At 33.8% G+C, this 288,358-nt stretch overlaps 2 protein-coding genes across 2 annotated transcripts; one reads left to right on the top strand and one right to left on the bottom strand.

The window, feature by feature from the left end:
* Positions 1-58,004: 58,004 nt before the first annotated feature.
* Positions 58,005-59,225, bottom strand: LOC120422005 (uncharacterized). Its single transcript, XM_039585320.2, has one exon. The coding sequence runs from the start codon at positions 59,223-59,225 to the stop codon at positions 58,005-58,007; it is 1,221 nt and encodes a 406-aa protein (XP_039441254.1).
* A 38,220-nt stretch (positions 59,226-97,445) lies between these two features.
* Positions 97,446-241,872, top strand: LOC120422007 (connectin-like). The gene is made up of 4 exons (XM_039585321.2): positions 97,446-98,148; positions 233,022-233,919; positions 236,405-236,621; positions 236,904-241,872. Exons 2-4 carry the CDS (start codon positions 233,050-233,052, stop codon positions 237,413-237,415), a joined length of 1,599 nt encoding a protein of 532 aa, XP_039441255.1. The 5' UTR covers positions 97,446-98,148; positions 233,022-233,049; the 3' UTR covers positions 237,416-241,872.
* Positions 241,873-288,358: the final 46,486 nt, after the last annotated feature.

Genomic DNA, 288,358 nt, shown 5'->3' with positions numbered 1-288,358 from the left:
AGAGACAATGAAAGTGTGACCTCTGGTTTCTGAAATACAGGCAATAATCTCAGCAACTAATGGTCTCTGCTTCAATGTTGAAAAATGAAATATTTGTAAATTTGTGAACAATTGTAGAAAAAAAATATTTTGAAAATTTTGGAATCAAGACTTACTTTTCAAAAGGCCAAACATTCAACATGACGTCCAACAGTGCACTTAATCAAAAACATCTAAATTTTGATAATTGTGGAGTACTTTTCGATTGCAAAGTTGTTACTACATTCAAAACTGAAGCCAAACAATTGTTTTAACTGATTTTTTTTTAAACAGCATTTTTCCATAAAACTTTAATTTTTTGTCCATCTTCTTTATGGCTCAAAGTTGCGGTTTTGTCCCTTAAAACATATATAAAAAAATAAAAATATAATCCGATCCGTTTATTCAAAATCGACAAAAAAATATTTTCGAGTGCCAATCGACTAAATCGATCAGAAAATTCCTTCAAATAATACATTTTTTTGAATATTTTTGTAACATTTTTGTATGGACAGCTGTCAAAATTATATGGAAACTTGCATGGGTTAACCAATGACATAAAATATTTTCTTTGGTTATAGGGAAGGTCCCCACAAAGTTTAAACCAAATCAAAAATATAAATAAATCCATTTCTGGTTTTAGTGGAGAATTGTTCTCTCAACTAAATAGCAGAAAACCATGACCAGATTTAACACAATTTTTTTGATTTAGTTATGGTTTTTAAAAATGTTTAGAAAAAAAAAAAACATAAATTCACCAGCTGAAAGATTTTTTTTTCGGTGCATATCAACCAGAGCATTTGGACCAACATTTTTGTTTCATCCCCATCTACAAAATAATTCAAAACAAAGTTAGAGTTTTTCAACATTCAGATTTTTGAAGGATTTGATCCATAAGTTTAACAATTTTGGAATAAGAAGACAACAACTGCCTTGGCTGCTGTGCACTAGCGTGGTACACGATTATATGAAAAAGTCAAAAGTGTTCAATTCCGTTTGCATCAACCGGAATTTAAAAGTACTGTGACCACAGAAGCTAGCTTGAAAATTTTAGCTTATTTGGTTATAGTTCAGCTGCACCAGTTTTGATCTGAAGTTACTTTTTACATCTTCTTATAGAAAATTTCCCAAAACCCTTTCAAATTTTCCTATTCTTTAGTTTCTTATAGATTTTGATCCGGGGAACAACTTTAAGAGCATCGCAAAGTGCTAGGAATTGATCCCGAAAAGATTCAGGATGTCTTTGGAGTTTACTTTTTTCGGCAAAAATTCAAAACATGCTCAAAAAATTAACCTGTATCTTTTCGGGATCAATTCCTAGCGCTTTGCAATGTTCTACAAAGTTGTTCCCCGTATCAAAACCTATAAGAAATCTCTTAGATGATAATATTTGTCGGGTTGAGGAAAACTTTCTATAAGAAGAGTTAAAATTGAAAAATAAATCAATTAAATTTATTGAAATTCTATTCTAACTTCAGATCAAAATTGGAGCAACTAAACCTTAACCAAATAAGCTCAAATTTTCAGGGAAGCTTCTGGGGTCAAAGAACTTTAAAATTCCGATTCCGATTCCGATTAAAATGATGCAAACGGAATTAAACACTTTTGTCTTTTTCATATATCCTTGAACCACCCTACATGCACCCACCCTTAAGGGGTTACATACATGTAAATCGGTAAAAATTTCAGAGGTTGGTTTGAGCACACGCTTAAACTTTTTTTAAATCTGTTTTCAGGGCATTAAAATATACATTTTCATCTATCAATAAAATAAATTTGAACACATTTGGTTGTATATTTGCCGAGATATAGCTATTTGAAGTTAGCAGTTTCAAAAAACGGGTGCCCAGCCATGCCAGATATACAGATAAATCTGTATTTGACAGATTTTTCAATCCCAAAAATCACAAAAATCTGGATGCATAGATTTTTTTAAATGATCATATTTGAGAATTTCAACAATTAAGTGATTGAATTATGTTTTAATAGCATCAAAAAGCCTAAATCTACTGTTAAAAATTAAAAAATGTCTACTATGGCTCCGAATTCGACATGATACAGATAAAATACAGATTTATTTTTAAGAAAATACAGATCTGTCATAAAATTATCTGGCATCGTTGTGCCACGATATCTCAACACTGCTTTGACCAAATCGGCTAAAAATTTTGGTGAAGACTCATTAAACCGGTCCCGTGTGCATGATTAAGGCCGATTTAAAAAAAGTTTATTTAAAAAAAAGATAAAAATATTTTTGTGTTTTTCATATAAAAATTCGTCTGTTTTTGATTATTGTATTTTTTTAAAAAACAAAATTTCAAAATCGGGCTTCGTCATGCACAGGGAATATGTCTTGGGAGTCAAACCCCCAAAGTTCCCGCTAAATTTCTTCAAAACTGTTCGGAGAATCAACAAATTCTGCGATTAGTAAATGTGTTTTTCGACATTCCAACCAATGAAATTAAAGTTTCAATCCCAATTCTATCTTTCTGTTGATAGATAATATAGAAAAACTAATATGCTTGTGATTTTTCAATCTATATTTCATTTGTTGACTAAACTGTTTACAACTCTCGGTATGTGTGCAAGGCCAACTCATACGGCCATACATTCTAAATTCATCACTCGATTTCCACGAAACTGTATAAGTAATCAACAGTCATGATGGCGAAAGCTGGAGTGCATTTTTCGCTGATTGAAAATGCTTTCAACATCCAGGTTTGAAAAACAAACTCAGCCAAAAAAACGCTTGAGCTTAATTGAAAATCTGTCACCTAGCACGTATCCGGTGTGGGGCTACAGGAAATCCTGTTTCTAATCTAGTCGATTATTTTGGACAATTGTTTCGACGAAAAACCTGGTTTGAAATTTTGTGGTTGACATGAGAAGAAATTCACTCTGTTTCATGATTGATTTGATGTTTGAGCTTTTGAAGCCAGTTGCATATTTTTATTTAAATTTGCAACTGATTTTTAAAATGTCTTGGGTTATTGATAGATAAAAACATATCTGGTTGCTTGTTACATCTGCTTTTCTATAATTTACTGCAAGAAACTCAACTTTCATGCTCCAATTTAGTTCCAGCCAGCATCACATTTCACCGTACCTTTCCAAGATTGATCAAAACTGTGCGATAAAAATGCACCTTTTCTACTCTCTTCAGTTTCCAGATACCTCATTCAATTTTGCAAGAATGTTCAAACTTCTCTCCGTTCTCTTTTGCCAAGCCAAGCGGCATGCAGCAGAGCAAGGATGCTGAATGAAGAATGTGTGGGCTGGACCAGGCAGCAGCCAGCAGCAGCCCAAAATCAAACCCAGACATGGTTCTTTACCTGCGCTGCTGCAGCTGCTGTCACTCCTGATAGCATATGCAATGCACTCGGAACCCCACGCCGGTCGACAAGGTGTACAATTTCTGCCCCGTTGGTTTTTGCCTCGGCAGCTCATTCTGGGTGTGTTTTTGCGTGTGCCAGACGAGTCTTGCGCTGAAATTGCTTGATTTTGTTAGGGGAATTTGGGGCAAGGTTTACCGGCAAGGCTTCAGACTGTCAAATAATTATTAATTTCGAAAATTTCAAGCTGGTAATCCGTTAATTAATTAAATATTGAGTAGTTAAAGTTATTGGGCTGGTACAAATATTATTTAAAGTTAGGGGCATTTTTTTATGTTCTAGTTTTCAATGGAAATTTAAGTGCAAAAAACTGAAATCAATTTAAAATGCATTCCCCTGGGATGAGAATCATTTTTAGCATGTTTTGGTTAATTCAAAAATATTTTTAATTTCAATGAATTTTCGATGCAAAAAGTATTTTTTCGCTATTTTTTTTTTGTTTTTGACAGATATTTCATTTTTTGAAAACTAATGAGGCTGTTGAAATTTTTATTTAAAGTTTTTGTCTTTCCCCCTTTAAAGTCGGGCCAAAAAATCAGGGGGCAAAATTTTTTTTTCTTCAAAAAACTTCAAAATTTTACTGAAAATTTTAGTGTTATCACCTGAAATCAATTTAAAACGCATTCTCCTGCGTTTAGAATTATTTTAAGCATATTTGAGTTAGTTTAAAAATCCTTTGAATTTTTGAAAGTTTTCTATGTTGATTACTGTTAAAAGCTTTTTCTCTGAAAGTCTTACATTTTTTTAAACTAATGGTTGCAAAACAACTAAGCTAGTGTTAAATGCACTTTAATGCACTTATTTCATTCAAATTTTGGAACTATGGGTTGTTTTTCCATTTTTTTCCCCTCCCCCCTGCCCTCGACCCCGGCCAGAGCCCAGGGACAAACACTTTTTTAAATATTTGCCTGATTAAACATCAACTGTACGGGAGTATAATGCATTTTCCAATTGTCTTTTTTCATTGCAATGTTGAAATTTTGGCTTGTAATTTAATCATCATCTTTTTTTTAACTTCGAATTGAATTGAATAAAATTAAAAAATATATAGTTATTTTTTTCATTCTTGAAAAAACAAAGCGTTTAAAAAAGATGAATAAACTGACATTTAAATCAAAGTAAAAGCATTACCACAATTCCAATCATATATGGGTCATTCCATCTCAACTGTGCACGAAAAAGTGCAAATTTGAAAATTACCCTCTCCGATCCTGCTCAAATTTGGCTGAGCTGTTGATACTATCAAAACATGCAAGAATCCCGAATTTCATCCAAATCGGACCACCCCCTCCATTTTTGTACCCCCCCAAAAAATTGACTTTTTGGCGATTTTTGGCCAAACCTCCTAGTTTCAAACGGCGATAGCTCAGGAACCACAAATCTCAGAAGGTCGTTCTTGGACTCAATTTTGAAGGAAATCGGACGTAGAATCCATTTCCGTGATCAAAATGTTGATTAATTTATTTTTTCTACCTGTATTGCGCAATTGAAAACATTAAACGGCCGTATCTCAAAACACCCCAACTTATTTTTTTTATTTGACCTCACCATCGTGTTCTCCGGCCAATTTTACATAAGAATCACCTATCGACAGAAATGAATATGTTTCGTTCCAGAGATATCGAATTTTAAAGTTTTGTGTTTTCGAGATTACCTGCATCAGCTTCATTCGCCGCATCTGCTAGAAGCACACAGGCGGGCTGATCAATAACTGCTACCTGGCCATTTATTGAAATAATATTTCATCATAAATAATCTTCATCAAATTGAGCAAAAATCAACTGTATAATACTGTAGGAAACTGAAGTTTAATCACAAATGTTTATCTGCTCAAAAAAATTAATGAAGTGGAGCAAAATAGTGCCATTTAGCAAAAACCCCAAAACCTGCTTTATTATTATTATTATTATAGTTTATTAGTGACACTTTACCATAATTCTGATTTATGGTTTAGATTGATCATATTAAATCAATTTTTATATAGTGAGCCAGCTCCATTTCATTAAAATATGATTTTGGTCAAGGTACATTTAATTAAAAAAATCCTTATACGTGAGGACAGCAGCCGTATTGTGTTCCAAGAATCCAAGAATGATAGATGAAAAAAAAACACTGTTGTTCGGACGGTGTCGAAATCATCGCAACTAAATTTGGAGAATTAGCCGCTTTGCAGCAGATCAAACTTTGTGATTTTCTTACATTTTTCAGTTTTATACATTCCAGAAATCCTTTTCCTACTCCTTGTGATCGTCCTTCACTAGAGTACAACGTATCAACAAATTTTATTCATTTTAATTCATATTTTTACTCAATACTGTATCGTGCACTTATTTTTCAGTGTTACTAACAAGATTAATTCTCGGGTGAGTTTTTAAAAAGCCGTAAGAGCCATTGTGACCTCTGATACTAATTTTCGTTTTTCTAGAAAATGAAACAAAATTTCATTTATTTTAAGTTTGGGGCACTTGAAGGACGTGTAGATGAACAATCTCGAGCATTTTGATATTGGTTTTTCGTAAGTAGGTCGAATACCGATGCAAAAAGGACTTTGTTTAACAATGGCTCTTACGGCTTTTTGAAAACTAATCCGAGAATTGCATTTTCCTCTCGCTCCGTCGGAATCCAATTCTGCCCTTTACTGTGTGTCGTCATTGCTCTGTCCAGTGGGTTAACACAGAAATTCACTTCATTATTTTTTTTGAGCAGATAAACATTTGCGATTAAACTTCAGTTTCCTACAGTATTATACAGTTAATTTTTGCTCAATTTGATGAAGATTATTTATGATGAAATATTATTTCAATAAATGGCCAGGTAGCAGTTATTGATCAGCCCGCCTGTGTGCTTCTAGCAGATGCGGCGAATGAAGCTGATGCAGGTAATCTCGAAAACACAAAACTTTAAAATTCGATATCTCTGGAACGAAACATATTCATTTCTGTCGATAGGTGATTCTTATGTAAAATTGGCCGGGGAACACGATGGTGAGGTCAAATAAAAAAAATAAGTTGGGGTGTTTTGAGATACGGCCGTTTAAAGTTTTCAGTTGCGCAATGCAGGTAGAAAAAATAAATTAATCAACATTTTGATCACGGAAATGGATTCTACGTCCAATTTCCTTCAAAATTGAGTCTAAGACCGACCTTCTTAGATTTGTGGTTCCTGAGCTATCGCCGTTTGAAACTAGGAGGTTTGGCCAAAAATCGCCAAAAAGTCGATTTTTTGGGGAGGTACAAAAATGGATGGGGTGGTCCGATTTGGATGAAATTCGGGATTCTTGCATGTTTTGATAGTATCAACAGCTCAGCCAAATTTGAGCAGGATCGGAGAGGGTAATTTTCAAATGCTGTTCCGCTTCAGATGGAATGACCCATATTCGATTGCATCAATCCGATTACAATAAGTTTAATTGAATTAATCTATAGAAAAAGTCGTTAGATTTTTTTTTCAAAGTTCTTACAATTGACTTACAATCATCTTAAAATAATTCAAAACTTATCTTTTACCTTGTTTTCCATATTTAGTATATCTGAACTAATAAAAAAAGACTTTTAATAATTTTATTTTTCAGTGTTTATTTACATTTTGGAAATATTTTCCCAAACAAAAATAAATAGTTTCAGCCCTTCTTTTGGTCTTCAGCTTTTTTTTTACTATTTGTAGTTATATTTTAAAGAAGCTTTTGGATGAGCTAATTTTCAATAATTTCTTTGTAATGTTTCGTTCAGAACCTCTGAGCCATTAAAACAAATATTCAAATTGATTTGATATTATTTTTTTTTTCGAGTCGGCATTGGTCGGATTTCAATTCATTATTGAAATAATTTCTAACTGGTAGGATTTGAATTAGGATTATTTTTTTAAAAGTGAACTGTGGTATGTTGTTGGTGTTGTTAATTCATTTATTTCTGGCAGCTTTAACCTTCTTGGTCATTTGCTGCCCTGTGGTAAGCCACATGAGGTCCAAACACTGTTTTTGAAAATAAAAAAAGAATGCGTTGAAAATTCTTGTTTTGAATTCCAGGGTGACTTTGAATGTCAAAATTTGTCTTTCTAGAATCTGATTTAAGGTATTCAATTTTTTTTGGCAAACCAAGGAAGTTATTATCTTCTTATTCCAAAATTGTTAAACTTACGAACTCAATCCTGCAGCAATCTGATTTTATAATTAGTGAAATTAGGTTGTAAATAGTTTGGTTTTAAAGTACTATAGGGGATGAATTCGAAAATATATCGATAGTTCCCGTTGTTTTCAAAATATTAAAATGTGTGTTACACAAATCTCGAAGCAAAAGCTCCAATTGATGAGCACCGTTAACGTCAGATGTACCACGACTAAGGATGATGATATAGTTTTAAAGAGAAAAAAAAAGTTTATGTTTAGTTTACTAAGTTTGTTAGCTTTTTACAAAACACGTATAAATTCTAGATGAAATTTAAAAAAAGTCAGAAGTTTGCCTAAAACTCGTTAAAACTAGATTTGTTCATAAAAATATCAATTCATAATGCATTTTAAACTGAATTCGAAGCATGAATCAAAAGTTTTCACATTTTTATGAAATCTGTTGTGTGTGTGTGTGTGTGTGTGTGTGTGTGTGTGTGTGTGTGTGTGTGTGTGTGTGTGTGTGTGTATGTGGTCCAATCCAATACCCGCTAACCGGTAGCGATATTATGGGAAAGTATAGTTTGTATCAAACTTTGTATATGCCGAATGCTGATACAACTTATCTCAGTCCCTGGTATTAGGTGGTGATATCCCTCGCGCTGCTTCCAACGACCCGTTTCAGAATGACAGAGCTCCTTGCGGTCCAATTCCGAGGTCGCTGGGCATTGTTCGGCCCCGCCTAAACATAGAAGCAAGCATCTGAAGGAAACACGATCTATATTTAGACTTACAATCCCCTCAGGCAAATCAGGGATCAGCGCGTATTTAATATGAGAAGATAACATGTTTCAACACTACGGATCAATTCACTGCTAAAGTGTAAACCGTCTGATGGCCGACTGCTTAGCGTCCCCGACCACCAATCCAGAGGTGTGAGTTCGAGTCCCACCTGATTCATTTTCGTTTTTGTTCATATTCATCGTTCAAATTCCTGATTCCAAATTTCAAAGGTACCGACCGGAATTTGATCCCTGAACCTTCTGCTTGTGAGGCAGAAGCCGTAACCATTAAGCCACGGAGCCGGTCAACATTTTTATGAAATTTTGTTCTACTGAAAATGTTTATAAATTTGGAGAGTTTTTTAAATTATGTTTCAAAAGCACAAAATATGTATTATTTATAAACATATTTTACCTAATAGATTTTTTTTTAATTTCTGTTAATTTACTTTTTAAACTTTTATTTTTTTATGAAAACTTCTTCATAAAGTACCGTTAGTGGGAGTGACTATGGGTCAAAAATGAATTCGTAATTTCTTAATAACAAAAACAATTTAAATACCACTGAAAATCTTGTAACGTTGAATTTTTCTGAGATAGTTTACTAACATTTTCTAAATTCTTAAATGCCAATCGGTTGAAAATTGACCCAACCTCACCCCTTAGAGGTGGGTTAAATGAAACTAAAATGATGCTCATATACAAAGATATTGTAAAAACAAGTAATCCAATAGTGTTCTTGTTCGAGGGAATCGTATTGACATGCTACAATGTTTGAATTAAGGCTAGCCAAACAAAACCCCTACACAATCCCCCTTCCCTTCCCACGTCTTGTCTTTTAACATCAAACCTTTTCCCTACTAATTCCAAGTAGGCCGCGGGTAATTGGCTCCCCTCCCACTTACATTTACACACAAGAATAAGAAGATAATTACTCTCAGCCTTAAGAAAAAATTTAATTACAAGAGCCGACTCGGTCCTAACCAGGTCCCAGTACCGAAAAGGACCTAATAAAAATAATTTTTTGATTTGATTATTTTTTTTTTTTTGAAATAGAGATTTTTCAAACATTTAGGTGCTTTTCGAGCAGTTCCAACAAAAATTTAAAAAAAGTTAATTTTTTGAGAAGCCATTTTTGGCCAAAAACGTACCTTAACTTAAGACAGCTGCCAAAATGACAGGATTTGTTCTAGGAACGATATTTTTTCAGCTAAGTCATCTTAAGATGTACCCTACACAACCCTTTTAACAAAATTTAGTTACATTTCATTGAAATTGCAAAATCCGTAAAAAATAATTTTAACACTGACGGTACTTTGAACAGTTCTCTGAAACGGTAAATATGATTCCGTGCATATTTTATTTGTACTCTTTTTGCGGAAAAATCTCAAACCTATCAAAGTCAACCCGGTTTACGGTATGTAAACGTATAAAATATCTTGAGTAGGAATTTTATGATCGATTTGATGTATTGGTCAAAGTTGTAGGTTATGATAAGGATTTTTGGAAAAAAATATGTACACTGGAAAAAAATCTGAGTATTTTTTTAAACTTTTCAATTTCCAAAATGTGTATATTTTTACATTTGATTTTTTTTGAAATATATTTTATAGTGGACTTAAAAAAAAGGTGGAAAGCTGATTTTTTAAAAGGGAACTTAATTAAGTTTGAAATCGAAAATTTTCCAAGTTAAAGTCACTTTTTTTAAATACGTATTTTGAGGTATCCAAATCTAAGAAAGAAAAAAAAAGATGGTAGTTTTAGAATGTTACAATTTTTTCTGAGTAGTCCTTATTGTAATCAACAAATTTGCCTTAAACACCAAATCGATCAGAAAATTTCATCTCAAGATAATGTTTTTCGTATATTTACGTACCGTTATATGACCAGGTCGCAGAATATTATGGAGACATGGAAAAACTAATGATACAAACTTGATTCAACTAAAAATTACAAATTTAAAAATCGTGAAATTATTGGCGAAAAAAAAAGAGAACTAGACACATTAATTTAACACTACCTCCCCTAAATGTAAAAACATAACGCGGCATTCAACACGCAGCAATTGCAGTGCGTTCTTCCGTCCGAAACACAGACACGAGACCTCGGAGCCCAAAAGTTCTCAACCTCAAAGGTGGAAGTAATATTCTCCAGGTAGAGCTAGTCCGTTACGCGTACAAAATCAATGTTCCAGCTGAGCTACCAGAAATTTGGCGGCTCGTTTCCGACCTCTTTCTCGAGTCCATTTGTTTGCAAGAACAACCCCCAACCAGTGGCAACCATGGCTGCATTTGAAGTAAATTATAATTCCATCAGAAAAGTATTATTTTTACAAGTTGTTTTGATCAAAGGCAAATGAAGGCAAACAAACGAAAAAAGTCTGCCAGAATCAGTCGGAAAAGTTTTACCTTTTTTTTTTTTGGCGAAGGGGAAAATCCTCCGTCCGTCAGATGTCCGTTGCAAGCATTATTGCTGGTCGCCGCAGGGCCGGGTGAGTGATAATTATCGAATTTCAGCATTACTCTGAATGAAACGCCGACGAGGAAACGCTGGAATGGGGATGGGTTTTGGGTTTCGGGCAAGCAATCTGTCCTTAATGGTTGGTCCGGTGTGAGCGATGAAGAAGAGGGTGAGGTTGGATGTATTTTGATGTGCTTTTGACAGGTTGAGGAATTTGTGTGGTTTTGGTATCAAAAGTTAAAAAAAAAACATGTTCTAAGAATCATAAATTGCTAATTAAAAATAGTCCATCTAAATAAAATAGATCACTATACTAATTTGAATGACCCATCAAAAGAAAAAGCACTTCACTCAATTTCCCGTTCAACGCTCGCTCGCTCTGGTTTCCGATGAACAAGCTCAACAGGGACGATTCATCAAACGCTCGTGATGCGGTGTGCACTTTTCCCAATGGATTTTCACTGGAATGCGTGTGTGTAACATTACGACCACTAATCACTTCCATCAAATCGAACACACTCTGGATTAATTGAAAATAAAATATTTACCCGGGGCCCAGCACTCGACTCGCGTTTCGATATAACGATTTCAGCGATGATGATGATGATGGTCGGGACGATTCATATCGGTATTGACTCGTGTCTGGCTGTCCACACAAAAAAAAGGAACCATCCCCCATGGATTATGGTTCCATTGACCGCCGCCGGTCAGATGATGGGGCTCTGGTCACTGCAGGCGGAAGGAAGCGTACAGGTCACGAAACGATTAATTGTATAATCGATCACTTTTCATTGCGTGTGCTTCATGAGTGATTGTGCTCGTACGTTTTTGTGCTATTGCGTGTGAAAGCATAAAATTTATTTAATTTATAATCTGTTCATTATTTGTAGAATGTTGAATTTTATATATTTTCAAACGTTTAATTTGCGATTAAAATTTATAATTTTACTTATTAAACTTTCTCGCATAAAACCGTGCAATTGGCTTTTTCACGATATTTCAAGTGGTCAATGTTTATCATACAAAAAAGGTACATTTTTTTGCTGTCGGCATTCAGTCCTGACAGGCATGAAACGGCCAACACAATCCGTATATTCCTCAGGAGGGTGCTACCATCGGCGCTGCACTGAAGTCAATTTGCGTATTGATGCTTCAATGGCCATTCAAGGTAAATAAATGGGGACCTGTGGCCAAACTGGTTTAATGAAAAAGTGAAATGTATAAACGATTAGGAGGTTGAATTTATGGTTTTGCCTTCCTCACTAAGGCAAGGCTATAGTCCTGCTCTAAAAATGAGCTTTTTATTAAAAGCGTGCAGACCCACAATCATGTGCACATATCGACTCAAAATCGAAAACTTAACAAATGTCTCTGTGTGTGTATGTGTGTCTGGATGTATGTATGTGCCAAAATTGTCACTTTTTTTTCTCAGCACTGGCTTAACCAATTTTGGTCAAGCACGTTGCATTTGACTCGGTTTGTAGTCCCAAACTTCGCTATTGAATTTCACTAACTTTTCAAAAGTTATACATAGAAATGTGTTTTCACATATATCCGGATCTCACTAAAATGTATGTAAACGATATCCGGATCCATCATCCAACCCATCGTTGATTAGGTCATCGAAAGACCTTTCCTACGAGTCAAACACATTGAAGATCTGGCAACCCTGTCTCGATTTATGTCCGCCTGAGTGATATAAGTCTACTTTTTAATTCAGGGTTTGAAAAAATATATGAAATTGGTGTCCAAACCCATCATATTACCATTTGTTGCACCCATTATTGGGCAGCGCCATCCGAGACAATAAAGAACACAATCTGGTAGTATAAAGGTACTGTGAACGGACAAAGAGGATGAATCCCGAGATTGAAAGAAGCCATTTTGCATCATTAGTTTGTCCATGTAATTTTCCATACACATTTGGCAGCTGTCCATACAAAAATGATATATAAAATTCAAAAATCTTTATTTTTTGAAGGAATTTTTTGATTGTTTTGGTGTCTTCGGCAAAGTTGTAGGTATGGATAAGGACTAAACTGAAAAAAAATACGCGGTAATTTATTTTTTGTGATTTTCAATTTCACTTTTTGTCACTAAAACTTAATTTGCAAAATAACCCTATTTTTTTATTTTCGGATATGTTTTAGGGGACATAAAATGCCAACTTTTCAGAAATTTCCAGAATGTGCAAAAAAACTTTGACCGAGTTATGAATTTTTGAATCAATAGTAATTTTTAAACAAATCGAAATATTGGTCGCAAAAATTCTTCAACTTCATTTTTCGATGTAAAATCGAATTTGCAATCAAAAAGTATTTTAGTGAAATTTTAATAAAGTATAAGATAAAGCCATTTTTAGGTAACTTTTTTGAAAAAAGTCGCAGTTATTAATTTTTTTTAATTAGTGCCCATGTTTGCCCACTTTTGAAAAACATAGTTTTGAAAAGCTGATTTAATTCTCTACACAGCAATTCCATATCAAAGTTAAAGAAAAAAAAAGTGCTTCGATTTGGCTCAAAATTTTTCTGGAGGTTTCTTGGCCAAAATAGTTAGACCCGTATTTTTTTGTTTGGCCATTAGGGTGGCCTACGCCGTGTTAGGGTGGTCCGAAAAATGACAATTTTCGTCGATTTTCACAAAAACCACTTTTTTCAAAAAACCATAACTTCGCTCCTTTTCAACCGATTTTAGCTGTCTTGGGCGCAAATGAAAGATGATAAGTTTGAATTCCAAGAATAAATAATGTGGAGTTTCAAAAATCTAGCCTAACATTTGAAGAAGTCCTATGAAAACATTAATTGCCATTTTGACGGTGCCTGGAACAAAGAGCCTGTATCTGAAAATATTTTTAACGGATTTCTCAGTCAATTTTACATAACATATCAAAAATTGGGCGTGGCTCATTAACAGGATTCAGAGATATGATTTTTTGAAAAAAAAAAACATCCGGGTTTTTCGACGCGCCTCGCGCGAAAACGGGAAATTAACGAAATCGGCAAAAAATCAGCTTTTTCACTAAAACTGCGATAACTCGAAAATTTCTGCGATGACTTATACGTGTTAAGGTACCAAAAGATGCGTATTTCAATTACGAAAATTTTGGTACCCAGACATGTATAGGTCATCGCTGAAATTTTCGAGTTATCGCAGTTTTTATGAAAAAAGAATCCAAGAACTCCCGGAAGTTATGGCCTGGATATCTACCTGATCAACAGGGGTCTGAATGGCTATATTAAACATCGGTATAGCTTCAGGTAGCTTCAGTGAACCACGATGGGCATTCTGTAGCATGTTGGATTTATTTGGGTCATCTAGGAACTCCCGGAAGTCATGGCCTGGTCATGGTCATCTGATCAGTGGGGGTTTGTATGGCTATATTATCCATCGGTATAGCTTCAGGTAACATCAGTGGACCACGATGAATTCTGTAGCATGTTGGATTGATTAAGGTCAGGAACTCCCGGAAGTCATGGCCTGGATATGTACCTGATCAACGGGGGTCTATATGGGTGAATAAACCATCGGTATAGCTTCAGATAGCTTTAGTGGACCACGATGGACACTCTGCGGCATAATGAATTGTTTTGGGTCATCCAGGAACTCCCAGAAGTCATGGCCTTGATATTTACCTGTTCAACGGGGGTCAACATGCCGCAGAATGTCCATAGTGGTCCACTGAAGCTACCTGAAGCTATACCGATGGTTAATCCGCCCATATAGACCCCCGTTGAACAGGTAGATATTCAGGCCATGACTTCCGAAAGTTCCTGGATGACCCAAAACAAACCAACATGCCGAAGAATGTCTATCGTGGTCCTCTGCAGCTACCAACTATTTTCATAGCGGCGAAATAGCCGAGTGGGTTGGGGCGCAGACTTGGTAATCTGAATATGACTCTCACCGGATTGATGTTATTTTTGGGGTAAGCAGACCTGATTTTTTTCTTCGGTACATGCTTTTTGTGTACACGTTTTCTCATACAATATTACATGCTTTTTCTCACAAAGCATGCACATCACGATTTTACCATCGGATTTTTTTGCTGTGTACCTACAACTTTGCCGAAGACACCAAATCGATCAAAAAATTCCTTTAAAAGATACAGATTTTTGAATTTTCATATATCATTTTTGTATGGACAGATGCCAAATTTGTATAGAAAATTATTTGGACAAACTAATGACGCAAAATGGCTTACCGAAGGCACCAAAAAAGTTTCAGCCGGATAAAAAAATACAAAAAAAAACGAACAACCGAAAACTCGAAGAATTGTTCAGATACTAAAATGTCTGTAACAAAAATCTGGATGCAAAAGCTCTGGTTAATGTGTACCGCTAAATCAAGGCGATTCCAATAGATTGAGGAGCAAGCGTGGAAATATGTTCGAATGTACAAAAGCCAGCGAAGTTTTGCGGAAGGGCAAACCGTAACGTATGTTTTGACTTGTCGGATTACAAACCACCAGCTCCCTCCCACCCAAGAGTGCTTCCCGTTGGCCATAACGGGCCGTGGTCACCGATAACTGGTCCTTCGGGTGGTGTGGCATCAGGGGACACACCACGCGTAACTGATACGAAAATAATCGCCCTGTAATTACACACCGTGCCGCCGATCCTGGCCGGACTAATGACACCGCAATTAAAGTGTTGGGTCCTCGTGGTTTGGGTTGAAATTTTACTGTGCTTTTTTTGTTCCGTTCTCTGTGACCTGCAGTTGTTTTCATTTGTACTGTTTGGGATTGCACTTTTTGTTGTTGTTGTTGTTGTTGTTGTTGTTGTTGTTGTTGTCGTTATTGAAAGCCCTGCAATTTTGGTGCAACAATTACAGCATCGATTACCGGGTGTTCCTCGTGGGTATCGTTGTCCAGTGCTCTTTGTTGAGCACGTGTTATGTTGTGGGAGGAAAGAACACCTGGTGATTTGGTGTCATTTTGCAGTCCAGAAGTTAGAGCATTTTAGAGTTTTTTTTTTTGTTGTCATCGATTTTATTTTTCTATCGGTTGTTGTTAAAGATAGCTTTGAAAATTTAATTGCAAAGATCTTCAAACTAAAACTTTTACATTTGATTGAAATGCTCTGCCCAGAAGTAATCCCTGACAAGGGAGTTCTCGTGAAATCTCAATTACCCTGCATAAACTCAAACCCCCTCCCCGTTGGTAATCCCCAATTAAAGTAGTTTTCCATTATTCAAAGTGGCACTCAAACTTTCAATCACCAATTTGGATCACCGGACTCCAGTCCAATCCCCCCGTAAACCGTTCGTTGCACTTTAAAGCCCGCAATTATCCTGGAGCACACACAAATCGTTTTACAGCACACCCCCGATAAAAGTTACTGCTTTATTTGACCGGTTCTTCGGGGGCCAAGTCCTCCTTCCGCTGGAAGGGGGGAACCACTTCTGCCTCCGAGTCCATCGAACGCGATAAACTTGTCTGACAACGGTCCACTTCCAGTTCACAAACTCTTTTTTTTCACTCGCTCTACCTCTCTTTTTTTTCTCTAATTACAGTCACAGTCCACCCACCTTTAAACACTCTTCAAACAGGGTAAAAAAACGGAGTGTGAGTTTGGGGCCGAATCTTACAGGGCTCAGTTCTCCCGCACACCCAGAAGGGATGTAAAAGGAGCAACTTTTGGTTTGAGCTTCAAGAAAAAGGTGAGTTGAGGGTAGGATTTGAAATCTTAGGTAAATGAAGAGGGACTTGGCGAAGATTTTAGCCGATCGGTGATTACCACTTGTACTTGGCCGTGTGAAATGTGGAGGCTTTACAAACTAAGATTGGACGTAAACTTGATTTTTGCCACTCTGGGGAGGGGATTTGGATGCAAAAGAAATCCATTTTCTAAAGTTAAAAAAAATCATAAATTTATAACAAAGTATTCCTACATTTATGTAATCAACTATAATTGACACTTTACACAGTTAAAACCTCATGGTAATATTACATCTGGGAAAGAGAACACCTTTTATGTCAGAAAAATGTGTATTTACCTCTGAAAATGTGTAATTTTACCACTTTTCTGGTATAGAGCAATTCCAGCTCAAATCAGGAATTTTTCTGGTACTTTTGTACCCGACCCTCTCCGATTTCAATGAAACTTTGTAGACATGTTATCCTAGACCTATATAAGCCATTTTTGTGTATATGGAGCCAATAGTTCTCGAAAACAACATTTGAGAAGGGTGTAAGGTATTTAAATATTTTTGTATTTTGCAATTTAAAAATTACTGTATCTCGAAGCCGTTGCGTCGTATCAAAAAGTGGTCAAAGACAAACTTGTAGGAAATTGGACGAGCTTTCTGAAAAAAATACACTGAAACAAAAATACACGCCACTTATATGAGATTTTTTGATTTTTAAGTCTAAAACTTAAATTTAAAGGTGATGTCACGATTTTTTTTCGTTCAAAATTTTTGAGGGAATAGCCTAAGATGTTACAAAAAGACTGACGAAAAATGCAGGATGGTGTGTCTCTCCAAAAAAAAAATACAAAAATCATTTAATAAAACTGTTTTTTTGAAAAGTGGTCTAAACGTTTCCCCAGACAATTTTAACATAAAAGTGTCCATATTGACCATTGTCCTATGTCCAGTCCTTGTGAGGTTACAGTGGTTTTAAAAATAAAAATGTTGTAAAAATGGGTTTTTTTTTGTGGTTTTTGGCGATTTCTATATGACAGACTTGGTTTTTCAGTCTGGTATATATTTTTACCGGAAAGCTCGTCCAATTTCCCATAAGTTTGTGTTTGACAGCATTTCAATTGGATGTAAGGGCTTACAGATATAAGCTTAATTGCATTGCTTATAACTGAAAATAGAATATTTTTTTCAGTGTGGTAGAAACCTGGATAGTAAATTCAGTGTGGTAGAAACCTGGATAAAAGCTTATATCTGGAAAGACTAACTTATGGTAAATTGAACGAGCTTTCCGGTAAAAATATTTACCAGACTGAAAAACCAAGTCTGTCATATAGAAATTGCCAAAAACCACCAAAAAACCCATTTTTTCAACATTTTTATTTTTAAAACCGCTATATCTTCACAAGGATTGGACTTAGGACAATGGTCAATATGGAGACATTTATGTCAAATTGCCTGGAGAATCGATTCCCGTATTCGGCTTTTGAAAATTTTGACGTTTAGAGCACTTTTCATCAAAACAGCTTCAGTAAATGATTTTTGTATTTTTTTAGGTGAGTTGCTCCATCCTGCATTTTTCGTCAGTCTTTTTGTAACATCTTAGGCTATTCCCTCAAAAATTTTGAACGAAAAAAAATCGTGGGCTCACCTTCAAATTTGACTTTTAAACTTAAAAATCAAAAAATCTCATAAAAGTGGAGTGTTTTTTTCTTTCAGTGTATTTTTTTGGAAAGCCCGTCAAATTTCCTACAAGTTTGTTTTTGACCACTTTTTGATACGACGCAACGGCTTCGAGATACAGTAATTTTTAAATTGCAAAATACAAAAATATTTAAATACCTTACATCCTTCTCAAATTTTGTTTTCGAGAACTATTGGCTCCATATACACAAAAATGGCTTATATAGGTCTAGGATAACATGTCTACAAAGTTTCATTGAAATCGGAGAGGGTCGGGTACAAAAGTACCAGAAAAATTCCTGATTTGATCTGGAATTGCTCTATAATGTCACTTTTTCAGTGTTAATTGAGGTATAAAACATCATAAATGAGGTAATATTAACCTTTTAAAATTATACTTTCCAAATTTTCACAATTTTTACTGTGCACCAACATAAATATAAAAATTTAAATATTATAAAAAAATAATATTAAAAATAACATGCCATGGTTTTTGAAATTTGAATGAAAAAGTGAGTTCAAATCAAGGTTGTTAATCGATAATATTATCGTCGACAATATTAGCGTCAAACGATAACGATAATGGTTATCTTATCGACGATAACAGATGATAACTCATTTTCAAAATCCATATCATGTTAAATTTTCAAAGCTATCACTAAAAATATATTTTTTGATAATGTTGTATGTTTCAAAGCATAAATATTTTGAAAATACAAAAATTTTCAATATTCGAAATATTGATATTGATATTCATAATATGGTACTCATATGGGTATAAACCGCAGCAAAATTTTGTATGCATAGTCAGTTTTTTGATAAAACAAATAAAAAAGTATAAAAATTTAAATTACAAGCCTAGGTTTCAACATTTCAATGAAAAAAAAGTGTTCAAAATGCATAATCACCTGTCCAGTTGTTATGCAATCATTAGTTTCCAAAATACCTATGTATTGACGAAAATTTATTTTTTTGCAAAAAAAAAAAAAAGATTTTGCGGTGCTGTACATTTAACTTTTATAAATTTTCAAAATATTTTAAATCTATCCCAAACATGCGAAATATGATTATAAATGCAGAAAAATGCGTTTTAGATTGTTTCAAGTTAATTTGACTTCTATTTTCATTAAAAATTTGAAGTGTATTAAAAACATATTTTTTGCCCGTATTTTTTTGAATGCATTTCTTCTTTGTTGATGTTTTTTGTAGAATACTTAAGTTTTCTTAGAAAACAGTTTTTTCGAAAACACACATATTTTAATAATTTGCAATATGGGTACAAAAAAATCGGAATTTTCCATATTTTCCTTAATTATAATGTTTTCTTGTGAAATACTCAAATTTTCAAAAAAATTTCACAAATTTTAACAAAATACTATAATTGATAATACCGGTATTTTGAAGCAATTTGAGTATTTCACAAACAAACTCTAGCTAAGCGAAAATTCTTTGACAAAGTCGCTTCAAAAAATTGCATATTATGAAATTTTGAGCATTTTTGGAAAAAAAGTATTTTTGTGAAGATTTGAGTATTTTACAACAAAAAACTTTAATAATGCTAAAATGCATAGAAAATTTCGCTTCGTCTGACAGGGGTCATTCTCCGCCAACTCACGAATCCGAGGTCCATTTTTCGATATTTCGTGACGGTGGGGCGGTACGACCCCATTCATTTTTCTGGTTTTTTACTAAGACACAACCACAACAATCGTCCAAGGGATCATTTTTATGCAAAATTAGGTGAACATTCCGAAAAAAATGCTTTCAAAAGCACACGATTGAGTTTTTGGGGTTAAAAATTCGAAAAACTGGTCAAAAATGGTCAAAATCATCACTTTTTCAAAAAACTTTTTTGTAAAATTCTGATAGCTCGTGAAGAAAACATGCAAACTATGTCCATATATCAAATTTTTTGTCTGCTCTACAACTTTGTAGAACATTGTTTCACTCTAAAATGTAACCCTGCAAAGTTTGAAAAAACACGTAATTTTAAAATGAAAAAAAAAAATGTTCTAAATGAAAAAATTACCCTTCTGGGTTATTTCAGATTCGAAAAGAACATTAAATTTCCCATAGAATGACATGTCTCACGATTTTTGACAGTTGAATAAAGGGAAATGGCAGCGATTTTAAAACTTTTTTGAAACTTTTTTTGATGAAAAATACGTTTTTTTGGAATTTTGAGTACACCATCAAATCGGGCGTCTAATTTTACACAAAAGTCCCTTTGACACCAAATTTCTATCTCTTCACGGTTGCGAGCTACAAATCACTGAAAAACGTGTCTTAGTGAAAAGACAGAAAAATGAAAGGGGTCGTACCGCCCCACCGTCACGAAATATCGAAAAATGGACATCGGATTCGTGATCAGGAACCAAAATAACCCCTAAGAGCAAAGTGTCACGAAAATCGAAGAGGGGTCGTGGCAACTTTTTCCAATTTCGTGTGAGTTGGTGGAGAATTACCCACAGCCATATTTGCGAATTATAAAATAGTTAGTATTTTGAAAAAATACGTTAAAGCTTGTTTTATAAAAAATAATTTATAGTTTGTTAAATAAAAAGCGAATTGTACCTTGACAAAAAAGGTAGGTTGTAGAAATTTTTCCTACCTTTTTTTTTGTACTTTTAAAGTACTGCACAACATTCAATGATAATCAAAAAATACTTATGGGATCTCAAGACGGATCTAAACTCACGGATACGGACAAAATCGTTCGAGCCAGTTCCGAGAAAAGTGAGTGTGAAAAAGAAATTTCACGTCCATCCATATGCATAGTCATTTGCTGAGAATTTAAATATGTAAGGTTGTTAAGGTCGTTAAGGTATATCTTGAAGGCTTTTTTGAATTTTGAATTTTTTGAGTGATTTTATAGCCTTTTCTCAGCGAGGAAGACAAAAAGGAAACTTGAATTATTTTTGGGCGAGAAATTTTTGGAATACCTGATACCGGAAATCAAATTGCAATAGATTTTTTTCAGAATTTTTTGTTTCTTTGAAAATTAAATTCTTTGAATTCTAACCCAAAATTGGTTAATTGGAAAAGCGAACCAATAACAACTTGAGCTTTCGCTTGCGGAATCAAAGGGTTTTAGTGAGCGTGACTAAAAGTAGCAGAGTGATTTGATCGCTAAAGAGTGAAATTCGGGACCAAACATTGTCAGATCAAACCGAGCTCGTCTATGCCGAAATCTGTTTGAAATTTGTTTGTTTTGTGGTCCAATTGATTTGCATTAGCAAACCCTATCGTTATCAACCTCCCAAAGTCTTGCAAAGTCGTTTGAGCTACGATTGACAGAAATTGTTTCAAACGAGACATCGTTTTTGGGTTTGATGTCGTTTATCAGCGCATTCTAAACTCGCTCCGCATGAAGCCAGATCACACATTGGCCAGAAGGTACCTCGAAGAGCCATTGTCCGACCATCGATAACGCTGGTCTCTGTGATCCCATGTAATTACGGCTCACTGGCACCGGCAGCCCTCATCAGAGGCGAGTTAAGGCCGGATTTGGATCAAAACATCAACCGCAGTCCAACGGGCTTCAACATCAGAACAGGCAGGATGGTGGGTATCGGTTACGGCACCACCTCTCAGCCAGTGCAGCGCAGAGAAGACTTTTTGGAAGGTCGCTGATGCTGTTTCTAATGGTCACTCTCTGGAGCAGATGGTTGGACGATGGAGCTGATAGGAGCGATTGGTCAGCGAGAGGCAGAAGATTCAGTTGAGCCCAACCCTTGACGGAACTCCCCTAAACAAACAGTTTCACGTTTCAACCGGACTTCGGACGGGCTAGTGACGAACATCCATTTGGCTCGGGCAAAACTAGCTCGATAAAATTGTGTGCAATCACGAAAACTATAAAATTGTACTTTAATGTTAATGGTTCCGGACCCCCTCCCCATTACGTGGAGTGAGGGGAGGCACTAAACATGTGCCCACAATTTGAAATTACTGCGCTGGAGGAAACAAACATCAATTATGGATATTGTGGAGATACTTAGTTTTAGATGCAGAGGCAGTATTGGTAGTGTGGAGCTACAGCTTGTACTAGTTTCGAGCCAGAGCAGGATGACATTGTTCGACAAGGCATCGGAGTGAATTCCGTGGAAAAGGGGTGAGTATTTTATGAGTCAATTAAATTGATGAAGAACAATGAGAATTACAAATTTAGTTGGATTTCCTTTGTCCAAAATTCAAATTCTTTTCCAAACAATTAAAAATTAAAATCAAAATTCAAAAAATTAAGTAATTTTATGTTTTTTGCTTCTCTTTTAATTTTAATGATTTTTATAATTATTATTACAACTTCAACAACAACTACAGCCAAAACCATCAAAAGCTGGTGATGTTTCATCGGCAATAATTCCAGATTATTTTCCGCCCTTCAGTACAAGCAAAGTCAACGCCAAAGCAAATACGTTTCCAAACCGATAATGTGATGCCACCCCTCGAATTCCCCACGTGGATAAACAAAACAAAAGCCAAGCATAAAAGTTCCTGTCCTGAACCTTCCATCCTCTCTCCTTTTCACCTATTGACCCCTTTATGCTCTCGTGTGAGGGGGCGGAGGTGCTGGAAAACACGGAGGAGGGTCATTGATTTTGGGCACATAAATTCCACAAAGTAAACAAAAGGATGCCTTCCCCCACTTTTTCGGGGCCAAAGAACAAACAAACGTGCGCACACACACACTCATACAAACACGTGCGGCTTCGGTGGCCGGTGTAAGTTCTGAATGAAAATGTCAACCCAGAAATCATCCGGCTTATCTGCGTTTTCACGGTGTGCTTCAAAATATTAATTGATGGAAATATTTCTTACTCCTTACTTTTTACTTCCAACTTCCAACTTCCAACTTCCAACTTCCAACTTCCAACTTCCATTTTCCAATTTCCAATTTCCAATTTCCATTTTCCAATTTCCAATTTCCAATTTCCAATTTTTAATTTCCAATTTCCAATTTACATTTTCCAATTTTCAATTTCCAATTTCCAATTTCCAATTTCCAACTTCCAATTTCCAACTTCCGACTTGCAACTTGCAACTTGCAACTTCCAATTTCCAATTTCCAATTTCCAATTTCCAATTTCCAATTTCCAATTTCCAATTTCCAATTTCCAATTTCCAATTTCCAATTTCCAATTTCCAATTTCCAATTTCCAATTTCCAATTTCCAATTCCAATTTCCAATTTCCAATTTCCAATTTTCAATTTCCAATTTCCAACTTTCAACTTCCAACTTCCAACTTCCAACTTCCAACTTCCAACTTCCAACTTCCAACTTCCAACTTCCAACTTCCAACTTCCAATTTCCAATTTCCAATTTCAAATTTCCAATTTCTGATTTCCAATTTCCAATTTCCAATTTCCAATTTCCAATTTTCAATATCCAATTTCCAATTTCCAATTTTTAATTTCCAATTTCCAATTTACATTTTCCAATTTCCAATTTCCAATTTCTAATTTCCAATTTCCAATTTCCAACTTCCAATTTCCAACTTCCAACTTGCAACTTGCAACTTCCAAATTCCAAATTCCAATTTCCAATTTCCAATTTCAAATTTCCAATTTCCAATTTCCAATTTCCAATTTCTAATTTCCAATTTCCAATTTCCAATTTCCAATTTTCAATTTTCAATTTCCAATTTCCATTTTCCAATTTCCAATTTCCAATTTCCAATTTCCAATTTCCAATTTCCAATTTCCAATTTCCAATTTCCAATTCCCAATTTCCAATTTCCAATTTCCAATTTTCAATTTCCAATTTCCAACTTTCAACTTTCAACTTCCAACTTCCAACTTCCAACTTCCAACTTCCAACTTCTTACTTCTTACTATTTCAATTGATTTTTGCGACTTTCAACCCACCGTATCGATTCACACTCGCCGACTCAGCGTTGGAAAGTGAAAGTTTTCGTTTTCGATTTCAACTTTGCGGATTTGCCAAAAAATGGCTAGTTTGGTGCTGAGCTGGTCCAATTTCCCGAATTAAAGCCATCTACCGCAAGGACACACACAAACCGGGTTATCTCGAATCCAGCAAGTCGCCGTCATCCACGTGCGCTAATTAGCCACCCAAAAAAGGTCGCACACACGTGGAAATTGGAAAAAGGTCGACCGTTCGATCGAATGTTGATTGCGCAGGGGGTCGAAATGCCATATTTAAGGTGGTCAACTTCCCCTCTCTGTCTTTTGTTCTCGAACGTTACGACGGTGGGTGTCGCATTCACAAATCTCGTGGTAGGTGTGTGTGTGTTTGGTTTAATTATGTTGTGCGACTGGTACACGCACGCACACACGTGTCCGAGGTACCTGGACATGAATGGCGTTCGTGCAAACCGGCCATTGAACTTAAGTTTAACGGTGCGAAAATGCGGGAAAATGTTACGTTGGTATGAGGATTCTGGGAATGATTTTTTTTTGTGGTGAATGAAGGCAGAAGCAGTGCCTGGGTAGCAGATTTAAGCTTATTTTTCAGATTTTAGATTTACAAATACTACCAAAATTCAACAAATTAGCAAAACATTTGAAATAATTCGAAATAAGTATTTTTGGACCATTCCAAATGTTGTTGTTGATGACATTAAGTTCCCATTGTTCTCCAATCTTGTATCGTACCTCCACAACCTGAATTGCATTTGGCTCGTAAATAGTACTTCATCTTTCCAGACCAAATCCAGCCTTATCGAGGAGTTGAGACGAGCAACACGCAACGAGGTGACCAACCTCTTCGTCCGGATTCTTCTAAGTGAATCATCTAGCGAAAAGGGTGTTGATTTTTCGATTTTAAAGCCAAAAATCGAGAACATTTCGGACGCGTTTCCAAGTCGAGAATTAACCTGGCTTTGGCAATTGCTTTGTTCTTTGTTAAAACGTTTTGTTTTTTCCAGCTGTCCTGGTAGAACGACACCGAATAGCACTCCAAAATGTTGCACTGTTGCTTCCCCGAAATAGTTCACCCTATGGTCACCGGGTTTTTCAAACTATGGTCCCAAGCTGGAGCACCCAAGTCAAGTGGAAATCTCTCTGTAGAATTTGCCATTAATTCTTTGCAAAAACTAAAAACTAAAAACTAAAAACTAAAAACTAAAAACTAAAAACTAAAAACTAAAAACTAAAAACTAAAAACTAAAAACTAAAAACTAAAAACTAAAAACTAAAAACTAAAAACTAAAAACTAAAAACTAAAAACTAAAAACTAAAAACTAAAAAATAAAAACTAAAAACTTAAAACTTAAAACTAAAAACTAAAAACTAAAAACTAAAAACTAAAAACTAAAAACTAAAAACTAAAAACTAAAAACTAAAAACTAAAAACTAAAAACTAAAAACTAAAAACTAAAAACTAAAAACTAAAAACTAAAAACTAAAAACTAAAAACTAAAAACTAAAAACTAAAAACTAAAAACTAAAAACTAAAAACTAAAAACTAAAAACTAAAAACTAAAAACTAAAAACTAAAAACTAAAAACTAAAAACTAAAAACTAAAAACTAAAAACTAAAAACTAAAAACTAAAAACTAAAAACTAAAAACTAAAAACTAAAAACTAAAAACTAAAAACTAAAAACTAAAAACTAAAAACTAAAAACTAAAAACTAAAAACTAAAAACTAAAAACTAAAAACTAAAAACTAAAAACTAAAAACTAAAAACTAAAAACTAAAAACTAAAAACTAAAAACAAAAAACTAAAAACTAAAAACTAAAAACTAAAAACTAAAAACTAAAAACTAAAAACTAAAAACTAAAAACTAAAAACTAAAAACTAAAAACTAAAAACTAAAAACTAAAAACTAAAAACTAAAAACTAAAAACTAAAAACTAAAAACTAAAAACTAAAAACTAAAAACTAAACACTAAAAACTAAAAACTAAAAACTAAAAACTAAAAACTAAAAACTAAAAACTAAAAACTAAAAACTAAAAACTAAAAACTAAAAACTAAAAACTAAAAACTAAAAACTAAACACTAAAAACTAAATCAAATTTTCCTGAGTACTCTTTCAACCAGTCAGGCTAGAACCTCCTGCTTTGCCAGAGACAAAGCACAACATTTCGCATTCCGGACACTGGCCACTGGCTGCTGCTTCACTTATCGTCTTATCGTCCGGAGCTCACACGGCCACGGTCAGTCCAGCGATGGCCTTACTTTCGGGATCGGTCGTCATGGCGCGGAACGACATTGCATTGTGTGCTCGGTGTGTGTGTGTGTGTGTGTGTGTGTGTGTGTGTGTGTGTGTGTGTGTGTGTGTGTGTGTGTGTGTGTTTTAAGTGAAAATGATTTTTCTCCTTCAGGCAGACTAATTTTAAGGATGCTTGCCATTTCGAGAATGGACTGCGGAAAATGGCGACTTTTGTGAGTGTGGCTAAAGTCTAGTCGGAAGCAGAACAAGTGGGTGTCTGACGAAACTGATTCTCTTATTGTCTGTGGTGAACGCACGAGTGCTCTGGAACGGATTTGCAAAATTTAATTCATTTGCTGGTTGGGTAACAATGTTTCAAAATGCAATCATGACTGTTTCAAATAGGACTTTATTGTCAAAGCCTCTCTTAACTTTAGAAATCTACTTAATGTCACTTAAATTTGAATAGTTTTATTTCTATCCTTAGATAATCAAAAATTTGATACAGCAAGTCCCTTTTAACATTAAATTAATAGAAAGTACATAACTTGTAGTAAATTCAAGAATATGTTCGTGAGGTCAGCAAGCAATAAATTCGCAATTACCATGCACAACTCGTGCACCTTAATCGTTAAGGGTTCAACCAGCAATAAAGAAAAATCTCCCTATACTCGGTCTCAAAAAGCCTTCAAAAGCGAAGAAAAAATCAAAATAAAACCAAGTCCGGTTGCACAATCAAATGGCACGTTAAAAGGGGTAGCGACGAGGACCTGCTCCAATCTCAAAGAAGCAAAACAACCCTCAAACAAGTCCTTTCGCAATACGATGGTGTCGAGAATGTCGGTCAAACATGAAGAGTTGAAAAGCACCCGAAAAAGAAGGTTTACAAAAGAGAGTGAAAGCAACGTTGTCAGACAATATGCAAACAAAACCACCCATTTTTAGAATTGTACTACTTTTCAAGTGAGAAAAGAAAAGTCAAATCAAAAAGCAAAGCTCGGCTGTTTATGCCCAAGGTTCTTAGTTGATATTTTTTACAAGCTTTTTTAATTTAAATTTCAAAATAATATGTAAATCTTTAAGTCTTATTTATTTACCCATTTTCTGACAGTGAGCTCTTGACATCTCGACAGACATGTCATTTTATGGGAAAATTGATGTACTTCTTAAATCTGAAAAACCCAGAGAATATTCATTTAGAACAAAGTTTTTCACTTTAAAATTACGTGTTTTTTATGTTTTAGAGTGTGTGTGTTTTAGGGGGGGGGGGCTGTCACGGTTGATTTCCAAAAATGTGATGAGTAAGGGTGGAGTTTTAATGGTGAAGTTACTTGTATGTCATGAATTTTACTAACTTGTATGATTATCAAATACACATGATTCGAAATGATTTAATATTTGCCGCTTTTTGAATAATATTTTTCAGAAAAGTCCAATATAAATGACAGTTTTTTCATGAAATAATTCGATATAAAGAATTAGATTAGAATTGAAGGATTGATTCCAAACATGAATAATATTTTTTTTTTCATCAATCCTTTATTTTTTTGTTTCATTTAATGTTTGGCAGTTTATAGAATTTGTTTGTTCTATTTTTCAGTATTTTTGTAAGTTTGAGTTCTTCTTAAGTTGTGATAATTATTACATTCGTTCAAACATAAATGTTTTTAAAATTATGTTATTCCTAACAAGGGAAATTTTATTAAAGATTATTTTTTTGTGAGTTTATGCATTCTTGCTTACATGAGCTTGAGGGGTAATTTCATGTTTTAGCTTTATGGATTAGCTGATTCTTAAGTAAATTACAATGGGCTTCTATTTTTTTGTAAATGAAAGTACTTTGAAAAAAGTGAGTTTTTTTACCTTTTACTTAGAGCTGGATTTTCGTCTGAGTTTTCTTTTGGGTGAAGGAGATTTTTTTTTTAAAGAAAAACCATCAAAATCTGCAGCTAAAACTGACATTATGAACGAATTAAAAAAATATTTAAAAATATAATTTAATTCTATGAAAATCAGACAAGGACGGCCGATTTCATAAATTCAGAAAAATGCTCAAAAATGATTTTGTTGTTCGAATGTACTTCACCACCAGGGTTGCGAATGAGCGAGCGAGCCAGAAGCCGTGCTCGCTCATTCATGAGAATGAGGACTTAACAGATAGCTCGTGCTCGCTCATGCTCATCGAATGCGCTCGCGCTCAATGAGCGCTCATCAGCAATGCAGGTAGATTTTTAGTATTGTTGAGGAATCTGGCACAGGCCAATTGGCTTGGCACTTTTGAAGATAATTTCATCGCGAAAAAGAGACATGAACTCATCAAAGTTGCATTGTTAATTGGATTTTGGTTAACCGCGGTAAATTTTCATGAAATAATTCGTTGGCGTCGAACTGTCAAAAAATTATCGCGGTGGATTGCGGAGGATACTTTTCTACCACAGTTTTTTGTGTGATCAATGTGGTAAATGCTTAGTGGATTTTTGACAATTCGAAATATTTCAAGAAAATTTACCGCGGTTAACCAAAATCAAATTAACAATGAAACTCTAATGTTGTCAGCCCTTCAGCGTATAAATAAGAAAAATGATATGTAAATTATCTAAGACACAGATTTGACATTTATCATGCAATATTATTTACAAATAATTGACTAAACAAGATAAGGTGCCCAGGAAGTAAAACATGACGTAACGTATTACCAAGAAAACATTTTTGTGTTCCTTAAAAGATACTTTTCAGCTTTATTAAATAGTTCACTTTCACGTGTTACTCTATTATCAACTTTATTTCTACACAGTAAAAAATAGTGTACATTTGGAAGGTGTAATTTTGTAAGGTTGAATATTACCTCTTGAATGTTATAATTTTACCTCGATTTAGTCTGAAAAAGTGGCATTACACCAGAAAAAAATAGCGTACATTTGGAAGGTGTTACCCCTTCCCAGATGTAATATAACTTTGTTTTTTTTACTGTGCACATATCATAATTGAACACCTTAACTCTGACTCCAAAACAAGCCCCAAAACAAAATTTTTGAAAAATATCTTCATTCAATATTATTAAGATTAGCCTATTCAAGCCTCCATTAAAAAAAAAAACAACCTCGAAGCTCTGCTGAAAAAAAATTAATTATCGTTTACCTTTACAGGTAAAAAAAATACCGCTCATTTTGCTCAATGAGCAAAAATGAGCGCGAGCGCGAGCAATGAGCATTTTCGCTCATAAATAAATGAGCAAACACGAGCACGAGCAAACGTGAGCTAGCTCGCGTCGCGCTCCTCCTCACGAATGAGCGAAAAATGCTCGCTCATGAGCGGATGAGCGCTCAAAATCGCAACACTGTTCACCACACTGCAAAATTAAGTGAAAAATTGATTTCCGAAAAATGGTGCCGTGCTGGAGCTTTGGTTTATTCAGCAGAGTTGTTACAAATAGGGAGCAAATTTTGGTTTGATTGAAAATTAGGGTGATTCACGATTAGGGTGTTTTTAAACTTCTAACTAAGCAGGATTGTTTTTGATTTTTTTTTATCTTCTAGAAAATATTTGGGCTTGTCAATTCAAGTAACTTTGTCGAAGAAACCACAATTTTATCTCACAATCTACGCCTTCTACGATCAAATTTTGAGAAAACATCTAAGCAAACCATCAACAATCAGGTAATGAACATAGCAATTAAAAGTTCTTTTTAGAGAAAAGTAATGTACGGAGCACTTTTAGAACTTAAGTTAAAAATTTAAGTAATGCATAATTATTAATTTTCATCTCAAATGCTCAAGCTTTATCAGTGTGTATCTTTTGAGCCTGTTGGTCGAAAAGTTTATTCAGTTAAGAACAAAAAATTTCATTTTAAAATTTCGTGTTTTTTTCTAACTTTGCAGGGTTATTTTTTAAAGTGTGATAATATTCTACAAAGTTGTAGAGCAGGCAATTATAAAAATTTTAATATATAAACATAAGTGGTTTGCTTATAAACATCACGAATTATCACGATTTTACGAAAAAAAGTTTTGAAAGTGTTTTTCAGTGTTTTTTTTTTGATGAAAAATACGTTTGTTTGAAATTCTGAGTGCGCCATAAAATTGGGCGTCTAATTTTACATAAAAGTCCCTTTGACATAATATTTCTATCTCATCATCGTTTCAGGCTGCAAATTATTGAAAAAAACCTCTTTTTCGCACGTTCAAAAATGAAAGGGGTCGTACCACCCCTCCGTCCCGAGATATCAAAAAATGGACCTCGAATTCGTGATCAGGGACAAAAGTTACCCCTTAGGACAAAGTTTCACGCAAATCGAAGAGGGGTCGGGGCAACTTTTCCTGATTTCGTGTGAGTTGGTAGAGAATTTCCCTTAAATATATGAAATATTTTTTTTCTTCTCAATTTCTGGGGGGGCGGGGGGGGTTTATGGGATTAAAACTTCAAAAACTTTTTCGATGAATTCTGATAACTCGTGAAGAATACATGCAAATACCTTATGTTTACACATAAGTATTTGTTTGTCTGTTCTACAACTTTCTAGAATATTGGTACACTCTTCAAAGTATCAAGAACCTCGTAGGGGGAGAGGGGGTAATATGCACCCCCGGGGCAAAATGCACCCCCTGCTTTTCTCAGTATTTGGAAGAATTTTCCGGGGAAAAATCATAGAAATTGGAAGCTTAACATTGCTTAACCATGCTGGAAAAATTTGAGCATCGCAGTATAAAAACAGCTCAAGTTATTTGCAAAACTTTAAAATGTTGTGTTTTCATCTAATTTTCTTTGCACTTTTATTATGATTTTTGGACAATATAAAAAGCATTTATTGATATTGTAAGTGTTGAGGTAAATAGTTTTTGCCATAATCTTCATTATTCTGTAGATAGATAAGTCCAAATACATCAAAAAATGCATTTTTAATTAAATTTTCTGCAAAAAGCGTGGTCGGGGCAAAATGCACCGCTGTGAAGCTCCTTAGTAAAAACAGCGGTGTCATCTAGTGGTGACTAGTGAAACCTGATTTTACCCGGTGCATTTTGCCCCATGTTGTGGTGCATTTTGCCCCGTTGTTGTAGTGCGTTTTGCCCCAATGTTTCGGTGCATATTGCCCCGCAGGGTTGTTTGTAATAAATCAAAAATGTTTTTAGAAATTTGATATTTTCGAACAATTTTGAGGTTTTTTAAGACTTTTTTCACATGGATGACGAAGAATAATAGTTGTTTTAGAACATCGAACAAAATTCTTCCACAGTAATGCTGTAATGGTTGAGAAATCACAATTTTCCCTTAGGGGGTGCATATTACCCCCTCTCCCCCTAATTTTTAAATGAAAATTTTTGTTTTCAATAAAAAATGACCTCTCTGGGTTATTGCAGATTTGAAAAGAACATTTAAATTCCCATAAAATTAATTTTTTCTCGGTTTTTGGCAGTTGAGTAACGGGAAATGATAGTAATTTTAACATTTTTGAAGAAAAACAATGTTTTTTAGAAATTTTAAATACGCCATCAAATCGGTTGTCTAATTTCACACAAAAGTACCATTGTTACCAAATTTCTTCACGGTTTCGAGCTTCAATCCACGGAAAAAAGTGTCTTAGTCAAAATCAATTTCAAATTTTATTTTGCATGAATAATGAAAAAAAATATTGCAAAATTATTTCATCTCTGAGTTGAGTTAAAAACCTTTGTCAGTGGTTACGGTACGGCCTTTCGCGTTTCAAAAACGTTCCTGTCTTTAAGACGGTGCAATCAAGAAGTGGAAGGGCACAATTTCAGAATAAAAAAAAGAACGAAACTCAACCAACCGGGGGACCTTTCGAAGCAAGGTGTGCGACACCGACTGCGGAAGCGATTACGACCGAGTTGGGTCGGCTGGACAATTTCCAGAGACTATTTGCGATGATTAAATATGTATTTAGGGCTGTTCGGAGTTTAAATTGAACCTAATGCAATATGTATGGAACTGATTAAGCGATTTTTGGGGGGGGGCAAGAAAACGAACCGAACCTTTGGAGCTCGCCGTGTGAAAAGTGGAAACATAATTTTCAAAGATTTTCCTCGCTCGAAACCAGTCGATTTTCCCCAGGGGAAAACACAAAGACCAAAGTCAATTTGTGCATGGTGGCGCAGGAAAGGGGATAGAACAATCAGGGTTTCGCGTTTCTCGTTATTTTCTGCCGCAGGAGAAAAAGAGTTTCAAAAGTTGAAATCACGGTGTGGTGGATGGAGCAAGTTTGGTTTCTTCGCGTCCTGCGGGTAATTAAAGGGTTCTTCCGTTGAGCAGGCGAAGGCAAGCGGGATGATTTGTTCGCTGGGTCAAATGAAGCCAAAAGCTCGGGGCAGTTCATTAGCCAGTTTGAGTGTTAATTGATCGGTGCTGGTCGTTAGAGGGTAGCTGGGGCTTTTGGGTTTTAAAATAAATTGTAGCCAGAAGGATTAGAAACTGTCTGACAAGGGGAAAAAAATTCATGAAATAAGTAAGGGCATAATTTTAAAAAGTGAAGAAAACGTATTACATTTTTGAAAATAGATCAAACAAACATTTTCCATTTGGTAATTCGATTTGCGTGAAACTTTGTCCTAAGGGGTAACTTTTGTCCCTGATCACGAATCCGAGGTCCGTTTTTGGATATCTCGTGACGGAGGGGCGTTACGAACGCTTTCATTTTTTAACATGCGAAAAAAGAGGTGTTTTTCAATAATTTGCAGTCTGAAACGGTGGTGAGATAGAAATTTGGTGTCTAAGGGACTTTTATGTAAAATAAGACGCCCGATTTAATGGCGTACTCAGAATTCCGAAAAAACGTATTTTTCATCGAAAATAACGCTAAAAAAGTTTTCAAAATTCTCCCATTTTCCGTTACTCGACTGTAAGATATTTTGGAACATGTCATTTTATGGGAAATTTATTGTTCTTTCTACATTCTACATTGACCCACACAGAAAAAAAATGTGAATTTACTCGACATGGAAAAAATGAATCACATGTAAACTCAGTTGATGTAAACTTGAGATTCGACGTAAACGGTTGAATCACACGTAAAATCATGTTTTTACATATAATTTGTTGCAAATTTACATCAAATTGCATTTAAATTCAAATGTTTAATGACGTGCAAAAGTGTTACATCATAAATGATGTAACATTCGGAAATATTTTTTTGTGTGCAGAAGGGTCATTTTTTCATTTAGAACAAAATTTTTCATTTTAAAATTTCGTGTTTTTTCTAACTTTGCAGGGTTAATTTTTAGAGTGTTATAATGTTCTACAAAATTGTAGATCATACAATCACAAAAATTTTGATATCGAAACATAAGGGGTTTTCTTATAAACATCACGAGTTATCGCGATTTTACGAAAAAAAGTTTTGAAAAAGTTGGTCGTCATCGATCATGGCCGTTCATGGTCACCCGCGACAGACACGGACGACGAAACAAAGAGAAACGCAAAAAATTATACACGGTAAATTTTTTTTGGTGATTTTTAATTTAACTGTTTATCACTAAAACTTGATTTGTAAACAAACACTTTTTTTATATGTTTTAGGGGACATAAAATGCCAACTTTTCTGAACTTTCTAGGTTGTGCAAAAAATCTTTGACCGAGTTATGAATTTTTGAATCATTACTGATTTTTTTCAAAAAATCGAAATATTGGTTGCAAAAAATTTTCAACTTCATTTTTCGATGTAAAATCAAATTTGCAATTTCAATCTTTTGAAAGAATCTGTATTGATTCAAAAATTATGACTTGGTCAAAGATTTTTTGCACAACCTGGAAATTTCTGAAAAGTTAGCATTTGATGTCTTCAAAAACATTTCAAAAAATTAAAAATATAAAAATAGTTTTTTTTTGCAAATCAAGTTCTAATGACAAAAAGTTAAATTAAAAATCACCAAATTTTTTTTCTCCGTGTATCATTTTTTCAGTGTAGTCCATATCCAAACCTACAACTTTGCCGAAGACACCAAATCGATCAAAAAATTTCTTCAAAAGATTCAGATTTTTGAATTTTCATACATCATTTTTGTAACGACAGCATCCAAATTTGTATGGAAGATTATATGGACAAACTAGTAATGCAAAATGGCTTCTTTGGGCATTCCGAAGGCACCAAAAAAGTTTCAGCTGTATTAAAAAATCCAATAAAAAAATAAAAGTTAAAAGACCGATTTTGTAGAAAACTGCTCACTGTTTCACATTTAGCGTTATATGAAATTACTTTTTTTTACAATTTTTCGTTACAAAAGAAATTTTTTTCAATGTTTTTCTACAGAATTTGAAATGAGGTCTCCTCTGCGGGTCGGATTGAATTTCCCGGTTTGAATTTCCCAATTTCTCGGTTTTGAATTTCCCGGGAAACGGGAAAAATATTTTTGGAATCACGGGAATTCCCGGGATTCCGGGAAATTTTTGAAACAGTCATAAAGTCTATGTTTTCATTATATTCGATTTTTTAAAAGCTTGGAAAATTTCTTTCAAAATATCTTTAAAAAAAGAGGCGACAACAAATAAAATGAAACCAGTCAATGTAAAATTTAAGATAAGTTTAGAATTTTATGTTTTATATAATAAAAGGTCATGCAACAAGTGGCTAAAAGAAGTCGAGTACATTTATCGGATAAATCTCAATTACTTTTTCAAAATGTCTTATGTACATAAAAAACTCTTGGCGCATTGGTTGTTTTGATAAAGTGATCTAGAAAAACGACAAGTGCTGGAAAAAAAAAAACAAGTATTACAACAAGTTGCTGACTAAATTTTTTGCAATCCCGAATAAACGCATTTTGAATGGAATGTTTGCAAACATCCATGTGTTAAATAAATTCACCGCTAAATAAAAAAAAAATACTTATTGATACTAGTTGATACTTTTATATAAAACCTATTTTACAAATTATCTTTAAGTTACTACCGCCAACTAAGAAAAAACAGGGATGAAGTCTAAATATGTAAGGAGATTTTAAAGCAATAAACTTGGAAATCGGTGTTATGTAAAATTGTTTTGTTCTGTTTCTGTTTTAAACAAAGTCATTCAAAACATCATGCAAAAAAACATGGCTGAAATAATTTGATATGATGTTTTTTTTGCAAATTTTTTAATCAAATATACGTAGATATCTCATTTTTTTAATAATTTTATAAATTTAAATAGGAAATATTTAAAGCGCTAGGCATTTTGCAGATCGGTAAACTAAAATTTTAACAGTTTTTCCTAATACACCAAATTAATGCTGATATATGCCGAATACAAATTATAATGCTTTAAAATTATTATCGATTATGAGGTATTCAACTGTTCATCTATTTCCACAACCAAATCTGAATTCGCAGACCAACTTTTTTTTTTTAGTTTCGGGAATTCCCGGGACAAATTATAAAAAATCCGGGATTCGGGAATTCCTGGTTTTGGAAAAATCCCGGGAATTTTGTCCCGGGAATTCCCGGTATGGACGCACTACGTAGGAGAATTTAAAACATTTAAAATTGTTTTAAGTTAGTTTTTTCATCCTATTTATCGGACCAGTTTTGAAGGGGGGCGACATAAATTGGTCGAAATTTGCTTATTGATACCAGAAGATGAAATTTGTAGGGGTTGTTGTTAATTCATTTATTTCTGGCAGCTTTAACCTTCTCATCAGCAGGTGGCGCTGTTGCCATACAATTACATAATTATCATAAGAAATCCAATTCTCTTCTACCTTTTTGAACAGGCTAAACTTAGTCCTGAAATGTTATTAGCGATTTAAAAACAGAATTTCGAACAGAAGTTAAATCTTATTTTAAATAAAAAAAAATAATAATTAGGTTTATTAAAAAACAATGTACTGACAGAAAAAATATTACGTTTATCATGATCCTTTCTGAAAACAAAAATGACATAATTTTATCACCGTGACCGATTCTTTCGCAAGAGCCATTTTCCATCGTAATGCAGCTGTAATTTTCAGGGATTTCTCAATTTCCCGTTAAGCTCGGTTTAAGACCACATTACACGTTTAGCAGATTTCCAAACAAACCCGAATGTGCACATAAAGTATCACCCAGGACGCCAACGGCCCCCACCAGGCACCGCTTTTCCATATCGAGATGGCACCATCGCCCATGAAAAGCCTTTCACAATCCACCTCGCCGGCGGAACGATTCGCCACGATAAAATCTCACACAAATCTCCCGTCGTGTCCCGTAAATATTTGAAAACCTTTCGATGGTCACCACCAAATTGGACCGTCGGTAGCCGGGTAAGCCCCGCTCCAAAAATCGATTCACGAAACACAGAACGTGGTCGCGGGACACTTTTGGCCGCACTTCCCTCCCGCCCAACTAATCCCAGTAAAACCGTCCGTCCGAGTCCGGAAGGCCCATCCTCGGGAGAACCCAGGTGGACCGTGGGCTGAATTACTGCAAATTAAAGCTCACCGGTAATCGCGTGCTCCATCGCGGGTGGACACTCCCGGTTGAACGTCTGAGCCAGGAAAGAATTACGACTCTTTTAAACTGGCATAAACCTCAATAAGCTGGACAGATCCAAATCGGGTGCCGTCGACTAACAGGACAACTCAGTGAGTTTCTAGAGGTTTTTTGTATATAAAATTCAAATTGTTCAAAAGTGCACTTGAAGTTTTTTTTTTCTTTCTAAAAAATATGTTATGAATTCAACTCTTTAACCTTACTTCATGAACAAATACAAGTTTTTTCTACGAATCAACTTCAGAATAGCACCCCTGAGGACACTAGTGTCCCTTAATGTGTGGGTGGGACGATGTATTACACTCCCAGCCAGGGCAAAAAAATAGAAGGGTGGGATAGCGTGAATGTCGACTCTTTTCGCGGTTCTATTACTAGGGTGGAAGGACCTAGTGTCATAACGGTTTTGTTCAATCATTTTTGAATCCGATTTAAAAGTAAGAATAAAAAGAAAGCCAGTTGAAAATAGGTGCATTTCCTCTACGTGTATTAGCTAGTGTAGAGAGCACCTGCTCCACTAGTTTAATGTGACAAGGACATTGCCATTTTGTAACCCAACACCCGTCAAACAGTCAACAGTTGGTGCGATCGTCCCCACCCCCACGTTGATACCGTGAATGACACATGCGGTGAAATGATGTTCGTGCACTTGAATTATTCAGGTGAGTTTAAGTAGAGGTGCTGGGAGAAGTTACTCATAGGGATTAAAAATCGAGCAAAGTTTGAAGGAACAAAAATCAATCATTTCTTTGTTCACGGCTGACCAATTTTAAAAGTTTACATTATTGACTGTACACGACCTTATCTCTAGAATAGACCGAGGCCCATATTTACCTACCCGTCCGACGGAAGGCGTGATCAGACAAATCTCGTCTGGAAAAATGCCAAAATCAGCAAATTTTTAAGGAATTCAATTCGATTTGGTGACTTCGGCAAAATTGTAGTTGATGAGGACTATTCAGAAAAAGGTAGATTTAAATTTGGCCGATTTCAGCGTGGCGTACTTCATGGATGAAGCCTAAGACGATTTTTATGGACTTTTCTGAACTTTTCGAAAAAAATATATTTAAGAATCGACAATTATGGAAACAGATTTTTTTTCAGTTTAAATAAACTTTAAATTGCTATATTTTGAGAATTGTGCACTTTATCAAAAAATGTAAAATAATTTTCGATTTTGCGTTTCTCTTTGATTCGTCGTCCGTGTATGTCGCGGGTGACCATGAACGGCCATGATCGACGAAGACCAACTTTTGAGCAGTTCTCTTAGATTTCGGTCATTCGATTTTTTTTTGTATTTTTTAATCCAACTGAAACTTTTTTGGTGCCTTCGGTATGCCCAAAGAAGCCATTTTGCATCATTAGTTTGTCCATATAATTTTCCATACAAATTTGGCAGCTGTCCATACAAAAATGATTTAAGAAAATTCGAAAATCTGTATCATTTGAAGGAATTATTTGATCGATTTGGTGTCTTCGGCAAAGTTGTAGGTATGGATACGGACTACACTGAAAAAAATGATACACGGTAAAAAAAATGGTGATTTTTTATTTAACTTTTTGTCACTAAAACTTGATTTGCAAAAAAAAACAATATTTTTATTTTTTTTTATTTTCTGATATGTTTTAGAGGACATCAAATGTCAAGTTTTCAGAAATTTCCAGGTTATTCAAAATTTATTGACCGAGTTATGATTTTTTGAATCAATACAGATTTTTTCAAAAAATCAAATTATTGGTCGCAAAAAAATTTCAATTTCATTTTTTCGATGTAAAATCAAAATTGCAATCCGAAAGTCCTTCAGGGAAATTTTGATGAAGTGCACCATTTTCAAGTTAAATCCATTTTTAGGTAAGTTTTTTCCAAAATAGCCGCAATTTTTCTTTCTTTTTTTTTTGAATTAGTGCACATGTTTGCCCACTTTTGAAAAAGTTTGAGAAAATTCTCTATATTTTTTTAAAAGCTGAGAAAATTCTCTATATTTTGCTTTCTTGAACTTTGTTGATCCGACCCTTAGTTGCTGAGATATTGCCATGCAAAGGTTTAAAAACATAAAAAGTGATGTTTTCCAAGTCTTACCCAAACAACCAACCATTTTCTAACGTCGATATCTCAGCAACTAATTCGTTTCGTGAAATTTTCCGATCTTTTCGTGAAATTTTCCGATCTTTTCGAAAACAATATTTTAATTTTTTTTAAATCAAGACTAACATTTCAAAAGGGCCAAACAATCAATATTACCCCCTTTCAAAATGTTAGTCTAGGTTTAAAAATTTAAAATATATTTTCGAAAATATTTTTTTCGAAAAGATCGGAATATTTCACAAATGTTTCATATTTTAACATTGTATATCGAACCATTAGTTGCAGAAATATTAACATTAAAAATGGTGGATTGTTTGGGTGAGACTTAGAAAACATCAATTTTCCTGTTTTTAAACCTTTGCATGGCAATATCTCAGCAACTAAGGGTTGTATCAACAAAGTTCTAAAAAGCAAAATAGAGAGAATTTTCTCAGTTTTTTAAAAGTATTTTTCTTATAGGTGGGAATACATGTGCACTTATTTAAAAAAATGAAAAACTGCAACTATTTAAAAAAAAAGTCACCTGAAAATGGCTATAACTTGAAAACGATGCACTGTATCAAAATTTCCATGAAGGACTTTTTGATTGCAAATTTGATTTTACATCGAAAAATGAAGTTGAAAAATTTTGGCGACCAATATTTCGATTTTTTGAAAAAATCAGTACTGATTAAAAAAATCATAACTCGGTCAAAGTTTTTTTTTTACAACCTGTAAAATTTCTGAAAGTTGCCATTATTTGATGTCCTCCAAAACATATCCGAAAATGAAAAAAAAATAAAAGTAGTGTTTTTTTTGCAAATCAAATTTTAGTGACAAAAATTTAAATAAAAAATCTCGAAAAAATTTTACCGTGTGTCATTTATTTCCAGTGTAGTCCTTATCCATACCTACATTTTTGCCGAAGACACCAAATCGATCAAAAAATTCCTTCAAAAGATACAGATTTTTAAATTTTCATACATCATTTTTGTATGGACAGCTGCCAAATTTGTATGGAAAATTATATGGACAAACTAATGATGTAAAATGGCTTCTTTGGGCATACCGAAGGCACCAAAAAAGTTTCAGCCGGATTAAAAAATACAAAAATTAGAATCTGAAAAAAATATCGATTTCGTAGAGAATTGCTCAATATAATTAGCAAAAATTCTGTTTATTTTGCTTACAAATTCAGTAAATAGGAAAATCAAAATAAAATAAGACCAAAAATAAGAATTATTTATAAAGTTTTAAATAAAATCCACTCTACACGGTGACTAATTTTCTGAAATATATTTATATTAACTGTTTTCCTTGGTCTATATTGTTCAGAATCCACCGTTAAACATCCAAACTATCCAGTAAGCACGATGAACTTCAACCAGTCACTTGAAGCAATCACAATCTTATCGAAAGCAATCAAAATCTAACGGAAGTAAATTCACAGTAAATTTGCAATCCAAGATTCTCATTTATAACACCGATGGAAACTATTCAATCAAGCCAACTGATGCTTCTCCCCTTTTACTCCTGCACCGCCGGCTGCGAATCGAAACAAATGTACCGTAGATAACCAGAATCCGTTTAGTGTCACCGGATCAGCAGAGAGCCCTGTTGAACTTGAGCTTGTGCGGGGAGGATTTCGAGAAACGACTTCATCCCAAATCGATTTATCATCAACCCAAACAAACTACCGGCTTCTTCAAACCTACCTTTTCCAGTCCGGCTTTCCCAGCCGATTGTCTTTGGAAAATTGCTTGCTTTTTTTTCCTCGACTTTCGAGCGAAAATCTCGACCCCAAAAAGTCCTCACCAAATAAACGGCCATATAAACAATTTTCTCTTCGCAGTAATTGCGATGGTTATCTCTATTTTTCTCTCTTTTCGGTTCGTCGTTGGTCGTTGGAGTCCGGTGTCCGGACGGGTTTCCGGATAATGTGGGGCCAAAAACCGATTGGAAACTGGTTTGGATTTGGACATGGCGGTGGTGGTGCGCGACAGGGTTCACTTTTTATCACTGTCGATTTCCGGCCGATTTGCTCCTTCCCGAATAGCGAATTCAAACGCGTGTGCAAACAGAGTGGAGAGATGTAGCTGACGACGATAGGGTTGCCAAGGATGTCTATGTAATATTTAAACGTTTCAATGATTGAATTTTTGAAAAGGTAAGTAGGGTAAAACGGGCATTGAAGTTTGAGGTCGAAAAATGCAACAAGTCTTAAAATTGCTCGCAAATTTTAAAAGTTTGATCAAGTCCGATTCTCTTTGTTGCATTTGAAAGGTATTTTGAAGCTCATCAAAATGTGCCATAAAGATCCGGGATTGGTTTGACTTTTGCTCCTAGCTTTTGCAAATTACTGTTGAAAATTGATATTTTTTAAACCCTAATATCTTTTTGCAACAGCCTCCAACACCCTTAAACAAGACGGCACATAAATTTTATATTTTAACTTGTTTTATGAGCCTTAATTAAGTAAATAAACAAAAATCAATTGAACTAAAAGCACATTTTAATGACAAATTGTCCGCAAATAATTGCAATTTGAAAAGCGAATCGCTATTTTTTGCAAATTGATCTTTCTTAGTATTTTTAACATTGTATTTTTCATTTCGCTTCATGAGATTTTCTAAAGATATTAAAACTGATTATCAGTGAAAACAAAATGTGGTAAAGTATACAAACAAATTCAAATTTTGAGAGTTTCATCAAGAAAATATTTCAAATAAAAATTCACATATTGAGCAATTCTATGCCAAATAGAGAATAAATTGTACTCCGATTTTAATGAAACTTTGTAGACACGCTTATATTAGCCATTTTTGTGTAAATGGAGTTTATTGCACTCGAGAATGATGTTTGAGAAGTGCATAAGTAATTTTTTTCATTAGATTGGATTGAAAAAATTCACTGATCGAAAACAAAACATTCCATGAGATTTTTCTGTTTAAGAGGCAGTATTTGTAAATATTACTCGGTTTGTTCTAGAGGTCGTATCAAGGTGCTCCGATTTGGATGAAACTTTCAGCGTTTGATTGTCTATACATGAGATGAACTCATGCCAAATATGAGCCCTCTACGACAAAGGAAAGTGGGGTAAAACGGGCTTTGAAGTTGAGGTTCAAAAAACCTAAAAAATCTTAAAATTGCTCGCATTTCCGTAAAACTTCATCAATTCCAACTGTCTTAGATGCATTCGAAAGGTCTTTTGAAGCACTTCAAAATGGCACATCCAGGATTGGTTTGACTTTTCCTCTTAGCTTTTGCAAATTACTGTTAAAAATTGATTTTTTTAAAACCTTAATATCTTTTTGCAACAGCCTCCAACACCCATACTCCCATAGGTCAAAAGATAGGTAATTTCATGCACTATAAGCCTACGGTATTAACTTTTTGGCCAATCGCAGTTTTTCTCATAGTTTTTAAATTTTTCTAGAACAAACATTTTACAACGTTATTTTTTGCCCTGTAGGCCAAGAAGATGGCACTTTTTGGTCTCAATTTTGTCATATTCGGAATCCTCGGACAATTTCGCGTAAGTTAGAAGTATTGGAGTTGTAATTTTGATTTTAAAAATAATTAAATAAAACATTTTTGAAAAAAGAAATAGATCTTCTTTACTCTATGATCAATACGTCAAATGCTGTATCAAGTAGGCGAAAACCTGTTTTACCCCTAGACCAACAAATTGTTAAAAAATATTTTAATTCATTCTAAATGGCAATTTTTCCAATCAAATTTACAACTCCAATACTTCTAACTTACGTGAAATTATCCGAGGATTCCGAATATGACAAAATTGAGACCAAAAAGTGCCATCTTCTTGGCCTACAGGGCAAAAAATAACGTTGTAAAATGTTTGTTCTAGAAAAATCGAAAAACTATGAGAAAAACTGCGAATGGCCAAAAAGTTATCACCGTAGGCTTATAGTCCATGTAATTACCTATCTTTTGACCTATGGGAATATGGGTGTTGGAGGATGTTGCAAAAAGATATTAAGGTTTTAAAAAAATCCATTTTTGACAGTAATTTGCAAAAGCTAAGAGAAAAAGTCGAACCAATCCTGGATGTCTATAGCACATTTTGAAGTGCTTCAAAAGACCTTTCAAATGCATCTAAGAGAGTTGGAATTGATGAAGTTTTACGGAAATGCGAGCAATTTTAAGATTTTTTAGGTTTTTTGGACCTCAAACTTCAAAACCCGTTTTACCCCACTTTCCTTTGTCGTAGAGGGCTCATATTTGGCATGAGTTCATCTCATGTATAGACAAACAAACGCTGAAAGTTTCATCCAAATCGGAGCACCTCGATACAACCTGTTACACATTGGTGAAAAACTCGCTCTTAAAGGTTAAATTTAAGGTTATTTTTTTTTGCTCTTAATTTTTAAGGACATAGCCTAAAATATTATAAAAAGACTCATTAAAAATGCAGGATGATCCTAACAGAATACAAAAAGCTTTTACAAAAACTGGTTATAAGTTAATCTTAACATCAACATTTTCAAATTAACGGAAATCGATTTTCCAGACAATTTTACATCAATGCCTCCGTATTGCCAGTTCTCAAGTCCAATCTTTGTGAAAATACAGCGTGCATGTGCATTTACATCGTAAAGTAATGTAATTATTCAATGGGATTTGCCTATTTTAGTTGAGAAATTTTCCCAGAACCCAGTTTTTGGAAAAAGTGTTAGCAAAACAATAAAAGTTTTTTGGAAATAAAATTATTCTTGATGATTTTTGTTAAAGTATTTGTTTAACAAATTAAATATGAAATTTGAATTAAAATTATGGCACTATTTGTAACAGTGTGACCAGAAATGTTTACGCCAATATCATTTGTAGACGGATTTTCACTTTTTTTTATCTTAATCTCAGCAACCAGTTGATAATATTTTTTGCAAATCCACACATTATCCAAAATTATACATTTTATAAACAAAATGCAATTTTACACTAAAAAATATGCATCTAATGTTTTTGATGTTTTCAAAACCATTTTTTGTTTGAAGAATTATTGGCAAAACTGGCAAATTTTTTTGTCCCTTGCTTGGCAATAGCTCAAAAATTTTATTTTTTATTCTTTATAAAACATATCCATTTATGAATATTTAAAGATAAATTCTCACAATAATGTTTTTTTTCGTAGCATTTTATTTTTCCCGTAATTTTGAGCAACTTTTGATCTATTTTTCTCCTTATTTTTATTTGCATTTATCTTGTTTAGTTTATGTTTGTTTTTAATAGTATTTGGCCTATTTTCCACCTCCTATAATTATATTTTGCCTTTCTATTTTTTTCATGTTGTTTCAGTCACTTTTAAAATTTATGCCTGTGTTTCACATTTTCTGCTATCGAGTAGCACCATTATCATTTAAATTGTAAAAAAATGCGTAGAGGCATAGTCTGTGACACTACAAAAATTACTGCATACTTCTTTTTACTTCAAATATAGGAAATGTTTGTAAAAAACAAAGCCAAAGCTTTAGAGGTCAGCTCTTCAAAATATTTTTAAAAGCATTGGCAAAGTCACATAAAACAAGTCAAACTTCCAACTCTTAAATTTCCTAATATTTTAAGAGTTCTTCGATCCAATGCGTTTTAAAGATCAATTATTTTTTTGAAAAATTGACTGTCAACTATTTTTTGGATTTAAAGTCAAACTTTCAATCGAAAAGTTATTCACACAAATTTTGAAATCGTGCATTCATACCAAAAAATTGAACTTTTTTTATTTGGAGAAAACTTTTTATTTTCTAGTTTAGTTTTTAAGGAAGCTGTACCTTAGTAACTATTGATAAAATCTTTTATTTCTAAGAAGCAAATTTTCGTGAATTGCATTGGCAAGCTGCATGCGTGATTTTGACTTCGGCATGTACAAATCAAACGACTCTGGTTCAGAAACTGATTCAACTTTCCAGTCTGACTCCAACTTCAAAAAAATACCCTACTTCAATGACCTAGACACCGATTACAACTTTGACTCTACAGTTCGGGATATTGAAGGTCTTGGCAAGTCCAGTTTGACGATCGATAATGTTTTGATAAGTTTGTTTTCTGTTCTGGTTACCCTATCTCCTATTCTTGTACAAGTTCACGCCGATTCGATTGTCCTGATTTCTTCGATTCTACACCCAAAACTGGCAGCGCTAGTCCGAGAGAATGATGGTCTCGAGTCGAGAGAATAGTGGTACCATTCACGGACGCAGAGAACACAGCTCGAGATGGGCGATAGAACTATTCTCTCGAGGTTCATTTGCAAAAAAAGTTCATCCGTCAAACAAAAAACCAAAAGTGTCGACAACGGGAATCGAACCAGAGACCTTTGACAAACCAATCCAATGACTTAGCTGCCTCGGCCATCACAGCTTGGTGACCAAGGAGAAGTCAGAAGTCGATGTATGACACTTGTTGGAGATTTATTGATTCAACTAACGAATGAACTCATTTGTTATGATGGTGTGAGTTGGTACCATTATTCTATCGATTTTGGCACTGAGCCCTCAATAAATTTTGAGAGAACGATTATCTCGATTCTGAATTTTGGGTGTATACTTCTCAGTAGTCAATATTATCCTATGTACCTATACAATTTCAACTTGGCAGACACCTCGACAAAAGATAGTATAGAACACCTAGTACCTTGTGCAAAACGACAAACGAACGAGCAAACCGTTTCTAAGAGGTGGGGTGATTTTTATCTCTCTCGGTACCATTTCTCCACCTGACTGCTGACCAACCTAGGTGCACCTCCGGAACATCAAATCAGAACCACCAGACCCCTGGAGGGTTTTGGGTTTGGTCAGCCAAGCCAACCTCTTTGGAGCAAAGATCCATCTCTCGACCGGGTGGTGGAGATAAATTATGCTCGCTCTCTCTCTCTCTCTGTGCCGGTCCTTCTCTGATTCGAGATTCCGTCGGAACAATGGGAAAGCGTTGGGAAAATCCGAGGAAAATCGGTGCACAATTGAATCTTGACTTCCAAAACGACGACGACGAGCAAGTTGGTTCTCAGCAGAAGCTCGGAAAGGACAACTTGAGTAACGAGCGGTTTGGATGAGTGGTTTCTCCTCCACCGGATGGTCAGGATTGCAACGGAATTTGAGGAAGGACCCTTCCCAAAAAGAGCCATTCGAGTGGAGCAAAGTTATCACTGTTGAAAATGGGGAGGAAGAAGTAGCACGTTTTTTTGTCTGCCATTTGTAACAAAGTTGTAATTCCTTGCAATTGATGACACGCTCAATTGGTTTGTGCTGATTTGTAGGGATTTGGAACGGTGAAGGTAGAGACTTTTCGATTTCGATTCGATGATTCAAATAATATTTAAAAAAATAATTCTAAATTAACAAATATGGAGAAAATTCAACCAAACGTATGGAAAATCATATAATCTTGAAATTGAAGCCTAACTCTAGAGGTTTCGAACCAAAAATTAACACAAAATACTAAATACTTGATGACTGAAAACAGGTCAAATTTTTTAAAATGTATTAGAATATGTTATCGTCAAGATCTCTGCTGCTGAACCAGAACTGAAATGAGTCGATGGAAGTAGCACGAGGGCTAACACAACCAAATATTCAGGACTGAACCAATTCTGATACAAACTAAACTTTACCACAATTTCGAAGCCAACTTTTTTTTTTCAATGTAACTCAAACATAAGAATCCGAAACCTCAAAGGTTGAATGTTTATTAGATGACACCGAGAGTAAATAATTTTTCACAAAATTTAGACTTTAAAATAGTATAAAAAAGAGAATTGTAGGACATTTACTCAGATTTCAAGACATTTGTTGCGGGTTTCATAAATAATTTTTAAATTCCAGAGAAAATACATTATTTTGTTTGAAACGGTTCAACAAACAAATTTTCATTTTTTACTTTTTTAGTGTTTTTAGAACCCCTGACTCAAGGCGGTTTCAAAAACACCCAAAATGCAACAATACGTTGACGAAACCGCAAGGTTTAAGAGGGCCACATTATAAGGTGTTACGTCGATTCCGTTTTTTTTTTTCAAGATGCAACAATTAAAAAAAAAAATAATAATATTTGTAGGACCTAGTGTAGGAGTCGTCTCCCTGGGTCCTGTCTAGGTGTAGTCGCTGGTAGGCAGTTGGACTCACAATCCAAAGATCGTCAGTTCGAATCTCGGGGTTGATGGAAGCAAAGGTGTAAAAAAAGGTTTGCAATTTCCTCAACAATCAAGCCTTTGAACACCTAGTTTCGAGTAGGAATTTCGCAATCGAGAACGCCAAGGCGAATAATTTGTTTTTTTTTTTTTAAACATTCATATCTCCGGTACAAGATTTTGCAATTTCGCTTTAAAATCTTCTTAAACATATCACAAACTCTTTATAAATAAAAAAAATTGCAATCATTAATTTCCAAAAAAAAAAATGTTGATCAGAATTTCACAAAACTTCAAATTATTTTTATTGGAACCTAAACAAGCTGAATATGATTTCAAGCGATGAAGAATACATTCCAAATTGTTTTCAGTAGATTTTACTTGTATGGGAGTATTATTTTATTACGTAACGCAGTTGTGTGGAATGGGGGGGAGAGTAGAGGACCACGTTATGCTTCAAACAATATTTTTAAAAAAATATGTAAATTTTTTAATTCCTATTGAAAAACAGGTGATCTTCGAAAAAAAAAGAATTGTTCCACAAGATTTTGTGCGCCTATTTTGAAGGGTGGAAGGGGATTGTCATATTTTTTTTTTGGTTTTGCTGGTACAAATTTTATTTAAAGTTTGTGTCTCTTTATCTTTCCATGGATTGGACTTAGGACAATGGTCAATATGGAGACTTTTATGTAAAATTGTCTGGGAAATCGATTCCTACTATCGGTTTTCAAAAATTTTGACGTTTAGACCACTTTTCACAAAAAAAACAGTTTTAGTAAATGATTTTTGTTTTTTTTAAGAGAGATATACCATCCTGCATTTTTCGTCAGTCTTTTTGTAATATCTTAGGCTATTTCCTCAAAAATTTTGAACGAAAAAAAATTGTGACATCACCTTGAAATTTTACTTTTAAACTTAAAAATCAAAAAATGTCATAGAAGTGGCGTGTATTTTTGTTTCAGTGTATTTTCTTCAGAAAGCACATCCAATTTCCTACAAGTTGCCAAGTTGCGCCGCCAAACGCTGCCGCGTTTGTTTTGAATCAACTAGCAGTGCTCTTCGACGTGTTCCGTTTTGATGATTCTTTCCTTTTTTCTAGATGCTGCTACGTTGCTGGGTCGCTGTTCGTTTTATGCATCGCTAGCATACAATGAACGGTGTTATGGTATATCAGGGTCTGATCTGTGTTTTTAAATAAACATTTTTTTCGCTGCGATGATTAAATTTATTGCGGCTGGAGTGGATATTTATTGCCAAATCATTCAAAAATGTATCTTCAGTAAGGGTGAAATTAGGTTGAGTAGGAGACATCTTAAAAACGTTTGCTGAAAATGTCACTTTCCTAGAACAAAAACTGTGTTTTTGGCAGCTATATATATTTGGGGTAATTTTTTCACCAAAAATGATTTTTCCAAAAATCTACCTTTTAATAAACTTTTTGAAATGGGTCGAAAAGTACCTCAAAGTTTAAAAATATCCACTTCGATAATTGTAGCATGTCCATACGATTCCTTGAAAATAGTAACTTTGCTGAGTGATTTGTTTTGATCCTTGCTTTGTATTTGAGCATTATTTTAGTTTCAATTTTTCAACCGATTCATCAAATTCCAACATAATTTTGGAAAATGATGGTAAACTATCTAAGAACAATCCTTTATTAAAAGTATTTCGCTATAATTTAAAAATTTTTTGTTCTTTAGAAATAATGAGAGATGTATCGTTGTTAGACCCATAGTCACCCAAACTGGCGGTACATTAATTTTAACTTGATACAATTTTCAATGTAATTTAAAAAATGCTAGATTTTTATTTTAGTAAGATTTTATTATGGTAAGATAATTGTAATGCGGTAGATTTTAACCGAATCGTTCGTTTTAAGGAGAACAGGGTTTTTTTTCAGTTGGTGGTAACATCTAAAACAGCATCAGTGGAAAAAGAAACAAACCCATAGTTTTTTTTTTTTTTTTTTTGAAGATTCAATAAACATATGAAACACAAAAGTTTATAGGGTAAATTCAAAGAATACTTTAGAAAACTGCTTAATTTAGCGAGTATTTTCCTGTGATTTTGTAATGTCTAGTATTATGATGTTGTCCCTTCACGCTACATTTTCTTCTTAGGTACAATAATGTGTATTTCAAATGAAATATTTTTGTATGAAAATGAAATATCCGAATAGGGGATCCGTTTGGAATGTTGCATATCAAAAGCTTTTTAAAATGTATTGACGTAGTTGTTATTATTTGTAAGCAAAAAAACGAATAACATATCCATTTATTGAAACATTTAGATCTTTCAATTCAAATTATTATAATGTTCAATTCAAGCTTTTTTAAAAGGTAGAACGCAACCAGATTTTAATTTTGTGGAATGTGCTCAATTAATTTTTATTTTTACCTGTTTGGCCAATGCTCGATTGTGAAAAAGCAAATTAAATAAAATCGTCTTTTTATGTAAAGGGTTTGTTTTTCTGAACTATCACCATACATTGTACAATTTTGAGATTTATATTGCTCTTACTTTGTTATTGGCTAACGTCACATATAAACAATTAAACAGCTGTAAATGGGCCACTTAAAAAAAAAAAACCTAAAAGGACTGAGATTGCTTATCAACTTTAATCAACACATATTATTTTAGTATCGGATAATTTAAACTCAAACATTTCACTGTAACTGAATTTGAGCTTGAAGATAATCCTCATTTCCAAGAAGCATCAAGAAGATGAGCAACTTTGGAGAAGCAATGAATCTGCGGTTTGAGGTTCTTAGAAATTTTATTTAACGTCGAAAGTTAAACCATCCTTCAGAGAAAAGGTTCCGCAGGCCTGCTGATACAATATTTCTGCTTAATAAATTTTATTCAACAGAAATGATGATAGTTTTTGTGTTTGAATTCCATCATATATTTCATTCATTTCTATCATACGGGATTTATTAAGAACTCATATTACAGTCCACACTCGATTATCCGAAGGTTTATATGGAACTTCAGATAAGCAAATCAAGAAAAAAAATGTTATTTCTTTCTTTTAACATTTAATTCGAGTTCTGCGATCTCATTTTTGGCAAATATATATGGATAATTGCCTTTCCAAAAATATGCATTTTTTCAATACTTCATCGCCGCCATATTGGCCGCCATCTTGGATATACAAATTCAAAATCACTTTAAGGTAGTTTAGAGGTCATATTGATGCTCGCCAATCAAAAATAAGGCAAAAAAAAAATGTGATTCGATTATCCCAAGCTTCGATGATGCGATGTGAAATTTCTGGTTTTCTTTTTAGAAGATTTATTTCAATCAAGACACAAATATTGAAATGTGATAATACTGTATCATTATATTACAAGTCTTTCAATTTAATTCAATTTCAATTTATGAAGAAAACTTTCTTTTTCGGTATATGACCGATTCTTCGGCTCCTTTTCAAAAAAAAATTTTTTCAGCGTTTTGGCTGTAGTGGCAAAATAAAAGAAGAAACCCCCCAATGTTATAACACATTTGGAAAGATAATTGATTTTCCTACAAAGAAATATCATGCAGAATGAACGATATAGTACCTGTGCTTCCCCTGAAATGAAAATGTAGCGTGACGGGACAACATCGTAAAACTGGACTTTTAAAAGGCACACTACAAAAATCGCTACAGTTTTGCCAGTTTGATTTGAAAAACTTTTGCGCATTATCACAAATTAAAAAACGAATCTTTTGCTCCTTGAACTGAAAGAATTGGTTGAAATTCGAGTTTTTGCCAGCCATTTCTTTTCGTAACGGGACAACGAAAGGAGTAGATTTATGAAAAAAAAACTCCTCTCCCGTTCAATGGCTTGCAGACCACATTTGGTCAATATTCTTGGCTTTTAAGGTAAGAAAACGCATTTAAAGCACATTGCAATGATTGCATCATATTAAAAATGTTTTTTTTTTCATATTAAAAATTACATTGAAAATTGAAAAATGTGACATTTTGATGTAGCTTCGATAAGAATCGGTCATATACGCTCTTTAGAAAAGTAATCCTGCTCCTGCATACTTAAAAATATTCAGTTAAAGTTAGTTCGTCACAAAACCTTGTTTCTTCAACTTAGATTAAGCTCAAACAAGACCTTTCGATTGAAAATTTTCCATTTGTTTACACTCAAGATAACCTTTAGTTTCACCAAGCACTCGCTTCGCGCCAAATTGTGAACCACTCAAAATGCGATGAATTATTAAGTTACGACGGAGCCCAATAAATCAATCATTCACTGACATCTATTTGAATTTTGCACCTTCTTTGATCTCTATTGCGAGCCTTCTTTTATTTTTTATTTTTGCTTGCCGGATCCTTTTTTCGCCCGACACCAGCCTCGCAGCATTATTTCCTCTGCCAAATGATGAAAGGAGCAAAATAAAACGCCTAGACCCCACTGGATATCCAGCCACCACCATCATCGTCTTGTGTTCTGGGGCTGCACAACTGGGATCAATTCAAGAAATTGAGTTCTTTCGCCACCACCCACCCTTAAGGCAGACCCAGTGCGGTGGCAGCTGTTGCGCGCGCTCCGGAAGGGAAAAACCGCGCAAGCATTTTGAAGAAAGTGGAAAAAAGCTAAGGAGCGCTGAAATGAAAACTTGAGCACAAGAAAAGCGTTCATTTTCGTGTTTTCCTTTTGGCGGTGTGCCTTCGTCGCACTCGCGCTGCTACTCTGTGTAAAGTGCGCTCTTGCATCAGTGGAAAATCAATTTCGTGATGACGGCGGTGGTGGTCACGAGTTTTCCTCGGGCTTTCTTCAAAAGTTGCGCAGAAAAGGGGAGTACTTTAGATAATCATGTAACAATTTGAATTATTCTATATTATTATTATATTTGATTATAGAGGTTTAACACTTAATGTGCATTCACCTCTTCTTTTATTCTATAATAACACGAATAAAGATGTCTTTTTTCTTTGTTTCTTTGAAATATCCTCACTTAAAAAATAAGTTATTATTTTTTTTTTTGTATTTATACAGGATTGGATTTTTTTTATTGGAAATAACCTCATAAATTATAATACATATCTTTTGAATCGAGTTAATAAATGATGTAATTTTCCAATAACTTTCAGACTGCCCGTGTGGATCAATCGGACCGCGCACTGGACTCACAATCCAGAGGTCGCCGGTTCGAATCCCGCGGCGGGCGCTCTAAAATTCTTTGTGAAAATATGGGTATTTAGCGCCGTCGCTCCGTGCCATACTTTCATAAACTTAGGAGCCCAGGGCGGCGAAGTCCTTGTGGTTTAAAAGGAAGACACTAGTGGTTGGTACTAGCAATGGTGGCCGACAGCTATAAAGTCAACTTCGTTTCAGACTAAAAATATCGACAGGGCTGTTATTTGGCATCATAAAGAGGAGCTCTTTGCTAACATCATGTGGGTTTCAGTGTTCCCGAGCAGACGGAAATAACTTGGGAATAACATTGTTTGATATTTGAAAATACTAGGCCAATAACATTTTATGTTATTTATAACAAGATTTGTTATTCGTCGTTATGATTTTTTTGTTATTGGATTGTTATTGTAATAACAGACTAATAACATTTTGAGTTATTCTTCGAACAAATCTTTGTTATTATTTTTTGTTATTTTAACAACTAATCCGATCATCTCAATAACAGTTGGAGTTATTTTTCCATAACAAAAAATGTTATTCCAAAGTTGTTTTTGCTTTTACCCGAGCAGACGGAAATAACGTGGGAATAACATTTTTTGATATTTGAAAATACTAGGCCAATAACATTTTGTGTTATTTATAACAAGTTTTGTTATTCGCTGTTATCATTTTTTTGTTATTGGATTGTTATTGTAATAACAGACTAATAATATTTTTAGTTATTCTTCGAACAAATCTCTGTTATTATTTTTTGTTATTTTAACAACTAATCCGATCATCCCAATAACAGTTGGCGGTATTCTTCCATAACAAAAAATGTTATTCCAAAGTTGTTTTGTCTTTCAACCAATATCAGACCAATAACAAATTGTGTTATGATAACATAAACTGTTATTAAACTCTTATGCAAAAATGGATTTTGCAAGAATATTCCATAACACTTTTTGTTATTTTAACAGTATTTGTTATTGAAATGGCATGAATTTTGTTATTACCGTCTGCCCGGGTAACCAATATCAGACCTATAACAAATTTGATTATGATAACACAAACTGTTATTAAACTCTTATGCAAAAATCGATTTTGCAAGAATATTCCATAACACTTTTTGTTATTTTAACAGTATTTGTTATTGAAATGGCATAAATTTTGTTATTACCGTCTGCCCGGGATCAATTGCAGCTCTCAGCTTCACCGCATAAGCTGCTTTCTTCTCGTCAAGTAGCCGCTGGCACTCCTCGTCGAACCAGCGCTGCTTTCCAACTCGGACCGAACTACCTAGCGCGGCTTCAGCGGCACTGCCGATGGCCGAGCATATTCTGCTCCATCCATCGTTGAGCGAGGCAGCGCCGAGTTCCTCCTCCGTTGGCAGGCTCGCTTCCAGCTGCTGCACGTAGTGCTGAGCCGCAGCCGTGTCCTGCAGCCGCTCGGTGTTGAACGGCGGTGGGAGCCGGCTCCGTCGTCGGTGGTACGTCGTCGACAGTTTTGAGTGCATGCTTGCACCCACCAGGTAGTGGTCCGAGTGGATGTCCGCACCGCGGTACGTGCGGATGTTCCGTATGTCCGAGAAGAATCGGCCGTCGATGAGGACGTGGTCGATTTGTGTTTTTGTTCGTTGGTTAGGCGATGTCCAGGTGACTTTGTGGATGTCTTTCCGGGGGAAGAATGTGCTTCGTACCACCATACCGCGGGAGGCTGCGAAGTTGATGCACCGCTGGCCGTTGTCGTTCGTGACGGTGTGCAGGCTGTTCGGCCCGATCACCGGCTTGTACATCTCCTCCCTTCCTATGCGGGCGTTCATATCTCCGATGACGATCTTGACGTCCCTCTGCGGGCAGCTGTCGAACTTCTGCTCCAGCTTCGCGTAGAACGCTTCCTTCTCGGCATCGGATGATTCCTCGTGTGGGCAATGTACGTTGAAGATGTGATAGTTGAAGAAACGGCCTTTAATCCTCAACCTACACATCCGGTCGTCGATCGGCTCCCAATCTATCACACGACTCCGCATCTTGCCCAACACTATGAAGCCGGTTCCCAGCTTGTTTTCGGCTCCGCCGCTCTGGTACATGGTGAGCTCCAAAGCATCATCCTCCCACATCTTTGCTCCCTTCCAGCACATCTCCTGCAGTGCTACAACATCGAAGTTGCGGGGTTTGAGCTCGTTCAACAGAGCGTACTCATACCCATCGAAACGTAGCGATCTGCAGTTCCATGTTCCGAGTTTCCAATCGGTGTCCTTTTCGTGCTTAGGTCTATGCCGTTTGTTCCGGATCCTTATTCCTTCTTGATTGTTCGTAATGATGTGATTTTCGATATGCAGCTGGATTGGGGCAGCGATACCTAGTCTCGGGGTGGAGCTGCCACCTTGAAGCTACCGAGACCCAGCTCCGGTTTTCTCTCGACACCGTAACGGGGGCCTTTCTCACGAGGCCTAACGGCATAGCTACCACGCTAACCACTAAACCACAGGACCCAAATATTATTCTTAAATAAACTAAAAAAAAACTTCACCAAATTTGAATGTGACACAATTTTTTTTTGTTAATTTTCAAAAAAGTTTCCACCTGGTTTATGGATTGACTCTATTTATATTTTGAAACAAAATGTAGGGCATGCGTATTCTCATTTATTGAACTGCTTTTTGAAATATATGAATAATTAAGCTAAAAAGTTTTCGCTGATTTGCTTCTGTTTTATCACTTTACATTTTATTCAATTTCATATCAATGCAAGATTTATCAATCTTGTCCAGTCAAAATGAGTAAAACGGTTTGAATTATCTGCGACATTTAGCCCACTCAAAACAATTTTTAAGGTTTTCATCTCTCTTTTCAAAAAATAAATTTAAAATCAATTAGCAACAACAATATAATTTAATAACGAAATCGTAATTTTTATTCGAAATTAAAAAAAAAAACAAAAAAAGGTGGTATTTTTTTGAACTTTCACGGGAATCATCCACCCAAATTCCACTTAAATATCAAATACTTTTTCTGGAATCATTTACTCAAATAATCAAATATCGTTTAAATTAAACAGGACTCAGAAAAAAATCTAGATCTAGAATCTAAAAAATACTCATTATTTCGTTTTGAATAAAACAAAGCCTGATTCTTTTAATTTCTTTTGAAATTATACCTTTCAAAAAAAAATTTATAAAAGTGTTGTTACAGCGACTGAAAATATTGCTAAATTTAGTTAAGGCCACTGCAAATATTTTTCAAAGTTTATGTCGAAATCAAAATTTACTAACCCTATATTAGTAATTAAACGAGTTTATTCACTCGCTTAATTCTACAGTAGTTCTTAAGAATATTTTCATTCCTATTTGAGCATGATATAATATTTTGAGAAAAATTGTTACTGTTTCACACAAACATAAAATTTCACGGGATTTCACGGAAAACGCCAAATTTCACGGATTTCACGCTGTCCGCGAAATCGTGAAATTTCACTAACCCTACTTATAATTATCACGAGTTATCGCGATTTTACGAAAAAAAGTTTTGTAAAAGTTTCTTTTTGCGTTTCTCTTTGTTTCGTCTTCCGTGTCTGGCGCGGGTGACCATGAATGCCATTTTCAACGACTACCAACTTTTTCAAAACTTTTTTTTTCGTAGAATCGCGATAACTCTTGATATCATGCTTCCCCTCGAGTTGAGCCTGCGCAGTTATATTCATCAATTTTTGTAGGTCAGTGATATTCTTTTCAAGGAATTTTGAAGACCAAAAATTGGCTAAAAATGATTTGTTGGCGAATTTTTAGATCGAATCAACCTAGAGGCGAGGATTGTAATGTGGAGGATATTTTTTTCGATAATTTGACGTAATCAGTTAGAAAAATATAAAGACATAATAATACAAACCCAGATTACTTATCTTACAGTGTAAAGGTAACGTGATTCGAAATCCGGACACTTAGTAGCATATCATTTTTGTTATAGCTGAGCAATTCTCTGAGATTTCGGTCATTCGATTTTTTTTGTATTTTATAATCTGGCTGAAACTTTTTTGGTGCCTTCGGTATGCCCAAAGAAGCCATTTTGCATCATTAGTTTGTCCATATAATTTTCCATACAAATTTGGCAGCTGTCCATACAAAAATGATGTATGAAAATTCAAAAATCTGTATCTTTTGAAGGAATTTTTTGATCGATTTGGTGTCTTCGGCAAAGTTGTAGGTATAGATACGGACTACACTGGAAAAAAATTATACACGGTAAAAAAAAGTTGGTGATTTTTTTATTTAACTTTTTATCACTAAAACTTGATTTGCAAAAAAACACTATTTTTAATTTTTTTTTATTTTTTGATATGTTTTAGAGGACATAAAATGCCAACTTTTCAAAAATTTCCAGGTTGTGCAAAAAATCATTGACCGAGTTATGAATTTTTTTATCAATACTGATTTTTCCAAAAAATTGGAATTTGGGCGCAAAAAATTTTTTAACTTCATTTTTCGATGTAAAATTGAATTTGCAATCAAAAAGTACAATAGTGAAATTTTGATAAAGTGCACCGTTTTCAAGTTATAGCCATTTTCAGTTAACTTTTTTCAAAATAGTCGCAGTTTTTCATTTTTTTAAATTAGTGCACATGTTTGCCCACATTTGAAAAAAATATTTTTGAAAAGCTGAGAAAATTCTCTATATTTTGTCTCTTTGGACTTTGTTGATACGACCTTTAGTTGCTGAGATATTGCAATGCAAAGGTTTAAAAACGGGAAAATTGATGTTTTCTAAATCTCACCCAAACAGCCCACCATTATTCAATGTCGATATCTCAGCAACTAATGGTCCGATTTTCAATGCTAAAATATGAAACATTTGTGAAATTTTCCGATCTTTTCGAAAACAATATTTTCAAAATTTTCAAATCAAGACTAACATTTCAAAAGGGCCAAACATTCAATATTACGCCCTTTTAAAATGTTAGTCTTGATTTGAAATTTTTTAAAATATTGTTTTCGAAAAGATCGGAAAATTTCACAAATGTTTCATATTTTAACATTGAAAATCGGACCATTAGTTGCTGAGATATCGACATTGAAAAATGGTGGGCTGTTTGGTTGAGACTTAGAAAACATCAATTTTCCTGTTTTTTAACCATTGCATTGCAATATCTCAGCAACTAAAGGTCGTATCAACAAAGTGCGTAGAAGCAAAATACAGAGAATTTTCTCAGCTTTTCAAAAATATTTTTTTCAAATGTGGGCAAACATGTGCACTAATTTAAAAAAAATGCAAAACTGCGACTATTTTGAAAAAAGTTAGCTGAAAATGGCTATAACTTGAAAAAGGTGCACTTTATCAAAATTTCACTATTTTCTTTTTGATTGCAAATTCAATTTTATATCGAAAATTGAAGTTAAAAAATTTTTGCGCCCAAATTCCGATTTTTTGAAAAAATCAGTATTGATTAAAAAATTCATAACTCGGTCAATGATTTTTTGCACAACCTGGAAATTTTTGAAAAGTTGGCATTTTATGTCCTCTAAAATATATCAAAAAATAAAAAAATTAAAAATAGTGTTTTTTTTTGCAAATCAAGTTTTAGTGATAAAAAGTTAAATAAAAAAATCACCAAATTTTTTTTACCGTGTATAATTTTTTTCCAGTGTAGTCCGTATCCATACCTACAACTTTTCCCAAGACACCAATTCGATCAAAAAATTCCTTCAAAAGATACAGATTTTTGAATTTGCATACATCATTTTTGTATGGACAGCTGCCAAATTTGTATGGAAAATTATATGGACAAACTAATGATGCAAAATGGCTTCTTTGGGCATACCGAAGGCACCAAAAAAGTTTCAGTCGGATTAAAAAATACAGAAAAAAATCGAATGACCTAAATCCTAGAGAACTGCTCATTTAAAAAGCGATTAATGTGGCAATATTTAATCCCCATCTTCTTTGCAAGCTTTGGCGACTTTGTGTAAAATAAATAACCTCAACTTGGTGCATATTAACATAATTTTAAAACATCACACTGAAATCTACTATTCGGTGTTCCCACCCTACTGCGCTGGCTTGGTGGCCTGCAGGAACGTAATCAGCGTGTAGCAAGTGTCCAGCACCATGCGGAACATCTCCATCGACACGTCCAACATTTGGCCGCAACGAAAGCGAAACGACTGCTGACAGTGGGCTTCCGTGATCAGCACCATGGCCCGTACGTGACGCAGTCGGGTCGCCTTCTCCGCCGGGAACGGCCACCGCCAGTGCTGGCAACACTCGACGATCGCTTCCCGCTGGTCGTTCAGCTGCTCCACCAGGTTGCAAAAGATGTAACACTCCACGGTAAACACGATCGCGTAGGAAAAGGCCGTGATCAGCTGGAAGGTCACCTTGAAGGTCATGAAGCAGGTGACCGCGAGCAGGCTTTCAACGGTGAGCACTTTGAGCAGAAAGAAGGTTGACATTAGCGCACGCAGGGTTGCGATCATCTCCAGGAACTGCTCGTATTCGGCGAGGGATGCTTTGAAGCTGGCATCGAAGGATCTCCAGAAGTGGTCGGGTAGTTGACCCTCGTCAGATTCAACCATTGCTTGGTCGAATGATGCTGCAAAGGATCGTGCAATCACCGTCAACTCGTGGACTGCGTTCTGAAGCAACGACAGCATGGTCAACGATATGATCCACATGGAATTGTTCCAGAACACCAGCGGCAGCCCGTAAAACAGATCAACAAAGTCAACGACCCACTGGTAGTCCTCTCCAACTTCCAGCACCAAATGAAAGTACTCCTCACGAGCCCAGATCGCCCAAGCCAGGGACATCGCCACAACCGGAATCTCCGCCACCAGAATGTTCCGCCAAGACTGCCGATACAGGTCCGCCCTAATTGCTTCTGCTTGCGAACCTCCACAATGTCGACGCAGTCGAGAGTTGAAGTACTCCCTGACCTGCAGAAACAAGCCGTAATTCCCGTCCAAGCTGATCATCTGCAGCAGCGACAGGGCACTGTAGATCACAAACATCCCGATTCGGATCGCTAGATCGTCGTCACCGGCTCGTATGGCCCGAACCACATCGCGAACCAGAATGTACTGCTGCAGGGCGAACACGCAGGTAAGGCACCGGAACGCGAACCGCTTGAGGCGTTGAGACGGGTCGTGCAGCCCGATCCCGGCGGTGTTTCCGTGGGTCCAGATGTTGTGGCCGAATAGGTCATCCGTTTTGCGGATGTCCACGAAGCGATGGTAGCCGGCCTTGAGGCGGTCCAGATAGGTGGCCATTCTGAAGGACAATCTTGAGACGACTGAAGCCTCGAAATGGGTTGGGTAGAAAGTTGACCAAATTGCTTGCAAATGGCAAAGTTTTCGATATGTTGCAGAAAGTCATTATGCATCATTAGGTTGAATGAAAACTAAAGTTTTCAGCGAAATTGGACGAAATCAGCAAACTTTTTTGCAAAGTCATAATTATAGTTTGTTTGTGACACTTTACCATTATAACGTGTTACTAATGATTTTTAATAATAAATTAGATTAATACAATGTTACGGAATTTTTCGGTTTCACAGTTGACCTTGAAGAAACAAAAAAAAGAGCATGCAATGTAAACAATAACAAACACGTTTGTTTGGTTGGCCACTCTGTGGCTTGTCCAGAAGTTTGGTTAAATTGGTTGCCAGAGTTCCGAGCTATAATTACAAATGTGTACGGTAGTCGGGCATGTACGTGTGTCAAAAGAGTTCTGACCTGAAATCCCTTTGGCCAGTTGTCGCACTTACCTTGAAGTGCGGTGTGTCAAGATAGCACGCCAAGATTTAAACTTCTTTCATATGAAGAGTGACAAATTCATACACGAAGTTTTTTTTAGATTTTTGTTGAATATTTCAGGATTGAAATCGATTTTATGAATTTTTGAAGGTCAAAAGGTGACGGATTGAGAGCTGCACAAAATCTTTACTCAATTTGGCCCCATGTGCGTCAAGATATCACGACAGTGACAACATGTGATTAAAAATGTAATAAAGTTATTTTTTTAATTCTGTTGATATTTTAATAAAAGGGTCCATGGCAAATGCAAATTTAAAAATTAAACAACCCCTGCCACGCAACCAGTAGTGAAAGATGAAAGCTTTCAATTCGCGTGGCGGCAGCCCAGCTGAAATGAAAAAAAGTAGTCAGAAGGAAAAACCATAAAGAAGGCAAATCTTATTCCCATCATCCCCTCTCCCCCATTTTTCTTCCTTCATCTGATTGCAACTCCAGCGAAAACCCACTGATCCATGGCAACCCGCCACCCTCTCCACCACCAGAGCCAGACTTTCCCAATTTCACCTTGCAAAAGTGGAAAAAGGCCATTATTGCATTGCAACGTGAAGCCAGAAGTGGAATCATTTTTCCGTCCCGAGGAATTTTCCCGTCCTCGTCGTCGTCACCAATGATGCCAGTGTTTTCTTGTAAAATTAATTAAAAATCAAATGAATGTGTGCTACGCTTAATAATTTACCACTCGAAAATGAAAACACTTGCGAAAAGCACAGAGAAAAAAAAGGTGAAAAAATTGGTACGCGACGAAAATGGCCAACTCCCGGCAGGGTTGTAGAGGAAAATGAGCGGGGAAAAAATTGGGGGAAAACCGAAAAGGGGGGTGGCGTGTAGTGCAGAGTGAAAAGAAGATTACATTAAAAATTAAACGCATGAATTGTCCGCACTTTTTTGCTTTCTCGGTTCCACTTTCGGACGAATGGACCGGAGAAAAATGGCAAATTGGTTGACGGCGTGGGCAATGGAACTGTTGATTTATTTATGTGGTGGTTTTACAAAGGAAAATGCAGTCAGGGAAATGTTTTTCCATTGTTTAAGAATGCATGAGATTTTTTTAATTCAATAATTTTGATTTTTTATCTGTAAGAAATTGTTATGTTGAATAGCAGTTAGCAATTTGACATTTTGACAATTTGGCAATTTGACAATTTGGCAATTTGACAATTTCTCGATTAAATTTTCAAAACAACCTATCCCTCATGGGTTTCCTATGCAGATAGGACCTTTTGAAAATTTAATCGAGATTTGACAATTTGACAATTTGACAATTTGACAATTTGACAATTTGACAATTTGACAATTTGACAATTTGACAATTTGACAATTTGACAATTTGACAATTTGACAATTTGACAATTTGACAATTTGACAATTTGACAATTTGACAATTTGACAATTTGAAAATTTGACAATTTGACAATTTGACAATTTGACAATTTGACAATTTGACAATTTGACAATTTGACAAATTGACAATTTGACAATTTGACAATTTGACAATTTGACAATTTGACAATTTGACAATTTGACAATTTGACAATTTGACAATTTGACAATTTGACAATTTGACAATTTGACAATTTGACAATTTGACAATTTGACAATTTGACAATTTGACAATTTGACAATTTGACAATTTGACAATTTGACAATTTGACAATTTGACATTTTTACATTTTTACATTTTTACATTTTTACATTTTTACATTTTTACATTTTTACATTTTTACATTTTTACATTTTTACATTTTTACATTTTTACATTTTTACATTTTTACATTTTTACATTTTTACATTTTTACATTTTTACATTTTTACATTTTTACATTTTTACATTTTTACATTTTTACATTTTTACATTTTTACATTTTTACATTTTTACATTTTTACATTTTTACATTTTTACATTTTTACATTTTTACATTTTTACATTTTTACATTTTTACATTTTTACATTTTTACATTTTTACTTTTTACATTTTTACATTTTTACATTTTTACATTTTTACATTTTTACATTTTTACATTTTTACATTTTTACATTTTTACATTTTTACATTTTTACATTTTTACATTTTTACATTTTTACATTTTTACATTTTTACATTTTTACATTTTACATTTTTACATTTTTACATTTTTACATTTTTACATTTTTACATTTTTACATTTTTACATTTTTACATTTTTACAATTTTACATTTTTACATTTTTACATTTTTACATTTTTACATTTTTACATTTTTACATTTTTACATTTTTACATTTTTACATTTTTACATTTTTACATTTTTACATTTTTACATTTTTACATTTTTACATTTTTACATTTTTACATTTTTACATTTTTACATTTTTACATTTTTACATTTTTACATTTTTACATTTTTACATTTTTAAATTTTTACATTTTTACATTTTTAAATTTTTACATTTTTACATTTTTCCATTTTTACATTTTTACATTTTTACATTTTTACATTTTTACATTTTTACATTTTTACATTTTTACATTTTTACATTTTTACATTTTTACATTTTTACATTTTTACATTTCTACATTTTTACATTTTTACATTTTTAACATTTTTACATTTTAACATTTTATTTATTACTTTGGAAGAGTCAAAACACTTTATGAAAGGTGTAATTTATGATCAAAGTGCTGATAGGCTGATAATAGAAATAGGCTGAGAAAGGGTATAGTTCCCCTACATTTTTACATTTTTACATTTTTACATTTTTACATTTTTACATTTTTACATTTTTACATTTTTACATTTTTACATGTTTACATTTTTACATTTTTACATTTTTACATTTTTACATTTTTACATTTTTACATTTTTATATTTTTACATTTTTACATTTTCACATTTTTACATTTTTACATTTTTACATTTTTACATTTTTACATTTTTACATTTTTACATTTTTACATTTTTACATTTTTACATTTTTACATTTTTACATTTTTACATTTTTACATTTTTACATTTTTACATTTTTACATTTTTACATTTTTACATTTTTACATTTTTACATTTTTACATTTTTACATTTTTACATTTTTACATTTTTACATTTTTACTTTTTTACATTTTTACATTTTTACATTTTTACATTTTTACATTTTTACATTTTTACATTTTTACATTTTTACATTTTTACATTTTTACATTTTTACATTTTTACATTTTTACATTTTTACATTTTTACATTTTTACATTTTTACATTTTTACATTTTTACATTTTTACATTTTTACATTTTTACATTTTTACATTTTTACATTTTTACATTTTTACATTTTTACATTTTTACATTTTTACATTTTTACATTTTTACATTTTTACATTTTTACATTTTTACATTTTTACATTTTTACATTTTTACATTTTTACATTTTTACATTTTTACATTTTTACATTTTTACATTTTTACATTTTTACATTTTTACATTTTTACATTTTTACATTTTTACATTTTTACATTTTTACATTTTTACATTTTTACATTTTTACATTTTTACATTTTTACATTTTTACATTTTTACATTTTTACATTTTTACATTTTTACATTTTTACATTTTTACATTTTTACATTTTTACATTTTTACATTTTTACATTTTTACATTTTTACATTTTTACATTTTTACATTTTTACATTTTTACATTTTTACATTTTTACATTTTTACATTTTTACATTTTTACATTTTTACATTTTTACATTTTTACATTTTTACATTTTTACATTTTTACATTTTTACATTTTTACATTTTTACATTTTTACATTTTTACATTTTTACATTTTTACATTTTTACATTTTTACATTTTTACATTTTTTACATTTTAAGTAGAACTTTAGTAGTTAACTAAAATTAGTTTAGTATAAAATTTAGTAGTTTTACTACAGAATTGCAAAATAATAACATTCGAGATGGAAAAAAAAGTTCTCGAATGAAAATGTTTTATTTGTTAACAATAGTACACACAGCAAAAAAAGGAGTAATCTAGCTGCATGTAAAAGACCAGAGCATAAAAAAAACTGCATTATTTTATGAAATTCAGTGTAATATTACACCCTAAAATATGTAGCCCATTAGTATAGGAAACCCACTTGAACGAAATGCCAAGCTTATATATGCGTTTATCCTTTCCACCCTTTATCGGTCAGATGGCCGAGCGGGCTTAGGCGCCAGTCCTTACTGATGGTGCTGGGTTTGAATCCCGTCGGTTGCAATTTTTTTTTGTGTTTACAAAAATTGAACATGCAGTGTGTAATATTAAGTGTCTTTTTTGACGAAGGTGATGTGCATGCTTTTGCATGCGATTTTACCATCGGATTTTTTGCTGTGTATTTAACACTTGCAGTTTAAAAAAGAGAATTTCGCACATTTTTTAAAGTGTGTACCATAACTCCAGTATTAATAGTGTCATTCAGTGATCCACTTCAACAGTAGCTCATGATTCTCTGCAGTTGTTAGGCCTGAATAATTAATTCTAAACTATCATCTGCTTGAAATGCCAACCTCTAAAACACACCACAGCAGCCGAGCAGAGTTCCTCAAACTATCCCTCTCTATCCCTCGATTCAAGCATAATCAGCTAAAACTCAATTATTATGTACTTATCGTCTGCTCGTTAGAGCTCAGTGACCCATTTATGTTGATCCGTTTATCCTCACCTCATCAAATAAGACCTGGCGGCTGCATTAATGATGCAGCATTGTTCCTCGAGGCCAATACCTAATCAACTGATGACGATTTCTCCCGTCCACTCTGGCTCTGGCTGCTGATGCTGCTGCTGCAATCGAGAGAGATATACTGCAAAACAAGCTGTCCACACAGGCAGGAGTTGGGAGAGGGAGGTGGATGCGATGCGCCTGCGATATTGATTTTCCACCCACGTGATGATCTAGAGTAGAGCAGGAAGAGCAGGAACCAGTGTTTGACAAATTTGTAGCCCCGAGAGGATGATCTGTTGTTGGAGGTAATCCGAGAAACATTGGGTGTTTGTAACCCTTTCGATTCATGGAATCATCAAATAATAAAAATTCAACGCATCATTGGCGGTCACTGGAGCTGAAAGAGTACTCGGGCCAACCGATGCAGATGCATAATAATTGTAGGGGTTTTTCCATGCAAAATTGCAATGTTCAATTTCCATTGCCAATTTCCATTGCCAATTTCCAATTTCTAATTTCAAATTTCAAATTTCCAATTTCCATTTTCCAATTTAAAATTTCCAATTTAAAATTTCCAATTTCCAATTTTCAATTTCCAATTTCCAATTTCCAATTTCCAATTTCCAATTTCCAATTTCCAATTTCCAATTTCCAATTTCCAATTTCCAATTTCCAATTTCCAATTTCCGATTTCCAATTTCAAATTTCCAATTTCCAATTTCCAATTTCCAATTTCCAATTTCCAATTTCCAACTTCCAACTTCAACTTCCAATTTCCAACTTCCAATTTGTTATTTGTTATTTGTTATTTGTTTTCGCACTTTAAAATGGAACCTGCTACTAAATCTGCAACGTTTTCACTCTACTCGCAGCATCGGACGGGATCCTCCTCCTGCTACTGCTGCAGCTCGTCAGCTGGTGAACCCATCAAATCAGATCAGTTGTCACCGCAATCTCTCTCAGGGCGAGTAATTTGAGATTGTATCAATTTTCAGCCCAATCATCAATGTCGAGGGGAAATGGCAGGTGGACTGTTAGCAGAAGGGGTGGTTGTTTGCTGTCAAGCTGTGGATGGGACACGTAGGGAAGTCTTTTGATTGTTGTTCGAAAAAATAACATTATTGACATTTTTTGTTAAGATTATTTGAAGTTCTTAATATTTGGAAAAAAATCATCTAAACTTCAAACCTTCAAACTTCCCTCCGTGCACTGTTTATTTGCAAATTGCACTCTAAGCCGGACCGCTGCAATAAAGGGTCGTGTTTCATGCGCTGCGGCAGTTGTCCACGTGGGACCAGGAACTAGTGGCCCGTGGCCGGTTGTTGGTGGCCCAGCTTCAACGGCGGTAGCGAGGAACCACATCAGAGTGAGAGGGCTGCGCGCACCCACAAGTCATAATTCATTATCAATTAGCAGCGAGAATCATTTACATATGTTACTGCCTGTCAGGCCCTCGGACTTCCATGAGGGCGTATTGATGGCCATCTGCCGGTGCCGAAAACGGGGGTTTTACGGGGTACACTATTTATGGAATAATTGAACATGGTTTGACGCAGTTTTTGGGGCAGCCCTTCTGGCTTCGGCAGCAAGGTTGCTAGTTTTGGTGATTTTGATGCTGGCCATCGATCTAAAATTATGATGGGCGGTGGGAAATCGGGAATTTTGGTTGCGAAAACTTGTTTTTTTATTTGACTAGAACATTGTTGGAACTTTCTATATGACCGAAGTGGTCATTTGCCAACAACAAAACCCAACAAAAAATGTCGTTTCGGACCCAATCCTAAAATAATTTGATCATAAAAATTATTTATTTTTGTTGCAATCCAGTTTGCTGGTGGAATTTATTAAAATAAAAACATTATTAACATAAAACGTAAACTATAAATCAAATCTGTTTTGGGATGTTTAAACCTTGACTACACTTCTTAAAAAATCCCCTTGCAATGTGCACTCAACTTTATTCCGCGCACATTTTCCGAAATAAACTGCACACTTTGAAATCATTTTTCGTCCGCTCCGCAACAGCATTTCAATCCGATTACAGCAGGTCATTCCGTGTGCTGCTTTTTATTGTAAGTACTTATCGGTGAGGAAAAAAATGGGTGCATTTTATTCCGATGCAAAAGCGGGAAAACTTTATACTGCATGAATCTGACTGGCTGACTGGCTTGTCTTGTCTAGCCCTAGCTGTGCATCTAACGATCGGTGGGAAAATCGTTAAAGATAACGGGAAAGCTGTATTGAAATTGTTGGGGATATGGAAATAAATGTCTATAAAATTGAATGCGAAGTTTGAAGCGACGATGCAACTGGAAAGCTTTTAGATGTTTAAGTTTTAGGCATAGTATTTTAAGAATTGACCTACTAAAAATGTTGTTCATCACAAATCTCCAAACATGCTGGTACTCTGCGTCCACAACACATCGTTCCACAACAAATCAAAGTTAATTTCAATTATCGATGTACCCGCAGCGTGCCCGCGACGTCCCTTTGCTTTATTACATGATTTTAATTATGTAACTGGCTCTGACAGCGACTGAAGCGTCCAACCCGGGGGGACCTATGCCAACATAACTCGACCGACCGTCGCTGACCGCACACAATCGTTTGTTAACGGTTCAAACGAAGTCGGTTGAACCGACGAGCAGTTATGAATCGCTAAACAAACAGTCGTTAATAATAGAAAGGGTTTTTGCTGGCTGTTTGTGTCGGTTTGCGATAATATGTCATAAATTCATTAAACGAGTGCAGTTCAAACGATATGAAATCGCGGCTGGTCAACGAGCGCATCAGTTTCCTACGATAAACGATTGGTACATTATGAAATTGTGGAAAATAAATTCACGACGAGCATAATTAAACACCGCTCCAGTGACAGACACGATTTTTATTATGGTACTTCTGACAGATATTGACAAACTCTGAATGGTTTTGCACATTATTAAACGGGAAACTTTATTTAATGACCTAAATAAATAAATTTTTTCCAAAAAAATTTTGCTGAAGGTACAAGGAAAAAACTTTTTATCAGAAAAAAACGATGATGACCAACTCCATCGGTTTTTTTTTTATTTTTTTTAAGATGTGGTTAATTTTTTACCAACTCACACGAAATCGGGAATAGTTGCCCCGACTCCTCTTCGATTTGCGTGAAACTTTGTCCTAAGTGGTCCCTGATCACGAATCCGAGGTCCGTTTTTTGATTTCTCGTGACGGAGGGGCGGTACGACCCCTTTCATTTTTGAACATGCGAAAAAAGAGGTGTTTTTTCAATAATTTGCAACCTGAAAAGGTGATGAGATGGAAATTTGGTGTCAAAAGGACTTTCATGTAAAATTGGATTCCCGATTTCATGTCATACTCAAAATTCCTGAAAACGTATTTTTCATCGAAAAAAAAACTAAAAATGTTTGAAAAAAACTCTGCCATTTACCGTTACTCAGCTGTAACAATTTTTGAACTATGTTATTTTATGTAAAATTAAATAGTCGTTTCGAATCTTTATCACCCAGAAGAGTTTTTTTTTTTTTCATTTAGTACAAAATTTTTCATTTTCAAATTCTGTGTTTTATTAACTTTGCAGGGTTATTTTTGAGAGTGCAAAGTTGTAGAGCAGCCAATTACAAAAAAAAATTGATACGTTAAAATAAGGGGTTTTCTTCAAACCATCACGAGTTATCGTGACTTTTCGAAAAAAAAGTTTCAAAAGAGTTGGTTTTGGCGATCATGGCCGTTCATCAACACCCGCTATAAACACAAACGACAAATCAAAAAGAAAACCAAAAAGTAACTTTTTTTAAACTTTTTTTTCGTAAAATCGCGATAACTCGTGTTTTCAAGCAAAGCCCTTATGTTTGTATATACAATTTTTTTGTAATTGTCTGCTCTACTTTGTAGAACTTTGTAGAACATTGCTACACTCTAAAAAATCACCCTTCAAAGTTGGAAAAAACACGAGATTTTAAAATGAAAAATGTTGTTTTAAATAAAAAAAAAACTCTTTTTTGGTAAACACTGGAACGCCCAACGCATGTCCAACTTACACGGACGCACAAGCCTACCAAAAAAGTTGGAACGGTAACTGCAACACGCCCGTTCTCGGGCATTACTCAACCAATCGGGACGATTCTTGTTTCCAGTGATTTGTAAGAATGTCTAGATGATCCTAAAATGTTGCAGAACTTGATTTGAACAAATCTGTAATTTCTGCGACCGAAAACATCGTTCCACCTTTTTTCAAAACGACTGCCACCGCGGAATTTTCGGCGAATTTTTTTTACACGCGATAAAAAATGTTGGAACGATGTTTTTGATCGCAAAAATTACAGATTTGATCAAATTAAGTTCTGCAAAGGTCTAGAATCAACTAGACATCCTAACAAATCACTGGAAAGAAGAATCATCTTGATTGGTTGAGTTATGCCCGAGAACCATTGAGTTGAAGTTACCGTTCCAACTTTTTTGGAGCCTTGGGCGTTGGAATGTTAATGAGATTCGAAAAATATATTAAATTGCTAGAATGCACCGTTTTTGAGTTGTAGTCATATGAATTGTTAAAATTTTCAGAAGAGAATGCTTTTTTATTAAAATGGTGTTCATCCTTATCTTTTTCCAGAAACAAAATACTTTTGGGTTTTTTCAAATAACGACTTTCATTGCAAAAGGGCAAAAAAATTCGAAATTTAAAAAAAAACTTTTAAAGTATAAATTAAACTTTTTATCCAAAAATGATATTAAGAAGCTTTATCAAGTGCAATCACGGTTCTTCAAAAAGTAATAATTTTGCGAAAAACTTAACGTCCAACTGACCTGATACCCGAACAGACGGTAATAACTAAATTCATGCCATTTCAATAACAAATACTGTTAAAATAACAAAAAGTGTTATGGAAAATTCTTGCAAAATCAATTTTTGCATAAGAGTTTAATAACAGTTTATGTTATCATAACAAAATTTGTTATTGGTCTGATATTGGTTGAAAGCCAAAACAACTTTGGAATAACGTTTTTTGTTATGGACGAATACCTCCAACTGTTATTGGGATGATCGGATTAGTTGTTAACATAGAATAAAATAATATCAAAGATTTGTTCAAAGAATTTGGACTTTGGTTTTCAATCAAAATCAGACCAATAACAAATTTTGTTATGATAACATAAACTGTTGTTCAACTTTTATGCTAAAACGGATTTGGCAAGAATATTCTATAACACTGTTATCTGTTATTTTAACAATATTTGTTATTGAAATGGCATGAATTTAGTTATTACCGTCCCGAGCAGACGGAAATAACGTGGGAATAACATTTTTTGTTATTTGAAAATACTAGGCCAATAACATTTTATGTTATTTATAACAAGATTTGTTATTCGCCGTTATGATTTTTTTGTTATTGGATTGTTATTGTAATAACAGACTAATAACATTTTGCGTTATTCTTCGAACAAATTTTTGTTATTCTTTTTTGTTATTTTAACAACTAATCCGATCATCCCAATAACAGTTGGAGTTATTCTTCCATAACAAAAAATGTTATTCCCAAGTTGTTTTGACTATCAACCAATATCAAACCAATAACAAATTTGGTTATGATAACATAAACTGTTATTAGGCTCTTATGCAAAAATGGATTTTGCAAGAATGTTCCATAACATTTTTTGTTATTTTAACAGTATTTGTTATTGAAATGGCATGAATTTTGTTATTACCGTCTGCCCGGGGTCTGTTTGGGTATTTATATTATAAAATATTTTTAAGAGATCAATGCCTACCCGAGCAGATGGAAATAACTTGGGAATAACATTTTTTGATATTTGAAAATACTAGGCCAATAACATTTTACGTTATTTATAACAAGATTTGTTATTCGTCGTTATGATTTTTTTGTTATTGGAATGTTATTGTAATAACAGACTAATAACATTTTTAGTTATTCTTCGAACAAATCTTTGTTATTATTTTTTGTTATTTTAACAACTAATCCGATCATCCCAATAACAGTTGGAGTTATTCTTCCATAACAAAACATGTTATTCCAAAGTTGTTTTGGCTTTCAACCAATATCAGACCAATAACAAATTTTGTTGTGATAACATAAACCGTTATTAAACCATTTTGCAGAAATGGATTTTTCAGGAAGATTCCATAACACTTTTTGTTATTTTAACAGAATTTGTTATTGAAATGGCATGAATGTTGTTATTACCGTCTGCCCGGGTAAAGAATTAGGCCATGGTATCCAAATATTTACTATTGATCTTATTTTGGATTTAAATACAAAACCTTAATGTGAATTTTATTTTGATATTTCGTAATTATGGTACAACTGGTCAGGTTACTGCAATAGCTTAAAAAAATCATTGTTTTTATTTAGTTAACTTAGTTTGTAAATTTCCTAACAACATACATATAAATCAAAGATAAAATTGTTAACAAGTCAGAAATTTGCCTGAAACTCGTAGTAACTAGTTCTGTTTGAAAAATTATCGATTCGCATTGCTTTTTAAACTGAATTTGAAGCACGAATCAAAAGTTTTCAAATTTGTTTACTATATTTGATTTTTATAAATTTGGAGTTTTATTTTAACCCTATACTGCCCAAATTTATTTTTCGAAAATATTTATTTTTCCCGTGTTCAGGAGGTCATTTTGAGCAACTTTTGTTCTACGAAAAACTTTACTTCTCTTGTTTTATGTTTTTCTTGTTTTATTTTTAGTATTTTATTTGCATTTATCTTGTTCATTTTATGTTTGTTTTTGGTAGTATTTGGCATATTCTACCACCTAATATAATAGGGTAATTCTCTACCAACTCACACGAAATCGGGAAAAGTTGCCCCGACCCCTCTTCGATTTGCGTGAAACTTTGTCCTAAGGGGTAACTTTTGTCCCTGATCACGAATCCGAGGTCCGTTTTTTGATATCTCGTGACGGAGGGGCAGTACGACCCCTTCCATTTTTGAACATGCGAAAAAAGAGGTGTTTTTCAATAATTTGCAGCCTGAAACGGTGATGAGATAGAAATTTGGTGTCAAAGGGACTTTTATGTAAAATTAGACGCCCGATTTGATGGCGTACTCAGAATTCCGAAAAAACGTATTTTTCATCGAAAAAAACACTAAAAAAGTTTTAAAAATTCTCCCATTTTCCGTTACTCGACTGTAAAAAATTTTGGAACATGTCATTTTATGGGAAATTTAATGTACTTTTCGAATCTACATTGACCCAGAAGGGTCATTTTTTCATTTAGAACATAAATTTTCATTTTAAAATTTCGTGTTTTTTCTAACTTTGCAGGGTTATTTTTGAGAGTGTAACAATGTTCTACAAAGTTGTAGAGCAGACAATTACAAAAATTTTGATATATAGACATAAGGGGTTTGCTTATAAACATCACGAGTTATCGTGATTTTACGAAAAAAAGTTTTGAAAAAGTTACTTTTTGCGTTTCTCTTTATTTCGTCGTCCGTGTCTGTCGCGGGTGACCATGAACGGCCATGATCGATGACGACCAACTTTTTCAAAACTTTTTTTCGTAAAATCGCGATAACTCGTGATGTTTATAAGCAAACCCCTTATGTCTATATATCAAAATTTTTGTAATTGTCTGCTCTACAACTTTGTAGAACATTGTTACACTCTCAAAAATAACCCTGCAAAGTTAGAAAAAACACGAAATTTTAAAATGAAAATTTATGTTCTAAATGAAAAAATGACCCTTCTGGGACAATGTAGATTCGAAAAGTACATTAAATTTCCCATAAAATGACATGTTCCAAAATTTTTTACAGTCGAGTAACGGAAAATGGGAGAATTTTTAAAACTTTTTTAGTGTTTTTTTCGATGAAAAATACGTTTTTTCGGAATTCTGAGTACGCCATCAAATCGGGCGTCTAATTTTACATAAAAGTCCCTTTGACACCAAAATTCTATCGCATCACCGTTTCAGGCTGCAAATTATTGAAAAACACCTCTTTTTTCGCATGTTCAAAAATGGAAGGGGTCGTACCGCCCCTCCGTCACGAGATATCAAAAAACGGACCTTGGATTCGTGATCAGGGACAAAAGTTACCCCTTAGGACAAAGTTTCACGCAAATCGAAGAGGGGTCGGGGCAACTGCTGTGTGAGTTGGCGGAGAATTACCCAATAACATTTGGCTATCTAATTTTTTCACGTTTTTACAGTTACTTTTTCAATTTTTTGCATGTTTTTCACATTTTCTCCTAAAGAATGGCACAATCATCATTTAAATTGCAAAAAATGCGTAGAAGCATAGTCTGGGACATAACAAAAATTACTGCATACTTCTTTTTACTGAAAATATAGGAAATGTTAGTATGAAACACAGCCAAAGTTGACCCCTAAGAAAATGTCATTTTTAAAAACATTGGCAAAGTCACATAAAACAAGTTGAAATTTTTCTAAAATTTTAAGAGTTCTTCCTTCCAATGCTTTTTAAAGATAAAAAAATCGGTTGGAAAATTGTTTTTTTTTGCGATTTTTTAAATCAAAGCCCGTCTAAAGGCGGGGTTAGGTTGTAGAGGGTTAATTATGATTTTACAAACTTATGTTGCCTTCTCCTACCCGGGCAAACGGTAATAACAAAATTAATAATATTTCAATAACAAATCCTGTTAAAATAACAAAAAGTGTTATTATTTTATCCTGAAGTTCAACTTCATGAAGAAAAAATAATAACAGTTTCTGATAAAATAACAAAATGTCGTGTTGAAGTGATATTATATTGAAAATGTTTAATAACACGCTAATAAGAGGAGATGTTATACATTTCAAAAACTCTCCTAATAACAAAATTTTTTATTCGTTCGGTATACTGACTTAGAAATAAAATTACCATATATCGCACAAATGGAAAAGTTTCTAAGTGTCCATAACACAATCTGTTAATATTTTTTCTTTTGTTAAATATGTTTAGATCTTTGGGATAATTTTGTCTAATTTCGTCGGGGTCATTATTTTGGCCATGAAATGGGGTCCTTAAGCTAAAATTATTTTAAAAAGTTGAAATTTTGGAAGTTGATTTTTTTAATTATTTGATATACCCCCTTAGGGACTTTGTTAAAATTGGCTAAAACTATGGGATAATTTTGACCAATTTCGTCGGAGTCATTATTTTGGTCATGAAATGGGGTCCTTAAGCTAAAATTATTCAAAAAAGTAGAAATTTTGAAAGTTGATTTTTTTAATTATTTGATATACCCCAAAAAGGACTTTGTTTAAAATGGTTAGAACTATGGGATAATTTTGACCAATTTCGTCGGAGTCATTATTTTGGTCATGAAATGGGGTCCTTAAGCTTAAATTATTCTAAAAAGTAGAAATTTTGAAAGTTGATTTTTTAAATTATTTGATATACCCCCTAAGGGATTTTACTAAAATTGGCTAGAACTATGAAATAATGTTGACCAATTTCATCTTGGTCAGTTATTTCACCATGAAATGGGGTTTCAAGCTAAAATTAATCCGATAAAATTCACTTTTTAGAGTTAATTTTTTTAAATTTTGTTATGTTCCCTAACAGAATTGATTTATTTATTGAGAATTTTTGAAGTGTGAATAACAAAAACTGTTATAATTTTCACAGAGCCAGGAAGTCGGAGCTGACGTTGAAGTTCGAGCTGGACTGAGACCTCGGAGACTGCATCGGATTCAACAAATTTTCAGCAACTTTTACTCGGAGTCGGAATCTGTTAAGTCGGGTATTTTTGGAGAGCTGAATATAAACCACAAATAAACCAAAACAATAACTTTTTTTGTTATGGAGACATACCAGTTCAATAAAATTTTTTGTTACTATGCTGCTCCACCTCTCCGCACAAAATAACAAATCTTGTTATTCCTTCATGATTCCTTCTGTGTTATTGGTTTGTTATTGCAATAACAACATAATAACAGTTTAAGTTATTCTTCGAACAAATCTTTGTTATTGATTTTTGTTATTTTAACAACTAATCCGATCATCCCAATAACATATTTCGATCTTCTCACAATATCAAAAACTGACCTTCCCAAGTTATTTCCGTCTGCTCGGGTAGTGGAAAATTGTCCAGGATGCAATATGTTTTCCGATTCGAAATCATTTTCTTTGAAAAAATCATGACACTTTGATAAGATTGAATTAATTATATTCATCAACATTTTCCTCACTATAGTAAACGAACTTTTTGAACGTATCAAAACATTATGAAAACTTCTTCTTGTACCCGAGCAGACGGAAATAACGTTAGAATAACATTTTTTGATATTTGAAAATACTAGGCAATAACATTTTATGTTATTTATAACAAGATTTGTTATTCGCTGTTATGATTTTTTTGTTATTGAATTGTTATTGTAATAACAGACTAATAACATTTTTGGTTATTCTTCGAACAAATCTTTGTTATTATTTTTTTGTTATTTTAACAACTAATCCGATCATCCCAATAACAGTTGAAGTTATTCTTCCATAACAAAAAATGTTATTCCCAAGTTGTTTTGGCTTTCAACCAATATCAGACCAATAACAAATTTTGATATGATAACATAAACTGTTATTAAACTCTTATGCGAATATGGATTTTGCAAGAATATTCCATAACATTTTCTGTTATTTTAACAGTATTTGTTATTGAAATGGCATGAATTTTGTTATTACCGTCTGCCCGGGTAGTTCTTTGATAAGTTTTCTAGCATGGTCATGACTGTGAATACACCCCAGTTTACGGTATCTGGAGTTGAAAGATTTGTTTTAATTCAACTATTTTATCGTTTTTAGTGCTTTTGTTTTCCAATTCATTCCAAGTCATCAATTGAATAAATCCAATCCGGCTCGAAAAAAGAAGTGTGCACAAATTTCTATTTTTAGTGTTAGCCTAGTGTATCACTGTTAGTTTGTCAGTTGTAAAGTAACGTAACACATCAGAAAAAAAGCAACTCCAATCCAAAACCGATACTTTACTTCCAATTGAATGCTAGAAGCTTGTTCAATGCCATCTTGGCAAGGCACAAAGTCTTATCATTAGTGAAAGTAAAGTAGATAAGCTTTGAGAGAAACAGAGCCAGAGAGAGAGAGAGTGCTTTTTCCCCCAGAGGACGTCGAACTTTTCCTTTGAAATCGCTGCCGCTGGTGCGCTTTCCGTTTCAAGTGCTCCGGGTCTTTTCAAAGTCAAAAGACGCTGCTTGGGTAGGAAATTTCTTTTCGAAAGCCAGCTCTATTGGTTGCGGACTTGGACAGACAGTACCGATGGAAGCTTGATGTGGCCCGTTGTACTGAATTGCACTCGCTCCAAAGTAGTGTCCAGTGATGCGAGCAGACCTTAAAAAGAAGCTGCTTTGAGGGAAACTCCCCGGGGGCATCTAGCAACAAAAAAAAAGACAGGAAGCTATTGAACAGATTGATGCTGCCTGAAAGGCACTGTTTCAAAGTAGAGTAAATTTTAAAATATTTATTTAGCTTTGAGTAACTGCATATCACTTGTAAGGAAATGTTCAAAAACGTTTTCAAAAAAATAAATTAATACGATTTTAAAAGTTTCATTTCAAGTTGTCAATCGATTCTGCCGAACCTGACAAATTACCGGAAGAAATGTTGGCATTTTCAGCAAACCATTTCCAGCAAATGCTGCACTCGGAAAACTTTTTCAATATGTCGCCCACCTTTCCGGAAGTCCAGATGTCCGCCACAGATCCAGGCAGGGTTGGACAGGTGAGCGAATGGGAAAATCCCCGTCGAATGTTTGCTCACCGGGGTGGGTTCAATCGAGCGGACAAACACAAACGGAACGTGAGCGGTTTTTTAAATATCGTAAAACGGGTTTTAATTGCTGTTTAACGTTTACTTTGGCGCGAGGCTGTGTGCTGACATGACGTGGGCTTAATTAAAAAAAATGCGAATTTATTGAGGGGTTCAGGCAGGTATGATATTTTAAAATCAATTAATTGCAAATTTATTATATATTAGACAAAAACTCAACAAACATGCGTTGTGATAAAAACAATTAATGATGAAAAAGAAGCAAGCAGAAACAGATTTGATTGAATTGGGTCCTAAAATTAAGCTTAAATTTGTTATATTATTGCTCACAACGAAAAAGCTAATTTTTCTGAGCACAATGACCCTTTGAACGATCGCAAAGGGGAAATTCTCCGCCAACTCACACAGCAGTTGCCCCGATCCCTCTTCGATTTGGGTGAAACTTTGTCCTAAGGGGTAACTTGTGTCCCTGATCACGAATCTGAGGTCCATTTTTGATATCTCGTAACGGAGGGGCGGTACGACCCCTTCCATTTTTGAACATGCGAAAAAAGAGGTGTTTTTCAATAATTTGCAGCCTGAAACGGTGATGAGATAGAAATTTCGTGTCAAAGAGACTTTTATGTAAAATTAGACGCCCGATTTGATGGCGTACTCAGAATTTCGAAAAAACGTATTTTTCGTCGAAAAAAAACTAAAAAAGTTTTAAAAATTCTCCCATTTTCCGTTTCTCGACTGTAAAAATTTTTGGAACATGTCATTTTATGGGAAATTTAATGTACTTTTCGAATCTACATTGACCCAGAAGGGTCATTTTTTCATTTAGTTTTTTCTAACTTTGCAGGGTTTGTTTTTAGAGTGTAGCAATGTTGTACAAAGTTGTAGAGCAGACAATTACAAAATTTTTAGTATATAAACATAAGGGGTTTGCTTATAAACATCACGAGTTATCGCTATTTTACGAAAAAAAAGTTTTTAAAAAGTTGGTCGTCATCGATCATGGCCGTTCATGGTCACCCGCGACAGACACTGACGACGAAACGAAGAGAAACGCAAAAAGTAAATTTTTTTGCACTTAAAAGTGAACAAAAATGTTTTTTTAGCTAGAGTGTATGACGGACGATATTTTTTGAACCAAGTTATAATTTTCCGTTGCTATTTAAGTTTTCAAAAGTATTTCCGAAATCCAAAAAATCTCTTTGTATTTTTGGACGTAAATCTAAGAATTGATTAAAAACTTGAATGAGATTTAGTGTGATTTATCTAGACTGTTTGTTCGATAGGTTTGAGATTTTTCCGTGAAATGTTATGACATTATATTGTTCAAGTGTTAAAGGTACTTCAAGAAGATATATTTTTTTAATTTTAATAGGTTAAAATTGATATTCGACCTTATTACTTAAAGTAAATTAAAGCAAAATTTAGCGTGACGTTCTTAATGGATAAAACCTAGTTAAAAAACACTTTTTGCAATTTCTCTACGAAACTGTTAACTATTCCTGTCCTTCTGGAGAACGAAACAGCCTACTTTTCCATACCATAAAAACAGAATGAAAAATTAATACCTGTTAACACCAGCGCTGAAAAGTTCTATTTTTGCCTTCCTCACTGAGGTAAGGCTATAATCCTGCTCTAAAAATGAACTTTGTATAAAAACGTCGTAGACCCACCTTCATGTATACATATCGACTCAGAATCGAAAACTGAACAAATGTCTGTGTGTATGTGTGTGTGTATGTATGTATGTGACCAACAAACTAGCTCATGTTTCTCGGCACTGGCTGAACCGATTTGACCCAAACTTGTTGCATTCGACTTGGTTTAGGGTCCCATAGATCGAGATTTATACAGATTGAAGTTACGATAAGTAGTTCAAAAAGTATGTATAAAAATGTGTTTTTACATATATCCGGATCTCACTTAAATGTATGTAAACTATGTCCGGGTCCATCATCCGACCCATCGTTGGTTAGGTTATCAAAAGACCTTTCCAACGAGTCCAAAACATTGACGATCTGGCAACCCTGCCTCGAGATATGGCCACTTAAGTGATATTGATGTACTTTTTTAAGCCGGATCTCACTTAAATGTATGTAAACTATGCCTGGATCCACCATCTGACCCATCGTTGGTTAGGTTATCAAAAGACCTTTCCAACGAGTCCAAAACATTGACGATCTGGCAACCCTGTCTTGAGATATGGCCACTTAAGTGATATTGGTGTACTTTTTGGAAGCCGGATCTCACTCAAATGTATGTAAACTATGTCTGGATCCTCCATCCGACCCATCGTTGGTTAGGTTATCAAAAGACCTTTCCAACGAGCCCAAAACATTGACGATCTGGCAACCCTGCCGCGAGATATGGCCACTTAAGTGATATTGATGTACTTTTTGGAAGCCGGATCTCACTTAAATGTATGTAAACTATGTCCGAATCCACCATCCGACCCATTGTTGGCTAGGTTATCAAAAGACCTTTCCAACGAGTCCAAAACATTGACGATCTGACAACCCTGCCATGAGATATGGCCACTTAGAAATATTCATGTACTTTTTTATTCTGGATCTAAAAAATAGATGAAATTTGTGTACAGCCATTGCTGGTAATGAGTGAGGAAGGCCTCAACCACATAGGTGGATTAAGTTAGTTTTACCCATTTCAGTTGCTGAAAAGTTGAACTTTTCAACACTCGTATCAAAAAGTAATTTTTTTCAACATTTTTTTGTCTTGAACGGTATATTACTTAACACATGAATGATTGAATTTCATTCAAAACGTATTTTTTGGAATTGCAAAAAATGTTGTAAGAAACTTGTTGCAAAACATGACTTTATAATTTTTAATGAAATTTTTCAATTCCTTAAAAAAAATCATTTTTAAATACATCTTGAATTGTCATCCGAAGAATATTTTGACAACCTTGCTGGTTGATGAAATAAAGCCTCTTCAAATAACAGTTTATGTTATCATAACAAAATTTGTTACTGGTCTGATATTGGTTGACAGCCATAACAACTTGGGAATAAATTTTTTTGTTATGGAAGAATATCTCCAACTGTTATTGGGATGATCGGATTAGTTGTTAAAATAACAAAAAATAATAACAAAAATTTGTTTGAAGAATAACTAAAAATGTTATTAGTCTGTTATTACAATTTCAATCCAATAACAAAAAAATCATAACGAAGAATAACAAATCTGGTTATAAATAACATAAAATGTTATTGGCCTAGTATTTTCTAATATCAAACAATGTTATTCCCACGTTAATTCCGTCTGCTCGGTCTCCTATTGAGTAAATGAAACTATTTTCATGAATCGTTTCAAGCTCTTTTAAATTTAATTACTGAAATAAATTGAAAATCAAGCATTTTTATTTAAAACGTTGAAATTAAGTGCATACGCCCCCTAGAAATGTAAGGCTTGATAAAAAAACTAATTTGATTCACCTATTTGCAAGGCGCCTTCCTCACTCTTTACCAACAATGGGTAGTATGAGATTTAATGGGTTTGAACACAAATTTCTAATTTTGATTGCATCCGGAATAAAAAAAATACACACATATCACTTAAGGGTTCATAACTTAAGGCAGGGTTGCCAGATCTTCAATGTTTTGGACTCGTTGGAAAGGTCTTTCGATAACGGTGGGTCGGATGATGGATCCGAACATTGTTTTCATACATTTAAGTGAGATCCGGCTTTAAAAAAGTACATAAATACCACTTAAGTGGTCATAATTTGAGACAGGGTTGCCAGATCTTCAATATGTTGAACTCATAAAAAAAGCATGTTTGATTACCTAAGCAACGGTGGGTCGGATGATGGATCCGTTAAAAAGTACATAAGTATTGCTATTTAAGATCTGGCAACCCTGTTTCAAGTTTGACCACTTCAGTTATAACATGAACAGGGTTGCCAGATCTCAAATGTTTTGAACTATTGGAAAGATCTTTCGATAGACTTAAAAACTATGAGTCAGATGATGGATGATGGATGATTATTACAATCAATTAAGTTGGATCTGGCTTCATAAAAGTAAATAAATATCAATAAGTGGTCATGACTCGAGATATGGTTGCCAGATCTTCCATGATTTGGACTCATTGGAATGATATTTCAATTACCTATCCAACGATATGTAAAATTATGGTATATGAATCAATTACCATTTATCCACTTATCCAACTTCCGAGTATATGACGAAACACATTTTTATGCATAACTTTTTAACTACTTATCGTTATTTGAATTTGTATAAAACTCGATCTATTGGACCCTAAATCAAGTCGAATGCAACTGGTTTGACTTAAATCGGTTCAGGAGGAGAAAAAAAACAAACAAGTTTTTTTGAATTCATAAAAGTACACATGAACTGTTTGAATTGATGCCGTCAACTGGGACGAATCTTGTCTGAATAGTTTTTGTTATATCCAAAACCAATTAAAAAATATTCGAATAATGTGCAAGCCTAAACAGTCGCTTCATGGGTCTCAATTTGCCCCAAATGACAGTGATCCATCTTATTTTTTTATTGAAAGTTTATGCAATTTCCTAATTCTGAATCAACTATACCCGGGTAGACGGTAATAACAAAATTCATGCCATTTCAATAACAAATGCTGTTGAAATAACAGAAAGTGTTATGGAATCTTCCTGAAAAATCCATTTTTGCAAAAGAGTTTAATAACAGTTTATGTTAATACGAAATCATAACAAATTGTTATAAATATCATAAAAAATTATTGGCCTAGTATTTTCTAACATCAAAAAATGTTATTCCCAAGTTATTTCTGTCTGCTCGGGTCTACCTATAATTTTATCAACAAAAAATGCATGGTTCGATTAAATTAAAAAAATTAATTCGAAATACGTGTTTAATAAAAATTTTAACAAAAATAACTCATAATTGCCAAAAAATTAATGCAGACTTGAGTGAGTAAACCAATGACACACAAAATCTTCTTTGGTCACAGTGAAGCCCCACAAAGTTTGAGTTTAATCATAGATTCCACATCGAAAGCTCATCTGTTGAAAGCAAGTTAAACTTCTTTTTTTTCTAATTGTCTTCACAACTGCTACTAAATTCTTCCCCAATTTTATACTCCAATGAGGCAGGTGCCAAAACCCAAGCGATCGATTACGGCAAAGATTTATGGACTCTGGGGTCCCTCTTTCTGCCAGGTCCAGGGAAATGGGACAACCATACTCCTTGTCCTTTTTCCTTTAGTTTTTGTTTTCATGCCCTTGCTTACAAACACAATAAAACGATAGCACTTCGGAGGGGCCGTGCTATCTTGTCAAACGTGATTTAAAACTCTCTTTCATTCCTGAGATATCAATAAAAACCCGTAAAAACTCCGAGCAATGTTGACACTCGCCATACAGAACGTAGTTCCGGTAAGGTTTGCTGTTTAGCCCTTTCTTTAAATTTACGAACAATGCACCAAATGTGTATCCCAAAACGACATACGGCAAGAAAGCACGACCACATCAACATTCTGAATCACCTTTTTGCGTTACCTTCACTTGCTAGACAAATCTCTTTTATCTTCATCGTGATTGTGTGGGTGTGCGTGTGGATGAATTTAGTTGTGTTAAACCAAAGAAGGGAGTATGTCACTAAAACCTACACTCACACACAGCCACAAAACAACAACACAAAAATCCGTCAGAATTCGGAAGGACACCGGAGAGTGTCGTAAAAACGCAAGAAGGACATTAGAATGCGAGGTGTGCAAAAGAGGAGCGGCAGCTTCTTGAATAAGGGAGAAAAAAGAAAAAAAAACTCAAGACAAAGCCAAACACAACGAAAACTCCAACAAAGGCCCAAAAGGTTGGCCAGTGCAAGAGTCAAATTCCATGAATTTTTAAAAACTACCCCGCCCTGCCTCCGTCCCTTCCATCCACGTGTGGCAAAAGGCCACAGAACTCACTGAAAGTTTATTGTTTTCTGAGGGAGATTGTGTTGGCTGCTTCTTTTACTTCGGAGTCCTTTTTCTAAAGGCAGCCCCAGAAATGAACTTCTTGATGAAGGGAAAAACAGCAGGTCAGAGTGCACGCACCAGGTAGGCAGAGCAAACACACTTACCTGCAATTTTCTATTGATTGAGCAGAGGGACAAGTGTTCAATCGGAATCAAAAGGAAAACAAAAATCAGACAGAAACATGATACCAACATGTTGGATGCCCCGGAGGACTTTCAATTTTATGCGGTACTGAAAGGGAATTGAATTTAGATCGAACTTTCATTCGAATTCGAAAAAAACACTGAAAGCTGAAAAAGCAACTGTAAATAAGGAAGACAGACAAAAAAACAAGTTTGGTTTGACTCACAAATTGAGATTAAACATTGTCTATTGTGTTAGAAAGGGCATCCTGAGACAAAGGTTTTCTGGAAACAAAAGTATACAAGTCATTTTGTTGATTTTTAATGAACAAATCAAAACTACCTAGAACTTGTTCCACTAGAGATGATAATAGACCAAATAAAGAAAGTGTCTTTGTTTAAAATTTAAGAGCATTTGAGTAATGACGACTTGATTTTTAAACAACATTATTGGGTGAAATTATAAAATTCTGTTTTGATCTTGTCTTGCGCTATCAAGTGCACTTATCATTACTTGAAAATATACACAAAAATACGTATTTTTCGTGTATTTTGAAAATGCAATGTTTCTCGAAATAAATACTCAAAATTGTTGATATTGCAATTTGAGTACCAAATGATCCAGATTTTTCATAAATTTCAAATGTAATTTTTTAAATACTTTAAATTTTTACAAAACTGCGTAAATTTTAGTTTTTTACAATATGGATATCAAACGATCGGGATTTTTCCTGCATTTCGAAGGTTATAAGATACTTTTTTAAATACCCATTTTTTTCACAAAACTACATATTTTTGAAAAAATACTCCAAATTCTATTTTTTCTCAAAATGGGTGACGAAAAATCAAAGCAATCTATTTGAAGGGACTGACAAATTTATTGACAGCTGGAGCAATATTAATATCGAGAAGATCGACAGCCAGAGCGTCCACTGTAGTATCATTATTTTTGAAAATATTCAAGATTTTCACGAAAACTACATATTTTCGAAAAAAAAACACTCAAAATTAAGATTTTTACAATAAAGCAGTTCTCTAGGATTTCGGTCATTCGATTTTTTTTGTATTTTATAATGCGACTGAAACTTTTTTGGTGCCTTCGGTATGCCCAAAGATGCAATTTTGCATCATTAGTTTGTCCATTAGTTTGTCCATATTTTCCATACAAATTTGGCAGCTGTCCATACAAAAATGATGTATGAAAATTCAAAAATCTGTATCTTTTGAAGGAATTTTTTGATCGATTTGGTGTCTTCGGCAAAGTTGTAGGCATGGGTACGGATTACACTGGAAAAAAATGATACACTGTAAAAAAAATTTGGTGATTTTTTTATTTATCTTTTTATCACTTAAACTTGATTTGCAAAAAAAACACTATTTTTAATTTTTTTTTTATTTTTTGATATGTTTCAGAGGCGATAAAATGCCATCTTTTCAGAAATTTCCAGGTTGTGCAAAAAATCATTGACCGAGTTATGAATTTTTTAATCAATACTGATTTTTTCAAAAAATCGAAATTTTGGTTGCAAAAATTTTTCAACTTTATTTTTCGATGTAAAATTGAATTTGCAATCAAAAAGTACTCTAGTGAAATTTTGATAAAGTGCACCGTTTTCAAGTTATAGCCATTTTTATGTAACTTTTTTCAAAATAGTCGCAGTTTTTAATTTTTTTAAATTAGTGCACATGTTTGCCCACTTTTGAAAAAAATATTCAATATTACGCCCTTTTAAAATGATAGTCTTGATTTGAAAATTTTTAAAATATTGTTTTCGAAAAGATCGGAAAAATTCACAAATGTTTCATTTTTGACATTGAAAATCGGACGATTAGTTGCTGAGATATCGACATTGAAAAATGGTGGGCTGTTTGGGTGAGACTTAGAAAACATCAATTTTCCTGTTTTTAAACCTTTGCATTGCAATATCTCAGCAACTAAAGGTCGTATCAACAAAGTCCGAAGAAGCAAAATATAGAGAATTTTCTCTGCTTTTCAAAAATATTTTTTTTCAAAAGTGGGCAAACATGTGCACTAATTTAAAAAAATTAAAAACTGCGACTGTTTTGAAAAAAGTTACATAAAAATGGCTATAACTTGAAAACGGTGCACTTTATCAAAATTTCACTAGAGTACTTCTTAATTGCAAATTCAATTTTACATCGAAAAATAAAGTTGAAAAATTTTTGCGACCAAAATTTCGATTTTTTGAAAAAATCAGTATTGATTAAAAAATTCATAACTCGGTCAATGATTTTTTGCACAACCTGGAAATTTCTGAAAAGATGGCATTTTATGTCCTCTAAAACATAAAAAAAAATAAAAAAAATTAAAAATAGTGTTTTTTTTGCAAATCAAGTTTAAGTGATAAAAAGTTAAATAAAAAATCACAAAAAAATTTTCCAGTGTAGTCCGTATCCATGCCTACAACTTTGCCGAAGACACCAAATCGATCAAAAAATTCCTTCAAAAGATACCGATTTTTGAATTTTCATACATCATTTTTGTATGGACAGCTGCCAAATTTGTATGGAAAATTATATGGACAAACTAATGATGCAAAATGGCATCTTTAGGCATACCGAAGGCACCAAAACAGTTTCAGTCGGATTAAAAAATACAAAAATTTAAATTGAAGAAAAAAGACCGATTTCGTAGAAAATTGCTCAATATGGATTTGAAACGATCGGGATTGAAAATACTCATTTTTTCACAAAACTACGTATTTTTGAAAACTGCTCAAAATTTTAGTTTTTTTATAATATGGGTATCAAATGATCGAGTTATTTTAATAAATTTCGAACGATAACATTTTTTTTAAATGCTTAAAAATTTCACAAAACTAAGTAATTTCTATTTTTTTTTAATTTCAAAATGTTAAAAAATATGTTTGAAATGTTTGAAAAATGTCGATTATGTGTTACCCAGTTTGCCAAAGTTTGCATGGAAAATTAGTATGGTTAGGTCTTCCTACATATTGCATGCAATTTTTAGTTGTATGTAAGAATGACGGACCACCCTAATTCTTCATACAAACTTTGGAAAAAAAAACCCGTTCAGTCCTGTCTTAACACTTTTGAATAATTAAAAGTGCATGTGTGTCTGTGCCTGCACAGTTAATTTTGTCTTTTTTGTAGGTCAGTTAAGTTAATAAGTAAAATTTATGTAAACTTTGCTCAAATTCTTGAAAAGAATATTTTCTGATTTTACGAAATCATGTCCCTCATTTGAAAAGAGTTTAAATCATATTATTCAGCCTTTTTGAAATGCAATTTGTGATTTCTTTAATCTAAATTATTTTGTTTCTAAGGTTTGAAAAAAATCACCCCGGTTTCATTTTTTTAACATCGATCCTGATCAATGAATTCTAAGATATCATCGATTGGAAAACTCATTAATGGTTTTAAATTTTTATTATCCGCAACCAAAGGTCAGATCAACAACCATGTAAGCAAATTGTAGAGAATTTTCCCATTTTTTTAAATACAGTTGGAGACTATTTATGAAAACTAAAATATGACTATTTTTGTTGAAAAGTTTTACAGAAACATTCAACTTTTCGATTTTGATTCTATTTTACATATAAAATTACATTTTGATTTATGCTGCTTGTATTTTCAATGCTTTAGAAAAACACTTTAAAAAAGACAATTATAATTAACACTTAAGTAGACATAGCATTTGAAAGAGTTTTAATATTTTAAATCTTCAGGTCTCTTTGGAAAGGTTTATTGAATAGCATTCTAAAAATTTATGATGAGAGGCTTTTCTTGCTTAAAGAACCCTTTTTACAATCTACAAAATGTTTTTTGAAACATTAATTTCGAAGAGCTTTACTAAACTTGCTGATTTTAAACTGAGACTTATTGGAACCCAAGATGGATTGGATGAGACCAAAACGGTTAAAAATTCCGTCATGCTGGTCCGGATATTATTGAGTGATTTTTTTTTTTTTTTGCACATCCCTACACACTCCCACACAGAAATTTGCTCAAAACTTGGTCGATATGTCTACGTGAGGGTGGGTCCAGGAGGTCAAACTAAGAAGTTTATTTTTCGAGTGATTTTATAGCCTTTCCTCAGTTAGATGAGAAAGGCATAACATGTATTTTTTTTTTTTAAGTGGCTATTTTTTGCCTTCCTCACTTTACTGAGGAAAGGCTATAAAATCACTCGAAAAATGAACTTTTTAATTCGACCTCGTAGACCCACCTTCACGTATACATATCGACTCAGAATCATGTTCTGAGCAAATGTCTGTGTGGATGTGTGTATGTGGGTGGACAAAAAAATTGTCACTCGATTATCTCCGGACTGCATGAACGGATTTTGACCGTATTAGTCTCATTCGATTCGTCTTGGGGTCCCATAGGTCTCTATTCAAAATCAGCAAGTTTGTTTAAGTACTTCAAAAGTTATGCTAAAAAAACGATTTTGGCGTATGTCCGGAAGATTGTAAAAAGGGTGGTTTTTGCAAGAAACCCTATCATGTAATACATTTTCAGAAAGGTATTGAAAAGACCTTTCCAATGAGCCCAAAACATCAAAGATCTGACAATGTTGTTATTTATACACTTTTTGGAGGCCGGATCTCAGATATTTCAATAAAAATGATGTCCGGGTCCATCATGCGACCCATCGTTAGTTAGATAATTGAAAGACCTTTCAAATGAGCCTAAAACATTAAACCCTATCAAAAGTTATTGGCACTTAAGTGTTATTTATATATTTTCTGGAGGCCGGATCTGAGATATTGTGATAAAAATATTGTCTGAATCTTCCATGTGAACTTTCGTTGAATAGGTTTTTTTATCAGACCTTGCCGATGAGCCAGAAAAATTGAAGGTCTGCGAACCCTATCAAAAAAAAAATCAGTAATAAAATTGATTTGTTAAACATGTTAAGGGAATGTTGCTATTTTTTACTGAATGTATAGACTTTATGAATGTGAGGAAGGCACCAACCACCTAAAGGTGGATTAAGTATCGTTTTAGAATGTAACTTTTTTTTCTCTGAATAGCCCTAATCATAATCTATAACTTGGCCGATGACCCCAATTTGATCAAAAAATTTCTTCTCGAGGTACACATTTCTGAATGTTTTCATAGAACTTTTATATGAAGAAGTATGAAGATACTTATGATGCAAAATGCTGTCGAAACTTATCCGACTCCATCTCCAGCTTAGACGGAGGAATAGACGACTTCAACTCCGGATCTTATAAATAAACCAACTCTGATTACTTAACAGACGGTTGAGAGCAAACTGGTCTCATTTCGGATTGGAAAGAACAAAGTCCTCGATTAAACATCCAAATGCATCGCCACAAAATAGTGTAATTTCTTCAAGCTTGTACCATCAATGTAATATGTTTAGCTATTCTAATTGAAACTTATGAAATCTCTGTGACCAAAACTATAAAACATACTACCAGATTGAGAGAACTTGCCTCTTGGTTGGATGCTACGCTGCTTTGAGTGTTATTCCTGTTCTCACCTGCACCCGCATCGAAGCACACAGGTGTCAGTTGAATTCCAATTTCACGTGATATTAGAGTGTCCATTGAAAGGCGAAATCAGCATACCGTGAAACAGATACACATAAACTTCAATTTGATTCCACCCTCTACCTTCTAGTGTATGCATTCCCCAAAAAACATCAAACGAGTCATCTTTTCAATCTAGAATCTCCCAGAATTGCATCCCCCCTAGCAGAGGAGATAGCTGGTCGATGGCTCGTTCGTTTGATCGATGTCCAGTACCTGCTCTCTCCCCCTCGTTGATGGATAGCCCAAGTATTTGTGGAGCATTTCATCTGTTTTGCTGTTCCAAATATGCCGAGGAGAGTTGGTTTACACGTCGGTTCTTCAACCTGCTAGAAAACAGGCAGAAAAGGAGAACGAGTACGGCACACATAAATGCTTTACTAGGGCAGGTACCTGGCCTGTGCCGCTAGTACCTGCACAACCTTACGCCTTGCTCCTAGATTTGTGTGTGTGTGTGTGTGTGTGTGTGTGTGTGTGTGTGTGTGTGTGTGTGTGTGTGTGTGTGTGTGTGTGTGTGTGTGTGTGTGTGTGTGTGTGTGTGTGTGTGTGTGTGTGTGTGTGTGTGTGTGTGCTGCCAGCCAGGATCAAGAAACCGAAAGGTGAAAAGGCCAAAATCCTGGTGCCAGCAGGAAGGCAGCAGTATAAGCATTAAAAGTTTAAGCCTCATTTGGATTTACGATCTGTGAAGAATTTTCAAACTCACTTGGTGGTGGTGGTGGTGGTGCGATGCGACTGTCGGTGAGCATTGCGCGCCAGTACGCGGTGTGCGGACTGTGCAAAGGTAGAGTAAGCAGCAGCACTACTATTAGAACACAGTGGTGCGGTCGTGCAGTACGGTGGAGCGTGGTGCGAAACGTGCTCGCGGAAGATGAGAGAGGGAGGGAAATTTGAAAGAGAGCACGTGGGCATGCGAGAGCTGTATGGTTCTCGGGAGTCAAGATTTGCTCTACTTGGATGGTGTTTCGAATAAAAAGGAGTACACAAAAAAGTTCAATTCAGACAGTCCAGTTCCATTTATCACGGCAGAAAAAATTATTAATTAAAAGATGATAACATACGATGCAAAACTGAAAACATTCGATTTTTTGCGTTTTTTTTTTAAATTTGTATTTTTGTTCGATTTTTTATTGTATTTTTGTTAGATTTTTTTTTGTATTTTTACGATTTTGTTTTTTATTTTTTCGATTTTTGTGTATTTTTTAATATGGCTAAAACTTTTTTGGTGCCTTCGGTACGCCCAAAGAAGCCATTTTGCATATAATTATATTGTCCAAATAATTTTCCATAGCTGTTCATACAAAAATGATACATGAAAATTCAAACATCTGTATCTTTTGAATGAATTTTTGATCGATTTGGTGTATTTGGCAATGTTACACTGAAAAAATGATACACGGTAAAACAAAACTTGATTAGCAAAAAACACTTTTTTTTATTTTATAATATGTTTTAGAGAACATCAAATGCCAACATTTCAGAAATTTCCAGAACGGGCAAAAAATCTTTGATTGAGATATGAATTTTTGAATCAATACAATTTTTTTTTTTTCAAAAAATCGATATATTTATCGCAAAAATTTATCAAATTAATTTTTCAATGAAAAATTGAATTTGCAATCAAAAAGTACAATAGTGAAATTTTCATTTTGTGTACCGTTTCAAGGTATAGCTATTTTTAGGTAACTTTTTTGAAAATAGTCTCAGTTATTCATATTTTTAAATTTTTTTTTTTTTTTTAATTTATATTTATTCAAATTTCTTTTCCATGTACATTCATTCAGTTAAAATATTATTGAGTGTCCAATCACAAACGATGACTTTTCACCTCAATTTTAAATACTAGCAACTTTCATTTATTCATGAAATATTGTAGCTTTCGCTATTCAGTGATTTCAAATGTAGGAGGTCCTACATGTACAAAAGGGAAAAGGGATACCTTAAAACTAACTTATAAACTATATAAAGAGCGGATCAATGCAGCTGAAGACTGCAATGATTTTTGTCGAAATGCATCAATTATCTTATTGGACATAACATCCAAAGTGTCAACTTCGGCTAATTGATGAAGTTCACTGGTGCTGAACCAGGGAGGAAGTTTCAGAATCATTTTCAGAATTTTGTTCTGAATCCTCTGAAGTTTTTTCTTCCTGGTTAAGCAACAGCTTGTCCAGATCGGCACAGCATAAAGCATGGCAGGTCTGAAAATTTGTTTATAAATTAACAGTTTATTCTTGAGACAAAGTCTAGAATTCCTGTTTATAAGTGGATACAAACATTTAATATATTTGTTACATTTAACCTGGATACTTTCAATGTGATCCTTGTAAGTAAGGTTTTTGTCAAAACCAAGTCCAAGATATTTCACTTGATCCTCCCACTTTAAATTTACCTCGTTCATCTTTATAATGTGATGACTTTTTGGTTTAAGAAAATCAGCCCTTGGTTTGTGAGGGAAAATAATAAGTTGAGTTTTTGCAGCATTTGGAGTTATTTTCCATTCTTTCAAATAAGAATTGAAAATATCCAAGCTTTTTTGTAATCTTCTTGTGATGACACGAAGGCTTCTACCTTTGGCGGAGATGCTTGTATCATCAGCAAAAAGTGATTTCTGACATCCCGGGGGCAAATCAGGCAAGTCAGAAGTAAAAATATTGTATAAAATTGGACCCAAAATGCTTCCTTGAGGGACGCCAGCACGTACAGGTAGTTGATCAGATTTGCTATTCTGATAACATACCTGTAGAGTACGATCCGTCAAATAATTTTGAATAATTTTCACGATATAAATCGGAAAATTAAACCTTTTCAATTTCGCAATCAATCCTTTATGCCAAACACTGTCAAATGCTTTTTCTATGTCTAGAAGAGCAGCGCCAGTAGAATAGCCTTCAGATTTGTTGCTTCGAATTAAATTTGAAACTCTCAACAACTGATGAGTAGTTGAATGCCCAAGGCGAAATCCAAACTGCTCATCAGCGAAAATTGAATTTTCATTAATGTGCGTCATCATTCTATTAAGAATTATTCTTTCGAATAATTTACTAATAGATGAAAGCAAACTAATGGGCCGATAGCTTGAGGCTTCAGCAGGATTTTTATCCGGTTTCAAAATCGGAATTACTTGGGCATTTTTCCAACTACTGGGAAAATATGCCAAATCAAAACATTTGTTGAAAATTTTGACCAAGCAACTTAAAGTTGCTTCTGGTAATTTTTTAATTAAAATGTAAAAAATGCCATCCTCACCAGGGGCTTTCATATTTTTAAATTTTTTGATAATAGATTTTATTTCATTCAGATCCGTATTAAAAACTTCATCTGATGAAAATTCTTGTTCAACAATATTCTGAAATTCTATTGAAATTTGATTTTCAATAGGACTCAAATCATTCAAGTTGAAATTATGAGCACTCTCAAACTGCTGAGCAAGTTTTTGAGCTTTTTCCCCATTAGTTAATAGAATATTATCACCATCTTTTAAAGAAGGGATGGGTTTTTGAGGTTTCTTAAGAACCTTTGAAAGTTTCCAAAAAGGTTTGGAATAAGGTTTAATTTGTTCGACATCTCTTGCGAACTTTTCATTTCGCAGGAGAGTGAATCTGTGGTCAATAACCTTTTGCAAATCTTTTTGAATTCGCTTCAGTGCAGGATCACGAGAACGTTGATACTGTCTTCGGCGAACATTTTTCAGACGAATCAGAAGCTGAAGATCGTCATCAATAATAGGAGAATCAAATTTGACTTGGACTTTAGGAATAGCAATATTCCTAGCATCCAAAATTGCATTAGTTAAAGATTCCAAGGCTGAATCAATATCAGCTTTGGTTTCTAAAACAAAATCATGATTTAAATTATTCTCAATATGATGCTGATACCTGTCCCAATTAGCTTTGTGGTAATTAAACACAGAACTATTGGGTCTGGTAACTGCTTCATGAGAAAGTGAAAAAGTTACTGGAAGGTGATCAGAATCAAAATCAGCATGAGTCACTAAAGGACCACAATACTGACTTTGATTTGTCAAAACCAAATCAATTGTTGATGGATTTCTAACAGAAGAAAAGCAAGTTGGCCCATTCGGGTATAAAACCGAATAAAGACCAGAAGTGCAATCTCTGAACAGAATTTTACCATTGGAATTTACTTTTGAATTATTCCAAGATTGGTGTTTGGCATTAAAATCACCGATGATCAAAAATCGAGATCTATGCCGAGTAAGTTTATTCAAATCCCCTTTGAAATAATTTTTATTTTCCCCAGTGCATTGGAATGGCAAATATGCAGCTGCAATCATAATTTTCCCAAAAGAAGTTTCAAGTTCAATGCCCAAACTTTCAATAACTTTTAACTTAAAGTCACGTAAAGTGCTATAAGTCATACTACGGTGGATAACTATTGCAACTCCACCGCCATTTCGATTCATTCGGTTATTAGTTATAACTTTATAATCTGGATCACTTTTCAAATAAGTGCCAGTTTTTAAAAATGTTTCGGTTATAACAGCAACATGCACGTTATGAACTCGTAAAAAGTTGAAAAATTCATTTTCTTTCGCTTTTAAAGAGCGAGCATTAAAATTCATAATATTGATGGAATTACTTAGATCCATGATTAAACTTCAGGGTAAGAACAACATCATTCGCAAATTTTAATCCAATCTGGATTGCTTCCATCATGGATGTAGCATTACTCATTGTTTGAATCAAACCAAACAGTGAGTTTTGCAAAAAAGTCATTTTTTCAAACGTAACATCGCCGAGATCAGAAGATCCCAAAGCGTTGCCAGCAGAAAAATTTTCAAATGAGATTTGAGGTACCTGCCCAATTTCAGAAAGATTGGTAGAGGATTTAAAATTCGTGGATGAACCCGAAACGACGTTAGCATAAGAAATGCCATTGTTGTTACCTAACTTTTCCACGGTAGGGGTATTTCTAGAATTGTTCGAGTGAGACAGCACGAACGTTTGATTTAAAGATGCAGGTACAACCTGACTTTGAGAAAATTTCGGTTTGGATTTCGGCTGATGCTTAGCACGAGAATCCAAAACCTTTTTTCTGATGGGGCAATCCCAGAAATTTGATTTGTGATTTCCACCACAATTTGCACATTTAAATTGGGTGACTTCTTTCACGGGACAATTGTCCTTGTCGTGAGAAGAATCCCCGCAAACCATGCATTTTGGAACCATGGCGCAATGATCAGTACCGTGACCGAATGCCTGGCAACGCCGGCACTGGGTCAGATTCTGGCCATTGCCGCCATGTTTCTTAAAATGCTCCCACTTTACCCGTACATGGAACAAAAACTGTACTTTGTCCAAAAGTTTCAAATTGTTGATTTCATTTCTGTTGAAATGAATCAGATAAAATTGTGAAGTCAAACCAAAGCGAGAAATATTCCCGTTTGTTTTTTTCTTCATCGGTATTACTTGGGATGGGGCAAAGCCAAGCAACACCTTAAGTTCGTTTTTGATCTCATCCACCGACAAGTCGTTGGAGAGACCTTTCAAGACCGCCTTGAATGGACGAGCATTCTTGGTCTCATACGTGTAGAAATTGTGTTTGTGGTTTTTCAAATAACCAACAAAAGTTTGGTGATCTTGTAAAGATTCCGTCAACAAGCGACATTCTCCTCTTCGACCAAGCTGGAACGAAACTTTCAAATTGCAAGTTTCCTTGCAATTCTTCAGTTGCGTTCGAAAGCTGGCCAAATCGGAGACGGAAGTCACTACAATTGGCGGAGCCTTTACTCGTTTCTCGACGGCAGAAGGCTCAGTACGAGGAGAAGGTTCCTTGTCATCAGTTTCGGATAAAACACCGAAACTGTTTGTCAATGGAATTGGAGGATTGACCTCACATTCAGAATCAGAATCAGACCTCAGAAGAGGCTGTTTTCTTTTTCTGTTTCCGTTAGCCGGTTTAGCGTTCAAACGCTTCACCGACGTAACGACCAAATCTTCAGAAGATTTGCGTTTACCTTTGTTTTGACGCATTTTGCAAGCAAAGTTCTCTTAAAAAGATGGCTTCGTTTGTAAAATACAACAAAATTTCAGGTGGTGGTAGTCTTGAAAAGACTGTTTAGAATTTTGGAAAATAACTCAGGTAGTCTTTAAAAAGACTGTGAATTTTGTTTTGAAATAACTCTGAGCTTAGGTAGTAAAAAATACCGCAGCTCTAGTGTCCGTTCACCACGAAGGTTCGCAAGACACTGATATTTTTAAATTAGTGCCCATGTTTGTCCACCTTACAAGAAAAAGTTTTGAATAGCTGAGAAAATTATATATAATTAACTTTTTTGAACTTTGTTGATACGACCCTTAGTTGCGAGATTAAAAAAAAATTAAAATAGGAAAATTGATGTTTTTTAAGTCTCACCCAAACGACCTACCATTTTCTAATGTCGATATCTCATAAACTAATGGTCCGATTTCCCATGTTAAAATATAAAACATTCGTGAAATTTTTCGACACTTTAAAAAAATCGAGACTTTCGAAAGGGCATAATATTGAATGGATATTGTATCATTTATTTTTCCTTCAAAGTTGTAAACGTAAATTTGAAGAGTTTCCAAATGAAACCGTGATTTTTACTTTTTGAACTCTTTTATTTTTGAAGATGATAAATGCAAAAAATGTTCAATATTTAAAAAAAAAATCTAGTACAGTTGATTTCAGTTCATTCTTTTTTCGTGAATTTTGACGTTTTAAATAAATTTAGTCATAGTCCCTAAAAGAGCACTCATCAAGCAAAATCTAAACGTAGAAATATGTACCCTCCCTGCAAAAGCTTATGAATTGATCTCAGTTGAAAGGTTCTTCAAATCACTGAATTGCAAATGTAGCATCCTGGAACAGAACTGCTAAATTCTAATAAAAACCCAAATTGAAAAAAAAATAAAAAAAATTAGTCGATTTTAAGCTTTTAACATATTTGGAGTTTTGGAACCACCGATTGGAAAAACTTGTAGCACTCTGGAAATTTTTAAAGGCTTTATTGATAAGTTGATTATTTTCACTGTAGCATGAATTGGAAAAAATGCATTAAGGGGTTGCATACATGTAAATCGCCAAAAATTACAAATTAACTTTTTTACAATTTAACTTTTTTTAAATCTGTTTTCAAATTTTTATTCAAGAACAAAACAAATTTGAAGACATTTGGTTTTATCATTGCCGATATATAGCTATTTGAAGTTAGCACGGGTGTCACGATATTTTTACACTGCTTTGACCAAATCGGCTCAAAATTTTAGTGAACAACCGTTAAACAAGTCCCGTGTGCATGACAAAAGCTGATTTTCAAAAAGCTTATTTAAAAAAAAAGATAAAAATATTTTTATGCTTTTCACATAAAAATCACCCGTTTTTGATTTTTGTGTTTTTTGAAAACGCTCAATGAAGAGGGGGAGTCTTCACCCAAAATTTTAGCCAATTTGGTCCATCCCATCTCGAGATATCGTGGCACACGTATATCAACTAGGTGTTCAGAGAAACATGCTCATAAAGTTTGACAGTCCGCTTTGTGCATGGCAAAATTTTGAGCTTGAATCGTCTGTCACTCACTTAAATCATGAAATATCTTTATAAAACATTCAGGAGTGATTGAAAATCATCTTCTAAGTGGATTTAATAAATTTTTGCATCATGAAATTTTGAGATTTTAAACAGGTATGTAACCCCTTAATGGATTTTTTTTTGCCGCGAATAAAAAAATGTTCAAATTATATATTTTCATGCGTTTATTGTACATTTGCCACGATTGGGCTCGTTTAAAATAATTTCGAATGTTCGTGAAATTTCCATTTACAGCTCGGCATAGAGTTTATTTTTGTCACTTTTTCGGGAAAACTTTTTTTTTAAATATTAGTAATAGTTTTCAATGTGCTTGGTTAATAACATAAAATAACCATTTGACTACCATTTTATTTGGAATGCAGCATTCCAAAAAAAAAATTATTAACAACATTTACAATCATAAAGTTTTTTTGGAATTGCTTCATTTTTTAAATCATAGCTTCTTTTAGTTTCATTTAAGATTATTTAATAAATTTTCAACTATTAAAATAAGTTCCTATGCTCTTTGTTTTTTTTTTTAATAAAAAAAAATCCCACTGGTTCTATTCGTTTTTAAGATGTTAGCCCTCAAAACTAAATAAACAATAAAATTGTGTTTTTTTTTTGTGGAACCCTGAACCAAAAACTAGTTTTTTTTCCAAGTGCAAGTTTATTTCTAAATATTACCTGATCATGTCCCTGGTCCTAGGACTATATCAAACTTTGTCGAAGACATCAAATCGATCAGATTTTTTTATTGTCAAATATCCAAATTGATACGTGTGTATTATCAGTCCTAGAAAATCTATGGTTACTTCTGTGGAAAAACCAAAGATACAAATTTGCATCTTTTTTTCAAATGGAATACAAGGACAAAGTTTAAAAAAAATCAAAAAAGACAAAGTTTTAAACTTATTAAAAAAATATTAAGAACAGTCAATTTGTAAAAAAAAAAAACAATAAATCTTCCTTGGCCCCGTCGAGGGAAGATTACCCAGGGCTGAGGGTTGAAACTCTTAATCAAATTTATGGGATATTGGACGAGCTTTCTGGTAAAAATATTTACGAGACTGAAAAACCAAATCTGGAATGGCCAAAATAATAATTTTTAAACTGCTGTACTGCACAAGGATTGGACTCAGGGCAATGATCAACATGGAGACTTTTGTGTAAAATTGTCTGGAGAATCGAATCCCACGTCAGGTTTTTGGAAATTGTGACGATTAGACCACTTTTTGGAAAAGCAGTTTTATTAATGATGTTTGTATTTTCCGTACGTTCCATCCTGCATTTTTCGTGAATCTATTTGTAACATCTTAGGCTCCTCAAAAATGTTGGACGAAAAAAAAAATTTAATACATAAATATTTAAATAACTTACGTCCTTCTCAAATGTCATTCTCGAGTGCAATTGGCTTCTTATGGAACCGCTCTACACCTTTTACATGGGCTGTCACAAACTTTAGACCCTTCTTCCCCTCCCCCTCTTCATTGACGTAATTTTTGAACGATCCCTAAGCGTTAAAAAAACTTTCCAATCTGCCCTACTGAATTTTTCAGTAAGTTTCCGATAAATTTAACTTAATTTTTTTTTTATTAAATTAAATTAACTTATTATACGAACACTGATCGTTTTGTTTCGTGGACGTTTTTGAACCATCAAAAACGAGAGTACATTTGGGAACATTATTTTTTTTTTCAATTTGATTTGATTTTTTTAACCATCCTTGAGCGAACTCTGTCCCACTGTTTCACCCCACAAAACCATAACAACACAGTGTGTCAGTGCAATCATTGTGCGCTTGCTTTCTCCCAAGAGCGAACCGAGCACATGCTGCAAGGACAATCGCGTGCAAGGTTTCCCCACTCTCCGAGCAGAGCAAAATTTTCCCGAGAGAGAGAGAGAAACTCTCTCCACTGCACTGCCCTTCGCTGCAAGCACGCACGCGAGTGGGGCACGTTCTCAGACTTTTACTCTCCCTTCCGATGTAATAACTCTCTGCTCACGGACAGTTCTCTCTTTCTCTCTCTGTTTTCCAGTTTGTTTGCCCGGTGAGCAAACCAGCCTCCCAACGGTTGGACAGTTCGGCGCGCCGACCAGTACAGGATCACCGCCGGAACGTTGCGGAAGTGGGTGCGTTGTAGGTCGATTGTTCCGTTGAAAAATTGCCAAGGAAAAAGGAGTCGCGAAATTTCCCGTTATCGTCTTTGTCGTGCCGTCGTGTGACTTCGGACGATTGTTAGTTCGTGCGTGCGTGCGTGCGTGTGTCACAAGAATTGGCGCGAAACTTTCTACACACGTGTGTGTCGTTCTTTCCCCTTTTTTTGGGATACAAATAAATAAAAAAACACGAAGGAAAAGCTCTGCGAATCTTTCTACTCGATAAACGATCGTCCCGGGGATGAAGTTTCGCCAATCGGAAGGATTATTGTGTTTCCGTTGTACGGGCACCAGTGCTCCTCAATAAGGAGTGTGTGAGTGTGAAGTTGTGTTTCTGTCCGTGTGTGACACCGGGTAAAGGAAAGGCTTAACCGGAAGCTGAAGAAGACGAAGAACAAGCACAAGATCGCGTGAGGGAAAACCAAAAGGAGAAACATTGTCATTTTCCGGCTGACTGCACTAAAGGAAAATTGCTCGGAACCCTCCCCCCTGCCCCGCCCTGCTCACCGTAGTGGATTTAGTGGACGACTTTCCGCGAAGGACATCCCCGAACGGAGAATATTTCCCAGGTAAGGCGAATTAATCCGGAACCGGTGTGGGGACCGGATAAGCGTGCGGAAGGTTGGACCAAATTTTCCGCCGAACTGCAATCAATCATCGGTTGGTGGTTGGAATTTTTCCCTTCGCTGTGACAATCGGAGGTAAAAATATATGGAATTCATTAGTGGTCACCGGTGACATTTCTATTATCCTGAAAGGTAGCCAGAAGCTGGACTGGAAATAGAAAAGGCCATTTTCTGACGAAAAATCGAATTGAATTTCGTGTTCTGCTAAAAATTTACTTGTATTTGTTTTCTGAATATCAAATAGATGTTTGAATCAACATTTAAACAGAACACATAATTTGAGTTCTAGAGTTTTTATTAAAGGTCCGACAAACAAAATTTCAATTTTTAGCACTCGCTCCTAAATCCATCCTTTTTGCTGATTTTCACTATTTAAACAACAAATTTTGCCTAACTTTTAATAGAAGCTTGCTTGCTCACTTCTTTTTGAACTATTTATCACTCGATTTCAGTTGAAAACGCTTTTAATTAGCTTTTATTGTATGTCAAAGTTCTGACCTGCCAACATTCAAGGCACGCTAGAATTAGATGCTGTTCCCCTATACAAAAACACTCAAAAAGTAAAAAATAAAAATTGTGTTCATTGGACCATTCAAAACAAAATCCTAAAATTTCGCTTAAACCTCAAGATTTATATTTTTTGTTTCTACGTGACTTGTGAATGACCCCAATTTTAAGTCCTAGGTTAAACATATTTTTTTTAACTGAGTATGCAGGTTACTCTATGGGCCTGATCGTGATTTCAATAGTCACGTTGAAAAATGTAAAAAAAAACTGCAAAAAAACTTGTAAGCTTGACCCTTCGATCTAAAAAATCTTCAAAAAAATAAATTGTTAACACATTTTAAACCCTCAAAAGTCATTAGAAATGAGAATTCAAAAATTTGCTGATAATTTGAGATATGACGATTTAATTAATTTCATGTGATTTGTTCAATGCAATGCTCAAAAAAATCTGGGGTTAAGTTTGGCCGCAATTTAAAACAAATATCGAATAAAATGTTTAAAACACTTAAAATCGAAAAAGTTACCAAAAATCGATTGGAATTGGTTGAATAAGCCCAATAAAAAATATATATATTCCCCCCCCCCCCTTAATCCATCAAAATCAGTTTAAAAAACTTCAAAATTTCCATGAAATTAGTCCAACCAACTTTAAATAATGTTAAATGCATTTTTCTGCATTGATAATCATATTTAGCATATCTGGAATCGATAAAACATATATTTTTGTGGAATTCCGATGTACAGCACGACAATTTTTGTTCCGCTGAAAAAAAAATCTCTTCAATACTTGGATATTCTGAAAACTAATGATTGCAAAACAGCTGGGCAGGTATAAAATGCACTTTAAAACACTTTTTTCATTCAAATGTTGAGACCACGGCCTGTTATTTCAATCTTTATATTTATTTTTTATTTTTTTGTTCGCTTAAAATTATATTTTTTTGAGGAACTTGATTAAAATGGATTTTCAATAAATGAGTAATCAGAAAAAGATTAATTTTTCAGAACAACTTTTGAGTGATATGGTTTTGTTTGAAAAAAAGCTTGAGAAAGCAAATTATCCATACTTTAAATAAATACTACTGCAAATATTTTTAAAACATAAATAAAAAAACAGAATGAGTCAAAATTTTTTAAGGGATAATTAATTGAATAAAACATTGTTCAAATTTTGTGTGTTTTCCAAATCATTTTAAAATAGTTGTAAAATATTTGAATAAAGTTGCACAGCAACAAAAAAGTGCATTTTGTAAAGAAGATTTGAATCCAAATTTATTTTCAATAAATTTCTTCATGACGCATTGAATGTTTTGTGATTGTTATGTGAGGAAATTGAACTTTAAGAAACTTTCATGGACCAATGACATTTGAATGTTTTTAATGTTAATAATATCAGGATATTATATCGCAATGGACAACACGATTAAAAAATATCAAATAAAACAAACTTTTTATAGTTATCTTTGTATTTTATTCTGACAATCAAGGTACACTCAAACCCCGATGGTTTGACACCAACTGTTGTCAAACGAACGGGGTCACTTTTTAGTTTGACACCCCTTTTACACGGAGTTCACACACACTACCAAACGTTTGATTTGACAGTGTTGGTAAGCGCCGTGTAAAAAGTGACAGTTCGTCACTTTTTAGTTTGTCTTTGACCAACCAACGGGGTACAAACTAAAAAAGTGTCAAACGAAAAAGTGACCAACCACCGGGGGTTGAGTGTACATGAATTTTATTTGAAACATTAGTTTCTTAATTTAATGACCGAATAAAATTAATTTTATGAAAAACATTTGTTTTCTTTTTCAACTTTTATCTAATATTAGTTCCGGCCCGTCACTGATTCCGACAAATCAGATCTGGCCCGCTGGGCCAAAAGTCTGGGCACTCCTGGTTTAAAATTTGATGGTTGTATTTTTCCTCCTCATTGATGCAATTTAATCTCAAAATAAATGGAAAAGTTCAATACACTTGATAGAAGTAGGGGAGAGTGGGGAGACTTGATCCCCGGGGACACTTGATCCCAAGCCTGTATCTCGTCAGTATGTGGGTAAAACAATTAGCTTTGTTCTAGAAAGTTGTGCGAAATTAACTAAAACTCATTGTAGAAAACAAAGAAAAAAATTAAAAAATGTTTAGATTGAGTTACACACATTTTTCTAAAACGAGCTGCAAAAAACTTCCAAGAGATCTTTTTTTCTTTTTTTAATATGCATAGAAAACACTAAAAAAATATTCAAAAAAATATTTTTTATATATGAATTGTTTGATAAACTTATTAACTCCAAAACCCTTACGCATTTGATGTTAAATTTATCGTCATACTATTTTTACAATCAATTGTTTAAAAAAGTGCGTTTAGGGAGACTTGATCCCTGCATTTTTACAGTCACTGGAATCAGCCTCAAGATTAATTAATTGGGCTGGGTTTTCATACATAGTTTCCTTTAGTATAGTTGTACATAACTTTATATACTAAAGGAAACCTTTTTGCCTTTCTTACTAAAGAAAGGTATAGGTTTTACTTTAAGGCTGGACGTCATTTTCATCTTCGTAAATATGTCGATTCAGCATGTATTTTCTTCGGAAAAATCGTCAAAAAATCACACTGCATCGATTTTAGACGCTCTATCGATTCACCTTGACAGAACTCGCCTATCTCCAACCCTCGAATTTTGAGAAAATAAATTCCGTGGAGTTCGAGTGATGTCCGTGTGTGGTAAATTTTTTGCCAAATTTTGTGTCGCGTAATCCTCGGCTCCCCTATTTTCGATTTTGATTGTTCCAAGTGCATTTGAAAGCTGGTGTGCTGAACAAGGGTCATTTCGAGACCGAATTTCGAAATATCCATCTGTTTTCGGATGCGGCCAGACTTTTCAACAAAATACACAGTTTTCAAATGAAAATATGGTCAAAATTTTTCATTTTCTTTTCTTTTATTTATCTCAAAAATTGCATTTTTCGGGCTCTACAACCTCCCAAATTTTCATCCAGATCCATAATCTGGTTCTGGAGTTAGAGCCGTTTGATTAACCTACCAAAAGAAAAAAAATCCCTAAAAAAAGGTAAAAGCCCACCTGGTGACCTTTGCCAACACTTTTCATTTCCGATTTTAACCGAAATTTCTTTCTACATCCATAGTACAGACCATGAGTGAGCATCTGAAACAAATTTGACATCTATCGGCAATCCGGATCAATTTTTAGAGCGATTTACTTTTTGCCTTTCTTACTAAAGAAAGGTATAGGTTTTACTTTAAGGCTGGACGTCATTTTCATCTTCGTAAATATGTCGATTCAGCATGTATTTTCTTCGGAAAAATCGTCAAAAAATCACACTGCATCGATTTTAGACGCATCGTCGCCAGGTCGACAAGTTGTCAAGTTGAGCTTCTAATTCTGGCGCGTACTGCTGGCGCGTCTTGTTATTGGGATCCAATATACTCTAATATGTGTTGGGTGCCCTATCGATTTTCATTTGCTACTATAGACATCGTATATTTTTCGGCTCTTTAGTATTATCATTATATGCATAACTGTCCAGTATTTGTTTTGAAACCTGCGACATGAGACCATTATGCGATTTAAATTCTGTCATTTATTTTTGTTGTGTGGTGGTCTAGAGGTTTGTGTCCTAACTAATATTTTATCTAGATCAGAGGCAAAAGATTAAATCTTGAGAAACATTGAGGTGAATTTGAAAGAGCTTTTAGAGAGTGGGGATCTTTTTAGAAAGTGGGGATCTTCTTCGAAAGTTCTTGGCTTGCTTCTTGTTGTTGGGTGAAAAAGGAAAGCTTTGATCGCAAGCGAGCGAGGGAGAGAACTTATATTCCTTTCCTCTCCACACTCGCGCTCACCGCACACGGCGCCTTGTGCTAAAGAGGCGATGGTGTAGAGGTATAACTTCAAGCGTTGTGTTGTTGTTTTTTTTTCGTTGCCAGCTAGAGCTTCTTCTCGCTCGCGGGCAAAAAATCGCTGGCAACAGTGCCTGCGGCACATTCTGAAATGCCGCGCGGCGTGTACCTTTGAAAAAAAACGGACAATACCAACACACAAAAGTGCTCGTACCGAAGCTAAAAAACCAAAACCGCGGTGTTTGTTGTCACTGGCGCAAGGGAAGCTTGCTATGATCGCGTTTGTCATAAACGCTTGTTTGATTACAAACTTACAAACATATTGTACGATTGAAAATATTCTTTTGGTGAAAATTGCGTTTTTTATTTCCTTTGGAAATCATATCATTTATAATACATTGCTTTCATCATAAGACTTTCTTTTGTGCTGACGTTATAAATAAACAAAGTCGATGTTATGAATTGAAAAAGGTTCTACCATTGTTATATTCTTTAGTAAGAAAGGCTCTATCTCACCCCAGGTGGGATTAAATCGGGTTTTTCAAAAGTTTTGTTAACAAAAATTTCCAGCTTTTGTAAACAGGCTTAATTTTGGTCTAAAAAATAATATTTTAAGTTTTTAAATATTTTACATACTAAACTTGTTATATTTTGAACACTAACGTACAGGTTTTACGTGAAATTGCTGTAACTTATAGAAAATTTAAAGTTTGGATGAATAAGAAACATTTTGCTTAAGATTTCTTCAAAATGTTGAAAGGAGGATCAAGTTACCCCTAACATTTTTAAAATGCCGGTTTAAAATATTTTTTTAAAACGCTCGGCATGATTCAAAGAGTTCATCTGATGAAATACCCTTATTAACCAAACATAGATGAATGTTTAAGCTTTCAATTCATGCAAAAAGTGTATAGTTTTGTGAGAAATTGACAGAGTTATGTGCGATACAAAAAAAAGGGATCAAGTCTCCCCACTCTCCCCTAAATTTACACCATTTTCTAGGTAATATTACCCTTTATTTTTAAATACAATATCTATCCATATTCCCGGATGTAATACGGTCCTTTGTCAATATTTTTCATTGTTTATGGTAAAATTATATCGAAAAATTGAAAATATTCTAACTTGAAAATGTTAAGCTTCTTAAATTAAACTTTTTATTAATTTTAAGATTGATAAAATTTTAAAATCTACGTAGCAAAACAAGTAGTAATCCAACTGCGTGTAAAAAAGCCTGGGTGTATAATACATTTTGCATTATTTTATGAACTTCTAGGTAATATTACACCCTCAAATATGTAGACCATTAGTTTGGGAAATCTACTTGACCGAAATGTCATGCTCATGTCATGTCAGCAATTCTCTACGAAAACTGTCTTTTCTCTTCAATTTTAATTTTTGTATTTTTTTAATCCGACTGAAACTTTTTTAGTGCCTTCGGTATGCCCAGAGAAGATATTTTGCATCATTAGGTTGTCCATATAAGTTTTCATACAAAATTGGCAGCTGCCCATACAAAAATAATGTTTGAAAATTCAAAAATCTGTATCTTTTGAAGGAATTTTTTGATCGATTTGGTGTCTTCGGCAAAGTTGTAGGTATGAATAAGGACTACACTGAAAAAAATTATACACGGTAATTTTTTTTTGTGATTTTCTATCTCTCTTTTTGTCACTCAAACTTGATTTGCAAAAAACACATTTTTTCTGATATGTTTTAGGGGACATTAAATGCCAACTTCGCCTCGTGGCGCGGTGGTTAGCGGCTTCGGCTGCCGATCCCTAAGTTGCTATGGGGCGCGGGTGCGATTCCCGCCTTATATTTTTGAACGAAAAACGATACTTCGAACGTCAGCCAATTTCGGTATGCGCCAATGTTTTGAATAATCGAACTGAGTTGAACAGAGAGACTCGTGAAAATATCATTTACTCATTGATGTTCGTTTGAAGAGATTTTGACAAGTCGTGATGCGAAAAAGGTTAAAAAGTTTCTTTACGCTTTTCCTGTGAGTATAAAAAATAAATCATTTAAATACAGGAACGTGTTACTAAAAATATCCATCTCGAAAGGACGTATTTTTGTGTTCTTTTTAAAAAAAAGAAGGTTATTTTGTGCTGACGCCATAAAACATAATCACACACTCGTTGCCTAGATATCTCAATGTACGCCCTCATTTCGGTGTTAAATATATCCCACATCCAGAAAAAACGCATCCCAGCATCCCTTCACCTTTCCACCTTTTTGGCCTTTAGCCAGGAAAAGGGGGCTGTTTGTTTGACACTTGCGTGCAGGGGCGCCGACTAGTCCAAAATGTTGGGGGGGCACGGTTGTTTTCCGAAATCGATAGGTAAGAGTGGCGATTAGATGTTAAAGTTTCTTGTATATCACGAATTTTAATAATTTTATTACGATTTTTTTATCATCCGGAATCCATTTTTTTTAGAAAAAGATAATTTATTAAATCGTGATTGAGAATGTTAATTGGGGGGAATTTTGAATATGTTTTGAAGGCGAATTCCTTCTCATTGGCATATTCTCACTTATTTTCTAGAAGTAACAGTCAATAATAAAAATAATCAGATATTTAGAAATTCAACAATACAAATATTCTTAAAATAAAAAAACAAAAGTAAACAGCAAAAATTTAGAACTCCAGAAATTTTAAAATACAAATACACATTTAAAAAAACATCCATTTTTCAAATCAGCAATTTAGAAAAAAAAAATTAACAAAATTCAATATTCCAAAAAAAAAATAATAGTTTAAAAAAATTCTAGGGTAAAAAATACTACTTCTAGGGTTAAACATTCTAGGCTTAAAAATGTTAAGAAAAAAAATAATCAAAAAACCAGAAATTAAGAAATAACTATAAAATTCAATGTTTAAATAAAATCGAAAATTTCAAAATTATGATACATCAATAAATTTTTTAAGAATTTAAAAATTTTAGAAATTTAGGAATTTAAGAATTTAAGAATTTAAGAATTTAAGAATTTAAGAATTTAAGAATTTAAGAATTTAAGAATTTAAGAATTTAAGAATTTAAGAATTTAAGAATTTAAGAATTTAAGAATTTAAGAATTTAAGAATTTAAGAATTTAAGAATTTAAGAATTTAAGAATTTAAGAATTTAAGAATTTAAGAATTTAAGAATTTAAGAATTTAAGAATTTAAGAATTTAAGAATTTAAGAATTTAAGAATTTAAGAATTTAAGAATTTAAGAATTTAAGAATTTAAGAATTTAAGAATTTAAGAATTTAAGAATTTAAGAATTTAAGAATTTAAGAATTTAAGAATTTAAGAATTTAAGAATTTAAGAATTTAAGAATTTAAGAATTTAAGAATTTAAGAATTTAAGAATTTAAGAATTTAAGAATTTAAGAATTTAAGAATTTAAGAATTTAAGAATTTAAGAATTTAAGAATTTAAGAATTTAAGAATTTAAGAATTTAAGAATTTAAGAATTTAAGAATTTAAGAATTTAAGAATTTAAGAATTTAAGAATTTAAGAATTTAAGAATTTAAGAATTTAAGAATTTAAGAATTTAAGAATTTAAGAATTTAAGAATTTAAGAATTTAAGAATTTAAGAATTTAAGAATTTAAGAATTTAAGAATTTTAGAAATTTAAGAATTTAAGAATTTAAGAATTTAAGAATTTAAGAATTTAAGAATTTAAGAATTTAAGAATTTAAGAATTTAAGAATTTAATAATTTAAGAATTTAAGAATTTAAGAATTTAAAAATTTAAGAATTTAAGAATTTAAGAATTTAAGAATTTAAGAATTTAAGAATTTAAGAATTTAAGAATTTAAGAATTTAAGAATTTAAGAATTTAAGAATTTAAGAATTTAAGAATTTAAGAATTTAAGAATTTAAGAATTTAAGAATTTAAGAATTTAAGAATTTAAGAATTTAAGAATTTAAGAATTTAAGAATTTAAGAATTTAAGAATTTAAGAATTTAAGAATTTAAGAATTTAAGAATTTAAGAATTTAAGAATTTAAGAATTTAAGAATTTAAGAATTTAAGAATTTAAGAATTTAAGAATTTAAGAATTTAAGAATTTAAGAATTTAAGAATTTAAGAATTTAAGAATTTAAGAATTTAAGAATTTAAGAATTTAAGAATTTAAGAATTTAAGAATTTAAGAATTTAAGAATTTAAGAATTTAAGAATTTAAGAATTTAAGAATTTAAGAATTTAAGAATTTAAGAATTTAAGAATTTAAGAATTTAAGAATTTAAGAATTTAAGAATTTAAGAATTTAAGAATTTAAGAATTTTAGAAATTTAAGAATTTAAGAATTTAAGAATTTAAGAATTTAAGAATTTAAGAATTTAAGAATTTAAGAATTTAAGAATTTAAGAATTTAAGAATTTAAGAATTTAAGAATTTAAGAATTTAAGAATTTAAGAATTTAAGAATTTAAGAATTTAAGAATTTAAGAATTTAAGAATTTAAGAATTTAAGAATTTAAGAATTTAAGAATTTAAGAATTTAAGAATTTAAGAATTTAAGAATTTAAGAATTTAAGAATTTAAGAATTTAAGAATTTAAGAATTTAAGAATTTAAGAATTTAAGAATTTAAGAATTTAAGAATTTAAGAATTTAAGAATTTAAGAATTTAAGAATTTAAGAATTTAAGAATTTAAGAATTTAAGAATTTAAGAATTTAAGAATTTAAGAATTTAAGAATTTAAGAATTTAAGAATTTAAGAATTTAAGAATTTAAGAATTTAAGAATTTAAGAATTTAAGAATTTAAGAATTTAAGAATTTAAGAATTTAAGAATTTAAGAATTTAAGAATTTAAGAATTTAAGAATTTAAGAATTTAAGAATTTAAGAATTTAAGAATTTAAGAATTTAAGAATTTAAGAATTTAAGAATTTAAGAATTTAAGAATTTAAGAATTTAAGAATTTAAGAATTTAAGAATTTAAGAATTTAAGAATTTAAGAATTTAAGAATTTAAGAATTTAAGAATTTAAGAATTTAAGAATTTAAGAATTTAAGAATTTAAGAATTTAAGAATTTAAGAATTTAAGAATTTAAGAATTTAAGAATTTAAGAATTTAAGAATTTAAGAATTTAAGAATTTAAGAATTTAAGAATTTAAGAATTTAAGAATTTAAGAATTTAAGAATTTAAGAATTTAAGAATTTAAGAATTTAAGAATTTAAGAATTTAAGAATTTAAGAATTTAAGAATTTAAGAATTTAAGAATTTAAGAATTTAAGAATTTAAGAATTTAAGAATTTAAGAATTTAAGAATTTAAGAATTTAAGAATTTAAGAATTTAAGAATTTAAGAATTTAAGAATTTAAGAATTTAAGAATTTAAGAATTTAAGAATTTAAGAATTTAAGAATTTAAGAATTTAAGAATTTAAGAATTTAAGAATTTAAGAATTTAAGAATTTAAGAATTTAAGAATTTAAGAATTTAAGAATTTAAGAATTTAACCAAAAACGTTTTAAAATGGAATCCCAATACTCAATAATGCTGATTTCCTGTTTTTTTTGGCGTATTTTTTGAGGGTGCAGTTAAAATTTCTACAGCCTTTTTTATTTTTTTTTTAAATCGAACATAAATGGCAGAAGGCGATACACTTTTGTTTTTTAAGATTATAGTGAAATTGTCTCAGATTAGGTTTTAATTTGTCTGTTTCTCAGTAAAGCGGTGCGCTAGTTTTCAAAAATTTACTTTTTTTGAAACAATTGTATTTTTGGGCTAAAATTGGTATAGAACGGTTAGCGGTTAACAAATGTATTTGAAATCTTTTCAAATCGTTTCTAAAATTACCCAAAAAATTATCGAATTTATCAGCATTTTTGTAAATGTAAGCAGTCAACAAATGACCATTTTGAAAATTCTTTCAGTTTATATTCGCTAAATCCTGATCTACAATGGCAAATCGCAGAATGTTGCGTTTGAAAACATGATGATTGTTTTCACAAGAGTTTGCGTAAGTTTGATTGTAGATGAAGTGCTATGGAAAAAGTACATTGGTTTTGTTTTTGAAACAACATGCACAGATAGAAATCTTATGAGCAAATCAGTTAAATCTATGTTGACGAAATCTCTCAAATCATTTACCGATGACTCTGTGATCTTGTACTAAGCTTACTGATTTTCCTAGAGAGCACAGTGGTATAGATAAAATATTGTCGACTTAGAATAAAAATGCATCTAAATCCAGAAAATTGTACACGATTTTGTTCATAAAATTTCAGCGATTTCGAAAACAACAAATGTTTTTGAACTATTTTACGGATTCGCTTACAAGAATTCTATCCGTGTGTACAAACAATGTTCCATTTTAGTTTTAGATATTATTTTCAATTATTTCTGTGATTTTTTTATATTTGATATAAGAATATTTTTCTTCCAAAATTTCTGGGGGGGGCAAATTGTATGGGCTGCCCCCCCAGCCAAATTTTAGGGGGGGCAAAAAGTACCGTGCCCCCCCAGAGTCGGCGCCCCTGCTTGCGTGCCTGCCGTAGTCGTGGCATGGATCTCCATAGCTCAAGCGATACAAATTTGTGCCACCATCACTTCGAGATCCCCGCACTGACTGGCTGGCACGTGATGACCGGCAAAAGGTCTTTCCAGGAAAAATATGTGCGTGGGCGGTGACGGTCCGTACTTATTGGCCAGGAAAATCCTCGACCCTTGACCGTGAACCTGCACGTGATTCTCCGCCGTAATCCTTGGATCCTATGAATGGCTTCGGGGTAGGTGGTTAAGTCATGACGTTTAAACAGTATTTTTTAAGCTCACTGAATCTATATCGGTAAAGGTTAAGTTGAATTATTCGGAGAAATCAACATTTCTGAAATTCTTGCTGTCTTGTTACAGTCATTGAAAATGTAAAATTTATCATCTTCCAGTTTACTGAACACCGCAGCAAAAAATAAACCACTCTCACTCGCTGATCATCAGCGAGCCCTTTCGACCTTTTCAACTTGCGTAGGATAACGATAGCGACCTCGGTATGAAGCTGGATTCACCTAAATTATTGAGTCCTGGGACCCAGATGCGTCTACTCGAAGCCATAAGTCACGGCGCGGTGAACGACGACGACGATGGTGGCGTTGGTGAAGCTCATTACGGCACTCCACTCTGTTGAGTGCAAACACCTCGGGATTGAATGGGAGCGGGTATCATACCGTATCTGCATGTTGCGTTGCCACGCGATGGGAAGCACGTTTCCAACCGGGGAAGCTTGTGGATGGTAACGGGATAACCCTTGACAGCAAAGGGAAAAATCATTGTCAACCGATGTTCACTGAGCACTCACTGAGAGACGTTCTTAATCAACAATTTTCATATAAAACCGAGTCAGTTGAATAGGTGAAATATACGTTTAAATTTGCTTACACAAAAATTAAAAAAAAAATTAACTAACCCGAATAAAAAGTGTATATCCCACAAGCAATTTATGTAAATTTCTTAATTCTTGCTGTCATCACCAAGTTGTTTCTTTCAATCTTTAAAAAAAATCATTTCCAAATATATATTTTTTTGAATCTATAGAATAGAGGAACAATTTTGTCTAGTTTTTTTCCGATACTTAATGAGTAAGGCAAATTGTTCAAAAAGCTTAAAAAACAAAATTGCACTAGGGTAATTCTCCGCCAACTCACACAGCAGTTGCCCCGACCCCTCTTCGATTTGCGTGAAACTTTGTCCTAAGGGGTAACTTTTGTCCCTGATCACGAATCCGAGGTTCGTTTTTTGATATCTCGTGACGGAGGGGCGGTACGACCCCTTCCATTTTTGAACATGCGAAAAAAGAGGTGTTTTTCAATAATTTGCAGCCTAAAACGGTGATGAGATAGAAATTTGGTGTCAAAGGGACTTTTATGTAAAATTAGACGCCCGATTTGATGGCGTACTCAGAATTCCGAAAAAACGTATTTTTCATCGAAAAAAACACTAAAAAAGTTTTAAAAATCCTCCCATTTTCCGTTACTCGACTGTAAAAAATTTTGGAACATGTCATTTTATGGGAAATTTAATGTACTTTTCGAATCTACATTGTCCCAGAAGGGTCATTTTTTCATTTAGAACAAAATTTTTCATTTTAAAATTTCGTGTTTTTTCTAACTTTGCAGGGTTATTTTTTAGAGTGTTTTAATGTTCTACAAAGTTGTAGAGCAGACAATTACAAAAATTTTGATATATAGACATAAGGGGTTTGCTTATAAACATCACAAGTTATCGCGATTTTACGAAAAAAAGTTTTGAAAAAGTTGGTCGTCATCGATCATGGCCGTTCATGGTCACCCGCGACAGACACGGACGACGAAACAAAGAGAAACGCAAAAAGTAACTTTTTCAAAACTTTTTTTCGTAAAATCGCGATAACTTGTGATGTTTATAAGCAAACCCCTTATGTCTATATATCAAAATTTTTGTAATTGTCTGCTCTACAACTTTGTAGAACATTAAAACACTCTAAAAAATAACCCTGCAAAGTTAGAAAAAACACGAAATTTTAAAATGAAAAATTTTGTTCTAAATGAAAAAATGACCCTTCTGGGACAATGTAGATTCGAAAAGTACATTAAATTTCCCATAAAATGACATGTTCCAAAATTTTTTACAGTCGAGTAACGGAAAATGGGAGGATTTTTAAAACTTTTTTAGTGTTTTTTTCGATGAAAAATACGTTTTTTCGGAATTCTGAGTACGCCATCAAATCGGGCGTCTAATTTTACATAAAAGTCCCTTTGACACCAAATTTCTATCTCATCACTGTTTCAGGCTGCAAATTATTGAAAAACACCTCTTTTTTCGCATGTTCAAAAATGGAAGGGGTCGTACCGCCCCTCCGTCACGAGATATCAAAAAACGGACCTCGGATTCGTGATCAGGGACAAAAGTTACCCCTTAGGACAAAGTTTCACGCAAATCGAAGAGGGGTCGGGGCAACTTTTCCAGATTTCGTGTGAGTTGGTAGAGAATTACCCACTATATTTTTTAGTCCTGAGCAGTTCTCTACGAAATCGGTTAATTTTTGTATTTTTGATCCGGCTGAAACTTTTTTTATGCCTTTGGTATGTCCAAAGAAGCCATTTTGCATCATTAGTTTGTCCATACAATTTCCATTTTAATTAGGCAGCTGTCCATAAAAAATGATTTATGAAAATTCAAAAATCTGTATCTCTTGAAGAAATTTTTTGATCGATTTGGTGTCTTCGGCAAAGATTTTGTATGGATAAGGACTACACTGAGAAAAATAATTCATGGTAAAATAAATTTGGTGATTTTTTATTTAACTTTTTGTCACTAAAACTTGATTTGCAAAAAAACACTATTTTATTTTTTTATTTTCTGATATGTTTTCAAGGACATCAATGCAAACATTTCAAAAAAATCCAAAACGGGCCTAATTTTTTTTTTTTTTCAATGCTATTTTTTCAATAAATTGAAACATTGGTCGCATACATTTTTCGACTTCATTTTTTGATGTAAAATCAAACGTGCAATAAAAGAATTTCAGTAAAACTTTGATAAAGTGCGCTGTTTTCAAGTTAAAGCCATTTTTAGATAAGTTTTTTGAAAATACAGTCGACTCTCTGGCTGTCGATCTTCTCGATATCAATAATTCTCCATCTATCGATGAATTCTTCAGTCCCTTCAATCTGCATACTTCAATTATCTTCATTCCTCGATATTTTCCCTTGCTTGAAGGATCTCTTCCTCGACGGTCCCTTGGATTCTGTTTGCTTTAAAAATCTCTTCCGGTTGTCAATCTTGTCACTATCTCATGGCTTGCATAGACATTTTTCTATGCAAAACGAAGCTTTGAAGGGTGTTTGACATTAGTTTGTTTTTGTTTGCTGGACGTTGCCATGATTCTCTCCCATAGCTGGGTACCAAGAAAAACATATTTTCAATCGAGTCTTCATTTTGCATCGTTCTGTAAACTGATGATTCTCTTCCTCGACGGTCCCTTGGATATTGACAACCAGAGAGTCGACTGTAGTCGAAGCTATTTATTTTTTTAGATTAATGCCCATGTTTGCCCATCCTTGAAAAAATATTTTTAACAGCTGAGAAAATTCTTTATATTTTGCTTTTTTGAATTTTATTGAGATATTTCCAGGCAAAGGTTTAAAAACAAGAAAATTTATGTTTTCTTAGTCTCATCCAAACAACCCACCATTTTCTTATGTCAATATCTCAGCATCTAATGGTCCGATTTTAAATGTTAAAATATGAAACATTCGTGAACTTTTTCGATCTTTTCGAAAACAATATGAAAAAAAATAAATCAATACCAACATTTCAAAAACGTGTAATATTGAATTTTTGGCCCTTTTGAAATGTTATTCTTAATTGAAAAATAATGAAAATATTGTTTTCGAAAAGATCAGAAAATTTTACAAATGTTTCATAATTATCATTAAAAAACTGACCATTACTTGCTGAGATATTGACATAAGAAAATGGTGGGTTGTTTGGGTGAGACTTAGAAACCATCAATTTTCCTGTTTTTAAATCATTTCAAGGCACATCGAAAAAATAAGTTGAAAATTTTGGCGACTAATATTTCAATTTTCTGAAAAAAAATCAGTATTGATTCAAACATTCACAACTCGGCCCTTTAAAAACAGGTGAAAATTAAAATTTTCTTCTTCCAAAACGATTGAAGGATCAATTCCTCGTTTTTAGAAACAGTATACTTTACTCAATACAATGCAACATCTATTTTTTGTATATTTTTCAGTTAGCTTCTGAAAAAATACGAAAAAAAAACTAAAATAGAGAAGGATTAGTTATTTTCGAAATGCATTCCAAAACCAATTAGTTTTTTTTTACTTTGCACAATTCTCAAAAAAAAAAAAAACAAAAAAAATATGTTCAACAGATTAAATCGGTAAATTTGATGAAAATAGGAGCAAATCCTTAAGCAGCCAAATATACGATAATTTCCCCGAAGGTCAATTCTACAAAAAATACAAAATAATTTTCAAATTATTGTTTTTATTTTCCATATTTCCATTTTTTATATTTTGATTATAATGTTAATATTTTTTTAACATTGCATACGACTTCATAGAACAAAGTTGCTTCAATCTTTTTTGAAAAATCCCGTTTTTTTCACTTTCCACACACATTATTGATCATTGATCATTAGATTAAATTAGGTTAGATTCATTGATTAGATTAGATTAGATTAGATTACACACATCATTGAAAAGCGCATTTTTTTAATTTTTGAAACAAAAAAAAAATACATTTTTAAGATGACAAAAAATTTCATTTTTTTGATACAATTATAATTTCTAAAAGCGTGGAAAACAATTGAAAATATTTTAATTTTATTTTTAGAGGTGAAATCAAATTTGAAATCGAATTGTTCTCAAGATAAAATTTGAGTGGCTGTCAACTCTTTCATTTTAAATACTCCTTAAGCACTTATTTGTAACCATCGTCACACCCAAAGTTAAAGAACGTGGGGATAGTCCTCACGAAAAGAAGGCACGGTTCAATATATTAAAGGTCTTGGGTTCGAGTCTCGGCATCGGTACTTTTTATTTTTTGATAGATTAACTTTTTTTTAAGATGAACTCATGAGTACTCTCGGTAATTTCGGGGCTTATCCTCTCAGTCCGCACACAGTACTATTTTACTGCATATAAAATGTTAGGATTGATTTTTTGTTTTTCTTTCGAAGGCTGAAATTGGGGTGAGCACCAAAGTTTTGTCCAGTTTACATCAGTTTTGGACGCCCTAATGGTCACTCATGGTCACTATTTTAAAAACATCGAGGTACTGCAAGAATGTTGCTGAAATTAGGCTATATCGTGAAAACAAGGCCCTTTATCTAAAAATCTGTAGAATACTTTTCGACAGCAAATTCAATTTCACATAATAAAATAGGTCAAAAAAGTTTTATGAATGAAATTACGATTTTTTTTTCAAAAATCACTATTTAGAAAAATCTCGAAAATCAAGATTTTGGGGAATTAAGTTTTTGTGAAAAAAAGTTAATTAAAAAATCACCATTTTTTTACGTGTACCTATTTTTTTCTGAATAGTCCTCATCAATACCTACAACTTTGCCAAAGTTCCAAATGGATTAGGAAATTCATTCAAAAGTTACAGATTTTCGAATATTTACGTACCATTTTTGTATGGACAGCTGTCAAAATTGTATCGAGACTTGTATGGGGGAATCAATGCGACATAATAGCTTCTTTGGTCATATGAAAGGCCCCCGCAAAACTTAAGTCAAATAAACAAATTCAAAAGCAAAAAAATTGTCGAAATCGGCCGATTTCGTAGAGAATTTCTCAGCTGTGTATTTTTTCCGGGTATTTTAAAAACTTTATGTTTTCGCTATAATTTTAAAACTAAAAATGTACGATTATAATTTTTTAACATCTTCAAGGGACATGACATGAAAAACAAAAACAAAAATGCTTGTAATTCAAGAACCTCTTTTGACCCAAATCAACAACGAATGCAAATGTTTGTTAGTTTTAAGTATTTATCAGCCCATGTTAACAAGGATAATCCCACATCATTAAAGCAAAGCAGTTCAAGCAGCATCTTTTGTTTGAACAGGTCCAACGGTGGGAAATCGCTTAACATATCTGGCCTGGGGGCAATTTTCTCACTCCAAATTCTTCTGCCTTTAAAGGTATTCAAACAACAGTTGCTTTCACTCATAACCCCTGCACGGGCTAAGGGAAATGTCGGAAAGGTAGAACTACCCATTGAGTTCATGGGGTGGATTGTGTGTATGTTTTTCTTGTGATTCCAAATAAACATAAACATATCACGGGCCTGGGAGCATAAACAATATACGACGCGGTTGTTTTCCTCGTCGTCGTCGCAGGTTAGCTTCACGAACTCCATTGCGGGCCGGTCCTGCGGAGATGAAAGTGTACGTGAATGGTATCACTTGTTCTAGATCTTGGTGCTCTCTCGGCGGGTGTAATAGCCGCACTGATGAGGGAGATCCTCGCCGAGGAGTAACGTAAATAGTGAAAACAATAACAAAAATAAATAGATGTGTGGTTGTTGAAGTCACGACATCCAGAGAAATGACGACAAATCTGGGCCCAGTCGTAGTTGTTTACTTCGGGTTTTGTTTGTCTCAGCTTGCCCTTTTTGGGGGCACATCCGATGTTATTGGTTTCCCGCTTGGAACGACGCACCGCGCTATTGAGGGTCAATGGATTAGAAAAACATTGCCATAGCAGTTGGGGAACATCCGCTGTTGGGTTGTGAATGTTGACGTGGAGTGACGCAGCATCGTGTTCGACACGAGTTGTTATTGCTTCCGGATTGGTGCGTTGGGAGGCCGACTAAATTGGAGTTGGAGGGAATTTCCAAATGAAAATTCCTGTGAATGGTGTTGGATGGAATTGGAACCATATTTTGTATGAAAGCTTGGTATTTGCTCTAGAAACCAAAATTTTGGATTATCTTATTTTTAATTTTATTTAAAAAGAAATCCAAATCCAGCATTCGACGACTTTTTCTTGAACTCCGACTTAGAGTCTACAAAGCGTACCAAACTCCAGCGATTACAAATTCGAATATTATTCTTCTACATTACTCATTTTGATAAAACTTAAAAATTATCTGATCTTTTCAACCAAAATCGGTGCAATGTTTGAAGTTCTTTTAAATTGCATATATTCAATTTCATAAGAAGACTACAAATTAGTTTGACCATAATCTCGATAACGAAGGTCCGTTTTTTTGACATCTCGTGACGGAGGGGCAGTACGACCCCTTCTATTTTTGAACATGCGAAAAAAGAGGTGTTTTTCAATAATTTGCAGCCTGAAACGGTGATGAGATAGAAAATTGGTGCCAAAGGGACTTTTATGTAAAATTAGACGCCCGATTTGATGGCGTACTCAGAATTCCGAAAATACGTATTTTTCATCGAAAAAACACTAAAAAAGTTTTAAAAATTCTCCCATTTTCCGTTACTCGACTTTAAAAATTTTTAGAACATGTAATTTTATGGGAAATGTAATGTACTTTTCGAATCTACATTGACATAGAAGGGTCATTTTTTCATTTAGAACAAATTTTTTCATTTAAAAATTTCGTGTTTTTTCTAACTTTGCAGGGTTATTTTTTAGAATGTAACAATGTTGTACAAAGTTGTAGAGCAGACAATTACAAAAAATTTCAATATATAGACATAAGGGGTTTGCTTATGAACATCACGAGTTGTCGCGATTTTACGAAAAAAAGTTTTGAAAATAGTAGTTTATGCAACAAGTTGCAAAAAGAGGTTTTTTTCAGCACGAGTCGTACATTTATCCAACGAGGTTCACCGAGTTGGATAAATACGAAGAGTGCTGAAAAAATCAAGTTTTGCAACGAGTTCCATACAACATTTTTTGCAATTCCAAAAAACACACACTGAGTGAAATTTTATGTCAAATTTTCATGTATTTTGTCATTAAATCATTTAAATCAAAAAAATGTTGAAAAGTGTTACTTTTCGAAACAAGTGCTGAAAAGTTCAACTTTTCAGCACCCATTTGAGTGCTGAAAAGTAGAACATTTCAGCATTTATTTTGAAAAGTGTTGCTATTCGATTCTGTTATTTTTGGTACAGAAAAGAAGGCCATTTCGTCGTTCAAGAATGACAGGAAAAGTAAGTAGTTTCACGACGGAATTGCAAAAAGTTACTTTTTGCGTTTCTCTTTGTTTCGTCGTCCGTGTCTGTCGCAGGTGACCATGAACGGCCATGATCAACGACGACCAACTCTTTCAAAACTTTTTTTTCGTAAAATCGCAATAACTCGTGATGTTTATGAGCAAACCCCTTATGTTTCTATATCAAATTTTTTGTAATTGTCTGCTCTACAACTTTGTTGAACATTGTTACACTCTAAAAAATAACCCTGCAAAGTTTTTCTAACTCGAAATCTCAAAATGAAAAATTTTGTTCTAAATGAAAAAATGACCCTTCTGGGTCAATGTAGATTTTTTTTGCAAAATACTAATATTCACGGTACTTTGTAAATTTTTTAGCAATTTTTCCAACAATTTGAAAACAGTGAAAATGCAAATGAATTTTCAAATCAAATTTGGAATACTTGAAAAATGCGATATTTTGTAAAAACAAATTGGGGTATTTTATTCCAAAAGTTCCTAAACGGTGAAAATGCTTACAAAATATCAAATCGTTGAGTACCCATATAAAAAATATAAAAAAAATAGTTTTTCAAAAAAATATAGTACACAGTAAAAAGTTCCGTGTAAAATCCCACGTAAAATCATGCACATCACCTTTGTGAGCAAAAGCATGTAATATTGCATGAGAAAACGTGTACACAAAAAGCATGTACGCAAGAAAAAAAAAAGAATTCACTCACTCCAAAAATAACATCAATCTGGTGAGAGTGTACTCCAGATTACCAAGTCCGCGCTCCAACCTTCTCGGCTATCTCACAGTTTTTATGAATAAGGCTGGATCAACCACCGTATTAGAGCTAATGCAGTATTCGTCGTATGAGAAACCTGATACATTGGCGTTGAATCAAGCTTTAAAATGACGGTGAGATAGCCGAGATTATTGGGGCGTGAACTTGGTAATCTGGAAATGACTCTCACCGGATTGATGTTATTTGTGAAGCGTGCGAAACCTTTTTATTTTTCTTTCTTACATGTTTTTTATGTACACGTTTTCTCATGCAATATTACATGCTTTTTTTACAGAAGTGATGTGCATGCTTTTGCATGCGATTTTATCATCGGATGTTTTGCTGTGTACGGGATTTTTATTTGAAAAAAACTTTTTAACAGTGAAAACTAATTCTATAAGGCAAATTACGAAAGCTTGAGTTTGTTAAGAAATACAACATTTTTTAAAAATATCGATTTTTTTTCAAAAAAAAAATTGGAAAGTACAAAACATTGAAAAAAAAAAAAAACTTTAACATTTAAGTATTCAATTCCAAAATGTCGAAAACAGTTGTAATTTCAAATCATTTAATACCCATATTGCAAATTATTGAAATTTTTTATTTTATTTTTATTTTTGTTAATTTTTAATATTCTTAATTTAAAATATCATCGCAAAAACATATTCTTAGTGATAGCTTTGCAAATAAAACATGCTTTCGTTAGATTCTGCCAATTTTAGAAATATATTTAAATTTAGATATCGTCGATTATCATCGTAAATTTTATTTCATGTTTTTGCCACTCTCTCTTCATAAAAACGCAATCCAAAAAGTATTGCATTTAATTTAATTTTTTGCTGCAAATATAATAAAGTCGATTGTGAACTTTTCAAAATATATTATATAATTCTTATTCATGCAATTTTAACAAAAAAAATGGCTTTTTTTTATCTTTTAATAAAATTAAATTTTAGGACCGCAGATCGATAAAAGATTAAAAGATTAAGATATAAATATATTGTCGAAATTAAAAAAAAATACATAGAGGCATTACTGTATTGATATATCGAGCATTTTGCAATAAAATGTTGTTCGAAATTTTGATAAGGCCGCTGCAAATATTTTTCAAAGTTTATGTTGCCCCCCCCCCCCCCACCCTTCGATGTTGGCCTGAATAATCAGGGGACAAAACAATTTTTTTTTCCAAGAACTTCATAATTTTAATGATAATTAAAATTTAATCAACTGAAAACCAGTTAAAATGCATTTTCCCGCGTTTATAATCATATTCAACATGTTTGAACTCCTTTAAAAACATTTTAAATTTTCATGAAATAGCAATGTAAAGTCCCACGAAAAGTGTTTTTTTCGCGAAAAAAAAATCCGTCAATACCTTGATATTTTTAAAACTAAGATTGGAAAGCAACTGTACGCCTGTAAAATGCATTTTAAAGCAATTTTTTCATCCAAATGTTGAAACCTATGCTTGTAATTTCAATTTATATATTTTTTTCATTTTTGTATGCCCCTCCCCCTCGACTTTGGTCAGAGCCGAGGGACATAAACTTCAAAAAATATTTGCAACGGCCTAATACATTTTTATATTTTTTTTGTTTGGAAGAATAATCAAGAATTAAAATTAATTAATTCGAAACATTTTTTGTTTACAGTTTGGTTTTTATCATGGTAAATCTTTCGTTAATTTTTTTCAAATTTTCAGTTTTTGACACTTCGAATATTAAAAAAAAATCATTTACCATCTTATATAAGGTCTGATTTCAAAATTCTAAACAACAATTCTAAAAAAAAATAGCCAGCTATCTTCATGACGTCCCTTAGATAATCTACCGGATACCTTTTAGTGACAGCGAAACCCCTTTTACCGGTCCCCCAGATAACGTTACATCATCCCTGACAAAGTTTGCCGTCGCACTGCACCACACACACTATCAACAACAACCCACAGAGTTCTGGAATTAAACCCGGAAAATAGTGTAGGCTGACCGCTGCTGGCCCTGATCCTCTCTCTGTGGAATTTCGGCCATAAACAAAAGCACTTATGCTCATTTCGGAAAGTAGCCTCTAACCAGATAAACATCACCCCGCACTGGGAGCGGTACGACCTACTCGTCGGGGCCAACCTAATATTTATCAAATCCATTACCGCATACAACAGTCCAGTGAGAGAGAGAGCACGTCCAGAACGTCCCAGCAGCATAACAAAAAAAAAAGTGGGCCAAGGGAGTTTACCCATTTCACGGAACTCCGAGTCCCGGCGGTGATGCCCACCCCCCGAACTCGGGCGGGCCATCAGGCCAAATTTACATCCCACAAATGGACTTTCCTTTATCATCATCATCACCGTCGTGGTCGTCGGTGTCCTTTCGGGGCACCCTTCCCCCGCACAAACGTATACTCTGAAGTGGCCAGATAACGCGCAACAAAGTTTAACGACTCAAATAGCCAGGTTGCCTGATGTTTCGTCGTTCCCCCGCCTGGAGGTATCACCAAAATGCAACCAACCAAGATCAAATGAGCGCACCAACCAAAGCAGACGAAAATTATAACCGTAAAATTTTAATTAAAATTTTGGATAACTTCAGTTAATCACTTGCCACGCGTGCTTCGCCACCAGCAGCAGCAGCAGGCCCTAAAGCGTCAGAAATTAAAAGTCCTAGGCCGGTGGTACACCTAGCAGAGATGTGAGGCGTTGAACCACATCAAACGAGGGGGCCCGGTTTGCCAGAACGTGTCACACACAGCACCTTACGCCTCTGGTCCCGATGGGACTCCGGAGAACTGGAACACGAATGTGGTCATGGCGGTGTGCTGTCTTGTCCGAGTGGGAGCTCAGCAAAGACGTTGGAGGATTGCACGATTTCACTTTAAAGCTGTATTGACAATAACTATAGGATTACCATTCATCCTATGGTTATTGAAACTTAAGTGTTATCGTCAAATGTTGTTTAAATTTTTATACCGTTTTTTTTCTTACATGAAAAAAAGAAACTTTGATGTGATCTTGAATAACCAGCAAAATTTTGTGGCAATTGTTTACTCGGGTACCCTTCACCATAAAATGTACAATATCTAATAAACTCCAATAAACCTGTATTGTTTCAACTGTGTCAAGCTAGCACAACCGTGGTGCCACACACTGCCGTCTATAGGGACCTGCAATAAACATTTACGCTCGACCTGGGCTAGAAGCGTGCGCAAATGAGACGACTAGAGAGGAAGGTCTGCGGTGAAGTTATGGATGCGGTTGCACCCGACGAAGACTCCCATAAAGTGCGGGTTCCCTTCTCTGCGGCGGAGAGTTCATCTGGAGCGCATATGTGTGCGGTGCGGTTCTGACACGTGGAAGCAGTTGCTGCGGGGTGACGCGGGACGTGCACGTGGCGCTGCGATCGCTGGGTTGGGTTTGTTTACATGTTTGTCGAAATGAGTTTAGTTCTTTCAAAATGATCGGACGAGAGTCAAATTGAATCGTGAATCTTTTTTTATTCAAAATCGATAACTACTTTGAGTTCTTATTCTTATCTTACAAAATTATTATCCACCTTTATGGTTTACGTATTTGTCACTCCAAAAAACTCAAAAAACAAAACAAAAAAATATTATGATGTAATTTTCTTCCGATTTAGTAAATTTTGTTTATATCAAGTGCTGTTTTTTTCATATAGGACATTTTTGTGAACATGGGTAGTTAGATGAACACAACTTCATACGGTGGTGCCAAATTAATGCACTCAGTGGAGTTTGTTGATATGATAGATATGGAAGAATTTAAAACTCAATGGAAAACAAATCCTTAAATACTTTGTGCACTGTACCATGTTTTATAATTGGTTGCATTCTATTTTTCAAACTAATATTTCAATTTCGTCTAACTAATACAAAATTACTATTTGATTATCATATTGTATCACTCAATTAAATTTTTCAAAATGGTGACTACTTGCGAAATGGTTTATTAATTTCACAAATGATCGTGTTTTGGACATACATTTCGAATGCTATACATTTTTTTTAAATACTGAAAATTTTCACAAAATTACGTCTGTTCGAAAAAATACTCAAAATTTCAGGTTTTGCTATATTGGTATCAAATGTTTGGGATTTTTCAAACATTTCAAATGTAATAACAACATTTTTTTGAAAATACTCAACATTTTTTTGAAAATACTCATTCATTTTCGAAAAAAAATACTCAAAATTTCAGTTTTTTGCAATATTGGTATCAAATTATTGCGATTTTTTCATGCATTTTAAATGCAACGCCAACATTTTTTGAAAACACTCAATATTAAAAAAAAGCTGCGTATTTTCGAAAAAAAATCTCGAAATTTTAGTTTTTTTGCAATATGGGTATTGAATTATCGAGACTTTTTCATACATTTGGAATTTAATAACATTTTTTTTTGAAAATACTCATAATTTCCACAAAACTACGTATTTAAAAAAAATCAGTTATTCACAATATGGGTGTTAAATTGATCGGAATTTGCTCATACATTTCGATGTAATAACAATATTTTTTGAAAATGCTGAAAAAAAATACAAAACTACGAATACAAAAAAAGTAGTTTTGTGAAAAAATTTAGGATTTTCAAAAAAATGTGTAGTAAAAATGTTTGATGTCCATATTGTAAAAAATGAAATTTGAGTGCTTTTTTTAGATTTTTTTTAGTATTTTCAAAAAAATGATACTATAATCGAAATGTATGAAAAAAATCCAATCAATTGATAACCATATTGAAAAAAAAAACTTTAAGTATATTGACGAAAAAACGTAGTTTTGTGATTTATTTTTGTATTTTCGAAAAATGTTGTTATAACATTCGAAATGCATAAAATAATCCGATCACTTGATACCCATATTGCTACAAAATTAAAATTTGTGTATTTTTTCAAAAATGCGTAATTTTGTGAAAAATTTGAAAATTTACAAAAAATGTGTTAAAACTTTCTAAATGCATGAAAAAATCCTGTAAGTTTGATAAGCATATTGCAAAAACTAAAATTTTGTTTTTTTTTTCATAAATACGTAGTTTTGTGAATTTTTTAAGTATTTATTTTTTTGCGAAGTTTATGTCCCTTTTTCAAAATTTTAGGTTCCAATTGGTTTAAAACTCTCATGAAACATTGATGCATTTAAATTATACATTTATTTTTATTTTTACTATGTTTGTCTTCAGCTATTCCAAATTCAACTACCCCTAAACCTTGACCAGACCGTGATTTATAAACATTTTACAAAAATATACTGTCAGCGTATTTTTAATAAAAAAAATGTTCACATTTGGCACGCAATGAGCTTCAAATTTGACCAAGCATTCAAACATATTGGGCACCCCTGCTGTAAATACTACTAAAATGTTGACTTATTAAATCTTATGATTGATTCGAATTGTCAATTTTTTCTACAAAATTCCGATTTTGGATCAATGGTGAAAAGAAAAGAATTTTATGTCGTGTTTCATCCTGGTTGGCTTGCCCACAAGCAGAAGAAAATCAGTTCAATTTGTTGGGTGTTGACGCGCGGTCAATTATGTGGCATTGTGTGTGAAAAGAAAAGAATTTTATTTCGTGTATCATCCTGGTTGGCTTGCCCACAAGCAGAAGAAAATCAGTTCAATTAGTTGGGTGGTGACGCGCGGTCAATTATGTGGCATTGTGTGTGAAAAGAAAAGAATTTTATGTCGTGTTTCATCCTGGTTGGCTTGCCCACAAGCAGAAGAAAATCAGTTAAATTAGTTGGGTGGTGACGCGCGGTCAATTATGTGGCATTGTGTGTGAAAAGAAGAGAATTTTATTTCGTGTTTCATCCTGATTGGCTTGCTCAAGTCCTTCCTACATCATCGTTGATCGAGAGGCACGACGTCGTGTGAATTGTTGCATTAAAATAAGTTTAAGTATTACTGTAAATGACTGTAAAATAGTCCTTCCTATATCATCAATGTCGTCTGGGTAATCGTGATGAAAAATTACATTTATTCAGTATTCAAATACCTGTGCGCGAGTGTTTTGGTGTGCTAATTAGAAAGACCTTCACATAGCATCGTTGCTCGGAAGGCTCGTCGACGGGTTTGTTATGAAAGTCCTCCCCATAGCATCGTAGCTCGGGAGGCATCGAAAAGCCAATACCTTATCCTACTAACCCAAAAAAAATAATCACGTGATGCTTGAAGGAGATGCTGTGGATTCAACGGTCTCAAGCGGTATCAACAAGTATATAGCGAAAAACTATGTGCTTGATGAGTCTGCAACTTCAACTATCGGACTAACATTCCTCCCTTTTGTTGAACTGCAGGCTTCTTGGGAGGGCGCCGGTATTGACTAATAAAGTCGGGGTCTTCAGGGGTTAAACAGTGAACGGATGGTTGGCTCCCACTGATCATTTTTGATTCATTGTTTAACTTCAGCTGATCTGTCAATAACGGAGTAGCAGCTCATTGGCAGTCAACCATGCTCATGCTCATGCTCATGCTCAAAATTCCGATTTTGGATCAATGATACCGACGAAAAAACGAAGTTGACTTTATAGCTGTCGGCCACCATTGCTGGTACCAACCACTAGTGTCTTCCTTTTTATCTACAAGGACTTCGCCGCCCTGGGCTCCTAAGTGTATGAAAGTATGGCACGGAGCGACGGCGCCGAATACCCATATTTACACAAAGAATTTTAGAGCGCCCGCCGCGGGATTCGAACCGGCGACCTCTGGATTGTAAGTCCAGTGCGCGGTCCGATTAATCCACACGGGCGGGACATGATACCACCATATCATTTTATTTTGCTCACATTAGGCTGGTACAAATATTTTTAAAAAATTTTGTCAACCCCCCCCCCCCCCCTTCAAAATTGGCCCGAAAAATCAGTGGGCAAAAAAAATATTTTTACAATAAACTTCACAATTTCAATGAAAATTCAAGTGCAACCAGCTGAAATCAAATTAAAATACATTCTCCTGCGTTTAAAACCATTTTTAGCATAATTGGGTTTATTAAAAAATCTTAAGATTTTTTGAAAATTTTCGATGCAAAATCTTTTTTTTTTCGATACAATTTTTGTTTTTGTCAGATCTTAGATTTTTTGAAAACTAATGATTGCAAAACAACTGAACTAGTGTAAAATGCATTTTAAAACCCTTTTTTCATCCAAATGTGAAGACTATGGCTTGTTATTTAAATTTTTATATTTTTTTTATTTTTTTGAACCCCCCCCCCCCCTTGACCACGGCCAGGGCCGAGGAAAAAAAACTTTTTTAAATATTTGCATCGGCCTTAACAAAAAAAAAAAACAATATCTCAACTACTTGTGGTTAAAAAAATTATTTCAGCAAATTCAAATAATAATATTCAAAAACGTGATTTTTGAACTACCCCAATTTAATTAAAAAATCGGTGTCCCAAAATAACCCCTTTACGACTTATTTGTAGAGATATTGATTGATTTTGACGAAAGTTTTTTTTTTTTGCATAATAGCGATTTCTATTCAAAACTTGTTTGTTCTTTTCAACAATTGGAATAACAAAAAAATTAAAATTGATTATTGAGTCTAAACTCAACACCGCAGTTGATAACTAACCGAGTTGAATGAATGCAATAGACACTCTAAAATCATCCAATTTGCTATCGACTTGTTTGAAAAAACCTCTGCTTTCGCGGATAAGCGTTCGTTTGAAATCAAAACACTTTGCGGAAGTCCTATCAATAGTGAAATTTCAGGACCTTTGACTTTTGACTAACATGAAAAAAGTTTGCTTCAGTTAGAGCAAAACAAATTATTTCTTTTATTTTATTTAATACTCAACGCGTGCTTCAGCACACAATGTACTGAGCAATGCAACTCAACTTGCTCTGCTGCAGCATGTGATGATGCGTTGGATGCGTTCATCTCAGAATAGAGCGCATATGCTGCGGGGCAACCAAAGGTCGACATATCGTCGTCGGGTTCACTTGCCGTCACGGCGTTGTTGCAGGCATTACACTGTGAAGCATTCTTTCTGTTTCATTTTTCACGTTCACGTTTTTATTCCACCCATTGCGGTTTGCTGAGAGAACGAAACAATCAGCGCTGAGAGCGCGCGGTCGAGGAAAAGGCGAGGACTGATAGAACGAGAGTGCGTTTGCCGAGAGTCACGAGGCAAAGAAAGAGATTTCTCACAAGTGACGTTCGCTATACCTGCTGAGATTTTGGTGCTGGAAATTTTCAAATGATAGTTTTTTCTATCATTCATTAGCGACGATGATTAAACTAAAAGTTTAAAGGAATCGTTTTGAGTAATAGGATGTAGCTTATTGTTTCAAAGTCTTCATTTTGTCACACGGTGTAAACTCCATATGACGATGCTGACAAAGTGTGCATGTGTGATACGACAATGAAGATGATGTCAGAGGCTCATCTTCAATGGTCGTGTTGCATCGTCGTCGTCGTCGTCGTCGTTGTACGGAGAAATGGTTTATGATTATTATTGGAAGCGAAACCGCGTCGTCGTCGTCGTCGGCGGCGGCAGTGTTGGCGTTTAGAATCCACACCACAAGTGGCTCACACGTCGTCGTGGAGTTTGTATGTCTACCACTTGCTTATGGAAATGTGAGACGCATCTCGGAACAAAGCCGCGAACGTTCCGTCGTTTGAGGTTCGTGTGAAGTTCAAAGAAGTGGAAAATTAGCTTTAATTTAGTGAGTTTGTATGTTTTTGTGGGGCGGTTTTGGTTTCAGTGTTGAGAATGCAACGCAAGATATGATTTTCAATACCAATCCATGGAATTCCGGGTTCAACCTAAGTTGAAAAATCAAGTGCATATTTTGTACCAACATCATCACGTTGTCGTCGTCTTCTAATTTAGAACGTTGATTTCCAGTATTGATTGGAGCTTGTCATAGCCAACCATTACCGAATAAATATTCTATAACAATCCCCAAACTTCGTTCCCAGCAATCAAAGACGATCAAACTCACGTGCCATTGCCCTAGAAGACCTTTTCAAGAACCAAAATCGTACCGTTTATCTTCGAAGGACTTCGATTCCTTGAAAACAACTTGGAAGACCTGCTCTAAACCTGCCATTATCATTCCCAAAATACCCCCCCCCCCCCCCTCTCAGTTTACCTCTCGGAATGTCGGTCCACGTGGTGCAGAGGTACTCGAGCGTCACACGAACCAACCGGAGACATTCCAATCGCACGGAGTAACTTCTCGGGCCTTAACATTCCTCCGGCGAAACGCACATATATCACCAATGTGTCACCACTTTTCCAACCTGCTGGAGCACGTCACGTGGTCTTCGCTTCCGCCTTAAATCGGTCTCCCAACCCCCGGTAATGAATGGCCACTTTGTTCTTGTTGAGGAAGTTTCCGGCCTTTGCTCCCTCGAGACACGAGACTGTGTTTTGTGCTACGTTTGTCTTGAACTTTTTTTTTTCTTACGTGTTTCCTCACCACGAAAAAGAACCACCCAAATGTGCATAAATATTTGATGAATATTTGCCGGGTTTTTGTTTTTCGTCCTCCCAACGGGATGACGGATTGCGTTTCCGTGATTGTGGCGGACTGGGACGGCGCACGGAGCAAAGGTGACTTATGGGAGTTGTTGTCTCATATCTACCTTGGGCTCAGGTTTTTCATTTAACGTAATGTAACACCGCGGCGTGCCGTCACGTGTTGGAGAAGATTTTGAGGAGAGATGTCGAAAAAGAATTTGAACAAAACAATATTGATTACTTTGTGCCTAAGCAGAAAACAGGGTATTTTTGGTCATCTGATCTGATTTTAAAACAATGAGCAACTCTCTACGAAATGGACCGATTTCGACCATTTTTATTTTTTGTATTTATTGATTTGACTCAAACTTTGTGGGGGCCTTCCCTAAGAACCAAAGAAGCTTTTTCGTGTCATTGGTTCACTTATACAAGTCTCCATACAATTTTGGCAGCTGTCCATACAAAAATGGTACGCAAATATTCAAACAGCTGTAAATTTTGGGTTAATTTTCTGGTCAATTTGGTGTCTTAGACAAAGTTGTAGATATTGTTAAGGACTTTTGAGGAAAAAAAATAGATACACGGAAAACATTTTTTGCAGATTTTTTAATCAACTTTTTTTACAAAAACTCAATTTCCCAAAATACGTATTTTTTGATTTTCGAGATTTTTTGATATGTTTTAGGGGACAAAAATCCGCAGCTTTTGAGCCATAGAGAAACATGGTCAAAAAAATTTCCGCCGAGTTATGAATTTTTGAAAAAATAGTGATTTTTGGAAAAAATCGGAGTTTCATGCAAAAACAAATTTGACATTATTTTTTAATGCAAAATTGAATTTCCAATCGAAAAGTACTCTACAGATTTTTTGATAAAGGGCTCCGATTTCAAGATAAAGCTGCCGAAAGTTTGATTTTAGCGAAATATTTGCAGTTTTTCGATTTTTAAAAATAGTGACCATGAGTGACCATTTTTAAAAATATTGTTTTGAAAAGTTTAGAAAATATGCTATAAAATTGTCTAACAGACATTGACGATTGGACCTCGGGTTGCTGAACCGCTTTAAGAAAAAGAAACACGAAAATTGAAGTTTTCTAAGTCTCACCAAAACAACCCACCAGTTGGTAATGTCGATATCTCAGCAACTAATAGTGCGATTTTCAATGTTAAAACATGAAACATTCGTGAAATTTTGCGATCTTTTCGAAAAATATATTTTGAAAAAATAAATAATTCAAGACTATCATTTTAAATAGGCTTAATATTCAATGTTTGGCCCTTTGAAAATTTCCAAAATATTTTTAAGTATGGATTTTTGAATCAATTTAATATTTTGTCTTGACAATTAATTTTTCAGCATGAAAATAATAAAAAAGTGATCAGAAATGGGTTTTAATCGTTTTTTCACCGGTGTACATAAAAATTTACGTAGGACCCGATTAAACATTTTTTTAACAAAATTATTCAAACATCATTAAATTTTAGAATTATGACTTCCAAATTTGCATAATATTCTTTTGTCTATGTGTTGAAAAGTTCATCATGATTTAAAAAATCGTCCATCAATAATGGTTACATTCAATCATAGAATGTTGACAGATTTAGTGTAAGAAAGTAAATGTATACAGCAGTTTCAATTGAAAGTTAATGAAAAAAATAGAGTGGAGGTTCTTTGGCCGAAATAATAAGACCCGTATTTTTTTTGTTTGCCCATTAGTTTAACCTACGCCGTGTTCGGGTGGCCTCAATGATCAGTAAAAACGATCAAACGAAATTCAACGAAGTTGTTCCCAAGCAGACGTAATTGACTTGGAAATAACATTTTTTGACATTTGAAAATACTTGGCCAATAACATTTCATGTTATTTACAACAAGATTTGTTATTCGTCGTTATGTTTTTTTTTTATATTGGATCCCGGGCAGAAAGTCGCATCATGGGACGAACAAAAAAATAACTTGAGTTGTTTTTGATATCATGGCATGTTTGATATTTGTTCCAAAAACTCTTAAAATGCGCGCCGAAATCTATGTTCCTTTCTATGTTTGTAGACTTTTTATCATCAGTTGATAAATTTTCATTTTCTCATGATATTACCGGACTTAGAAAAAAATCGAAGGCCGAATTATTTTGGGACTTAGAAAAAAAAATGTACCTCTTTATCATGAGATGATATAATTTTGTTTTATTATGTTTTCACTGGACTTAGCAAAATTTCGAAAGCAAAATTATTTTGGGACTTAGAAAAAATTTCGAAATCTTTATCATGAGATGATATTATTTTGTTTTATCTTGTTTTTGCTGGACTTAGCAGAATTTCGAAAGCCAAATTATTTTGGGACTTAGAAAAAATTTCGACCTCTTTATCATGAGATGATTTTTTCTAGTTTTATCTTGTTTTATTTGGACTTAGCAAAATTTTCACTCCTCGACAAAATTTCACTTTTCCTACACTTAGAATATTTTTGAAAACCCGGGATTATGAGATGATTTACAAGGTTAAATTTTTTTCAAGCGGGACTTAGCTAAAATGGCAGTTTTGTTAATGGACATTTTTATTGACTTTTTTTCCACTTTAATTTACTTTAAATACACTAGTTAAACTAATCACATTAAAAAGTATTTTACCGCATATAAAATTTCATCGCAAAGCGCAAAAATGAGCCCACGCGCTCGCTCACTCTCTCTTTTCTCTCTTCTTTTGTTCACTGCTCGCACGCAACGCGCGCGGCATGTCGTGACAGGAATCGGCAATCGGCAGACAGACAGCTTTTGCGTTCGTGGCGGGCTGGTTTGTTTACGTTTTCGCGCAGTAGTTTTCCACGGATAAATTGTAGTCCGCGAATCGCCGCGGGTTGTGAGTACGTTCTGTGGCCGAGGGAGTGTGTGTTCGTCCGTTCCGTGGCGTTCGGGAGCCGTGATATGTTGTGTTTAAATGATTGTTTGTGTTTTTGTGGCTGGGGGTGAAGAAAAAGTTTCGCTCCGTGTTGACGGGTGCAAGGAAAGTTTCGGCCAAGCCGCTGCACCAGAAAAGTAATTCTCTTGCCCAAGATGCTGCTGTGGATTAACGAGGAAAGGATTTTGGCGGATTCGCCAGGACAAGGGACAAGGGTTTGTTTACGTTTTTGGTGCAGTAGTTTTCCACTGATTAACAACAGCCCGCGAATCGCCGCGGGTTGTAAGTGCGTATTTTGGTCGTGGGAATGTGCGTTCGTTGGTGTCGTTTTATGTGAGAGTTGCGAAATGTTGTTATTTATGTGAAAGTTGATGTTTTTGTGGCTCGTTGGAGAAGAAAAAGTTACGTTAGCGGGTGCATTACAAAGCCGCAGTTCACAGAATCGAAATCCTCCTGCCTGCATGTCGCTGGTCATCATTCCTCCTCCTCCTCCAGCAGGTGCTATCAAGACGCGGATCAACGTCGGAATGATTTTGGCGAATTAGACAGTTCTCGGTGGAGGAAAACAGCAGTTTCGATTTGTTTTGGGTTTTTTGTCGTCGCGTCATCAGAATCGCGATTTGTGGAGGAACCGTATTTGGTCCGTGTGTTTTCGCGAGTGCGCGTGTGATTGTTTACGTTTCTGAACCTTCCTCTTGTGATTCCCGAGGAGATGATTAAATTGTGTGGCTCGCAAGCAGTTTCACGGAGGAAGATGAGTCCACCTGAAGCGGCTACAGATGTTGGTTCTACTAGTCAACCGACAAATATTTTTCGACGATTTTTAAAACTCAGATAAGTATTGCTTGTTTTCTTTTTCTTTGTTTACTATTGAATTTTTAATTGTTCCATTAATTTTGTTTGAGAATTGATGCTTTGTGTTTTATTTTCTCTTACAGATCTACCAACGGGCATTTTCTGGACATTAGGCTTCTAGAATTTTGTTTACTTTGACCAATCAGCTGCAAAAATGGATTGTGCTGCAATCATATGCTCTCTGGATGCATTTGAAGAGGATTAACAAGGTAAGTACGAGAATTATTATTTCAAAGTGAACCTATCACTTCAGTTTAGAAATTCTTTCAAACATTTCAATGTTTGTTTAGCAAAGTTCAGTTTTTCATTTTGTTATTTATGCTGATTTTGAATACACATTATTGACTTTTGACAGATTGATATAAAATTCTGAAAATAAATTATTTATTGATAAGCATTGCATATATTTTTTAGATTCTTTTCTTTCAAGACCATATTTTTGTTTATTTTTTTTTTGTTTGGGAATTTTATAAATTTAAATGTTTGTATAAGACCGAGCCACGTTGCCCAGTTGTAACGCTTTCACCTTGACAATATTTACAAATTTCTACACTTCTAATAGGTTTGCTAGAATTTCAGGAAAATTTTCAGCGGCCAATGCAAATAAATTAGTGCATTATTGATTTGTTTAGTTCAATTGTACAGATTTTCGAAGCTTTTTCTTTGACTTGGCTTTACAAAAAGTTTGATTTGTTTCAATTTTGTTAGTTGTATGCAATTTTGGATGTAATTTTTTGTTGCCCCCTGATTTTTCGGGCAAACTTCGAAGGGAGGAGTGACAAAAACTTTAAATAAATTTTTTACCAGCCTTACTTATTCACACTAAACTTTGAATTAATTCGAATTATACGGCAAATGATACAGTCATCCCACATATTCGGAACACCCACAAATTCGGAACACTTTTGTGATAATTTGTCAAAAGCATGCCAAATGCATCTTTTCTGTGTACCCTACTATTTTTAGGACCTTTATTTGGACATTCCTTTGCTATTTCATTTATATAAGTAGAACTTTTAAACAAAAAACTGCATTTCGAGACCATTTTATTCAGAGCAGCAAAACGCTGCTTCCAAATTGCCTGTTCCATAATTGTGGGATGTTATTGTGCCTCCCACAATTGTGGAACACCTGAATTTAACTGATATTTTCACAAAAAAAGTTAGCAGACCATTAATAAAACATTACTAAGCATGAGTTTTATTGGTTTCAGAATGTGAAGTCACTTTTTTTTTTAAATATGTACCCCAGGAGCGATAAAAAAGATTGTTTACATCGTAAGAAAAAAGTGTTCCGAATTTGTGGATTTCAAGGGTCAAAGTTTTTCTTCAAAAACTTGATATAAAATGTTAAAATTTGCAGTTGTTCAATACAGCATTCGAAAGATCGCAAAAACAGCTTTCAAATGAAGGTAAAAGCGAATCATTATGTTCAATTATCGATTTTCTATGATTTTTTGAACATTGGCCGATCTGTAAACTGTTCCGAATATGAGGGATGACTCTATACAAATATTTAAAAAAAAATTAGATTGTCATTATGTTTAGTCTTCCAGCAGTTTGTTTGCCAGAGTTTTTAATTTTAGGCTTATTCAATAAAAATAATTTTTACTAGAAAATCACATTATATCATCAAATTAATTTGTTTTATTGAAATACAATTGAAAAACAGTCTATATGAAACTTATATTTTCTTACTGTGTATTACGCTTTCTAAAGCAACCAAATTATTACAGAAAAAAAATATCTGGAAACATCACAACTTGTTATGAAACTTTTATGTTTTTGTATGATATTTTTCGTCCCATATTTTTCCAGGAAAAAAATGAACTGGTCGGGATAATTTTATGTTTATGGATGATATTTTTCCGCACCATAGCATGATAATTTGAAGTTTCCAACACGAACTTAAGTTGATAATTTTTTGATATGCGTAGAGTAAATTATGTTCGCGTTTATGTTTGATTAACTCTTAACTGGAAGTTAACAGGTACTTGACATGTTTGTGTTTTTGCGAACATGACAAGTTTTCAGGAAGATGTAACTTTCTGCCCGGGATTGTTATTGTAACAACAGACTAATATCATTTTTAGTTATTCTTCGAACGAATCTTTGTTATTATTTTTTGTTATTTTAACAACTAATCCGATTATACCAATAACAGTTGGAGGTATTCTTCCATAACAAAAAATGTTATTCCTAAATTGTTTTGGCTTTCAACCAATAACAGACAAATAACAAATTTCGTTATGATTACATAAGCTGTTATTATAACCTTATGTAAAAATGTATTTTTCAGGAAGATTCCATGACACTTTCAGTTGTTTTTACAGTATTTGTTATTGAATGGCATGAATTTTGATATTACCGTCTGCCCGGAAAGCTTGTTTCAAATGTCTTTAAAATTGAACATAATTACCTTCTACAAATTTAAACTGATGAAATAGTTTGGTTCACTTTTTTAATATTGTTTTCAAAAAGTAAAAGTCTCATTAATTCACCGTGACTGCAACTTGCTCAAATTTAATCAAACTTGTGGGGCGACGCATTAGAAAATTATTTTGACTGAGCAAAAACCAAACAAGTGTGTGTAAGTGTGTGCGTGGCCGTGTAGCCTTTGGCCAGCATAATTGCATTAAATTAAGCCAAGCGCATTCGCGTGGAAGTTGCACGAACCAGCTTAATTTAATCACTTTTAGCCAGCGAGCTAGAAGTAATAGTGCTAATCAAATTGATGGGTTAGTATTTTTCGGTAAAGTGAGCCTGGAATAAAAGCATTGACTTGAAATTTTCAAACATCAAATGAACAATATTGAACAAAAACAAAATAAAGCAACAAGTCGAAATTAAATAAAAAATGAATAAAAGAACAAAAGGAAGAACTGAATAATTTTCAATCACTTTCGTGCACGCATGACCGGCTGCGTAAACGCACAAATTTTACATCCCAGAGTGAGAGAGTGAGGGAGGATCCCAAGTTTGGGGACCGGCCGTCCGTCGGTGCACAGTGGTCGGAAACGCAAATTTAGCAGGAATAATTTATTTCCGCTTCAGGGATGCATTTTCGAGCTTCGGTGTCTAAGAAGCATTTGTTAAAAATAAAATTCTACATCTTTTGGTCAAAACGATATTAGGGTGGTCCAACAATTTCTAATATTTTCAAAAACTATCTTCGCTTCTAGATGAGATAGAGGTATACTTTCTTCGACAGTATTGTAGTACTAGCCATTTCAAACAACTTTGTCGAAGACACCAAACCTGTATCTCTTAATCTGATCATTCTACAGCATTTTATATGAAAAGCAGTAGGGTGGCCCATCAAAAAAGTGTTTTTATTGCGTATCTTTTTTGTATTATTTTTGGCAATTTTGGTGTCTTGGGGACATATTTAGAGCATAAAAATACGCGTCTTTTGAAATGTCAACAAAGTCGCTAGGTCATTTTGGTAAAAAGTTACAGCGTTTTTAAAGTTTTTAATAGGCCTTTTTCAAATGTTTGTATCTTTTCGAGGGGGACACAAAAAAATACGCTCCGCGGTGCATCTGAAAGCTCAAAACTTCTTCTTTAATATGAATATAACATCTCAAAAGGGTTTTTCTTAAACCCAAGTTACAGCGATTTAAAAATGGTCATTTTATGAGATTTTGTACCATGCTCTATGAGAAAATTTACATGAATATCGCATTAATCAGTATCAAAACTGCTCTTAGTGAGCTCAAATGCAGGTAAAATTGGTTTGTGGACAAACGTGGTCGAACCTGGTTTTTATGGCAACTAGGGTGGTCTTAGATGACCTAGGGTGGTTCATATTCGTTCACTCTTATAAGATATGATTTTTTTTAAATTCGCATAGAAAGAAAAATAAAAAAAAACATTTAAACAAAATTCAAATACATAACCTGTTTTAAATAGTAAAGCAGCTGAGGATATGATATCTGATTAGGGTGGCTCAAATTAATTAGAAAATAAAAAGATTAAAGATTAAAGATTTTATTCGTTAGAAAATGTATTTTAACATATTATTATTCCTCTACGTTTTGGTAACCCGTCTTTAATTTGTATTTTTTTTTAATAGAATAAAACTTTCCATGCATTTACTGTGTTAAAGGGTGCCATTTGCTTCATACAATTTTGCCCATACAAAATGGGAATGTGAATATTCGTAAACATGATACATTTTCTTATCGATTTAGCGTCTTGAAAAAGTTGTAGGTTATGATTTGAACCCTTAAAATAGTTTCAGGGAAAAATGCACACTTTAGAAATTGATATTAAAGTTGATTTCCCAAAACTCTTATTTTATTTCTGAAAATTTGTTTTATTTGTTAGGAAACATCTTTTAGGCTAGTGTTCAGGTTTTGTTGTAAAACTTGGTACTAAATTTGTTTGATTAAATGCACCGTTATCATTGTTTGCATTTTTAGGTAAAAAGATATAAATTGGAAAAGGATCCGCGTATTGGCATACAAATTATACAAAATGACTCCTTTTGTCAAAGAAAATGCATGGAAAGTTTTATCCTATTAAAAAAATACAAATAAAAAACGATGTACCAAAACGTAGAGGAATAATAATATGTTAAAATACATTTTCTAACGAATAAAATCTTTAATCTTTTTATTTTCTAATTTATTTGAGCCACCCTAATCAGATATCATATCCTCAGCTGCTTTACTATTTAAAACAAGTTATGTATTTGAATTTTGTTTAAATGTTTTTTTTTTTTATTTTTTTTTTCAATGCGAATTAAAAAAAAAACATATCTTATAAGAGTGAACGAATATGAACCACCCTAGGTCATCTAAGACCACCCTAGTTGCCATAAAAACCAGGTTCGACCACGTTTGTCCACAAACCAATTTTACCTGCATTTTAGCTCACTAAGAGCAGTTTTGATACTGATTAATGCGATATTCATGTAAATTTTCTCATAGAGCATGGTACAAAATCTCATAAAATGACCATTTTTAAATCGCTGTAACTTGGGTTTAAGAAAAACCCTTTTGAGATGTTATATTCATATTAAAGAAGAAGTTTTGAGCTTTCAGATGCACCGCGGAGCGTATTTTTTTGTGTCCCCCTCGAAAAGATACGAACATTTGAAAAAGGCCTATTAAAAACTTTAAAAACGCTGTAACTTTTTACCAAAATGACCTAGCGACTTTGTTGACATTTCAAAAGACGCGTATTTTTATGCTCTAAATATGTCCAGAAGACACCAAAATTGCCAAAAATAATACAAAAAAGATACGCAATAAAAACACTTTTTTGATGGGCCACCCTACTGCTTTTCATATAAAATGCTGTAGAATGATCAGATTAAGAGATACAGATTTAGTGTCTTCGACAAAGTTGTTTGAAATGGCTAGTACTACAATACTGTCGAAGAAAGTATACCTCTATCTCATCTAGAAGCGAAGATAGTTTTTGAAAATATTAGAAATTGTTGGGCCACCCTAATATCGTTTTGACCAAAAGATGTAGAATTTTATTTTTAACAAATTCTTCTTAGACACCGAAGCTCGAAAATGCATCCCTGAAGCGGAAATAAATTATTCCTGCTAAATTTGCGTTTCTGACCACTGTGCGGTGACCGGTTCCGCTGCATTGATCCCGCGCGGAAATGGCCAATAAATTTCCCGTTCAATCGAGCGGCATATTTTACGCGTCGCTAGCAAGCAGCTGTGTGTGTGTGTGTTTAAAGTTTTTTTTTCATGTTTTTTTACTCATTCTTTTGTCCACTTTGCATTGTGCACGCATTCAAGCTGTAAACGATTTCAATTGTTTTAATCTGCGTGTTTTCTCTCTCTCTCTCTTCTCAGCAGTGTGTGTTATTTTCGATTCCTCAGCCCTTTTTTTCTATTTACCAACAAACCGATCGTTTTGCTTTCATCGCGGGGGAATTTGTGCTGTTTGGTTGGCGTTTGTTTTATTTTTGGGGGGCTTCACAATTACCGTGGCGAATGGACGCAACAAACACACGCAATCGTTCTCAAAAAAAAACTTGTAATGAAATGTAAAACGGGATTGGTTCGTTTTTTTCCTGGAATGCAACTGCATCGATACATTTAAACTTTTTTCACGATTTTGAAATAATTTGGTGGTTTCTCGTGATTTAAAATATTATTTTTGTTTAATTTATGATATTTTTCATAATCCTTATCTTCAATCCAACTGTTGAGAAATCACAATTATAATTCTTTCAATTGTTGCGATTTAAAAAAAACGCCTGTTTCACAAAAAATATAACGTAACACATTTAAAATATAAGTTTTCTGAAAGTTTTCTTTTTTTATTGTATTAATTCTTGAACATTTTTTTAGAATAAGTTTTTAAAATTTACTTTTCAAAACTTGATTGGTGTATATAATTGGTTGAAAGTTTTAAATAACTTTAAAAAAAATCATGACCCTAAACAGAACTGACCAAAAAAAGTTTTATAAATCAAATCTAAAATGATTTTCCGAGGATTCTGTTGAGAACCTTTTAAAAACAATGTAAGAACCTGGAAACAAAAGTGTTACATTGAATGTGTACTTCGCTTGTATGGGCTTAACAATTTTGTTAGTCTTAAATATCAACAATTTGATTGATTTTTTAAAAACCCAATGACAAAAATTGGCAACGTTGCTTAACATTTGAATGAATCATACACAGAAAAAAAGATGGTTTTTTTTTCATCATTTTTTGATGAATATTCATCAGCTTCGCATTTTTTAACATTTTATGTGTAATATCACTCAAAAAAAGAGGTAATATTTAACCTACCAAATTTTCAACATTCCAAAATTCTTTTTTTTTCTGTGTAGACAAGACAATAAATAAATCAAACTTATCAGAAATTTTATGATTTCTCAGTTTTTTTTAGATCTAAAAAATATTTCACCATGGATTTCGTAAAGCAACCGCAGACAGAAAAAAATAATGGTAAAAAATATGGGTTAAAAGCGCTTTTAATCGTTTGTTAAGTCCATAAAATGATTTGTTTCTGAAATAAGTTTCTCCTGAAAAACTTTTACTGATTGAATGATTTAATAAGTTAATAAGTTGTTCAAAACAAATATAAAAAAAAATCAATAAATTAAAGCAGCCTTCATACCCCTTAATAGACTCTTAAAAATTGAGATTCGTGAGAAGTATTTTCAAATGTAAAACAACTAAAAATGCCTTTAACTTGAAAACGGTGAACTTTATAAAAAAAAAATAAATGATGAAATTTGGTATGTTGAATATCACCGCTTTTTTTGAGTAATATTACAAAAAAAAAATGTGTAAAAATGTAAATCTGATGAATATTCACAAAAAACTGATGAAAATTCATCAATTTCTGATGCAATATCACCGGTGTACCCGATTGGCATAATGAACATTTGGCATAACGGGTTTTAAAGAAGGACGTTTGGTATAATGGACGTTTGGCATATTTGGTCCAAGACATCAAGGACGTTTGGCATAATGGACATTTGGCATAATGGATGTTTGGCATAACTCGTTCAAAAATCATCAAAGACGTTTGGCATAATGGACGTTTGGCATAATTATTGCTAGCTTTTTTTGTATTTATTTTTTATGAAGTATAAAGATTTTATCTTTTGTAAAGAATAATAATGTAAAGCTTTTTTTATTTTCTAACTAAACAGATAATTTTATTTAAAAAAAAAGATTTATTTTCAAGAAATCAAGTATCTTTCTCATTTTCTCCCAATAGATGTATTTTTTTCCCTTTTTAGAATATTTTTTAAAAAAGCTTTAAAATGAAATATTTCATAAATTTACTTAAAAATGTATTTAAAAATAGTTTTTATAATATCGAGAGATTTCTCCTTTGAAATACTTTGCTGCTATTTTTTTGTATTCAATTTTTCCTTCTTTTATTTTAAATTCAACCTAACAAAGTGATGTAAGTTTTGCCAGTCTTTAAATATTTTGCAATAAAGATTTTTTTACTCTTTTCCGTTTTCCCTTCTTTTTTTAATTCAACCTAAATAATGTATCTGCATTTTGCTCTTCTTTAAAGAAATGCAATAATTTTTTTAAAGCAATATTGTCTTCTTTTATTTTAAAACTGCAGTTTGTTTTTTTTTTCTTCAATATTTTGCAATTATTGTTTTTTATGCAATTTTCTCTTCTTTAATAATCATCCTAATTGATGTACATTTTTTCTTTCTTAAAATATTTGGCAAATGAGTTGTTATGATATTTACCTTTCTTTTATTTTAATTTCAACTTTTCGAAGGGAACCTCTCTAAAAAAAACTTTTTGAATATTTGAAAATTGAGTTTGTTTATGAAACTTTCCCTTCTTTCGTATAAAAACCAACTTGTAGAAGGAAAAGTCTCTTTAAGATTAACATTTTGCTACTCTTTAAATGTTTGACAATCGCATTATTTTGTATGTTTTCACCTACATCTATTCAAAAAATCAATTTTACTAGATTTTATTTTCTTTGATTGTCCCGTCTTTAAGATTAGTTTTGAATAAATAAAAGAAGGGAACTTGCGTTAACAATTTTATTGCAAAAAATAAACCAACAGAGAAAAAATGCAGAAGTGATAGAAACGTTCAAAGAGAACATCTATAAGAGAATTTCCCTTCTTCAAGTTGAATATAAAAATGATGGGAAAATTGCAAAAAAATAACTCAATTGCAAAATATAAAGAGAAGCAAAGTTGTCTCCATTGTCGAAGATTTGAAGGGGTTTTTCTCATCTTTATGTTGAAATTCATATTAAAGAAGGGAAAATTTCATAAAAATATAAATGCTCATTATATTGAAAGAGGAAAAATTTATAGCTAACAAGAGATATTTCCTTCTTTAAACTAAATTTTAAATAAAAGTATGAAGAATTCATTAAAATGTTTTATTGTGAATTATTCAAAAAGGAAACAATTAACTATTGTGGAAAAAACATAGAGAGATTTTTCGAAACAAATGATAATCTCTTAAAGTAATGTAAAAAAGGTAAAAAAAAACAATACATTTACATTTGTTAAAATGAGAAATACTTAAAAAAAAAACAAAAAAACCAGTAATAATTATGCCAATCGTCCTTGATGGTTTTTGAACGAGTTATGCCAAACGTCCATTATGCCAAATTTCCATTATGCCAAACGTCCCTGATGTCTTGGATTAATTATGCCAAACGTCCCTCTTTAAAACCCGTTATGCCAAATGTCCATTATGCCAAATGGGGTACAAACCAATATCACACAATTTTATTGCCACTAAATCTGTCACCATTTCCTGATGAATTATACCATAATCTTTTTGTGTATCGGAGCAATTTTCTACGAAACCGTCTTTTTTGTTTAATTTTAATTTTTGTACTTTTTAATCTGGCTGTAACTTTTTTGGTGCCTTCGGATTCTCCAATGAAGCCATTTTGCATTTTTACTTTGTCCATAAAATGTTCCATACAAATTTGGCAGCTGTCTATACAAAAATGATATATGAAAATTCAAAAATCTGTATCATTTGAAGGAATGTTTTGATCGATTTGGTGTCTTCGGCAAAATTATTGGTTCTTATCCATAAGGACTACACTAAAAAAAATATACAGGGTAAAAAAAATTGGTGCGTTTTATTTCACTTTTTGTCACTTAAACTTGATTTGCAAAAAAAATCTCTTTTTATAATTTTTATTAATAGATTTAAAAGGAAATGCTAACTTTTCATAAATTTCCAAATTGTGCAAAAAAATAAAATCTTTGACTGCAAATTAAGTTTTAGTAACCAAAAAGGAAATTAAAAATCAACAAAAAAAATACCGTGTATATTTTATTTAGTGTAGTCGTTTACATACCTACAACTTTGCCGAGGATTCCAATTATTTTTTTAAGAATTCCATCAAAAGACACAGATTTTTTAATTTTCATAAATCATTTTTGTTTGGGCAGCTGCTAAATTTATATGGAAAATTATATCGATAAACTTACGATGAAAAAATGGCTTTTGTGGGCATACCGAAGGCACCAAAATAGTTTCAGCCGGATTTTACAAATACAAATACAAAAATAAATCGAATGGCGGAAATCTCACAAAATTGCTTAAAAAAAAAATGAATTAAATAAAATGGTTTTGTATAAGAATTTAATTTTAAGTAATACAAATCAAAGAAAAAATATTCTAAAATCTTTTGTCCGTTTATCACAGCTTGAAAAGAATTTTTGAAGGTTGTTAAAATATTACCTCTTTTCTTAGTTATTTAACATATAAAATGCTTAAAAGTTGAAAATTCAACAGAAACTTATGAAAACTTTACTAGTTTCTGTTACCATACTTTTTAAATGCTTTTCTTCTTTAAAAATACAATGTTCCAGTAAGTCGCAAACACGAGTTCTGTTTAAAAAAACGACTTGAGGGTGGTTCGCTAAACACCTAAAAAACAAAATTAAAAATCTCGAAAAAAAATGTGAAAGTGAAGAACAACACTCATATTTCATTTGCTTTAGAAATCTTCCCATTTTCAAATGAAATCCTCTTGTTTTGAATCTCGAAACAATGAAGTAAAACAACATGAATTTTCGTGGAAGCCACTTCCCGCGTTGCTTCCCCGTGCGCCCACACGCTCAAACTCACAAAGCCCGTACAGCTTCATCGTACCTCATCTTCCGCGTAACTTTCGCAAGAAAATCAATGAAAGCCGACTCGCATAATCCTTCCTAAACGGCTGTTCAAACTTTGGCACTAACAGCTAATTAACGAGGCCGCGTTTGCGTTTGTTGCTTGTAAAGCTGGAAATCAATACACCGTCACCCACACCCACCACCACGCCACATTACAAGGCCGAAACTGACACTGTATTATCTGCGGCGCGCTGTGTCTCGGCGAGGGACGAAGCTCGTTAAAATAACGCGCAACGCGTTCGCACACATTACAAACTGTAGGGAAATTGCTTTGTTGAGACTCCAGTTATACGAGAGAAACCTGCCAGAATACTACAGTGTCAAAACATCTTCACCAGAGTTGTCGATAGAAAAAAGGAGCAAGTCTCTCCGAGCTATCATGATTTAGCGGTTACGTCCTTCCATCCAAAGAGCACGGGATCGAATCTCGACAGAAGGATTTTTTCTACTATTTAGGTGATGTTACGCTGAAGCTGCTAAAAACTCAATTCTTATCCGATGTCAGACCAATAAAGGTCACTCTCCCCTACTTTATACACTAATGAGCTCCCGTGTGAGAAGTTTCACGTCTGTGTGCGCTTGAGCCTTGTTTCCGCGCGATAGGGCGAGGTGGCAATCCCGGTGTCCTGGTGCGTTTCTCATTAGTGGTGAACCGCATCAACCGTAATGCACCACACTCGGCAGGTTTGACGTGTTTTTTTTTGTTGTTGTACACGGGATGTGGTGTGATTGTGTGTGTCTGTGTGTTTGTGCAGCAATGGAAACCATAATTAATAATTTAAAAGTGTTGAATTGTGGGTTTTTCATTTTGTCAAAGGGGGGTTGCTTGTCAATCAAATAGCGAGCACTGTTGATGTAAACTCACTGTTGAAAAAGGTATAAAGTCAGAGTGGTTTATGTTTGTAAAAATATGCCCTCATTTGTGTAAATATAAATAACCATTGTATTTGAACAGTGATTTGAATTGGATCAAATATCTTGTACCATTTTAACATTCCAACGCCCAAGGCTCCAAAAAAGTTGGAACAATAATTTCAACTCGCTGGTTCTCGGGCATAACTCAGCCAATTAAGATGATTCTTCTTTTCAGTGATTTGTTAGGATGTCTAGATGATTTGAGAACTTTGCTGAACTTAATTTGATCAAATCTGTAATTTTTGCGATCAAAAATATCGTTCCAACATTTTTTTTCGCGCGTAAAAAAAATCGCCAAAAATTCTGCGGGTGCATTACAGATTTGATCAAATCAAATTCTGCAAAATTTTAGGATCATCTAGACATTCTTACAAATCACTAGATACAAGAATCGTCCCGATTGGTTGTGTAATGCCCGAGAACCAGCGAGTTGAAGTTACAGTTCCACCTTTTTTGGGAGGCTCCGTGTAAGTTGGGCATGCGTTGGGCGTTCCAGTGTTAATCTATTTACTGAATTGATTTTTGAGTTTCGTGATAAACATTCGATTTAGAAGCAATATTATTAATTTCAAATCTGAACGGATCAGATAGTTATTTTTCATATTCACAAAATTAAAACAATACAAATAATGGATAAAACAAATATCATATATTGAGCAGAAACTTATTAAATTCAGCTTTATTTTTCAGAATACTTTTTCTACAATAAATCATTCTCAAACTCTTTTTCATCTCTTTTCAGGTCAGTTCAACGAACCTTTTGCTGCAACTAAAAAAAGAAAAAGGTAACATGTTAAATGATCAGTAAAGAGACAACAAATAAAATTAGTTTCAGGGAAAAAACCCTTAAAATTCCCGTTAGAGCTTAACTAAATAAGAGAAACTTTTATATGTTTGTTGGGTTAAAGGTTTGGTCATAAATGCATTCAGATTGCAGTTTGTTACAAATCAAACAACTTATCGGGCAAAACTTTTGAAAAAATTAAATTTGGATTAAATTGGTCAAAATTATTTCATAGTTCTAGCCAATTTTAGTAAAATCCCTTAGGAGGTATATCAAATAATTAAAAAAATCAACTTTCAAAATTTCAACTTTTTAGAATAATTTTAGCTTAAGGACCCCATTTCATGGCCAAAATAATTACCCTGACGAAATTGGTCAAAATTATCCCAAAAAACTAAACATATTTAACAAAAGAAAAAATAATAACAGATTGTGTTATGGACACTTAGAACCTTTTCCATTTGTGCAATTTATGGTAATTTTATTTCTAAGTCAGTATACCGAACGAATAACAGATTTTGTTATTAGGAGAGTTTTTGAAATGTATAACATTTCCTCTTATTAGCGTGTTATTAAACATTTTCAATATAATATCACTTCAATACCAAATTTTGTTATTTTATCAGAAACTGTTATTATTTTTTCTTCTTGAAGTTGAACTTCAGGATAAAATAATAACACTTTTTGTTATTTTAACAGGATTAGTTATTGAAATATTATTAATTTTGTTATTACCGTCTGCCCGGGAAGAAGTCATATTGTGGTAAAACACCTTTAAAATAATATTAGCATAAAACGGCGCACCTAATAAAAATTTCCAAAAGAAATTTTTTGATTGAAAATTCAGTTTTACAACTAAAAATTAGTTTTTAAATTGTTATCGAGTGTAATTTCGGTACGTTCCAAAAATCACTGTACCATAGCTCAAAAGATGGCTCTTTAAGACGCATTAAACATATTGTAAAATCTGACTTTCCAATACTAGTTATTTTGCGCAGTTTATTTTTTGTTAATAAAGTGAAATAAAATTAAGTGAGATACACAAAATCAAAGAGATTAAGTTAATTTTTATTTATGAAATGTCCTGATTACAACCAACACCTTGCCGAAGACACCAAATCGATCAGAAAATCCATTCTCAAGAATAAACAGTTGTCTATGAAATCGGCGAATTTCGACCATTTTTATTTTTTTTTGTATTTTTTTTTATTTGGCTGAAACTTTGTGGGGGTCTTTCCTATTACCAAAGGAGCCATTTTGTGTGACTAACATTTTAAAAGGGCTGATCTTCTTTGAAAAGAAGGCTGGAAAGTTCTTTTGAAATGTTGGTTTTATTTTTTTTGAAAGTATTGTTTTTTAAATAAACATTTTAACATATTCATATTCCATCGGACAATTAAAAACATTGAGTTGGACTAAGAAAACTTTAGTTTTCCTATTTATATTTCTATTTTTTTTTTTTGTCAGAAACAATATTTTCAGAAATCTCCTAAAGTCTCGTGGTTGATGGATGATCTCTTTAAAAAAAATAACGATAATAAAAAAGCATATAATTTTGATCAAAATATAAAAATATTGAATTTAGAAATATACAAATTTAGGAAATTAAATGTTTGTGAAATAACTGAAATTACTAAATTACTTGCTCAAAACAATCACAAATTCGAATGATGCTGGATTACCATTTTGGAACAGTGCTGAAAACTTCTTACACGAAAATAAATTAATAAAAAAAATGTTTTATGGAACGGGTTCCCGTGATTATTATCTTTTAATATTTTTATTTTTCTTTAATGTTGCTTGTCCATTAATTTCCCAAAAAAAGTATTATAAAAAAGTATTATAAAATCAGCATCAATAATAAGAATTCCTGGCTACATCCAGAATTACTGGAATACTTCCTAAAACTCCTGGTAATTCCGGATAAGTGACCAGTCTGACATGATGCTGGAACCCCCTTGGATTTTGAATTTCGTACAGTTTTCAACAAACGAAACAGTCTCTCAAAATCGTTCAATATAAGTACCGTACAAACAGATTTTCTGAATGGTGTTTTCTCAAAATCAAAAATATTGACATGGACTGAAAAATAATTCAACTTATTACTTTTATTTTTCAAAATCAGAACAAATTATTCGCTCTACAACATTGCCTAAGCGTTCTCGATTGCGAGATTCCTACTCGAAACTAGATGTTTGAAGGCTTGATTGTTGAGGCAATTCCAAACCTCTTTTTAAACCATAGCTTCCCCATCCACCCCGGGATTCGAACTGACGACCTTTGGATTGTGAGTCCAACTGCCTATCAGCGACTCCACCGAGGCAGGACCCAGGGAGACGACTCCTACACCTGGACTGAGCTATCGATCTAACCCTTTAGATTAGACCGGGGCCAACATTTACTTCCCTCTCCGACGGAAGGCGTGGTCAGACAAATCTCGTCTCGAAAAATGTCACCGGGACCGTCTGGGATCGAACCCAAACCGACTGGGTGAGAGGCAACTACGCCTACCCCTACACCACTTTTATTTTTATTTAACTTAATACCAGTGTTGCAAATGAGTAATAGAAAAGCTATCAATTGATAATTTCTGCACCAATAACAACCGAGAGTATAGCGGCCGTCACTATAGCTTGTGAGATCTCTTCTTGTGTCTCACCGTTGAGTCTCTCAATCTCTCCGAAAACTGCAATGAGAGAACGCGAGATGGCGATTAAGAACCGATTACGCATGACGTCCCGTTAAACTGCGTTTGCGAAATTGGTTTTGTGGCGGCTTTTGATCGTGGAAGCGCGAATGAGAGAGGAAAGGAAAGTGTCAATCGCGAGTGTGTAAACACGAAAACGTGTTCGGATATGTTCGGCGCTGAGAGTTTCATTAACGAGAGAAGAGCAGTTATATTTGAGGCATGAATATTCAGCTGATATTTTGATATTTTAACAATTCTGCTTAATAAATTGATTTTAAAATAAATGAAAGGTTTGTTTTTCATGCCTTACAAAAATGGTCACGTAAAAGATTTTCTGGCAATCCGGAAACCCTGTCAAGTGGTATCGATTTATGTTTATTGAACAAATTATTGTTGCACAAACGGTAACACTTGGTTCGCGTATCCAAAAACCACCAACTTTACACAAAACTAAATTGAAACGCACCGCAAACAATGCATTCCACAATGAGAGCGAATACCGGGCAAATATTTGCGCAACCAACCCGGGGAGACCACATTATTCAACTAAGTACACACACCGACTCACATTCACGAGTAGTTTCCAGCCAGTAGTGTGAGCACTGGAAAAAAAATACTTAATTCAATGCCACCGCCGGTGTGTGCTGCCCAGCTGCCAGGCTGGAAAATTGTCGAGGACTCATTTTCCTTAGTCGGCGAGTTTTTTTTCTCGTTTTTTTGCTTTGTTTTCCCAGTACTTTTTTTCAGAAATGTGCAAACAAAGTTGGAATAAAAAGGCAATCCCTTTTTATACGGGACACAATGGACACACACACACATAAACTCATTCGCCGTGCACGACATTTGAGGAGAAAAAAGGGGTGAAAATTCTATTATTCTTCGAGGATCTAGGAGTGTTGGTGAGGGGGGAAAGGGGGGGACTTACTGGGCAGCTCCATATGGTCTCAAGTAGGAACACCGACTTTATTGTTCACATGGAGAGTGAGAGAGGTATCGCGTTTATAACTCTGCTAGGGTGACCGCAAGATGTCGTCGTCGCCGACGACGCGTCCAAAATAAAGATGTATTGGTGTTATCGCCGATTCTTGCTTCACACTGCTTCGCGCGCAGCTTGGTGTGCGTGAACTCTCGTTGAGAGCTGCTTGCGTCGAAATGTGGTCACCCTGGTACTGCCACACCAGGACCAGCTTCCGTAACGCGATTTCATGTGACAGGCAACATAGGTACTGCTCGGAGGTCGCCTCGTCGTCGCAGCTTCATTAAAGTATTTTAATGAAAACGCCAGCTGACAGCTGAAAAACTAGCCGTCCAACTCACAGAATCTCCCGCCGGACTGGTGGCGTGGGTTATCCTGTGAGGACGGAGAACTGCCGGTGACAGCGCAACGTTGAATCAACCCGAATGGGGAAGAATTGGTGTAATTACATCAAATTACAGTGAGCCCCCCAAATGAGGAGTACATTTCCATCAGTGTCCAGCGAGGCTAACTCGCACAATTAGGGTACAAATCATCTCAGCCTCCCCCGCAACAAATTTGCGGACGTCGACTGTGACCAGATTGAATTATCTCCTGGCGAGATTCAGCGCCGTTGCCCATCTGGTCTAATCTAGACCCGGCTTAATCGATGGTTTTGCAGACCTTTGGCAGGAGGTTGGTGGTTGACCACCAACTCCCCCCAGAATCGGCCGTCGGATCTCTGTTGTGTTGATTGAGGTTTGCGAAAGTAGTGCGATTTGTGGTGATTTAGGGGTCAGCAGGACAATGAGGGGTGATCTTTGGCGTTGATTATTGTGTTTTGATTTTCGGCTGTCGGTTACTGGATGATTGGATTCAATCATGGCTCGAATTTGTGCGGGCGAGTGACAGGTTGAGTTGTACCATGAATTAGGGGAAAGTGTTTTTGACTGTTCAAAAGTAATAAATTGCTCAAATAAAAATGAGCAAGGAACTCTCCATTGTTAATACAACTTAAAATGTTGATTTAATAGCGGAAAATGTCGAAAGTGATGAGAATTGGTCGAACGGCTTAGGGTGATTAAAATGGGTATACAGTCATGCTCCGGTTTTGCACGTCTCAGTTTTGATTCGTTCAGCTGCCTCGGTTAAGCACAGGCCCCACACAGAGCTTTTGGGGATTTTTGCTATATGAGAGACATCGCATCGGCTATAATCGTATGAAAAATCATACTAACATCAAAAATTATTCTGTTTTGGAATTGAGATGATGTCAGCTATCGATTGCACTAAGGATTACATAAAGTTTTCACAAAAATACGTATTTTCCTGTAATTGGAAATTGCAACGTTTCTCGATAAAAAACTCAAAATTATTGTTATTGCAATGTGGATATCAAATAATCGGGATTTTTCATACTAATCGAATGTAATATTTTTTATTATACTTATAAATTTCACAAAATTACGTATTTTTGAAAAAAAAAATACTCAAAATTTTAGATTTTTACAAAATGAATATCAAACGATCGCAATTTTTTCGTACATTTCGAAAGTTATAATTTTTTTTTTTGGAAAATACTCAATTTTTCAACAAAAATACGTATTTTTTGAAAAAAAATACTAAAACTTAATTTTACTCACAATATGGGGATCAAATGATCGGATTTTTCTTATTCATTTCGAATGCAATAACAACATTTTTTTAAAATACTTTTTTTTTTACAAAACAACGTTTTTTCGTAAAACTTATCAAAATTTTAATTTTTCACAATATGGATATCAAATGATCGAGATATGTTAATAAATTTCGAAGTTATTACAATTTTTCTTGAAAATACTCAAAGTTTTCTCAAAACTACGTACTTTTTGGAAAATACTCAAAATTTAAAAATTTCAAAATTTATTACATTTGAAATGTATGATAAGATACCAATAATTTGATACCAATATTGCAGCATTTTTTTTTTTTTCAAAAATACGTAGTTTTGTGAAAAATTCCAGTATTTTCAAAAAATTCTATGACATTCGAAATGTATGACAAAAACACGATCTTTGATATTTTTAAGTTTTTTTGACATAGGACTATGTCTCTACTTACTATATTGGGGGGCCAGTTCAGAAATTCGATCGAAAGCGTCACTTTTAAGCGTTAAAAAAGGGGACATTTTGAACGCTTATATCTTTTTTCCCTGTGAATCAATCCAGACGGTTGGACCACCAATCGAAAGAGGAAGACTTCAGCTATTGTTTAACTACATAGATAGTCTGACTAAACATAGTTAAAGCACTTAAAACATGCAATCAAAATGAGTAATTTTTCAGTACAAATCGGACAGATGACCAATCAGAGCGAGCGTATGCTTTCGAGACCGCGCCCCTTTTGTGCCGTTCTCCGGCTCTGCCGCTATTTAAGCAGAAAATTTCGCAAAACCAAGTCACTTTGGAACGAGCACTCGAACTGTGCACGTCGGGCCGGCGCGGAGCAGCAGCAGCAGCAGCGGCCAATAGAAGAAGAGGACCAGCAACCAGAAGGAAGAACCACCGGCAGCAGAAGGAGGAAATTTGAGCGAAGCGGACCGATGGAAGTCGCTATGATGCGGCGGTTCTCATGAAAAATGGCCAGTTCGACAGAGGTGGAAAAAACCTGGAGTGGCCGGTGCCCTCGAAGCAGGTTCCCTCGGGACGAAGGGGGGGGGGGGGCGGGGGGGGGGACATTTACAGAAACATACGAGTTGTGGCAATATGGGTATCAAAATTCGTGGTTTTTGATACTGAACATAATAATGGCCATTTCGACAGTAGTGGCCACAACCTGGAGTGGCCGGTACCCTTTGAAGGTTCCCCCGGGGCCTGGGGGGACATTTACAGAAACATACGAGTTGTGGCAATATGGGTATCAAAATTCATGGTTTTTGATACTGAACATAATAATGGCCATTTCGACCTTGGGGCCTGGGGGGACATTTACAGAAACATACGAGTTGTGGCAATATGGGTATCAAAATTCGTGGTTTTTGATACTGAACATAATAATGGCCATTTCGACAGTAGTGGCCACAACCTGGAGTGGCCGGTACCCTTTGAAGGTTCCCCCGGGGCCTGGGGGGACATTTACAGAAACATACGAGTTGTGGCAATATGGGTATCAAAATTCATGGTTTTTGATACTGAACATGAAAATTGACAATTCGACCGTAGTGGCCACAACCTGGAGTGGCCGGTGCCCTCAAAGAAGGTTCCCTTGGGGCCTGGGGGGACATTTACAGAAACATACGAGTTGTGGCAATATGGGTATCAAAATTCATGGTTCTTTATACTGAACATGAAAATTGACAATTCGACCGTAGTGGCCAAAACCTGGAGTGGCCGGTGCCCTCAAAGAAGGTTCCCCCGGGGCCTGGGGGGACATTTACAGAAACATACGAGTTGTGGCAATATGGGTATCAAAATTCATGGTTTTTGATACTGAACATAATAATGGCCATTTCGACAGTAGTGGCCACTACCTGGAGTGGCCGGTGCCCTCAAAGAAGGTTCCCCCGGGGCCTGAGGGGACATTTACAGAAACATACGAGTTGTGGCAATATGGGTATCAAAATTCATGGTTTTTGATACTGAACATAATAATGGCCATTTCGACAGTAGTGGCCACTACCTGGAGTGGCCGGTGCCCTCAAAGAAGGTTCCCTCGGGGCGTGGGGAGACATTTACAGAAACATACGAGTTGTGGCAATATGGGTATCAAAATTCATGGTTTTTGATACTGAACATAATAATGGCCATTTCGACAGTAGTGGCCACAACCTGGAGTTGCCGGTGCCCTCAAAGAAGTTTCCCCCGGGGCCTGCGGGGACATTTACAGAAACATACGAGTTGTGGCAATATGGGTATCAAAATTCATGGTTCTTTATACTGAACATGAAAATTGACAATTCGACCGTAGTGGCCACAACCTGGAGTGGCCGGTGCCCTCAAAGAAGGTTCCCCCGGGGCCTGGGGGGACATTTACAGAAACATACGAGTTGTGGCAATATGGGTATCAAAATTCATGGTTCTTTATACTGAACATGAAAATTGACAATTCGACCGTAGTGGCCACAACCTGGAGTGGCCGGTGCCCTCAAAGAAGGTTCCCTCGGGGCGTGGGGGGACATTTACAGAAACATACGAGTTGTGGCAATATGGGTATCAAAATTCATGGTTTTTGATACTGAACATGAAAATTGACAATTCGACCGTAGTGGCCACAACCTGGAGTGGCCGGTGCCCTCAAAGAAGGTTCCCTTGGGGCCTGGGGGGACATTTACAGAAACATACGAGTTGTGGCAATATGGTTATCAAAATTCATGGTTCTTTATACTGAACATGAAAATTGACAATTCGACCGTAGTAACCACAACCTGGAGTGGCCGGTGCCCTCAAAGAAGGTTCCCCCGGGGCCTGAGGGGACATTTACAGAAACATACGAGTTGTGGCAATATGGGTATCAAAATTCATGGTTTTTGATACTGAACATAATAATGGCCATTTCGACAGTAGTGGCCACTACCTGGAGTGGCCGGTGCCCTCAAAGAAGGTTCCCCCGGGGCCTGAGGGGACATTTACAGAAACATACGAGTTGTGGCAATATGGGTATCAAAATTCATGGTTTTTGATACTGAACATAATAATGGCCATTTCGACAGTAGTGGCCACTACCTGGAGTGGCCGGTGCCCTCAAAGAAGGTTCCCTCGGGGCGTGGGGAGACATTTACAGAAACATACGAGTTGTGGCAATATGGGTATCAAAATTCATGGTTTTTGATACTGAACATAATAATGGCCATTTCGACAGTAGTGGCCACAACCTGGAGTTGCCGGTGCCCTCAAAGAAGTTTCCCCCGGGGCCTGCGGGGACATTTACAGAAACATACGAGTTGTGGCAATATGGGTATCAAAATTCATGGTTTTTGATACTGAACATGAAAATTGACAATTCGACCGTAGTGGCCACTACCTGGAGTGGCCGGTGCCCTCAAAGAAGGTTCCCTCGGGGCCTGGGGGGACATTTACAGAAACATACGAGTTGTGGCAATATGGGTATCAAAATTCATGGTTTTTGATACTGAACATGAAAATTGACAATTCGACCGTAGTGGCCACAACCTGGAGTGGCCGGTGCCCTCAAAGAAGGTTCCCTTGGGGCCTGGGGGGACATTTACAGAAACATACGAGTTGTGGCAATATGGGTATCAAAATTCATGGTTTTTTATACTGAACATGAAAATTGACAATTCGACCGTAGTGGCCACAACCTGGAGTGGCCGGTGCCCTCAAAGAAGGTTCCCCCGGGGCCTGGGGGGACATTTACAGAAACATACGAGTTGTGGCAATATGGGTATCAAAATTCATGGTTTTTGATACTGAACATGAAAATTGACAATTCGACCGTAGTGGCCACAACCTGGAGTGGCCGGTGCCCTCAAAGAAGGTTCCCTTGGGGCCTGGGGGGACATTTACAGAAACATACGAGTTGTGGCAATATGGGTATCAAAATTCATGGTTTTTTATACTGAACATGAAAATTGACAATTCGACCGTAGTGGCCACAACCTGGAGTGACCGGTGCCCTCAAAGAAGGTTCCCCCGGGGCCTGGGGGGACATTTACAGAAACATACGAGTTGTGGCAATATGGGTATCAAAATTCATGGTTTTTGATACTGAACATAATAATGGCCATTTCGACAGTAGTGGCCGCTACCTGGAGTGGCCGGTGCCCTCAAAGAAGGTTCCCTTGGAGCCTGGGGGGATATTTACAGAAACATACGAGTTGTGGCAATATGGGTATCAAAATTCATGGTTTTTGATACTGAACATAATAATGGCCATTTCGACAGTAGTGGCCACAACCTGAAGTTGCCGGTGCCCTCAAAGAAGGTTCCCCCGGGGCCTGGGGGGACATTTACAGAAACATACGAGTTGTGGCAATATGGGTATCAAAATTCATGGTTTTTGATACTGAACATAATAATGGCCATTTCGACAGTAGTGGCCACAACCTGGAATGGCCGGTGCCCTCAAAGAAGGTTCCCTCGGGGCCCGGAGGTTTTTTTACAGAACCATACGAGTTGTGGCAATATTGGTATCAAAATTCATGGTTTTTGATACTGTACATGAAAATTGACATTCCGACAGTAGTGGCCACAACCTTGAGTGACCGGTGATCTCAAAGCAAGTTTTCCCCGGGTCCCGGAGGGTCTTTAACAGAACCATACGAGTTGTGGCAATATGGTTATCAAAATTCATGGTTTTTGATACTGAACATGAAAATTGACATTTCGACCGTAGTGGCCACAACCTGGAGTTGCCGGTGCCCTCATGGAAGGTTCACCTTGGGAGAACATTTATGACAATTTTGCCGACAAATCTATGAAACAAAATAAAATAATCTTATTTCAGATTTCACTAGCAATCCAAAAACACATTCAAATTGTTTGGTCCTATGTCTTTCGGTTATGTCTCTGACATACCATCTTGAACTTTTTAAGTAAAAAATTGCATTTTCTGTATACAGGAAAGATATGTATTTTTATGAAAATTTACAAAGGATAGCTGCCATCATCCCGATTCCAAAACACTATAATTTGCATGAAAATTCCATAAGCTCTGTGCTTCAGTTATGCACACCTCGGTTTTGCATCCCCCATATGCGGTACTAAACCGTGGCATGACTGTATTTCCCCAACAACAACGTGGGCTACAGAAAAAAAACACTCAATTTTTAATATTTTGTTGAATACATGCATTGTTCGCAAAATTTTCATGCAAAGTAATCTGAAAGAAATCCAATTTTTGGTAAATCTTAAAAGTCTAAATTTGTTTCAAATACATTTATTTTTCCATTTTTTTTTCAAGTTGGTTATTATTTTTAACAGGTTATCTTTTTTATAGTTACTCGTAGTTTTGTCATATTTAGCTCCTGTCTTAGTTTTATCACCTGTACTTAAAAAAATATATATTTTTATAAATATCAATTTTAATTTTTTTTTTTTTGCTTTGGGGAAAAAAACTATTAAACAAAAGTAATAATAATTATTAATTCATTTTTTTTTAATTAACGAAATTCAATCCAATTCAATATGTTATTAATGGATTAACGTTTAAATTTTTTAATGTTTATTAGGTTATCAAAACTTACATTTATGGCGTTAAAAATTGTAATTTAAAAAATAATCACTCATTTAAAATAAGTTGACAATCGATAAAATTATCACTTTTGATCATGTAAGCGTCTAACGATAACGATTAGTCAAAATGTTTCACAAAATATCGTTTTTATTTTTCGGAAACAATCAAATTTTCCTAATTTCATAAACGAAGTAAAATTGTGCATGCATTTAAAATTTATAATTTTTGACAAAATACTTAAATAATCACAATTTACCATGATTTTTTTATAATACTCAAATCTTTATTACTTGCATTATGTATATCAAGCGTATCGAAGTTTTGTAAGAATTTTCTCTTAAATATAGTTTTTTTTTTCTTAAATTCTAAACACTAAAATTTCCACAACTACCATATTTTTTTCAAAAATGCTAAACTTTTCATGATTTGCAGTGTGGGCATATATTAAGTGTTTATGTAAAATTTTAAAATTTTCACAAATAACCGTACATTTTTTAAAACACTATTTTTTTATAAATTGCTTTATGGATATCAAATGAAGCGAAATTTTGCATGTATTTTTTTAACTATTGTAATGTTTTTTGTGAATCACTAAAATTTTCACAAAATAACATATTCTTAAAATTCATATATGTCATAAAAATTACAATTGTAAATTTATATTTATTGACAAAATATTTAAAAATACTTATATTAATTTATATTTGTTCCATAAGGCTGGTACAATTTTTTTTTTGTAACCAAACCAAAAATGTTCAAATTTCCATTAACAATTAGAGTGAAATCAACTAAAATCAATTGCAAATGTATTCCCCTGCGTTTAGAATCATTTTCAGGTATTTCGGAATCTTTTCGAAAATATTTTGAATTTTTATTAAATTTTCGATACAAACAGTTTATTTTTTGCAAAAAAAAAATGTTTTCGTCAAATTTATCATATTTGAAAACAAATGATTGTTAATCAATTAAATTTACGGACCCGAAAGACTCTTGAGTTAAGTGGTCCCTAAACGCAAATAAATAAATCAATAATCAATTAAATTCACTCATTTTATTATTTCGACTTTTGACACTAAAACTGAAGTGCACAAAATATGTTTTTGCTCATGACTATTTTTGAAAAATTTCATTTATGAATATGTTTAAAATGCCAAAAAATGCATTTTTTGAGCTACGGCACAAATTGCTCAAATTTTACTAGGCAGTGTTGCTAATTTTGCGAAAAATCATTATATTTTTTTAAAACGGGGAATGAAAGCAAAACTCAAACTTTGCTATTATGTTAAAGTTTAAAATTAACTTGCATTGCACTTAGAATCATTTTTTATTAAATGCGTGACTGTTTTACTTGTAGAAGTCATCGCTTTTTTTCGTAGAGATAAAAAAAATTCTCACATTTTTTTAAGGTTTCTGATAAATTCACCCATTTTTTTGAAATTATATCCAATGAAAGATTTTTTTTATCTGAGTCTTAACTTGTAGAAACCCATGCGTTTTTTTTTATTTCAATTTCAATTTCCAGAACGTTTACGAATTTGATCAACTTTCTCGTGCCTCTAACAGTTTCGACCTCACCTGGCCCATTGGCGACCAACATGTGAAACTGTAATTGCATTCTGTGGTCAATTCTGGGACAATTTGTTTCTCAAACTCGTTTACTCTACAAGTTTGGTGCCACTCTTGTCAGATTCAGAGGTAGCATTTAGAGAGTGTTTTCCAGAGCAAATAATAGATGTTATTGACATCGATGGATTTAAATTAACTCCAAGTGTTTGGAATAAAGTTAAACTCAACCATCCTTCTAGGGACCTTTCGGACTTTCCACAACTCAAATCCTGAGTCTCTGCACGATGCTGGGAAACACTTTCCAGCAAGCTTGTGGTCTTGTTTTCAATCAAAAGTGTTGTTGAACGGCACCATTGAAGCCGATGTTAGTGCAGTTGTCGGTCCGCATTATTCGCACATGGGCGGCCAAATCGGCTCATCTGGCTTGGACGAATTCTAGGAGAAACTAGCTAGTTTTACTGCTTCACCTTTCATCTTAGCTCACGGTTAAATTGTTGTTAGATATTTCACGAAAATAGGATATTGCCCTCTAGGATCTTGCTCTTGTTTCTCGGAAAATCCCTGGCAAAACATCGTTCCCACTGTACTGCTGCTGCTGCTTCAAACAACATTGCTTTCAATTAAACTGTCATAATGAACAACCGACGACGATGATGATTGGAATTTGCATCATAATTGATGAACCAGGATCTCGATGTGACCAGCAACGACTCCCACTCGTCTTTGGTCAATTTAGTTCGATTGACCGTTTAGGCTTGAAGCTTTTGATTAAGCCAGAGTTCTTGGAATTTCTGCCTCTGCTTCGGGAGCAAAACGAAAAGTCCTGCCATGGGCCTGCAGCAATAAGCAATGCCCAGAATTTCTGGTCGAACTTAAAACGCAGAATTTAAATTAATTGAACCAAGCATTCCATCGTCGGCGACGTTCCATTTCGTTTCAATTAATTTTAATCCAAACGGTCGAATTTCTCGCCGTCCTCTCGGGGCACATTTCGTGAATGCAGGGTAGATGATGGCCGGCCACCCACACGAAAGTTACTAGCCTGTCGGTTGGTCTGCCTGTAGCGATATCAACAGTTTTCAGCGTGGTAACAGCTGATGTACATTCTTTGGTTTTTGCAAAATGTGTGACTTTTGAAATTTAAATAAAATATTTTTTTTCTAAATTTAATAGTTTGTTCGTGACATGATAATCTAAGCTAATCTAAAACTAGGCCTCAAGCACTTTTCTTTTCATTATTGATAATTGCAGTGCATCCGAGAGTACTCGAAAAAAGTATTACAAATTAAAGCGGCCAGCCCTATTGTGAACGGATCACTTTTCACAGACTCTACAGGGGAGGAAGGATGCGTGGACATACCGTAACAAACAGGGTGCGCTACTTCCATCCAAATATTCCCAAAAGTGTGATTCTTATTGGAAATTTAATACTCAACATTTTTTTTCCAACGAACCAAAACTTTAAAACTCGATCCTAAAAAGTTATTAGCGGTTTAAAAAAGTCATTTTTACATGTAAAACTTTTTTTCAGCAACTTCATGCTCGAGTATCAGTCAATGGATTAATCTTAACCAATTTCGCTCAAAATTGGCACAGATGCTTAAAATAACCCATAAAACATTAATTCGTTTGTAGAACAGGGGCTCATTTTTTCTGGGCACCCTCATGTGGATACGGTAAACATTTTCATTAATATTTTAAAATCATAACTCAGGAAAGTGTATAAAAACATTTCAGTGCTCATACATTTTGACAGAAAAATAAATTATTTAAGGGACAAAACTATTACGGATGCACTTAAAATCTTATGAAGAACATGGTGATTTTTTCAATGTATTGCAAATGGTGGCAGTGTCATTTAGTTTGCGAAATGCTTATATTTTTAAATGCTTGAAATACGGTTAGTTTGGACGCATATTTCATTCTGATTTAAGTAAGAAAATTTAAGTTTATAGTACATTTGGCAACTAGAAAAAATGATCATAAGTACAGTGCTTCTGAGGACGCGCAGTCCTGTTTTTTTCGTGATAATTTTCGTCTCTTTTGTGTGGCTGTTTGTGTTCCGATTATGTTCCACCAATGCAAGCGGATGGTTGTTTATGTGCAAAGTGAAGAAAAAAATCAGGATTGTGCCTGAATGAATGCTGAGTGAAGGGACGCGTTGGTTGGGGGAAATTATTCAATTATGGTTGTGTTTGTGTGCAAAGTGAAAAAAGCAACAAAAAAAAATGAAAAAATAAGAAAAAAACAAATCAGGATTGTGAGATGGATTTTTGCGGTGTTCATTTTGTGCTGTATTCGGGATCGTGAAAATCAGGAGTGTGTTGCGCTGTAGTTATAAAACAAGATCGATCTTGAAAATTAATCCTTCAATCCCTTGTGTTGAAAAGACCTTCCCATAGCTCCGTAGCTCGGAGGGCTCGACGTCGGTTGTTTGTGTGTTAAGCCCTCTCCATAGCATCGTAGCTCGAGAGGCAACGAAAATCAATACTAACAGAAAGAAGATCGGAAGACACTTGATGGTTGAGTTCGTCGCGTCTATTCCGTAACAAATTCATGAACTAAATGATTAAATAATTAAAAATCAGACTACGCTATCATTGCAGCATTGCGTTTAACACCTCATTTTATAAATAAATAAATATTATTTGGTTTTATCTTTCCACAGCCGGCTGTCTAAGATTAAACCATTTCATTAAAAAATTAACAACAGTTAAACGGGAAATGTCTCATCCGCAGCATCCGATTGTTTGCCTTGAGAATAAAATATATTACCTTTCAACAAACACTATGATTTTGGGTCACATCATCATCTTCTATGATGAATCCTGACCAAACACCCTATCCTACTAACAAGTTTTCAGGTTCCTGGCGCTCGTGGGGTGTAAGCACAGAGTAAATCAGCTGCCCTAGTAGCAACCTGCGCTAACTAACATTCCCGTCCCTTAAAACCGAGATCTACAAACTGACATGGCGGGCGCCGTTGGTGGCCAATGACTGTTACCTATTCGCAACTGATCTTGTTTTGGCAATCATAGTTTTTTTTTATCTTTTCAGCGCATTCATACATGCTGTTGATAAGGGAAATACCACTTGATGTCGAAGCCTATGATCAGTAGTGCTGAAAGGATATTACGGTTCTGTTCAGCAACGGAGAAGGACAACCATGGGTGATCTCTCATGCTCATGCTCATGCTCATTTGGCAACTAGAAAAAATAACGTATCCATTAACCTAAAAAAATATTGATTTCTTTTTTGAGTTTTGATTTCTTTCTAAATTTCTTCCTGAAAATTTTTAATAAGCTACTAAATGTTTTCTATATGTCTATATGGTCATATCTTCAATTTTAAATTTTTGGTTTATCTCGTTTGTCATATTTTAAATGACACTCAGTACCTGTCTTGCATATTTATCACATTTTTAAACATTACAAAACACATTTTTTATAACTATAAAATACCAACTTTTATGAAAACTTTAATGTTTGCATAAAAACAAACAGATTTTTGTAGATTTTTTCGCTACATAAGACTTTAAAAATTTTAAAAAGGTAAAAATAGGTTATGCATGTTGGTGCAAAACCTAGTTCTGGGGATAACATTTGAAAATTAAAAAAAATAATTTACCAAAATAAAAAAGGAACGAAAATTTAAATCATTTTTGAAAACAAAAAAAAATTAACAAAAAGATTAAAAAATTGCTTTCGAAAAAGTAGTTAACGTGTTTTTTTGCGAAATGCTGCGTTCTCAAATTTAAGTCACTTTTAGTTATATTTTTCCAGATTTTTATTTATTTATTTTATTTTTCATGTATTTTTAATCGAACTGAAACATTTTTGGTGCTTTTGGAATGCCCAAAGAGCCATTTTGCATCATAAATTGTCCATATAATTTTCCCTACAAATTTGGCAGGTGTTCATACAAAAATGATATAAGAAAATTCGAAAATCTGTATCTTTTGAAGCATTTTTTTGATCGATTTGGTGTGTTCGGCAAAGTTGTAGGTATGGATGTGAACTACACTGAACAAAATGATACACGGTAAAACAAAGGTTGGTGATTTCTAATTTCATTTTTTTCTCACTAAACCTTGATTTGCAATTAAAAAAAAACACACATTTTTTATATTTTTTATTTTTTGATATGATTTAGGGGACATCAAATGTTAATTTTTCAGAAATTTTCAAAATATGCAAAAAATATTTGACCGAGTTATGAATTTTTGAATCAATACTGATTTTTTCAAAATATCAAATATTGATATAAAATCAAATTTGCAATCAAATAGTACTTAAGTGAAATTTTGCTGACACACACCGTTTCCAAGTCATAGCCAGTTTGCCTTCTTTTGAAAACAATATTTTTGAAAAGCTGAGAAAATTCTCTATATTTTACTTTTTTAAACTTTGTTGATACGACCCTTAGTTGCTGAGATATTGCCATGCATGTTTGCCCACTTTGTGCATTAATTTTAAAAAATAAATGACTGCGACTTTTTCAAAAATGTTACCCAAAAATGGCAATTACTTGATAACCGTGCACTTTATGAAAATTTTATTACAGTTCAATTTGACTGAAAATTTGATCTAACATCGAAAAATGTTTTATTTTTTTGAAAAAAAATTTTTTTTTGAAAAATTCAAGTATTGATTAAAAAATCATTATTCTGTCAAAGATTTTTTGACCGTTCTGTAAGTTTCTGAAAAGTTGGCATTTGATGTCTCCTAAGGCATTTAAAAAAAAAAATAAATTGTGTTTTTGCAAATCAAGTTTAAGTGACAAAAAGTAAAATTAAAATCACCAATTTTTTTACCGTGTATCATTTTTTTCAGTGCAGTTCTTATCCGTACCTACAACTTTGCCGAAGGCATCTTATCAATCTAAAATTTCCTTCAAAAGATACTGATTTTTGAATTTTCATACATATTTTGTGTATGGACAGCTGCCAAATTTGTATGGAAAATAATATGGACAAACTAATTATGCAAACACAACATAAAAGTTTCAGCCGGATTTAAAAAATACAAAAAAATGACCGAAATATCAGAACTGCTCAAACTCAGAATATAAATAATTTTAAGTCAAGCATTCATATTTTCCTAATTTCATATTTTAGACCAAATTTTAAAATTTTAATTTATTGGAAAGTTTAGAAAAAAACAATAAAATAATCTTTTTCATCGATTCGAATTCTTTGTGATGCTAAAAGCCCAATTTCCAAAGTCTCAGATAAATAATTGTAGGAAATTTTTAATGCCTCTCTAAAGAAATCCAGGATTGCTTTTCTTTCAAGATTCAAGAATTAAAATTAGCTTAAGCATGAAAACGGTTATTTGATTAAAGAAATGATTTGAAAGTTGTTTTGGTTGCAAATTTAATTTTGCTTCAAAAATGATTTGAAAATAATATTGTAAAATTTATTATTTTTTTCCAAACCAGATTGTTTGAAAGAATACGTATTTTGGAAATGAAACTTTTTATGATAAAAAGTAAAATTTTATTCTTTGCCTGCCTAAATATTTATTTCGAATATTTTTTTCTCGTGTTCAGGAGGTCATTTTGAGTAACTTTTGTTCTACGAAAATCTTTTCTACTCTTGTTTGATGTTTTTCTTGTTTCATTTTGAGTATTTCAATTTGCTTTTATCTTGTTTAGTTTTTGTTTGTTTGTGATAGTATTTGGCCTATTCTATCACTTACTATCATTACATTTTGCTCATCTGAATTTTCACCTTTTTACAGTCACTTTTTAATTTTTTTACTTGTTTTTCACAAGTTCTGCTATAAAATGGCACCATTATCGTTTAAATTGTTAAAAAAATGCATAGAGGCATAGTCTGAGACACTAGAAAAATTACTGCATACTTCTTTTTACTTAAAATATGGAAAATGTTAGTAAAAAACATAGCCAAAGTTGACCACTAAAAAATGACATTTTTTAAAAACATTGGCAAAGTCTCATAAAACAAGTAAAACTTAAAACTCATAAACCTTCTAAAATTTTAAGAGTTCTTCTTTCCAATGCTTTTTAAAGTTCGAAAAGTAGTTGAAAGTGGATTTGTGGCGATTTTTTGAATCGAAGCCCGTCTAAAGTCGAGGTTGGGTGGTAGAGGGTTTAAAATCAGATTTTTGCCGGTAACCTTTTTTAAGTCTTGTATTGAAAAAACAATTATGCAAAAATGAATAAAATAAAAAGTCGATTTGCGAAATTTGCAAACCACTCATATGGATTTTAGCCGGTTTGCTCTGGAAAAAATATCATGGAAACGAAACATTTATCGTGAAAATTGTAGAGAATTTACGGTATCAAAAAGAAAAAAAAATCAATGGCTAATGCGCTATTTTGGTTGAGCCCTTCAAATATTATATCGTGCTATGAACATTTATTTTAACGAATAGTTACACAATTAGGTAAATAATTATTCCAGATTAAATGAGATTGCGTTTTTTCTTTGATTTTTTTTATGATAATCTTGCAAAAAAGACTTTTTTTCCTACTCGACTCTCCCCAACTTGTGTTCCCTCCGTCATCTCGAGCCCAAATTTAAGGTTCCACAGTCGAAGCCACCATAACCCGGAGCCAGCCTCCGGACTCCATTCACCCAGTTTTCGTCGTCATTCAGAGAACATTTACACCGTACAGTAATCGATTTCACGATTCGTTCCCTCATCCACCACCACCAGCAGCCACATTCACATTTCAAATTTGAGTGGTTCGAAAATACGAGCCCGTATATCCGTTACTGTGGTGGTGGTGGTGGTGCTATGTACGTGTGTGACGAAGGGTTCGGATTAAAGTTCGGGTCTGGCCGAAAAACCATCCTCTCTCTTTGGTAATTGAACTTTCCCACTGTCACCCACACCCAGCTTGGGGACTCTGTCATTTCATGTGTCAAATTTGTTGAAAGTTTTTTTTGCGTTTGAGGCATTTCGTAGTATCGCAGCGGAACTATATCGATCGAGTAGTATCGTCACGAGGTCAGCCGGGTCTTTCGATGAGAGGGAATCAATTTTCCAGGGATTGAGATCGGTTGAAACTGATGAATCGTTGCCGTTGTGCTATCCTGTTGGAGCTGCCTAGTTTTTTAAAGGTTTCCCTGAAACTTTATAAAAACGATAAATTGTATGTCTTAGGGCAAGCTCAGTTTTCCCCCAAAATAAGCATGTTACACGTCAACACCAACGACGACACGATCCACGCTGAATGCTCTGTTTAAGAGACCTCATTTGCAAACGTGGGTGGGTGGCAAATGATTACATTCAAGTGTGCGCGGCGAAGTAATGAGATATCGATGAAATGGAAATGGGTTTACGTTTCACTCGAGGAGAATGCTTTTCATGTGAAGTTGTGCTCTTGCAAACTGTGCTCAATGAATGCGGAGCGAGCAGCCAGCTGTTGCTGGTGGCGGTTTTGGCGTTTAATTAAAGTCATGCTAAAGCAACAAGTTGGTTGTGAAATCAAGGATATTGCATTTCTATTGTGTGTATAGTCTGGGCATCAAATTGTAAATAAAATCCTTAATTCTCTTTATCTCTTTAGTTTTGGCCATGTTTTGAGTTTTTATAATAATTTTAAATAGAAACCCAAAATATGAGCAAAAATCTTTTTTTTACAGTTTGGCTCGATTCTGAGGGCAAATTCAGATTCAGCGAGCAGAATAACATGGAACAAAATATACCGTCAGTGGGGTGACTACGATACACCTCTCGTAATTACTTAATAACAAAAACAATTTAAATAACATCGAAAATCTTCCAACGTAGATTTGTTCTTAGATAGTTTACTAACATTTTCCAAAAATATGGTGGATTTTGATGAACACTACCTTAAATGCCAATAGTTTGAAAATTGACCCAATCTCACCCCTTAGAGGGGGTGACATTGGGTCAAATGAAACTAAAATGATGCTCAAATACAACGATATGGTAAAAACAAGTCATCCAACAGTGTTTCTTGTTCGAGGGAATCGTTTGAAGTGAAGATTTTCAAACATTTGAGTAGTTTTCGAGCAATCCCAACTATTTTTTTTTTTTTGAAAAAATGATTTTTCAAGAGGTCATTTTTGGCCAAAAACGTACTTCAACTTTAGACAGCTGTCAAAATAACAGGATTTGCTCTAGGAACGAGATTTTTTCAGCGAAGTCATCTTAAGATGTCCCCTAAACAATCCTTTTAACAGAATTCAGTTTAATTGAAAAGAATCTGAGAAATGGTGAAATCCGTAAAAAATCACTTTGACCCAATCTCACCCCCCAGACCCAACGTCACCCCCACTGACGGTAGTTGGAAATTTTTTGAATTTCGTTAGGGTGGTCCCGTACACTTTTCCCTTGAAAATTGTACATCTTCAAATGAAGACATCTCGAGTTTAAAGAAAAATACCCCTGGGATTTTTTCAGCGTTTGTAGCTTGAAATTTGGCCTGCGCCTTTTCGAGATATTTGGGTTAAAAAAATTGCACCCTTTTACCTTAAAATGGCTGTAACTTTTGACCCCTTCGTCCAAATTTACTTGTAAAAAAATAAGAATGATCGTTTTAATGCTTTAAAAGTGACTCAAACACCTGCATTGCTACGTTCAAAATACAAAAATAAAATTCTAGAGTTTTTTTTAAAAGGTCCAATAAACCAAATTTTCAGTTTTTGCTTTTTGGGTGTTTTTTAATACCCCTGACTCAAGGCGGTTTCAAAAACACCCAAAAAGCAAAAACTGGAAATTTGGTTTATTGGACCTTTTAAAAAAAACTCCAGAATTGAAATTTTGTTCAGATGCTTTCTCTAAATTTGGTCGTAAAATCCATTTTCCACATAATTTTGCGTTCTAGACTAATGTGTTCTGGAAGATAAAGTTCCAAAACACGTATTTCTTAATTATCTAATTGTTTTTATTTGTAAATGAATCGTGTTTTTTTTTTGCAAAAATATTGACCATCATTTAAAAAAAAAATGAATTTGCAATCGTAGATCAATCTATTTGTTAAATTAAGTTTACGGTTTTCAAGTTAAAGCAATAAAAATAAGAATTTTCGATTTCTTTTCGTATATTTTTTGCATTTAAAAACTACTTATTGAAAAAATGAAGCTCCCTGAAAATTGTTTAACCGCTGAGAAAAAAATCTCTGTAAATTTGCAATTTAGGCACTTAGCTTCTCAGCCTCACAAAGAAGTTTGTCATTTTTATCTGACGATATCTCGGAAACTATTGGTTCGATCTTCAATGTAAGAAATTGAAACTTATGTGAAATTTAATGATCTTTAAAAAAACTTTTTTTTAACATTTGAAAAGGTTAACCAATAGATATTTTTTTCTGATTTCAAAGTGTGGACCAAATTAGGCCGTTGCAAATATTTTTTGAAGTTTATGTCCATCGACTCTGACCAAAGTCGTGGGGAGGGGGGCGGTAGCTAGAGGACAAAAAAATCAAAAAGTATAAAAAAATTAAATAACGAGCCATGTTTTCAACATTTTTGTCCCCTGATTTTTTAGACCAATTTAGAAGGAGGGGGCGCGACATGAACTTTGAAAAATATTTGCAACTGGCTTATAAAAAAAGAAATATATCTAATTGAAAAGGTCAGAAAATTTCGAAAGTTATATGCTTATTAGATGACACTTGGGAAAAATCATTTTCGCCGATTCGAATTCTTTGTGAGGCTGTATCGTAGAGAAAAATTTAAGGGTTTTTTAGCTCTCTAGGAATATTTTTGTTGTACTTGTCTTCTAAAATAAATCAAAAAATATATTTAATACAACACGGCGTGTTTTCTGGGCAACCTTAAGGAGAAAAAATAGTCATCACTACTTTCAAAAGTGTCTTATAGGAAATTTTCTCAGCTTTCCAATGCTTCTAAGAGCGAAATGTTTCATCGGGAAATTTCTGAGATATCTCTATTTTATGTTTTTTGGTTTTAAATTTCTATATTATTTATTAGAAACTTTATACTAACAGTTCAGAAAACTTATCAAATGATGTGTTTCATTTGTCATTTACTCATCAAAATGTGCAAAATAGGACAAGAAACAACTTTGTACAAGGTTGCAAACCGCTGAACATTTTGAAAATTAAGTTTTAACCGAATTTTTGAATATGTGGGATTTATTCAAATAATAAAATAATAAAACCGTATTGAAATAGATTATTACATAATTGTTGTGTACAAATAACACCGGTCTGCTCTGATTCAGCTTGGAATTAACTGATACAACCGAAATTTCTACAGGTTTGAGATTGATAGGGTATTACAAGATTTTTATGAATAAATGTCATATTTCCTTAATCAAGCACTAACTAGCTGCATGGATACAAAACATGTTTTATACTCGAAATTATACTGCAAATTACTGTTGCTAGCTTTAGGAAAAATACTTTTCATTAGTATGAAATGATTGTTTCAGTTTTTTTTTGTATTAAATGATCAAGGAATTAGCAATATTTTAGAAGTTTATAAGACTCTCATCTTCAATCTCATCTTAAAAAATATATATGTCTTGATTTTTGTTCAAATAGTTTGGAAAGAAAGTTTCTGTTTGATTTTTTATTGTTAAAATACTATTTAATGTTTGTTCAAACAAAAATAAATGTTTGTGACGGTGATTTCAGAATTCTGAATTGGAAGACTCGAGTTTAATTGCTACTTTTAAGTGCATTTTCTACAGAAAACATTTTATAAAATTTTATCTTTATTTTATACTCATGAAAATATGACTTTTGAAGCTTGCTACAGTAATATGTAGTACATTTGAGCAATTCTCTACGAAATCGGTCTTTTTTCTTCAATTTTAATTTTTGTATTTTTTAATCCGACTGAAACTTTTTTGGTGCCTTCGGTATGCCCAAAGAAGCCATTTTGCATCATTAGTTTGTCCATATAATTTTCCATACAAATTTGGCAGCTGTCCATACAAAAATGATGTATGAAAATTCAAAAATCTGTATCTTTTGAAGGAATTTTTTGATCGATTTGGTGTCTTCGGCAAAGTTGTAGGTATGGATACGGACTACACTGGAAAAAAATAATACACGGTAAAAAAAATTTGGTGATTTTTTTATTTAACTTTTTATCACTAAAACTTGATTTACAAAAAAACACTATTTTTAATTTTTTTTATTTTTTGATATGTTTTAGAGGACATAAAATGCCAACTTTTCAGAAATTTCCAGGTTGTGCAAAAAATCATTGACCGAGTTATGAATTTTTTAATCAATACTGATTTTTTCAAAAAATCGAAATTTTGGTCGTAAAATTTTTCAACTTCATTTTTCGATGTAAAATCAAATTTGCAATCAAAAAGTACATTAGTGAAATTTTGATAAAGTGCACCGTTTTCAAGTTATAGCCATATTTAAGTGACTTTTTTGAAAATAGTCACAGTTTTTTATTTTTTAAAATTAGTGCACATGTTTGCCCAGTTTTGAAAAAAATATTTTTGAAAAGCTGAGAAAATTCTCTATATTTTGCTTATTCGGACTTTGTTGATACGACCTTTAGTTGCTGAGATATTGCAATGCAAAGGTTTAAAAACAGGAAAATTGATGTTTTCTAAGTTTCACCCAAACAACCCACCATTTTCTATCGTCAATATCTCAGCAACTAATGGTCCGATTTTCAATGTTAATATATGAAACAATTGTGAAATTTTCCGATCTTTTCGAAAAAAATATTTTCAAAATTTTCAAATCAAGACTAACATTTTAAAAGGGCGTAATATTGAATGTTTGGCCTTTTTGAAATGTTAGTCTTGATTTGAAAGTTTTGAAAATATTTTTTTCGAAAAGATCGGAAAATTTCACAAATGTTTCATATATTAACATTGAAAATCGGACCATTAGTTGCTAAGATATTGACGATAGAAAATGGTGGGTTGTTTGGGTGAGACTTAGAAATCATCAATTTTCCTGTTTTTAAACCTTTGCATTGCAATATCTCAGCAACTAAAGGTCGTATCAACATAGTCCGAATAAGCAAAATATAGAGAATTTTCTCAGCTTTTCAAAAATATTTTTTTCAAAACTGGGCAAACATGTGCACTAATTTTAAAAAATGAAAAACTGCGACTATTTTCAAAAAAGTCACTTAAATATGGCTATAACTTGAAAACGGTGCACTTTATCAAAATTTCACTAAAGTACTTTTTGATTGAAAATTTAATTTTACATCGAAAAATGAAGTTAAAAAATTTTTACGACCAAAATTTCGATTTTTTGAAAAAATCAGTATTGATTAAAAAATTCATAACTCGGTCAATGATTTTTTGCACAACCTGGAAATTTCTGAAAAGTTGGCATTTTATGTCCTCTAAAACATATCAAAAAATAAAAAAAATTAAAAATAGTGTTTTTTTGTAAATCAAGTTTTAGTGACAAAAAGTTAAATAAAAAAATCACCAAATTTTTTTTACCGTGTATTATTTTTTTCTAGTGTAGTCCGTATCCATACCTACAACTTTGCCGAAGACACCAAATCGATCAAAAAATTCCTTCAAAAGATACAGATTTTTGAATTTTCATACATCATTTTTGTATGGACAGCTGCCAAATTTGTATGGAAAATTATATGGACAAACTAATGATGCAAAATGGCTTCTTTGGGCATATCGAAGGCACCAAAAAAGTTTCAGTCGGATTAAAAAATACAAAAAAAATCGAATGACCGAAATCCTAGAGAACTGCTCATTTTCGATTTCTAATCATATTTGTATTTATGTCCCTGGTTGCTTAAGAAAATATAAAATTTATTTATTAAAATTCAATGATACCCTCAACAATCACAAACCTGCCAAAGTTTCGGTTAAACAAGCTAAAACAGAGTAGACACGTGATATTTGTACACAAAAAATATGTAACTATCAAATAATTCTTGTAAAAAATAAATTTTTACACTGTTTTATGATTTTAATTTCTGAATAAATCCCATATATTCAAAAACTTAGACAAAACATAATTTTCAAAATGTTTAGCGATTTGCAACCTTCTACAAAGTTTCTTGTCTTATTTTGCACATTTTGATGAGTAAATAACTCATGAAACACATCATTTGATAAGTTTTCTGAACTGTTAGTATAAAGTTTCCAATAAATAATTAAGGAATTTTAAACAAAAAAACTTAAAATAAAGATATCTCAGAAATTTCCCGATGAAACATTTCGCTTTTAGAAGCATTGGAAAGCTGAGAAAATTTCCTATAAGACACATTTGAAAGTGGCGATGACTATTTTTTCCTGATAAGGTTGTTCTAGAAAACACGCCGTGACAAGGTATACTTTCAAAACGGTACACTTAAAACAATTAAAGTTCTTTCCGATTTTAAATTTCATTTAGCTTAAATTTGATTGTCCAATGTTGCAGAAAATGACTTTTAAAGTCCTCTAAAACATACCAAAACATTTGACAATAAAAAAATATGTATTATAAAAATATAACTTTTTGTGATAAAAAGTAAAATTAAAAAAACGGTAATTTTTATTCCCGTGCAATTTTTTTTTTCAGAGGAGTCCTAATCATAACCTATGCTTTGCTAGCTAAATACAAAATTGGTCAGAAAATGTCTTCTCAAGTTACAGAATTTCATAAATTGGCATACCCAAAATTGTATTGAGACATGTATGATAAAACTAATCTAAATCGATGAACGAAAATTTAAAAGTTGCAAAGAAATTTGCAAAAACTGGTAGTTAAATAATAGTTTAATATGTTTCACTGTAAAATTGTATAAACCAAATAGCTACAGCATAGCAGTTTGGACCGCGGTAGGATAAAACTCTCTTCAAGTACTCTTCCAAACTCCTGAAGAAGTTTTGAAGAGAATTTTATCCTACCGCGGTCCAAACTGCTATGCTGTAGCTATCTTGAAGAGCTCTTGTAGAACTCCTGGAAAAAAATGTTACTTGGGCAGCCTTTCAGGAAAAAATGTTTGCAATGTTTTATGAAAATAAACAAATACGAGTGTGAATATTTAGCTTAAAATTCTTTATGTCTCTTTCAATTTTAAAATGAAATTGTGCTGCAAACTATTTTTGACAAACTGTGCAAAAAAAACCTTCCTATAATTTGAAACATTTTTTCCAAATGAAGATTTAAATCTCAATTAAATTGATGATTCGGCATTTATTTCAAGCATTTTTCAAATATATATATTTTTTTCACAGTATTGTTAAAAACAAAATCGTTTTGAACCATTTTTTCTTCTTTTTTGTAGGAAATTTATACATATTTTTCAAATGCCCTCACAGCAAAAAAATGTGTGAAGGTGTACTGTTACCTCTGATGAAATTTTACCTTAGTTCAGACTGAAAAAGTAACATTGCGTCAGAAGAGTGGTAAAATTTCAAATTTTCAGAAGTGAAATTACACATTTTGCTGACAGAAAATATGGACCCCTTCCCAGATGTAATATTGCCATGATTTTTTAACTGTGTACTTAAGAGATAAAATGACATAAAGTTTTTAATATTTAGCAAGGATTTTAGACTTTAATTTTTAAATTCCCATAATATTGTTCTCTGCCGGTTGATCACGGATATCTGATCAGGTGACACTAATCCATATCAAATTAGCTGTTCTCACATCACAACATTACCCAAATGACTCGTATTACTTCCTTCCACAAACAGTTCATTTTTATTTCCCCCACAACACAAGTCTTTATGCAAAGCAACTTCCGGCAACATCATTTCTTCCGCGGGAAAGGTGAAATATCGCCTGCTCTCAAGCTTGTGTTCAAAGTTCAAATTTCCCCACTTAAAAATTCATCATCTCACCTCTCACTCTCCCATAGAACTGGCCCCGAGGGTTGACATTAATCTTGTTTAGGAGGGGTTCCAATTACCCTGACGACATTGCTCGCGCCAGCTAGAGTGTTGCAGCGGATCCTTACGGAATAAAAAGTTGACAGAACAAGAAGAAAAAAAAAATGTCATCCGAGAAGTACTTCCTTTGATGACAGTAGGACGATTGGGCTCCGCTTGCCCGATGTTGTGTGTTCTCCCCTAATCTCCCAGCTGACACATGTGGTGCACCTTTTGGTTGTACACAGTAGGAACTCGATGGTTTGACTTGTCACTTTGGCGCTGTGTCAAACTAAAAGGTGTCAAACAAGCATGGTCTTACCACTGCACGACAGGATCCAGAGGTCGGAGGTCGTCACGGATTTCAGGTGGGACGCCCTGGACAGAATTTAAGGAAAGATTCACGGTCCAGGAATTCCGGCGAGAGCTCGCGCTTCTTTGGCTTCCGTTTTGCTTCCTTTGAAATTGTTTTGGCTGCAGGTCATGTTTCAAACCCACACACGCTTACCATATTTCATCTGAGGAATGTGCAGTGCATCACATTTACATACGTGAATGTAAACAAAGCAAAAAAGAAAACTCAAAAGAATGAATGAAAAACCCACTCTCGAAAGAGCGATTTTGACTTGCTCTCAACCGGCAAGGGGGAACTGCGACATGATTTAGGGTTAAGAACCTCTCGTTCGCCGCCTGAGGCCGCCAATTGATTGAGGAAATAAATGTAAACAAGGGACGAGCCGAGCTGACGGGGCGCGCGGTGTCGGGTTCGGAAGACAAGTATTTGTTTACATATCCGATTAACGCGCTCGCGGCGGTGACGTTTTGGGAAAGGGAGAACAGAGTTATGTGATGGACGTGTGTGTGTTTTCGTGATTATGAGTGGATTGGATTTCACAGATTTATTTGACTGACGTTTTTGTCATGATCTTGTTGCTACTTGTTCAACGGAATGGCTGGATTCCATGTGTGTAGAAATTTTGACAATTTGACAATTTGACAATTTGACAATTTGACAATTTGACAATTTGACAATTTGACAATTTGACAATTTGACAATTTGACAATTTGACAATTTGACAATTTGACAATTTGACAATTTGACAATTTGACAATTTGACAATTTGACAATTTGACAATTTGACAATTTGACAATTTTACAATTTGACAATTTGACAATTTGACAATTTGACAATTTGACAATTTGACAATTTGACAATTTGACAATTTGACAATTTGACAATTTGACAATTTGACAATTTGACAATTTGACAATTTGACAATTTGACAATTTGACAATTTGACAATTTGACAATTTGACAATTTGACAATTTGACAATTTGACAATTTGACAATTTGACAATTTGACAATTTGACAATTTGACAATTTGACAATTTGACAATTTGACAATTTGACAATTTGACAATTTGACAATTTGACAATTTGACAATTTGACAATTTGACAATTTGACAATTTGACAATTTGACAATTTGACAATTTGACAATTTGACAATTTGACAATTTGACAATTTGACAATTTGACAATTTGACAATTTGACAATTTGACAATTTGACAATTTGACAATTTGACAATTTGACAATTTGACAACTTGACAATTTGACAATTTGACAATTTGACAATTTGACAATTTGACAATTTGACAATTTGACAATTTGACAATTTGACAATTTGACAATTTGACAATTTGACAATTTGACAATTTGACAATTTGACAATTTGACAATTTGACAATTTGACAATTTGACAATTTGACAATTTGACAATTTGACAATTTGACAATTTGACAATTTGACAATTTGACAATTTGACAATTTGACAATTTGACAATTTGACAATTTGACAATTTGACAATTTGACAATTTGACAATTTGACAATTTGACAATTTGACAATTTGACAATTTGACAATTTGACAATTTGACAATTTGACAATTTGACAATTTGACAATTTGACAATTTGACAATTTGACAATTTGACAATTTGACAATTTGACAATTTGACAATTTGACAATTTGACAATTTGACAATTTGACAATTTGACAATTTGACAATTTGACAATTTGACAATTTGACAATTTGACAATTTGACAATTTGACAATTTGACAATTTGACAATTTGACAATTTGACAATTTGACAATTTGACAATTTGACAATTTGATAGTTTGACAGTTTGACAGTTTGTCAGTTTGTCAGTTTGACAGTTTGTCAGTTTGTCAGTTTGTCAGTTTGTCAGTTTGTCAGTTTGTCAGTTTGTCAGTTTGTCAGTTTGTCAGTTTGACAGTTTGACAGTTTGACAGTTTGTCAGTTTGTCAGTTTGTCAGTTTGTCAGTTTGTCAGTTTGTCAGTTTGTCAGTTTGTCAGTTTGTCAGTTTGTCAGTTTGACAGTTTGTCAGTTTGTCAGTTTGTCAGTTTGTCAGTTTGTCAGTTTGTCAGTTTGTCAGTTTGTCAGTTTGTCAGTTTGACAGTTTGACAGTTTGACAGTTTGTCAGTTTGTCAGTTTGTCAGTTTGTCAGTTTGTCAGTTTGTCAGTTTGTCAGTTTGTCAGTTTGTCAGTTTGTCAGTTTGACAGTTTGCCAGTTTGACAGTTTGACAGTTTGACAGTTTGACAGTTTGACAGTTTGACAGTTTGACAGTTTGACAGTTTGACAGTTTGACAGTTTGACAGTTTGACAGTTTGACAGTTTGACAGTTTGACAGTTTGACAGTTTGACAGTTTGACAGTTTGACAGTTTGACAGTTTGACAGTTTGACAGTTTGACAATTTGATTTCAAGCTGTTGGCAATTCTGGGAAATCGAAACAAAGCTGTAGTTCAACTGAGTTCAAATGTATACATTACCAACTTTCCACTCTAAGAAACATTTCCCACAGCTATGTTTCAACCCTGCTCACCTGGGGCCAATACTTCCGGCATCGCTCGAAGAAGCCCGCGTCGTTTTCCGTCGTCACCACTTGAAAGACGTCGTCAGCTATAATTAGGAAGCCAAAGATTGCCACAGCCGACAAAACCATCAGGATACATGACAACGACGACGATGAATGGAACCTCGCTTTAATTAAAATCTCGTCCCTTCTTGTTCGCCGTCGCCGTCCTTCACCTTAACCGACAATCAACAAGATTGTACACACTCATTGTACTTTCTATTTATGTTTTGAGCATCATCTCCGCTTCAAGAGGTTGTGCTACCGGAATGCCTTGAAACACACCCCACCTTCTTGCCGGGGTTTCATAAGTTTTCCTTTTTTTTCAACTTTGTTTGCATTTGTGTGTATTTGTTTTTTAAGCCCCGTTCGGTGCGCGTCCCCGGGGGCTGCCAGCCGACCGACCAACCGTCACCAGCTGTCACCAGCCGTGCTTTTGTCGATTGTCAAATTCAATTATTCGCTGCCGTCGTGCAGCTGTCATTTGGATTGTTCAGCTCCAGGGCATCCGATTTTAAGTAGCGCCACTTTTCAGTTTGGTAAAGTTTGACCGCGGGCGGAAAAGGCACTTTTCCCGTTCTGGTTTGTGTAAAATTTTCCAAATAAAATCAGGGGAAAACGGAAGGTTCTTTCGAAATGTCCTTTTTTGTTTCTGACAGGTGGTCGATCTAATCGAGCTTCTCAGAATGCAAAACATTGTAGAACGATGCAAACGGTACAAAATCGTATGGTCGGATTTCCTGTCAGAAGGATAAAATATTGAGCGAGTGATTAATTGGAGGAAGCATTTGTCGGCACTTTCCTGAAGCCCTCAAAAGGTCGAGCTCCTCTCTCTGCGATGGGGCTTCCAGTGAGTGTGGGAAATTTGTTTTGAATTGCAGCCGTAGACAGATTCCAGGATATTGTGTCGATTCATTGCTGCCAGTGAAGTCATACTTTGCTCTGACTAGGAATTGTACAGCAAAGGGTTGTTTTGCCTCTGGTTGTGACTTGCAGGAAATTGTGCCGTTTGTCATTTGAGGTCAATCTATTTTTAGTTCGGGGTTATCACTTCTAGTATGCGAGTTTTAGGTTGAATCATGTTAACAAGACTTTCTTTGTTTTGATTCTTAAGATATTGTATGTCTCTTTTTTGCCTTTACCTTATCGATTTAATTTTAAACATCTTAAATCCTTTTTAACATTATTTTTCTTTTTTCTTTCAGGTAAATATTTCAACCAAATTTTAACATGACAAATTTGAACAAAACGATATTCGTGAGTATTTTTCAGATAATTTTATCTGAAAATTTGCAGGTTCTAAGCCTAAACCGCACGAAAGTGACGCATAAAATAGACGCCCCACCCCTCATCGGCTTATAGAGGTCGTCCTCGGTTCGTTTGACGGAATCTCTCTCTCTTACAAATTGCCGCCACAATCAGACTCCATCGCGACGCAGGAGAAGATGAATCGTTCGACCACGCTGAGCTTCAATCTTCTTCTGCTCCCCTGCTCGCCAATTGAAAATGATGATTCATCTTTGACTCTCTCTCTCTTTCTCAAGTGAAGCCTGAACTCACTTCTTCCGCATCATCATGCTTGACTTTATCGTGATGGTTTTGAACACACACACCCAGTTGGTTTGCAAGTTCCGCAATCTTATTTTCTCCTGTTGCAAACAGCAAGTGAGGATGATCTCTTGTCACAATTTCAATTTTATTGAGTTTTCAGTTTCGCAGTTTAATTTCTGGATTTTTTTATGTTTATTTTGTTATTATTTTTTTATAATTCTATTGTATTTTTTAATTTTTTCTTTTTTTTTTGTTTTTACATTTTTTGAAACACCAAACAATTGATTTTTTAAATGGATAATTGAACCTTTTTTTAAAACAAAAAAAGGCAATTTTTTTATAACAAAAAAGAAATTTTTGGGGAAAATAACAAGCCATGGTCTCAACATTTAATTGAAAAAAGTGTTTTAAAGTGCATTTTACACCTGCCCAGTCGTTTTGCAATCATTAGTTTTCAAAATATCCAAGTATTGAAGAGATTTTTTAGCCGAAAAAAAACTTCAAGCGGTGGTGGCTTACATTGGAATTCCACAAAAAATGATTTTTTTTTATCGATTCCAGACATGATAAATATGATTTTAGACGCAGGAAAATGCCTTTCTAATTGTTTTCAGTTGGTTAGATTTCTATTTCCTTTGAAATTTTGAAGTTTTTTGAAAAAAGTTTTTTTCGAACCGATTTTTAAGGGGTGGGGGGGGGGGGTGATGGGGTAGGACGTAAACTTTTAAAAATATCAGCAACGGCCTTACGTAACAATCAAGAGATTTCAACTTTCTAAAAATGTTTATTGGGTTGTTTTCAGTTCATTATATTTTAATTTTAATCAAAGTTCTGAAGTTTTTTTTGAATACTTTTTTAATCCAAGATTTTTCGGATCAATGTTTTTTTTCATTTTGTCAATTTTCAGATAAAAAAAATCTCGTTAAAAGCTATTAATTTTTTAAAGATTTAATTATTCCACGGACGCCACGTAATCCGTGTAATTCCATCCTGGCCGTGAAATTCGGGGAATACCGTGAAATGCCGCGAAATTTCACATATTCATTCGATATATTTCTACTCAGTGCGTTTAAGCTGATTTTTTTATTCATTTCAAGCATTTTACAAGGTTTCTAACAAGAATTTTTAAAAAAGTTTACGGACACAAAACTTCTTCATATCAGATCTACAACTATTTTTTTTCTAAATTTTGTTCATTAGAATATTTAACAAAAATGCAAATATTTTCTTTATTCCACCAAATTCCAAACAGATTTTAAAAGAACATTAATCAGCACTTCTCTGAATGAAAACGCAAAAATACCTCTTTTATTTTTTGTTGCATTTAGTTACTTATTTATTACTCAAATTAAGGAAAGTAAAAAAACCCTTTCTTGCACTTTTTTTTTAATGATTCTAGTTATGATGAATTAGAGGTTCAGGACGTGCTTTGTTTTGGAGGTATTTGAGCAAATTATTTTGCTAAAATCTCAATAGAATTAAAACAGCTTAGTAATAAATTCTTGACTTTTTAATTAGGTCCTATAAACAAATGTTAACGTTAAGTGTTTCCCTTTCACACTTTATAATTTTCTAGAAGAATATTTTTTTACGTTTATTTTATGCAGTTTTTAAGAGTACTGTGAAATTGCCTTGAAATTCCAATGTTTTGTAATTGGCATGACGCGTAATTTCGATGACCAAAAATATTCTTTAGCTGCAAAGTTCTTAAAATTGTCTCTAAATTCGTCTATAATTTTTTTTCTAAATAGAAAATACCATAAAATGCAATAGAAGCAATAATTTTGAAATCAAAGCTCTATTCAAATGTATGTTTTAATTTTGTATTTTTTTTTTTTTTTGCGAAAGTATCACAATTTTAAAGCATTGAAATTATAAAAAAATCCAAGGATATCCGAAAAATCTAGTTTAATTCAACAGATTTGTTGATCCAAGTTTTTTTCTCGGTTGTTGGATTTTTCTGATTTTTGATGGATTTTGCTTACAAAAAAGGAAAAGGCACAACGACATATTTTTCAGAGTTTTTGTCGCTCTCCAATCGAATCTCTTCAATTTCAGAAAAAAATAACTTTGGAACTTTAAACTTAAAAAGCAATAATTGCTTCGGCCCATTAGCATAGCATTGGTGTCTACCCGTAGCTGCTACTTCGTTATTGACCAGGACCCCCAAAAATTGCTCCGTGGACCACAGATGAAAAGTAGGAACCAATCATCACCCCTTCGCAATTTTCAAAGATCCCTATCATGCTGATCAATACCGACGTCGGCCACGACCAGTGGTAAGACACTGGGAAGTGGATGGGAATGTTAGTCCGATACTTGAGTGATGGGACCGCCAAATCGACTGCGTCTCCGACAAAGTATCACATGAGTTTTGAGGGGTTAGTAAGATGGGTATGAGGTCAGGATTCACTGTGGTAAGTGATGCGACCATAAGAAATTTGTTTATCTGTTGAAATTTTAAAAATCTTAGGCAGCCGGCTGCGGAAAGATACATAATTGATTATTTAAAAAGTTTTTTTAGTCGAACGCGTGCCAACCGAGCAGTATTGCTATGGGCTGGACTTATCAGTATATTTTTACTGTTTATACGATAACGCGAGTAAATTAAAAAAAAAAAGTTATTCTTCATAAAATGGAAAGTTTGATGAGTTAATACTTCAACTGCCCGTTGGAATACATTTTTACAATCAACAAATTTGAACTACAAGAAAAGAGGACACCACGTAACCGATTGTAATGAAATTAAAACAATAACATAAACGAACTAAACCGGCGGCGGTAGATAATATGACCGAGTGTGAATCGTTGCTTTCTGATCTTCGACGCTAGAAGAACTTAATTTTAAACTCAATCCCGTAATTTTTTACTTCTTACCGTCGGCGTGCCATCCGAGCAACGATGCTATGGGAAGGGCTTTCAAAACGAAATGAAATTCAACATATACACGACAACGCGAAGCCTTCTATCAAAAATTCAAGGAACATCCACTACTTTCTCGCGGATTTTTTAAATAATCTTAAATCTCAAAAACTATATAAAGGTAACAAAAAAACTCATCGGCCAACGTACGCGCGAACTAAAAAAAATTAAAAAAGAAGAAGAAGATGCAATAATTGCTTCGGCCCATTCTAATAAAACTAAAATGGCAGATTTTAGCAGGGCCATTGTTTTGAAAGTTATTTTGTTGCAATGTTGTTCTCTACGATTTTTCAAGTCGACTTTTCTTTGCAATTTTTTTTAAGTCAGATGAAACATTAAACATACATTTCTTATTGCAAAAATATAAATTTTTCATCATCAGAATTGTTACAAAAAACATTAAAATAAAATTATCCGTTTCTTCACCTTGTTTCATGGTACTCTAAAAGAAATCTTTTAAGCCATAGTGCATGATTTTTCCAAATCCGATTGTAGAGATACAAATCTTTGGTAAAACATGTGATTTTTGAAAAATATCGAAATTATTGAAAAAATTAGAAAACTTTCTACAATTATCTCTCTGAGACTTTGAAAATTGGACAGGAAGTGATTGGAAGTGTCAAGCATGAAATTTTCTACAGACACGGAAACTATTTTTTAAATTTTCAATGTTCTGATGTTTTTTTTTAATTTTTTAAGTTTTTGAAATCTGGCAAAACTTTTAAAAAGGTTGTAAACATTTTTCCGTACCATTTTTTTAACATTTTTAATGTACCATGAAATTTGAACACTTTGTTCGGGGTTCCCATTTTCATGAACGCTTGTTCACGATTTTGGGAACTCTTTTTTCTCCGTGTACATACCAAATTTGTATGACCAGCACTCAAAATTGTATGGAAAAACTGATTAAGCAAAATGGCTTCTTTTGGTATAAAAAATGTATGGACAAACTTTCATTTAAAATATAAAATTTTTAAAATCGCGAAATTATTTGCGAAAATCTTGGCATCTTCTCGCCTTTGAAACAAGCAAAACCAATTTTTTAGCAAATCGTAATTTTGTGTTTTAAATTACCATTTTACAAGATTCCTTGCAAAGCATGTAATCGATAACTTTGGTCTTCAAATAGTATTTTTCTTAAAAACTCGTCGATGGCTGTTAGGCCACGACATCTCAATGTCAACACCATCCGTATTTGTTTCGCACACGTCATTCTAAATTCATAACATCGTTCAACATTTCCTGCACCACAATGCTGGAGAGTCACGGAGTCTTCCCGTACGAAGCCTAATCCTCTTACCAGGAGTGGGAGTCTTCCTAGTTAGTTCCCCTTAAGCTACACTGCCAAAAAAATGTTATAGTTGCTTTTTTAGGAATATTATTATTTCTTACGGGTTTTTTTCATACTGTGTGAAAGATGAGGTTGCTCGCCCAGCCTCCCCACTGGTTTGAACAAAAACAACTCGCAAAAGAAGACTCCCGAGCCCGTAACGCTAATCTCACCGCAGCACTGACAGCCTCAGCTTGGCAAAGCCGGCCTCCCTAGGGTGGAGGAGGCTCTCTAGTCAATCTGGCGAGCTGCCTGATACCTTCTCCCAGGGCGGCGTGACTCCATAAGGTACACACACACACACACACACACAATTATTTCTCGATCATGGCCGTGTCCAAAAACAGCCTAATCGAATCAAGACGTTGAAATAAATAAGCCTCGAGATCGCCGGGTCCAGATAGTTTTGGGCGATTTGGCACGGTCCGCGTCCGGTGGGGCCTCGAATTATCTTGCTCATCAGCTCTTCATCAAGAAATAACATCTTCGGGCATCCACAGCTGGCCTGGGTGAGAATGACCATCCGGCTTCTGGGATGAAGATGTTTTCGAGATGGGTTCCGCCTCCCTCTTGGGGATGCCAGCTGGGGAGCTGGAGAGTTTTGATGTTCCGGTTTGATTATGAAAATCCGGATTTAGAAACCCCTTTTGTTTTCATTGGATTATATTTCACTCCATTAGTTATGGATAGCAAGGGTTCAAATTTGATTAATAATGCACAGATGAAAAAAAATCTATCATAGAGGAATTCAAGCCTAAATCAGGATTTTTCTGGTGCTTTTGCAATCGATTGGAGGCACTCGATGTTATTTAAATATGTTTGTAATTCGTAATTTAAAAGAAACTGTAGCTCGAAGCTGTTATATTGAAATTAAAAGAGAACTAAAAACTGTTTTTTGATAAGTGGACTATTTGCCAAAATGGTCAAAAATCATCAATTGTGGAAATCGAATCTTCAGACAATTTTACATAAAAGTCTCCATATTGTTCATTATCCTTAGTCTAATCCTTGTGAGAATACAGTGGTTTAAAAAATAAAAATCATGAAAAAACATGGTTTCTGTCAATTTTTAGCCCATTCTATATGAAAATATGATATTTTATAAGTGTAGGAAAGAAAGTGGTAGCAGCCTGGATAGTAAATATGCTTACATAAATACTAAATAAAATAAGTTCATGTGGCAGGATAAAAACTTAGGGAAAATTGGACGAGCTATTCGATAAAAATATTAATTTAAATTGGTCTGGAATTGCTTAAAATAAGACTTTAAAGTCCAAATACTGAACGTCTTACAAATAAATTAATTTCTATTTGCGTTTTATCAGGTTAATCGTTTAATTTCATGTAGTCGGAGATTTGAACGAAATTACGTTTTTAAAGAAAACATACTCAATTTTTTTATTTTCGAGACACAGATATATAACAGTCGGGAATTTTCTAAAAAATTCGTCAGAAATATTTTTTATAAATATTTTAAATTTTCACAAAACATACGTAACGTTTTTGAAATACTATAAATTTTAGTTTTTTACAGTATGAGTATCAAATAACACAGAACTTTTCCTGCATTTCGAAAGAAATATTTCTTAAATATATTTAACATTTTCACAATACCGTAAAACAGGTTGACTTTGATAGGTTTTCAGGCAAAATGAGAAGACATATGATTCGAATTCAATTTAAAATGCTATATTAATCCATAATTTTATAAAAAAAAGAACTAGTTGTAACGAATTTTATGCATTATTCTGACTTTTTGATTATTTTACGTAAAATTTATAGGTATTTCATTAAGAAGCATATAAACTTAGTTAACTTAATATCAACAATTTTTTTTTCCTGGAAATCGATATCAGCAACCTTTGTGATGGTACATTTGACGTAAAAATAAAGTTTGAACACCTTAAATCTGATTTTAACCAGAAAAACTCACCCCGAAATTAAAACTAAGAATTTTAACATAACTATTTTTTAAACACTATTGAAAAAACTTTATTTCTTAAATAGTACAAAGACGTTGTGTGGCCTAGTCCAGGATATGTTCTAAACATAATAATCTTGAGAAAAACCTTAACAGATAAAAAATATTCCAAAAATACAATGAAATCTTATCATTGTTACCCCGGTTTACGGTACCACTTATTTGCGCAAGTACTCTAAATTTGTGTATAATTTAGATAATTTTAGTATTTTGCAATATAAATATCAGAAAACCAAGAAATTTTAAAACATTTCAATAAAAACATTAATTTTTTTAAATACTCAAAACTATTAGTTAAACTTCGAGCAATTGTATACGAAATCTATCATTTTTATAAATTTTAATATTTGTATATTTTATCCTTTTTTTCCTACAAAGTTGTAGGCATAAATGAAGAATACACTGAAAAAAGATACAAGGTAAAAAAAATTGATGATTTTTAATTCCACTTATAGTTATTAAAACTTGATTTACAAAAAACACTATTTTTTATTTCTTAAATTTTTTTATTTGTTTTAATGGATATCAAATGCAATTTTTCAGAAATTTCCAGAATAGCATAGCATAGCATAGCATAACGGGTCTGCACCACGCTGTAGGGGGTGCCACAATGGTCAATTCAATATTCTTAGACAATTTGATTGCTGCCCGGTACAACCAAGAATATCTAAGAACGTAAATTTCCACACTGTGCTCCAAGGCTACGCCCATACAGTCCCGTGGGGATTTGGGAGGGGATGTTTTTGTTGTTCACTAGTGGCAAAAGTGCAGGGAACCCATGCGACTTTTAAAAGTGAACGGAATATTTTTGGGAGGTTTGGAATGAGGGTTAGGGGAATTTCATCGGGCCGATGAAAATGGTTGAGTGCGTAATGTATTTAATGATTTGAATGTTTGTAAGTGTAAATGTGAGTCTGTAGTGTATTATCTAATAAGCATATAGTTTTGTAATAATGATAAATAATAAATATAATAAATATAGTAAATAAAATAAATATAATAAATACAATCAAGATGATTCCAGGAAGCTGTAAAAAAAACAGTTATTTAAAACATAAATGCTCCAGATGGTTCCCATGCTGTTTTAGAAAGTTTCGTTAATTTAAGCAATTTGATCATATATGGTATGAGGAGGTGGTATATTACAGGAAAGGAATAGGATAAGGAATAATATGAACATTTAAATAAATCATATAGTGAGTAGACAAATTTACATGTAAACATTTGATTTAAAAAAAATCCAGGAAGCTGTAAAAAATGAAAATAATTTTAAAATTAATACTCCAGATGGAAACACAAATAAAACAACAAAGACACAAGAATCCTAAAACGCGGCTTCGCACCTTCCACATAATTCGACATGAACACGATCACGTACACAGCACAAAAAGAACGCCACAAAAATCCATCTTCCCGGCGCTGCTGCTCACACGATAATGACGCGCAATAATATTCATTAGCACAATGACCCCCCTCACCGTATGCATGATATGAACACGATCACGAATACAGCACAAAAAGAACGCCACAAAAATCCATCTTCTCGGCGCTGCTGCTCACACGATAATGACGCGCAATAATATTCATTAGCACAATGACCCCCCTCACCGTATGCATGATATGAACACGATCACGAATACAGCACAAAAAGAACGCCACAAAAATCCATCTTTCCGGCGCTGCTGCTCACACGACACTGACGCGCAATAATATTCATTAGCACCTTTTTTCAGAAATTTCCAGAATGTACAAAAAGTCATTGACCGAGTTGTGGAATTTTAAACCAATACTGAATTATTTTTAAATCGAAACATTGGTCGTAAATTGGTCGTAAATTTTCCAATCTTTTTGAAACAATATTTTAAACTTTTCAATCAAGACAAGCATTTCAAATAGGCTAATCATTTAGCGAGATTAAAAAATACAAAAAAAAATCGAATGACCGAAATTTCAGAGAACTGCTCTAATGGAATTGCTGATATGTATATTAAAGTCTTGATTTTTTTTTTATAAATTTTGACAAAATTATTTTATCATTATTATTTTTCACAAAACTATGTTTGTTTGTGATATATTATAATTTTTTCACAAAATCGGTATCAGGTAATCAGGAATTTTTCACACATTTCGATATGAATATTTCTTTAATATTTATTCCAATTTTAGTTTCTTCTATTTTAAATATCAAATAACCAAGAATTGCTCAAACATTTTGATAAAAATATTTATTTTGTGAAATACTCACTGCTTCCTCAAAAAATTTCCTTTTTTTGAAATCGGTTGCATTTGCATTTTTGAACATATAACATCGGACCAATAGTTTCCGGAATAATTATGTGACACTTAGAAAACCCTCATTTTCATCGATTTTCATTATTTGTGAGGCTGTTTCTAAAAAAACAAACAGCCCCATTTCCATATTCATAGAGAGAAAATTGTAGGAAGTTTTCTTAACCCTTCAAAATATTTTTTCTGGGTTCTAAGATTAAGATGTCATTTTAAAATGCATAAAAACGATAAGTAATATAAAATGTATACTTGAAAGTAGCAATAACTTGAAAATGACACAATTTATTAAAAAAAATGTTTATTGCTTTCCGATTTTCAAACTTGATTATGCTTCAAACAATAATTTTTAAAACTGTTTTTTGGCGGATTTTAGATTTTTCCAAAAATAATTAAAATAAAATCGATTTTTGCCTTCCTCACGTTACTGAGGAAAGGCTATAAAATCACTCGAAAAATGAACTTCTCAATTAGACCTCCTAGACCCATTCATGTATACATATCGACTCAGCATCAAATTCTGAGCAAATGGCTGTGTGTGTGGTGGGATGTTGACCTAAAAATTGTCACTCGATTATCTCGACATTGGCCGAACCGAATTTGTCCGTTTTGGCGTCATTCAATCTGTCTTGGGGTCCCATAAGTCGCTATTAAAAGTTATGCAGTTTAGCTAAGTACTTCAAAAGTTATGCTAAAAAACGATTTTAAAAAAAGTCCGGAAGATTGTAAAAAGGGTGGTTTTTGTAAGAAAACCCGTCATGCTATACGTTTTCAGAAAGGTTTTCAAAAGACCTTTCCAACGCGTTCAAAACATTGAAGATCTGACAACCCTATCAAAAGTTATAAGCACTTAAGTGTTATTTACGCACTTTTTCGAGGCCGGATCTCAGATATGTTGATGAAAACGTTGTCCGGATCTCTCATGCGACCTACCGTTGAATAGATATTCAAAAGACCTTTCCAACGCGTCAAAAACGTTGAAGATCTGATGAACTTATTAATTTGACCTCGTAGACCCACCTTCACATATACATATCGACTCAGAATCATGTTCTGAGCAAATGTCTGTGTGGATGTGTGTAGGTGGGTGGACAAAATATTGTCACTCAATTATCTCCAGACTGGCTGAATGAATTTTGACCGCATCAGTCTCTTTCGATCCATTTTGGGGTCCCATAGGCCTCTATTTAAAATCAGCAAGTTTAGTTAAGTACTTCAAATGTTATGCTAAAAAAAACGATTTTGGCGTATGTCCGAAAGATTTTTAAAAAGTGTTGTTTTTGCCAGAAAACCTATCATGTTACACATTTTCAGAAAGGTATTGAAAAGTCCTTTCCAATGAGCCTAAAATATTGAAGATTTGACAACCCTGTCAATAGTTATAAGCACTTAAGTGTTATTTATACACTTTTTGGAGACCGGATCTCAGATATTTCAATAAAAATGATGCCCGGGTCCATAATGCGACCTGTTGTTAGTCAGATAATCGAAAGACCTTTCAAATAAGCCTAAAACATCGAGGATCTGACAACCCTATCAAAAGTTATAAGCACTTAAGTGTTATTTATACATTTTTTGGAGGCCGAATTTCAGATATTTTGATAGAAATATTGTCTGAATCTTCCATGCGAACTACCGTTGGATAGGTTTTTATCAGAACTTGCCGATGAGCCAGAAATATTCAAGGTCTGCGAACCCAATCAAAAGAACTGAGTAATAAAGTTGATTTGTTAAACATGTTAAGGGGGAATGTTGCTATTTTTACTGAATGTATTGACTTTAAGAATTTGAGGAAGGCACCAACCACCTAAAGATGGATTAAGTAACGTTTTTTTTTTCATCAATTCATTTATTTTAAACTAGTTTTTGCACCATCACGCACTATGACTCAGAAGATGTCTTTTTAGTCCTTTAAAAAGTAGCGAAATCTTAGAGTACTACTATATTAATACCACAAATTGTATAAGCAAGTTCTGGTTTAATTAAAAATTTGCAGCTTCGTTTCGCAATATTTCCCAAAAGAACTTTTCCCCGAAAGTCGTTGGCCACATTAGCACGAACCAGATGAAACCACGTTTTCGACCTTTTCCCGAAACACTTGAGCCGAACCCCGTAATAACCGTTTAATTCGATTCGCTCCAACTAACAAAAATAAAAAAAAACGTTGCCCTTCCCTCACTCCCAAACTCTCTCCTCTCCCTAGTGATGGGTGTATTTGTTTATCTGTGCCCAACTTGCTGCTCCTCGATCATCATCATAATCGGCGTGGTTCTTAGAAGGAGGGTGGAGGGACTCGCGGGGAGGTTCGAGCGGATCGAATCGGAATGGGCCACCGCAACCGTCCGTGACGAACATTCCGAAGATGAGCCTCGATGCTCAGAAAGTGCTTCCCCGAAAGTTGGTCGAGGCAACAAAAAAAAAAAGAACAACCCATCTTGGCAGTGCTGACGAATGCGTATCGAATTTCGGAACGATATCGGGTTTTATCGTTCGTTGGAAGGGGTCCCTTGGACGCACTTGTTGGTTTGGAGTTTTGCACGGAAAAGGTGAATTTCTGAAATTTGGGGTCGAGCTGCTCTCAACGAGAGCAAACGCACACAACTTTAGATGCATCTTTACATCGAGTTTTGACAGTTTTGACTCAATTTTCTTTTTCCGTGCATGGACTTCCAAGGAAAACCAAAAAACTTCTGAGGTCGATGATAAACGGTGGTAAGATCGTTTTTGTGGGGGATCGAACTAAAACTTTACAGTCAAACGTGCTCAATAGCCCGTCAATTTCACCCACTAAACCACTGACTGCTCGAATGCGGTTGCGGTTGTTATTGTTGGCAACCATTTTCGGGTCCGTGCTCACGTTCGTTCATCTTTTAAGGAGTGGGACGGTTCGGGTCGTTCCGAATAGCAAACAAAAAAAAATGACGGAGAAGGGTTCCATAATATTGAATTACATCACCACCACCAGAACAGTTGTCCGGAGGAACAAATTCTACCCGGGACCTTTCCGAGCTCGGTTCAATGAGCACGAAAAATGCATGGGTGAGCTTTAAGCATTAAGCGTACGGCGTAAGGCCCATTGTTTGCTACCTAGCCTTTGTTTCCAGGTTGTAGTGATTGGTGTTTAACAAGCTTAAAAGCTTAGGCCTGCTCGTACACCTCCTCCAAACTTCTGGAAAGTGCCGGCCCAGGATGAGTGAGCATGGGAAATGGGTTCGGTCGAGCCTAGTTTAATCGGGGGCCGTTAAACTATAAATCGATAACAAATTATGGGGAGGAGATATCAAACAATGCATTGGTGCGAGTTTTGTTTTAAAAGCGTGTCACACCTTAGATATGGTTCATTTGATTTAGTTTTGGGTAATAAATTTAATCGTTTTTTTTCATCCCATGTGTTAAATCAGCGGTTCTCAAACTTTCCTAGGCTACAATAAGTTTGGAGATGTTATTCCTTTTGTAAATTAAACTTTCATTGACTTTTTCATTTCTACAAATATATCTTCTATATTTTTTACGGTAATTAAAATGTAAATTTCTGATGACGGACAAATTGTTTTTAAAACAGAGATTTTTTAAAATGCCTTAAATACATTCAAAAGGTTTTCAAAATCTCTTTAGATTTCAGGTTTCAAAATGCTATTTTAAAGTACTTTTTCAAGTGGTAGCTACCTTCAATAAAAAAAAAAACAATCAATTCTATTTTATCTCTAAAAAATCGAATGGGCGAGAAAATTCTTCACTGTTTTCTTTTTTGAATATTTTTGATCCATTTTTTTGCTGAGATAAAACCAAAGAAAACTATTTTAAAAGAGTGTATTTTGTGTGATAATTTGAGGAAAAAGGCTTGATCTCTAAATTTAGAAAGATATTCACTGTATTGTTGTTTTCGTTCCATTGAAATTAAAATCCATCATTTCGAAGACATCATTAATTAATTGAATAAAGGTCGAATTGACAATGTTCAAAATATGAAACATATGAGGGTAATTCTCCGCCAACTCACACAGCAGTTGCCCCGACCCCTCTTCGATTTGCGTGAAACTTTGTCCTAAGGGGTTACTTTTGTCCCTGATCATGAATCCGAGGTCCGTTTTTTGATATCTCGTGACGGAGGAACGGTACGACCCCTTCCATTTTTGAACATGCGAAAAAAGAGGTGTTTTTCAATAATTTGCAGGCTGAAACGGTGATGAGATAGAATTTTGATGTCAAAGGGACTTTTATGTAAAATTAGACGCCCAATTTGATGGCGTACTCAGAATTTCGAAAAAACGTATTTTTTATCGAAAAAAACACTAACAAAGTTTTAAAAATTCTCCCATTTTCCGTTACCCGACTGTAACATTTTTTGGAACATGTCATTTTATGGGAAATTAAATGTAATTTTCAAATCTACATTGACCCCCCAGAAGGGTAATTTTTTCATTTAGAACGAAATTTTTCATTTTAAAATTTCGTGTTTTTTTCTAACTTTACAGGGTTATTTTTTAGAGTGTAACAATGTTCTACAAAGTTGTAGAGCAGACAATTACAAAAAATTGATATGTAGACATAAGGGGTTTGCGCATAAACATCACGAGTTATCGCGATTTTACGAAAACAAGTTTTGAAAAAGTTGGTCGTCATCGATCATGGCCGTTCATGGTCACCCGCGACAGACACGGACGATTAAACAAAGAGAAACGCAAAAAGTAACTTTTTAAAAACTTTTTTTTCGTAAAATCGTTATAACTCGTGATGTTTATAAGCAAACCTCGTATGTCTACATATCAAAATTTTTGTAATTGTCTGCTCTACAACTTTGTAGATTATTGTTACACTCTAAAAATTAACCCTGCAAAGTTATAAAAAAACGAAATTTTAAAATGAAAAATTTTGTTCTATATGAAAAAATACACTTCTGGGTCAATGTAGATTCGAAAAGAACATTAAATTTCCCATAAAATGACATGTTCAAAAAAAACAGTCAAGTAACGGAAAATGGGAGAATTTTTAAAACTTTTTTAGTGTTTTTTTCAATGAAAAATATTTTTTTCTGGAATTCTGAGTACACCATTAAATCGGGCGTCTAATTTTACATAAAAGTCCCTTTGACACCAAATTTCTATCTCATCACCGTTTCAGGCTGCAAATTATTGAAAAACACCTCTTTTTTCGCATGTTCAAAAATGGAAGGGGTCGTGCCGCCCCTCCGTCACGAGATATCAAAAAACGAACCTCGGATTCGTGATCAGGGACTAAAGTTACCCCTTAGGACAAAGTTTCACGCAAATCGAAGAGGGGTCGGGGCAACTTTTCCCGATTTCTTGTGAGTTGGTAGAGAATTACCCTTGATTTTTTACCAACATTTTGAATGTTAATAATAAATGGTACTTGGCACAATTTACAAATTTGACACAAAAAACTCAAAAACGGTACACTATATTCAAAAATTCTTAAAGTTTCTTAACGAATGCACATTATATTTTTAGCATTAGATAGTAGTTTATGCAACATGTTGCAAAAAGATGATTTTTTCAGCTCGAGTCGTACATTTATCTAACGAGGTTCACCGAGTTGGATAAATACGAAGAGTGCTGAAAAAATCAAGTTTTGCAACGAGTTCCATACAACATTTTTTGCAATTCCAAAAAACACACACTGAGTGAAGTTTTATGTCAAATTTTTATGTATTTTGTCAATAAATCGTTTAAATCAAACAAAATGTTGAAAAGTGTTACTTTTCGAAACATGTGCTGAAAAGTAGAACTTTTCAGCATTTATTTTGAAAAGTGTTGCTATTCAATTCTGTTATTTTTGGTACTGAAAAGTAGGCTATTTCGTCGTTCAAGAATGACAGGAAAAGTAAGTAGTTTCACGACGGAATTGCAAAAATATTTTTTAAATATTTTCTGATTGGTCAAAAACAATTCGCCCGTAATCCATTGAAACTCAAATATGGGGTTATTTTGTTTTTTTTTTTTGTTTAAATCAGCTCGTTATTTTTTTTCTCAATAATTTAGTTTGGGTCAAATATCCGCAATTACGAAGTGTTAAATCTTAAATGTATATATGTTGATTGATGAAAAATAAAATTGTTTGCTATTCAACTAAAATTAATGCTCAAGTGACATCACAATCATCTAAAATGTTAACAAATGATCTATTTTCATATCAACTGCTTAATTTTTATATGTTGCTCAAATAAAATAACTCAATTTGTTTGTTTTAAAACTTTTTTTTTTAATAATTAAGAAACGTTAAGAACCGTTTTAATGTCCATCCTCATATCTTCTGCTTATATTTTGAAGCCACTACAAAAAGGGTGTATAATATTTACAACTTCTTTATCTTGAATTCTGAATTTCTGATCGACCTTTAGCAGTGTTAAAAACATTAAAAAAACAGCATCACAAAAAAACATTTAAGACAAAAAAAACAATGATTAGTGGAAAAGTGTTTTTTTTTAATTTTCATTCTATTTTGCCTTAAATTTTTGGAATTATCCACATTACTATCGAAATTTTATTTTTTTTTTAGTTTTCAAAATTATTCTTTCAATTGAAATGTTCTTTGCAAAGATTGTATCAAAATGCATTGTTTTCGTGATAAATTTATTTAAAATGTGATCTTTTGGAATTTATCTTTTTTCCAGTACTGACCATGACAGAAATTTTTGTTTAAAAACTTTAAAAACCCATTTTTTATCGAAGCATCTGAAATCGGGACTCCAAATAGTTTAACAATTAAACTTAAGTGCCCATAACTTTTGACAGGGTTATCAGATCTTCTATTGAAAGGTCATTTAAGGTCCTTGCCTCGAAAGAGTGTATAAATAACACTTAAGTTCTAAATTTTTTCGATAGGGTTGTCAGATCTTCGATGTTTTTTTTATGTTTGTTGGAAAGGTCTTTTCTGTATCTTTCTAAAAAGGTATATCAAGACGGGTTTTCTAACAAAACCACCCTTTTCACAATCTTTCGAAATGTAGTAAAGATCGTTTTTTAGCATAAGTAACTTAACTTGCTGATTTTAAATAGAGACTGGGGCCCAAGACGGGTCGAATGAGACCAAGCTGGTCAAAATTCATGAAGCCAATTAGGAGATAATCGAGGAGATAATTGAGTGTTTAGGCTAATACAATTTTTTTTTAGTTTTTGTCAACAACACCCCCCCCCCTTTCCTCTCGCCCCCATAAATTGGTCCAACAAATGAGGGGAAAACTTTTTTTTTTTAAATTTCCTAATTTCAAGGGGAGTTTTAGAGCAATCAGCTGAAATCAATTTGAAATGCAGATAATTTTAGCACGTTTCAATTAATTTAAAAATCGTTTGAATTTTCGAAAAAAAAAAAAAAGATCAGTTCCGCCAAAAAAATGATATTTTTAAGAAAAATTAATCCATTGAATAAAACTGTTGAAAATTTTAATTTTTTGTTCTCTAATATTGAAAACTACGAAACTGAACAAAAAATACCAACAATTTCAAAATTATCAGCTGATAGACGTATTTTACAAGCTCATAGTTTGAAATAACAGTATTTAATTTTGAAAATAAACCATAAACCTTATGTGAGTTTCAAATTTGGACCCTAAACCTAACCGATTTTGCAACCTTCACCTTCATGTATAAGAGTATGCTTCTACGCAATTTTTAACATTTCTAATGGCAAAAGTATCTTTTTATTTCAGAAAATATGAAAATCAAGCAAAAAATTAGTACCGTGAAACATGATTATTAAAATAAAAAAAAACGAAAAAGGAAAAGATTCGATACAAAGTGGTAAGATATGGCTTATCTAAAACAAACATGAACCATTATCTAAAAAAAACATGAACATAACAAGATTAATGCAAATTCAACAACATCAAAATCGTTAAACAAATGAAGTAATTTTTTTCTTAATTTGCAGAAATAATACCTTAGGAGGAAAGGGAAATCAAACAATCAATAAAGTTTCGATATCACGAAAAAGATACATTACATTGAAATAAAAATATTAAAAACCCCCATCGAAATTTCATAATACCTGGGTTCTTCCCTTGAAATTACTGTTAACCTTGTTAAAACTTGTTCCTCTCAATCAATACATCATTTCTTTTATGACTTTATTGGAAACATTTGTTCACCCCTCCCACCACCCCGCCAGCACACCATCCCCTAATTGGAAACCAAAAACCAACCTCCCTCCCATCTGAGCTGGCTTAAAGTTTGCCCATATTCGCCCGAGAAATCCAAAATTAGTCCTCTCACAATCCAATTACAAATTCATTTTCCGTCGCCTTCGATATCTCGACATCCCAATCATACGGCGACCTCACTCGAGCAACCCCGATAATAATTCATTTCTGATTGTGTGCTACCCCTAACAACCACGATAAATAACAAAAAAAAAGTTCTTTCGCAAAAATTAAGGGAAATGGAAAAGTCAGCTATCATCCATTGTGTGCGTTTCGAGTTGAGCATGAAAATCAATCCCGACAATTGATAAGTAACTTTTTTTTTTCTTCCTTTCCTTTTTAAGGCTCTTATCAAATTTCTCCACCCCCTGCAAAAAAAAAAATCCCCGAAATTTCCTCCGCGCAAAAACCGTGTGCCACACGATTCCTTCGTTTTGATTCAATTTGGTGCAAATTTTGTTAGGAAATCTAGATTGAAACATTAACATCCTTCGCCCGGTCTTTTCTTCCTTCCTTGAGGGGGAAACGCAACAAGCAACATAAGCATCGAGAGAGAGAGGGGGAAAACCCCATGCCAATGATGATGGTTTATTTGCCGGTGCGTGAAAGTGTGCGTGTGAATGTGTACGTGTGCCACTTGTTAGGTTGTTTTCCGCGACTTTTTTTTTTCTTGCGCTCGTTTCTCATTGAATCTCTCAAGTCATTCACTTCGTTTCCTGTACTGCGTTCACGCCCAACTCATTTGAACGTCCTTGGTCGGAGGAGAGGGCAGGGTTGAATTTTGAGATACTGTTTTTTTTTGTATTTTGAAAAAATGGTAACTGACAGATACTTAATTTGAGCACTCAATAAGATTGTTTTAAGATTTAAAGTGTTGTTTTTGAGCATGAGCATGAGCATGGTTGACTGCCAATGAGCTGCTACTCCGTTATTGACAGATCAGCTGAAGTTAAACAATGAATCAAAAATGATCAGTGGGAGCCAACCATCCGTTCACTGTTTAACCCCTGAAGACCCCGACTTTATTAGTCAATACCGGCGCCCTCCCAAGAAGCCTGCAGTTCAACAAAAGGGAGGAATGTTAGTCTGATAGTTGAAGTTGCAGACTCATCAAGCACACAGTTTTTCGCTATATACTTGTTGATACCGCTTGAGACCGTTGAATCCACAGCATCTCCTTCAAGCATCACGTGATTATTTTTTTTTTGGGTTAGTAGGATAAGGTATTGGCTTTTCGATGCCTCCCGAGCTATGATGCTATGGGGAGGACTTTCATAACAAACCCGTCGGCGAGCCTTCCGAGCAACGATGCTATGGGAAGGTCTTTCTAATTAGCACACCAAAACACTCGCGCACAGGTATTTAAATACTGAATAAATGTAATTTTTCATCACGATTACCCAGACGACATTGATGATATAGGAAGGACTTTTTTACAGTCATTTACAGTAATACTTAAACTTATTTTAATGCAACAATTCACACGACGTCGTGCCTCCCGATCAACGATGATGTAGGAAGGACTTGAGCAAGCCAATCAGGATGAAACACGAAATAAAATTCTTTTCTTTTCACACACAATGCCACATAATTGACCGCGCGTCACCACCCAACAAATTGAACTGATTTTCTTCTGCTTGTGGGCAAGCCAACCAGGATGAAACACGAAATAAAATTCTCTTCTTTTCACACACAATGCCACATAATTGACCGCGCGTCACCATCCAACAAATTGAACTCTTTAAGATTTAAAGTGTTGTTTTTTAAGCAAAACTCGCATCATAACAATGGTTTTGGCTACGAAGTCTTGAATCAATTCCCACTAATATTCTGTCAAATTTAATGATTTTAAAAATGTTAAACAGGTTAAAATCTGAAACAGTTGCTTTTCTCCATACCTTTTTGGCGATTTTATCCCATAAAAACTTCAAGGGCTCAGAGTGAGGGGTTCCCGTGATCAGATTGAGCTCAATTTTTGAATTTAGCCCGGTTATGCGTCAATCTATAATTTCAGAGGGTAGCCCTGAGGAGGCCCGGATTTGAACCACCCTAGAGTCCATGACCAATCTAATCTAATCTAATCAGACCCTAGCGCAGCCAATCTTTCGAAGGGATCCTGGAGAGTGCTTTAGGTTAGATGACGCCTAGCACTCTTCTTGTCATTTATTAACATTTGTAGTGCCCCATTGCATCGGAATGCATTGAAACATCACAAGCGTTAAAGCGGCCAGGCCTACTGCGTAAAGCCGTATCGCAGAGATGACTCGTAATTGGGTTGAGTTTGAGCACTGAGTGTTCGAACAACAACACAATTCTGAATCGACAGGGGAGGAAGAAGCGTGGGGACACACCACCATACGCTCCGAGATTTTTGGTTGTATTCGTTGGGAGCACCATGCTAAGAAGGTTTGGTACTCCGGGACCCTCTGGGATGGGACATTGTATTTCCACGAATGCCCTGGACACTATTTGCCGTGGTTATAGCGCCATAACTCGCTCTCTGTAACATTATTCCTAATTCCAGTCCACGCTCACCAAGTCGTCATGGCCTAGTGGTTAGCATTTTTGCTAACCAATCCAAAGGACGGGGGATCGAACCCCGCCTCGAGCGACTTTGATTTTTCGTTCAATTTCAAAATTATGTGTTCTTAACTTTCTCGTTGGGAGCAGATGGGCATCGAACCCAGAACCATTCGCTTACAAAGCGAACACCGTAACCAGTCAGCCACGGCCGCTCCTCCACCCTAGAGTCCATGACCAAATCTAAAAACTAACTTAATCCACCTATGTGGTTGGAGCCTTCCTCACTTATTACCATCAATGGCTGATATAATGGAATTGTACAAAAATTTCATCTATTTTTTAGATCCGGAATAAAAAAGTACAAAAATATCACTTAAGTGGCCATAACTCGAGACAGGGTTGTCATGTTTTGGACTCGTTGGAAACGTCTTTTGATAATCTAACCAACGATGAGTCGGATGGTGGATCCGGACATAGTTTACATACATTTAAGTGAGATCCGGCTTCCAAAAAGTACATCAATATCACTTAAGTGGCCATATCTCCAGACAGGGTTGCCAGATCTTCAATGTTTTGGACTCGTCGGAAAGGTCTATTGATAATCTAACCAACGATGGGTCGGATGGTGGATCCGGACATAGTTTACATACATTTAAGTGAGATCCAGATAAATGTAAAAATACATTTTGATACATATTTTATACATATTTTTTGAACTACTAATCGAAACTTCAATCTGTATAAAATTTGGTCTATGGGACCTTAAACCAAGTCGAATGCATCAGATTCGGGTCAAATCGGTTCAGCCAGTGCCGAGAAACGTGAGCTAGTTTGTTGGTCACATACATACATACACACATAACACACACACATACACACAGACATTTGTTCAGTTTTCGATTTTGAGTCGATATATATACATGAAGGTGGGTCTACGACGTTTTCATACAAAGTTAATTTTCAGAGCAGGATTATAGCCATACCTCAGTGAGGAAGGCAAAATTACTAATAATTGTTGAGACAAAGTGTTGCAAAGAATTTAAATAAAAAATTATTTAAGTATTTCCTAATTTGCCTTATTTTTTCCAAGTTTTTTTACTCTTATGATTCCTCGGTTATTATTAGGTAGATTTTTAATGACATAAAATAAAATCTTTGTGAAATTGTCCAATCTTTCGAGTGCAAATATTTTCAAAACCGTGTTTTGCACTGCGAAAGAGCTAACACCAAATGTTGGCCTTTTTGAAATAATATATTTTGAAAAATAAAGACTTTTTGGAAAACATTGAAAAATATATGTGTTTCTCACCAATAAATCAATTTTATTATCCAATTAGGAAAATTTTACAAAAAAATTTCAAGTATTTTGAAAGCGTTATTTCAAACTATAATGGACACTTATTAGGTTGGTTTAAAATTGAAATTAAGGTGTGCTCATTATCAAGTGGATTTGATTGTAGAGTAGGGTGCCCAGAATATGGGACTTTTTTCCAAAACCTCGCTCCACAAGCTGAATATTGTCAATGAACCCACTTTAGGTCTCTGGGCCAAATATGAGCAAAATCGGTCATCATTTACCCATTGATACTCGGAGGTGAAGTTTGTATGGGAAAAATTGAAAAAATGTATGGAAAACCCAAGTTTCTTACGGTTTGATCTGCACGGTGCGCTACTTCCATCAAAATATTCCCAAAAGTGAGATTCTTTTTGAAAAGTTAATGCTCTACAACTTTGTAGAACATACCAAAGTTTTAAAACTCGGTCCTGAAAAGTTATTAGAGATTAAAAAAGTCACTTTTTTATGAAAAACATTTTTTTCACCAAATTTAGGCTCGGTTATCAATGGGTTAATCTCATCCAATTTTGCTCAAAATTTACACAGATGCTTGAAATAACCCAAAAAACCGTTTTACGCTTGTGGAGCAGGGGGTTATTTTTTCTGGGCACCCTATTGTAGAGGGTAATCCATTTTTTAATATATTTTGAGCAACTTATAACAAAAAGCGATAAACATAACTATAATACCATAAATTAAAAAACAAACAGCGATCTTATTCAAATATTTTTCTGATCTCTTAATCATTAAGATTATATTCTATATTTAGAACAGGGGTGCTCAAAGTGTTTGAAGGACAGCCCAAATTTGAAGCTCAAATGAGCTAGAGCCAAATGTACAAAATAGGTCATTTAAAAAAATAACTTTTTTTATTTTAAAGTCTAGAAACAACATCTCCCAAGTAAAATTTTTTCCAGGAGTTCTACAAGAGCTCTTCAAGATAGCTACAGCATAGCAGTTTGGACCGCGGTAGGATAAAACTCTCTTCAAGTACTCTTCCAAACTCCTGAAGAAGTTTTGAAGAGAATTTTATCCTACCGAGGTCCAAACTGCTATGCTATAGCTATCTTGAAAAGCTCTTGTAGAACTCCTGGAAAAAAATTTACTTGGGCTATTAGTTTTTTTTTTATTTCTGTAATCTTTTGAAAATTTTTGCTAATTGAAAATAATAGAAACCAGAAAATGGCATTGTAGATTTTATTGTTTAAGGTATCTGAAAAAAATTAGCTGAATGTATTTTTGATTTCAATTAAATTTTATAGTTTTTTTTTTTTATTTCAAAAATGGTGACATGTGAGCAGTTCTCTAGGATTTCGGTCATTCGATTTTTTTTGTATTTTTTAATCCGACTGAAACTTTTTTGGTGCCTTCGGTATGCCCAAAGAAGCCATTTTGCATCATTAGTTTGTCCATATAATTTTCCATACAAATTCGGCAGCTGTCCATACAAAAATGATGTATGAAAATTCAAAAATCTGTATCTTTTGAAGGAATTTTTTGATCGATTTGGTGTCTTCGGCAAAGTTGTAGGTATGGATACGGACTACACTGGAAAAAAATAATACACGGTAAAAAAAATTTGGTGATTTTTTTATTTAACTTTTTATCACTAAAACTTGATTTACAAAAAAACACTATTTTTAATTTTTTTTATTTTTTGATATGTTTAAGAAGGCATAAAATGCCAACTTTTCAGAAATTTCCAGGTTGTGCAAAAAATCACTGACCGAGTTATGAATTTTTTAATCAATACTGATTTTTTCAAAAAATCGAAATTTTGGTCGTAAAAATTTTTCAACTTCATTTTTCGATGTAAAATCAAATTTGCAATCAAAAAGTACTTTACTGAAATTTTGATAAAGTGCACCGTTTTCAAGTTATAGCCATATTTAAGTGACTTTTTTGAAAATAGTCGCAGTTTTTCATTTTTTTAAATTAGTGCACATGTTTGCCCAGTTTTGAAAAAAATATTTTTGAAAAGCTGAGAAAATTCTCTATATTTTGCTTATTTGGACTTTGTTGATACGACCTTTAGTTGCTGAGATATTGCAATGCAAAGGTTTAAAAACAGGAAAATTGATGTTTTCTAAGTTTCACCCAAACAACCCACCATTTTCTATCGTCAATATCTCAGCAACTAATGGTCCGATTTTCAATGTTAATATATGAAACATTTGTGAAATTTTCCGATCTCTTCGAAAAAAATATTTTTGGAATTTTCAAATCAAGACTAACATTTCACAAAGGCCAAACATTCAATATTACGCCCTTTTAAAATGTTTGTCTTGATTTGAAAATTCCAAAAATATTTTTTTCGAAAAGATCGGAAAATTTCACAATTGTTTCATATATTAACATTGAAAATCGGACCATTAGTTGCTGAGATATTGACGATAGAAAATGGTGGGTTGTTTGGGTGAAACTTAGAAAACATCAATTTTCCTGTTTTTAAACCTTTGCATTGCAATATCTCAGCAACTAAAGGTCGTATCAACATAGTCCGAATAAGCAAAATATAGAGAATTTTCTCAGCTTTTCAAAAATATTTTTTTCAAAACTGGGCAAACATGTGCACTAATTTAAAAAAATGAAAAACTGCGACTATTTTCAAAAAAGTCACTTAAATATGGCTATAACTTGAAAACGGTGCACTTTATCAAAATTTTAGTAAAGTACTTTTTGATTGCAAATTTGATTTTACATCGAAAAATGAAGTTGAAAAATTTTTACGACCAAAATTTCGATTTTTTGAAAAAATCAGTATTGATTAAAAAATTCATAACTCGGTCAGTGATTTTTTGCACAACCTGGAAATTTCTGAAAAGTTGGCATTTTATGTCTTCTAAAACATATCAAAAAATAAAAAAAATTAAAAATAGTGTTTTTTTGTAAATCAAGTTTTAGTGATAAAAAGTTAAATAAAAAAATCACCAAATTTTTTTTTACCGTGTATTATTTTTTCCAGTGTAGTCCGTATCCATACCTACAACTTTGCCGAAGACACCAAATCGATCAAAAAATTCCTTCAAAAGATACAGATTTTTGAATTTTCATACATCATTTTTGTATGGACAGCTGCCGAATTTGTATGGAAAATTATATGGACAAACTAATGATGCAAAATGGCTTCTTTGGGCATACCGAAGGCACCAAAAAAGTTTCAGCCGGATTAAAAAATACAAAAATTAAAATTGAAGAAAAAAGACCGATTTCGTAGAGAATTGCTCATGTGATATGATCAATTTATGTAATGGCGTAATTAAAAAAAAACGAAACGAAACTATTGGCACTACGCCCCCCGGGGCATGGCCTTCCTCTAACGTGGGATTTCTGCTCCAGCGCCTCTGACGAGACAGGAGAAACCGGGACCGACGTTTTACTTCACCATCCGATAGAAGCTCAGTGGATAAGGCGGGAATCGAACCCGCGTCTCATAGCATCATCGGGATCGGCAGCCGAAGCCGCTACCCCTGCGCCACGAGACCCACGTAATTATTTCTTTTAATTCAGTGTGACTGATAAAAAAATCGTCGAGAGCCAGAACTTCAACATTTCAATGAAAAAAAATGTGAGAAATAGTTTCGAGCACCCGTAAAGGTAAATTGCAATCATTATTTTCAAAAATGTAAAATTCGACGAAAAACAAACATAAATAATCCCGAACATGCTCAAATGATTCTAAACGCAGAGGAAAGCATTTAAATAGAATTCTGCTAGTTGCACTTGATTTTTTGTAGTTATTGAAAAATAGTTTGCCCCTGATTTTTCGAGGGTTGGTCGACAAAAGCTTTGTAAAATGTTCGCAACATGCTTATTCCTCCGATTTCAACATTTTGTCTGCCTGATTCAGATGGTAGTCAATAAGATTCGTTATCCTACTGTCATGAGTTGGAATCCCGAGGGAAAGTTCAGATTAAGTTTGAGGATCAGGTTATGAAAGTTTATAACAGTTTTTTACCTTAGTCAAATTTCAACATTTTATAAAAATTTCCAAAAATGCTATTCAAAATAGATTAAGACTTTTTTATGGCTCAAAAGTTGCTGTTTTTTGTTTGTTTGTTTTTGCTAGGGACTTGAAATGATAAGTATTCAAAATTTTAAATATAAAAAAATGGATTAAGGAAAGTTGATTTTTTGTAAAAAAAAGTAATTCAAAAATCGAATAATTTTGGTTCGGAAACTCGAGTCTGGACTGTACTTGATTTTTTCTAAACCTAATGAAAAAATAAATTCTCGATTAAAATGATTATTTTTATTTGTGTCAATATCCATCAATTTATTCTCAAAATTCAACCCTGCCAGCGCACGCACCAGCTGCTGCCGCGTAGAGGCTGCTGGTTGCTCAAGTACTTATCAAGAGCCGAGTTCCCAACGTGGCACGCAGCAGCACCACGACTTGGGGAAAGGATTTCCTCTACAAATTGAATACACACTCCGAGAAACCAGCCGGGGGACTCTTCTGCTTTTTTCCCCCGTAACTCGAGCTTCCGTGAATCGCTCAAGGACCGTCAGGACTCTCCAAGGTATTGACGAGAGTGTATCGGTGCAAAAATCGCTCAAGGGCCACGCCGGTTGTAGGTACCTACAGCAAACAGGAACAGATGGAGGGAGTTAGGGTGGAAAAAAAGTGAAAAGTACCTAATTGCGAAATCGAATACAAACGATAAGGGCTGGCTGGCTTTCAGTCATGGGAGGAGGGAAAGGCAGAGCTTGGTTGATGAGCAAACGACAGGGGTCAAGTAGTGACGAGAGTGCTTGTTTTTTGTTCTACTCTTTTGTCTTCTGGAGGATTGTTGAAAAATGATTCTTGCAACTTGTGTTTCGTGTAAAACTTTACTTTTTTTCCTGGGGTTTCTTTTTGTATGTTTGTGTGGATTTTTATAATAACTTTAAATCTAAAAAGTCAAGTCAAACCGTAGAACAGTCATTTCTGATTGCCATCCCTACTTATCCCCATCACTGATAGCTAATCGCCAACACCTCCACTCATGAATCAATGGACCAAGAATTTGTAGAAAGCGTTCATCACCAAAATAGAGCAAAAAAAAAAAAGATCAAAAAGTCGGTGACGAGAACCAGCCAGAGCTGACCGGCTGGCAACTGTCGGAATCTTGATTGGACAAAAAACACCAAGGCTCGCCTCCATCACAAACCCTCCAAAAAACAAGCGAAAGTAGAAAAAAAAGGTAGCCTGACTTTTGAACCAGCCAAACGGGGTCGTTACCGAAAATGGCTGCTGCTGCTGGGCCCCCCTTTTTTTCACGCGAACAGCTGATGGTAATCAAAAGTGACTGGTTGAGGTTGGGTTGGGATTGGAATGGCTGGGACGGGGAGGGGGAGAGCAAAAATAACTTTTGAAGTTTTTCCCCGGGCCGAAGTTCGAATCGCGGAAGCGCGGGAAACTATTAGGAATTGATTTGATTCGGACCCCGCAGGGGTTGCGAGTGCCGAATGGTGCAGCAGGGAATTGCTGTGCAAATTTGGCGGGAGTCACTGATGAAGTGATGCAATGTTCGTTAGCTTTTTTTTAGAATTTAGATAGTTGCTGATCGATACGGGGTTGTTTGGGGGAGCATTTAGTTCAATATATGTTCTTAATATTTTACTTCAAACCAATAAATTGTAAGACAATCAGTCATGAAGTTTTCATATTTAGCCTTCTATGGAGGAAATGTTGCAAATAGACTATCCACCTTTATGCGTAGTTATAAATAGGAATGTCATGATAATTTGGGATAATTTTTGAAAATTTCATATTTCTTCTAGAAAGTAGTTTGGATTGCCAATCCAAGCAACCTTTTCAAAGGCATCAATATGTCTTCCCGGAATCTACCCGGAATATTATGAAGAGAATTAAAGCAAACCCTCGGTTATGATATTTGTGCGTTTTAATTGCAAAGAATCGATTTTGGACTGTTTGTTCAAAAATTATAGCCATGTTCGGATAGAAAAGTTGTAATTTAAAACATGTATTATTTCAAAGAAGTGCAATCCAATCCACCATCTTCATTTTTAGTAATGTCTTGTTTTCAACGAAAAAGTCAAAATAAACATAATTTCAAATTGTTGGGCAAAACTTTTAAACATAACAAAAAGTACCACAAAAAGCACTTCAAATTAAAAATTTTATGTAACTTTAAAAAAGGAAAATATTTCATCACATCATAAAAATATTGTTTCCCCTGATGTTTCCCTACTTTTATCGATCAGTGATCCCACAATTTTTATTTGAAGTCATCCTCATCCAATCCAAGTCATCCAATTTTTGAATAAAAAAAATTGGAAATTTGATTTATTGGACCTTTTAAAAAAAAACTCCAGAAGTGTTATCTAAGTTTTTGTCCTAAGCCTTGGCCATGATCGATGGTGGAGTGAGATATTTGAATTGGAATTTTCCATATAATCATAAAAATTAGAAAGGAGGACCAAACATTTAAAATATTGAAGCAAAAAGTATCTCGAAATGCTTTAAACATTATTAAAGTTGTGCAACTATCGAACATTCGCAAAAAATCAATGAATTTTTGAAAACATTTTATTTCCTAGAGTTTTATGTCTTTTTCCGATCTGTGGTCCCAATGTGCGGTGGTCCAGATCTTTGATGTCTCAATAAAGTTGTTGAAAATAGCAAGAAGCAACTTTTGGTTTGGTTGAAAATTAATGTTGTTCACGATTAAGGTGATTTTGAAAATCTAACTTATCTACGACCAAATTTTGAGAAAGCATCAGAGCGAACCTTCAAAAATCATTTTTTTACGTAGCAAGTCAGGGTAAAGTTTTAAAGAAAAATAATGTTCGGGCATTGAAAAACATTTTTTTTCATTTTTATTTCTTGGACATGCCAAATTTTACTTAAGGGTTAAAAAATTACTGTCATTTTAAGTCGAAAAATCGTAAACATAAAACTTGAATATCTCGAAAAAGCGCAGGCCAAAGCGAAGCGATCTAGCTCAACAAACGCTGAAAAATATAAGGGGTTATTTTTCTTTAAACTCGAGATATTTTCATTAGACGATATCTAATTTTTATGGGAAAAGTCTACGGTACCACCCTAACGAAACTTAAAAAATGTCTAACTATATGTTTTGCCATGTAATTTTCCCCGCCGAACCCGAATCTGCCCTCAGAATTCAGCCAAAGTGTCAAGAAATCGGTTTTTGGTCATATTTATGGTTAACATGACAATTTTACACAGAATCTCAACATTTGATCCCAAAATTGTATTTTTTATGTTTTGCCTTCCTCACTGAGGTAAGGCTATAATCCTGCTCTGAAAATGAACTTTTTATTAAAAGTTCCTAGATCCACATTCATGTATACATATCGACTCAGAATCGAAAACTGAACAAATGTCTGTGTGTGTGTATGTGTGTGTGTATGTGTGTGTATGTATGTATGTGACCAAAATTCTCACTGAGTTTTCTCAGCACTGGCTGAACCGATTTTGATCGAACCAGTTACATTCGACTTGGTTTAGGGTCCCATACATCGCTATTGAATTGTTTGAAGTTTCGATAAGTAGTTCAAAAGTTATGTATAAAAATGAGTTTTCACAAATATCCTGATCTCAATTATATGCATGTAAACGATGTCCGGATCCATCATCCGACCCATCGTTGATTAGGCAATTGAAAGGCCTTTCCAAAGAGTCCAAAACATTGAAGATCTGGCAACCCTGTCTCGAGTTATGACCACTTAAGTGATATTCATGTACTTTTGTGAAGCCGGATCTCAGTTAAATGTATGTAAACTATGTCCGACCAATAGTTGGTTAGGTAATTGAAAGGCCTTTCCAATGAGTCAAAATTATTGAAGATCTGGCAACCTTGCCTCGAGTTATGACCACTTAAGTGATATTTATGTACTTTTTTGAAGCCGGATCACACTTAAATGTATGTATACGATGTCCGGATCCATCATCCAACCCATCGTTGGTTAAGCATACGAAAGAATTTTCTAAAGAGTCCAAAACATTGAAGAACTGACAACCCTGTATCGAGTTATTACCACATAGGTTATATCTGTGTTTTTTTTCTGGATCTAAAAAAAGCTGAAATGTGTGTCCAAACCACTCATATTATCCATTTTTGGTAAAAAGTGAGGAAGGCATCAACCACATAGGTGGATTAGGTTAGTTTTTGAATGAAAATCTTATTCTTCAGCAGTCTTTTTTGGGCCCTTGATTTTTGAGGCATTTTTTAAGGGGTTGGGGCAAAAACTGGTAATCAAATTTGCAATGATTTAAGTTTTTTTTTCAAAAACACCCATATTTTATTTAACATTTTTAATATGACAAGTCAATTAGAAACTTTTTCAAATATATTTAGGCGTCATCCATAAAGTATGTCACGCTCTAGGGGGGGAGGGGAATTGGAAAAGCGTTACAAACGGGGGAGGGAGGGTAAATTTTGGCTGATTTTAGCGTGACGTACTTTATAGATGAAGCCTTATTGTTCATGTTTGTTGAAATTTATAGTTTTTTTGTAAAGCATTAAACTTTGAAAAATGTTAATCTTGGTTTTTCAGAATAATGATTATCACTCAACTTTTGATTTTTATTTTATAGCCTGTTTAAACAATAAAGTTTTTTTTTCTTTTTAAAATAAAAAAAATAGTTTTTTACACTTTAAAACTTAATTTTGTAATAAGGCCGATGCAAATAATTTTCATGGTTTTTGTCCCTGTCTCTCGGCTGGGGTCAAGAAGCGAGCGGGGGGGAGGGGGGTAATTTTTTAAAATTCGATAGTTTTTTAAATCAACTCAAACATGCTGAAAATTATTCTAAACGAAAAAGAAAGCATTTTTAATTTATTTCAGCTGATTGAACTTAAAATTCCATTGCCATTTTGAAGTTTTTTGAAAAAATACATTTTCTGCCCCCTGATTTTTCTGACCATTTTTGAACAGGGGGGGGGGGTGGGGGGGAGACGTAAAAACTTATAATAAAATGTGTACAAGCCTACTCAATTTCTAAATTATCTTTAAAAAGATAAACAATAAAAAAACATGGTAACCCAAGTAAGGATTTTGGAAGAGTACTTGAAGAGAGTTTTATCCTACTGCGGTCCAAACTGCTATGCTGTAGCTATCTTGAAGAGCTCTTGTAGAACTCCTGAAAAAAATGTTACTTGGGAATCTAACATCAGGGAATCAGTACATGATTTATGTTGGAATAAGTGTGTGATTTTACCTTTTAAACTTCCTTTATAATTTCACATTTTCAATTAAAATTGAGCTAAAATAACATCATAAAAGTGGTCAAAGACAAACTTATAGGAAATCGGATAAGCTTTCCGGTAAAATCAAGTCTGTCACATAGAAAGTGCAAAAAAAAAACATAAAAAAAAACATATTTTTTCAACATTTTTATTTTTAAAACCGCTGTAACTTCACAAGGATTGGACTTAGGACAATGGTCAATATGGAGACTTTTATGTAAAATTGTCAGGAGAATCGATTCCCGTATTCGGTTTTTGAAAATTTTGACGTTTAGAGCACTTTCCAAAAAAACAGTTTCAGTAAATGATTTTGTAATTTTTTTAGGTGAATTGCTCCATCCTGCATTTTTCGTGAGTCTTTTTGTAACATCTTAGGCTATTCTCATAAAAAAATTGAACTTAAAAAAATCGTGGGCTCACCTTCAAATTTGACCTTTAAACATAAAAATCAAAAAATCTCATGAAATTTGAGTGTTTTTTTTTCTTTCAGTGTATTTTTTTCGGAAAGCCCATCAAATTTCCTACAAGTTTGTCTTTGACCACTTTTTGATACGATACAACGGCTTCGAGATACAGCAATATTTGAGTTACGAAATACAAAATTTTTTAAAACACCTACGCCCTTCTCAAACGTCATTATCGAGTGTAACTGGCTCCATATACACAAAAATGGCGGAGAGAGTCAAGAAAAAAGTGCCTAAAAAATTCCTGTTTTGGGCTGGAATTGCTCTTTAGTGACTTTTTTATAGAATCAATAAATTTTACAGGTTTAAATTGAAACAGATCAGCCAGGGAAAGAATCCGACTCCTGATGATTTGCTAACTCCGAATACTACTCCGGCTCCAAATCATTATATGTTGTAACTAATAAATTAAATGTTGTTTTTTTTTCTTGCAGGTAAATATCAACATCACAAAGACAGATTTTAGTGGGCCAGTCAAACGGGTTAGTACTCTCTGCAATGTGGAGGCAAATGTTTTATTTCTTTTATGTGTTGTTTTGAAATTAAATATTTCATCTCTAACACAGCAAAAAAGGTAGTAATCCAGCTGCGTGTTAAAGGCCTGGGTGTAAAATAAATGTTGCATTATTTAATGAAATGTTATGCAATATTACACCCTGATATATGTAGCCCATCAGTATTGGAAACCTACCTGACCGAAAGCTCATATGTGCGTTCATCCTTACCTGATGGCCGAGTGGGCTAAGGCGTCAGTCCTTGCTGTTGGTGCTGGGTATGGGCTCACGAAAATTTTACATGCAGCGCGCAATATTAAGTGTCTTTTTTTGCATGCGATTTTATCATCGGTTTTTTTGCAATGTAGCGAAGACTTCCTCAGGTAAAACAAGTCACGTATTTAACAAAATAAAAACAGTGTGTAGAGGCTATAAAAAAAAGGTGCAACGATATCAAAATTTAGGGAACGCATGAATGCATTATTTCTCCACGACATCTCCGTTCCACTTCCACCCAGTAGCTGTATTATGTATCCAAATGTTTATACATACAGGAAAAAAACAGTTCCAAAACGTCCCCAAAACGTGCTCGCCACCAGCCTGAGTCAGTTGCTCTATACTACAACAAATATTTGTACTAATCATAGCCCATTAATAATGGATCGAACGTCAACAGCGCCCAGTACGGGAACCAACCCGCGTGGTGCCCGGTGATATCCCGCAACTAAACCGGTGTTCTGTCCTCTGAACCCGGACTCCGGGCGTGCTTTCTGCTTTCATAACGAATTACTGTCGAATGCTGGCCTGGTGCAGCGATTTCGAGTAAACAAACTCTCTCCGCTCGGCTGTAGCCACAGCAAATTGAATTGAAACCAAAGTAGAAGGGGGGGGAGGGGTGGGGGTTTCTGTCGATTTATGTTGCGCGTTGTTTGATGTTTATGTTTGGCGATGCACGGCCCGAAACATATTTTATGCTGAGATTGCAGCACAAACAGTACCAATTTTCGTTTGCTGTCGGAAGTTGAATGTTAAATTTATACTGCGCGTTGCATATTTGAGTTGGTTTAGTTTGGGGGCATTTTGTGTTTAGAAGCTAGTTAAAAACTGGAAGGTTGTACCTATTTTAGGACTGCAACAAGGCTCGCGTACAAAGTCTACACTCTCCTCATTTTGCCTCATACCAGCCCAGGGAGAACAGATTTTTATGACATCTCCATTGAACAATAACTTCGTAATGAACTTCACGACTCGTCGTCGTCACAATTAATAACCATAAAAAGTGAGTTCGATTGACATCGCAGCGCTAAGCACTAACGCTGCTCATTCAGGCAGAAAACGGGCTTACCGCACTGTTCTTGAAGGGGGCTTAGTCAAGCTAGGGTGCGAAAACTCTCTCTCTCTCTCTCGAACTCACCAGTCCCCTATACACAGCAAAGCAGAGGCTTAACCGACAGGATGAAAAATGACTTGATGGAAAGGTTCGTTACACACACACAAACACAAACACACCCTCCGGTGCACCTCACCTCGCACAGCAGCAGCACTTAATGGCCGTGAAAGTGCGTAATAGCTACTCACCGCCTTGAGGGGGATCCCTCCCTACCCCACACTCTAGAATGCCAACTAACTCTTGACAAGCAGCGAGGAAAAAGTGGAGTTTTTCTAATGAGCAACTTGCGTCCCCCGGATACTCTCTTGTGTTATAACAAGGTTTTGCGTGTTGTAACATTGACTTCATGTTTCCCTACCCCTCACCCTTCCTAGCTATGATATCGATTGGAAAATGAGATCGGGTGTGAATCGGCAGGGGTGGGAATTTTATTTGAAAATGATTTTGATAGTTTTTGCTTAAATACTTTGAATAAATGGCAGGAAATTTGATATTTTTTTAACATAACATTTATACTACACCCAACATTCTGAGTCACAAATGTGTTCATTCGTTAATTGAGATAATCATTCTCCAACAAGTGGCATACATCGACTTATGAACACTCCCTGATCACCAAGCTGTGGTGGCCGAGGCAGTAAAGTCATTGTAATAGTTTGTCAAAGGTCTCCGGTTCGATTCCCGTAGTCTAAATTTTTTTGTTTTTTGTTTGACGCAGGAACTTTTTTTGCAAATGAACCCCGAGAGAATGATTCTCTCGCCCATCTAGAGCTGTGTTCTCTGGGTCCGTGAATGGTACCACTATTCTCTCTACTCGAGGCCATCGTTCTCTCGGGCGAGTGCTGGCTAGTTTTGAGTGTATGAGTTGAATGATAAAAAAATATAAAAAAAATATACATTTCCTTTGCAAAAATTAATTTTTAAGTATATTTTTCTTAGAAGAAAATTCCTTTTATTTATTAGAAAACCACGATACTTTAAATGACGTTAATATCGAAAAAAAATCAACAGTTCTGAAGACCAGGTTGGATTTTTTAGATCACTTCAGATCTTCCTGCAAATTTTTAAAATTAAATCCAAATCAAATCATCAAATTTGGGCCAGATTCGAGAATTATAGTTCAAGGGAAATTTTGGTAAATCAATGATAAAATGATGAAACAACAAGAATTCTTAAATTTGATGTAATTATTTTCATAAAAAACCATAAAAATAATGCTTAAACAGTAGGACCTTACTTATACTAAACATAAAACAAGAAATATGGAGATCACTCTCACACTCAGTTATTTTTTTCTATAAAATCAAATTTAAAATCACTCAATTTTTTTTAAACTGTTACAAAGAAATGGAAATTATGCATTTTTATATTTGCTTGGCATTAAACTCCATTGAAATTTTGAGATTAAAAATTATGAAATATGAAATTTTGGCAATTTTTTTCATGTTCTATTTTATTATATGAGCAACAAAATAAATAAAAATAAAAGTACCTACACAGCAAAAAATCCGATGGTAAAATCGCTTGCAAAAGCATGCACATCACCTTCGTCAAAATAAACACTTAATATTACACACTGCATGTACAATTTTTCTACTCACAAAAAAAAGTTGCAACCGACGGGATTCAAACCCAGCACCAACAGTAAGGGCTGGCGCCTTAGCCCGCTCGGCCATCAGACCGATGAAGAATTGAAAGGATAAACGCATATATGAGCTTGACATTTCGGTCAAGTAGGTTTACCATACTGATGGGCTACATATTTCAGGGTGTAATATTACATAGAATTTCATAAAATAATGCAACATTTATTTTACACCCAGGCCTTTTACACGCAGCTGGATTACTATTTTATTTGCTGTGTATTTGATGATAAAACTACATTTTAAATTTGCTTGAAATATGTTACGCAAAAAAACACATTCAATATTTTTCCAAAAGCAATAATTAAATTATAATTTGTTATTGTTATGATAACTTTTTTTTCTCACTGCTTGTTTAATAAAACCAAACCTTAAATACCCATCCATTTTTGTTTCGTTAATCCAGGTCATAATAATTTAAAAAAATTAATCAATCTGGTTGAACAAATAAACATTTTTTTCGGAATACAACATTGCAAAAAAAATCAGCTGTAGATTTTTAAATAAAACAGAGAAAAAAACAGTGAAATGTTCGTTTCAAAACTCATAAAATTTTTAAAAAATAATTGTTAGAAGCAAAAAAATTTTTAAAGCCAAAAAATAAGTGCAATTCCAATGTTTTTGTAAGACTAGGTAGCATGACGTTTTATAAGAAGGGATTGCTGTAGAAGAATTTAACAAAAACTTGACAACAGGAAAACATCAAATAACATTTGAAAATTAAATGAAACAGTCGTTCAAAAAGTTATTGTATGAAAATTCAACTTTCAAGCTAATAAAATTTTACAAGTTTCAATAATCTTTATTTGCGTTCCTCATGCGGCCCGCGATACTACAGCAAATTGCAAAAATAGATAGCGAGTTTCAAAATCTCTTATTTACACAGCAAAAAAATAAATGAATTGGAAATGAGCAATTCTTTACCAAAACCGGAAATTGATTTTATTTGTATTTTTTGACTTGGCTCAAACTTTGTGGCGGCCTTCCCTATGACCAAATAAGCTATTTTGCGTCATTGGTTCACCCATACAAGTCTCCTTACAATTTTGGCTGCTGTCCATACAAAAATGGTATGTAAATATTCAAACAGCTGTAACTTTCACTGAATTTTCTGATCAATTTGGTGTCTTCGGCAAAGTTGTAGCTATTGTTGAGGACTTTTGAGAAAAAAATAGGTACACGGAAAAACAAAAATTGCAGATTTTTTTATCAACTTTTTTTTTCACTAAAACACAATTTCCCAAAATACATATTTTTTGATTTTCGAGATTTTTTTATATGTTTTAGGGGACAAAAAACCGCAACTTTTGAGCCATAGAGAAACATGGTCAAAAAATCTGCCGCCGAGTTATGAATTTTTGAAAAAAATAGTGATTTTTGGAAAAAATCGAAGTTTCATGCAAAAACAAGTTTGACATTATTTTTTAATGCAAAATTAAATTTGCAATCGAAAAGTACCTTACAGATTTTTTGATAAAGGGCTCCTTTTTCAAGATATAGCCACCGAAAGTTTTATTTTAGCGAATTATTTGCAGTTTTTCAATTTTTAAAAATAGTGACCATGAGTGACCGTTTCTAAAATTATTTTTTTTTTAAAGTTCAGAAAATTTGCTATAAAATTGTCCAAGAAACATTGAAGATTGGACCTCGGATTGCTGAGATAGAGCCGCTTTAAGAAAAAGAAACACGAAAATTGAAGTTTTCTTAATCTCACCAAAACAACCCACCATTTTTTAATGACCACATCTCAGCAAATAATGATCCGATTTTCAATTTTAATACATGAAAAATTCGTGAAATTTTCCGATCTTTTCGAAAAAATTTTTTTTTTGTTATATCAAGACTAGCATTTTAAATGGGCGTAATATTTAATTGGAAATTGAACATTTAAATGGTTTAATATTACCTTTTTTTAAGTAATTTTACCTAGAAATTTGTAAAAATGTAAACCTCATGATAATTCACGAAAACCTGATAAAAATTCACCAGTTTTTGATTAAATATTACATTTTTTTATTCAAAAAATGTATGAGTAAAAAAATAAAATCTCATCGAGTTTTGAAATTAATTATCAACTAAAAATTATTGTTAAATTTTTTCCAAAATTTTAGAGCTATTTGTCTTATATTATTTTAAGAAAAGACTTATTTTAGTTATTTACGCCAAATGTTTAAATGTAGAAAGTGATTTCATTGATATTTTACAGTAAGTTAGTTATAATTAAGCTGTTGCATATATTTTTCAAAGTTTATGTCGCCTCCCTCTTCCAAATTGGTCTGAATAATCAGAGGAGGGAAAAAACAATAAACTTCTAAATATCCATGAAATAAGAAATCTTATCAACTGAGGATAATTTTAAACGAATTTTTCTGCATTGGTTAGTATGTTTGGACTTGTTTGAAAATGTTTAGATTTTTTATGCACCGCAAAAAATAATCGCAAAAAAGTATTTTTGTCAATATTTTCTTAGATATTTTGGAAACTAATTATGGCAAATTAACTGGGCAGGTGTATAATGCATTTAAAAAAAACTTTTTCTATTAAAAAACAAGTTTTTGTTCTATGTTCAAAAGATTAATTAAAAAAAATTGATGGTTTCATGACCGGACAAAATAATGCATTAATGTTTCAAAAACCTCATGAGGATAATGAGATCTTGAAAATCAATAAATGTCACATGATTATTTTTTAAATTTCCCACCCTTGATCTCGAGCTTAATGAAATCAAATTGAATGCAATAAAAACACTCTGGATTGATACCCATATCAAAAATTCGAAATCACGTTGTTTTTTCCCATCCCTGCCCCCATCATTAATCGCTGATGCCTAGAAGGAAGCCGGTGTCAGCCGGGTTGCAGATGGTCGATCGGAACTTGAGTTATTACAAGCCCTGCCAATCCAAAACCCGTCGTCCCCGCCTCCCATCGTCCCGCTAGTTTTGACGGCATACCAAGAAAAAGAGCAAACTTTGGCAATCTTCCATTAGCATCAGGCGCGTCAAACCATCAAAACACCAAAGCGAGCGTTGCGTAAGGAAAACTGCGGCAAAAAGCTGTGGCCTCACCCCCGACCCGCAACCTAATTTTCCCACCCAGAAGATGAGGAAGAAGACGCCATCGAGTATCGAAAAGCGGGCTAATTTGGAGCAAAGTTTTTGGAATAAGGTTTTTTTTTTGCTTCGTGGCTCCTGCTCGGGAGCCACTTGTTTGGCAGTGAAGGCTGCCTCGAAGACGTCCTTCAATCAAGCGCTGCCAGGGAGTTGGACAAGTTCGTGGAAAATGTGGCAAAGGTGCTTTAAGGTGTTTGGGTGTTAAAGGAGCCAACGGGTTTTTTTTTCGAGAAACAAAAGCATCTTCAAGAACGCTCATGAGCTCCAAAAGGATTTTGAGAGCATGAAGCTCCTGATGAACACGAGTGATGAGCACGAGTACCCCGAAGATGCACTGTTCGTTAACACTGCTGTGGCATATTTTTTTTCTTGTTTTTTTTTTTTTCTAATGAGCAGAAGTGGTGAGCATGAGCGAGTAACGTTGCTCGTTTTGCATCACTGGTTTGGCTCTTTTCTCAGTTCAGAATGAGCAATAGCTTCAAAAAACACTTGCATTTTTTTAAGATTGCTAGTGAAATGAAAGTCAAACTAAAACCATGAGCTTGAGCGAAGAGAGAAAATAATGAGCGAGCACTTAAGCTCATTTGGCAACACTGGTTACACTATTTATTTTTAAATCTTATTCAGTTTCTAACTATAAATAGGTATGACCCCTTAACTACACAGTTAAAAATAATATAAATTTGGAAGGTTGAATATTACCTTTTTATGATGTAATTTTACCTCATTTTTGACTGAAAAAGGGACATTACACCAGAAACGAGCTAAAATTACACATTTCCAGAGGTAAAATTACACCTTTTTTCTGACATAAAAAATGTACCCCTTTCCAGGTGTAATATTATCATGATTTTTTTTAATGTGTACCCTAAAATTATTTAGAATTTTTAAATCCAAGATGGCGGCCGAAATGGCGGTGATGCAATATTGAAAAAATGCATTTTATTTTTTTAAAAGCCAATCAACAACTCAAATTTGACTAAAATAAGGTCGTAGAGCTCAAATTTTATGTTAAAAACAAGAAATTGAAAAAATACGATTTTTTTTGTTCGCTATTCGATGATTATCCGAAGTCCCAAGTCGAAGGTGGGACTTCGGATAATCGAAACATTGGATAATCGAGGCTTCGGATAATCGAGTCTGGACTGTATGTAAAAAACTAGCTCGTTTACCCCATAATCAAGTTACAGCACCGTCCCTCAAAAAGACAAAAAAAAAAGAGTTGGGTTCGACGAGCTGTCCATTTTTTTCCAGAAAACGGGAAGGTTAAATTTATGCCGAGAGAAACTGACGAACCGGTGATAGCGAGAAAAGTAGATGTGTCAATTCCCGTGATCGACTTTTGCCGGATGAAGACGGCGACGACGACGATGTTGATGAAAATCATGATGGCCTGACATTGATGAGCGGCGGCTCAACTGCAGGTCAAAAAAGGGGGCAAAGTTTTTCCGCTGTCCGAGCCAGCCAAATTGACAGGCTCGTTATGGCGAGGCCCGGGGAACAGTTTGGGGAAATTGGGTTCGGAGGAAGAAATGGAGGTTTTTGACGAGGAAAAAGCTGATCTGATATTTGATTTCTAGAACGCTGCATGTGTGTTCGATTTAACACCGACCAACCATCTTTTAGGAAGTCATTCCGAATCACGAGCAATTATGAAATTTGTGAACTGAAATTTATAACTTTACACTTTGAACTGATTTTCATTACCGGAGTTTTTTTTAAATGAATCAATTTTTAGGTTTTATTGCAAAGAAATCCGATGCAAAAAGATCCTAAAAAAATATGAAATGAAATTAATATGATCAATTTCTAGGAGGATGATAATAAACGATGAAATTCATGCCCCAACCATTGGAGAGCGATTTTAAATAAATAATGAACACAACATTTCTTGCCTCGTTTTTAAATATTTCTTTGACAGTGATATGTTTTGCAAAACAGTTTTATTCGCATAAGTTTATTCCTGATCTAGTATTTTTTTTTGCAAACTTTTAACGAACAACGCCATTTTTAACATTTTTTAGTTTAGCTTTTTCTTACACAACATAGGGGAAATATACCCTTTCTAATCAAACACCTATCTTCGTCATATGGAGAGTTTGATGCTCGATTAAAGCTCCAAAAATACTATTTAGTAGAGGTGGGCAAAACCGCTCTTTTTTAGGAGCCGCTCATTTTCGTTCGCTCATTAAAAAGAGCCGCTCTTTTGAACGGCTCTTTCGCTCTTTTTCAAAATTTTGATGAAAAGGTTTTTCTAAAATCGTATGATTTTATAAGTTATTTCACATTGGACTTTTACAAATAATTTGATAAAAAAAAATTAAAACTGAAAACGAGAAGATGCCCTTTAAAATCATAGGTCTTGGCGGTCTCTAGTTCAAGATTTCTACTCGACCCTATACATTCAAGTAATTGAATGGCATCCAAACTTAAATCTAGGATGTTGGAACAATTGCTTTTAATTTTAAAATTGCGTTTATTTCTGCAAGAATTGAACTAATGCTGATATTTTATTTGGAGAAAACATTCTGCGAACTCTTTTTATTCTGATTTAATCAATAAAGTCTGTAATTACTATAAGGATTTTTTTTTTCCAAAATCTCTAAGTTATTCAGTAAATTTTTTGTAATATTTTACAAATTATGCAATTTGAAATGCTCAAATTTGTATTCCGGTAATACTTTAATGTACAACAGTTTTTTTTCATATTGTTTAATAAATCATTTAAATTTGGAATTAATTTTCATAATCATTGAAAAATTTAAAATTTTATTTTCAATTCTCAAAAACCAATTCAATACTATTTTTTTTAAGTTCAATAAATTATATTTATAACAAAAATCATGCCATTTCGAGCCGGATTTTTCAAAAGACGGAATTTTAAAAAAAGAACCGCGGTTCTTTTTTTGTGAGCCACAGATCTTTCGCTCTTTTTAGTGAACCGGCTCTTAAAGCGGCTCGCTCTTTTTTTGCCCACTTCTACTATTTAGGCTTTAAATTTACCAGCAACAGCACCGCTTCGAGTAAGCACGCAAATGTATGCCCCTTACTGGCCAAAAAGATCAAATTTAATGCACTTGAGCAGTTCTCTACGGAATCGGTCTTTTTTCTTTAATTTTAATTTTTGTATTTTTTTATCCGGCTGAAACTTTTTTGGTGCCTTCGGTATGCCCAAAGATTAGGTTGTCCATATAATTTTCCATACAAATTTGGCAGCTGGCCATACAAAAATGATGTATGGAAATTCAAAAATCTGTATCTTTTGAAGGAATTTATTGATCGATTTGGTGTCTTCGGCGAAGTTTTAGGTATGGATATGGACTATACTGGAAAAAAATGATACACGGTAAAAAAATTTCGGTGATTTTTTATTAAACTTTTTGTCACTAAAACAAAAAAAACACTATTTTTATTTTTTTTATTTTTTATATGTTTTAGAGGACATCGAATGAGAACTTTTCAGAAATTTCCAGGTTGTGCAAAAAATCTTTGAGCGAGTAATAAATTTTTGAATCAATACTGATTTTTTCAAAAAAATCGAAAAATTGATCGCAAAATTTTTTCAACTTCATTTTTCGATGCAAAATCAAATTTGCAATCAAAAAGTACTCTAGTAAAATTTTGATCAAGTGCACCGTTTTCAAGTTTAATCTATTTTTTTGCAATTCCGTCGTGAAACAACTTACTTTTCCTGTCATTCTTGAACGACGAAATAGCCTACTTTTCTGTACCAAAAATAACAGAATCGAATAGCAACACTTTTCAAAATAAATGCTGAAAAGTTCTACTTTTCAGCACTCAAATGGGTGCTGAAAACTTGAACTTTTCAGCACTTGTTTCGAAAAGTAACAATTTACAACATTTTTTGATTTAAACGATTTATTGACAAAATACATGAAAATTTGACATAAATTTTCACTCAGTGTGTGTTTTTTGGAATTGCAAAAAATGTTGTATGGAACTCGTTGCAAAACTTGATTTTTTCAGCACTCTTCGTATTTATCCAACTCGGTGAACCTCGTTGGATAAATGTACGACTCGTGCTGAAAAAATCCTCTTTTTGCAACTTGTTGCATAAACTACTATTAGGTGACTTATTTGAAAATAGTCGCAGTTTTTCATTTTTTAAAATTAGTTTTTATTTTTAAACCAAGACTAACATTTCAAAAGGGCCACACATTCAATATTACGCCCTTTTAAAATGTTAGTCTTGGTTTAAAAAAATTGAAAATATTTTTTTTGAGAAGATCGGGAAATTTCACGACTGTTTCATATTTTAACATTGAAAATCGGAACATTAGTTGCTGAGATATCGACTTTAGAAAATGGTGTGTTGTTTGGGTGGGACTTAGAAAACATCAATTTTCCTGTTTTTTAACCTTTGCATGGCAATATCTCAGCAACTAAGGGTCGTATCAACAAAGTCCGAAAATGCAAAATATAGAAATTTTTCTCAACTTTTAAAAAATATTTTTTTCAAAAGTGGGCAAACATGTGCACTAATTTTAAAAAATGAAAAACTGCGACTATTTTCAAAAAAAAAAATGGATTAAACTTGAAAACGGTGCACTTTATCAAAATTTCACTAGAGTACTTTTTGATTGCAAATTTAATTTTGCATCAAAAATGAAGTTGACAATTTTTTGCGACCAATTTTTCGATTTTTGAAAAAATCAGTATTGATTCAAAAATTTATAACTCGCTCAAAGATTTTTTGCACAACCTGGAAATTTCTGAAAAGTTGGCATTTGATGTCCTCTAAAACATATCAACAAATAAAAAATAATTAAAAATAGTGTTTTTTTTTGCAAATCAAGTTTTAGTGACAAAAAGTTAAATAAAAAATCACCAATTTTTTTTACCGTGCATCATTTTTTTCGGTGTAGTCCATATCCATACCTACAACTTTGCCCAAGACACCAAATCGATCAAAAAATTCCTTCAAAAGATACAGATTTTTGAATTTTCACATATCATTTTTGTATGGACAGCTGCCAAATTTGTATGGAAAATTATATGGACAAACTAATGATGCAAAATGGCTTCTTTAGGCATACCGAAGGCACCAAAAAAGTTTCAGTCGGATTAAAAAATACAAAAATTAAAATTTAAGAAAAAAGACCGATTTCGTAGAGAATTGCTCAGCACTAAGCAGACCCAAAGGAGCGCTGGAAGAAAAAGAACTAAGCTGAAAAAAGGGAAATGGGCGTGTCCCAATGCATTCTCGACTGATTAAAATACATTCGGGAAATTATTTTTTTTAAATGCTTGTCAAAGGAATAGAATAACTTTTATTAAAAGTGAAAAAAAGAGAAATGTTCACAAAAAGTTGTTCTACTCGTTGGTGTTCTTGATTTTAGTAAACTTCAAGGAAAACTCCAGATTATCCTATATCATTCAAACTGGACCGCTTATTAGGCTTAAAATGTGTATGTTTCCCCTAACTTTTTTAAAGTCTTATTTTTGGAATTGTTTTAGGTGAAGCCGTTGATCATTTTCGAAGAAAATTGATCATCACTCTAAAATTCTCTGTATTGAATTCAGTTTAACAAATTTCGCCACCAAAATGAATCAGCACGTGCCGGTTGTTGCCTTCTTGAAGCCACTGAAATATGTTTCAAAATTTTACCTAAGAACCACCACCAAATTTGAATCTCGATGTATTCTTTTTAGTTTACGAGATACAAATTGGATTTTGATGGTTCGAGTTTATGTGCAGTGCGTAAATCGATTTAACGTATTTTTTTTCTTAAAAATGGGTATTCGATGATCTTTCTATGATTTGTAGTTTCATAGATAGCAACAGAACAATCAATTTAAAAATAAGTTTCCCCATTTCTTGCGAGATAATCAGAAGACAATGTGCTATCTTTATTTGTAATGCTTAATGTTCATGCAGGACTGCTCAAAAATCCATAAATACCGTTTCAAAGCAACAAACCGTTTCCAGCGTGTTATTGCTGTTGTGAAACCATCAACTTCCCAAAAATTGCTTTCCCATGATTCGGAGCGAATAACAGTCCCAGAACAGTACCCATAAACAGAAGGGAAAAAAATCTGTTACCCACAACAGCGATGACGACGACGACAAGGACGTCCTGGCGCGCCCGGAAAGGTAAACAGACCCAGCAGGCTACGCAGAACACGACGCACTGCAGGGTGGAAGAATTGCAGCATAGCTGGGACGACCTGCAACGGTCACGACGGGTGGCGGTGGCAACCCTGCGTCTCGTCGACCGTCGACGACCTCCTCACAGACTACCAGCCAGTCACAGCAGGCGGCGGCGGAGAACCACCCAGCTATGGCAGCCCGCGGAGCAGGGAAAATCGCCAGGACATTCCCGGCCTACCTTGAGCGAAGGTTTTGCGAGGGGAAAGTTTTGGTTTATGCTGGAGTTGGCACAGTAAAAAGTGTAGATTTTATCAACTTCGGTCAAATTATGTTAAAACACTTTACGAAGAATAAGGTCGAGAAGGAAGCACAAATAAAATTTCAAGTTTTAATCAGAAGTATTTTTTTTTTTCACTGTGCACCTCCCTCCTCGTTAACGTGCACCCCCGACGCATCTTGGATCATTTTTCAAGCTCCCATTTCGGAGTCATTGTTGCCGAGTTTAATCTTCACGACTCTACCACCGCTGGCTGCCCCCTGTCCATTTCGGAACTCATCAATCCTCGGAAATCGATCCCGTCCTGCCCTGCCAAATTGCCACAGAGAAAGAGAGAGGGAGATCCTCCGTCAATGGTCGATAATTCATTACTTATTCTATTATGCGGCTATTCAGAGCGGAGAACGTTTTTGCAACGGGGACCAAAAAAAAAATGATGAACATTTTCGGCAAACATTTGACTTGCCACACATGATGCAAGCTCCCGAGGATAATGGTCCCCGGATCAATTCGACGCTCGTTACGGACCAAGGGACGTTGTTGTATTATGTTTATATTGTGAGTTTGAGTGAATGTGTGTGACTGCTCTGTTTGTATTCGGATGAAAGGACTCCCTCGATTTTTTTTTCGCATTTTACGAAATATTTTTGGACGCGCTTGCATCATCGTCCATCAGGAATTTGGGTTAAAAATATGCAACAATTACACTGATGTAAAATTCTACTTTAGTTTCTGTTAATGTTTTCTCAAAATTTTTATAAAGTTTATGATTAAACCAAACTTTTTGATAAAATATCAATTTACAATTAATGCGTTTTTTTATATAGATTTTTTCATCGGTGTGATTCCCTCATCACGAAAATATTTATTTTTTTCCTACGAAACGTCCATAAAAATCCACATGAGAGAGGATCATGGTGGTGTGTCGAGCGGAACGGAATCGTCCGGAATAACGGCTTAATTCAATTGTGGAAATCATAACGGTGCAGGTTTTATTTTCATTTTTTTCCTGCGAATTGGAGTGCATCGCAGCGTGATAAGCTGGGGGTTTCTTTTTTTGTTCATTCCTGTTAGTGGATTATTACTGTGTGTCGATTTCGTTACGCGTCGCGGGGATTCCACTAGATTTGTTACAGTTTCGAGATTTTATGGATTGTGGAAAATCGGTGGAAAAAATTATACCGATTCGGGGGAAATCATCAATTGCTTTAAGTTTTAGTTTTTTTTTATGATTTTTTTACTTATTCTTTAAAAATATTAAAAATATACTGATTTGTAAATAAAGAAAAGAAATTAAAACCCAAAACAGTCCAAACTCTACACTTCGACGCTTCGAACATCGGATGTAAAAGTAAAAGTAAAAGTTACTAAAGAAAGGTATTGAATTTGCTTTTTATTAAATTAGATATTTCTTCATTGAACATTCTTGTAAAAATTACATTTATTTTACATTTTAAGATGTATGGTTAAATGCTCTTCATCAATGTTGCACTTTTCATTTTATCATTAACTGATCACATTTGTTTTATTTACTTCAAAGAGTCATCTCATGACGGAGGGGCGATACGGCACAAAAAAAAAAATAAAAACTCTGCAATTTTTTGTTACTCCACTTTAAAAAAAAATTTAAACTTTTCAATTTAAGGGGATTTAATGTACTTTTCGAAGGGTAATTTTCTAATTTAGAACAAAAAACATATTTTAAAATTTCGTATTTTTTCGAAATTTCGGTTATTTTTAAGAGTGTAACAATGTTACACAAAATTTTTTTTTCGTAAAATCACGTTATCTCATAACGGTTACAGCAAATCCTGAATGTTTATAGAGCAATTCCTGCTCAAATCAGGTTTTTTTCTGGTACTTTTGTACCCGACCCTCTCCGATTTCAATGAAACTTTTTAGACATGTTATCCTAGGCCTTTATTGACCATTTTTGTGTATATGGAGCCAGTTGCACTCGAGAATGACATTTGATAAGGGTGTACCTTTTTTTTTAAATATTTTTGTATTTCGTTATTTAAAAACTACTGTAACTGTGGTCTTGTACATACTTTTAGGAAATTGGACAGACTTTCTGAAAAAATACACTGAAAGAAAAATACACGCCGCTTCTATGAGATTTTTCAATTTTTGTGTCTAAAAGTTAGATTTAAAGGTGATGTCACGATTTTTTTTCGCTCAAATTTTTTGAGGAAATAACTTAAGATGATACAAAAAGACTCACGCAAAATGCAGGATAGTACGCCTCTCCTAAAAAATCATTTACTTAAATGTTTTTCAGAAAAGAGCTCTAAACATCAAAATTTTCAAAAATCGATAGTGGGAATCGATTCCGCAGACAATTTTATTTAAAAGTCTCCATATTAACCATTGTCCTATGTCCAATCTATGTGAAGATGCAGCGGTTGTTGAAAAAATAGGTTTATTTGTGTTTTTTTTTGGAAATTTTTGTATAACAGACTTGACTTTTGAGTCTCGAAAATATTTTACAAGAAAAGTCCTCCTCCAATTTCCCATAAGTTTGCCTTTGACAAATTTTTAATTTGACTAGTTTTAATATATACGTAAGCTTATTTACTATCTAGGTTTCTACCACACTGAAAAAAATATACTATTTTTAGTTATGAGCAACGTAATTAAGCTTATATCTGTTAGCCGATACATCCAATTTAAATGCTTTTAAAGGCAAACTTATGGGAAATTGGACTAGCTTTCCGGTTAAAATATCTTCTAGACGGCAAAATCAAGTTTAGATAAAATATAGAAATAAAAATTGTATAAATTTCCTTATAGATGCATAAAAATATAGAAATTTCCAGAAACCACCAAATACCCTATTTTGTCAACATTTTTTATTTTAAAACCCGCTGTATCTTCACAAGGATTGGACATAGGACAATGGGCAATATGGAGATTTTTATGTAAGACTGACTGCGAAATCGATTCTCACTATCGGTTTTTGAAAATTTTGACGTTTCGGCCACTTTTGTTTATAGTTTAAAGTTTAAAAAAATGATTTTTGTATTTTTCAGGAGAGACATACTATCCTGCATTTTCATGAGACTTTTTGCAACATCTTTAGTTATTTCCTCAAAAAATTTGAACGAAAAAAAAACGTGATATCACTTTTAAATCAAACTTTTGATCTTAAAAATCCAAAAATCTCGTAGAAGTTGAGTGTATTTTTCTAACAGTGTATTTTTTTTCATTTCCTAAAAGTTTGTCTTTTTTAAATGATGCAACGGCTTTGAGTTACAGTATTTTTTAAATAGCGAAATACAAAAATAATTAAATCACTAACGCCCTTCTCAAATTTCATTCGCGAGTGCAACTGGCTCCAAATACACAAAAAAATGTTTTTTAAGACCTAGGATGTCTAGAAAGTTACATTAAAATCGGAGAGGGTCGGGTACAAAAGTTTCTGAAAAATTCCTGATTTGAGCTAGTATTGCTCTATACATAAAAAAATTAATATCCCAATCTTAAACTTTGTAGCACTTTTTTACACCCTTAAAAAACAGGAAATTTAAAAAGGTTTTTTTCTGGATGAGGAATTTCACATTGAAGATGCTTCGTCACCAAATTTCCAAACAGTCACCATTTTGAGCCGAAAATTATTGGAAAACACGTCATTTTTCGAATGCTAAAAAATGGAAGGTGTCGTACCGCCCCTCCGTCACAAGATATCGAAAAATAGATCGTAATCGTGATCAGGGACAAAAATTATCCCGAAGGACAAAGTTTCACGCAACTCGAAGAGGTATTTTTCCGATTACGTGTGAGTTGACGGAGAGTAACCTCTATACTATTTGAAAAACTGCAAACTGGTCTGTTATTGAAATTACTGCAATGACAAGTTAAAAACACAATATAAAAATGACATGAAAAATATCAAACAAATACTTACAAAAATTTCTATGCTCTTTGGTATAAATAATTTTATGATAGTTCTTGAACATCTAGGTTTTCCATCAATTAGAGCAGAAGTTTCTACCAAATATTGAAATGTGTTAAGATGTTAGTTGATAAAAAACATATTTGTTAGGGAAAATATTGCAAAAATTGTAAGAATGTTTGAATATTCAGTTTGAATTAGGCACAATGTACAGTGAACCGGATCGCAAAATTGAGTAGAAAAGTGATTTTCCGAAAAAAATGAAGTTTTGGAGATTTGATGTCTTCAGAAAAGTTGTAGGAAAAAGGAAAAGGCAACTTTTGGTTTGGTAAAAAATCAGGATGATTTACGATCCGGGTGATTTTGATATAATTTTTTTTTTTCATATCTGAGGGCAGATTCAGATTAAGTGGCAAAAATACGTGAAAAATATATCTATATATTTTTCCAAGTATTTTTGCTCACCTCATCTGACTCTACCCTCAGAAAAGAAAAAAAAATCTACTATAGTTGGGTAATTCCCACAGCAGTTGCCCCGACCCCTCTTCGATTTGCGTGAAACTTTGTCCTAAGGGGTAACTTTTGTCCCTGATCACGAATCCGAGGTCCGTTTTTTGATATCTCGTGACGGAGGGCGGTACGACCCCTTCCATTTTTGAACATGTGAAAAAAGAGGTGTTTTTCAATAATTTGCAGCCTGAAACGGTGATGAGATAGAAATTTGGTGTCAAAGGGACTTTTATGTAAAATTAGACGCCCGATTTGATGGCGTACTCAGAATTCCGAAAAAAAATGTATTTTTCATCGAAAAAAAACACTTAAAAAGTTTTATAAATTCTCCCATTTTCCGTTACATAACTGTAAATTTTTTTGAAACATGTCATTTTATGGAAAATTGGATGTAGTTTTCGAATCTTCATTGACCCAGAAGGGTCATTTTTTTCATTTGAAACAAAATTTCTCATTTTAAAATTCGTGTTTTTTCTAACTTTGCAGGGTTATTTTTTAGAGTGTAACAATGTTCTACAAAGTTGTAGAGCACACAATTGCAAAAATATAATATAATTGGGGTTTTAATATATTAGGGGTATGCTAGTAAACATCACCAGTTATTGCGATTTAACGAAAACAAAGTTTTGAAAATGTTGGTCGTCGACGTCGTTGATCATGGCCGTTCATGGCCACCCGTGACAGACACGGACGACGAAACAAAGAGAAACGCAAAAAGTAACATTTTCAAAACTTTTTTTTCGTAAAATCGCGATAACTCGTGATGTTTACTAGCAAACCCCTTAGGGGTCGTGCATAAACCACGTGGCCTCCTTAGGTGGGGGGGGGGGGTTGAAAATCTGACCGAAAAAAACCACGAAAAGCCATGGGGGGGAGGGGGGGTCGACGGCTGACCACGTGGCTTATCAAAAAAATATTTTCTATAAAAAAAACATCAAAAACTGTGCTGATTAAATTTTATGACATGCATACACTTCAATCTCAAGATACCTTGTATTGTCTTGTGAATAAAAAAAATCAATTTCAGGATTATCGCTCAACATTTCGGTTTCACTACTACATTTGCAGGTGAATTGCCTAACATTAGAAAATAAACCGTCACGATTTTTCTTTTCAAACGATACTTATCTACTTTGAAATTCACCGAAAAATTGTTTTCTGATTGATATTCATTCGTATGAGCGAAAGCCATTTTCTTCTCCCCGAGAAAAGGATTAAAGTGAATATGAGCTTGGCATTTTGATTTAAGAGATAGTCCATAATTTGGGGTGTTATAACAATTCATTCGAACGAATTTTAGAACAGCTTTTAAATTTAGAAAATTTAAATATTTTCATGAAACTGTATGTTTTTTTTACAAGCAGTCAAGGCACTCATCGATCCTCACACACATTCTAACCAATTAAGTTGCTATTCTGTACAATGTTGTTGCATAATATAAATCAGAACCAGGATCAGATAAATTTTTGATAAATTTAAAATTTCTCAAGAATTTCCGGGATTTCCCGGGAAATTTGTTGCAAATTTCCCGTTTCCCGGGCAATTTGAATCCCCGGGAAATTGAACGCTCTAAAAAGCCTACAACATCCAGTACTTTGTTTAAGAAATCAAGAGGAAATCCATTTTTTTCGCGAAAATTTAACACGTAGCCTTTATGGGACATTTTTGCGAACATGGGCAGTATTCGTGCATAAAATTTTAATGTAACGCCATTAAAGATCAATATAAATAAGAAATATTCATTAATATAAAAAAAACTCATCTTTCTTTTTTTTCAACATAAATATCTCAGCAACCAAAAGTATGATCAAAATTGTAAAATTATAAAGAATTTCCTGATCTTTCAGCTAGTTTTGTTTTTAATTAAAAAAAAAGGATAAATCATTTGACTTTTTGAAAAAATCATATTTAATAATAAATTAATTCGATCGATTTTTTATACATGCAGGTATATTTTTGAAGTCAGATTTTTCTAAGGATCTTATGTGACCATGAAAGATAGATTGAGAAAGGATAAAAAACTTGCAACAATATTAAAGAAACAAACCTTTCTCATTTTTCTTAACTGTTTATATTTGGAAGATTTGATTAGTCACTAAAATATTCCAACCATTTTTTAAATAAATTAATCAAAAACTTACAAAATATTTTAAACGTAGTGTGTTTAAAAAGAAAAAAAAGTCAAACTTTTTTCTGGAAGAACTGCTCATATTTGAAGGAATGGAAAAACTCACAAAAATATTACGACAATCAAGAACAGTTTTTTTTAAATAAAATAAAAACTTAATGATATTTTTAGAAGTCGAACCTTTTTTAAAGAACCTTAAAGAATGGAAAAATCACAAAAACATTACGACAGTCAAGAATAAGCTGTTTAATAAAAATATAAAACTATTTTAGAAGTCAACCTTTTTTGTAAGAACTGCTCATGTTTGAAAGAATGGAAAAACTCACAAAAATATCATGACAATCAAGAAAAGGTTGTTGTTAGAAATAAAAATAAATTTCCATCATATTTCAGAAGCGAACTTTTTTTTTCAAGGAATCGCTCATGTTTGAAAGAATAGAAAAATTCACAAAAATATTATGACAATCAAGAATAGGTTGTTTTTAGAATAAAAAAACATTGAGAAGTCGCCTTTATTTCAAAGAACTGCACATGTTTGAAAGAATTATCCCATTCTCATACTCACAATATCTCACTCACAGAAAAAAATCGGATTTGTTAGTAAGAAATTATGTTTTTCAAGAATATTTAAGAAGTTTATATAATTATTATTATTTTTTTCATTTTTTCACATTCGACCTTTTATCCTTACGACGTTTTGTCCAGTCGACCTTTTATCCATTTTCGACCTTTTGTCCGTTCGACCTTATGTCTTTCGACCTTATGTCTTTCGACCTTTTGGCATTCGACCTTTGGTCCATTTGACCTTTTGTCGCACATCCGAGAAATAATGGTACAAAATTACTTTTTTGGACACATGGAATCATTGCTCACTTGTTTATGTAATATTTTTTATCCGTTTATTTGGTTTGATTTTTTGAGTACAATTCATACTCTAAAAGCATTTATATTTTAGATGCATTCCATTGCTTGCAACGAAATAATTTTGGTTTCCAGTTTGTAATCGACATACTTTTTCTCAAATTTCTTGATTGATAGGGTTAACAGAAAAAAACTTAGTTTTGATAATCTTTTTTTTTCTGTAACATTACAATTAAATTTTAAACTGTAATATAAATGTATTTAGTGAAAAAAAGAAGGTCAGATTGATGCAGACAAATGCATTGTAAATGTAATTTTTGAATTCAACAAGTTTTATTTTTATTTTTCAGAGAAATAAGCCACGTGGTCATAAGGGGGGGGGGGGGGTTGGCGAGAAACCACGAAAACCATGGGGGGGTAGGGGGGGTCAAAAATTCCCAAAAAAAAGGCCACATGGTTTATGCACGACCCCTTATGTCTATATATTATTATTTTTTTTGTAATTCTGTGCTCTACAACATTGTAGAACATTGTTACACTCTAAAAAATAACCCTGCAAAGTTAGAAAAAAACACGAAATTTTAAAATGAAAAATTTTGTTCTAAATGAAAAAATGACCCTTCTGGGTTAATGTAAATCCGAAAAGTACATTAAATTTCCCATATAATTATATGTTCCTAAAATTTTTAAAGTCAAGTAACGGAAAATGGGAGAATTTTTAAAACTTTTTTAGTGTTTTTTGCGATGAAAAATACGTTTTTTCGGAATACTGAGTAAGCCATCCAAACGGGCGTCTAATTTTACATAAAAGTCCCTTTGACACCAAATTTCTATCTCATCACCGTTTCAGGCTGCAAATTATTTAAAAACACCTCTTTTTTCGCATGTCCAAAAATGGAAGGGGTCGTACCACCCCTCCGTCACGAGATATCAAAAAACGGACCTCGGATTCGTGATCAGGGACAAAAGTTACCCCTTAGGACAAAGTTTTACGCAAATCGAAGAGGGGTCGGGGCAATTTTTCCCGATTTCGTGTGAGTTCGTAGAGAATTATCCATAAGTATTTTTGAAATCTGAAAAATAAGCTGAAAATGCATTTTAATAATATTTAAAAACATTTTTCTTTGTTCTTTTTCTTTTACTTTCAACTGCATTTTTTTACAGGGACCAAGTCCAATGACACAAAAAATATAGCATTTCAACTGTTAATAGTTATTTTTTTGAAACCAAGCAACTCAAAATTGGAAATGCTGGTTTTATAATGTCGTTAGATAAGAATTTGCTTTATTTTTGAAATCTTTGAGCAAATATTCATCGCATTTTTAACAAACAAATAGTGGACCAAATTTAACAAAAAAGCATTGATCCGAATCTAAAAAAAAAATCTCTTCAAAACAAATATTCGTAAAAAATGGACAAATTTCCCGCGCCCCGGGGGACGTTGAAAGTGTCCGCGTGGGTGGCTCGTTGTTTACAGCTTTTCCTTCACTCACTCTCTGTCGGAACCCTTGTCTACCTTGAACCCAAGGGGGCTATCCCCACTCACAGGAGGGGGGACGCCGCTAATCTCGTAAGAAATGGTGCCATTTTCCGAGCCGATGAATAATTGATAAGACTGTCGCGAGCTGCTCCCCAAAGTCTGTCCCCACCCCCTTGTGGTAGAAGGGCGGAAATCTGGTGTGACCTCCGTGAAAACAGCGTTTTTTGTTGGCCTCGACTTGTTCACCGGATTTGTTGCGGCTGAGTTGCGGTTTTCGTCGGAACCGGCTGAGATTTACACCGGTTGGGGACGAAAAAGTTGGGAAGTCGTTTTTTGTGTGTTTTTTTTGTGATGTCGCTCGATTTAATTTGGAATCAAGTTATGATTTTGATGGAGCTTGGATGAAGATTGGAAAATTTAAGTGACAAAATTTAATAATTATAATTTCTGAGGTTTAACTATCATCAAGGACTTTAAAATTCAAAGTGTCTAACCACAAAGACAGCCCACGTGGCGTGACTGCACGTGGCCCTTCTAATCACCCAACAGCGCTGAGCTAAGCGCTTTTTAGAGCCAATTTTTCATCTGACAATTAGAAAGCATTTCATTATCGCTCGGCTAATAGCGTTGGCGGAAAAAGTTTTCCCTTTGCTTAGAAGTGAGTTTTTCCTTTCGGTCCTGCCTCGTTAAACGGTGCAAACGTGTGCGTGTTTTAATTATGCATGCTCGGAATTTAAGGCCGATTTCAAAGGGGGATTCAATTACGGGGGAGGGAGCGCGAGAATTCTTCATAAGCTGGTGTGAAAGCCCTGTAAGGAAAAAGCAAAGTGGCTGAACAAATTTTGATAAGATGATGTAGCATTCGAGCAACGTTAGAGGTCCTTTGTTGAGTTTAATTTTTTAGAAAAAGAAGCAGAAAATAAACAAAAATTAATTCGTTGTAGAAAAAAAACTGTAACAACTTCAAATCAAAAAGTAAAATTTTAAAAATAAAAAAATTGGAACACTATAAATATTATTTCAGAGCAAACACAAGAACAAATAATGCCCACCTAACCCTTAACCCACCATCTCGGAATGCCGAAAGGCCAACCAGAATTGATGCCAGACAGAGAGAGAAAGAGAGATCTGGCTCGGTACGTGTGGTGTGAACTGTAAGCCAATTACGGTTGGGAAATGGTCTGATTTTAAGGCGATTAAAAGTACTTTCTGCCCGTGCGGCACGGCGGATCGGAAGGAGTTTTTGAATTTTTGTGACAATAATGGCCACAGATACAGGGTGCGGGGTGGGGTGTTTTTATTTATTTTTTGTTTGCGAGACACCCCTTTCCTGAACCATCCTCTAATGGGACTTTGATACACATGAGCGGGTTGAAACTTTTACGAAAAGGGGATTTTATAGCGTGCGTGTAAACTCGTTAATCGTATTTATGTGTTTTTAATACAGTTGTTTGCTTTTGGAAATAATGAGATGAGAAAGGGGTGTTGTGTGGAATTCACTTGTTCTGTTTAGAAAGTGAGATATAACGTGAAACTCGATCAAAATTATCTTTGGTCTAAAAATCTATAAACATTGGATTGTTCTTAAATTAATTACAAAAAAATTTTCCAAAATATAGTGGAATTTAAACAAAACAAAACAAAAACAACCGAGTGAAGTTTGATTAAAGTAAACGATGCTGAACTTTTTTTATTGTGTAAAAAATGAGAGATAATTTGAGATAACTTATAAAGATTGTTAATCGGTATGAAAATCGTCGATAATATTAACCTAATGCAAACATCTTGTTAAATTTTCAATGCTTCCACTATGCATATATGTTTTGGAAATGTTATTAAATTCTAAGATAAATGCTCTTAATTGTTCGCAAAATCTCCTATTTATCGAAAGTATTCAAATTGAAATTAAGCCAAATTCAGTATGCTTTTCACTTTACAATAGTTTTTTTAATAATTAAATTTTCAGAAAATAATGCATTTTTGAAAAATAATCAAATTTTCGAAATTTTTAATATGGGTATCGAACGAAACCAAATTTAATATGCTTATTCACTATAAAAGAGTTTTGTGAAAATTTGAATATTTTAACAAAAATGTAAACTCTAATATACAGCATTGCCCCACGAAAACAGCAAAATTCGAAAAAAAGTTGCTTCTTTTAATTACGAAAATTTTGATACCCAAACATGTATAGGTCATCGATGAAATTTTTAAGTTATCGCAATTTTAGAAAAAAAGTGTTTTTTCGTCACTTTCTCATTTTTGAGCGTGGTGCGCCGAAAAATCCGTTTTTTATTATTTTCAAAAAAATCGTATCTCGGAATATTGAAAACATAACTTCACCATTTTTTGATATGTCATGTAAAATTTTCTGAGAAATCTAATAAATCTATTTTCAGACCAAGGCTCTTTGGTTCCGAGACCTTCAAAAAAGAATTTTAAGATTTTGATTTTTGAGTTCTCAAATCGAATTAAGTGCCTTAGTTTAATAAAATTTCAATACGAGAATTATTTTTGTTCTATAAGTTTAAAAGACAATTGAAAATCTGCTGAAATAAGATGGCTGGTTTTCTCTTAACTAAGAATTAACATTAACTACTGATAAAAAAAAACCTTTCTTTAACCCTCTACAACCCAACCCCGCCTTTAGATGGGCTTCGATATAAAAAATCGCCAAAAATCAATTTAAATGAAGAACTCTTAAAATTTTAGAAAATTTCCTATATTTTAAGTAAAAAGAAGTATGCAATATTTTTTCTAGTGTCCCAGACTATGCCTAAAAAGTGAAAAATTGACTGTATAAGCATGAAAAAATTGATAGGCAAAATTTAATGATAGATGATGGTAGAACAGGCCAAATACTACCAAAACCAAACATAAACTAAACAAGATTAATGCAAATTAAATACTAAAAATGAAACAAGAAAAACACAAAACAAGAGAAGTAATTTTTTTCGTAAAACAAAAGTTGCTCTAAATGACCTCCTAAACACGAGAAAAACAAAAATTTTCGAAAAAATGGGCAGTAGAGGGTAAAATGGTAACTAAATCGAGTCCAAAACTATGCTTAATTGACCAAAATGTACAAGGTTAAAATTCAGCAAATATCTGCAAAAAGGCCACAACAGCAACCTCTAGGCGGGCTTCGATCTAAAAATTCGCCAAAAATCCAATTTTGATCCATTTTTTGATCTTTAAAAAGCATTAGAGGAAAAAACTCCTTAAATTTAAGAAAATTCTAAGGTTGGAAGTGTGATTTGTGTTATGTGACTTTGCCAATGTTTTTAAAAGTGCCGTTTTTGTGGGGTCATCTTTGGCTGTGTTTCGTACTAACATTTCCTCTACACAGCAAAAATTGTGTATATTTGGAAGGTGTAATTTTGGAAGGTTGAATATTACCTCTTTTATGTTTTAATTTTACCTCAATTTAGACCGAAAAAGCGACATTACCCCAGAATAGTGGTAAATTTACACATTTTCAGAGGTAAAATTACCCATTTTTCTGACATAAAAGATGTACCCCTTTTTAGATGAAATTTAACCATGATTTTTTTTTCTGTGTATTTATGTGAAAATAAGTATGCAGTAATTTTGGAAATGTGTGTTGGGTCTGGGGGGTGAGATTGGGACATACAAAAATGCTGAAATTTGTATGACCCAATCTCACCCAGACCCAATGCCACCCCTGTTGACGGTACCAGACTTTGCCTCAAAGCATATTTTTTTACAATTTAAATGATAATGGTATCGTTCTATAGTTTATAATGTAAAAACAAAAAAAAATGTTGAAAAGTGAGGAGGTTGAAGAGTAATCCATATACTATCAGAAACAAACATAAACTAAACAAGATAAATACAAATTAAAATACTAAAAATGAAACAAGAAAATTATAAAACAAAAAAAAATATTTTTTTCGCAAATCAAAAGTTGCTCATAATAACCTCCTGAACACGGGAATAATAAAAAATTCTCGAAAAAAGACTAGGGCAGTTGAGGGTTAAATGTCATTTTTATTCCTACTTTTGCCATGATACCTAATATGAATTTTTTATGGATATAACTAAAAAATACGGCTTGATTTATCTTATTGCATGATTCTTTTTATATTTTTATTTTCAGTTTTCTAATATGCATTTTCAATGGCAAATTTTTATTTGACAGCTTAATTGTTATAAAATTCTCAAATTGTAATTTCAAATTTAAATTTTAAAAATATTACAATAAAATAAACATAAAATGCTTGATGATAATATGAAATGATCGGGGAATGAATACAGATTTTGTGTCAAAAAATTCGGCAATTCCTGATGAATTTTACTTTTTAACAGATAATTTAGAAAAAAAATGCTTTAAATATTGAAAAATTGAAAAATGCATTTTATTATTTCATAGGCAATCAACTATTCAAATTTGATTGAAATGGGGTCGCAATGGTTACGCACGTGGCAGTGCGTGGCCGAATGGTTACGCTGTCCGCTTTGTAAGCGGATGATTCTGGGTTCGATTCCCATCTGCTGCAACCTTCCATCGGATGAGGAAGTAAAATGTCGGTCCCGGCCTTGGTTGTTAGGCCGTTAAGTCATTCCAGGTGTAGGGGTTGTCTCCATGCCATAAGTACAAACAACACACCAAACCAAGCCTACTCCGGTGGAATCGCTGGCGGCGGTTGGACTCGCAATCCAAAGGTCGTCAGTTCAAACACTGGGGTGGAAGGTTCCTTGGAGTAAAAAGAGGTTTGGGTGCTCTCCCCATTCAAGCCTTCGGACTCCTAGGTTCGAGCAGAAACTTGCAATAGAGACCACAAAGGACCCGGGGGTCGTTAATGTGGATGGTTTGATTTTTTGGGGTCGCAAAACTCGAATTTGATGTTTAAAACAAGAAAAAGAAAATGATAAATAAATTTTTTGATCGTGATTCGATTATCGGAAGTTCCATACAAACCTTCGGATAATTTAACTTCGGATAATCGAGTCTGAACTATACTGAAACCTGGGTGGTTCCTCTTTAAAAAAAATCATCTTTCCATTTCTTTTTAGGGATTCAAAATTTACAGAAAATGGATTTCATTTGCAAATTTCTAGATGAAATCCTACCTCGAGGTGGAGTTAGACTGTTGGAGTTATTCCACTTCAATAAATTACAAACATTTTTGAAATCCTCTTTTGTACAATCCCCGCCTTAAACGAAAACAAATAATTCAGCGCAAAATTAGTCGCTCCTCCTAATAAAACAACGATAAGCATAAACTCACAAATTGTCTCCCCCTCACTAGTTCAAACGCACCAAGCTAATTTATTGGATTAAAAGTCCGACCGCCCCTTTCATCTGCGTAGCCACCGTTCTCCGAATCCCTTTGCTTCCAGCAGTACCTACGTACCTCACCCGCCCTTTTTCACCTCAACGCAAGTCACTCTCCGAACTCGGAAACAAACAGAACCATTTCGGGCTTCACTTATCTGGCGTGACACGGTAAAAGGGAAAAACAAACAATCATCGGATTATTTACCCTCCCGGGCCCCAGGAAATTGCGCGACCGGCCAGGTTTTCCCTCTTTTTTTGTTTTTGTTTTTGTTTGGTTTGCCGATGCTGTCTCCGTCCGTTTTTTAAGGGTGCCCGGGCACCGTGAAGCATCACAACAAACGAAATCAAATCGAACCAATTAGCGGAGCCGTGTTTACATTTTTGTTTTTTTTCGCTTCTTGTTGCCTTCCAGGATTACCCCGACGACAACAACACCAACAATGACTCCATTACGAACGCTGCTGCTGCGGAGGTTACCGGCCATTCTGCTGCTGCTCCTCGCCCTCACCGAATCAACGCTGGCCCGCAGCTACGAAAAGGAAGGCTACCACCGGAAGGGCAAATCGGCGCAAATTTCCGCCCCCCAGCCGACCATCACGACCCCCCTGATGGACCTCTGCTCGGAAGACATCAACATGAAGCTGGCCTGCCACTGCTCGCCCGAAGCCCACGCCAAAGCCCAGAAGGCGTCCTGCTCGATCTTCGACGGCGAACTGCCCCGCAAGGACGCCAACTGGCTCGCCTTCCACACCCAAACCAGCCTCGAGCATCTCAAGTTCACGATCCGCAAGTCCGGCAACCTCACCTACATCCCCTCGGACGTCATCTTCACGCTGAAGAAGCTCCGCGTCCTTACCATCGAGTACGGCATCATCGGGGACATTTACCCGCACGCCTTCGGCAACCTCACCGAACTGCGCCAGTGCAACCTCCCGAACAACCAGATCCGTACCCTACATCCGAACGCCTTCGCCAACCACCCATCGCTGGAGCAAATCACGCTGGAAAACAACGACATCCGCAAGATCGACCGGGAAGCGTTCATGAATCTGCCCCAGCTGGTGCGGCTCAACCTGGCCAACAACAGCATCGCCGAGCTGCACGACAACGGGTTCGTCGAGCTGACGAAGCTGGAGGAGCTGCGGCTGGAGATGAACTTGATCTCGGTGCTTGCGAAGGAGTACTTCAAGGGGCTGGAGAATTTGAAGTCGCTGAAGCTGTCGTACAACGATGTGAATTACGTTGGTGCGACCGTGTTTGCTGATTTGTGGAGTTTGCAGATGCTGTTCCTGGACAGCAATAAGATTGAGGTGAGTGGAACCATTTTTTTAAATAAAGTTCAGATTTTATCATATGGCAACATTTCGCACTCACAATAATGTCAACTGAGCTTCGATTATTATTTTTTTCATTTTACCTGTTTCGGGCATAAAAATCTTCAATCATTACTTACCTCTTGCATATTATGCGACTCTTATTTTTTACTTTTTCAAAATCCTTTTTTCAAGCCAAATTCAACAACTATTACGAAATTCTTTATACATTGACAAAGTCAAGCAGCTTCCAGCATCGGGTCAGACTGGTCACTAATCCGTAATTACTTGGAGTTTGAGCAAGTAATGCTGTAATTCCAGATTTACTGAGTAATTCCAGAGTAATCCTGATAATTCATAATAATTCCATGCATCTTTTTGTGAAAACATACTTCAAAAAATAATTAAACAATAAAAAAATAACTGTTAAAAGTATAATTTTGATTACCATTTTATGATTCTATTGATTGCCAATTAATTTTCATGTAAGAAACCAAAGTTATAGAGCCATCTGATTAGTCAATTCTAATTTCACTGAGTTTGATTTTTAACAATGAAACATTTGTTTCAAAAATATTTGGAAATGTTTCAAGAAAATAGTTCAGCTCTTAAAAAAGAGATATTACAGGACTGTCAACTGCTGTAGTTAGCTGAAAAATATATAAAAAAAATTATTTTAATTTTAATTGATTTTTAAATGGCTTTCATCTGTAAACTTTGCTTTTATCAATGATAATTAAGTAAATTTTGGTTTTAAATATTTGATCCACATAATTCCAATAATTTTGACTGTCTATTAGAAGGAAAAACATAGAAAAAATAACCAACTCTAATCTAGTTCTTGCAAAAAAAAATCATATTTCTCGACTTTTTTTTATTGAGCCCTATAAACATATGAAAGACAAAAACTTATAGGTCCTTTAAAGAAAAAACTCTGGATTTTCACAATTATTTATTAAAAATAAATAGATTTTGGATTCATGAAACATTTTTCACTGGGTAATATATCATGGCGTTGCCTTTTGTTGTTAATCAGCTTCGCTAAACAACATGTTGAAAATAAATTTTAGGAGAGAACTATGGTGAATAAGGCCTTCTACATACAGAACCAGTCATTTTTTTCAATATTTGTGTGACACTCTGATTTGAAATGAAAAAGAAATACTGTTCTAATAGATTATATTAAAAAAACTAAAAGTTTCGTTGAAGAAGTACAATATAAAAAATTACTTTAAATTACTCTAATAACCATGAATTACTAAGTTATTTATGAATTACTTAATTACCACCTTAAAATCAAAGTAATTATTAATTACTTGCCAGTCTGAGGCCTTGCTGGAAACCCGTGATTAAAGTTGTGCTAATGTTAAAAATTTAAAAACGTCATAGAATTCTTGATAAAAAATCTTTTCCAGAATTCTGAATTGTTGAAAAAAAGAACACTAACAGTTCCATATTTGATTAAAAATGCATTTTTGATTTTAAATAGATCGCACAGCATTTCCAATTTTCCAAAAAAATTGTAGTTTAAGCAACAAGTGGCAAAAAGAAGATTTTTTCAGCACATGTCGTACATTTATCCATCGAGGTTAACCAAGTTGGATAAATACGATGAGTGCTGAAAAAATCAAGTTTTTCAACTAGTTGCTCACAACATTTTTTTTGCAATTCAGAATAATGATTTCTGAATGGAATGTTATGTCAAACATTCATGTGTACTATACACATTCACCGTTCAACCAAAAAATATATTGAAAAATGTTACTTTTCGAAATTATTATTGAAAACAACTCTTTAGAACTGGTCTAAATTTTTAATTCTGGTATTTTTTGTAGAGAAAAGTAGGCCAATAGTTTCACGACGGAATTGCAAAAATATTTTTTTTGTCCTCAATATTGTTTGTTTGAATTTAAGGTGGGAAAATTAATGACATAATTTAAGTAAAATTTGTATTTTTCTTATCAAAAAGATATTTGCTAAGAGTTTTCGCATTCTTCCAAACATGCGCAGTTTTGGAAACTAAATTTACATTTTTCAAATAAATCTTTTTGATATATTTAACAATGTCCTAAATTACTGTTATGAGTCTTTGAACAATTCTCTTCCGACCATATCATCGCGTCATTCAAAATATTTTTTTTTTTATTTTTATGTTTAAACTTTTCTTCATAAGGCTAGGAACCCTGTTTTTTTCTTTTTGAGGTATTTTATCTCATTCTCATTTTTATATGTTTTTAATTATTAATGTTGAACTGTATAGCAACAGTACCCGAGATTTTTTTTTCAACGACAACATTCAACTAATATCGTCTTTAATTGATTTTGTAATTTAGTTTTCCTTCAACATTCTTAATCCATCGATTTTAAGTCTTTTTTTAATTTATAATTTTTTTGTCTTTCGTTCTTCCTTTACAAATTTAATTTGACAACTTTTTCCTTAAAAAGTACTTAAACCAAAATTTCTCTCTTTTTCCTCCCCTAGAAACTGGACGAGCGCGCCTTCGACGGGCTCAACAACCTGCGCCACCTGCACCTGGAGAACAACCGCCTCGTTACGCTGGAGAGCGGCACCTTTACCAGCGTGTCGGCCCTGGCCGTGCTCAACCTGGACGGCAACTACCTGGAGACGCTCAGCTACAACCACATCGTGCCGCTGATGGACAACCTCGTCAACGCCAGCTCGCTGCTCTCCGTTCGCGGTAAGTTTGCTACGCTGGGTAGTTCCATCGATAGATTAATGTTTTTCGAGTGGTTTGATTTAAGATTTGGTCATTTCACCGAAAGAGAATCGTCAAAAGTTGAAAGAGGTCATTTCACTGAATAGGTCTTTGTGTCGAAAGATGGTTAACTAAATCGATTTTTGATACTTTTGACAATTGCTAGCAGTTTTGTTGAGTTCAAGCGATGAAATCGCCTTTTTTGGGCAAACGGCCTTCGATTAAAAAGAGCAATTTTCATGGTTTTTATCCCTTTCTTTCCAGACAACCGCTTCGTGTGCGACTGCCGGCTGGCCTGGGTGTACGACCTGAGCAACCGCACCCGCAACGAGGACCTGAAGGAGAAGCTGCACGCGATCGAGTGCACGCTCGGCAAATCCCCATCGGACAACGCACTCGCCAGTCAGGACAGTTCGGCGGCGGCGGCGTCCGCTTCATCGTCCTTCTTCCAGGACGGCGAGCTGGACGACGAGGGCGATTACATCGAGGACGCCGCCCAGGACAACGAGTCCACCGTCGAGGAGAAGCCCGAGATCGTGAACCTGTTCCGGCTGGGCAAGGAGCACCTGCCCTGTCCGGAGGAGCTGGTTGGACCCACCGACGGACCGAACCCGCGCGAATCCAAGGGCCTGCTCGATCTGCACTGGGGCCACTCGGGCGTGAGTGCGGTTCGGCCTGGCGGTGGCAGCAGTAATGCGCTGTTTGGGCTGTGCGTCGCGGCGGCCTCCAGCCTGGTCGTGGGCACCGTGATGATCTCCGCCAGGGTTCGGTGGTAAAGGTAGACACACTGACACACAAACAGACACACACACACATACTTTCGCTAACTTATTTTCCGCTGTGTATGTATTAGATGTAAGAGGAAAAAGACAAAGATTGACTCATACTCACCAGCTCACTCACAATCACAACAATCATACACATTCACGAGAGAGATCATTAAACAAAACACACTCAAATAAGATGAATTTAAGAAAATAAAAAGGACTGTGTGCGCTACCAAAAAAAAAAAAAAAAAAATGACGGAAAAATGTGTAAATGGTCCCCCGATCCCCCTCTGCAAAAGACACGCATACCAAATCATGCACACATGGGCATTTTAGTTAAATGTTATGATGATATTGAGGAAACAGCATTGATGGAAAAAATGATTGCAAGAATTCTCCCAACTTACAAACTCAATTTTAGATAATGTTCGTTTTCGATGACAACTAATTTAAATGAAGAAATTAAATTAAATTTATTCAAAGAAAGTGACCAACCGCTTGGAATTGAAAAAAATTCTAAAGTTACTGTTCAAATCTGGAGACTGTGATTTTAGCGATTTGCAGTCTGGAATTCGACATGGTTTGCGATGACTGTCCAAGTTCAAGTTGCCGCTCCCATTTCCATCGCACACCAGCGGCAAGGATAGGGAAATTGGAAAGTGAGAATTGGGTACTAAAGCCCTATGTAAATTTGTATGTACAACGGCAAAAAGCATGAATAAAAACAATTTCTGATCATTTTTATTTTCATTTTTATGCAATTTTTTGGTCATGACAGCACTTTATCGATAGATCAACTATGGTCCGCTTGGTACGACCTTTTCCTTTTCTGTCAAGAAGAGCCGAGAAGTTTAAAAAAATGAATTAAAAATCCATTTTAAATCTTTTGCGGTCGTTCAAAGGGTCATTGTACTCGTAAAAATAAACTTTTTTGTTGGGAACAATAATAATAAAAAATTAAAGCTTAAATTAAGGACCCAATTGTTGATGCTCCACTTTTTCAACAGGACAAGGGAAAATCTCCACGGAATCCTCAAATAAGTTTCGCTTGGATTTGGACGAGTTTTGGGAAGGTGAATTGTCTATGAGGCCCCTAGGCGAATGGTTCCCCTTTCTAATTTACCAATATTGAATTTTTCTTCTCATCCCTTATTCGGTGAATTCTAGTTGCCCAAGCTATTTTAAATGAAGTAACATGAGAGAATTAGCTGTGGTGAGTTTTCAATCTTTAAATTATTACCGTTAAAAATTGCTGTTTTTTGTCAGTACAATGTGTTGTACAATCTAACAAAAATTATAGTAAAATTACATAAAAAAAGAGTAAATATTCAACCATATTTTTTTTCAAGCTTCTAAAATTCTATTTTATTTCTGTGTGCTCGAACCAATGCTTGAAAAGGGATCTATCACTGAATGGGACTGCTCGATATTCGATAGAACTTTCTGTCAGCGATCGTTTCCCAAAACGATATTTGATCGCTGACACACAACGCCTATCATGACCGTTATTGCTTGGCGACGATCGATTGATCGTAAGCACGATGACGAAACGAACGAAAAATGAGCACCACTCAAGCAGCCGCCCGAACGAGACAACGTGCTCTTTCTCTTTCTCTCGTTTTTGTCTCTCTCTTCCAAGTGTATGCTGCGTGGTGACAGAAATCATATGATTGCTATCATTGGAGAGATGATCGGAATCTCGGTAGAATGTCAAACGACCGCTCCCCAAGCGATTTTTCTCCTGTAGGGAAGTCAATGATTGTGTGAGTGGCTTTGCGTAGCACTCATTCCTTTGTATGTGAAACGAACAAAAGTAGAATGTAAAAATTAGGTTGTCGTGGTGAAGACGATTGGAGTGTTCTGTCAGCTATCACGAACAAAGTCGAAATTTCGCAAGCCCTGGCTCGAACAAACTGGGCACTGATCGCAAAATGTTTGTATTGATTTCCACTTATTTTGAGTTTTCAAGTGCAAAATACAAAAATGATTACACTTAAACTGTACTTTCCATTGTTAAAAGATTCTAAATCTGCACTAGGGCGTCCAATTTTCCCGGGTTTTGAATTTCCCGGGAAACGGGAAAAATATTTTTGAAATCCCGGGAAATTTTTGAAACAGTCATAAACTCCATGTTTTCATTATATTGATATTGTTTTCAAGCCTAAAATCATAGAATTAGCTCAAAAATATTGATTGATAATAATTTAAACTTCAATCGAAACAAGGACAGAAATTTTTGGGTAGTTTAAAAGATTTTTTTTATCTGTGTTGTGCTTTGGTTTATTAATTAACCACAATTTTAAATACCGTGATTAGGGGTGACATTGGGTTTAGGAAGTGAGATTGGGTCATACAAACTTCAGCTTTTTTGTATGACCCAATCTCACACCAGACCCAATGTCACTCCTGATGACGGTACATTGTGATTCAAATTGAATATGTTTTTTTAAATATATTCCTTTTATTAAATTTCTTTGAAAATGTAATAAAACACTAGAAGCAGAAACAAATAATATAATACCAGTCAATGCAAATTTTAAATAGGATTTGAATTTCATGTTTTACATAAAACATATTAAAAAAAAAATATCTTTGAGTTACTTCTGCCAGCTGGGGAAAATCGACACTACACTCTGAACAGTTACAGGAGATTTCAGAGCAATCAATTTGGAAATCGGTGTACTGATTGTTCTGTTCCTGTTTTAATGAAGTCAATCAAAACAATATGGAAAAAAATTGCATCAACAGCTCCCTTAATTCGATGAAAAATAATTTTATATGATTTTTATTAAATACCTAAATATAATACCCACGCTTTTGGAAATATATATAAGATTAAATAGAAAATATTTAAAGCGCTAAGCATTATGCAAACTAAAATTTTAGCAATTTTCCCTAATAAGCCAAATGAATGCCGAATAAAAATTTAATTGCTTTAAAATTCTTATGGATTACTAAGTAATTAACTTGTTATGTGTTTACACAACCAAACCTGAATTTCAAGAATAAAATTTGATTTTTTTCAATTTCTCCGAATTCCCGGGACAAATTATTATAAATCCCGGGATTCGGGAATTCCCGTTTTTAGAAAAATCCCGGGATTTTTGTCCCGGGATGGACGCACTATGCAATACCAATAAACGCTAAATTTTGCGAATATTTTCACGAACACATGCTCAAAAAATCACAAAAATTTTCATCAATTGCCAAATTATTGACGTGAAATGTAGTCCAGATTTTAACCGCTCTTAGTTTTAAAGTAATTTTTTTATAATTTTCAGTACATATTTTGATTTATTTTTATTTTTCATAATTTGTTATTGAATTTTTTTTTGCCTTTGCTTTTGGTGGTGGATTCTTCATCGCTGTGGTGAGTTTCCTAATATTCAAATTGACCGTTAAAATGCAGATTGATGGAATTTTAAAGAAATGTACATCTGTTTGTCTGTGATTAAGGTTTAGATGGTAAAATACGCAAATTTCATACGATAACATTTTTTTTCTGAAAAAAAAAAGTTGAAACTGAACAAATTGAATTTAAAAAGGTGCATAATCAATTTTGACTAGGGTGAATTCGGACTTGCAGCAGAGATGCCACATAATTTTTAAAAATTTCTGTAAAAATCTGGGTATGACTGTGTAGTTGTCTAATATTCAAATATACCTATTTAAAGTCATGGAAGTCCATCAGAAATTGCGTTTTTAAGCATTTGAAGACTAACGAAATGAGTTTCGATTGATTTTTTTTTCCAATATTTTAGTTTGTTAATGTTTTTTTTTTTTGCAGTCTGAAGAGGGAGTGTCATGTTTGGGCAACTTGTAAAGAATTCTTTGTGTAGAAAAATCATATCAAATAATTTCAAATCTGATTTAAACCAAAATATTAATAAAAAATATTTTGATTAATTCATCAACAATATGAATTTTAACAGGTTTTCTGATCCATTTTGAGTAAATGATTGGTTTTGAAGGAGACTCATGAGAAATAATTGGCAACCCAAAAACTGTAATTTCAACCTTCAAGTTAAATGATTATTTTCTGTTGAACATAAATTTCAAAATGTGTGAAATATCTATTTAACTGTTTATATTTTTACTTTAAAAAAACTTTTCAGGGAAAATAGCAATTTATTTATCACAAAAGACAGTCAAGCATAGTTACAAAATTAAAATTGATGAAATTTTATGTATTTTAAATATTATTTTACTGTAAGGCCGTTGCAAATATTTTTCAAAGTTTATGTCGCCCCCCCTTCAAAGTTGGTCTGAATAATCAGGGGGCAAAAAAAATTTTTTTTCGAAAAACTTCAAAATTTTAATGAAAATTAAAGCTGAACAAACTGAAAACCAGTTAAAATGCATTTTAGCGCGTTTATAATCATATTCAGAATGTTTGAACTCCTTTGAAAACATTTTAAATTTGCATGAAATACAAATGTACAGTCCCACGAAAAGTTTTTTTTTTTTAGAAAAAAAAATTCCGTCAATACCTCGATATTTTGAAAACTAATGATTGGAAAGCAACTGTACGTGAGCAATTCTCTACCAAAACCGGAAATGGATTTTATTTGTATTTTTTGATTTGGCTCAAACTTTGTGGGGGCCTTCCCTATGACCAAAGAAGCCATTTTGCATCATTAGTTTGTCCATATAAATTTCCATACAAATTTGGCAGCTGTTCATACAAAAATGGTACGTAAATATTCGAAAATCTGTAACTTTTGAAGGAATTTTTTGATCAATTTGGTGTCTTCGGCAAAGTTGTAGGTATTGTTAAGGACTATTTAGAAAAAAATAGGTACACGGAAAAAAAAATTTCCCGATTTTTTTATTAACTTTTTTTTTACAAAAACTCAAATTCCCAAAATACGTATTTTTTGATTTTCGAGATTTTTTGATATGTTTTAGGGGACAAAAATCCGCAACTTTTGAGCTATAGAGAAACATGGTCGAAAAATCTGCTGCCGAGTTATGATTTTTTGAAAAACTGGTGATTTTTGGAAAAAATCGAAATTTCATACATAAAATTTTTTTGACCTCATTTTTTTATGCAAAATTGAATTTGCAATCGAAAATTACTTTACAGATTTTTTGATAAAGGGCCCCGTTTTCAAGATATAGCCACCGAAAGTTTGATTTCAGCGAAATATTTGCAGTTTTTCGATTTTTAAAAATAGTGACCATGAGTGACCATTTCTAAAAATATTTTTTTTGAAAAGTTCAGAAATTTTGCTATAAAATTGTTTAGGAGACATCGAAGATTGGACCTCTGGTTGTTGAGATACAGCGGCTTAAAGAAAAAGAAACACGAAAATTGAAGTTTTCTAAGTCTCACCCAATCAGCCCACGATTTTCTAATGACGATATCTCAGCAACTAATGGTTCAATTTTCAATGTTAATACATGAAACATTCGTGAAATTTTCCGATCTTTTCGAAAAAAATATTTTGAAAAAAATTAAATCAAGACTAACATTTTAAAAGGGCCAAACATTGAATATTATGCCCATTTGAAATGTTAGTCTTGATATAATTTTTTCAAAATATTTTTTTCGAAAAGATCGAAAAATTTCACGAATGTTTCATGTATTAACATTGAAAATTGAACCATTAGTTGCTGAGATATCGTCATTAGAAAATCGTGGGCTGATTGGGTGAGACTTAGAAAACTTCAATTTTCGTGTTTCTTTTTTTTTTAGCCGCTGTATCTCAACAACCAGAGGTCCAATCTTCGATGTCTCTTAGACAATTTTATAGCAAATTTTCTGAACTTTTCAAAAAAAATATTTTTAGAAATGGTCACTCATGGTCACTACTTTTAAAAATCGAAAAACTGCAAATATTTCGCTGAAATCAAACTTTCGGTGGCTATATCTTGAAAACGGGGCCCTTTATCAAAAAATCTGTAAAGTAATTTTCGATTGCAAATTCAATTTTGCATAAAAAAATGAGGTCAAAAAAATTTTATGTATGAAATTTCGGTTTTTTCCAAAAATCACCAGTTTTTCAAAAAATCATAACTCGGCGGCAAATTTTTTGACCATGTTTCTCTATAGCTCAAAAGTTGCAAATTTTTGTCCCCTAAAACATATCAAAAAATCTCGAAAATCAAAAAATACGTATTTTGGGAATTTGAGTTTTTGTGAAAAAAAAGTTAATAAAAAAATCGGGAAATTTTTTTTTCCGTGTACCTATTTTTTTTCTAAATAGTCCTTAACAATACCTACAACTTTGCCGAAGACACCAAATTGATCAAAAAATTCCTTCAAAAGTTACAGATTTTCGAATATTTACGTACCATTTTTGTATGAACAGCTGCCAAATTTGTATGGAAATTTATATGGACAAACTAATGATGCAAAATGGCTTCTTTGGTCATAGGGAAGGCCCCCACAAAGTTTGAGCCAAATCAAAAAATAAAAAAAAATAAAAATGGTCGAAATTGGCCGGTTTTGTAGAGAATTGCTCACGTCTGTAAAATGCATTTCAAAACACTTTTTCCATCCAAATGTTGAAACCTAGGCTTCTAATTTCATTTTTTATATTTATTTTTTTTATTTTTTTGCCCTTAAATAAACTTCAAAAAATATTTGAAACGGCCTAAATGCTGTGTAAAAAACCTTTAAACATAAACAAATTTGATGCAAACTAAGGATCACTGTTCTAAGGATAATTTCAGGGGTTTTTTTTTTTTTGAAAAGGTCCAATAAACCAAATTTCCAGTTTTTGCTTTTTGGGTGTTTTTAGAACCGCCTTGAGTCAGGGGTATTGAAAAACACGAAAAAAGCAAAAAACTAAAAATTTGGTTTATTGGACCTTTTCAAAAAAAAAAAAAACTCCAGATTTGCTCTTTGGTTTAATTATCTACTGACTGAGAAAATGCGTTTTTTTTGCAGGATTCTCAAATTAAAAAAAAACCACGAAATATGACAAACGGTGTAATCTGACTAACAATTAGCGACATGGCACTTGCAACAGCAAAACAGAACGACATCGCCGAAATAAACCATTGAAGTTAATTGATAAGATAGTAAGAAAAATTTACAAAAAAAAACGCCCGACACGGATTCACAAATTGTACTTTTGTGTACCCTGACCGAGAAGGCAAAAACCTCCTCCTGCTCCTTCTCCTTCTCCCCTCCCCATCTTTATAGCTACTTCTCTTTTAACACGTGGTAAAGATATAGACATTAAGCTAACCTAGTAAAACAGATACAGATTCTTCTACACAATAAGGCGAAAAAAAAGGTGATGAATAAGTGAGACATTAAGGTAAATAAAGAAAATTTGAGGAAAAATAAAAAGAGAGATAAAACAAATCCTGTAAACTAATTAAGGGCAAGCGTGCGAGCGCACCGCTGAAAGGGTGCCAGGAAAATTTTAAACAAAAAAAACGGTAGGGAAAACTTCTTCAGTCACTTCAATACAAATAAAGTAATATTAAAAATGAAACTAGCATAGTTGAAGAGTGGAAGGAAGATCTGATAAATGCCACGAGAGCGCGTGCGTTGATGAACGCGTCGAAAAAGGAAGAAAAAAAAAACACAAGAATTTGAAAATCTACTTTTTAGAATTATTTTTGATAAAGCAATAAAACATTGATTATCAAACCAGAACCAAAAACAGTGCGAGCTTGTTTGATTGTTGTTTACGATCCGAAAGTCTCCCCGTTTTCCGTTATCACATGGTCATTGAATATCGGATCCCCCCCCCTCCCATTCTCCGCAGAAAGATAAATCGGAAAAATATCGTTTGATCCCTTCGGTTTGGGAACGGTTTGTTCGGGTGCTGGGATACGACGACCACGGGGTTATGCAAATCGTTTCTTTTCAGGGACCAGGATGGAAAAAATAAAGAAAGAAAAACTCATCGCCAAGTCAGCCAGCGCAAATCGGATCGGATCATCACTTATTCAGCCGCCACCACCACCGTTGGTTCCGGTAAATCAAATTTTCAATCGAGAGATTTTCCGGGGTGGGGAAAAATCGCCGGTCCGAGCGGGAAATTTTCCGTCAATCTTGGAAGGCTCCATAGAGGGGCTGTTTTGGGGGGCTGCAAATAGACACGGGTCGGTGGGAAAAATTGATTGCCAGATTAATTTTGGCGGCACGGCTTTGCGGAACGATCATTGACTTTTAATGAAATGATTTTTGAACTTTTTTAAATCAACGAATAAATCAAATGATCGCTGAAAACCAAATTTTCATGTTTTTTTAACAATCTGCTTGAAAGACAATTGAAATACTTGTTTTTGCATTAAAAGTTCGTTTATTCAAGTCTCCATACAATTTTGGCAGATCTCAATATTCAAAAATCAATTTGTAAAATACGGATTTTCTGACCGATTTGGTTTTTTTCGTGCAAAGTTACTGAGAACAGTTATCAAATTTTCAGAGTGCAACATTTTTTTTCAGAAACGTTCCAATCAATAGTTAAACCAAAGACACAAAATCAATCAAAGATTTTTTTTTTCATTTTGGACGAATCAATTGGGTAATTCTCTACCAACTCATTCGAAATCGGGAAAAGTAGCCGACACCTCTTCGATTTGCGTGAAACTTTGTCCTACGGGGTAACTTTTGTCCCTGATCACGAATCCAAGGTCCGTTTTTTTTATACCTCGTGACGGAGGGGCGGTACGACCCCTTCCATTTATGAACATGCAAAAAGAGGTGTTTTTCAATAATTTGCAGCCTGAAACAGTGATGAGATAGAAATTTGGTGTCAAAGGGACTTTTATGTAAAATTAGACGCACGATTTGATGGCGTACTCAGAATTCCAAAAAACGTATATTTCATCGAAAAAAACACATTTTTTTTTAAACTCTCCCATTTTCTGTTACTCGACCGTTTTTTTGAATTCTGAGTACGCCATCAAATCGGGCGTCTAATTTTACATAAAAGTCCCTTTGGCACCAAATTTCTATCTCATATTATATCAAAATGTTTGTAATTGCCTGCTCTACAACTTTGTAAAACATTATTACACATAAAAAATTACCGAGTTATGAATTTTTGAATCACTACTGATTAAAAAAATAATATTGATCGCAAAATATTTTCAAACTTAATTTTTTGGTTAAAATCAAAAATGCAATCAAAAAGTACTTTAGTGAAAATTTGCTGAAGTTCACAATTTCTAAGTTATAGCCATTTTATGGTATCTTTTTTGAAAATAGTCGCAGCTATTAGTTTTTTTTAAATGTGTGTCCATGATTGCCCATCCCCGAAAACAATATTTTTGAAAGGTTGAGAAAATTCTGTATATTTTGCTTTTTTGAACTGTGTTGATACGACCCTAAGTTGCTGAGATATTGTCGTGCAAAGCTTTAAAAATAGAAAAAAATATGTTTTCTAAACCTAAACAACCCACCATTTTATAAGTTCGATAACTCACCAACTAAAATGTTAAAATATGAAACATTCATAAAATTTTCCGATCTTTGCGAACACATAAAATATATTTTTCTTTTTTTTTTTTTTTGAATCAGCACTATAATTTCAAATGGGCGTTATATTGAATGTACTTCATAATTATTTGTTAAGTGGATACATCCATTTTACGAAGGTTTTTGTGAGAAATTACAGTTTGTTATGCCAAAAGATGTTATTTTTTATAATCAGTCCATAAAAAAACCAATCAAATGTGAGTAGAGCAGTTCTCTACGGAATTGGTCTTTTTTCTTAAATTTTAATTTTTGTATTTTTTAATCCGGCTGAAACTTTTTTGGTGCCTTCGGTATGCCCAAAGAAGCCATTTTGCATCATTAGTTTGTCCATATAATTTTCCATACAAATTTGGCAGCTGTCCATACAAAAATGATATGTGAAAATTCAAAAATCTGTATCTTTTGAAGGAATTTTTTGATCGAGTTGGTGTCTTCGACAAAGTTGTAGGTATGGATATGGACTACACTGAAAAAAAAATGCTACACGGTAAAAAAAATATTGGTGATTTTTAATTTAACTTTTTGTCACTAAAACTTGATTTGCAAAAAAACACTATTTTTATTTATTTTTATTTTTTGATATGTTTTAAAGGACATAAAATGCCAACTTTTCAGAAATTTTCAGAATGGGCAAAAAATCTTTGACCGAGTTATGATTTTTTGAATCAATACTGATTTAAAAAAAAATCGAAATATCGATCGCAAAAATTTTTCAACTTCATTTTTCGATGTAAAATCGAATTTGCAATCAAAAAGTACTTTAGTGAATTTTTAATAAAGTGCACTTTTTTCAAGTTATAGCCATTTTTGGGTAACTTTTTTGAAAATTGTCGCAGTTTTTCATTTTTTATAATTAGTGCCCATGTTTGCCCACCTTTGAAAAAAATATTTTTGAAAAGCTGAGAAAATTCTCTAAAAAATTGAACTTTGTTGATGCGACCCATAGTTGCTGAGATATTGCTATGCAAAGGCTAAAAAACAGGAAAATTGATGTTTTCTAAGTCTCACCCAAACAACCCAACATTTTCTAATGTCGATATCTCAGCAACTATAGGTCCGATTTACAATGTTACAACATGAAACATTCGTGAAATTTTCCGATCTTTTCGAAAAAAATATTTCCAAAAGTTTAAAATCAAGACTAACATTTCAAATGGGCGTAATATTGAATGTTTGGCCCGTTTAAAATGTTAGTCTTTATTTTAAATTTTTGAAAATATTTTTTTCGAATAGATCGGAAAATTTCACGAATGTTTCATTAACATTGTAAATCGGACCTATAGTTGCTGAGATATTGACATTAGAAAATGGTGGGTTGTTTGGGTGAGACTTAGAAAACATCAATTTTCCTGTTTTTTAGCCTTTGCATAGCAATATCTCAGCAACTATGGGTCGCATCAACAAAGTTCATGAAAGCAAAATATAGAGAATTTTCTCAGCTTTTCAAAAATATTTTTATCAAAGGTGGGCAAACATGGGCAATATTTTTTAAAAATGAAAAACTGCGACTATTTTCAAAAAAGTTACCTAAAAATGGCTATAACTTGAAAACGGTGCCCTTTATCAACAATTCACTTCAGTACTTTTTGATTGCAAATTCGATTTTACATCGAAAAATGAAGTTGAAAAATTTTTGCGACCGATATTTCAATTTTTTGAAAAAATCAGTATTGATTCAAAAAATCATAACTCGGTCAAAGATTTTTTGCCCATTCTGGAAATTTCTGAAAAGTTGGCATTTTATGTCCTCTAAAACATATCAAAAAATAAAAAAAATAAAAATAGTGTTTTTTTGCAAATCAAGTTTTAGTGACAAAAAGTTAAATAAAAAATCACCAAAAATTTTTTTACCGTGTAGCATTTTTTTCAGTGTAGTCCATATCCATACCTACAACTTTGTCGAAGACACCAACTCGATCACAAAATTCCTTCAAAAGATACAGATTTTTGAATTTTCACATATCATTTTTGTATGGACAGCTGCCAAATTTGTATGGAAAATTATATGGACAAACTAATGATGCAAATTGGCTTCTTTGGGCATACCGAAGGCACCAAAAAAGTTTCAGCCGGATTAAAAAGTACAAAAAAATTCGAATGACCGAAAACTCAGAGAATTGCTCAGTAGTAATCTAGCTGCGCGTAGAGTTCCTGGGTGTAAAATGAATGTTGCATTATTATATTATGTCTTGTATGTTATATCACGGATAAAAACTTTTTTTCGGTAAATTTGCTGTTTCTCGTCAATGATTTTTTTTTATTTATGGTATTCATAGAATCTTATGTTATATTGTTCGGGGAAATGGTGACACAATGGTGACAGAAGGTGAAAAAAATCAATATAAAAATAAACAAAAATGGGTCCAAACCACATTATAAAACGATAATTGTCAAAAAAAATCGGACATTTTGAAGGTTTATATTCTATCAGTAACAAATTTCTTGGATAGCGAATTATAAAGTGCAGATTGAAGAAAGTCTTTTACTCTAAAAATTAGCAAACAAAAAAGTTTTTATTAGAAAAACGTACAAAAAGGAGGTGGTACCAAAAGTAGAGGCCCAATCGACACCAAACTTGAAATTTCTATTAAATTTCTATAGATGAACGTTCTCTGCAAGTTTGGTCCACATCAGTGAAGGTTGAGTCCAAATGTGTACTCACTTGACATGGAATAACTCACAGGCATTTTAGTACAACAATTTTCTTAGTATATTTGATTTGTTTGAATCATTCTGCAAAACTGGTTTTGGCGGCAACGAAAAAGAAATGTGTGTAGAAAGATCGATTTCTATTGAATTTTTGATCAAACTTGGTACTTTTTATATATTTAAACGTAAAGTTGCATTTCTTCAATAAAATAAAGCATTAAAAGAAACTATACTCTTTATAAATTATACATCATTAATACATGTTGCTCACTAAAAGGCAGAAATTTGTAAAAAAAATGACTGTCAAAGTCTACCCGATTTTTCAAACAAAAATTTTCGACGAAACTATTTTTTTGCAATTCCGTCGTGAAACTACTTACTTTTCCTGTCATTCTTGAACGAAGAAATAGCCTACTTTTCTGTACCAAAAATAACGGAATCGAATAGAAACGCATTTCAAAATAAATGCTTAAAAGTTCTACTTTTAAGCACTGAAATGGATGCTGAAAAGTTGAACTTTTCAGCACTTGTTATATCCTATAGGAAAAGTTAAACTTTTCAACATTTTTTTTTTGATTTAAACGATTCATTGAATCAATGCATGGACATTTGTCTTATAATTCTGTTCAAAGGGTGTTTTTCGGAATTGCAAAAAACGTTGTATGGAACTCGTTGCAAAACTTGTTTTTTTCATAACTTGTCGTATTTATCCAACTCGGTGAACCTCGTTGGATAAATGTACGACTCGTGCTGAAAAAATCCTCTTTTTGCACCTTGTTGCATAAACTACTACAAAAAGCACTGTTGATTTTTTAACGTAAAATGAACATTGTGTGTCCCAGCCCAGTGCAAACCAAGAGAAAAATTTACAGTATTCAGTCCAGACTCGATTATCCGAAGGCCTAAAAAAATGTCACTTCGGATAATTAAGTCACGAAAAATATTTTTTTTGCTGTCACTTTTTTGATTTTCGAGCTTTAGTATGACCCCTTAACTATGCTAAAGTGATTTAGAATTTTTATATCCAAGATGGTGGCCAAAATGACGGTGATGAAATATTGAAAAAATGAAATTGGTTATTTAATATTGTTATTTTTTCAACAATTCTAATTTGACTAATATTAAGAAAAAAGAAAAAAAAAATGTTTGTGATTCATTTATGAGAAATCTTATACAAATCTTCAGATAATCGAAACTTCGAATAATCAAAGCTTCGAATAATCGAGTTTGGACTGTACTCTTTAGAATGTTTACCCAGCATTTTTATTCACTTTTCAACCCCAGGTAATGTTAGTAATTCTTTGCCATTGACATTTTATTATTCAAAATTAGGCATAGCTCAGTTTTTGAAAAAATTTCAAGCAAGGCATAGTTTCATAAGAAAATTAAAGCATAAACATGGCAGCTACGGATAAAATCTTCAGCATTAAGCTGAATTTCCACAAATTGGCATAATTTTATCGAGAAGGAACTCAACCGGAGGTTTCCTTCGTGAAATTCCCTCGTGAAACACGGTGCTTGGTTCATTGTCAAGCCAAAAAGGGGTTATAAAAGCTCGTAAAAAACAGCGTCGAAGGTCCTCCCCTTCCCCTCTCACAACCCACCTTTTTGTTTTCATCGTGGGAACATTATTAAAAACTATATTAATGCTGGCCAAAAGTTTCATTCCGGATCATCCAATACACCTGAAGGGGCTCTTTCTCTCTCTCTGTGGTCCCCAGTGACTGTTGTTATTCCGAAATGACAGGTTGGGTGGGCGAGGAGGTCATAAAAAGGTTATGTCATACATCAGTTAACGATGACATTTTCCGAGGGGGTGACCTGGTTCCCGGGATTTACAACATGTTTTGCCGATATCTCGCTCTCTCTCGTGGAACTTTCGGAAGGCAAATGATGACGGTAACGTTTTTTTATACGATAAGCTTGAAGGTTCAATTTGGTGAATTCCGTGAAATGGACCGTTGATTTGACAATGAAAGGACAGTTTTTGTCTCTCATATTTCAAGCATTTACAAAGAGTTGAATAATATTCTCTTTTTTATTATTCATTTCAAATTTCCTTGGAAAATCTGTAAACTTAAAAAAAGATTCATAATGATTTGTTTTACAAATCGTTAAAAACAAAATAATCAAGCGATAGCAAATCAAATTTCATTCTTTTGTTCAAAAGTTACAAATTCCATTATGTTCTACTAACCCATAATCTTTTCATGGTGCGAAAAGGTCACAACGAATAAAATAAAAATAGTGCCACCGAAAATCCACAGCGACTGCCCGCCCCCGCTCTTCAGCCAAATTATTGATCCGTAGTCAAATTTATTCGATTACTATCTACGCCGGCGACCTTTTTGAAAGACCACAACCACGCAGAGCCTTGTGGCAAGCATAGAGGAGGGCTTTTGACGGGGAGTGGGAGGAGTGAAATCCATTAAACTGAAAGTGTCCCCGTTGTTCCGACTCGTCGTAGTCGTCAGCATTTTTATGGAGTGACTGACTAACTCTGTGACTAACCTCCCCCACCACACATTTCGTCAAATTTCAGCGGGGTGGCCGGGGCATGAATACAACAAAAAAAAAAACAGTTGAAAAGCCCCCGAAAAATGGAACACGCAATCCGAGGTTACCTTTTAACGGACAGTAGGGGAGGTTGGCTGGACAAAATTGAAAAAAATAAGAACATTTTAAAATTCTCCAATGATATTTTCCAATAAGAAACAAATTTTGTTTTTTTTTACCAAGTGTATTTTGAAAAACTAAAAAAACATATTGAGAATGAATTCACCAAGGTTGTTAATCGAAAGAATTATTGTCAATAATATGAACATCTAACGATAACGTAATCGTTATCGTAATCGTAGATAAAATGATTGCCGATAATTTTATCGGTAATAATTTTATCTACGATAACGGACGAATTTATTTCTAAAATTGACTAAAACCAACCAACTTATGTTGAATTTCCAAGCCTCCTATTTTTTGGTAATATGATATGTTTCAATATAGAAATACAAAAAAAAATAAAAAAATACAGTATTTTTTTTGGAAGTACTCACATTTTTATAATTCGCAATGCGGGTATCTGATTATTCGAAATATACCATTTATTTTATCTGTTTCAAAGTTTTTTTTAATGAAATACAGAAATTTTTACAACATATCGTATTTTCTCGAAAATACTTAAATTTTGATAATTCGTAATATTGGTATCAAACGATTAAAATTTTGTATGCATTTTCACTGTTTTCGAGTTTTTTGAATGAAATGCTCAAATGTTAAAAAAATACCGTATTTTTTTTTGAAAGTACTCAAATATTCATGTTTTGCAATATGAGTATCAAACGAAGGAAATTTTACCTGCTTTTTCATTCAAAATTTCTAAAACAGTTAGAATACATTCAAAATTTCGAAACGTTTCATACCCATTTTGCAAATTAAGAAACTTTGAGTATTTTTTGAGAAAATACGATATTTTGTGAAACTTTGAGTATTTCATTCAAAAAAGCTTTTAAACAGTTGAAATAAATGCAAAATTTCGAATCGTTAGACACCCACATAGTGAGTTATAAAAATCCGAGTACTTTCGAGAAAATACGATATTTTTTGGAAATTTTAGTATTTCATTCAATAAATTGTAAAACAGTGAAAATGCATGCAAAATATCGAATCGTTTGATACCCATATTGCAAATTATGAAAATTTGAGTACTTCGAAAAATCGTTATTATGTGATTTTTTAAAAGTATTTATACGTTGAAACTTAACATATTAAAACAATATTTACTAAGAGGAAGCTTGAAAATTCAACGTAATTTTGTTGGTTTCAGTCAATTTTAGAAACATATTAAATAGAAGTTATCGTCCGTTATCGTCGATACAATAATCGCCGATAGTATTATCGGAATATCGATAACGATAACGAGGATTATCGTTTGCGTCCCGACGTTAACGATAGAACTATCGTTATCGAACCTCGATAATTTCATCGTTAACAACCTTCGAATTCACTAACAATTTTGCAAGATTTTTTGATCTGATTTAGAGACCACATTTATAGATCTGATGTAAAAAAAAAAATGTAAAATGTAAAATGTAAAATGTAAAATGTAAAATGTAAAATGTAAAATGTAAAATGTAAAATGTAAAATGTAAAATGTAAAATGTAAAATGTAAAATGTAAAATGTAAAATGTAAAATGTAAAATGTAAAATGTAAAATGTAAAATGTAAAATGTAAAATGTAAAATGTAAAATGTAAAATGTAAAATGTAAAATGTAAAATGTAAAATGTAAAATGTAAAATGTAAAATGTAAAATGTAAAATGTAAAATGTAAAATGTAAAATGTAAAATGTAAAAAGTAAAATGTAAAATGTAAAATGTAAAATGTAAAATGTAAAATGTAAAATGTAAAATGTAAAATGTAAAATGTAAAATGTAAAATGTAAAATGTAAAATGTAAAATGTAAAATGTAAAATGTAAAATGTAAAATGTAAAATGTAAAATGTAAAATGTAAAATGTAAAATGTAAAATGTAAAATGTAAAATGTAAAATGTAAAATGTAAAATGTAAAATGTAAAATGTAAAATGTAAAATGTAAAATGTAAAATGTAAAATGTAAAATGTAAAATGTAAAATGTAAAATGTAAAATGTAAAATGTAAAATGTAAAATGTAAAATGTAAAATGTAAAATGTAAAATGTAAAATGTAAAATGTAAAATGTAAAATGTAAAATGTAAAATGTAAAATGTAAAATGTAAAATGTAAAATGTATTAATTCTTGTGAAAATATTTTTAAAAATATTTTTTTTTTGTAAAAGTGATGATTTTTCAAAACTGACTCGTGTGGGACTGATTGTTTATCCACCCAAATTGTTTTAAGTACCTTAAATTGTTTTGTAATAAAATTATTTTTAAAATACTTAAGGTTTATGGTAAATTTAAACCTACGGTGCAAACTACGCTGAAGAATAATGAAAAATCAAAATTAGAAAAAAACGCAAACATAACCCATCTCCCGTAACACATTTTAAACGACCATACCAGCACTAACAATCCAGAAAGGCAACCTGGAATTTGACAAAGAGAAAACACCCGCCAATTGCACCAACCTCCCAGTGGTGGGTGGGTCGAGCAGGGAAATGTAGTATATAGTTTGATTTGAGCATCATCATGATATCGCTCCAGGTTCCTCGATGTAATGACACGGAAAATACACTCCGGACTTACGTGTGCTTTCACCCCCTACTCACCGGATCAGGCCCGAGGTGAGTGTGTGTGTGTGTGTGTTGTTCGGTAATAACAGTAATCGACCAAGCTGGGCAAACTACCTGGCTGGCGAGCACTATGCAATTGGGTGTTGCGTGGGTGAGGAAAATTTATGGAGCATTTTTGCTGATAGTGTACCCCTTAGGCTTTCGAAGACAAGCATTTCAACGATGACATAATCACATAATCATACGTGGAGTTACCGTTCAGCAGTGGCTTCATAATAAGAGAGCGCTGGCTTTTGCGAGGGCAAAGCTGTGATTGAGAGGTTGAGCGAGTGGAAAGAAAGGAAATCGCTTCATTGTTTGGGAGGGAAAAAGTTAGCAATTCATCGTTCTATTATGCGAAGGATACATGTTATTCAGAAAAAGAAAATAAAAATAACGAGTAAAAAACCAACAATATGTAAATGAATGTTATTTTGATCAGATTTTATGGAAATATCACGAAAATATTATAAATTTTTTAATAATTTTCTCATGAGTTTGCCAGTTTTTTTTCAATTGAAGATCAATATAAGATGAACCTCTCTCTTCGCCATATCTTCACAGTTTCCTTTTTTTGATAATGTATTAAAAAAAATATTAAAAAAATCCATTAAAAAATGATCCTGCAATCTTCAAATTTGGTATTATGATAAGCATGCAAGTTCGTTGATAAAATCTTGTATCTTAGAATGTATGAAAAAACATACCTTTTTTATATTTATTTTCAACTTGCTTTTAAAATATTTCTTTTCAAAGCATCAACTTGGGATACCTTGCAAACAAATCAAAAAATAGTGTGTGGTTGTTGGAAGATTTTGTACATACATACAACATATTGTAATAAAATATGTAAAATAGTTTTTATGTTTCATATTTTAAATCAATGAGGTGAAATCATGTTGAAAATAAAACATTTATAAAAATATTCGATGCAAATTCATCTGAATTAATGCGTTGTGAAATTTTGATTGCTTCCAAAATTAATCTTTTTTTCCTTTGAACTTACTATAATTATAACTGAATGTAGTATTTAGAGTTTCTAAATTAATTTGAAAATATTTCATAAAAAAAATGTTGGATAAATTTACCATAAACCAACAAAAACCAAAATAGGGGTTTTTTAATGCACGCAATGCAATAAATAACAAGACTCAAGAAACTTTTCATGCTCGCATCAACAATGACATTGCGAGCCATTCGACAATATCATTCTCTGGGAAACTTTCTACCGGATGAGCACACACCAGCCAACAAGCGGAAAAAGTCGTTAAAAGTTAAGTTTAAAAATGGAAAATCCACTGCCTTCGCCGTCTGTGGGAGTATTTTGTAAATTCTTTTTCTAAGCTAATTTGATAATGTTTTAAACACTTAGTGATAAATTTAAATAACTAAAATTTTCGTAAATCTAAAATTAAAAGACTAAACGTTATATTAAATGTTTGGCCCGGTTGAAATGTTAGTCCTTATTCATTTTATTTAAATATTGTTTTCGAAAAGATTGGAAAATTTTACGAATGTTTCATATTTTTACATTAAAAATCGGACCATTTGTAGCTGAGACATTGACATTAGTGATTGGAGGGTTGTTTGGGTAAATAATTCTGTTACTTTTTCTTTTATCCATTTTTTTGGTTCGGGTGGTTCAATATTTTCAGGAATGGATAATCATGGAAACTATTTGAAAAACATTAAAAACCGTAATTTTGCGGACAAAATGTTACTTTTAATGAATTTACTATAAAAAAATGCAATTAATAAAAAAATACATTACTTTTAGATTGCGAATTCAATTTCACATCAAAATTTTAGTGAATTGCGTGAATGTAGTGAGAGATTATTTTTTTTTCAAAAATCAGCAGTTTTTTAATTGATTTAGTGTCTTTGGCAAAATTGTAGGTATTGATGAGGACTATTCAGAAAAAATTGGTACACGGAAAAAAGTTGGTGATTTTTTTATGTTTTTTTTTTCACAAAAAAAACTATTTCTTAAAATCTGTGTTATTAATAAAAAAAATTGTATTTTTAGAAGACAAAAACCCGCATCTTTTAAGTTTTTTTTTTTTAAAACCGTAATTTTGCGGACAAAATGTTACTTTTAATAACGTTATTATAAAAATAGTGCAATTAATAAAAAAACATTACTTTTAGATTGCGAATACAATTTCACATCAAAATTTTAGTGAATTAATTTTAAGTAAGAGATTAATTTTTTTTCAAAAATCAGAAGTTTTTTAATTGATTTAGTGTCTTTGGCAAACTTGTAGGTATTGATGAGGACTTTTCAGAAAAAATAGGTACACGGAAAAAAGTTGGTGATTTTTGTAAGTTTTTTTTCACAAAAAAAAACTATTTCTTAAAATCTGTGTTATTAATAAAAAAATGTATGTTTTAGGGGACAAAAACCCGCATCTTTTAAGCCATTCAGAATTTTGGACCAAAATTTTGCCGACGAGTTATAATTGTTTTTAATTGATTAAAAAAACAATTATAACTCGTCGGCAAAATTTTGGTCCATATTTCTGAATCGCTGCAAAGAATCGGATTTTGTCCCCTAAAACATACAAAATTAGTTTAAATACATATTTTAGGGAATAGTTTTTTTTGTGAAAAAAACTTTAAATTAAAAAATCACCACCTTTTTCCGTGTACGTTTTTTTCGAGTAGTCCTCATCAAAACCTAAAATTTTGCCCAGGACACTAAAGCAATTTAAAAAACAGCTGATTTTTGAAAAAAAAAATTAAACTCTCACTTAAAATCAATTCACTAAAATTTTGATGTGAAATTGATTTCGCAATCTCTAAATTTTGCCGAAGACATTAAATCAGTTAAAAAATTCCTTGAAAAGTTACAGATTTTCGAATAAATACGCACCATATTTGTATGAATAGCTGCCAAAATTGTATGGAGATTTGTGTGGGTGAACCAATGACATAAAATGGCTTCTTTGTTGGTAGGGAAGGCCCTTACAAAGTTTGAGCTAAATCAAAACATATTTAGTTTTTTTTTGTAAACATAGCAACAATAGCTAATGAAATAACGAGAGCAGTTCTCTAGATTTTTTTTTTTTTGAAAATGTCATATAAGTTATTGTTGCTATGTTTTGAAAAAAAATTTTGATTGAAATGTTTTCATAAACAAGTTATAAATTCACACGAAAAGACGGTACACTCCCGGATAATAAAGTTTGTTATCCTACATGATCTCTCATATTATCAGCGTGGATCATTTTTCAATCCACTTGTGAAAAGAGATGAAAAAAGAGGAATGAAGCAATCTTACGGTTATAACGTCATGATTCGAAATCCGGACACTTAGTAAAATATTATTTTTGTTATAGCTGGCAAAAAATCATGTAATAAGTTGGAAATGTAAAAATATCATCAGGATGTAGTAGAAACAGTCAGTTTTAAGAGAATGCATGCAAAATATGTCTTTTCTAACATTTTTTCATCAGAATTAGAAAATTAAAATGACTTGTTGTGATTCGAATCCCTGACACTGTTAAAAGCTGATTCGAAATCCGGACACTTTTGCTTCGAATTCCGGACACTCGATTTTGCTTATGAATCGCACAAATTTGGACTGAAATGTTAGTGAATGGCATTCTTTAGGTCTCAAATAAGCTGTCAACATCAAAACAATCGATAGTTTACATAAAAAATGGCTAGAATTTAAGAAAATCAAAAACATAAAATTCTGCTTTGCCTACCCAGTGCTTCGGACCCCTATGAAATATTTCCGTTGAAATGTTTCGCATTGTTGGTTAACTTATAATTTTATTTTATTTAATTGTTTCGGCATTAACTACAGCGTTCAAACAAACTTTAAATGAAAGTTGATGTTAGAATCCATCATATAACACAGTTTTGGCATTCATAATGCGAACTTATATTCAAATAATTGATAAAACAAGTTGAAGTGTCCGGGTTTCGAAGCGTCCGGGAATTCGAATCATGACGTTAGATAATCTCCAAACCTCAACCAACACAGAAGAATCGAGCGGTTCAAAACTAGCTCAGCTATGACTTACAGGTTTTCTTCTTGTTGAAAGTAAAAATTATCATAGTTTTGGATTGATTCTCTGTGTTGTTAATTTAGCTTATTGTTAAATTCTAGTGTATTTATGTTATGTTTATAATTTCATATTAAATGATTCTTTTTAAGATATAAATTCAACAGATATTTAATAAACAAAAAAAAAGAAATATTGTCTATACATGAATTTGTCATGCTACACTAAACTCAAAAGAAAAGATTTTACCCCACCAAAAAGAAAAGAGGTAAAACTCCCACAACTTTTCCCTCGGATATGACACGTGAAGATAAGTGAGGTCGTCTCGGGCTCAAACAATGACAAAAACCAACAACAAAAGCGCTAACGCCAAACCACCCAAAACCGTATGAATATTTTATACAACTTTTAATGACACTGTGAAATCCACGTTTTTTTTTATGGTCCTCCTGATTCACCATCGTTTCAGTCACTGTCGTCGTTGTCGTCGTTTCCAAGAGCACACATCCAGCACATTGACAATGATTTCGAGCTTGAAAAGTTTGACTTATATTTATGGAGGGAAAGCGTTGTTATAATTGACTGATTTTTTTATATTTTTTTTGCTTTTTCAAGAAAAAAATCTTTTTAGTGTTTATTTGTTTGAATCTTTCTTCAAAAAAAATTGTGTAAAATATTAAGCTTTTCCTCTAATCTGCCCGAGGTTTGCAAACCGTCGTTAGAATATTTTTCGCTTGACTTTTCTCCAACACCCACAAGCCAAGCCCGAGTTTATAAAGCTCACCCCACCGAGCCGAGAATGCGTTTCAAAGCCCCGTGGGGAGGAAACACTGGGCACCAACTTTTCCCCCACACAGACTTTCCAAGCTGTCGCGCAGAGTTGTTGCTATTTTCACCGAAGTTCATGTTGATGGTTATGGCGGGTCATGTGTGTCGGCTTGTGTGAGTTTGTGAAAGGGTTAGTGTTTCCTTTTTTGAGCAAAATTGATGGCCTAGGGTTTTGCCACGGCGAAGGAAAAAGTTCGCGGCTCAACGCGTGAAAAACGGTTAAGCTCCGCGGGGAAATTCGCACAAGTGGCCTTTCCAGAGGGGTACAGCGCTGCCAGCGCAGAGAGGTTGTCACGATGGCACCCTTCAAAATGTTTGATGGGATGTACCGAGAAATATTATGCAAACTGAAGGCTGTGAAAAGCTTATCAAACTTTGCGAGGTGGCGCCAGTGTTTTGAACAGTTTTATTAAATATATTCTGAAAAAGAGCTTATATTTTAAATAAAGCTCTAAAAGGTGGCAAGTGTCTATTCAGAGTCAACATTTTAACAAAATTTGAAACAGTTGGCAACACTACTTTAAAAAGTAAGGTGGGTGAAAGCAAAAGGCAAAAGACAAAAGACAAAAGGACAAAAGGACAAAAGGACAAAAGGACAAAAGGACAAAAGGACAAAAGGACAAAAAACAAAAAACAAAAAACAAAAAACAAAAGACCAAAGACAAAAAACAAAAAAAAACAAAAAAAAAACAAAAAAACAAAAAAACAAAAAAAAAACAAAAAAAAACAAAAAACAAAAAAAAAACAAAAAACAAAAAACAAAAAACAAAAAACAAAAAACAAAAAACAAAAAACAAAAAACAAAAAACAAAAAACAAAAAACAAAAAACAAAAAACAAAAAACAAAAAACAAAAAACAAAAAACAAAAAACAAAAAACAAAAAACAAAAAACAAAAAAACAAAAAACAAAAAACAAAAAACAAAAAACAAAAAACAAAAAACAAAAAACAAAAAACAAAAAACAAAAAAAAAAAAACAAAAAACAAAAAACAAAAAACAAAAAACAAAAAACAAAAAACAAAAAACAAACAACAAAAATAAAACAAAAAGCGAAAAACAAAATATCTTTGGTGTCTGAGAAAAGCTGAAGCAAATAGAAAGTGGTAACTATTGTTTTGGTTCAAAATAAGTGTGGTTCACGATTAGGGTTATTTAAAAAAGTCTATTTTTCAGGAATATTTTCGGGAATTTTTCGTTTTCTAAAAAAGGTTTTTAGCTTGCCAATCCAAGCAGCTTTGTCGAAAAATTATCATAAAAATCCAAGATTTGACTAAAAATCTTTTTTTACACTTTGGCTCAATTTTGAGGGCAGAATTAGGTCCATCGAGTATGGAAAAACATGATGATGGACAATTTTCGAATTTCATTAGGGTGGCCAATACACTTTTCCCTTGCAAATTAGACATTTTCAAATGAAGATATCTTAAAAAAAATACCCGTAAGATTTTTCAGCGTTTATAGTGCTAGATCTTTTCTTTCGAATGCAACCTGGCGCCTAAATTTTGAACCTTTTTGAGACATTAGAGCTTTAAGTTTTGCACATTGTTTACCTTAAAATGGCCATTTCTTTTGACCCTTATGTCCAAAACGACTCTTCAAAAAATAAAAATTGTCGTTTTTCAGAGCTCTAAGTGCCTCAAATATCAATCTTTTTCCAAAACTTAACCCTGAGTTGCTACGTGCAAAAACAGGTTGTTGAAGGTTTGCTCAGATACTTTTTTTTCCAAATTTGGTCGTAAAAGGTGTAGTTGTGAGATAAAATGTTTGTATCTTGAACAAAGTTGCATAGATTGGCAAATCCAACAACTTTTTAGACAACGAAAAAAAAATTCTAAAAAAATCTTGATATTAGTTTTTCAAAATCACCCTAATCGTGAACCACCCTAATTATGAAACAAATCAAAATTTGCCCCTTTCTATTAGCAACAACTCTTCTCAAGACATCAAAGCACCAAAACGTCCCCATTTTTCTGACCTGGAGCTTTTTACCAAAAAAATCTAATCGCACCCTACAACTATGTCGATGACACTAAATCGTTCATAAAATTCCTTCTCGAATTTACAAATACCCATTTTTATGACTAGCTCGCAACATTATATGGTTACTTGCATGGAAAAAAACAAATAAGGCAAATTGACATAATTTGGCATAGGAAATGTTTGAAAAAGGTTGAAAAAAAATCAAAGAAACGTCATTTTGAAAAATATAACATTTCTGTACTTAAGTTTCGATTTAGTAATTTCAATCTGGCTTATTTTGATTTTTTTTCATACAATTAAGAATATTAATTAACGTCATTTGACATGCAATTTGTCATGTTAAATTAAAAAGTACAGAACGTTTTGTTACAGACATGACCAATATTCAATTTAAAAAGTTTTGATAAAAATAGTTTCTTAGATTTAATGTTCTTTTGGAATGTTTTTTATAAAGAAACTTGTATGAAAAAAAAAGAAACATTTGATGCAAAATAGTTTCTTTCAATTCAGGAAACGCATGGGCAAAATTTTATTCAATATGTACAATTACAAAGATAAGGCGATTAGCAAAAACTCTCCCGGTGATTTTATCTGCTTATTTATGTTCTAATCATAGACCAAATTTGTCTAAATAAAACAAAATCGTGATGGTAATGTTTGTTTCAAAAAAAAAAACATTCAGATCTTATGATGTGCATCCATCAAATAATGTAATTTTATACCAGAACAGCCTTCTGCTCATCACCTGTTTAGAAAGGTCCTCAAAATTGCAGAGATTTTACCAGCCTCCCTCGACAAGAAAATCCTTTTACACATGAAATCCTCCAGAAGTTGTTTTCCATGTACTTACAGCGCTGATGGTCAGAACAACGTTCGGACGTTACCTGTCTTGCCGTTTTTTTAATGCATATTTTGCAACCTTTAACAAGTGTGCTGGCTACACTCAAAATTAGGCTTTGGAAAATTCCTTTCAAACTTGTATTAAATTGTTAACCCTATTTCAAAATGTGAGCAAACATTTTTCAGCAACATCAAATTTTAAAGAAATTTTCGACGTCAACAAAATGATTTATTCAGAAAAAATGTAACTCGGACCAATTTGGCGTGCAAACGGCAAAGGGGTCATCACGCTTCGGAGAGCTGTTACTTGGAGAATTTATTTTCCAGTGCACCCCTAGTCTCCAGTCCCTGCAAGCCTGTGGGCAGGGGTGTGTTTGATGGGCTTGAGCTAGGTAGATGCGCATTTGGCTAAGGGCGCCTACAGTGCATACATGATTTTTAGGGCGCTGACAGTCACTAACTGATTTGCGGGGCGCTTATAGTGAAAACGTATTTTTAAACATTAAAACAAAACAAAATCTTTAGGTACCTACACTGACACAAGGTTCTTAATCATTAAACAAAGTGTGGATTTGTGTAGCTGAAATTTTATTATGATTTTCATGCTAAGTTTCGTTACTTATAACCCAGACGTTGGAACGATTATAAAGTTAATTCATTTTACAATATTAAATATTATAAAATTTGAACTTTAACTTTGAAATGAAAGGTAAAAAAAAAAAATCTTTTTTCTATTATTTCAATGAAACTGATATAAATCTATTTTTTTCTTACTTAATGAGTCAATGATGACGTTTTGGTTTGTTAAGTAAACAAACCATACAAGATGCTTTAATCCGATTTTAAAAATTCGCCTACGTTTCGCGGATAACGCAATACACACTTTGTCGCCGTAGTTCTAACTTTTCGTACGTGCATTTTGGGTCAAATTGAGTTAAGAATGCCATTTTGTGCAACTCACAATGCCTCACCTTTTGACCTTGACAGATCCCCAAAATTCGGTTTCAATCCTGAGATATTCAACGAAATCCGAAAAAACTCCGTGCATTTTTGTCACTTTACATATGAAAATAATTTCAATCTTGTCGTGCTATCTTGTCATTCCCTGAAAATTGATGTAAGTGCGACCACTGGCCGAAGGGATTTCAGGTCAGATCGCGTTTGAAGCACGTACAAGTTAGACTATTGTATTCATTTGTAATTATAACTCGGGACTTCACTTCAACCAAACTTCGGGACAATGCACACAATGGTCAGCCAAACAATACATAATCGTTATTATTTACATTGCGTGCTTTCGTGCTGCCTGAAATTTTTAGGGGTTGTTTATACATATAAAACTTGAATCTGGCCAAAATATGAACACGGGAAAGTGGCAAATCGGGAAGTGGGCAAATCGGGACACATTTTTGGCATTTTAGTGAAAAAAATAATACCACACCCAACCGGCGGTCGCATGATTTTGATGCATGGCAGCATGAAAGTATATCAGAATCTGCATGAAAACTGTCCTCATGCATTTTTTGCGATATAGGGGTATGACATTTTTGCCCGTTACCTACAATTATCGACATTACCGACAGCAGATTGATTGTATTGCAGAAAAAAAACCTTAACAGAACGAGGATTGAACCATCAACTTCTAGGTTGCTGATCCGACACGCTACCACCGCGCCATAGACGCTTGATGAATGGTGAGGGACAGAGCGCGAACATAATGTTCTCTCTAGATTGTTGCTCGGGGACGCGTCAGCATTCTATGTGTTGGTGAGAACTGCAGATCGCTGACGTGTTTACGCGCGGGCAAAAATGATCTTTGGGCTTGCATCTTCACTGTTGCAGATTTTGAGATATATTTTTCGTTTGGGTGCATGTTCAAACTCAATCTGGATTCGACCTGGAGCTTGTAGGGGGCATCTGGGACTACCATCTGAGGCTGATAACGCTTTGGGTAAGGCAGTTTAACATATAAAATAGACATTTTTTCTATTAGTGAATTTTGTGGTTGCAAATTTTTGCACAATAAAACAAAATTATCCATATCGTGAAAATGTGAAATATGTATATAAAAACAACTGGGATTGTTGTCAAAAATTGTAAAAAAAAAATAGTAATACCAATGTACAGCACCGCAAAAACTTTGTTTTTGCAAAAAAAAAAAAAAATCGTCAATACTTAGGAATATTGGAAACTAATGATTGCAAAACAACTGGGCATGTGTAAAATGCATTTTTAAACATTTTGTTCATTCAAATGTTGAAACCATGGTCGTAAATTCAATGTTTAAACTTTTTTTTTGTGCCCCCCCCACGACTTTGGTCAGAGTCGAGGGACATAAACTTCAAAAAATATTTGCAACGGCCTTAATGAGTAAGCAAAATAATGTTTTTTTTCCAGGCCAACTTTTCAGTGATATAGTTTTGTTTGAAAACAAGCTTATAAAATCAAATTATCATTCCAACTCCCAACCCCTCAAAAAAGTTGGAACGATAACTTTAACTCGCTGGTTTTCGAGCATAACTCAACCAATCGGGACGATTCTTTTCCCCAGTGATTTGTAGATGATCCTAGAATATTTCAGAACTCGATTTAATCAAACCTGTAATTTTTGCAATCAAAAACATCGTTTCACCTTTTTTTTGTGTGTGTAAACAATATTCGCCCAAAATTAGACGTGTTAGGAAAATGTGGAACGACGTTTTTGATCGCAAAAATTAATGATTTGATCAAATCGAGTTTTGCAAAGTTCTAGGATCATCTAGACATCTTTACAAATCACTGGAAAAAGAATCGTCTCGATTGGTTGAGTTATGCTCTAAAACCAGCGAGTCATTCTGAAAATAAATTTGATTTGATATTTTAATATATATTATTGTGTTGAGGAAATTAAACTTTTAAAAACTTGCAACGACCAATATACTTTGAATTTTAATGATATTTTATATTTAATTGCAATCGACAAAAACAATAGGAATACAATTTAAAGCAAAATAAAAATATATAAAATAAACACAGTTTTTAAAGTTATCTTTGTTATATGCTACTTTTCCATATTTCGTAAAACGGGGTGACTTTGATAGTTTTGAGTTTTTTTTCCGCAAAATGAAAAGTACAAATTCAATACATACGGAATTGTATGGAATCATACTGATCGTGGTAAAATGAACTTTTCATAAAATTTCAAAAAAAATAATAAGTTGGTTAACTATAATTAGGAAAATGTTGATGAATATCATTATTTTCATCTTCTTAAAGTGTCATGAATTTCTCAATGAACATGATTTTGAGTCGGAAAACGGAATGCACTTAGGATTCTTTAGACAATTTTCCACTAGGAGAAGTTTAAAATAAGTTTGTAAATAATCAATATAATGTGTTTAAAATAATTTTTAAAAAATCTTAAAAATTATATGCATTTTCATTTGAACAAATTCCATATAAAATGTGAAAACTTTTCATTCGTGCTTTGAATTCAGTTTAAAATTTAATATAAATCTCTAATTTTATAATCAAAATTCGGATTTTTTACATTTTAACCTATAATTTATATATATTTCGTAAACAATAAAACATAATATGTAAACTAAGTAACTAAATATAAACACTGTTTTTTTTTCATAAAAACTATATCAGCAACCTTAGTGCTGGTACATTTGACGTAAAAGTAATATTAGAATGTAATAAATCTGATTTTAACAAGAAAAACTGTTACTATCAAAAACACCCCGAAGATCAAACTAAGAATCTTGCACGTAATCATTTTTTTTAAACACTGTTGAATAAACTTTTTTTCAAAAAAAGTACATGAACTTTGTGTGGCTTATCCAAGTACATATTTTTAAAATAATAAAAAAAACCTTACCAGTTGAAAAATACTCTTAAAATAAATCCTATCACAAGAGAGAGAGAGAGAGAGTTCTTAACCTATATCTCGGTTGGGTTTCAAAATAATCTCTCAGGGTCTTCGGGAGCCTAAAAGACAAGCGTAATTAGCGTATTTTGATCACTGGCACAACATGCTGGGTATCTTCTACGTGAAATGCCAAACAAGTTCTTCTAAAAGAGGAGTTAGAGCAGATGCATGTCTGCCTATCAGTGTCATCCCGGTTAACGGTATGTGTTTATTTCAAAAGAACATAATAGGCAATCAAACGTCAAAATTACCCCCCACTAGAGGGCGCTCAATCTTGGGGTGATGTTTTCATTATAACCTACAGCGAGTAAATTGATTTGAAATTTGAAATTGTGTTATTTCATCATAAAATCGACATTAATAGCAAATTATACCATTTTCAGGTAAGAAATAAATAGCTTAATTGATATAAACGAAAATATTTTTGTGATGGCCGATTTAACCTGTTCATTATCTGATTCAAAATAAGGGAATATTTTAATCAAGCAAAACCTAACTAATCAATTGAGAATGTATATTATTCAAGTGGACAAATATTTTTTAAAGTCACTTCTACCATAAAAGCAAAGATCTGCTTGAAAAATGATAATTGGATTGATTTTCAAAATTAGCAATCTAACCTCATTCTCGCGTTTTCAATCCGGATCTCAGAATTTTCAATGAAAAAGGCAACTTGGCAAAAAAATCAAAAGGTCAGTCGATACAAGTTTTTATTTCTTACCTCCTGTTAACTTTATTTTATTCCAAAAGATCAATTTTCTTTTAAAAAAACTTAAAATAGTTTTCACTCCCCTTTGCACTTATCCCGCAAAAACGTAAACGTAACCTTGCACCAAAGTTCTCCTACTCGAATGTAGGTGGCGAATAGAGTTTTTAGCTTTGGTTTTGGGGGCCTATAAAATAAATTTTATGGAAAAAATGCCAGACTTTCCCACTTTAATTCCAGCCAGCAGTAAAATCAGATCTGGCCCACAAGGCCTAAAAGTGGGCAACTCTGTTCTAGTTTTAAACGTAACCTCCAAGCATTTCTTAATGAACATGAACAAACAAAACTTAAACTAAAAATCATTAATAAGATCTTCCTCTTAAAAAGTACACTTAATGATACTAAATACAGAAGTAATTTTACAAAGCTTTGGGGTAAATGTTTCGAAAAACTCTACCCATCAAAAATCATCCTCTTTTGGAGACTAAAAACAGAGTGGCAGCCTACACAAGTCATCTGTTAGAAGCATGTTAACACAGCGATGCATAAGGTTTACATGCACTGTGGAGCCGTTGCTGCGAAGCGGGTGTTCAAGAATGCTACACCATTAAAAACTGTTAGCACAGTGCGAAACGGCTAGCACGTATTTAATATTTAAAATCAAATATTATTCTCATAAAAATTGAAGCTAGTGCAAAATATAGCACATCGTATAACGCAAATGAATAATGAATAAGGATTTGCGCATAGCCAAACTAAACAAAAATAAAATCAATACGCTTGTGCTTTTAAAATGTGCTCAATTTTTTTTAGTTGGAAAGATCCTTAATACACCTAAGGGGAAGGCACTCTCCTTTATTTCATAAAATTATTTTTATTAGGTTCTTTTGGGTCCTGTGACCTCATTATGACCGAGGCGGCTTAAGTAGTAACATTTTGCTTAAAGCTAAGAGTAATTACAGAGGATCTTGTGTGTAAATGTTAGTGGGATGGGAGCCGATTACCCGCGAAGGCCCACTCTTTCAATCTGTCCATTTTGGTAAGCGAGTCTGCCTCTCTCGCTCTTGGGGCTACACAAAGTTGCGTGCGCACAACAATCGATAATGAAATGGAATCGACGTAACACTATAGAAAGTGGCCCTCTTGACACTTGTGGTCCCGTCAACGAATCCACAGGTATCTTTCTTTTTGCGACAAGACTCCGCCTCCCGAGTCTCATAAGTGTGAAGTGTGAACCTATAATTATAATAAGAATTGTTTACGTCCGCCTCGGATAACCGATAAAAACATATGCATCGCAAGAATAACAAAATGATTTTGCAATACAGCAAACATTGAACTATCGCGCAGCGATCGCGCATCGACTTAGCGACTTTGCGACTAACTGCGACAGCACTTCACTAGGACACTGAAATGTTCGGTTGACTTTCCAGAAAAAGTGCAAATGACTTGAAAAAAACTAAAGGGCGCTTCAAAATTGAGCCAATAAATTGGTGAAACTTGGTGAAAGCCCTATTTTGGTCAAAAATATTGTTTAACTTGAATATTTTTCCATATAAAAATAAATAAATTAGAGCAAACAGCTAAGTAGATGTCATCTACTCAAATCTACCCATAAGCACACCCCTGTTCATTTTTTTTTTCAGCCATAAGGGCGCCTCCAGTCAAATTTTCATATTGAGAATTATAATACATTTTTTTAAGTCGTAGGGCCGCCTCCAGTCAAATTTTTATATTGAGAATTTTTATACATTTTTTTAAGTCGTAGGGGCGCCTCCAGTCAAATTTTCATATTGAGAATTTTAATACATTTTTTTAAGTCGTAGGGGCGCCTCCAGTCAAATTTTCATATTGAGAATTTTTATACATTTTTTTAAGTCGTAGGGGCGCCTCCAGTCAAATTTTTATATTGAGAATTTTTATACATTTTTTTAAGTCGTAGGGGCGCCTCCAGTCAAATTTTCATATTGAGAATTTTAATACATTTTTTTAAGTCGTAGGGGCGCCTCCAGTCAAATTTTTATATTGAGAATTTTTATACATTTTTTTAAGTCGTAGGGGCGCCTCCAGTCAAATTTTCATATTGAGAATTTTAATACATTTTTTTAAGTCGTAGGGGCGCCTCCAGTCAAATTTTCATATTGAGAATTTTAATACATTTTTTAAGTCGTAGGGGCGCCTCCAGTCAAATTTTCATATTGAGAATTTTAATACATTTTTTTAAGTCGTAGGGGCGCCTCCAGTCAAATTTTCATATTGAGAATTATAATACATTTTTTTAAGTCGTAGGGCCGCCTCCAGTCAAATTTTTATATTGAGAATTTTTATACATTTTTTTAAGTCGTAGGGGCGCCTCCAGTCAAATTTTCATATTGAGAATTTTAATACATTTTTTTAAGTCGTAGGGGCGCCTCCAGTCAAATTTTCATATCGAGAATTTTTATACATTTTTTTAAGTCTTAGGGGCGCCTCTAGTCAAATTTTCAAAAAAAAATCGCTCCTCGACTTGGCGACTTTGCGACTAACTGCGACAGCACTTCACTAGGACACTGAAATGTTCGGTTGACTTTCCAGAAAAAGTGCAAATGACTTGAAAAAAACTAAAGGGCGCTTCAAAATTGAGCCAATAAATTGGTGAAACTTGGTGAAAGCCCTATTTTGGTCAAAAATATTGTTTAACTTGAATATTTTTCCATATAAAAATAAATAAATTAGAGCAAACAGCTAAGTAGATGTCATCTACTCAAATCTACCCATAAGCACACCCCTGTTCATTTTTTTTTTCAGCCATAAGGGCGCCTCCAGTCAAATTTTCATATTGAGAATTATAATACATTTTTTTAAGTCGTAGGGCCGCCTCCAGTCAAATTTTTATATTGAGAATTTTTATACATTTTTTTAAGTCGTAGGGGCGCCTCCAGTCAAATTTTCATATTGAGAATTTTAATACATTTTTTTAAGTCGTAGGGGCGCCTCCAGTCAAATTTTCATATTGAGAATTTTTATACATTTTTTTAAGTCGTAGGGGCGCCTCCAGTCAAATTTTTATATTGAGAATTTTTATACATTTTTTTAAGTCGTAGGGGCGCCTCCAGTCAAATTTTCATATTGAGAATTTTAATACATTTTTTTAAGTCGTAGGGGCGCCTCCAGTCAAATTTTTATATTGAGAATTTTTATACATTTTTTTAAGTCGTAGGGGCGCCTCCAGTCAAATTTTCATATTGAGAATTTTAATACATTTTTTTAAGTCGTAGGGGCGCCTCCAGTCAAATTTTCATATTGAGAATTTTAATACATTTTTTAAGTCGTAGGGGCGCCTCCAGTCAAATTTTCATATTGAGAATTTTAATACATTTTTTTAAGTCGTAGGGGCGCCTCCAGTCAAATTTTCATATTGAGAATTATAATACATTTTTTTAAGTCGTAGGGCCGCCTCCAGTCAAATTTTTATATTGAGAATTTTTATACATTTTTTTAAGTCGTAGGGGCGCCTCCAGTCAAATTTTCATATTGAGAATTTTAATACATTTTTTTAAGTCGTAGGGGCGCCTCCAGTCAAATTTTCATATCGAGAATTTTTATACATTTTTTTAAGTCTTAGGGGCGCCTCTAGTCAAATTTTCAAAAAAAAATCGCTCCTCGACTTGGCGACTTTGCGACTAACTGCGACAGCACTTCACTAGGACACTGAAATGTTCGGTTGACTTTCCAGAAAAAGTGCAAATGACTTGAAAAAAACTAAAGGGCGCTTCAAAATTGAGCCAATAAATTGGTGAAACTTGGTGAAAGCCCTATTTTGGTCAAAAATATTGTTTAACTTGAATATTTTTCCATATAAAAATAAATAAATTAGAGCAAACAGCTAAGTAGATGTCATCTACTCAAATCTACCCATAAGCACACCCCTGTTCATTTTTTTTTTCAGCCATAAGGGCGCCTCCAGTCAAATTTTCATATTGAGAATTATAATACATTTTTTTAAGTCGTAGGGCCGCCTCCAGTCAAATTTTTATATTGAGAATTTTTATACATTTTTTTAAGTCGTAGGGGCGCCTCCAGTCAAATTTTCATATTGAGAATTTTAATACATTTTTTTAAGTCGTAGGGGCGCCTCCAGTCAAATTTTCATATTGAGAATTTTTATACATTTTTTTAAGTCGTAGGGGCGCCTCCAGTCAAATTTTTATATTGAGAATTTTTATACATTTTTTTAAGTCGTAGGGGCGCCTCCAGTCAAATTTTCATATTGAGAATTTTAATACATTTTTTTAAGTCGTAGGGGCGCCTCCAGTCAAATTTTTATATTGAGAATTTTTATACATTTTTTTAAGTCGTAGGGGCGCCTCCAGTCAAATTTTCATATTGAGAATTTTAATACATTTTTTTAAGTCGTAGGGGCGCCTCCAGTCAAATTTTCATATTGAGAATTTTAATACATTTTTTAAGTCGTAGGGGCGCCTCCAGTCAAATTTTCATATTGAGAATTTTAATACATTTTTTTAAGTCGTAGGGGCGCCTCCAGTCAAATTTTCATATTGAGAATTATAATACATTTTTTTAAGTCGTAGGGGCGCCTCCAGTCAAATTTTTATATTGAGAATTTTTATACATTTTTTTAAGTCGTAGGGGCGCCTCCAGTCAAATTTTCATATTGAGAATTTTAATACATTTTTTTAAGTCGTAGGGGCGCCTCCAGTCAAATTTTCATATTGAGAATTTTTATACATTTTTTTAAGTCGTAGGGGCGCCTCCAGTCAAATTTTTATATTGAGAATTTTTATACATTTTTTTAAGTCGTAGGGGCGCCTCCAGTCAAATTTTCATATTGAGAATTTTAATACATTTTTTTAAGTCGTAGGGGCGCCTCCAGTCAAATTTTTATATTGAGAATTTTTATACATTTTTTTAAGTCGTAGGGGCGCCTCCAGTCAAATTTTCATATTGAGAATTTTAATACATTTTTTTAAGTCGTAGGGGCGCCTCCAGTCAAATTTTCATATTGAGAATTTTAATACATTTTTTAAGTCGTAGGGGCGCCTCCAGTCAAATTTAAATATTGAGAATTTTAATACATTTTTTTAAGTCGTAGGGGCGCCTCCAGTCAAATTTTCATATTGAGAATTATAATACATTTTTTTAAGTCGTAGGGCCGCCTCCAGTCAAATTTTTATATTGAGAATTTTTATACATTTTTTTAAGTCGTAGGGGCGCCTCCAGTCAAATTTTCATATTGAGAATTTTAATACATTTTTTTAAGTCGTAGGGGCGCCTCCAGTCAAATTTTCATATCGAGAATTTTTATACATTTTTTTAAGTCTTAGGGGCGCCTCTAGTCAAATTTTCAAAAAAAAATCGCTCCTCGACTTGGCGACTTTGCGACTAACTGCGACAGCACTTCACTAGGACACTGAAATGTTCGGTTGACTTTCCAGAAAAAGTGCAAATGACTTGAAAAAAACTAAAGGGCGCTTCAAAATTGAGCCAATAAATTGGTGAAACTTGGTGAAAGCCCTATTTTGGTCAAAAATATTGTTTAACTTGAATATTTTTCCATATAAAAATAAATAAATTAGAGCAAACAGCTAAGTAGATGTCATCTACTCAAATCTACCCATAAGCACACCCCTGTTCATTTTTTTTCAGCCATAAGGGCGCCTCCAGTCAAATTTTCATATTGAGAATTTTAATACATTTTTTTAAGTCGTAGGGGCGCCTCCAGTCAAATTTTTATATTGAGAATTTTTATACATTTTTTTAAGTCGTAGGGGCGCCTCCAGTCAAATTTTCATATTGAGAATTTTAATACATTTTTTTAAGTCGTAGGGGCGCCTCCAGTCAAATTTTCATATCGAGAATTTTTATACATTTTTTTAAGTCTTAGGGGCGCCTCTAGTCAAATTTTCAAAAAAAAATCGCTCCTCGACTTGGCGACTTTGCGACTAACTGCGACAGCACTTCACTAGGACACTGAAATGTTCGGTTGACTTTCCAGAAAAAGTGCAAATGACTTGAAAAAAACTAAAGGGCGCTTCAAAATTGAGCCAATAAATTGGTGAAACTTGGTGAAAGCCCTATTTTGGTCAAAAATATTGTTTAACTTGAATATTTTTCCATATAAAAATAAATAAATTAGAGCAAACAGCTAAGTAGATGTCATCTACTCAAATCTACCCATAAGCACACCCCTGTTCATTTTTTTTTTCAGCCATAAGGGCGCCTCCAGTCAAATTTTCATATTGAGAATTATAATACATTTTTTTAAGTCGTAGGGCCGCCTCCAGTCAAATTTTTATATTGAGAATTTTTATACATTTTTTTAAGTCGTAGGGGCGCCTCCAGTCAAATTTTCATATTGAGAATTATAATACATTTTTTTAAGTCGTAGGGCCGCCTCCAGTCAAATTTTCATATTGAGAATTTTTATACATTTTTTTAAGTCGTAGGGGCGCCTCCAGTCAAATTTTCATATTGAGAATTTTAATACATTTTTTTAAGTCGTAGGGGCGCCTCCAGTCAAATTTTCATATTGAGAATTATAATACATTTTTTTAAGTCGTAGGGGCGCCTCCAGTCAAATTTTTATATTGAGAATTTTTATACATTTTTTTAAGTCGTAGGGGCGCCTCCAGTCAAATTTTCATATTGAGAATTTTAATACATTTTTTTAAGTCGTAGGGGCGCCTCCAGTCAAATTTTCATATCGAGAATTTTTATACATTTTTTTAAGTCTTAGGGGCGCCTCTAGTCAAATTTTCAAAAAAAAATCGCTCCTCGACTTGGCGACTTTGCGACTAACTGCGACAGCACTTCACTAGGACACTGAAATGTTCGGTTGACTTTCCAGAAAAAGTGCAAATGACTTGAAAAAAAACTAAAGGGCGCTTCAAAATTGAGCCAATAAATTGGTGAAACTTGGTGAAAGCCCTATTTTGGTCAAAAATATTGTTTAACTTGAATATTTTTCCATATAAAAATAAATAAATTAGAGCAAACAGCTAAGTAGATGTCATCTACTCAAATCTACCCATAAGCACACCCCTGTTCATTTTTTTTTCAGCCATAAGGGCGCCTCCAGTCAAATTTTCATATTGAGAATTTTAATACATTTTTTTAAGTCGTAGGGGCGCCTCCAGTCAAATTTTTATATTGAGAATTTTTATACATTTTTTTAAGTCGTAGGGGCGCCTCCAGTCAAATTTTCATATTGAGAATTTTAATACATTTTTTTAAGTCGTAGGGGCGCCTCCAGTCAAATTTTTATATTGAGAATTTTTATACATTTTTTTAAGTCGTAGGGGCGCCTCCAGTCAAATTTTCATATTGAGAATTTTAATACATTTTTTTAAGTCGTAGGGGCGCCTCCAGTCAAATTTTCATATTGAGAATTTTTATACATTTTTTTAAGTCGTAGGGGCGCCTCCAGTCAAATTTTTATATTGAGAATTTTTATACATTTTTTTAAGTCGTAGGGGCGCCTCCAGTCAAATTTTCATATTGAGAATTTTAATACATTTTTTTAAGTCGTAGGGGCGCCTCCAGTCAAATTTTTATATTGAGAATTTTTATACATTTTTTTAAGTCGTAGGGGCGCCTCCAGTCAAATTTTCATATTGAGAATTTTAATACATTTTTTTAAGTCGTAGGGGCGCCTCCAGTCAAATTTTCATATTGAGAATTTTAATACATTTTTTAAGTCGTAGGGGCGCCTCCAGTCAAATTTTCATATTGAGAATTTTAATACATTTTTTTAAGTCGTAGGGGCGCCTCCAGTCAAATTTTCATATCGAGAATTTTTATACATTTTTTTAAGTCTTAGGGGCGCCTCTAGTCAAATTTTCAAAAAAAAATCGCTCCTCGACTTGGCGACTTTGCGACTAACTGCGACAGCACTTCACTAGGACACTGAAATGTTCGGTTGACTTTCCAGAAAAAGTGCAAATGACTTGAAAAAAACTAAAGGGCGCTTCAAAATTGAGCCAATAAATTGGTGAAACTTGGTGAAAGCCCTATTTTGGTCAAAAATATTGTTTAACTTGAATATTTTTCCATATAAAAATAAATAAATTAGAGCAAACAGCTAAGTAGATGTCATCTACTCAAATCTACCCATAAGCACACCCCTGTTCATTTTTTTTTTTCAGCCATAAGGGCGCCTCCAGTCAAATTTTCATATTGAGAATTATAATACATTTTTTTAAGTCGTAGGGCCGCCTCCAGTCAAATTTTTATATTGAGAATTTTTATACATTTTTTTAAGTCGTAGGGGCGCCTCCAGTCAAATTTTCATATTGAGAATTATAATACATTTTTTTAAGTCGTAGGGCCGCCTCCAGTCAAATTTTCATATTGAGAATTTTTATACATTTTTTTAAGTCGTAGGGGCGCCTCCAGTCAAATTTTCATATTGAGAATTTTAATACATTTTTTTAAGTCGTAGGGGCGCCTCCAGTCAAATTTTCATATTGAGAATTATAATACATTTTTTTAAGTCGTAGGGGCGCCTCCAGTCAAATTTTTATATTGAGAATTTTTATACATTTTTTTAAGTCGTAGGGGCGCCTCCAGTCAAATTTTCATATTGAGAATTTTAATACATTTTTTTAAGTCGTAGGGGCGCCTCCAGTCAAATTTTCATATCGAGAATTTTTATACATTTTTTTAAGTCTTAGGGGCGCCTCTAGTCAAATTTTCAAAAAAAAATCGCTCCTCGACTTGGCGACTTTGCGACTAACTGCGACAGCACTTCACTAGGACACTGAAATGTTCGGTTGACTTTCCAGAAAAAGTGCAAATGACTTGAAAAAAAACTAAAGGGCGCTTCAAAATTGAGCCAATAAATTGGTGAAACTTGGTGAAAGCCCTATTTTGGTCAAAAATATTGTTTAACTTGAATATTTTTCCATATAAAAATAAATAAATTAGAGCAAACAGCTAAGTAGATGTCATCTACTCAAATCTACCCATAAGCACACCCCTGTTCATTTTTTTTTCAGCCATAAGGGCGCCTCCAGTCAAATTTTCATATTGAGAATTATAATACATTTTTTTAAGTCGTAGGGCCGCCTCCAGTCAAATTTTTATATTGAGAATTTTTATACATTTTTTTAAGTCGTAGGGGCGCCTCCAGTCAAATTTTCATATTGAGAATTATAATACATTTTTTTAAGTCGTAGGGCCGCCTCCAGTCAAATTTTCATATTGAGAATTTTTATACATTTTTTTAAGTCGTAGGGGCGCCTCCAGTCAAATTTTCATATTGAGAATTTTAATACATTTTTTTAAGTCGTAGGGGCGCCTCCAGTCAAATTTTCATATTGAGAATTATAATACATTTTTTTAAGTCGTAGGGGCGCCTCCAGTCAAATTTTTATATTGAGAATTTTTATACATTTTTTTAAGTCGTAGGGGCGCCTCCAGTCAAATTTTCATATTGAGAATTATAATACATTTTTTTAAGTCGTAGGGCCGCCTCCAGTCAAATTTTCATATTGAGAATTATAATACATTTTTTTAAGTCGTAGGGCCGCCTCCAGTCAAATTTTCATATTGAGAATTTTTATACATTTTTTTAAGTCGTAGGGGCGCCTCCAGTCAAATTTTCATATTGAGAATTTTAATACATTTTTTTAAGTCGTAGGGGCGCCTCCAGTCAAATTTTCATATTGAGAATTATAATACATTTTTTTAAGTCGTAGGGGCGCCTCCAGTCAAATTTTTATATTGAGAATTTTTATACATTTTTTTAAGTCGTAGGGGCGCCTCCAGTCAAATTTTCATATTGAGAATTTTAATACATTTTTTTAAGTCGTAGGGGCGCCTCCAGTCAAATTTTCATATCGAGAATTTTTATACATTTTTTTAAGTCTTAGGGGCGCCTCTAGTCAAATTTTCAAAAAAAAATCGCTCCTCGACTTGGCGACTTTGCGACTAACTGCGACAGCACTTCACTAGGACACTGAAATGTTCGGTTGACTTTCCAGAAAAAGTGCAAATGACTTGAAAAAAAACTAAAGGGCGCTTCAAAATTGAGCCAATAAATTGGTGAAACTTGGTGAAAGCCCTATTTTGGTCAAAAATATTGTTTAACTTGAATATTTTTCCATATAAAAATAAATAAATTAGAGCAAACAGCTAAGTAGATGTCATCTACTCAAATCTACCCATAAGCACACCCCTGCCTGTGGGCCTGCCCGGAAAACAAGGGCCACTTTAACACGACCCAAGTACGGTGTAGTAGAGGTCCTCTGGAACAGGATGGGGGGACAAAAAAACCAACTCCAACTTCAAAATATGTCTCCCCTCTGATTTTTGTGGCCTCGGGCCATCCAATGTGGTGGACAGAGTTCAGAAACGGACGACATTCCAAATGATGACGAATATATCACCAGGTGCTTGGTGTATGTGTGTGTGTGTGTGTTGGTGACAAAGTGCGTTAGATTTGGCAAGGGCAAGGTATGCTTTTTTTTAATTTGTTTATGATGGCTATACTGTGGATTTTGTGGGACAATTGGAGACAACTGAACCTCTGACAACTTTAGATTTAGAAAGTCCACTCCTCCGAGCCACAAAAATATTGTTTTGCACAATTAATTTAGGAAAATTTCACTGATGTTTTTATTTTTTCAATATAGAAAAAACTTTGCCAAAGGGTACGACCTAGATATTACTGGACACTCCATAAACCTTGAAAAATAATTCAAACGGTTCACCTAACTCCAATTATCCCGTACCCCTTTTCCACCATCACAGGTGCACCCCGTGTCACCTTTGTAGCCCAATGGACGGACTAAAATCCAACTTTCAGCACTCAGTCACATTTTCGCTAACGGAAATAAATGGGCGGAAACACCTTTCGGAAATGGCTGCTGCCTGTTGGCTCGTACAGGCCTGGGGAAGTGAAACCCAGGATTAAATATACGACGAGAGTGAGTTTACACCTGCGAGCGGGTTGGCCTGTTTTTTGCTTGTTTAATTTTTTTCCCCGTCTGAATATCATAAAATAAATTTCAGGCGAATGAGAATGAACGCATTTTGCAACACCTTGAAATTTCACCAAAGAGTTTCCGAATGAGTCACTCAGGCTGGCAGCGTTTAAAGCGAACCGTGTTTATTTAAACTGTTGTTGACATGGCGAAATTACTCGCCTCTTCTTGGAAGCCACGCCACACAGAAACTGATTGATCCGTCAAACGCACACAGTTGATTGCGCCGCACACTGGGTAAATTAATTCCGTCGCCGGACGTGACGCTGAACACCTTGGGCGCGTCAACCTAATTGAAGATCGCTCAGTCGTAATAATTTACTACAGCTTTGAACACTGGACCGGCGATGGCTGTAAGCGACGCGGGTGTCCCTGCAGAGCTGCACTACTCAACGGGAAGCAAGATTCCCGTTTCTGGAAATTTAAGCACGGAAAAATTGTTTTTGCCATGCTGTCTCAAAACTACTTGCTTTTTCTGTCATTCTCGTACGATAAAACAGCCTTCATTTCAAAACAAAAAATAACAGAATCGAATAGTAAAAACGAAGTTGACTTTATAGCTGTCGGCCACCATTGCTAGTACCAACCACCAGTGTCTTCCTTTTAACTACAAGGACTTCGCCGCCCTGGGCTCCTTAATGTTTGAGTACGGCACGGAGCGACGGCGCCGGATAATATCGAATCGGAATCGAATAGTAAGACTTTTGAAAAACAAATTCTGTAAAGTTTAACTTGCTATCAAGTATGTGAAAATCTCCATTTTGAAACTGCGATATCTCTGAAACCACAAATCTATAAAGGTTGACCTAGGATTCATTCACAAAAAATGCTAATGTGTCAAAAATAGTTATAAGCTATTCCTCTTTTAAAACAGTATGGAAAATGCAGATTTAAACAAAGTACACCTAAACGAATTTGAACACCCCTAAACACAAAAAATGTAACATTGTTTTGCTTGAACTAAAATTTCTCCCTAGCTTTTTTTGACATCGTTTCAAGTTGCAAACCATCATGGATAATTCTCTACCAACTCACAGGAAATCGGGAAAAGTGGCCCCGACCCCTCTATGATCCTTTATTGATATCTCGTGACGGACGGGCGGTACGACCCATTTCATTTTTGAACATAAGAAAAAAGAGGTGTTTTTTTATAATTTGCAGCCTGAAAAATAAGATAGACATTTTGTGTCAAAGAGACTTTAAGTAAAATTAGACGCCCGATTTAATGGCGTGCTCAGAATTCCGAAAAATAAACTTATTTTTCATCGAAAAAACCCTGAAAAAGTTTTAAAAATTCTCATATTTCCCGTTACTTGACTGTTAATTTATTTGGAATATGCCATTTTAAGGGATATTCAATGTACTTTTCGAATCTACATTGACGCAGAAGGGTAATTTTTTCATTTAGAACTAAATTTTTTTCATTTTAAAATTTTGTGTTTTTTCTAACTTTGCAGGGTTATTTTTTAGAGTGTAACAGTAGTCAAAAATTGTAGAGCAGACAATTACAAAAAATTGGATATACAAACATACGGGGTTTGCTTATAAACATCACGTGTTATCGCGATTTTACAAACAAAAAAGTTTTGAAAAAGTTACTTTTGCGTTTCTCTTTGTTTCGTCGTCCGTGTCTGTCGCGGGTGACCATGAACGGCCATGATCAACGACGATCAACTTTTACAACACGGGTAGACGGTAATAACAAAATTCATGCCATTTCAATTAAAAATACTGTTAAAATAACAAAAAGTGTTATGGAATCTTCTTGAAAAATCCATTTTTGCATAAGAGTTTAATAACAAATTATGTTATCATAACGAAATTTGTTATTGGTCTGATATTGGTTGAAAGTACAAACAACTCGGAAATAACATTTTTTGTTATGGAAGAATACCGTCAACTGTTATTGGGATCATCGGATTAGTTGTTAAAATAACAAAAAATAATAACAAAGATTTGTTCGAAGATTAACTAAAAGTGATATTGGTCCGTTATTACAATAACAATCCAAAAACAAAAAAAAATCATAACGACGAATAACAAATCTTGTCATAAATAACATGAAATGTTATTGGCTTACTATTTTTAAATATCAAAAATGTTATTCCCAAGCTATTTCCGTCTGCTCGGGAAAACTTTTTTTTTGTAAAATTACAATAGCTCGTGATGTTTATAAGCAAACACCCTATATACACATATCATTTTTTTTGTAATTGTCTGCTCTACAACTTTGTGCAACATTACTACACTCTAAAAAATAACCCTGCAAAGTTAGAAAAAACACGAAATTTTATTTTTCATTGTTGGGTAATTCTCTACCAACTCACACGAAATCGGGAAAAGTAGCCCCGACCCCTTTTCGATTTGCGTGAAACTTTGTCCTAAGGGGTAACTTTTGTCCCTGATCACGATTCCGAGGTCCGTTTTTTTATATCTCGTGACGGAGGGGCGGTACGACCCCTTCCATTTTTGAGCATGCGAAAAAAGAGGTGTTTTTCAATAATTTGCAGCCTGAAACGGTGATGAGATAGAAATTTGGTGTCAAAGGGACTTTTATGTAAAATTAGACGCCCGATTTGATGGCGTACTCAGAATTCCAAAAAAAACGTGTTTTTCATCGAAAAAAAGACTAAAATAGTTTTAAAAATTCTCCCATTTTCCGTTCCTTAACTGTAAAAATTTTTGGAACATGTCATTTTGTGGTAAATTTAATGTACTTTTCGAATCTACATTGTCCCAGAAGGGTCAATTTTTTCATTTAGAACAAAATTTTTCATTTAAAAATTTCTTGTTTCTCCTAACTTTGCAGGGTTATTTTTTAGAGTGTAGAAATGTTCTACAAAGTTGTAGAGCAGACAATTACAAAAATTTTGATTTATAGACATAAGGGGTTTGCTTATAAACATCACGAGTTATCGCGATTTGACGAAAAAAAAGTTTTGAAAAAGTTACTTTTCACGTTTCTCTTTGTTTCGTCGTCCGTGCCGGGTCGCGGGTGACCATGAACGGCCATGATCGATGACGACCAACTTTTTCAAAACTTTTTTTCGTAAAATCGCGATAACTCGTGATGTTTATAAGCAAACCCCTTATGTCTATATATCAAAATTTTTGTAATTGTCTGTTCTACAATTTTGTAGAACATTGTTACACTCTAAAAAATAACCCTACAAAGTTAGAAAAAACAAGAAAATTTAAAATGAAAAATTTTGTTCTAAATGAAAAAATGACCCTTCTGGGTCAATGTAGACTCGAAAAGTACATTAAATTTTCCTTAAAATGACATGTTCCAAATTTTTGTACACTCGACTAACGGAAAATGAGAGAGTTTTTAAAACCTTTTTAGTGTTTTTTTATTGATGAAAATACGTTTTTCGGCTGCTCTAGTTTTCGTTCAATCCATACATTTATGATTTATGTTCAGTAAAACTCAATTTTGAACCACCCTAGGAAGCACTTTAACTGCTACACCAATCTGGTAACAAAAGTTTGGTTAACTCCGACTCCGGCTTTCAGCTCCAACCGACTCCCACTCCGACTTTGACACCTACTCAGTAGTAGGAAAATCATTAAATTTAACATTCAAATTTGTTTAAATTACATCACTAACATGTTCACATTTGCCCGGATACCGCAAACATATTGACATTGACATTGACATCGAAGATGAAGATTTTTTATTGCAAAATGAAAAATACGAATTAAATACAAACAGAGTGGTATGAAATCATAATGAGCTTGGCAGAGAAATGATCGGAGTACCTTAAAAAGTAATTTTCAACAAATTTTGAAATCCGTAGTTGATCTTCAATGGGGCAAAAACTTGGATGTAAACAAGCAACATATCCTTTACTAACTCAACATGGACTGTCGCTCGAGCAAGAGGGATAGACAGTTTGATTACAAATAAGGTTTCGCCCTGTTGAAAAGTTAGTACGGAAATGTTTCAAAAGTTAGTTAATTACGAAAACATTGATAATTATTTTGTTTAATTCTCTCAATGTACATTGTTGAAACAGAAATAAAAAAAAAATCGTCAGATTTCAGAAGAACAATTTTGTTAGTAAAATTTATGTTTGCACTCATCCTCAAATTTACATTTATATTATTCCAAGTTAATAAACTTCTGTATTTAATTGCTATTTTTCAAATGAAGCCATTATCGATTTTACATATGAATTCAATTTGCTCACTTTTAGGCTGTCCAGTAGGATGACAATTAAAAAAATCTACTTCAAGGATACCCTCTGGCTCGATTCTTTAAGCAATAATAAGTAATTGTGTCAATTTCGAGCCAAATCGGTTAAGGTTTAGGGGTCACTTTTTATTGTTGAAGTTTATATGGGGATAATCGAAAACATTGATAATTATTTTGTTTAATTCTCTCAATGTACATTGTTGAAACAGAAATAAAAAAAAATCGTCAGATTTCAGAAGAACAATTTTGTTAGTAAAATTTATGTTTGCACTCATCCTCAAATTTACATTTATATTATTCCAAGTTAATAAACTTCTGTATTTAATTGCTATTTTTCAAATGAAGCCATTATCGATTTTACATATGAATTCAATTTGCTCACTTTTAGGCTGTCCAGTAGGATGACAATTAAAAAAATCCACTTCAAGGATACCCTCTGGCTCGATTCTTTAAGCAATAATAAGTAATTGTGTCAATTTCGAGCCAAATCGGATAAGGTTTAGGGGTCACTTTTTATCGTTGAAGTTTATATGGGGATAATCGCAAAAATGTAAGCACCAACATTTCAATTGGAAGTATGGGTTAACAGATATAAGCTTATAACATTGCTCACAACTGAAATCAGAATATTTTTTTCAGTGTAGTGCAGTGGGTGGTAGTAGCCTGGATAGTATATTAGATCTCTCGGTAACAATATTTTCGAGACTGAAAAATCAAATCTGTCATATAGAAATTGCCAAAAATCACAACAACAAAAAATTTACAACATTTTTTTAAACCACTGTAACTTTACAACGATTGAATATAGGGCAATGGTCAATATGGTAACTTTTGTACAAAATTGTCTGGAGAATCGATTCCCTTGTTTGGTTTTTGACGTTTAGAGCACTTTTCCAAAAAAAATAAATTGTTAATGATTTTTGTATTTTTTATGAGAGTTGCTCAATCCTAACTTTTTTCTTGAGTCTTTTTGTAACATTTTAGGTTATGTCCACAAAAAATTTAAGGAAAAAAAATCGAGGGCTTACCTTCAAATTTAACTTTTAGACCTAAAAATCAAAAAATCTTATAAATGTGGCGTGTTTTTTTTTTCTTTCAGTGTATTTTTTTTTTGGAAAGCCCACTAACGCCCTTCTCAAATGTCATTTTCGAGTGAAACTGGCTCCATATACACAAAACGCTTACATGTAGGATAACATGTCAACAAAGTTTCATAGAAATTGGAGAGGGTCCGGTATAACCGATACCTTATTTGATTTGGAATTGCTTTATATTTTTACAGTTGAATTACGTAAAATGACAGAATATTTGAAAGTATTTCTATATTTTTTCGATAAAGAATATATTTATTTTTGTCAGTTTTTGTAGATCAGTGTAATCGAGTCTGGACTAAATCTTGGTTCTCATGAAGAAAAATCCATTATTAACATAAAGCAACATAAATCTGAAGTAAATTTTCCGTGCTTATCCCCGGATCTCGCCACCCCTATTTGTGCTGCCGCCCCCGGCTTGGAACTTAATTAAGCAGATCAAATCGCTTTCACGTCCATAATAAAGTGCATCATTTCCCCACGTGTGAGGACCGACGCGTCATGCCATGCATCACGCACTTCAAGGAGGGGGTTGTCGGTCAGCGGGGGGCAAGCTGGGAGCTGGAAAATCGAGGGTGGTTTAATTAATTTTCTATTGACAAACGCAAACGTCATCGAATTCCGGTTTAACTTCCGGAACCGGAACCGGCTGGGATGTCCGTAATTAAACACTTTGATCCAGCGCGGGAGTGAGAGTCTGGCTAAGCGATAAATTAAATGCAGGACCATGTTTAAAATCGTGCAGTTTTGTGTGTTTATTGTGATTTTGTTTGAAAATTCTTTTAAAAGTGCAAACAAAATCATAAGGCAAACTAAGACAATAAACTGGATTAAACTTATGTTTCAAGGATAACTATTATAAAATAAATAAATAGATGTACTAGAATCAAAAATCTAACAATCTAAAATAAACCCACAACGCAAAACCTAGGCTCATTTTCCCTCCCCTCTATCCAAGTTCAAACTTGCAATCCCAAATGAGGTCCCTAATTGCGCAATCAAAGATGATCCCTTTCATTAGATGTGACTTCTGGCCGGCACGAACAACTGTCGGACGCCGTCGCCACCGCCGCCGCCGAGCTGGCTGAAACAAAAGCAAACTCGGATAATTATGCGTCATTATTGTGCTGATGTCGGGGCTTTTGTTTTGACGCCACTAGACCACCATACCACACACACTATAGATGAAGCTGATAAGGTTGCAAGACTAGAAAGTTCATTTTTTATCAGTTTGATAATTTGTTGAAAAAATAATGATTTAAATTTGCATTAAAGATTTTTTGAAAACATATTTCGACCTTTCGAATGAATAGCCTCGAATCAACAATTTGCGTTCCAATAAGGGCTCCGATTTCTTTGTCCTAGCTTGAAGCCGCTGCCGCTGGCTAATGCTTGAATCTGCCAACAGTGGCATCAACCGATGATTCTGGAACCTAATATGTGGTGAAGTCGATATCGCCGCAGAGTGGATTAGATTTCCATTTCTAGTAGTACAGGAACAGGGCAAACGCATCTAGCAAAATTAACCCCTATCTGCGTGTGTGTGTGTGTGTATGTGTGTGTGTTTGTGTCGATAGACAAGCGGCTCTTGGCTTTACTCAACCGCTTCGAATGTGGCTCTGCACGATGAGTAATTTTCGTTTATTAGAAATGAATAAATGATGGATTACATCAGCCTGCACACATGAACAATGCGCCATACACACATGGTACAACCACATGAGCTCTAAAGCTGCAGTACACTTGACTTTACACTTTGCAACAAGCTTAGTAGAGCATAAGTATAATTATTAAGGGGTGTCCCTTGAAAAGTATTAGCCAAGTCGAAAAAAAAGAAATATGTAAAATTTACTTCTTTTTTCGACGTAATATCGAATTTGGAATCGTAAAGTAGTACCGGCTCCGTGGCTTAATTGTTACGGCTTCTGCCTCACAATCGAAAGGTCCTGGGCTCAAATCCCGGTCGGTACACTTGAAATTTGGAATCAAGAATTTGAACTATGAATATGAACAAAAACGAAAAAGAATCAGGTGAGATTCGAACTCACACCTCTGGATTGGTGATCTGGGACGCTAAGCAGTCGGCTTTAGCAGTGAATTGATCCGTAGTGTTGAAACATCTTCTCATATCAAATACGCGCCGATCCCTGAATTGCCTGACGGGATTGGAAGTCTAAATATAGATCGAGTTTCCTTCAGGTGCTTGCTTCTATGTTTAGGCGGGGCCAAACAATGCCCAGCGACCTCGAAATTGGACTGCTAGGAGCTCTGTCATTCTGAAATGGGTCGTTGGAAGCAGCGCGAGGGCTATCACCACCTAATACCCGGGACTGAGATAAGTTGTATCAGCATTCGGCATAAACAAAGTCTGATACAAATTATGCTTTCCCATAATATCGCTACCGGTTAGCGGGTATTGGATTGGACACACACACACACACAAACACACATATCGAATTTGGAATCGTAAAGTACTACTTTACAATCTTACTTATAAAGGGGCTCCGTTTGAAGTTGAAACCTTTTAAGAAAAAAAAATCAATTTTCGATTTCGACCATTTTTATTTTTTGTATTTTTTTATTTGACTCAAACTTTGTGGGGGCCTTCCCTATGACCAAATAAGCTATTTTGCATCATTGGTTCACCCATACAAGTCTCCATACAATTTTGGCAACTGTCCATACAAAAATGGTATGTAAATATTCAAACAGCTGTAACTTTTGACTGAATTTTCTGATCAAAAAAATTTCAGATTTTTTATCAACTTTTTTTTTCAATAAAACTCAATTTCCCAAAATTCGTTTTCTTTATTTTCGAGATTTTTTTATATGTTTTAGGGGACCAAAATCCACAACTTTTCAGCCTTAGAGAAACATGGTCAAAAAATCTGCCGCCGAGTTATGAATTTTTGAAAAAACTGTGATTTTTGGAAAAAAACGAAGTTTCATGCAATAACAAGTTGACATTATTTTTTAATGCAAAATTTAATTGCAATCGAAAAGTATTTTACAGATTTTTTGATAAAGGGCTCTGTTTTCAAGATATAACCACCGAAAGTTTGATTTTGGCGAAATATATGCAGATTTTCGATTTTTTTTTTAAATTTAAAATGACCATGAGTGACCATTTTTTGAAAATATTTTTTTTGAAAAGTTCAGAAAATTTGCTATAAAATTGTTCCAGACACATTAACATTTGGACCTCAGGCTGCTTTAAGAAAAAGAAACACGAAAATTGAAGTTTTCTAAATCTCACCAAAACAACCCACCATTTTCTAATGACGATATCTCAGCAACTAATGATTGGTTTTCAATGTTTATGCATGAAACATTCGTGAAATTTTCCGATCTTTTCGAAAAAAATATTTTGAAATTTTTTAAATAAAGATTAACAATTTAAAAGGGCCAAACATTGAATATTACGCCAATTTCAAATGCTAGTCTTGATTTAAAAGTTTTCAAAATATTTTTTTCGAAAAGATCGGAAAATTTCACGAATCATTCATGTTTTAACATTGAAAATCGAACCATTAGTTGCTGAGATATCGTCATTAGAAAATGGTGGGTTGTTTTGGTGAGATTTAGAAAACTTCAATTTTCGTGTTTCTTTTTCTTAAAGCGGCTCTATCTCAGCAACCCGAGGTTCAATCTTCAATGTCTCTTACACAATTATATAGCAAATTTTCTGAACTTTTCAAAAAAAAATATTTTTAGAAATGGTTATTCATGGTAATTATTTTTAAAAATTAAAAAACTGCAAATATTTCGTTAAAATCAAACTTTCGGTGGTTACATCTTGAAAACAGAGCCCTTAATCAAAAAATCTGTAAAGTACTTTTCGATTGCAAATTCAATTTTGCATAAAGAAATAATGTCAAACTTGTTTAATCATGAAACCTTGATTTTTTCCAAAAATCACTATTTTTTCAAAAATTCATTACTTTGCGGCAGTTTTTTTGACCATGTTTCTCTATGGCTCAAAAGTTGCGGATATTTGTCCCCTAAAACATAAAAAAATCTCGAAAATCAAAAAAATACGTATTTTGGGAAATTGAGTTTCAGTGTAAAAAAATTTATTAAGAAATCTGCTATTTTTTTCCGTGTACCTATTTTTTCTCAAAAGTCCTCAACAATACCTACAACTTTGTCCAAGACACAATGATCAGAAAATTCACTCAAAAGTTACAGCTGTTTGAATATTTACATACCATTTTTGTATGGACAGCAGCCAAAATTGTATGGAGACTTGTATGGGTGAACCAATGACACCAAATACCTTATTTGGTTATAGGGAAGGCCCCCACAAAGTTTGAGCCAAATCAAAAAATACAAATGAAATCCATTTCCGGTTTTGGTAGAAAATTGCTCAGCTGCCAAATTTGTATGGAAAATTATATAAACAAACTAATGATGCAAATTAGCTTCTTTGGGCATACTGAAGGTACCAAAAAAGTTTCAGCCGGATAAAAAATCCAAAAATTAAAATTGCCAAAAAAATCCGATTTCGTAGAGAATTGCTCAGAATTGTGATTTTTGGAAAAATCGAAATTTCACACAAAACCGATAGTGTGAATTTTTAAAAAAGTGACCGTGGATGATCGTTTCTGAAAATATGATTTTTGAAAGGTAAAAAAAAAGATTCAAAGTTGTCTAGAAGACATTGAAGATTGAACCTCTGGCTGCAGAAAAACAGCAGCTTAATGAAAGAAAAAAAAAAACAACAGGAAAATTGAAGTTTTCTAAGTACCACCCCCAACCTTCATCAAAATATTGGTATAAAGGAATTTCAAGTCAACAAAAGGAATCCGTTGTACCGGACCCTCACCGATTTCAATGAAACTTTGGAGTCATGTTATCCTACGCTTATATAAGCCATTTTTGTGTATGTATATGGAGCCAGTTTCACTCGATAATGACATTTGAGAAGGGTGTAAGTGTTTTGAATATTTTTGCATTTCGCAATTTAAATACTCTGTATTTCGAATCCGTTGCATCGTATCAAAAATTGGTCAAAGACAAACTTGTAGGAAATTTGACGGGCTTTCCGA

This window comes from Culex pipiens, chromosome 3, assembly GCF_016801865.2.
Source record: "Culex pipiens pallens isolate TS chromosome 3, TS_CPP_V2, whole genome shotgun sequence".
In the NCBI taxonomy this organism is placed as follows: Eukaryota; Metazoa; Arthropoda; class Insecta; order Diptera; family Culicidae; genus Culex; species Culex pipiens.
Note: the sequence above shows the minus strand (reverse complement) of the source record. Positions and strands in the feature narration are given on the sequence as shown.

Coding starts and splice junctions, on each gene's coding strand:
- LOC120422005 (XM_039585320.2), bottom strand. CDS start 59,225: ATGGCCACCTATCTGGACCGCCTCAAGGCCGGCTACCATCGCTTCGTG.
- LOC120422007 (XM_039585321.2), top strand. CDS start 233,050: ATGACTCCATTACGAACGCTGCTGCTGCGGAGGTTACCGGCCATTCTG. Junction 233,920..236,404: donor TGGACAGCAATAAGATTGAG/GTGAGTGGAACC, acceptor TTCCTCCCCTAG/AAACTGGACGAGCGCGCCTT. Junction 236,622..236,903: donor CTCGCTGCTCTCCGTTCGCG/GTAAGTTTGCTA, acceptor CTTTCTTTCCAG/ACAACCGCTTCGTGTGCGAC.